The following is a 288,358-nucleotide window of genomic DNA, read 5'->3' as shown; positions in this document are numbered from 1 at the left end:
AATAAAAGGCATAATATCACATTTGTGTAATACTAAAACATTTTGACCTACTGATCAGTGTTTCCAGTGGGTATTTTTAAAGTCAGACTTTTTGGGGTGCCTGGGTGGCTCAGTTGGTTAAGCGTCTGACTTCAGCTCAGATCATGATCTCACGGCTCATGAATTCGAGCCCCATGTCAGGCTCTGTGCTGACAGCTCAGAGCCTGGAGCCTGCTTTGGATTCTGTGTCTCCCTCTTTCTCTGACCCTCCCCCGCTCACGCTCTGTCTCTGTCTGTCTCTCAAAAAAATAAACATTAAAAAAATAAAATCAGGCTTTTCAACTCAATACAACAATGAAACTTGCTCTTTTGGATAATTCAGTGAACTCACCATATAATTAAAAAGAAAACAGTTACATGATAGTAAAGGAAGTTTGTGGAAAACAAAAAATGGCTTTTTTTGGTCTTGTTTCCATAAATAACATGTTTGGAAGCAGTTAATTTACATATGGTTAAAACAAACTTGCAGACATTAAACATGCATCCATTTTTCATTGTACTCATAAGTTACTTTCTACCAAGTACCCTAATGGAAGCTGTGTAGTAAACTTCATTACAGTTCAAGTTTTCCCACTTAAAAAGTTTGGTTCAATATTAATGACTTCTTCATTCTGTAACATCCTGCTAAAGCTTCTGGCCGGTTCACTAATGATGAAAGTTATCTTCTGGCTTTCTGACTGCTGTGTCCTAGAGATGCATTGTAAAGAGCAAGGTGCATACTTAACAGTCAAGAGGAAATCCTGCACTAAGGATGGTGTCAGTCAAACCAGCTCTCCTGCTCTTTTTATTATCAGAAAATTGCAGCTAAAGATGGATGCAACTGACAAAATAGGAATGCAAAACTGGAAAAATTTGAGATCTCCTTACTATATCCTTATTACAGATTATTGAAATGAAGTTCGATCATGATGTCATCAGAATTAGAAATATATCTTATTAGTGGATTTGTTGACAGAGATAAATGTTTCTTAAGATTCTCAAAACATTTTGGCTTTGTATCACTTGTCTAGTCCAGCCTGTGGGATTCAGTAAGAGACTTGTTTGCTGATCCTATCGCCTCAGTCTTTAACGCATCTATTGCTACAGATTCCAGCCATTGTTACCAAGATCTGGGTATTATCTGTGCTACAACCCCTGGCAGAGGAAAAAGGGCCATGAAAGAGTGATACCTGCGTGCTATTATCAATACTCTACTCTGCCTCAGTTTCTTCATCCCCGTTGGAGTAATTACCTAGCTTTCTCCCCTGCCCCCCTTCTCACAGGGTGTGTGCTAATAGCACCATGGACATTATGCACATGAAATTACTACCTCCCTAGTGGTATGCCTAATCTAGAAAAATAACTCTTGGGGATTTCAAGGCGTGAATAGAATGCAGGGAAGTGTGAGGTTCCGTGATGCTGGAACAATGCCGGTAAGGCTGCTTGTTATTCAAAGCTTCAGTGGCACAAGAAATAGATTTGAATAGATTAGATCTATTACTCAGGTGTTTCCTGCGATTTGCTTATTTACCCACCTTAGAGAAGAAATAGCTGAGAAGAAACACTATTGGATAACGGGGACTAAAACAGGAAAAAATACGGCTCAATGGAGCTATTTATGACAACTGCAGTTCATTGCCATGTTTCCTATTTTCCTCTGCCCTGAAGTTCGAACAGAACTCCTTTTCAGGATGACTTTTTTCAAAAAGAGTCCTTGGAATGTGATTTTTTTTTTTTTTTTTGATTTAGAAGCAAGCCTCTTGGATTTAATATTTAAACTTTCTGAACTATATTTTTACAAATCTGGGCTGTGGGATAGACAGCCTTCTAATCCCAAAGATAATCTTGGTCTATATGGCTTACTGAAACTAGTCATCAGATATTTACTTAAAGGAATTTTCTTTTTTTCTTTTTTCTTATGCTGCAACTTTGTTTGTATATCCACAGACTTGATTCTGATAAGTTAGCTTTTGATTCCTAAATATGAATGCATAAGGAAGGAGAGAAAAAGCTTTAATAATTTTGCTCTGTTACATTTTATATTTAAATATGTCATTATAACCAATGTGTGCTAAATTGAAAGCATGCACGGGGAGGGGGGAGTTAAAACTTGTTTCATTGATATTCTCAAGACTATAAACACACCCAGGGGTACTTACGGGCAAACCGATCAAGTCAGAGTTCATTCAGGTGTCAGCATAATAATGTGAAAAGGGCATCCACTCTGTGAAGGCAAGAGGGAGGGACAATGATATCCACCAATAAGGAAAGGAATGCCAAGATGGTAGGTAATGTCTCTCTTGCTATTTTTGAAAAATATGTGGGTCAGCATATACAAGCCTGGCAAAACAAACAACTATTTCTTCACAGACTAGAACCAGCTCTTTAATATCAGAAAGTACCTTGCTAGTTGGTCATGGTTATTACTAAACTTCTCTTCTGCCACCATTTGATCTTTATGTTATTTCATATTTAGGAAATGGATTCTTACTATTTTCCTTACTTAACAATTGGTATGTCTATATATAAATGGTTTTATAATATAAAAACTGCTCTGCAACTTACCAGGAGCATCTTTTCATGTCAGGCCACATTATCTGGTTCTTTTTGGTGGTTGCAGAGTATTTCAAATTCTGGGTATAATTATTTACAAAGGCAATTCTGTATTGAGGTTGTGCTCCACCTCCATTTTTTCCTGCTTATGCAATTACTCATTAAACTGATGTTTTCTTCGTCCCCAAGTATCAATTATTAGAATGAATTTTAGAGTGGTGGTGAGCCTGGATACCAGTGGCTTGGCATTGATTAAACACTGAGATAAGACTGGCATGGTCTCATAAATGAGTTCTTAGAGACACTAGTTGACCTGATAGAGGTAACAAAGAGATTTGGTGGTTTTACCCGTACTGATTATTTCTTTTTTTCTCTCTCTCTTTTTTTGAATTATAATTTTACTTTTTAAATTAGTTAGCATAGTACTGATTATTTCTAACTTTGTGTTAAGATTTGAAATATTTTTAAAATAAATTATATATTCATGTATACCTTCTATGCATCAACCATAGTGCTGTGTTTTCTTCTAATATTAAACTGTTACTGAGTGAGATAAAGAATTCAATAACAATAGCTGACACGTATTGTAAATTTTCTAATTTTAATTGTGACATAAATATTACTATACATATGTGGCATGTATAGTTGCGGGTAGGTGTAGTTGTATAAACCATGTATGTACTAAACAATCACAATAAAATTAATACTTATGTACTCACCACTCAAGTTAGGAAATAAAACTTGATTAGCACTTTGGAAGACCTCTAGTGCTCTCTCTTGTTTGCATCTCCTCCCTCCCCACCGCACCCCCAGTTACCGCCATATTGAATTTTGTCTTAATAATTCCCATTGTTTTCTGTATAGCTTAGTCACCTAGTTTTATGACAGGAGCACCTAGATATGTGCTCCTAAACAATACATTTACTTTTCTTTATTTTTGAGTCACATGTAAGTGGTGTCATACAGTATGTATGCTTCTGGGACTTGCTGTTTTTGATCATTCTGTTTTTGAAGAGTCATCCATGTTTATATTTGTAGTGGGTTCATTTTTACTAATGTACTGTATTACATTACATAAATAAAGCACATTCTATTTATCCATTTTACTGATAATGAGTATTTGGGTTGCTCCCAGGTTTTTGCTATTATAACCTAACACAGTAATGCTGTAAGAAATAGTTTTCTACTTGTCTTCTAATGCACGTATGTAAGACTTTCTGTAGACAGTGGTGTTCCAACTTTTGCCTAAGACACACAATAAAAAAAAATTTGTTTTTTCACAATTCAGTTAACACACATACATAATGTGTGAAAAAAAAGCAATTTCACAAAACATTATTTACCCTTACTAATTGTAGTGCATTCTGATATTTCTATTTAATTCTATTTCATTTTAAATGAGTGTGTCATAAGCCACAGTTTGAAATACACTGCCTTTGAATATATACGTAGGAGTGGAAGTATTGTGTCATTGCATATGCACACATCCAATTTTTGTGATGATGCCCAACCCTTTTCCAGTGACCCTTTGTGGTTCTTTCTTCATTTCTTCATTCTTTCAATCCTTTGACTGCTTTTCAGTTGGTCTGTTTTTCTTTTTCTTAATAATTCATAAGGTATACTTCACATAGTCTGGATGCTGATTCATCAGCAGTTAAATATATTGCAAATATCTTGGCCAATTTGTAGCTTATTTTTTCACTCAGTGGTGTCATTTGATGAACAAAAGTTCTTAATTTTTAAATCTTCCCTGAGGTTGTTGATTTTTAGACCTTGCATAAGAACTCCCTTTTTTAGCTTGAGGTCATGAAGATCTTCTGTTATGTAATGTTTTGAAAAGTTTATACTTTGCTTTTTAAATCTTTAACCAATCTGAAATTAATATGTGGTGTAAAGTAGGAGACAGATTTCATTTTTTCCAAATTGGGTCTAAATTATTTCAGAACTATTACCTGCAGTGCCTTTTCTCCACTTCTGCAGTGCCCAACTATATTATTCTATCTGTGTTGGTCTGTTTCTTCTGTGTGGGGCTGTTTCTAGACTCTGTTCTTTTATTTTTTTTTTTTAATATTTATTTATTTTGAGGGAGAAAGAATGAGTGGGGGAGGGGCAGAGAGAGAGGGAGAGAGAGTCCCAAGTAGGCTCTGTACTGCCAGTACTGAGCCTTACATGGGGCTTGAACTCACAAACTGTGAGATCATGATCTGAGCCGAAGTCAAGACTCAAACTTTTAACCAACTAGGCTGTCCCTAGACTCTGTTTTATTCCACTGGTCTATTTGTCTGTGTCTCTACCAATCCCACACTGTCTTAATGATATAGCTTTGTAATAAGACTTGATATCTGGTAGGGCCAGATTCTTTAGCTTGCTGTTTTTTTCTTCAGTTAACTTGACCTTGGTCCTAAGGTCCTTGGACCTTATATAGGACCTTGGTCCTATATAAATTTTTAAAGTGAGTTTGGCAATTTCCCCAAAATAATCTTTGGACATTTTGATCAGAATTGCTTTGAATCTCTAGATCAATATGGGAAAAAGTGATTTTTTTAGGACAGAAAGTTTTCCTAACCAGGAAAATTACCTAACTCTCCATTTTCTTTAGGTCTACTTCAATGTCTCTTAATATGTTTTATCATTTTCTGCAGAGAGATCTTTCCACTTACTGAATTTATTAACACATTATATGTTTGTTGCTATTATACATTCATTAGGTAAAAATGTGATATATTTAAAAATATTTATTTTATATATACAACTTCTCTTTTCAGTCTGATACTTCTATTTTCAGTCATTTGAGTTTTATACTGAAACTATAATATCATTTATAAATGACATTGTTTTTCTTCCTTTACGATTTTTATATTTTTCTTCTTATTGAATATCCTGGAGAAGGTCTCAAGAACACTTTGAAAGGAAGTGATGACAGCAGGCATCTTGTTGTGTTCCTGTTCTTAAGAGAATCTTCAGAAGTACTTATCACTAAGTGCTATGTGTACTTAGGTTTTGTTGTTTGTAGACAACGCTTGGTGCTATATATCTTCCATTACCCCTCTTGATTACTTTCTACTTTCCCTACCTGGCTTGGTGCCCTGGGTGGCTGACCTGTATAGGCCACTTCAGTGGCTTTTCTTGGCTTCCATTGGCTTCTTCTTAGGTTCAGTCACTGGAAACTGTAGAGGAAGAAGAGCAGAGGGAGGTAGAGAGGTGTCAGAGTTTACCTGGTTCTTTCACTGTGGATTCTTTTGTGGGCCAGCTGCATTACTAAGGGGACAGTCCAGCTTTTTTTCTTTTTCTGTGTGGTTTTTCTTTCTCATTAACATAAAAAAATAGTGTAAAAAAGACCTTTTTTTTTTAAGAATAATTTTAGGTTCATAGCAAAATTGAGGAGAAGGTACAGAGATTTTTCATGTACCTCCTAACACTCCATATATATGGCCCTCTCCATTATCAGTGTCACTCACCAAAGTGGTACATTTGTTACAGGTGATAAACCTACAATGACATATCATAATCACTCAAGTCCCTGGTTTATATTAGGGTTTACTCTTTGTATTGTATCTTCTATGTGTTTGAATAAATGTATGATGATATGTAGCCATCATTATAGTACCATACAGAGTGTTTTCAGTGTCCTAAAAATCCTCTGTGCTTCACCTGTTTATCCCTCTCCCCCAACCCCTGACAACCACTGATCTTTTACTGTTTCCATAGTTTTGCCTTTTCTAGAATGTCATATAATTGGACTCATATAGTATGTAGCCTTTTCAGACTGACTTCTTTCATGCAGTAATATGCATTTATAGTCCATCTGTGTCTTTTCATAGCTTGATAACTCATTTCATTTTAGCTTTAAATAATATTCCATTGTCTGGATGCACCACAGTTTTATTTATCCAGTCACCTAGTGAAGGACATTTTGGTTACTTCTAAGTTTTGGCAGTTATGGGTAAAGTTGCTGTAACATCATGTGTAGGTATGTGTGTGGATATAAGTTTTTACCTCCTTTGGGTAGGTACCGCGTATGCGATTGCTGGATCCCATGCTAAGAATATGTTTACCTTTGTAAGGAACTGCCAAATTGTCTTCCAAAATGACTGTGCCATTTTGCATTCCAACCAGCAATGAATGAGTGTTCCTGTTGCTTCACATCCCAGCAGCATTTGGTGTTGTCAGTGTTCTGGGTTAGAGTCATTCCAAAAGGTGTGTAGTGGTACTTCATTGTTTTAATTTGCATTTCCCTGATGACACACTGTGGAGGCCATCTCTAGTCAACTTTTAGTTAGTAATTATAACTTAATTCCTCTGTAGTCAGAAAGTGTCATGTGTTTGATATCTTTGAAATTTCTTGAGGCTAGCTTTATGGCTTAGTCCACGGTCAGGTTTTGCATAATTTTTATGACTGTTGAAACAATTGTATTCTGTCACTGCTGAATGCAGTGTTCATCTTATCAACAAAAATTTGTTGAGGATCTACTGTGTGCCAAGTATTGTTTTAGTTGATGTAGATATAGCAGTAAACAAAGGTACAAAAATTCCTGCGTTTTTAGAGAGCACATCTAGGAGGAGGAATTAAATTAAAAATTAATTAAACATGAAAATTAGTAAGTGGAACATATAATATATGCAATAATGATAAATGGTAAGGGGGAAAAATAAAGCAGGAGGAGGGTCAGAACTGCTGGAGGTGAAGTATGTTACTATTAGCTAAAGATGGCCTCCCTAAGAAAGAGGCATTGGAGTCAAGCCTGAAGAAAGAAAGCCATGTGACTATTTATGAAATTGAATTTAAAAATGATAGCTGTAATACTTGCATTTTATTCTAATCATTTTCATCAGCTTATTTTTTTTTTAAGATTTTTTTTTCCAGTAATCTCTACACCCAATGTGGAGCTTTTTATAACCCTGATATCAAGAGTTCTATGTTCTACAAACTGAGTCATCCAGGTGCCCCTAGAAGTTCCATTTATTTATTTATTTATTTATTTATTTATTTATTTATTTATTTATTGTTTATTTTTGAAGGAGAGAGAGATAGAGGATGAGCAGGAAGGGGCAGAGTGAGAGGGAGACACAGAATCCAAAGCAGACTCCAGGCTCTGAGCTGTCAGCACAGAGCTGACGCAGGGCTCGAGCTCACAAACCGTGAGATTATGACCTGAGCCAAAATCGGAAGCTTAACCGACTGAGCCACCCACATGCCCCAGAAGTTCCTTTTAAAATCACTACAACTGTTCATATTTTCTCCATCAACCTGAAAATAATCTGTTGTTTTTCTAAAGAAACTACATTCAAGACAATTTTTGGAAATTTCTCCCATTTTGGACCTCTTCTCCCTCCCCAAATAATATTGTAATATTGTAATATTATGTAATAGTGTTTTTTATAACTGTCTATAGGAAAATCACGATATTCAAATTATTCATCTAATCTACTAGTTTGAACACTTGATAAGTAACATTTTCCTCCCTAGGAAGATACCTTCTTAGTGCTGACAAACCAATTTATAATTGGATCAAATGTCACTACATATCTCTGAATTTAATTTGTACTTTATTTCATTAACTGCCCCCCATCCTATTAGAAAAGTTTTAGTGAGACTCAATAGCTCCATTTTAATACTTAACTTGAATTTTCTAGCTCAGAGTAAAGTAGTTTTACATATTACAGAAAAAGACATATTTTTTAATAATGATTTAATATATGTAACAAATTATTTCTGGGCCTCAGATTTTTCATCTGTAAAAACCAAGTTGGCGTTCTGGTTTATTTTCCTGTTCAGTCGTCTACAATCTTGCTTACCAATATACCTTCCAAGATAAAGTTGTTACCAAGATTCTTCTTATTGAGTAAAGATCTTTGTTTTGGAGTATAATTTCTTAAGTTTCTTTGCTGATGGGGAGCAGGGTACATATAGGAAAGTGCATAGAAATAGGGGAAAGCAGAAAAAAACAAAGGATTTGGAGCTTAACAACATGGTTGAAAGTTGGAACCTGAGTTGATGAAAATAGCCACAGGAGTTTTTAAGGAAGATGCTTAATATCCAATTTTAATTTTTTTGTGTTTCTGCAATGCAAATATTGTCTATTTCCCAAATGGTCAGAAGGGTACAATGTAATTTTCAAAAGTTAATAATATGGCTCTCATGCAACTATAAAATGAACACATGTCAAAGATTTTCTTCAACTCATTAATTCAGGAAACTATGATGTTAAGACTAGTTCAAATGAGAATTTGAAGAACAGCGATAAATCTGAAACCAGGAATGCTGAAATGAATTTGCTAATAGATGCAAAACTGGTTAATTTCTTACAGAGCAGTAACATTTTATGTTTGGGATCGATCTTTCCTGTAAAGCAGAAATGAATTGCATCTTTACTGGGCAAAATTCATTCCCACTGCTTTGGACAAGAATCATTTGCATTACTATCAGTTTTTTACAACCCTGAGGGAGTTGTAAAACAGCCTAGTTAATAGAAAGATAATCAGAGGTGCACACCTGGATAAAGTCGGATAATCCCCAGTGGGTCCACTAGACCCTGCTCAGGCCTTCACTGAAAGGACACACAGTAATCTCAGTATTATCTGTTGCTCATTTTCAAGTCACTGACAGTTTTTTTTTTCCGAAGAGAGGACAAGTAGCACCCACTAAGTCATATGAAAAATATAAAGTATCAAATACTTGTTTGAGATGATGTGTTAAGGAAACAAAATCGCATAGGCAGAATGATGTGACAGTCTATGTATTAATTTAATTCAATAGAAACTGGAGTGCAAGACTTCGGTGATCCTACGAACAAAGTGTTTTCAAAGTCTTGGAGGAGGACGTTGGATTGCTTAGGGTATGTAAACTGAGGGCGAAGCAATCTCATCTGGACTTTAATTGACAAGGAAACCACAACCACAGTTGACATCTTGGCTGTACTTTTCATAAAATGATACTCAAATGTAAGAGTTAATTTCCTTCAACTTCTGTGGGGAAGCTTTGGAAAATGAAAAATTCCAAAACCTACTAAGTAATGGTGACATCTTCAACCATTGCAGCAATTGCATTGCTTTTCCAAAGACTAACACTTCACTATCCCTAAAGACCATAACTGCTCCTGACTTGGTAGCTAATATTAACAAAAACAATGCATAGATAAACAGAGATAGGCTTTTATCAGCAGTGGCTTTTGAAGTGTACCCATTCATAGTGGCTGAGGATTCTTCTTATCTACTTTGTATATCCCTGTCCCTATCAGAGACTGCAATCAGTTTGATAAGTTTGGGGTTAACTAGAGAGATCAGAGATCTAGCTGGATTTGGTTCCAACAACCAAATAAAAATCTGAAGGTGCCTGTTCTAGACTTCTTTTAATGCTACAGTGCCATTTTGCAATCTTTGGGAGAAATTCAGGACTGGTTCCAAGAGGCAGCATAGAAGTGTGGTTAAGAGTTCTTGTTCTATAGCCATACTCCTTGAGTTTAGATCATGATTCTACCTCTTACCAGTCATAAAGCCCTGGGTAAGTCACCTACTTCTTTCTGGTTTGGGTTCCCTAATTGTAAAACAGGATGACAGGTATACCATTTTCATAGAGTCAAAATGAGCATTAAATAAACGAATTTGTGTAAAATAAGCCTCATACATATTAAGTACCATATACATGTTAGCTTTTGTTCTAAGTTGATAGTTTTATTTTACAAGATCAAGGCTGAGAAATGTTTCCATGAGGAATATACTTTCAAATATATTTAAATAACATATATGTATACACGCACATATGTAGATACACATGTGTGCATCATATACACACACACACACACACACACACACACACACACACACATATACATATGTAATTTACCAGAGATGTATGAATCAGCATTCTACCAGAGAAATAGAACAGGTAAGATACATACACATATGCATACACTACTTAGAGAAAACATTTAGGTAGCATTTATTTTAAAAATTGTGTATATACATGTATATACACAGAGAGAGAGAAGGAGAGAAATGGATTTAAAGGCATTGGCATCTGCAACTGTGGGGTCTGCCTGGACAAGGACATAGGGCAGGCCAAACAAGCTAGAAGCTCTTGGGCAGCAGCTAACACTGCAGAGCACAGGCAAAATTTCTTCTTTCTTAAAGAAATATTAGTTTTACTCTTAAGGCCTGTCAATGGATTAGATGAGGCTCACCCATATGATTGAGGAGAATCTCCTTAAAATCAACTGACTGTAGATGTCAACCACATCTGCAAAAATACCTTTATAGTAGCAACTAGATCAGTGTTTGAATAAGTAAGTTGACACATAAAACGTGTAACCATCATAAGAGGCTTTCAATTTCAGATTGTGCTTCCTGATATCTAGGCTATTTAATAAAGGATTATGAGGGAGATTTTCATCTGGGCACTACTACTCCTACTGTGCTGGAATCTTTTGTTTTCAACTCTGAGAGATACAATTACATAGGTATTTGTTAACAATATCCAGCTGCCAATATCCAGTAGCTATTTTCCCTTTATTTTTTCCATTTGAGAAGCATTTTAAGAAAATCACCAAGAGATCAGTTATTCTTGGCACAAGGGTTTGTCACTTTCCACCATTCACTTGGGACCCAACTTTTCTCCTATTAAGATCCTTGAAATCACAGAATCTCAGAAGCTGAAGAGCCACCCTCCTTCATTTTACAACAGAAGCACAGACGCCAAATGATCCAAAAATCACACAGCAAATAAGTGAAACAAGACGACAGCAAGGATTTCTTACTTCCACGTGAATCTAATCCCTCCTGATCTTTTCCACTTGTCTTTTCTCAGTCTACACATTTTCCTCAGCTATTCAGAGTAGAATGGCAAAAACCTTAGCATTACTCCAGACTTTTTCAAGAAACTTAATGTTGAATCAGGTAGTTATAATTTCATTTTTTCCCTCTTACTTACAGAAGTGGGGGTGAATGGTAGAATACATGATAATATAATGCTGTAGATAAGCACAAAAAAATCTAAAGAGAGAATTGGTACTTCAGTTTGAATCACTAAAAATCTAAATGAATGTTCATTTCTAAAATGTCTCAACCTATATAAAAATGGGTAGAGAGCTCTGTTTCATTATTATATAGACCAGTAACAGCTTCAAAAGGTATCATCCAGAAACCAGTGGATTCATTTCAAGTGGACACTCATTCCTGTGGATATTGAGAACACATTCAGCCTTGAATTAGCATTACCCGTGAGCATGTCTGTCTCCTTATACGCTGTGCAGAAATCCTTGGGTAATCAAATATCATTCATCTGTTTTAGCCTCTAGTGCCTAGAACAGTCCTTGACACATCTGGCAATTAATATATGAGATGAATTAGGTGCACTCCTAGATTTAAGGTCTTCTGCTTGCCTTAATATAAATGGGTTGTAATGGCAAAACACTTCCCAGTTCTTATGAGATGGAGCAAATAGCTATTACTTATTAGTTACTCATAAGATATATTTTAAAAATAGGTTCATTGTATTTATACTGGAGCTATCATCAGATGTTTTCAAAGAGTAATGACAAGGCAAGAAGATAATATGACATTAGAAATAACACTGTGAGTTATTACTTTGCTTCCTTATATATAGTGAGAATGGGACATGAGCTATATTATAGTTTGTTGTGAATATGTTCCCTTTTTTTCCATTTAAAAGGGGCTTAATGATAAAGATAAGAATTAATGTTTAGTATTTACTTAGTACTATTTTGCCCATTTAATTAAATGTTGGGCTTGTAATAAATAAAAAAGCAATGCATCAGACTTTTATAGCTTTGTTATAGGTATACAGGACTTGTGAAGTTATGTTTACATTACTGTAGGGTCAAATGTGAAGGAAGAGAAAAGTGAAATGGCTAAAACACAGAAGAGTTTCTTTTGGAAGAGAGATTGAGTTATCATGATCCCACCAGGAGACATTATAGTAGAAGCAGATCATCTCCTTGTCTAAGCCACAGGCAGATGTCATTATTCAGCAAGATCTTAGTTAGGAAGTCCTCTGTGGGTAGTATTTGTTGAAAGTTGAAACTGTTTCTAATTTGGTGTTTAAAATCATTCTTTGATAGACCTACCTTTCTTTTTTTTTAATTTTTTTTAACATTTATTCATTTTTGAGAGAAAGATAGAGACAGAATGTGAGTGGAGGAGGGGTAGATAGAGAGGGAGACACAGAATCTGAAGCAGACTCCAGCACTGAGCTGTCAGCACAGAGCCTGATGTGGGGCTCGAACTCATGGACCCTGAGATCATGACCTGAGCTGATGTAGGATGCTTAACCGACTGAGCCACCCAGGTGCCCCATAGATAGACCTACATTTCTTAAAAAGAAGTAGAATTCTATGACAAACTCAGTCTCAGGAAGGAAGTTCATATGTTTTAGAGCAAAGTCTGTGAAATGAACTGTACTTGAATTTCTTAATTTTCAGTATTTGGCACCAACATTTTATCACCATTGAGAGGGTTATGCATTTCTCTATAAGGCTTGAGCCCCTGGAGGGTAGGGACAGTGTACTTGTCATATGCACCCTAGAACTTGACATGTGTAATAATAGTAGCAGCAGTTTCCATCTATTGAACGTTTATTTAATGGTCAGCAATTACATTAATTTAATAACATCAAAATATCAATTAACGTAATAAATTCTATTTTAATGTGGACATAACTCTAGGCACTTTAAACATATTACGGTGCTTGATGCTTACACCAGCTTTATGAGGTAGATTTATTATCTCCATTGTAAAGGGGAGAACTAGAATCAGAGTTATCTAGGAATCTAACTAGGAAGTGGCAGAGCCCCTTATTCCAAGGCGTATTTGTTAGATTCCCCTAGGCCTGCTTCCTTTTCTCCACGGGGTCTGCACTCAAGAGATGTTGAATGAATGGATGCTCTTCTTTAAAGTCTGTATAAACTATGTGACAGTTGCCTGGTATGCATGTAATTTTAAGGATCTAATGAGACATTTAAACTTTAAGGAATTAATACTCCACTGAAATCATCTTGAGTAAGGTTTATGATTATGATATGAAAGTGTGATGAATTGACACATAATTCTTATCAATGATTACACAATGCAAAATGTACAAAATTCTCCCGATCTCTGTAGGTAAAACGTTTTGCCAAACACCATAAGTCCTATCACTGTAAGAAAGCGTTGGCAAACTGTCATTGACCACTGACCACCAAGCTTGAATCCAGTCTTGAAAGCAAAAAAAGTGATCCTGTGTTACATAAGGATAATCTAGAATTTTTATATGGGTCTTCATCTTACGTAAGGTTGAATAAAGCAGTGAACAAGAGTAAGGGTTATAACTTGTATATATCATTTGCTATATGCCAGAAAATATTAAAAGTGGTCTACTTGAATTTTCTCATTTAATCATCCCACTTAAATCTATGAGGGAAATACTATTAGCTTCATTTTACTGATGAAGACACTGAGTAGAGAGAGTAGTTTGCAAAGAGGAACACAGCAGCAAGGACGTGGAGGCAGCATCCAAACCAATGTCTGTCTGACTCTTGGGCCCACATTCTCAACTTCTTTCCAAACTGGTTCTGAGAAGTCTTCCTTGACTCAAGGATTGAGAAACTTTGACATAGTGTAGGATGTCTGTGGAAATCGAGGACTTCACATATCACAACTGATTTTCCTCTTCTGTCCCACCACCCTGGCCCTGATCATCCTCCTCTTCTTTGTTTGTACCTTATTCCTTTTCATATGGTCCCCAAACTTGAAATGTTGGAATTTCTCAGTGCCCTAGTATTTAATTTTTGCCAAGCTCTGTAACTTCTTTCTGCAACGTGCGTCGTATCTATCTCTGACTTTTCCTACCTAATTCCCCCTACTTCAGTTCAGAGCTCATTGCTTCTTATCTAGAAACCTGAAGTCATTTTCTGACTAGTTTTTTCCTTTCTTATTAATATTGTTGTTGTTAGTAGTATTGTCGTTAGCATACCTTATCATTATTCTAAGATTCATCCTAAAGCTAAGGTGTGATGATTCCTGTTCCCTGATTTTTAAAAACAATCCTTTCATCTCTTTTGCATTTGGAATTATGTGCAAATTTCTCACCTGAGTTTGTGAGAAGATATCAGGAGGATATCAGGGCATATTTGGGGATTTTCCCAACCATTTTCAAGTAAGGCTGGAAGGCAAACAACCACAGGATGTAGTCACATGCTTCTTATCACAATGAGTCCTGGATTCTTTCACAAGCAGGGCAATCAAGGCCATGTTACAAAGAGAAAGATTTCCTTGTAGGAGACTAAACTGTGTTGTTTTTAGAAGAAAATGAATGCTTGCTCAAGTGAGATGTGTTTGCCTTTGAGTGACTTGGGAAGAACCCAGCTATGGCCTTTGATGGGTCAGCATGTTCCCCACCTTGAGGGAACACAAACCACATACTCTTCTGCAGAGCCTCAAAACTCTAAGAAAGGAAAGACTGCCTCAGTATTTGGTTGAAGACCAAGGCTTCAATGCTGGCAAAATTCAAAAAGGAACATAGCTTTCTTTTCTTCAAGAGAAAGGGGTGAAGCTTTGAGATGAAAGAGTTTAGGATTCCATATCTGGAGAATTGAGATTGAAAAAGGATTATGAGATGGCTGTCAGAGGGATCTAAAAGATAAACCATGGCTGGGAATGAGAGCAGCAACCTCTCCCTCCATCATCCTCTATAAGCATAAACTCTTATGCTGGTCTTTCCTTCCCTTCCCTTTCCCCTTTCCCCTTCCCCTTCCTCTTCCCCTTCCCCTTCCCCTTCCCCTTTCCCCTTCCCCTTCCCCTTCCCCTTCCCCTTCCCCTTCCCTTTTTCTTTCCCTTTCCCTTCCCTTTCTCCTTCCCTTCCCTTTCCCTTTGTCTTCCCTTCCCTTCCCTTTCTTTTCCCTTTTCCTTTCCCTTTTCCTTTACCTTCTCCTTTCCCTTCCCTTTTCCTTTCCTGTTCCCTTTCCTTCCCTTCCTTTCCCTCCCTTCCCTTCCCTTCCCTTGCTTTCCCTTTCCCTTTCCTTTCCCTTTCCCTTCACTTTCCCTTTCCCTTTTTCCTTTCTCCTTTTTTTCTCCCCTCTTCTTTTTAGCACTTATTACTCCATCATCTATAAATCAGTTTGTCCGATTATCTGTCTCCCTCTACTAAAATGTAAGCTCTATGAGGGCACAGAATTTTATCTTAGTCACTGTTCTCAAGGTCTTGAACAGAGCCTGGCACAAGTTAGGTACTGAGTAAGTACGTGTTGAAGGAAGGAAGGAAGGAAGGAAGGAAGGAAGGAAGGAAGGAAGGAAGGATGGAAGGAAGGATAGAACCAAGGGAGACATGAGAGAACTTCAGGAGGCACAAACTGTGAAGTTTTCTCCCGTCACATATACTATAAAGGATTGAACTGGACTCTGTTTTTCTATACTATTCTGCTTTGGGAAGCTTACATGATTTTTTAAGAAGTAAGCTACTTAGGGGCACCTGAGTGGCTCAGTCAGCTAAGTGTTTGACTCTTGATTTCGGCTCAGGTCGTGATCTCTCGGTTCCTGAGATGGAGCCCTGCATTGGGCTCTGCACTGACAGCACAGCGCCCGCTTGAGATTCTTTCTCCCTCTCTTTGCCCCTCCCCTGTGCTCTCTGCCTCCCCTCCCTCTCTCTCTCTCAAAATAAATAAATAAACTTAAAAAAAAAAAAAGAAGTAAGCTACTTAAACCTAATATTGAACAAAAGAAGTAAGGCACAAGAGAATGCACACAACATGATCCCATTTGTATAAAGTTAAAGAGACAAAAGTAAGCTATATTGTTAAAGGATGCCTTCAAGGTTTGTAAGTCCACTTTTTTTTTTTTAAAGCAAGGAAATGATTATCAAAAACTCCAGGATAATGAAAGTTAGAAAGAAGGTGTGGCTAGCTGGGCAACTTTTCAGCCAGTATGTACCCTCAGAGCTTAGAGCCCCTGCAGGCTGTTTGCTCTCAGTTGGTGCTGTCCATACTCCAGACTCTTCCTCAGCCAACACTTGGTCAAGATGAGGAGAGAACAGAACCAAAAATAAGGTGAACAAGTCAGCTGAAACATTAAGTAAAAATTCATTATTACAATAGGAGGGAGGAACGCCTTCTTCCAAATAAATGAGCAAAAGAGAAGTCATAGGTGAGATTAGACAATGACACGCACATCCTGGAATGCCAGACTTTGAAACAGGGAGTTTGTTGTTTTGGTTGTGTAAGACATCGATATAAACCCATGGTAAAACAAAATCTAGGATTCCCATCAGGGTTTAGCTGTCTCCATGTGGGGCATGCTCCCTTACTTGGATGTGATGTTGACAGGTTCACTGACAGACTGGCTCTCCCTCTGGGAACACAGGCACATTCTGTATGTGGTATCTGAAGGAGAAACTTTAAGGTAGAAAAAGGTTCAGAAGAGTTAAAAAGCATAGAACAGACTGGCCATTTATGCTCAAAGTGTTAATATGCTGGTTACTTTCTTAAAAATGGATTCTCAAAGTAAAAAGAAACATATACCCATAAAACACTATGACAGATCCCGTATGTTCATGCTAGTTATTGGTCTCATTTCAAAATTTTCTCACACTCACATCTGTGTGTGTGAACAAGAAGATATTGCCATGGAGCATGTGGTGAAATAGTTGCATTTTTAAAACATTTGGTGCAAGAGTAATAATGTCTTATTTTTTAGGGACTGCTGCAGAGCTAAAGCATCAAAGAATTTGTCCAGACCACATATTCAGGTTAGTTTACACTTGCCAGCAAAAACAAAATTCCAATGAGAATATGAAATATCTTCTTAAAATACTTTGTTTTTCTGTGTGTATATGAGTTCTAATATACCAACCAACCTGTGGTTTAACCTCACTGCATGATTTTTCACAAGTGATGACTTCTGAGCCCTTTTCCATCAAATAGCGTGTGAATGGCCCTCACTATGTGCACTTAAAGGGACTTTCCTCCCACTGCCCATTATACAGCATTTTTTGCTCATTTCTGGGTGGCCAACTGCTTCTTTCTCTACTCCTGGACTTTCTTGTACCTCTGTGCTGGCTCCTGGCACCCCCACATCTCCATCTTGACTTTCTGAGAGGCAGAGGGCATCTACATGAGGAAGTCCCAGCTCACATTAATCTTGCTTTTCTATCTGGCTCTTCTCCACGATGTGGCTTTTAAAATGGCTTTCAGTGAAAGTTAGCAAATAGTCACATATCAATAAAAGACTGACAGTAGGCTAAAAAAAGAAAAGCCAGAGAAGTGTGGATAATCCATAAACTATTGTTACTTATACTGTTGTTAATCACTTTTTTTTTTTTTTTTGAGAAGGTAGGAGTAGAATTTTAACAGTCAGGATATAAAGAATATTTCATTTCGGGTCAACCAAACTGACTGTGAAACTTCCAGAACCAAATTATCTCTCCATATGTGTCTCTTCCTGATTTTTTGCTACAATTTTGCTCATGGTATTTTTGAAGTAGTGTACTAATTATATGTAAAATATAATAGTTGAGCTTGATTGCACATATCGTTCCCACAATCTCTAATGCAGTTTATTGTTTGCCCAAGGGTTAAATATAATTGTTTTAATTCTTTACTTAAAGAAGTAGAAGGTGAAATGACTTGCACACAAGGTCATTTTTTTTCAGTATGTAATTTGTTCACCATTCCTAAAGTATCTGGCATTAAAGGCAATAATTTTAACAAGAGTTGAGCATCCAGTTATATATAATAAATTGTGCAGTGAAATATGTCTGCAGGCTAATTAAAGATACTGAGATATTTTAGACTGCCCAGTACTTTTTTTATTCTGGCAATTTGGTATATACAGGCCCTGTCTGAACTTTCAAATTAACATTTATAGTATGAACATAACTTTACCTGCTAGAGAGCCAATCACCAGTATTGTGTTAAAAAACAAAAAACAAAAAACAAAACAAAAATAAAAACCAACTCATGACTGTGAAAGGCTGTAGGGAAAACTGGCCAGGATGGATGAAACCATTAGAAAAGATCCAGAGAGTATGGCTATTTTGTAGTTTGAAACTTTAGAAGAAAGCAGAAATCCATGTTTCAGTGCAAGCCAGGCACTATTTATACAATTCTCTGATTAAAATTGAAATAATATTGTAGTTGATCCTCTATAGTGAGGAGCTTTATTATGGAATAAATTTTAAATCAATACATGTGAAGTTCAAGAGAAGGTCACTGCATGAAAACATTGGTAGTAATAAAAAGTCTTGCAATAAATGCCTAAAACATGGAGTTTGCACTAAACTTTGCATTTAAAGGTGAAGCTAAAACGAAGGCTAATATATAAAAACGGGTCTGTGTAGAGAAATTTTGAAACCTAAATCTTGAACCAAATTTGGGAGTCTTCTTTCAGGAGAATCTACCTTTATTCTTACCTAACCCTCACCTGGTAACTCATTTAATGCATGGGCCATGTTCTTCTTTGCAGTTGGTCAGGGTTAATCTTTCACAGATACCACCTGGAGAGAAGCAGGGGATTTCTCAGAGACCATCCAGTGATGAGCAGTCCCACATTGTTCCTTCACTGTATTTCCCTCCCCACCAAGTCATTTGTTATTTCATGAGATCAAGTAGACTTTTCTTTTAGCATACAAAGATTTATCAACAAAGATCTAGTGCATACAGCCTGGGCTACACCTAAAGCCCTAGAAAGTCTCTTCCAGCCACTGCGACTCCTTCCCCTGAGTCCTCAGGGGGCCACTTCGTAAGGTCTTTGCTGTTGAGGCCAGAGTATTGTCCTTTTTTCTCCTTCTTCTTGAAATGAAAATAACTTTACTTATTTGCCTTTATTATAAAATTTCATAATATTGCTCCTTTTTGTTGCTAGTAGATTTCATTGGCTATGCCTAAGATCAAAGCTGATATATCCTAGGGGCGCCTGGGTGGCTCAGTCAGTTAAGCGTCTGACTTCAGCTCAGGTCATGACCTCAGTCTGTGAGCTCAAGCCCCGCATCAGGCATTGTGCTGGCAGCTCAGAGCCTGGATCCTGCTTTGGATTCTGTGTCTCCCTCTCTTTCTCTGCTCCTCCCCTGCTCATGCTCTGTCTGTGTCTGTCTCAAAAATAAATAAAAACAGTAAAAAAAAAAAAAAAAGAAAAGCTGATATATCCTTCAAACTTCAGAGATTCTTCCTGGTTGGGTACCAGGTGAATCCTCCACAAACCCAGCCACTCTGCCATTTTATTCTTTTGGGAAAATCTTGGGCTAGTCTTTCTCCTCGTTATGAGAACATAAGATTTTTTTTTTTTTTTTGGACACATTTGCTGAGCTGAACTGTATGCCCATCGCTGAAGGAATTTTGCACTTTCCCTTCTGCTTTTCTACAAGTAGCATGAATAATTAGCACATAGCCCCACAAAGTGAACAGATATATGTAAGAGAACTGAATTCACTAAATATTAGTAGATCGTCTGAAAAGAATGACTCCTAATTTTCTTATAAATAACCTTGTAAAAATACAAACTAATGAATTTTCTTATGATTGATTATTTGTTAGATTCATTTGTTACTGTTTGGATTCATTATGAGGGTTTATTTATTTTTTCATTCTCTTTTTATTTTATTTTTTTAATGTTTATTTATTTTTGAGAGAGAGAGATAGAGTGCAAATGGGTGAGGCGCAGAGAGAGAGGGAGACACAGAATCTGAAGCAGGCTCCAGGCTCCGAGCTGTCAGCACAGAGCCCAATGCAGGGCTCGAACTCATGAACAACAAGATCATGACTTGAGCTGGAGTTGGATATTTAACCGAATGAGCCACCCAGGCACCCCTATTTTAGATTTTGAATAGGCAATACATGTATATGGTTCAAAACAGAAAAGTATATTAAAAATTCATACTTAGGGAAGTCTCAATCCTATTTACCCATTTCCATACATTCATATACATAACCTTTGCCATTAGCTTCTGGCTTATTTTCCCTGTGTTTATTTTTCCAAAAGTTAGTAAATGTGTGTGTGTGTGTGTGTGTGTGTGTGTGTTTATATATTATGAGTATTCCCTTTTTCCTTATACAAAAGATAGCATAGTATATACATTCTTTTGCTCTTTCACAATAATAGAAATTCACAGAGACTTATTTTTTTATTTTTTTAGTTTCTGCAGAGTACTTCATTATGAAAATATTGTAATAAATATTTTTGGTCAAAATATCCCAAAATAAAATTTACAACGATAAAAACTATACATAAAAATTGTTAAAAGATTAAAAGTCTATGGAAGAAACATACTGGGAAAGATTAAACAAAATTAGAGTTAGTATAAATAGTCATCAGAAAATAAACCTAAAAAAAGTAAAACTTAACATGATAAGGTTTATCATTCACTAAAATATGATATCAGAATAAAATCTGATTTCAGAATCTTCTTGACAAAAGTTAGACATGTCAAATTTGCCTTGAGGAAATTGAGTTTGTTAGAAGAGCTTCCAGAGAAAAATCACAATGGCAGAAGCTATAATTGGGAAAATACGATGTTTTCAAGAAATCCAATAGAATAATCATAGCTCGAGAGTAATATTTAAGCTGGAAAAATCAATTTCAATAAAAGTAATTTCAGTCACATTAAGGATAAGAATGAAAAAAATAATTAACTGCCCTGTATAGAAAATTGATCAAAGAATCAAATTGGCTTAATGGAATAAACTCCAGAAAATATTTTCATGATGAAAATTGATCATGTTTGTACAATCCTGCTTAAAATACTTTACATGGGATCAAATTACCTACTGGGGCATAAAGTGGTGTCAAAATAAACTGTATTAGTTTGTCCTGGGCTCCTTTCTACAAGTTCTGCCTTGATTTTTTCTAATCTCCTCTTCTCTTTTCTAGAGTCTTTGATGTATCATTTCAGAGCTGCTTAACTATGAATCAATGCATTTGTTTTTGAAGAACTTCTTTCTCCCTCCCATTTGTCAACAACTTAAAGACTCTTTGCTCTTCAAGCCATGACTTCATCTGGCAAGTTGGACCTTCTTCCTTCCTTTCGTCTCTATTGTGACTCACACATCATCTTTGCTTACATTTGCATATTTTAAATATTCATCAGCATGTTGAAGAAAGCAACCAGCCTTCCCTGCAAGTGCCCTCCCTTATCACCTTCTTTTGAAATCTGTGCTGATCTTTCTGGCTCCCCGACTCTTCTCTTTCCCCTCATCTAAATTCCCAATTCCTCAAAGCATGGTTAGTCCAGCTGTGGCTGGCGCCAGTCCTGTTCCTCGTTGGGGGAGCTCTAGGAGCCTTTGGTGAGGAGCTCCAATGATTAAATATCTCATTAACCCTGCTGCCATTTCTAAGTTGCCATGAGCTGGTAGTCATATTTAGGCTGTACTTTGATAAAACTTCCATCATATATCCTCATTCCAGAGTCTGTATTCTTGTCTTCTTATTTACTGCCTGAGTTCTGTTCTGATACCATGCTTGGTACCCCTGTCTCACTAGGGCTGTGTTGTCAGCCTTTATAAGGACCTGGAGTCCTACCCTTGACCTGTAGCCACAGGTCTGGGGCCCTGTTTCTAGAGATTCCTGATGTCTCTCAGCCACCTGCCTGAGGATTTCCTGCTCTATATTACCCATTTCTAGGTTTCTCCTGTCTACTGGAACACCTGTCCTTCATCTCATGTTGAATTTCCCAAGCACTGATCACATGATTAGAATCCTCCCACATACCCACAGAGTTTTCTCCAGATAGGATCTAGGTCAGGTTATACTTCTTTCCATATCTGGATACTGGATACCAGAATTAACATTTGCTCAATTCTGGGAAGTAATTTCTTCTTCAGGTCTCAGGCTAAGCCTTCATTCCAAATTCCCATTTTGACAAAATCTTTAATATATTTAAGTACCTTGATTAACACTTTCATACTTTTATAATATCATTCTTCACTTTTTGGGGGGTTTACCTGTTTGTTTATTGTTTTTTATAATTTTTTTAATGTTTACTTATTTTTGAGAGAGAGAGAGAGAGAGAAAGAGACAGTGTGAACAGGGGAGAGGCAGAGAGAGAATCCAAAGCAAGCTCCAGGCTCTGAGCTGTCAGCACAGAGCCCAACATGGGGCTTGAACCCAGGAATCATGAGATTATGACCTGAGCCAAAGTCAGACGCTCAACCAACGGAGCCACCCAGGAGCCCCTGGGGTTTCCTGTTAATGCTTATTTTCTCCTAGCAGAGACTTTTTGATTGATTGATTGATTGATTGATTGATTTTTATTTATTTATTGTTTTGCTCTATAGTGCTCTTAAGTGTCCTTAAAATAACAAATAATTCACCTACTATTTACATTTGTCCAAAGATTTCATATCATCACTGTTACTAAAATAGAAGAGTTATCCAAGATTAATTTATTGAAAGTTTGTCATATGCCAGCACATGTAGGAAACAAAGATAAATAAGACATAGTCCTCATTCTTAAGGAGCTCAGACACCATACAGTTAAAATACAATATGATAAAAGTTCCACCTGGTGGGATATGCAGGGAACTCTTAGAGCAGAGAGGTAGGCTTGACTTACTTACTTTGAAATAGGAGGATCAGGGGGTGTTTCACAGTTTATTTGAGATGGTTTCTGAAGAATGAGTGAGAGTTTGCCATAAAGGGCAAGGATATGCCTGGCAGAAGAAACAGGAAGGAGAAAGATGTGCAGGCATGCCAGAGCATGGCACATTCCACTGGAGGAAGCATGAATAATTGGGTGGCCCCATGTAAGCTCTATTGAGGGGGTAGGGGCAGGAAGTATGGCTGGAGAGAGAGGTTGGGGACCACTGGTGAAAGATCTTACATGCTATGCTAATGAGTTGGGACCTGATTCTGTTGGTGATAGGGACCTTTCCCTGACAGTTGAGCAATTCAACTGCCTTATGGGGTAATCCAGCCCTCTTTGCCTGCCCCAAAATGTAGTCACAGATTTTTAAGAATCAGCAAGACTTCTGTGCTCTGAAAGCTGCATATCAGTCTGACCCTTCCAATAGGCAAGTATCATTCTAGACATTATCCCTACAGATACCACATTATACATACAACTATCTTACATTATAGACACCTTGTAGAAAACTATACTTAATAGTTAAACTAGCACTTCATATCAGATTGACCTGATATTTTGGTATTTATTGGTTTACTTACACTTGAATTTTATAGTGAGTATAGACATTTTTTTATAAAAAATAGTAACTTTTATAAAAATAGTAACTTTTCACGTGTCTGTGTGTGTGTGTGTGTGTGTGTGTGTTTGTGTGTACGCGCGCACACATGCAAAAGAAGGAGAGAGAGGGAGAGAGATCAGAAGAGTTTTCTGATTTGGCAGTGTACATTTGATATTTCTCTAAGTTGTTTCGATCCTGTATGGCTTCTTCCCTGACTTGCTGTTAGGATAAACTCTCAAAACTTTTCTGGCAAAAGACTAACAAGTTTAATTTTATCATATAGTTCTATAAAAGAAATTATTTTTCAAGTAGCCATGAAGGTATTTTCAAAACTTTTCCCTTTCACAAATATTTTCAACAGCTATGATTTAGAGAAGCATGAAAAAGTACTCCTGAGAATACTGGATTTTCTGCCTTGTTTGTACGTGTAAATCTTGGTGAGATGCAGCAGGATGGATCATTTATGTGTTCGTCATTTATTTAACATTTACTGTACACCAGGCACTCAGCTAGCAGCCAGGCGTGAGGTTCACAAAGACAAAGGGTGGGTCCCTTCTTTCTGGTGTCACCTTGATATCTATCAGTCACTTCCTTCTCTGGCTTCTAGCTTGAGGCTGCTTTACTCCAGCAGGCTTGGCCCTGCGTTCTTCTTCAGATGAAAATTCTTGGGCCACTGGGGTTCATTGCCAGGACCGACCCAGAGTGGGAAGTACATGTGCATTTATGTGCTCTCAGGGAGACTATAGCCAGTGACAGAGAAAGGAGACTTCTTCTGAAATTACTTCTATGTCTCATTTCCCATTCTTGCTCTTGCTTCCTCTATTCCTTACTAGTTTTTCCTGGGAGCACTGGGGATAATTGATGATGGTAGCCATGTATATCAACCAGGGTTCTTCAGAAAAGTAGAACCAATAAGAGATAGATAGATAGACAGACAGACAGATATAGATGTGCACAATATTCATGTATATATAGTTGATTCTTGTTACTCACAATTTATAGTAGTTATGTTCTGTTAGTTGCTGCAAACACTGAATTAGCAAATACTGAACAGTGGTCCTAGGCGAAATACAGGGTTGGGTTTCTGGAGCCACTGGTGGCAGCATTTTCCTCAACTGATCAACACATAACCTTGTTTCGTGTGTGTTTCTATTCTAGAGATGCCTTATTTAATATATATATTTGATTCATTAACCTTGAACTCAACTCATGCCTAACACATGTATTTTTTCTACAAGGCATATCATAGCCTCCCTGCACTTAGAAACACTAGACAGCACTTTAGCATTATGCTGGGGGGTGGGAGGGTGGGAGGGGAGGGGCATTTTCAACAGCAACATCAACAAAAAGCACAAAAGTGCAAAATTATGGCACTAAGTAGATGATGAAAAGGATACAGAGGTTTGCCTCTTTGACCTCAGGTGAAAACATATGTACTGGGCAACTTAGAATTTTCACTACTTTGTGCATGACATCCATGAGTGATTACAAAAGCATCTTGAGTATTGGTTTTGGGGTTACTAATAAATTTTAGTGAGTAGACAAATTAACAAATACGGAATCTACTAATAACAAGGATTGACTGCATATATATATATATATATATATATATATATATATACTTTATATGTACATGTATGTGTTGCACATGTATATATTATACATGCATGTGTAGAAATGCTACAAATATATGTGTGAAATTATACATATATAAATATATGTACATATATATACATTATATATGATGCAGACAGGCTGGGGTCCAACCAAGAAGGTCCTTGGCTTCACTCAGGATAGAAATCAAACACAAGCTAGGGAAGGTGAAAGCAGAGTTTCTTCAGTATTGTGGGTGACAGGTAGAGAATAGCAAATGGAGAGTCTGGGAGACTTGGAAAGGAAAGGAGAGAGAGTCTCCATTGTCGCTTGGGGTTAGGGATGTATATTGGAAAGGGGTCCAGGTATGTGGTCCTCCAGGAATCCAGGGTAGAGTCTGATCAAAGGTGAGTGTCAGGTGAACAGTAGGTGTTATTCCATAAATCACTGAAGGTAGAGGGTATTGATGCCACTGTCAACTGAGGTTTGTTTGAAGCTAATGTCCTGGAACATGTTTGGGATCCATCTCTTCTTGGATGTTACCGGGTGTGTGAGGTCTTGGACCTCAGAGAATGATTAACTTCCTTGTTTCCCCCTTGAAGTGGGAACATAGCTTCTTTGGCTTATTCAGAGGCAGAATATGGAACATGAATAAATAGGGCCTAGCAGAAAAACAGCAAAGATGGAGCCTTTCTAAAATGGAGTCCTTTCAGCTTCCCTACCTCATATATATGTATATATGTGTGTGTGTATATGTGTATACATATACACACACACACACAGAGGCTGGAACTCAGGCAGGAGTTAATGTTGCGATCTTGAGGCAGAATTTCTTTTCCAGGAAACCTGTTTTTGTTCTTAAGGCCTTAAACTGATTGGATAAAGCCCAACCACGCTAATGGAGGTAATCTCCTTTATTTCAAGTCCCCTGATTATAGATGTTATCCACATTAACAAGATACTTGCACAGTAACACCTAAACTAGTGTTTGATTAATAGCTTGGTCAAGTCACCATAAAAACCAACTCTCATACCATATAAACAACTTTAATCTGCAGTTGGTTTCTCCATTCTTAAAATATCTGTGGCTATGCAGCCACCTGGTATTTCCACTGGTAGTTTCCCCAGCAAAGTGTTTATCTCCTCTCCTGCTAGAGATCTTTCTCTTTCCTTTCTTTGAAAGAACAGGATAACCATCATTTTGTTTCTTGGGATTATGCCCCATGTCTCAAGTTTAGCCAAGTATTTTCTCACATAGCTGTAAAAGAAAACCAACAATGTAATTTACATCTTGTTTTATCTAGGTAGAGGATCAGAAATAAAGGGTTTGGATAGATATGAGATGGCCTTTGCAGCTGAATAGGATCAGAGGAGGCTGAGATAGTCTGGGTGTGACTATGGGCAGCGGTAAGTGTGAACAAAAGCATCTCAGTGAGATAAGTACAGAGCATACTCATGGGAAACAAGTCATTTGGAGCTGCCTGAACATGAACATCTTGTCTGTGGGCCAGCAGAGATGGGGATGGAAAGGTGGGCATGGTGCCTGTTGCAAAGATTCTGGAATGAAATGATGAATGATGAGGAGCTACTGTATGAACACAGCAACTTAGGCATTGTGTCTGTTTTCATCTCCACCTACCCCTGCCACCTAGCCCCCCAGTCTTCGTAAAGAATGCCCTACTGGAGCTCAAAAGTCTGAATACAGCCTGTTGCTCTGAGTGCCTGACTGAAGGTCTAGGAACACTGGCTGTAAAGGGGGAGAGAGGTCATAAAATTGGAAAGGAGGATTTGGGGGCTAAACCTTTAATAAGTCATAAAGAGTATGATATGATATATACCCTACTGCTCACTTGCCACTGGAGTGGAAACCCAGAAGCAACTCCAAGAAGGCAGTACACGTGCACACATGGCTGTCAGGGGAAGTGCAGCAAACTGAAAGGGAAGGCATTTACAAATGTAAAAAAACAGCCTGTTCCTCTCCGTGCCAGAGAGTGACCCCAGTGAGAGTGGAGTGCATCCTCCATTCTATTCTCCCGGCTGTGAAATACAGAAATCACAAAGCACTGACTGAAAATGGCTGTTTCCTTTGTTCTCCCGCATACAGCTAAGGGACTTTGGGAGGTATTTACAGGCGGTTCAAGTGCAAATGGATGCTGAGTAGTTCTCCCTTTCCAGAAAAAAAACAAAACAAAACAAAAAAAACCTCAAACAAGTTGCCTCCAGGTGCATCCCAAATGGCATGTTGATTGACTCGGTTCAAAAAGAAATTAGGGATGTAAATGTGTTTGAGAAAATTATTACCCAAATCACAACATCCTCTTCAGACAGTTGTTTGATTGAATACTGAAAAGAACATTAAAAATCTTCCAGCAAAGGCCTTTGCCAAAGTATTAAATGATAAACTGGTATGAATTCTCTTCTTGCCCTCTGAGAAAAAGATCTGCTTTTTGCCTTTGATATTAATTCAGGTTTGTTTGCATGTATAATTCAGACACATTTGTAGGTGGCCTTCTGTCAAAATGTCATGAGATTTGATATTTAGAATTACTAATACTTGCAGTGATGTAATGAGAATTAAAATTATTGGCCTAGACAACTGTCACTAGTATCTGAAAGCAAATGGGGCGTAATATGTCCCAAAGTGAACATGCTTAACCTGACACGACAATAATACAGATATTTTTCATTTGTACATTAGTTAACCTTTCCAACTTTTTTTTTTACTTTTATTATCTTTTATGGAGACCTGCTAAATACTTAAAGTCTCCCTTGGTCAAAGATTTCTACCTTGTTAATTGATTAATTGATTCCTTCCATAAACAAAAGTCGGTTATTGTTAGACCCTAGAGATGTAGCAGTGAACAAGATAGTCAAGGATGCGGTTTCTGTGGACTTGAAATCTTGCTGTGGGACGACAGACAAAAATTAAGCAGTGTGTAAGAACATCTCAGAACCAGAGCTTCAGTTTCCCCCTTTCACCATTAAATCTACCATTGATGATTAATTTCATAAAACAGCATCATCCATCACTTTAAATTATTGCTGGTTATTTCATAGAATTTCAGCAGGAATTTTATAACATGCATGTGTGGAGTTAGGAGGAAGGAGGGAATGAAAAAGAATGTGTAATCTTTTCTCACGTTGATCAGAAAGTTAGGTACTTTATAAGCACCTAACAGGTTGACTTTTCTGTGTTCGCTCAAGGATGGTTAATGGATAATTCTGGAAAGATAATGCTGTTATCTTACTATTATGTGACTGGTCCCTTCATGATGTTCTTGTTCCATGCAGGTTTTTGGGGACTGAAGAACATGTATAAGAGCCCATAAACAACTTCAAAAAAATGAGTATTGATCAGCAATGCATTCATTTGGTCAATGAACCAAAATTATATATTGCAAACCTCTCTAAACAATGTCCTGTAACTAATAACTGTAGTTTTCAGTACTCAACCAAGTGAAAAAATCCATTATCAGTTCTTAGTTGGATTCTCTCTCCCTCTCTCTCTCTCTCTCTCTCTCTCTCTCTTTCCCTCTCCCTCTCTCTCTCTCCCTCTCTCTTTCACCTTCAATAGCTCAACAGTCTCTCAAGAACCACAAATTGAAGGCAGGAGGTCCCCATGGCAGAGCCATCTCTGGCTTTAATCCCTTACCACATTTGTTGGAACTTTGGCCTTTTTCGGGGACAATACACCTTTTTTTTTTTTTTTTTTTTTTGGTAAATGAATGAATCACTGTGTACCAAGAAGTGATATTTGGTTGCATAGTTAATTGAAAAAGATTAAGGTCATAGGGCAACCTTCTTAGGAACAAACTAAGCAGTAACCCATTTAAATAAAGAACCTGGTATGTATTTCTGTATGCAAACGTCACATAGAGCCCACGCCTCTGGTCTGGTTTCTGTACTGATCCACCTACAAGAGGTGGAAGAGAGAGAGACAGCCTATTGGAGAACTAATAATGGATTTTTTTCATTTGGCTGAGTTCTGAAAATTACAAAATTATTGTTATTGGTAACAGGACAGTGTTTAGAAAGGATTGTATTTTGCCACTTTAATAAAATTTCCAGATATACATATTTTCCCCCACTGCATCATAGAATGTTTAAATTGTACATTTAGGTCTATATCCTCCCATCTTTGGAAAGAACAGCAAATTGTACTTTTGTAGAAGAAATCAAAAAAATAAAAAACACTAGACTTGGAGGCAGAAGGCCAGATTATACAATTTAAGAATTCTGAGACTTCTGGCATGTCACTTCCTGTTTCTGGGCCACAGTCTTTTTCATCTATAAAGCAATAGGGGGCCTTAGTGATCTCTAAGCTGTCTTTGAAGCTTAATTATTCACCTGCTTTGAATAATCAGCCAACAGTAGTCACACTTGATTCCCATATTCTGTCCCCACCTAAAATCCACTTCCTTCTGTCCCCTCTTATTAGGTATGCCAGTCCTTCAGCGAATTAGATAACAACCCATATGATGAGGGCGGGGGAGAACATTTTTTTAAATTAATTATCTGGCCTATGTCTATGAATATATTGTGTTTATATAATGTTTTTATTAAAAATTATTTTCATATGGAAAAACTATATGGAATGCTATGGAAAATGAAAAGTTCACTTAAAATCAGTTCCAAGCACATTTATTTTGTTTTGCTCAGTGTCTCTACACATTTATTACATGGAAAATTATTTCTGTGCCTCTATTACAGAGACAGAAATCAATGTACAGTTCTAAAATGATTTTTTTTTCTTTAATAAACTGGAGCTGATTCTTAAGTAAAGAAGTGCTTCCAGTTTTCATGACTGTAGTCATGCCTAGACTGTCACAGGGAATTCCCTTCTGATACATTCTTGGGCCCTGCCTGCCACCATATTTCTTAGGTCTGCTGGTCCTGTGCTCATAACTGCATCTACCTTTTCACCTAAATTCAGAGTGCTGACCTGCTAGGTGCATCTGCCAGTCTCTTCATTTAAACAAATCTTCATGGATATGTTTAATTTTATCTTTTTAGTGTATGGTTATATAAGTTCTGATCAATGCATAGTCACTTAAGCAGCACCACAATCAAGATATAGAACAATACCCTACACCAAAATTTTTTTGGAGCTCCCCCTTGTAGTCAAACCTTCCTCCCACCCTGACCCTTGTCAATTACTGATTTGTTTCCTGACCCTAAAGTTTTACATTTTCCATAATATCATCTACTTGGTATAATACACTATTAATTTTTTGAGTCTGATTTCTTTCACTGCATGATGTATTTGAGACTTATTTCTGTTGGTGCACATACAGGTAGTTCATTCCTTTTTGTTGCTGAGTAATATTCCACCACATGAATACCACAGTTTGTTTATTAACCCACTGAAAGGACATTTTGAGTTTCCAGTTTTTGGCAATTATGAATAATGCTGCTATAAGTTCATGTACAAATTCTTGTGTGAAGTTTTAACTTCTCTTGGGTAAATACCTACTAGAATTGTTGGGCTATATGGCAAGTATATGTTTAATTTTATTAGAAGCTATCAAAGTAGGGGCACCTGGGGGCACAGTCCATTAAGCATCCAATTTTTGATCTTGGTTCAGGTCATAATCTCATGGTTCATGAGTTTGAGCCCTGCATTGGGTTTGTGCTAATGATGTGCAGCCTGCTTGGGATTCTGTCTCTTTCTGCCCCTACCCCACTTGTGTGTGCTCTCTTTATCTCTTTCTCTCTTTCAAAATAAATAAATAAACTTAAAACAAACAAACAAAAAGAAACTACCAAACTGTTTTTACACAGTGACCATACTGTTTTTGCATGCCCATCAGCAATGTAGGAGAGTTGCAGAAACTCCTCTGACAATACTTGGTATAGTCAGGGTTTTTGCTTTTATAGGTGAATACTGAAATGTGCCTTGTTTTTAACCACAAGAATGCCCTTTACATTATGCAACAAAATACTTATAATTCCAGTTTAATGTATTTACACTGGCATTAAATCACCAGTATCTGAGGTAAACCCAAGTACCCTGAGTAGGCATTTGACTTACCAGATGTATAAAAGAGGAAAAAGGTGCATCCCAGAGCAAAGACAGGCTCGCATAATGAGGAACTACACATTTTGAGCTATATAGGAAGAAATTGTGTAGTTTTAGACTAGCCCTCTTGCCCCTGTAGCCCACTATGTAGGGTTCAGAGACAACTAAAGGCTCATCAGATCATACTACTATACAATTAGGGAATATTTAAAATAAGAAAGTGACATTTGCTTTATAGCACAAATTAAAATATAGAACTGCTAAATTTAATGTCAAACACATGACACCTTTAGTCTTATTTTTAATGGGAATTACATCTGAATCCTTTCTTGGAATTGACTTCTCTCCTATTTGCCAACTGTATAGAGCTGGTCTTTGGAGTGAGTCTCAGATTCATGGTGCTGTAGACCTACATTAGAATAGCTGATATCCTCACCATGACTTTTGTCCTAATAGCATCTAAAACTCTTATTGACTTCCTCATTTACTAGATTAGCCAGGCGCTCATGGCTTCCTCTATCTTGAGGCTGCTTAGAACCTAGTATAGCTGGGTTACATCTGAAATTGGAGTTAGGTTCTTAAGTCCACGAGAAAGGAAAAACTACCTGTGGTCCCAGTTACTATCAAAATTCCTTTAGGATGAAACCAAGTTGGAGGCCACCACAGCATCTCACAGCTGAACTCAATTCAGCCAGTTTTTTCTCCAGCTTTGGAACAAGTTACTTTTTCTTCCGTTAAGCACCAGATGAAGGAGTTGGCTTCTGTTTGGGGCCATGTTGTAAGAAAACTATCTTCTGTGTCTGAGTACCAGAATTCTATTTAGTGCATCTGATTCTCACACTATGAGAGACTCGGAGGAACTGAGATAAACTGAGAGAAGATTAATGTCTCCCACTTTTACTCATCTTGGGCATACTCTCTGCATATTGAGAGATGGCAGGTGGATTTTCTGGCACCATTTAATTGTGATTTTTCTATCTTTCCTGCTACCCTTTGCCTACCTTCCGAAGGTATAAAGTTAGATTTCCACAAGAAAAAATGTTATAAATGTTTGTAATGCTGCTTTTCTGTACTGGCAGTGTAGTAGCTGGCTACTGTATTCTGTTCTATTTCTTCACAATAAACTGGGAAAAAGTTGATAGGTTTTACATACCTCTTGATATCTAATGGCAACCTTGGCCTGCCCAACTCTTGCCCCAGGCAGTGCCCCCTGCAAGGGGAATGTTTGATGAGCTTGCACACAGAAAAGCCATACGCAGCACTGCTCTTGCACTAGTGAGAGACATTGTCTGATGCTGTTTCTCGCCTGAAGCTGTCGAGTTCTCCTCCTGAGGTCTATAAATGCTCGGGCAGATTATAGAGTTGGGCTCATTAAAATCTGGCTTTAGAGCAATGGTGGTAACAGAATATGATGTGTTATTACTTCCATTTTCATTTTCTGAAATGACTGTGGCATTATTCATTGGAGATGCATTAGACCTTTTGGACATGTTTTTATGCAATTAACTTCATGGAAGTAAAAATGCCAACAACATTTCTGAAATATGGCAGCACAAATTTCTCAGTCAGGTTTAATAACACAAAGTAACTGCTGTTTACATGTAATAAACAACAGTATGTAGAAATAGGTAGAGATTCATAAATGCACTTAATAAACACACTTTTAAAAATAGGTAGATCAGAACTGAAAACTTGTTAGCACAGAGCCTTATGTAGTGGGCATTCATTAAATATTAATCTCCCTGTTTTCTCTCATTTTTAACCCTCTGTATTTAGAAGATGGGTTTATTAAAGTCCTGTTCATAGCAAAAATAAAAAAAAAAAAGTGCTTAAGTAAGAGGAGTTAGTCCTCGGATCACCCATTTCATTGTTTATTTTGGGAAAGTAATGTGGCACAACAGAAATATGATGAATCAGACAAATCTAGATTCAAATCCCAGCTAGCTGTGTGACCTTAGGCTGATTAATTTTCTGAGCATTAGTTTCTTACTCTTAGAATAAGGAAACATTCCGAATATTCAAGGCAGTGGATAATAACACTGCCTTGCAGAATCATTCCAACAATTTAGGATGAGGCCATTAAATATTCAGTTCATTGGATTTGTTTAGTTTTGGTTCCAAGCAACCTTCCACCCATGTGGTATCCTAAGTATCTGTCTCTAGAGGAAGATTTAGTGGTAAGCACATGGGATTCTGGATCTTCTCAGTCATTTCTCAGTGGACACTAATGATCCTCATTTACCTAACCATGTTGCTTTACCATAGAAAAAGAATGTACCATTTTTGCAGACATAGGCATGCTGATTTCCAGAGTACTGAGGCCTCATCCTAAATTATTATACTTCATCTCATGAGAGTGATTGGCTTTCACTGCTTCTCTCAGACCTGGGCCTGTTTTTTTAGGTGCAGATGAAGTTAAAGTTTTGAGCCTACAAAGCTGAGGACTAGAAGCTGAAGGTTAGACATTTACCATGGTGAGGAATGTAACCCAAGGTGACCTTTCCGACAGAACGGGTGAATTTCTTTCCCATCTACTCTACTGCATTTCCATTAAAATTTAAATGTAATCATTATTAAAGTAATGACTGAATGTAATTTTAAAAATAAAAAGTAATTCTTGGCTTAGAACTCCTAACTCCTGCTACTCAGAGGCAACCACATTTAACCGTTTAAGCGGTTTCTTCTGGTATTTGCCTCCATATTTCTAGATTGCATGTTTCTTATATTGATTTCTTGGTTTTTAAAGTTTTAGATATTTTCTATATATTTCATACTAGGTAAGAAGAGGATTTTGCTACCCTCTACATACCAATTGATTCATATCTGTGCTGCAAACACACACACACACACACACACACACACACACACACCCTCTATATGGTTATTTCACAATTTTTGTTTAGAATAGTTGAATGATTGAGATGGTTATGTAAACATTATTCATAATGGAGACAGTGTTCACTTGAGTACTATGTACATATTTTCTTGCATTAACTTTTGCTTTTTTCTAATTAACATTGAGGAGAGGAAACTCTGTAAGACCATATACCTTATGACCTAGTTAAAGAGTGCTCCAGTCTCAGCAAATGACATACTCTAAATATTCTGCTGGAACAGACTCTGGGGTTCTTTGAAAATGTTTGTTGTACACACCCCTTTCAAATACCCACTTTTGAAGTTTGTTGACTTATACCTACAAGTTCTCCTCTCAACCTGGAGATCCTGCTGACTCCAAGGGAATTCTTGGAAGAGACCTTAGGTTGTATCTAAGTACATTGGGGGAAAAAAAAATCACACCTTGCTGTGCTGAGAATCTGGGAGGGGATGGTCTCAGCCTCTGGCTGGTGAGCATCTCTTTTTTTCTCCTTGCATGCTATCCTTATGACAAGGCTTATTTCTGAGTTCTCAGGTTTTTCACAACCTCCTCTGAATAATTTCAAACATACTAGGATTTTGTCATTTTCATTGCTTCTTGGAGATAGGTCTCCTGAGGCCTCAGTCCTGCTCTAATGTGGACTGGCTGGCCCAGAGCTGGTGGTTCAACCTTCATGCTAGGAATCCCTTCTCCTTCCCCACCACATAGGAAGCTGCCTACCTGTCTCCTGGTCTGTTTCCTGCAGTGCATGCCTTTATCTTTCCTGATTTACTCCTCTGTTTGAGACAGCACATCCTTCAGTAGATTCCTGGGAAAGGACTCATGGTAGGTACTTTTATTTACTTTTTTTATGACCTAAAATATTTTTGCCCTGTTTTCACACTTACTAGTTTGACTGGATTCAAATGCTATGGTAGAAATTCCTTTTCTTCAAATTTTGTTCTGTTATTTTCAGTTTCCAGTGGTGAATGTGGGAAGTCTGATGCTATGCTGATTATTTTTTCATTATTATTATAATTATAATTATTATTAAACAGCTTTATTGAAAGATAATTTTTTAGAGAGATGGAGAGAGAGAGAAAGAAAGAGCAAGGGAGAGCGGCAGAGGGGGAGACAGGGAGAATCTCAATCAGGCTCCACGCTCAGTGCAGAGCCTGATGTGGGGCTTGATCCCAACAACCCTGGGATCATGACCTGAGCTGAAATCAAAAGTTGGACACTAAACCAACTGAGCCACCCAGACACCCCGATTGAATAATTTAAAAGTGATTCTTGATCCCTTATAAGAGATGAGGATTTTTTTTTTAAACTCTCTGATGGTATTTAAAATCTATCCCTTATATCTATTATTCATGAATTTTGTATTATGTGATTTGATGTAGGATTTATCAGTGGGTCCCTTAAACCTAGAAATATATGCCTTTCAGTTCTGGGAAATATTCTTGTTTTATCCTTTGGAAATCTGCTATCTTCTATTTTCTCTACTCTCAATTTCTGGAACCATTATTATTTAGATAGTGGACTCCTTTGATTGTTCTAATAAATAAAAATGACCTCCAATTTCATTATCTTTGTATTTTATTTCTACTTTGTACGTATTTTTAAATGCTCCCATTTGAAAGGATTTAGAACCTACCACCCCAAAATATGCCAATTTGACATATTGATGCTCTTGAGTTAAAGGCACTTCAACAACAGGTGCAAGAAAGCACTCTGACTGCCCCCTTATTTTCCCCCTAAAAACAGAAGATAAAATTTCCATGTGAAAGATATTCTCTCTGAACATTCTCATCACCAGAGAGTGGAATCAAGGCTGAGAAGAATCTATACAAATAAATCTTGTTAAAATAACCTTTATCTTCCTTTAGCTTTCCTGTATATTTTAGTTATTTTTTTCATAATTACTACTCTTTGTTTAACCTAGCAATATAAGCACACAGGCCTGACTACTTTAAGGGTCTTTATTTTCCTATGGAGGCTTCCATACACATGGAAAAGTATAATTTGTATACATTTTTCCTATTAATCTCTCTTATGCCAACTTAATTATCAGACCCAATAAGAGACCTTAAGAGGGTAGAGGAAGTTTTGCCTCTCTTACACGTTGAAAGGTTGTTTCTGTTTCATACTTAAAAAAAATTTTTTTAATGTTTATTCATTTTTGAGAGAGAGAGAGAGAGAGAGAGAGAGAGAGACAGAGCACAAGTGGGGGAGGGGCAGAGAGAGAGGGAGACAGAATCCAAAGCAGGCTCCAGGCTCTGAGCTGTCAGTACAGAGCCTGACGTGGGGCTTGAACCCACGAACCATGAGATCATGACCTGAGCTGAAGTCAGATGCTCAACTGACTAAGCCAACCAGGCACCCCTATATCATACTTTTAATTTTCTTCTTTCTTTCTTTCTTTCTTTCTTTCTTTCTTTCTTTCTTCTCTTCTCTTCTCTTCTCTTCTCTTCTCTTCTCTTCTCTTCTCTTCTCTTCTCTTTTCTTTTTTCTTTGTAGCCAAACATCCTTTGCTTGTCGTATGTATGCTGTAGCTTCATTTAGATTTCATAGCATCTGCCTTTTTAACAAAATTACTTTAAATGTTTTAGAGTTTCCTTTTGTTTCTTCCCTTATCTTTGTTTTCTCTGGGTTTCTATTTTCTGTTTGTTCGATTTCTGCCTTTCATGCTACAACTTCCCTTCCCTGCCTGGTAGTTTCTGGCTCTTTATTTTTAAAGAAAACATTATTGGGAATTCTGTTTCTGGGACAGTTTGCCAATTTGTGGACCTTGGCACAGAGTGATTGGATGTGGGGTCTGGCTTTCCCACTAGGACACTCCCCAAATAATTTCTGAAGTCTTTTCTTTTGGGTGGATCAGTTTCCCCAGAAAGATAGACTCCAGTTTTTTACATAATTAAATAACCTGCAAGCATTTGGGGAGTCCAGCAGGAAGACGGTGCTGGTGAAGAGAGTGGAGAAGGAGAGAACAACACCTTTTTATCAGCCTCTAAAAGTTAAGAGCTTTGTGGAAAATTAGCCAAATCTTACTCATTTTGATATTCTTGTGGCATTGAACTAGGTTCCTTACATATTGTGACATGGAGGTGTATGGGCAGCTGGGCTGGAATATTTGTCACACTCCTATTTGTCAGGGTTGATTTGAGTGTATGCTTGAATATCCATGTGCATCCCTTTAAAAACTGAAAGAGGATGGGGCGCCTAGGTGGCTCAGTTGGTTAAGCATCCAACTCTTGGTTTCAGGTCAGGTCATGATCTCACAGTTCCTGAGTTTGAACCCTCACTCTCTCTCTGCCTCTTCCCCACTCGTGCTCTCTCACTCTCTTAAAATAAGTAAGTAAACTTGAAAAAACCCAAAACACAAAAGGGGCACCTGGGAGGCTCAATTGGTTGAGAGTCTGACTTCGGCTTGGGTCATGATCTCGCAGTCCATGAGTTTGAGCCCTGTGTTGGGGTCCAGGTACTGACAGCTCAGAGCCTGGAGCCTGCTTCAGATTCTGTGTCTCCTCTCTCTGCTCCTCCCATGCTCTTGCTCCGTCTCTCCCTCTCTCTCTCTCTTAAAAATAAATAAACATTAAAAAAAAATTTAAAAACCACAAAAACTGAAAGAGAATAGATGGCCTTCACTGCTAGAGAAAGCCTACTTTTCAGTCACCACTAGGGAAAGCGTGCTCTTCAAAGATAAAAGATAGAAAAATAGTTAATGTGTATAAAGTGCTTAAAATACTTCCTGTAACAGGAACTATTATTAGATTTATAACTATCAATGATTTTAAATAAATTTATTAATTAAATACATAAATGTTTTTTAGCCTACAGTTTGGCTAATATTGAATATATATATTCATATGTATATATTTGAATAATACTGTGACCTCAAGTATCTTACATTTTAGGAGAGACACACGAAAAATTGATAAATATTTAGATTTACAATAGTATCAAAAATAATAAACACTTAGGAATAAATTTAACCAAGGAGGTGAAAGATCTGTACTCTGAAAATTACAAGAGATTGATGTAAAAAATTGAATAATACATAAATAAATGGAAAGCTATCCATGTTCATAGATCAGAAGAATTAATGTTGTTAAAATGTCTGTACACTACCTGAAGTAATCTGTAGATTCAGTGCAATCCCTATCAATTCCAATGACATTTGTAACAGAAACAGGAAAAAAAAAATCCTAAAATTCATATGGAATCCCAAAAGACCCCAAAGAGCCAAAGTAATCTTGACAAAGAAGAACAAAGCTGGAGGCATCATACTTCCTGTTTGAAACTTTATTTTAAAGCCACCGGGGTGCCTGGCTCAGTCGGTTAAACATCCAACTCTTTATTTTGGCTCTGGTCATAGTTCCATGAGATCGAGTCCTTTGTTGGGCTCCCTGCTGACAGTGTGGAGCCTGCTTGGAATTCCCTATCTCTTTCTCTCTCTCTGCCCCTTGTTCCCCCAAAATAAATAAATAAACATTTAAAAAGTTAACACAGTATGTTACCAGCATAAAAATAGACACATAGACCAATAGAACAGAACTGAGAGCCCAGAAATAAACACACATATATAGTCAATTAATGTTTGAGAAGGGACTCAAGAAAACTCAATGGAGAAAGGATACCCTCTTTAATAAATGGTGCAGGGAAAACTGGATCACTGTTTGCTGAAAAATTAAATTGGACCCATATCTTGTACCAGTCACAGAAATTAACTTGAAATGGATTAAAGGCTTAAATGCATGACCCAAAACTGTAAAACTAGAAGACACAGGGAAAAGGTGCCTTGACATTGGCCTTGTAAGCAATTTTTGGATAAGACAATGCATAAGCAACAAAAACAAAAATAAGCAAATGGTGGGATGACATCAAACTAAAAGCTCCAGCACTGCAAAAGAAACAATCACCAAAATAAAAAGGCAGTCTATGAAATGGGAGAAAATATTTGCAAACCATTTATCTGATTAGGGGTTAATGTCCAAAATATATAAGGAGCTTATATAACTCAACAGCAACAAAACAAAACAAAACAAACAAGCAATCTAATTAAAAAATGGGCAGAGGAACTGAATAGACCTTTTTCCAAAGAAGACATACAAATGGGTACCAATACATGAAAAGATGCTCGGTGTCACTAATCATCAGGGAAATGTAAATCAAAACCGCAATGAGATATCACCTCACACCAATCAGAATGCTGGTATCAAAAAGACAAGAAATAACAAATGTTGGCAAGGATATGAAGAAAAGAGAACTCTTGAACAATATTGCTGGGAATGTAAATTGGTGCATCCACTATGGAAAACAGTATGTAGGCTCCTCAAAAAATTAAAAATAGACCTATCATATGATCCAGCAACCCCACTTCTGGGTATATATCTGAAGGAAATGGAACCACTACTTCTAAGGGATAATCTGAATGCCAAGTTCATTGGAGCATTATTCACAATAGCCTGGGAACAACCTACATATCCATCAACAACTATATGGATAAAGAAAGTGTGCTATACACACACACACACACACACACACACACACACACACACACACACACACTGGAATATTCTTTAGCCACATGTGATAACTTGAAAGGACCTTGAGGGCATTATGCTAAGTGACACAAGTCAGACAGAAAAAGACAAATTCTGTATGTCTTCACTTACATGTGAATATAAAATTCAAATATAATATAAAAAAAGTTGAACTCAAAGAAATAGAGAGTGGGTGGTGGTTGCCAGGAGCTGGGAGAGGGGAGAAATGGGGAGATGTTCATCACAGGGTACAAATTCTAGCTATAAGATAAGTAAGTTTGGGGGATTTAATGTACAGTATGATGACTATAATTAATAATACTGTATTATATATTTAAAAGTTGATAAGAGTAGATCTTAAATGTTCTCATAACTTACACAAAAAATAGTAGTTTTGTGAAGGAATGGAGGTATTAATTACCCTTATTATGGTAATCATTTCACAATATATATGTGTATTAAGTCATCACATTATATACCTTAGACTTAAATTAACATATGTTATATATTAATAATATTTCAGTAAAGCTAGGAAAAATATAAATATTTAGGAATAACACCCGTGCGATAAAAAACAGAGAATGAGAGAATGGACATGTGTGTTACTCAAAAGAATAACAGAGACCCAAAGAAGTCACCTTGCTAAAGTGTAAAATGGATCCTTTCTCCACTCAAAGAGAATCCAGGACTCCTTCCTTCCAGATGTCTGGAGCTTCAACCAATACACATTTGCTTTTGTTTTTATTCTACTCCGGGGAGCTGCTCTGAGGTCCTTTAAATCATGTAGCCCAAATATTTCTCCTGAGAGGTGGGCTCACTCAGATGTTAGGTGTCAGACTAGATTTTCTCCTTAGTCTATCCTATTTTTAAAGATGTGCTAACATTTAAGGACAGGTTTTATTTTCATAGAAGCAGGAAGCATACACTGCTCAGGGTACTTTTGATAAGAATTTTAGCTGTTTTCTGTTACTCTTAAAGAAACAAGGTGCCCAGAGGACTTTAGCAATAGGAAGCTAAAATGAGTAGCATTATCCCACAAGAGGATTAAATAGGGTAGAGGAAAGCATTAGCACATAATATAAAATGATGGGAAACTAGGTTAGTCCTTTTAGCAGGCTGGACTGTTGTCCTTTGAGGGTCAACTCTGAGACCTACTAATGCGTTCCCACAGTGGCTACTGATTATCACTGCATTTGTATTTCTTGCTGAGATCAAAGGTGGCTTATGTTCTCAATAAAGATGCCAGGCTCAAAAAGAAGTTGGTTTTGTAAAAGCAGTCTTATTGAAAGAAAGATCTTGCATAGCTATTGGCATCCTTACCTATATATTGCTTCATTTGTCATGTGTACAGAGGTCATACAAAAAGGGAGCTTCTTCCCCATGCAGTGGGACTTGACTACCTTCAGTTATAATGGAATATAGGAATGATTTAGGCAAATATTAGTTATTCAAAAATTTTTACTGAGAGCCCTTTTTTTTGTGTGAGGCACTGCCTAGGCCCTGGGATACAATGTGATTTCCAACATGTCATGGGTTTTGATGGGTATACAGTCCATAGAAGGAGACAGCCAGTGATGAAATAAGTGTACACAGAAATCTAAATTGCAACAATAAGTCCTACAAGTAGATAAGCACAGTGCTATGGAAATTAGATCAGACATTTTTAAAAAAAACATATATTTTTTGTGAGAGTGCAAGTAGGGGAGGGGCAGAGAGAGGTGGACAGAGGATCCAAAGCAGGCTCTATGCTGACAGGCTGACAGCAGTGAGCCTGATGTGGGGCTCGAACTCATGAACCACGGGAGCATGAGAGGAGCTGAAGTCGGATGCTCAACCGACTGAGTCACCCAGGTGCCCCTACATTGACATTTTCAAGGAAGTGACAAGTAAAAAAGAGTAAGTATGAATTTGGAGAGGACAGGAAGGAACTGTGTGTAAGGCCCTGGTGCTGGGGTAGGCGGGAGCATGCTGAGGAGCACTAAAAAAAGGCAAGTGGAGAAAACTTGGGAGGAGAGTGGTATGAAGGTAGTCATCAGATCATAGTAGGTTTACACCGTGGTACGTTTTGTGGATCATTGAGGTGTTCTGTCTTTGTCCTAAACACAAAGGAAAGGCATTCAAGGGCTTTAAAAGCGCATGTGTGTGATATCTTCACCACCTGTGTTTTGAAAAGATCATTGCGGCTACAGTCTGAAAGATGATTTGGAGAGATGAGAGTGGATGATAGAGCACATATCCCTGATTAAATGTTATTGAGAAGTATTACATGAAAGCAACATGTAATTTATAAGAGAATAAAACTGAAAAGGATGTCAAGAAATTTAATCCAATATTCTCCTTTCAGACCCTAGCAGATGTTGCAAACTTTCAGGACAAATGACTTCATAAAGTCTCCCAGAAGAGAAAAATCCACCGTATCTCCTGGGAAGAGATACTGACATTTGACTTTATTGCAGGGGAGCTCATTTCAGTGTTTTAAAATGTTATGCCTCTTATTGGATAACCTTCACAATAACATTGAAAGCGAGTTGGTATCATAATTTCAATTTTACTGGTATAGAGTTTAAGAATTTAGGTGCAGTGAGGTGTGTCCTGTGTTAGGTCATGAAAAACTTTAGTAGCAGTGCTAATTGAAGACTTTCTTCCCAACCTTCTGGTTCTCTGAGTTGTTCAGATGACTTTGCCTTCATCACAAATGTCACAGAGCCCTTAAAGTTGAACAGATGTCAAATAGAATGCTTTCACTTTTGGAACATCTCCCTAAAGTTATTGTAAGTGTGAGGCTACTCCCTCCACACTACCTCAATTTTTACTCTTTACATATACATTATGTATGCATTTCTTAACTTAATTTCACCAATCCGTCCTTGTTACTTATTACCTTTAAAACAATCGTTTTATGCATTTATACACATTTTGTGAAGTTCTCCCCTTCTCCATAGGCATCCAATAAAAACTGTGTGTCCAATGTAATGTAAGTAGTGATGTTTTCAAAGGGTGAAGTGTGTTAATCTCATGGAAAATGATGTACTTCAACTTTGGCCTTCTAATGCAAACTTTGTCCATTTTTTGCCTTAGGTAATAAAGCATGAAATCTATAAATTGTTTTAAACATTAAGTTATAACTAATATTCTTCCATAATGTTTGATTTTAGTTAATATTACTTCTTTGACCTAGATTTGTGATATTGACTCACCATATTCTAGTGTTTCCAAGAAGCTTTAAATGTGTATTAATTATGTTCTAAAACAATTCCTGGAGAATGTTAATGGGGAACATGTTCCTTCTTTCTGTCTCCTCCCAATTCCTGCATAATTCTGGTTTAGAATCTGAATTCAGGACTTGTCATTATCTCTTTTTAAATTGCATTAGAAAAAGTAATTGAATAGTTTGAGTATTCACCATAGTACATCATTATCAGAGAAGAAAGTATTCATATCGTAAAAACCTATCATGATAGATAATGAAATTCACCTTTGAAATGTTGTCAAATGTAATGCTGTATCTGGGTCATTCAGCTGTAATTTCCTGGATAACTTAGGCAAAACCACTTAATTGTTTTTAACGAAAACATCCAATGTCAGGCTAATATACTTTCCTGAAGAGATTTCTGAGTTTACCATTATGTAGTCAAAGTATTTTGAATTCTTTAGATTCCATAATGAGCTAAGTAGCGGTCTGGATGAGTGAACTTAGTGGGTAAAATTAGTAAATAAATGTTTAAAGAGGAACCGGATAGTAACATAGTCTTAAAGTATCTCTCTCAAATTAGTTAATAACTTTACAGTTCAGAAACCTATCAGACTCTGCTTTAACCAAGGGCTTAAGATTAATATTTTGATGCATGATACAACCATGGTGTTAAAACTGTGTTCTGGAAAGAAACTCCATGCTCTTTGATCATATGTACTCATGATGGAATGAAGGCTTGTGAAAATGTAAACCCCATAATGTCTATAAGGCAAAGACATAATCTTTATTCAACATTATTACCTATCATACCTGTAGGTTTTAGTGAGTACTCAGTCTTAAGCAACTACTAATTTATTTGACGTTTATTGAGCATCTACAAGCAAATCTAGTATAGAATGTACAAGGAAACATACATGTTAAAACAGAATTCTGTAAAGAATTCTGTCACAGGGTTGGGGCTATACTGGATTCAGAATTTTGACTGAAACAATCATGTTAGGTCTTCCCAGTCCAGGTACCTTTAACTCTGGACTTTATAAAACCCACGAAAATTAGTTAAGCATAATTGAAGTTAAACCAAAGAATAAAATAAATATCCACAAGTCCATATTGATATAAATACTTGAATAACTATATAAATGGTATACAAGGAAGAACTCTTTTTTTTTTAATGTTTATTCTTAGAGAGAGACAGACAGACAGACAGAGCATGATCAGGAGAGGGGCAGAGAGAGTGAGAGACACACACACACACAGAATCCCAAGCAAGTTCCAGGCTTTGAGGTGTCAGCACAGAGCCCGACATGGGGCTCGAACTCACAGACCATGAGATCATCACCTGAGCCGAAGTCAGTCACTCAACCATCTGAGCCACCCAGGCGCCCCAAGGAACAACTCTTCTTAACAGGAGAATTTTATTTAATAAGTGTTGAAGGAAGGTAGGAAATAGAACATCACTATTATAACATTACAGTAATAATTGCTACAGGCAGGATCCGCCAATGGATGCTATAATTAGTGGGTGGCAGTTTAAGGAGGAACAGAATATTTGTGCAGTCTCACAGTATCTCTTCCAAAATAGTAACTTTGCGGTAAAGAAGCCTTTAAAGATAACAATATTCTCTCGATTTCCATCTGTATGTCAGTTTTCCTTGCATACAAACCAATCTCAGCATTTTTCCTAGAGAGCAGGTGCCATGTGAAAGATATTAGTGGTCTAAAGTTAGCATTCTTCAGTAGGTTCTGGTTGTCAGAGTACTTTCTTTGCAAACAACTACTGGTGGTTAGTAAGTCTTGTCATGTGGGTATTATTATTATTATTTAAATTCTTATTTATTTTGAGAGAAGGAGAGAGCGCATGAGCAGAGGAGGGGCAGAGGGAGAGAGTGAGAGAGAGAATCCCAAGGAGGCTCTGCATTGTCAGCGCAGAGCCGGAAATGGAGCTCAAACTCACTAACTGTGAGACCATGACCTAAGCCAAAACCAAGAGCCACTTAACTGAGTGAGCCACCCAGGTACCCCTGTGTGGGTATTATTATCTGCAAAGTACGATTTGGAGGCTTTTATTGTTGTTCAAGCTGACTGATAACACATAATACCCAATTGTGTATTCTTTTTGCTAGAATACCGTATATAAGAACATTCTCAGATTTCTTTTATGTCATATAGATTATTTGTGGTAGAAAAATGATGAAAGGGGCCATTGTCTTTCTCTTTATGGCTAGTAATTTTGCTATATTGTTCTGTTCCATGATTACACATTGGTTGTATGCATGTTTCTGAGTATACATATACACGTAGCATATTCAATACCATTAACAATTTCATTCATATAGTATTTATAAAATTAACATAAGTATAACATAGCATAGTGTATCTAATATGATACGATATGATATAATTCAGGAAAAAGATGTTCAGCAACATGTTTCCTAGAAAGAATTTTGTACCTAGGATTCATATCTTGTCAAATCTCAAAAGTTCTTTATAGTTAGCATTTTAACATTTTTTTAGACTTGGAACTATAAAAAAAATGGTTTTTGTTTTTTTAAATCTTAGTGAAGCCTGGTGTTTTGCAGTATGACCAGTGTGACTAATGAGAATAAAATGTGTTTGGGGTACTTCATTTCTCTTTAATATATATTATATTTTTTTATTGATTATTTTCATTATGACTGGATCAAAGATCATTTATCATGCATGCTTTTTTAATGTTTATTTATTTATTTGGGGAGAGAGAGCACAAGCAGGGGAGGGACAGAGAGAAAGGAAGAGAGAATCCCTGGCAGGCTCTGTGCCACCAGCACAGACCCCAGCATGGGGCTCCATCCTGCGAACCATGAGATCATGACTTGAGCCGAAATCAAGAATCTGACACTTAACCGACGGAGCCACCCAGGCACCCCTTATCATGCATGTTTTATACACATTTTCGGATGTTTTTCTTCTGCTGAAATTCTGAAGATGCAAAGTTGCCGTTTTGTTTGCAGTTCTTCCTCTCAGAACATGAAGATTCCAAACTAAGCCCTTTTCTTGAAACATTCAAGGCCTAAATGTAATTAAATAACTAACAGTTAAGCATCATTCTTAAAAGTTATGTATTGCAGTGAATACTAGTACATTAAAGCAATTCTACAATGGTTAGAAATATGGTATAATCTCTATTACTCTGTTTTGTATTATTAATTTAAAAATTATTAGGTTAAGAAGTATTATATTTGTGATAGTTATGTATTGCTGCGTCAGAAGTTGCCCCCAAACTTAGTGGTTTACAACAATAAACATTTATAATACTTAGTCTCTGTGGGTAAGAGACTTCAAGTATCTTATCTAGGATGTTCTGGGTTAGGGTCTTTCTTGATGTTGCAGTCCAGGTGTTGGTCAGGAATGCAGTCATTTGAAACCTTAGCTGGGGTCTGGAAGATTTGCTTAAGTTGGCTCACGCAAATGAGTGGCAGACTGGTGCTGGTTGTTGGCTAGAAGCCTCATTTCTCCCTACATGTGCTTCTTCACAGTCTAAGTGTCTTCATGACATGGTGTCTGGTTTCTCCAAAGCAGGTGACTCGAGAGAGAAGGTAGCAGTCTTCATGTCTACTTTGGCATAGCCCTAGAAATCACACTATGTGATTATTGTTTATAAAGCTCAGTTTTATTCATTATGGGAAGGTACTACAAAAGGGTGTGAATACCAGGACATGAAGAGGTGAGGATCACTGGGTGCCATCTTGGAGACTTGTTACTACTACACTAGTATCTGTAAAAGTAGCAAGCTGGTGCATTCTCTCTTAGCATTCATATTAACGATCAATTAACTTTCTTAATTCCTTAACAATTTCACGGTTCTTTATAAGTTTTTTGTATATTGAATCAGCAGCTCTGAAAGCACACCATTGTAGCAATGTTTTAATCTTGCTATCATAAATATAATTTATATGTCAATTGATATAGACTTTCAGTATGGCAAATCTGTAAACAAATTTTAATTCCAAATTATATCTAGATATTTTTACCAATATTTGAAAGGAACAAATAAGATAATAATAAATCCAAACATGTCTTATTCATGTTACTGACCCTGAAATTCTGACTAGGTATAATGGTAGCATTCATGAGGACATAATTATCGGTCATGTAGAGGATCAGGGATGTCTGAAATGGCATTTGCTTAAGTATTTGACTCCTCACCTTCCAACAGCTGAGGCCATAGGGCAGATTTTGTTCACTTCAGGACAGTTCCACAACAACAGGTCTTGATGAATTCTGATATGAAGCTCCATTTCCTCCTCACTGAAGAGCTGGTGCTGACTCTTACAGAACTACAGCTGTCTTAGGGGGTCAGTCTGGATTGCTTGGAATCCCCTTTGCCTTTTCCTCCCCTCAAGTTTTGCGCCATGCCGGAAGGTTGGATGTCTGAAGGGGGGTTAGAGCCTTAGTTTAGAGCCATTTAATTATATGGTTTAGAGCCATTTAATTATAAATGGCTCCGAAACATTAGCAGGAAGGCCAGTCTCATTTTTAAAATTTTGTGCTACATTTTATCACTTGGGTACCAAAGAAATTCTGCTTGTATTCAGAATTTCACAAGATCTTTTGTGAACATTTCCATCAGTTTTTGGGTCTCAACCGTATAAACCTCAATGATTAAAATTTAGTCCAGATTATTTGAAAAGGAACAAATGCCATGTGTTCCCTTCCATTATCTTTCTATTATAACTCATCCTCAAATAAAATTTCTCCTACTTCTCATAGTTATAAAACAACTAAACAAAAAACCTCTAACTGTATTCCTGGACACTAGTTGGGGAGCAGGCTTGGTGAATCATTTGCCTCCACAAGTACTTTAATTCTAGTTCTTTCAGTAAAAGAGCCCAGAACACTTTTATGTACAACCACAAGGTTAAAAACAATTCTACAAATCTGGTAATACACAGTAACAGTCTTTTCCAATTTCATAACCTGTTTATGGTGACTCAGTGTGTTTAGGACAAAGCCTCAGTCTTTGGTATTACTTCTCACTTTTGTGATTCTCTTCAGGATGATGATGGGGTTAATTCAGAGCTCGTTGCATGATCTGGATGTATCAGAAGCCAAGGTGACAGTGAGGTTTGTGAAATGAGAGGCTCGCAAATCCACATTCATTGTGGATCCTCATTCGTCTCTATTAGAGTGGCAGATTTGTTTGTTCTTTGGACATGTTACCCCTGATATAGTTCTCTCTGATGGTTTGGAGCATCATGCGGGTTCCCACCACTAATAGCCATTTGCCAGGACCATTTGTCTGGAATTAAAGTATCCCTACACTGCAATGTCCTTATTGTTTATCCAGTGATGTTTATAGCAATTATTTGAAACTTTCCCAGTTTTATGATCTACAATGTTCCTTCATAAGAAGTAGATAGCACTTAAAAACACATATATATTGAAAGCAAAAGTTTTAAAAATTGAGAGGTTAGTTTTCAAAAACCTACAAAGTTATGCTGCATTTAAATTTTTATTTGATATCAATCCCTTATAATTGCTGAACATCTACATGTCTTTAAGTTATTAAGATCCTGTATCAGTTGGTTCTACCAGAGAAGAGAGCCATCAGGAGATCTAAAGAGGTTTATTGCAAGGAGCTGGCTTATGTAATTATGAGGGGTGGCTGGGTGAGTCTGAAATCTGTAGCTCAGGATGGCAGGAAGGGAAGGCTGGATCTCTAGACTGAAGTGCTATCCACAGATTGAATCTCTTACCAGGATAGCCTCAGTCTCATTCTTAGAACCTTTCAACCATTGCACGAGGCTCACCCAGATTATCTAGGGTAATGTCTCTTACTTAAAGTGAGCTGATTATGGACTTTAATCACATTTATGAAATACCTTCCAGCAACACCTAGATTAGGTTTTGGTTAGATAACTGGGGACTTAGCCTAGCCAAGTAACATGTCTAGACTATCTCAGGACCCAAAGTGTTTGTTCCCAGCATTTCTCCATGTTGCTCATGATCTCATTTTTGTCCATCCCTTTAATCATAGGGGTTCATTGTGCATGGTTACCTCATATTTTTGGTTACTTAAATGGATTGTTCTAACCTACAAAGAAGAGTCACTATAGTCAGTGTATTCTAAATGTAGGAAATGCATATTCATGTAAGTCATGTATAATGGCATTAATTACTTTGCTACTTCAGACTTTTATATTTACCCAGAACCTTACAAAGACCAATCTTCTCTCAATTTGAAGTATAACTGAGAAATTTCAATTTATGTTTAAATAGTTTTTTAAATGCCATTAACAAGTCATTTAGTGCTGATTTCCTTCTGCTGAAATTGTGAGGTTTCCTAAAACATGTGTATGCATTTGTTTGATACTACTGTGAATGTATAATTTCTGTATTAACTCTACCTCTTTTTTTCCTCACTGACCCACTACAATTATAGTATTTGTTTCACCATGTCATGTTAATGTCAAATAAAAATTTAAATGTACATAGAAATATACATAAAAATCTGAAAAATTATAGCTATGAAATATTGCTATAGGAAAGTATTACTTTTATAACTTGTAAAGAGATTTAACAGTTCTTTCAAGTTTGAGTTACAATAGTAGATATGTAACAATTGTTATAGTCATATTAGGAGAGGATGTAGATAAGTTTATCAGTTCACTAAAAGGTTGAACATTTCTATCACAGATCACTTGACACTTGATCACTTGACTATTACCCCACTTCATTGTTCATAAGGCATTCCATCTAGATGAAGCAGAGGAGACTTACTTTAATTTTTCAGAGTATCATAAACGTGAACGCCCCAAAATGTGAAATCTTCAGAAAGAATGCCTAAGGTCCTGAGAGCATGTCACAGATGACAGAGGGGTCTGCACTTCTACTCAGACTTCTTTGGGTATAGGAAAAATAGAAAGTGACAGTATTTCATAGGCTCTGATATGTAACTGAACATTGCTTTGAGTGTGAAATAATTGCTGTGAAATTAATCTCATTATCTTCCCTGCTTGTCATTGTTCTGGAGGTTCCAAGTGATCAAGCTTTATTTTAGCCAGCAATAATAGTAATTAACTGTAAGGAGTCGGTGAAATTTTACTCCTTTGGGAGCTGCTACCAGAGATTCTTATGGAGAGAGTACAGCCCTTATTCCAGTGACTGATAAGCTTTGGGGTAAATACATCTCTCTAGAGTCAGGAGGTACCTAAGCTTCAGAGAAGGAGGCAAAATTACTCATGAAGGAGAGACATTTCATGGTCCCAGAATGGGAGAAGGAATAATGGAATGAAGAGAATAAGGAGATGGGAAGGTGAGAGAAAAGAGGAAAAGTCAGTGAGATTGAGGGTTCACATATTCTACAACTTGTGGCCCCACTAAGGATAAAAATAAGGGCACTAAAGTCACCAAATACTTGGTATGCATTTTTGTTTTCGTTTTCCTATAGATACCATTAATGGGCTGAAGTTTCTTCTGGGTCGTATGGAGTGTTAACTCAAGCCACATGTGTAGGTATATGATCTGGGGGGCAGAGAGGCCTTAGCTAACATCTAGGTTATTTACATTTGTTTGGTCCTTTAATTCCCCAATAAATCTGTGGACTATTACCCCACTTTCTAAGTAGAGCATTTGAGCCTCAGAAATTGATCTCATGGGGAAGTGGCAGAATGGCCTCAACAGTCATCCTCTCACTAGATTCCCTCTGCTCTTCCCCCCAAAACATTCTGCATCCCTGTTAGTCAAAACAAGTCTTCCTTAAATCAGCTCTTGTCCTGTTCTCTCCCCTTGCAGTAAGTCAGTGCCTTCTCCTCCAGCATGATTTGACATTTCTCACACAGCCCCTAGTTTAGGGAATGAAGTTGCTATATCAAAATGGCATCTTGCCAGTGACCTCCTGAATCTGCAGAACCAGTACATCAACAGAACTCCATTTCATAGCTGGTTGTTTGCTCTAAGCAATGAACTTTTTTTATTGAAAGAAGGTTGAAGATTTGAAGGTCAAGCTGTAGGTGAGAATGGGATTATGTTTCCCATAAGAGCTTTAGTGGTGGGAAAGTTTGTGCAAGCCTCTCGGAGAGTTTTGAACAAATTTCTTCTTTATTATAGCTTATATCTAGATCACAACCAGTTTTCAAAACAATTCCATGATACAGAGAGAAAGCCTGAGTAGGAGCAGAATGGGCAAGATTAGCTTTGTTACAGTCATTCACATTCTTATTTGATATATTTGTTTTGTGTTTCATTTGAGTGATTCCTCCCAGGAAGAAGATTAGTGTATGAACTTCATAAAACAATTAGTGAATGTGCAGTTACTTAATTTGAAATGGTTTTAGGAGCACCTGGGTAGCTTAGTTGGTTAATCATCAGACTCTTGATTTTGGCTCAGGTCATGATCTCATGTTTCGTGAGTTCGAGCCTCGCATTGGGCTCTGTGCTGACAGCGCAGAGCCTGCTTGGGATTCTCTCTCTCCCTCTCTCTCTGTCCCTCCCCTGCATGCCTGCACTCTCTCTCTCTCAAAATAAATAAATAAACATTTTAAAAAATCAAATAAAATGGTTTTAAATTTGTGTGTTTAGAAAAATACTATGAATGTATCTATATGCTATAAAATTTGTTTCAAAAGATCTGTCCAGTTCTCTGTAGCAAGATTTTACTGATATGGCCATATGCCCCATTTGTCACATGCTATCATTAAAGCACTCATTAAAATGCATATCTGGAGGGCCAGATGTTTCATTTTTATTATATACCATTTTCTTCACATTTACAATCCATGTATGCTCATATAAAGGCTGAATTTTTGTGAATGGTTCTTTACATACTTATGCATATGCTTTATATCTGTGGCTACATGTTTGTAAAAAAAAAAGCATATATATAGGCATATATTTTTGCTCCATAAACACATGTAAAATGTATATTGAGTATGGATTTTTTAATTTATTCCATCCTATTTAAAAAAACATATTCTTTTGTTCAAAGTCATACTATCAGGGTGTCTGGGTGGCCCATTTGGTTAAGTGTCTGATTCCTGGTTTTGGTTCACGTCATGATCTCACGGTTATGAGCATACTTAAGATTCTCTCACCTTCTCCCTCTGCCACTCCCCTGCTCTCACACATGCACACAGACTCTCTTTCCCTCTTTTTCTCTCAAAAAAAAAAAAATAACAAATAAAAGATAAACATTAAAAAAATGTCAAACTAAATATTGCTTGTGAAGGTTGATGAAAGGAAAATGCTATTAAAGGAAGGCATATAAAGGGACACAGAAACAAAGACCTTCATTCTTTGTACTCTGGTCAGTTGGTATTTGAATCATCAGAATTTTGACCTAAAATATTTTACTGTTGATTTGAAATGAAGTCATTGACCAGTCCCTTGTTCCCCAGCCCCATTCTTTCAAATGAATTTAGAAGTGACACACATAGAGAATATATAGAAAAATCGTGTGTTGCTCAAGATTGAGAGGACGGATAACTGGGTGATTTGTTTTTCCCTATACCAAAGGTTTAGAATTTTAAAATTCTAGGAATGATAATATTCTGGCTTATTCAAGAAAAATCTAAATTTCTAACATAGTTTCTGTTGTATTCAAGAGAATGCATACTGCAACATTAATATAAAAACCTTTATTATTTGTAATATTCTTTTAAAAATTTCTCAGGGAACAGCTAAGTCACCAAAGACTAAAACACATGCTGAAATTGGTTTGTTGCAGTAAAGAAATAAGTGATACTAGATAAAAACATATATTTGTCTTATAAGCTGCTTTAGGTTTTAGGAGGGGAGAAAGATGTAAGTTGTGAAGAAGAAAACAGTAGTATTTTTCAGGTTCACTTTTTCCTCTGAAGTGGAGAATTGATTAAAACTTCCTCTTCAAAGAGAGGACTGATTTCTCTTAATACTCTACCTCAGATTTTTCCTTAAGTTTTAATAGGTTAACCCAAAAAGGACCAATTTCTGATTTCTTATCCCTGCAAGATTATAGCAACACGTGTAGTAAAATTAATTAATTCAACATACTTTACCAGTCTAACCAAGAAAATTATTACTCATCCTGTGTGAGTGGGTGAGTAATTCTTTGTAAGATTATAAATCACCCTGAAATTCCCAGAGTCACGTGGCTCAATAGTAAACAAGATAATCAGTTTATCAAATTGGCTCTCCTGACAAGACCATATTATTTGTGATGGGGCATTCTGTATCATTGTACCATCTTGGAGAGAGAAGCTGCCTTATAACTTAGCATGGAGTGAGTGACTCTCATTGTGATCCCCCTTGAAATGTTTTGTAGATCAGGATTTACCTGGTTTTGTAGATCAGGATTTACCAGTTGCGTCTTGACACAGTTCTTCTATCCACATCATCATTGGAGTGTCTCAGTGCTGATAAGCACCTGAAAATCCTGAATCTGATACCTTCCTCACACCTACCTGCTTCATAGCACTATCACCACCTTACATCACAGGTAAGGTGGATCTTAGGTAATGAGGTATTAGCAATAGGTGCCTCATTATCTTAAGCCTCTGACGGAGTCCCACCCTGCTCATAAAGGAAGGACGCTGTTATTTTTTGCCATGAGTTAGCTTCAATTTCCCAACTCATTGCACATTTCTACCTGGGTTAAATGTACACACTTGCCATGCTTGCTTTAGGAGAGCCTACTGAAGAACAGGCTTTGCAGACACAGAAGCCTGGGTTCAAGTCACTGTTCTGACACTCATTAGGTGTGTGACCTAGGAAAGCTACTTGACTTATGCTTCTTTATCTATAAAGCAGAGATTCTAAAATCATTTAGAAGTTCATACACTAATCTTCTTCCTAGGAAGAATCACTCAAACACAAAACAAATATATCTAAATCCTTATTATAAAGATTAGATCCTGTATGTGATGAGCATCCCACAGCATCTTTTTTTTTTTTCCTTTTTAAAGTAAGCCCTGTGCTTGAACTCACGTGGGGCTTGAACTCACAACCCTGAGGTCAAGAGTTACATGGGGTGCCTGGTGGTTCAGTCGGTTAAGTGTCCAACTTTGACTCAGGTCATGATCTCACAGTTCGTGGGTTCAAGCCCCGCGTCGGGCTCTGTGCTGGCAGCTCAGAGCCTGGAGGCTGCTTGGATTCTGTGTCTCCCTCTGTCTCTGCCCCTCCCCTGCTCACACTCTGTCTCTCTCTGTCTCTCAAAGTAAATAAATGTAAAAAAAAATTTTTTTTAAATCACACAAAAAAGAGTTACTTGCTCTACCAACTGAGCCAGGCAGGAACCCCCATCCCACAGCACCTTAAAGTAAAAGGGGTGGGAAAAGTGAGTTGTCTCTGATGTGATGGACAAAAACCAGTTTGGAGGTGAAGAACTGAAAGAATGGAACTGATTGCCTTTAAAATTCCTAAGTTCTTTCACCGTATCATTAATACCACATTTGTTTCCCATTCAGAATAGAGGATTCAAGTGTCAACCACTAACATTTTCATCTTCCCACAGTATCAGTTTAATCTCCCTCTGTCTCCTTAGAAGAGTTGCCAGGAACTTCGCATTCCAAATCCTCAATATGGCATCCTCTGTTCATTAGCATTAAGGTCCCTCACTCTTCAAACTTTATCTCCTACATCTTCAAACCAGTCTTAGGTCTAGCGCAGTCAGAGTTCTCACTATTCTCCAGGGATATAGACTTAATACCCAACTCAGTGTTTCTGTCCTTGAGGGACTCAGAGTGTAGATGAGGAGAAAGACTATGACAAAGACTAATAAGGAGTTAATGAACCAAGGTCTATAGTAACACAGATGAAGGGTGATTAATTCAGCCTGCAGTGGGGGCGTGGTGAATAGAAGGGCTGGGAAAGGCTTCGATGAGGAAGCAACACTTGAGTCAGTTGTTGAAGAGTGAGTACAATTTCATTTTGGGTAGAGGTTAGAAGCATGACCAAGGCCCGAAAGTGAATAGTCCTTGTCCAAGACATTACAGCAGATGGCAGCAGGGATGACTGGGAGTGGGGGAGACGCATCTAATGAAGCTGGCAAGGGCCACACTGGGAACTTCTTTGCTGCTCTACCAAGAAGTCTAAAAAGAGCAGACTTTCTTTTCCTGACTTCCTGGTGCAATAATTCTTTGTGCACTGATTTTGGCAATAATTTTTCATTTTCAGTAAATCTCTACAAGTGATTTATAGGCCCCTAGAAAACCAGGGAAAGCTCTGAAGTTCTTTTCTTTCCTTCTGAGCTCCTCTGACACAGTGCAGTACACGGTATTGGAGGCAGCATGACACAGAGATGAAACATATTGATGTAGGGTTTGAGATTCCTGCCCCTCCAAAATGCTGTTCCCACCATCCCCACTTCTATCAGGGTGAATTTAGGTAAGTTATATCACCTCTCTGAATGTCACTTTCTTCCTCTATAAATGGGGACAATGCCACTTTCTGTATGGTAGGCCTCCTATGATGATTCAGTAGGTACTTAACAAATGTTTGCTACTCAGTTATTCAACAAGCATTAATTGACCACTGACTATAGGCCGAGATCTATGTTAAATTTCTATTAGACAGTGATGAGCTAAATAGATATATGCTTTGTAGTCTAGTATTTATTATTATTATTAATGTAGATGTTTAATACTATTTTTTTTTAAATTTTTTAACTTTTTATTTATTTTTGAGACAGAGAAAGAGCATGAGCAGGGGAGGGGCAGAGAGAGAGCGAGGCACAGAATCCGAAGCAGGCTCCAGGCTCTGAGTTGTCAGCACAGAGCCTGACACGGGACTTGAACTCACAAACCGTGAGATCATGACCTGAGCCAAAGTCAGACACTCAACCGACTGAGCCACCCAGGTGCCTCTAGATCTTTAATACTATCAAAACAAATCAATGTGTTTCAGCCATATCAGTGTACTATTCATGGTTGGACCCACTCCTTCTTGCCCTGGTCCTGGAGTGTGCTCCATGATGATTGACTGCCAAGAGCTGTCACTTCAGTGCTTACGGTGCCTGTCAATTACATGATTGTGCAGCTTTGGCAGAGCCATTATTCTAACCAGGTTCAGTAGGCGAAGTGACTCTGGAGGTGATCCCAGATGAGACGAACCTTAGGAGGATAACCATACATGCTCAAAACTAATTCTGTGCATGGCTCAGTCAAATTTGGACTATGTGAACTGTTCTCTAAAACTTACTAGAGCTTAGGAAAACAGAATGCTGGAATCCTGGGATTAGCTAATTTTTGTGCAAGCTGTTCCATGATAAAGCTATTTTTTTGTTTTGTTTTGTTTTTACTGTTGATGAAGTGAGCACACAAAAACAAATACCAGCTAAGTTCTGGTGGATGTTATGACTCTTTGCTTGATAAAGGGATATACCTGTTGATCACCAAGGAGTAGAATCGCCCACAGCAAAGAAAGGGAGCGGAGGCAGATATTATGGTCTGAGTCTTGAAAGTCATGCTCAAGGCAACCTGGGTCTGCTGGCCTGTGGCAGAAGCGCTGGAACACTGAGTAGTTGGACAGATCACCCTGGTCTGGTTAAATGGAGTAATTTAACCTCTCAGTACAATGGCAGGAATAAAATCTGTCAACAGCTTACTAGTAAATGCATTCATTCATGGATTTTATATTGTTCCAATTTGCCTCTGTTTATTTGCTTTGTAGTTTACTTTTTTCTTTTTAAAAGCGTTTTCCAGCAGCTATGTGTCCTGGGTACAGCTTATTTCTGGTTGCTAAATTGTTCTTTATTCCCTCAAGGCGAACTCCTAAAATATCTGCCAAGCACCTCAATCTACAATCAGGAGTAGGGCGCAAAGCTATATCTTTCTCTGTGCAAAACAAAATTTTGCTATCATTAATCTCCTTCCACATTCTCTTCCATTTCCTTTTTGTTGGTCCAATAATTGTTTTAAGTTCTATTCTGATCAGAGATTATGATTCCTGATTTACATACACTATAGCTTCCAAGATTAATGTTAGGTAAAGCCTTTTCTGCAATGAAATCTTAAAAGATGTTTTCAAAATTATATTTTATTTTTTTTCAATATATGAAGTTTATTGTCAAATTGGTTTCCATACAACACCCAGTGCTCATCCCAAAAGGTGCCCTCCTCAATACCCATCACCCACCCTCACCTCCCTCCCACTCTCAAAATTATATTTTAAAATAAATTTGAAAATCTTAAAGAAAATAGTAGAAGCAGATATAGCCAATATAGATGCCAACATAAAGATGTTCAGAGTGGGGCGAAATTTGGAAAACTCATGGTCTATGTATCCTAACTTACACTACTTTGAATTATGTGTTGTGAAAGAATACCTCAGTCCCCAAGTAAGTGTGTGTGACATTTGGAGTTATGACATCGTGTGCCTTCCAGTATAAACGAATGTCTTACATATGTTAAACACTTAATGCATAGTTTTTAAATTACTTTGAAGAGATAAATCTCCTGGGAAGTCATGGGTTGTAATAAAATATGTTATCTTCATCAGAAAATTAGAGGTAGTAGATGGTGTCCAGGCAAGAGAACAGCCTGAGAGAGAGACTCTTTAACCAAAGTTAAACAAACAAGAGAACAACTCCATGATTACACTGGGAAATGATGAGCAGCTGCTAGGAGAAACCATTTGATACTTTTCATCTCACCTCTTACCTGCATCAGTCACGTGGTGAGTCAGTTCTTTTTAAGTTGAAGTAATCTGCCTGAATAAAGTGACTCTGTGCCTGTAATGTCCCTTGACATGTAGAGTCACATCCCCAAATCCCACCTTGACTTCACAGCTGAGTAATCCCTATTTGTGAACCAAACCATTAATGAGTTGTAGGCTATGACAGATGGCAGAGAAAGAAGGCAGGGCGCAGGACCTCAAATCATCTGCAAAGCTTGAGAAATCCAGAAGAATCTTGGACACTGAATCCCGGGAGTGGTGAAGGAGGAGACAGTATTATTCCAGAGGCACTCAGTGTCTGAAGAACACCTTGTCTTTAACCTTGTTCAGGAAAATAAATAAATAAAGAGCCAAATTCTAGATATTCAGGACTGGCTGCCTTATGGGGATTAGGCTTAGAGAGACTCATCTCAGTAGGGACAGAGCCAAAGTTGAGGTAATGGGCAGGTCCCAGCATGGCTCCAGTCAGCCCCAGGCTGGCTGCCATCAACATTGCAGAGTTGGCATGGGGACCCAGAAGCTGAACCAGCATTTGCTCCCAGTGTGAAGGAAGAACTTAAATATTGATTTTACTGATCTGACGAATAGAGTCTGGATCAGTCATAGAAAGGTGTGAGGACCAAAGAAGTTTCACTAGCCTTGGCTCAAATAGTCTATTCAATATTCAATTAAATTCAGTAGCAATTATTGAGTATTAATCATGTCTAAAGTATTTTGATATAAAATAGTCTGTGGTCTTAAAGAATTTATAGTCTAGTGGAAAAGATAAATACAAGGTCCTTGAGAGAAATATAAACAAAGAACTATGCTGGATTCAAAGGCAGGAGAGAGGATATCCTATGGGTATTTCTGAAAAGGCATCATGGAAGATGTCAACTTAATGGTTTTGAGAGGTAGGAGCTTAGAGAGAGGAATGTATCCCAGGTAGAGGAGATAGCATAAGCAAGTCAAGGGCCAGAAAGCCGAGGTATGTTTGCATACTGTAATCTATAGTATTTGGCAAGCAGTCAAACATTTATAGTAGATTATTGAAAACTTGGCTGGAGTCAGATTGTGGAGGCATTGAATTTCATAGGGAATAGGTTGTCATTAAGGTGTTTAAGTAAGGTTTCTCCTGGAGATCTTTATTCCAGACTTCTTCATATGTGTCCTGAAACCACAATTAAAATTGCTTAATTAGAAAGTACACTTGAATAATTCAAGCATAAAGCCTTTTTCTTTTCTCCTAATTTACAATAGATTTCTTTAGCTGATTTGGATATTCAAGTGCATTAGAACTCAGAATTCTGCTATATCATATATTCAGAAATATCCTGGGTCAACCTGTGTCTTCTTTAATTGTAAAAACCTAAAACAACATGGCTTTCCTGTAATGGGCCACATGAATCCCCATCCCCAAAATGAGGGAATCTATTGTATGTCATTTTTGCCACCTACAGCCTTCCTTTTATTTTCTGCATTTTGTTTAACCTAGTATGTTGTAACAGAAGGGAAGACCTAACCAACTTAGTTACTTCCCTCCAAATCAAAGCATTCAACATAACTTTAGGCTAAAGACTGAGACTTTCTCTATGCACAGAGGTTCAGAGTGTTTCAGCTGAGCTCTGGCCTTATTGAGTTAAAACATCTTAATGGCAATTTAAATATTATGAGTCACTGGGCCCAGAGTCTGTAAAATGCTATGTGTACTGCCTCTGCTACAGCAGGCACTATGTAGTAAAGAAGGAGAGAGAATGTAGGACAAGTCTTACTGGCCTGGCAAGGGTCCCACCTAATTCCTTATGACGTGTCCAGTGCAGGTGACACCTTCTGGAAGGTGTGGATAGGCAGTTAATATCATGGAGAGTAGGAGGTGTGGGTTCAGCTTTTTTTTTTTTTTTTTTTTTTTTTTTTTTTTACAGTGGGGCATTATCTGAATGATACTCATTCTCTCTTGAGTCTAGACTTCATGCAACAGGCAGTAACTGGATGTTATTTTAAAATAAGCAAAGCCACTGACAGGTTCTGGTCTGGGTTCTTGTTTCCGAGGAAGAGTTGGTTGCAGAGTGCTCCTTGGTCAAGGATTAACCCAGAGGAAAAATCCAGCAGCAGAAGAACTGTGGGTTTCTTACCCCGGCCCAAAGGAAAGCTATGCCGTGAAAAGGCTTTGACCCATTGACACAGCAAGTTGGACAGGGTACCAATTCTTCTGTGGGGCGGAGGAAAAGAGAGGAATTCTCTTGTTCCTGGTGTTTGAAGGATGGCTTCCCAGTTTCATCAGCTTCGGGTCCTGGTCTGGAAAAACTGGCTAGGTGTCAAAAGGCAGCCGGTGAGTAGCAAAAGGGTAGGGAAGGGCATTGGGGGGTAATGCTTCAGGGAATTCTAAATGTTAGTGATGTTAGTGACAGGTAAAAGAGGAATTTGAAGCCATTTTCTGAAGCAGGAATAAGATATTTAGGAATCATCCCTATATCTGTCTTATAGCTAATGAGGCAGGTCCAAACATACCCCAAAGCTGCCTTTTGACTTCAGTAAATTAAAAGGGTAAACCAGAACATGCCCTGGGCAAAGAAAAGGATTCACCTTGCTACTGGTTGAGTTGGAACTAGTGCTGAATTCTAGGTTTCAGGCCAAAATGCTTTCAGAAATTTTCTTAATAAATTTAGTTAAAAATGAGATGAAGAAAGGTATTAGATGAAAGGAATAATACATGGAGGAGAAATGCATTTGTAAACCAAAAGTGATGGAAAGCTTGGTTGAAAAGTGACATATAGAAAGGAAATAGTTTGAAGGCTGTTGGTATAGAAAGCTCCTAAGAAATTTTATTACCTAAAAATTATTTACCAGAAATGTCAAACAAGAGTCAATTTATGCGCCATGCTTCAAGAGTATCATTGAATCACTTAACTTTATGACTACAGTCTGTCTACTCTATTTATTGCGACATCTTTTTTGTGCTCTTACATTCTTGTTTGCTTTTTAAATGACAAAGCTAACTATTAGATACTCATCAGACAGGGTATAGGGAGATTGAGAAAGGAATTGGCTTCTATGAATTGACACATATTCAGAAGAATGTTTGAAAACCAGATAAATTTAAAAAGGCACTCAATATATTTCATTTGAGAGTGGTAATTCCCAGACCCATATGAATAATATGAATATTATGCAAATAATGTGCATCATAGAAACGAGCATTTTATCTATGTACCTTATCTCACTCTGGGCTTGTTTGCAGGGCCTGACACTGCTTACTTAAGTGTTCTGATGTATGTATTGACAGTGAGAAGTAATGTTCACTCCCCTTTGTGAATGTGGTAGATGAGATTTTAAATCATGTGATTGTGTGAGTGTGGGGTTTGGCCATCATATTTTAAATTGTTAATATTATGTATTTATTTATTTATTTTTAATTAATTTATTTTTTAAAATTTATTTATTTTTGAGAGACAGAGCATGAGCAGGGGAGGGGCAGAGAGAGAGGGAGACACAGAATCTGAAGCAGGCTCCAGGCACAGAGCTGTCAGCACAGAACCTGATGCAGGGCTCAAACTCACGAACCGTGAGATCATGACCTGAGCTGAAGTCAGATGCTCAACCGACTGAGCCACCCAGGCACCCCAATATTTTTTTAATTTAAATCATTAGTGTTCTTTTAAGATTGAGAACAACACAAAAGAAAAACCTCCCATAATGATTCCATGCTAGGTTCTACTTGGAATTGAGCAGGAAGAGTCTGGATAGGTAGGTGTGGTCAGAAGATGAGAGTTGGGTTCTTGGTTCTGCTTTTCAGCACCTGCATGACTTAAGGAGCATACCACCATTTATGTGAATGCTGGTTTTCTTATTTGCCAAATAGGGTTAGGGGCTACCATATCTATCTCACTGAGTGGTAAGGATCAAATGTGCCAGTATATTTCAAAGTGCTTTACAAATGGTGAAACCCTTAACAAATAGAAGATAGAGGGATTTGGGGTCATGTGTATGTCATATTTTATTGAAAGTAATGGTGGAAGGAAATCTAGGAAAAGGGATTGTGGGAGAGAAGAAGAAATTTATATACAGTAAAGTTTTAAGTGATGAAACTCCATAGTTAAAAATAAAAGCATAGAAGAACTGAAAACTTATATCTGTTATTGCTGATAAACTGAATGCTGAGGTTGTATATTTTCCTTACAACTCCATTTTACCTAAAAATTAAAAAAAAAAAAAAAAAAAAGGAAAGAAAGAAACCCAACCCTCGGGTGAATACTTTCTTCTTTTTCATTGAGAAATTTTATCTTTAGAAACTTTAATAAGTTCTTTCCTTATCTGTAAAGTAGCTGGTATATCAATTTTCTACTTTAGAGTTTCTCTCCATTTTAGTCAATTTCTGCTGGATATGGCATATTTAAAGGAGATGTAATTCAGGCATGCTAAAACATTTTCACCATGATACCTTGTATTATTCCTATGCAGTCAAAAATCCCTAAAAAGCCCCTGGTAATTATAATTTTGCTTAAGGAAAGAGAATACGTGATCTATTAGTTCATTTGGGGACGTCAGAGGATTAAGTCTACCTTGAGACCCAGGACAGATAAGTGTTGGTTGCAGGAAATGAAATCAGAAATAGTTATGGGGCACCTGGATGGCTAAGTCGGTTGAGTGTCTGACTTCAGCTCAGGTCATGATCTCGCAGTCCACAAGTTTGAGCCCCATGTTGGGCTCTGTGCTGACAGCTCAGAGCCTGGAACTTGCTTCAGATTCTGTATCTCCCTCTCTTTCTGCCCCTCCCCCACTCAGGCTCTGTCTTTCTCTGTCTCTCAAAAATAGATAAATGTTAAAAAAAAAATGATTCTTAATTTGGGGGAATACAGAAGGCCTACTTGAATCCATTACCTCCAATTAGAGGGACACAAGAGACCTTTAGAAAATGGTGGTGCCAAAAGGAGGAGAGTCCATTCGAAAAAGAGAGTGAGAAGGCAAAGAAAGTTACATTTCTTTCTTCATAGTTTGGCTAGGGCCGGCCCTATCTCCTGTCTTAGAAAGAAGACTTGAGGACACAGGTAGAAAGGATATACCTGTGGTAGTGTTAACAGGGAAGGATGAGAAAATCAAGAGGTTGGAAAGCTAGGAGGTGAAATGAAAAAAGAAATTGTGAAAAGGGAAAATATAAACAAATTAAAAGAGAATGTGAAAAAAAAGAGGTATATAAATTTGAATAGAGGACATAGTCTTTATGTAGGGACTGGACTTAATCCATCAAACACTTATTTAAAATACAAGCATTTTTATTTCTCTCATTGTAATCTTTCTGAATATGATAGACAATAGAAATGAAGCTGTGTGACACTGGAAATGTATAGTCTTTAGTGAATGTTAACGAATAATCACTACCAAGACATCCTCTTCCACTTTGTTTTCAAGAGATTCTATCGCAAAGCAAGATGGTGGGAAGGATAGTCTCTGTAAGGAAGGAGTTAGGAATCTATTAATGGAGAAACAAATGACATATAAGGGGAAAAAAACAAATATACAGTAAAAATATTAGAGTGGGGATTACTTAGGAAATATATTATAAAGATATATTCTAGAATAGTGAGAAAAGAATTTCAAACAACTATATAGTCTAAGAAATAGAAGGACATTGGGATAAGCTAACTGTTGAGTTTGGCTACAAAAAAAAGGAAGGCAAGATCTTTAATTTTGGAGATGATATCCGTCAAAATTGTCCTTAGAGTAAATATTTCTCTCTTTTTAATACAATCGACTAGTGAAATTCTGGAATATTTGGGATTATCTAATTGCTTTAATTATACAGGGCCCCAGAATACTCAAGGGACTTGTCCAGGGTCACACAGCAAGTTTAAGGACTCAAAGTCAGATTTCCCCCCAAAATGGATCTATTCTTTCCCTACCTCTTGCTGCATCTCTACTGTCACTGAGTTGAGTTTCTTTTTCCAACATGCTCTGATCCCTACTCAGAGTTCAGCCCCCAATGAAGAAATCATAATTGCTAACGAGGCCTTAGATACTACTGTTGTTCTTTTTTTTTTTTTTTTTTTTAATATTAGTGGTTACATCAGTTCTCAATTATATGGCCAAAAAAAGAAGAAAAAAGAAAAAGCAAGCTAAAGGAGTATGAAAAAAATACACTAAGCACCAACGGAAATGTTAGGTAATAGAGAAAATCAATTAGATGCAGTTGCTATCCTGCTGGGCTTGTAATTTAACTCCAGAAATAATGCAAAAATGAAGATTCCACTGGAGATGGTTAGCAACAGGGAGGCTCACCTAATGAGATGCTAGTTGATGATAGGAAACTGAGTCCTGGGACAGTAGAGGCTGCAGCATGAAAGACTAGATAGTGCAAGATCAGAATTATCTTTCATTAAGAAGAGGAGTTTTAAGTAGCCATATCATGGAATGATTTCAGATCTCTACAGAAGTGGAATCTAATTCCAGACTTAGTATGGAAGAAAGAGAATTACTTTGAGCTGTTTATTTTAACCTAACTGTTTGGCTAGTGGATCACACTTTAGCTCAGTTGGTGATAGAACTAGTTTTTCTGTCACAGACATTCCCACAACTTGATTGATTTCTAACACTTTGGATCAAGTTTGACACTCCTTCCCAATCCTCACCTTGCTCATATGACCTCCCCTCACAGTGTCTAGAGAGAGAGAAAGTCCCCGCTTCAAAATTTTGGAGCAGGTTGGTCTGTATATTAAAATAATTGTTTGATTAAAGCAATTTAGGATTAAGCTGTCATGTCAAATTTAGTTATAAATCAGATTAAAATGAACTAGGTCCTGAAAAATTCAGGCAACAACCTGACCAAATATTGTAGGCTCTTTTTCCTTTTCTGGGTCTGTATCGTTTATTCCTTTAATCCCTTTTAATTGTTCAAAGAAAATTTAGATCTACCTGTTTATATTGGTGCCTGTTATATAGCAGGCATGCCCATTTTGTTAGTTTAGTCTGTCAATGAAGAGCAAATGAGATAAAGACGTTTTAGAAAAGAGAGGAATATAGAAATAAATTAGCTTAAAGTCCATATGTTTTAATATGCATCATAGAAGATTTACCAATCTCCAAAATGTATGATAATCTCCAAAATGTATGATAATTTCAGAAGATGTACTTGATCCCAGTTTTTAGATGAGTCATTTCCATAGATGGCAGAAAAGCCCAGTAGCAGAAAGCCTAGTTAACTGAGAGCTTTGCCACTTGTATTTGCTTGTTTTGGGGGTGGAACTAAGGTTTATTCCAGATCTAAAATACCAACCTCTTACTTCAGAATGTGAACCGTGGAATCTTCTTGTTACCTAGTAACAGTCATCCCTGGGACAATGCAAAAGTAAAAGAATGGAAAAGGAAGGAAGAAACAGTGTACTTTATACATGGAAGGTTGGGCAATTTTTACTTGCACGTTTGTAATAAAAAAGTTACGGTTTTAGGTTACAGGAAAACCTTTAAATGATTTTCAATGCTCTTATACACTGAACTGATAAAAATTATGGTATTGTGATCAAAGAGAACTAGTAATATATCATATAGTGCTTTGGCTACACAGCTTAATGCTTAACTCTGCAGGTGCGGAACCCAGGCTCCCTGCGTTCAGACACCAGCTCTACCATTTAGTGGCTTAAGGAATGAAGGTTTATTTAATCTCTTTAAGATTCTGATTTCCCATATGCAAGAGGAAATGGGGTGATTATATTAAATGAGATAATGCACATTAAGTGTTTAACATAGTATCTTGCATAATCTAAGCAGCCAATAAATATTATTAACTATTATTTATTTGGAATACTATATTGAATTGATATTAATTATAAGACCACTTGCCAAGAATTTATCCCAGGGAGGATATTTTGAAATCATATTTAACAGAGAATTGTGGAGGGAACTGGCATTGGTACCCAGGAGGAGAGGGGACTTTGTCTCTCTTCAAATACTTGGAGAATTCTCATGTGGAAGAAGAGGCCAAACTAAGATGAATGAGTGTCAGATGTGGGAATGAAGATATCGCCTTGATATGAGCAAAAACAAACAAACAAACAAACACATGGGGCAATGCGAGTTGTCCAATAATGAAGTTTCTTGAAATAGTGAACTTCTAGTCACTAGAAGCACTCAAGTGGATGCTGGATAACCATATGGCAAAGATGTTTTCCCTAACTTTTCATGTACCAGTCATTCTGGAATTATTTCTTTTCCTGGAATATTCCACCCTCTTTCCCATCTGTGGGTCGCTACCCATATGTTTCCTCTGCTTGAAAGACTCCCACTTCTTTTTCACATTCCATCCAACACACATATATCCTCTCTTCTGTCTGACCCTTTTTCATCTTTTAGGTTTTAGATTCTACTCCCCTTGCCTTATCTTCCTTTTACTTATTTATTTATTTATTTATTTATTTATTTATTTATTTATTTAAATTTTTACATTTATTTATTTTTGATAGAGACAGAGCACAAGTGGGGGAAGGGCAGAGAGAGAAAGAGACACAGAATCTGAAGCAGGCTCCAGGCTCTGAGCTGTCAGCACAGAGCCTGACGTGGAGCTTGAACTCACAAACCGTGAGATCATGACCTGAGCTGAAGTCAGAAGCTTAACCGACTGAGCCACCCAGGCGCCCCAATAATTTTTTATTGTATTATGAATGTAAGACTCTCCAAGACCATGTTTCCATGACCAAGAATAGAGAATCTTCATCTGAAACATTTTATTTTTATTGATTTTTCAGAGGTAGGCAAAAGAATCCCCATTGCAGTTTGGAAATTGTGCTGACATTCAGTGTCATTCATTTTGGACATAACGAACTTCAAACCACTCTAGTGCAAGTCTATACAGGAAAGACAAGTAATATGATTATGTGGAGTGGCCAAGCATAAGACAGTAAGGGATGGTGACATTTGGGATGAAGACTAGAGCATGAATGCTCCATTTAAAGGTATTCAAATAGTAGTAGAAGTCCTCAAAATTTTAAATATATGGTAACACTTAATAATCTAAAATTCATTGGTATCTTATTTACATTGAGTGAAAGTGATTTTTAAGAGTAATAAAACTGGTGGATACAAGTAGAATCAGATGGACTAGCAGTAATTAGAATGAAAGGTTCTGACAAAGTAATGCCGTATGAATTACCTAACGTTGAAATTATGTGCTTTGCTCAGATTTTTGAAAAAATTAGATTTGAGAAGTTTTCAAAGATTTGAAACAATGGTTCTTAGCAAATGCAGAGACTAATGTTACTAGGTAATGCAAATTAGTTAACAGGTGCTACAGATCAGCTCTAAATGAAATTTTTGGAGTGAACTAATATTTGGTTAATTCTGGAAACTTCTTAAGATTTAAACTTGAAGTTTTGAGTAGATGACTTTGCTGACCTCAAGGTCATTGAAATGTATCCTGCCATCACCATTAATTTCCTAAACCTTACCACCTAGGATAGCATTCCTGGATATGAAATATGTTTGTTTTTATCTCTTTTCTTGACTCTCATTTCTTCTCTTGTGCTATCATTTAAAAATTGTCTCTCGATTTTTTTTTTTTTGGAAAAATAATTTGGTAATTTATTACAAGGTAAACATACATTTACTATATAATCCAACAAGTCTACTCCTGGGTACTTGCTCAAGAAATATAAAAACATACAGTCTTTATTTATTTAATTTTATTTTTTATTTTTCAAGATTTACATCCAAATTAGTTAGCATATAGTGCAACAATGATTTCAGGAGTAGATTCCTTAGTGTCCCTTAACCATTTAGCCCATCCCCCCTCCCACAACCCCTCCAGTAACCCTCAGTTTATTCTCCATATTTATGAGTCTCTTCTGTTTTGTCCCCCTCCCTGTTTTTATATTATTTTTGTTTCCCTTTCCTTATGTTCATCTGTTTTGTCTTTTAAAGTCCTCATATGAGTGAATTCATATGATTTTTGTCTTTCTCTGACTAATTTCACTTAGCATAATACCCTCCAGTTCCATCTGTAGTTGCAAATGGCAAGATTTCATTCTTTTTGATTGCCAAGTAATACTCCATTATGTATATATATATACCACATTTTCTTTATCCATTCATCCATTGATGGACATTTGGGCTCTTTCCATGCTTTGGCTATTGTTGATAGTGCTGCTATAAACATTGGGGTGCATGTGTCCCTTCGAAAGAGCACACCTGTATCCTGTGGATATATGCCTAGTAGTGCAATTGCTGGGTTGTAGGGTGATTCTATTTTTAGTTTTTTGAGGAACCGCCATACTGTTTTCTGGGGTGGCTGCACTAGCTTGCATTGCCACCAACAACGTAAAAGAGATCCTCTTTCTCCGCATCCTTGCCAACATCTGTTGTTGCCTGAGTTGTTAATGTGAGCCATTCTGACAGGTGTCAGGTGGTATCTCATTGTGGTTTTGATTTGTATTTCCCTGATGATGAGTGATGTTGAGCATTGTTTCATGTGTCGTTTGGCCATCTGGATGCCTTCTTTGGAGAAGTGTCTATTCATGTCTTTTGCCCATTTTTTCACTGGATTCTTTGTTTTTTGGGTGTTGAGTTTGATAAGTTTTTTATAGATTTTGGATACTAACCCTTTATCTGATATGTCATTTGCAAATATCTTTTCCCATTCCGTCAGTTGCCTTTTAGTTTTGCTGATTGTTTCTTTCGCTGTGCAGAAGCTTTTTATTTTGATGAGGTCCCAGTAGTTCATTTTTGCTTTGTTTCCCTTGCCTCTGGAGACGTGTTGAGTTACAAGTTGCTGCGGCCAAGATCAAAGAGGTTTTTTCCTGCTTTCTCCTCGAGGATTTTGATGGCTTCCTGTCTTACATTTAGGTCTTTCACCCATTTTGGATTTATTTTTGTGTCTGGTGTAAGAAAGTGGTCCAGGCTCATTCTTCTGCATGTAGCTGTCCAGTCTTACCAACACCATTTGCTGAAGAGACTGTCTTTATTCCGTTGGATATTCTTTCCTGCTTTGTCAAAGATTAGTTGGCCATACATTTGTGGGTCCATTTCTGGGTTCTCTATTCTGTTCCATTGATCTGAGTGTCTGTTCTTGTGCCAGCCTCTCGATTTTCAAAAAGAATTATTTTTAAAATAATTTCTAATTTTTGAATTGAAAAAATTTCAAATGTAAAGAAAAGTTGCAAAAATAGTATAAATAATATTCTTTCTAGAGTCAGTAGAGAGTGATGCCCCATTACCTTGGATACTTCAGTGTGCCTGTTTTACAAAGAAAGACATTCACCTCATGACCCAATATCACCATCAAATTTTTGGACACAATTCAAGCTTCATCAGTTGTCCCAACCATGTCTTTTATAACAAAAGATTCCAGTTCAGAATCACGTTCTAAATCTAGTTTTCATGTCTCTGGAATCCCTCAGTCTGTAACAGTTTGTTAGTCTTTCCTTGACATTCATGACCCTGACACATTTTGAACATTTAAGACTAGTTGTTTTGTAGAGTATCTGTTATTTCCTTATTTTTAGGCTCTGGTTATTTATCTTTGACAGGAATACTACACAAGTGATGCTGTGTTCTTGCACCATTCCCTCACATCAGGAGGTGTATGATGTCAATTTGTCCCATTTTGTGGAGAAATTCTTTTGAGACTATACCTCATTAAACTTTCAGTTTATCTATTTGTTTGCTTATGTATTTATTTATACCTACATAGACTCAGATTTCCAGTTTATTCAGTTAGATATAATCTTTTATTGTCATAATGTTTTTTTAATGTTGCCAATGGGTCAAATTTCATGCTCGAATTTGTGATAGGCTGGTTCTATTGATGTCTCCATCATTTTCAACATTCTCTAAGCAGTGTATCTTATTGATCAATTGATTTACCTACCTACCTACCTACCTACCTATCATATACCTATCACTGTGTCTATAGGCATGAAAACAGTGATATTCTAATAGCAATGAGTACACCTAGCTCTCAGATGCCTACTAAAAGAAGCTAGGGTTTCTTGGGAGAATGGATATTTCCAGGGTTGGGACAGAGAAACTACATGATAAGGCAGAAACAGTTTGTGAAACCAGAAAAAAATAACCAAAGAAGTTATACCCACACATTTGTAGCTCTGTTTTATGTCTCTTTATGCATTTTGGAAACCAGGAGTTCATACCTGTATCTTTAATTTTAACCCAACACTATAGCATTCTCTTTTCTTCTTTTTTCATGTTAAAATTCCCTTGATGGATAATGAGAAACCTGGCCCCTCTTGTGGGTAATGTATTTACTTTTTTGGTCAACTTCCCTGTGTGAAACTAATCACCTGTTTCTTGCCCTGAATAAACACCTTCCTTATGCTACTTGGGTTCTGACCTCCCAGGTCTGACTGCTGCACTGTGTATTTCTCTACACCTTGCTAGGGATCCACCTTCTTCACTGTGTTACGGTGGTGCCCTCAGTACTAGTGTGGACCAGACATCCTGGCCTCACCAAAAGGGTTTTTAGGCACTGAATTAATTGTTCAGGAAGGGAAAGGGAAGAGAAAGAGAACAGAATGGGACAAATCAGTGGAAAGTAAGCCCTGGAGAAATAAAAAGAGACACATGCCACAGCCCACTAAGGAATTTTAAACTACTCAGGGTGCATATGCCTTTGGAGGTCAAGAACGCAGGGTAGGGGGTGGAACGCAAATGAGGTAAAGAGGCAAATGTGAGATAATTAAAATGTTAGAAAAAAATGAACCTTTTAAAAACTGCTTTTCCTTTAGTTTTTGAGTGGGCCTAATATCTATATGTGTAAAATCAATATACCAGTCCTTTCTCCAAATAAACAAAAATGAATCATGGCTCATTGGTTTAGTATTTGGATCCTTGACACTGCATTTGCTTCTAGGTTGTTTATGATAATATTTAGAATGGTGTCAGGAGCAATCCTGCTGCTGTGAAAATTTAAATTTTGTTTATTTCTTGCTTTTGTGATTAACTTGTCAACCTTAACATTCCCAAGATCACAGTATGGAGGGCTTTGTGTTTATTATCCTTCTAAAATGCAGTAAACAGAAATGTTCTCCAAACCTCTCTGACCTGAGATCCTGGGGGAAATCTTATGATAATGGATTATTTATGGGCTTGCTGTAGTTTTTACCTATAATAGAGTCCAAATTGTCTTAAACTATTCTGATCTAAATTATAGTTTTGTCTGGATTTAAATTGTGTCTAAAATTAATTTCAAAATTTATCAAAACATCCTCATGGAAACATTAAATTAGATCAATCAAAAGAGAATTTAAAGATATCCCATGACATATGCCCCTTATTTGAATGTGAATATACATTTGTGCTGGTTCACTTGGTCTCTGTTACTCACTGAATTCTCATGAGGTTGCTATAGAAAATGAATAGATGCTCCTAAAAGTAACTATGAGGCACTAAACCTACTGAGATGAATCTTTTTTTAAAAAAAAGAATAACTGTGGCCTCAAGTATAAAACCAAGAAATCCACAAACATTAACACTTTTAATCCTAACTCTTTATAGTCAACATTTGAAATAAGTCAAATAGAATAAAAATGGTACTTGTATCTAGGTCTTTGAAGAACAGACTCTAATTTTTTAATGTATCTGAGACTAGGCTAGAATAACTCTTAATATTTTTCTATAGCATTCATATTTTTCTGGTATACTTTCTGTAAGGCATTATTGTTCCTCAGATTAAGATGCCGTTTAAAAAAAAATCTAGCCTAAGTATCTTGATATTCAGATCCTTACCCCCTGTTCTACTCCCCAACTCGGTATGTGACTTTGGGTAACTTAATGGATAATGATGTGCTAACCTTCTGCACCTCAGAGAACAAAAAAGAAAGTTGGATCAGACCAAGGCTTCTCAGCCTCTGCTGTGCCTTGGATGTCTTTGGCAGCCTGGTAAAGCCTATGGCCCTCCTAAGAATAATGCTTTTAAGTCAATAAAATAAATAGAATTACCAATAAAACCAGTTATATTGAAATTCAGTTATTAAGGGATTAAAAAGCAAATTTATGATAATGGTAGTATGTGTTTCTTTGGTATAGCAATAAGCAAACAAAATAAATAAAGTGACCCCATAACTACTGTAATTTTTAATGTCACCATGAGTAGGAACAGAACTTTGAGATATCTGCAACAGCAACACTAAAGTGACTTAAAAATATCTGTGGATTTTATTTGTGACAAAGTCACAAGCACGTCTAATAATATTGTGGTTCGTTGTCTCTGTTAATCATTAAGGGAAATGCTAAATTTCATTTAAAAGGTAGAGAAAGTAAAAATGTAATTTTTTTTTTTCCTATCCAAGTTTACAAACGTCCTGAATTCTATCCGCTAGATGATGTCAAAGGAACTCTCCAACAAAAATAATCTAGGACTTTATAAACAATCTTGCTAGTTAGGTAAGATGGCATACATTTAGAACTGTTCTCCTCCAAGTATGGTTCATGGATAGCAGCCTCAGCATCACACATCTGCAGCTTGTTAGAAATGCAGGATTTCTGCCCCACCTCAGATCTGCTGCATCTGAATCTACATGTGTACACGATTCATAGGTGATTTGGTGTGCACATTAATGCTTGAGAGGCACTGCTACAGATTAAGCTGTTTAGACTGAGAGCTTTTCAGCTGTGATTAAACCAAGTACCCTAGGATTTCTTATATCTGCTTTCTTCCATTTGCTAAAAACTTGCCTTTAAACCTGCAGTTTAAGAAGTTGGTGACAGGCCTCTCAGCAAGGACAGCAGTGCTATAGACACACAATGGAGATTTTCATAATTACTTAAGGATCAGTAATTGAATGGGTCCTGATTGTTTTGGATATTTGAAGAGCCCAGGCAGTAGTCCGAGATTTGTCAGAAATTATCTCTGAAGCTGTGGCAAGTTGGGGAGAAATGGTAACAAGTCTGCATAACCAGATAAAAACTTTAATTTAAAGTCCAGTTTAAACTTTATTAAGTATAGGCACAGTTTGTTCTGTACAGTTTCATTTGAGCAGTGTAACTGTTTGCATAATCACAGTTGTTGTTCTTGAGTATACATGTTACTGGTCTGGAACCAGTTTTTTATGTATGTAACACTAAGTAGTTCACATCTTACGAACTGAATCATGTGTATGTGAGGAGAAAAGCCACTCCTGAAGTGTCTTACAATGAAACTCCCTAATAGAAATTTTGATTAAATAATTACATTTATTGAGCATCTGTTTTATACCAGTGGAAATTCAGAAACGAATAAGACACTGTTCCTGCCATAAAAGAATCACCAATTTATTGTAAGCCAAGCAAAATATATATATACAGGTAAGTAGGTAGATAGATAGATAGATAGATAGATAGATAGATAGTAAGAGTATAAGTTCTATGATAAAAGCAGACACAAGATACTATTTATAGCAGTATAGGGGGCTTGCATAGTACTTTAAGTTCCTGTTTACTCATTGACTTACTTATTTATTCATTCATTTACTGTTTATTGTGCCATTATCCGGTGTCACACTAATCTTTATGGCTGGCCATAGAATGTTGACATTGGAAGTGGTAAGATAAGCCTAGGTTGAAATTATTTGGGATTTTGTATGCCCTGTTTAGAATGTTGAACCTTATCCAACAAGCAATGAAAAGATTTTTAAGCAGAGAAATTACTGCTCAGATTTGAATTTTAAGATCATCACTCTTGGGACAGTCATGAGAGATGACTGACTGGAAAGGAGGCTTCAGAAGCTCATTTTAAGGTTTTAAGCCTGGAAAAGGCATTCTTGTGTTCATTTCGAGATCTCTTGCACTTTTAAAAATCTCTCTTTCCTTTCTTATTAATAGCATTTGCAAGCAAATATCTGATTTGTGTTGGAAGTTTATAATATGTTGTATTTCTTGTCAAGTTTTGGTTCAGCAGTGTAATTAACATTTTTTCCTATTATTATTTTGCAGCTTTGGACACTTGTCTTGATTTTATGGCCAGTCATTATCTTCATAATTTTGGCTATTACCCGGACCAAATTTCCTCCAAGAGCAAAACCAACTTGTAAGTAAATTTGTTTCCCTAATTTTTGGATTACAGTTAAAATTTATTTTGATACTATGGAGTGTTTTCTTCTAAATTTGTTTTAATAGTATTTCTACCTGGTAGTATTTGTGTAAATACTTAGCCTATTTTTTTCTCCAGCTTTTTTAACTGGTTAGAAGGGTAAGCCTGTAATATTTATCTAAAAAACTATGAAGCATGTAGAAGCCAGAATGCATTTTAATTTTTATAAAATTAATTTTTATAAAATTTTGACTCATTTATTGTTCACCTCATAAATCTCACCATGGTTTGTACGACACAAACAAGTATCAGTCTCAAGCTAGATCATCCTTTACTTTTATATTGTCACAAAAACCATAGACCGGTATCTGATGAACTGAACAAATGAAATCCAGGGTACTGTAAAAATCTCTTATCTCTCCTCAGGACTGTTATGAGTGGTGCAAATGCATCAACACATTTAATTTAAAAGAACATTGCTTTCCAATTAGTGCTATTCCAGCTATTTTTAGTCATCATCAAGTTATAAAATGGGCACGGCGCCCAACTCAGGCCATTATTTTCTTTTGGATCCAGAATGGAGATTCAGGAAAGACACAGAAAAGTCCTCAGAACTGGGTCGGGGAGGGGAGGAAGATGAGAACCCCAATGATCTAACCAGTGTTTTTGCTTTCATTCTTTTTTTAAAAATTTTTTTAAATGTTTTTATTTATTTTTGAGAGACAGAGAGAGGGAGAGAGAGCATGAGCGAGGGAGGGGCAGAGAAAGAGTGAGAGACAGAATCCAAAGCAGGCCCCAGGCTCTAGACTGACAACAGAGAGCTCGTGAACCATGAGATCATGACCTGAGCCGAAGTCGGGCGCTTAACCGACTAAGCCACCCAGGCACCCCTGTTTTTGCTTTTGTTCTTTTTTTTTTAATTTTTTTTTAACGTTTATTTATTTTTGAGACAGAGACAGAGCATGAACGGGGGAGGGGCAGAGAGAGAGGAAGACACAGAATCGGAAGCAGGCTCCAGGCTCTGAGCCATCAGCCCAGAGCCCGACGCGGGGCTCGAACTCACGGACCGTGAGATCGTGACCTGAGCTGAAGTTGGACGCTTAACCGACTGAGCCACCCAGGCGCCCCTTTGCTTTTGTTCTTAAAACCTGAAGCCAGTTTTGTTGGTAGAGGAGTAAAGCTTAAGTGAGATACATCATGTTTCACAGAGCAGCCATCTCCTAAAAAGCTTCTCATAGACTAAATTTCTATAAATCTGATTGTATTTCAGATAAATCTTGGTAATTTACTATATAATAGTATGCTGAATTATTTGTAAAGAGAATAATGAGCTGGTGACTTCCAAAACTAAGTGTTTTTCAGTCACTCAGTCTTAAGAAGTAAGACGATAGCCATCATGGAATCTACTTGATTCATACACAATAGAATAATTCAAAAGAGAATATCAATTAAATTAGTGTAAAGCATTTAAACTCTTGATACTGGATTGAATAATTCCTTGCATTTGAATAGCAACTTACCATTTCTAAAGGACTTTTGCTCAAGTTATTATGTAGAGTTGTTGATGATATTTTATTAGGTTGTTTATAAAAGCAGCATAATTTTGTTCTCTTCATGTCATGTGTATATTAGTTCTTTATAATAGATTTAGTCCATTGTATACTCTTGAAATTTATGTATTCTATTTTAGGTAGCATGGAGTTCAGAAAATGCATTTAGCACATAAGGACAAATACTCTTTGAACTATTCTGGTTTAAGATGCTAATTATCAATGCACGAATGATAGTGATAAAAGTTTATTAGCTTCTTTCAACAACTTATTTCTATTAATTTCTTGTTTATAAGGAGTTTTAAGCTATATAATAAGTTTCTCTTACAAAATTTACAAGACAGAAATATAAGGTGTGTGAGTGAGTAGTCTTAATTGTTGCTACCTGATAGGATTTAGAGATTCATGGAAAAAATCTTGGAGAGCTCTTATAGTTTCACTAAATTATGGGCGGGGGTGGGGGGGACCTTGAAAAAAATCACGTGACAAGTATCTCAGAGACCTAATTTTTTAAAGGGTCTGCAAAAACACACTATCCAAAGGGAGACGAATAACCACGTTTTACTATAGACTTCTGATCATACACTAATAATAATTAGTTATGAGGTGATTGTCTTTATGTTTGTGGGTAGGAGAGAACAGACTTATAGGAGAGTTCAGTGGAAGTATTTTTGCTAGTCCCTCAGAACTTACAAAATTCAGTCCAAAAAATAGTTTATTGTTTTTATTAGAACTTTATGAGAACTATTAGAAGGAAGGTACCCTCTCACTTTACAGAAGAGAACACTGGGCAACCTGGGTGATTGTAATTTGCAAAAGTTTGATCATGTGGGATAGGAGAGAAAGGTTTTGGAAACTACCTTTACTTATTCTTTGTCCATGAGATTTGTCTCGTATTTTGCCATCTTATACATAGAGCCATAATACCTTTGGACAAAACTTTGTGTCCAGAATTTCAACTCATCCTATAGTCAATAGAATATAAAATATAATTTATAACTAGAGGTGCTATCTGTACAGCAAGTTAGAGAATCTAAAACTAGTATAGATGTAGTTACTTTATTTCCCTGTCTTGTGGTATAGAGGGAAAACTTCAAAGTGAAAGTTTGGATTCAGGCATTTTTATTCTTTTTTTAAAACAATTATTGTTTTTCTTTGTTTTTCATATCTATCGTACTGAAAGATTAAAGTGAGTTCATAATAATAAATAATAAAAATAAATATTTCTTGATCTCATACTATGTGCCAGACGTTTGGGGAGGTAATGGCAGTGTTATTCAATTCCCAGTGCAGCCAACCAGTGCAACAGAGAGATTAAGTAACCTGGCCAAGATTGCACAGTTCAAAAGTGGTGGTGTCAAGATTTGATGAACCCAGGCAGTCTGGCCCTGGACTCTGGTTTTAAGCTTATGAACTCACATTTCTTACATCGAGGAGTCAGTACTGTACTCGTTTCTAAATAATGTTGCATTACTTAGGTTTCATAAAAGTAGACTAAAAGTTAGAAATTTGGAATCTAAGCACCCCTTCTCTGCGTCTATCAAGAAAATGAAATCAAGAAATATGGGGGGGAGGTGCATTCCGATATATGAATCAGTTATCCTAAATGTTAGTATTCAGTGGAGAATTCTGCCTCTGCATGAATCACTGTAGTGATTGTAGTATCATGGAAATCACGTCCTGTTTAACAGAGTTAAAAATCCTTTCCGGGCTACAGTGACTGCTTCAGTGCTAATTGAGCAACAGAGAAATGAAGAAGAAACTCCAGGCTACACCCCAGTTGAAACTCAGCTGTGGTGAGAACAGGAGTTGTCATCCCGTGGGCACATTCTGCTCAGAATAGCTGGGCATGTGTGTAGGACTGATACATCATTCAGAACAAATATAATTAGTGAATCAAAGGGCTCCCTCCATAGTTTTCTTGACTGATGGGCATCTGTGGAAGTCTGGACTTGGGTGAGTTAGGTAGCTGCTGCAGCGTCTGCCATGGAGGGCACCCGTCCTGAGCAAAATACTTACTTTTGGCATTGTCTGCTTTCACTTACACCCTCCTGTGTTGCCATCAACAGCTTAGGTAACTAGCTTCTGCAAATAATAAGTCCCAGGTAAGGAAAGCTTCCCAAGCCTGGCAGACAGGCCAGGATGCTTCTTGTTTGCATAGAGAAGAATGGGCTGAGGCGCCACATTTGAAATAGCTCCAAGCTTTTATAATCTGTACATGCAGTAACTTGTCAGGAGACAAACTTTAAAGCTGAAACACCGTGCTTAGGAGCAGAGGCAAACAAAACAAACCCTCCAAAATGCATTTAGACTAAGCCCAGCTATAATGTACAGCGAGCTATCTTTGTCTCCTTTTAACATGCACAGACCCATGAAGTGCAGGCAAGCAGTTCCTAATTACTGCGGAACTGACTACTTTTCAAGAACAGGAAAATACCCTGGCATAATGAGATAAGTGGTCTCCAAAAATTGCAGTCTTGCCAAGTAAGGAGCCACATTTCTATGAAGTTAATGAAAAACAGTATTTTTCAAGCGGTTGAAAATACCACTAAAAGCACAATGGAAATTATACTGTGTAAGTATGACCATAGCTTGGATTAAACTGCAAGTGTCCTGGAGCCATCACTTCCTAATACCCCTGCCTCCTCAGAAGAGAAGAAATTCAGCCCATCTCACATCTGCAAATGACCCAGGGGAAGGCAGGAGCCAACTGCTAATTGAATTATATCTAAATTTGTGCTAGCACAGGGTTATACTGAATTTTGCCCATCTGGATGTGACTCCATCACTTTGGTAAATGCAAAATTGCCATTCCCAGCATGACTTTTGGCCTCCAAAGCATACCTTTTGTCTTCAGGGTTGCAATAAAAATAATAATAGGGGTGCAAATTTATTGAACACTTTACTGTGTGTCAGACACTGTGCTAAGTACTTTGCATCTATTTCCTTAGTTAATACATCACCTTTATAAACTATGTGATAGGATTGTCCCAACTTTAAAGATGACAAAGTTGAGGCACAAAAATGTTAAGTAACTTACCCATATTCACATGGGTGCTTTGTGCCCAAAGCTGGATTTTAAACACAGTTTTCCCTGCAGATACGGTAGTAGTTTTGTTCAGGTCGCGACTGCCAACAATGGCAATCCTAAGATCCGGCTCATCTGAGTTTTACAGCATCTCCTTTTTCTTCCTCATACCACCTGTTAGCACTGCCAAAGATCGAACATGGCTATAAAAGTGAACTCAATTGATTTTTCTACTTGTTAGCAGCTCCAAGAAAAAATGTGAGAAGGAAGATTGAAATTATTGATTAATTGGTGGTTTGCGGGGTCCATGCGTGTTGCTATACCTACAGCACCTGAACTGTTAAGAGGAAACTATTGTGTGGTTTCATGTTGAATAGGCCTATGAGGCCTCTTACCGGGAAAGGTTGTGAAAGTCAGAGGAGCCAAGCTTTTTCTGGCCCTGCTTTTGCTTCCGACTTTGCGCATGGCGTGTTTCCATGGGAGAGATGGCAAACACATGAGGACCGGATTCCATTCTGGGGAATGGATTTCCCATGATTCAGCTGCAGTAGTTGAGGCACCCATAGTAAATCGTTTCCTGTTCTATTTTGATTGGCTCAAAATTAATGTAGGTTTTGTTCTGGGAAGCTCAGAACCCCGCATCATTCATCTCCTGCCAGGTCTTGCCCCATCCGAGTTCTCCATTGTCACGTGTGCCAGCAGCACCAGGAAGTCTCTCAGGTTAGAAACGTCTGACTCATCCATGCCTCCTCCCTTTCCTTCACCTCCCATAACCATGAGCCAGAATCTGTCTTGTGAAATGTGTCCTGGAGTTACCCCATCCTTTCCATCCCTCCTGCAGTGCCTTGCTTCGAGATCTCATTGTTTTGTGCCTGTATTTCTTCATTAGGTTTTTATTTTGGGGGTGGGATGGGGGAGCACTCTGGAAGCCCAACCTCTAATTCTTCCCATAGTTTATCATCAGATAATCCCTTAAAATGTTCTTTGGGTCTACTAAGTTTCAACTCCCCTTTATCCTACTTTCAAGATGTTCGTGATCAGGATTCCTTCAACTTTCAGTTCACTGCGTTCTGCAGTATGAGGCCTTTACCTAAAGAGGCAGTGTCCAGATGTCTTCCACACATCCCATGCTCATTACCATGTGGACATGCATGCTCCTGTACCCTCCTCCTCGTCTATTAAAAGACAAGCTCTTACCTAAGGCTTACCCTTTTGCCTTCCCTGATCACCCAAACTCCAATTATTTCTCCTTTCTATCTCTCTTGTGGATGTGTGAGCTAATAGTGGTTTTTGAGTGCTTTATGCTTTAATCTTGGCTCACTCATTAGACTAATAGTACATTAATAGCAGAAATCATGCCAAGGCATCATACTAATATCAGATACAGTATGATTCCTACCACAGGGAACAAAATAAGAATGGAATGTATCATTTAGAATGTAGTGCAGTTTGAAAGATATGGGGGATTGGATTATCACATTCACCTAGAGATGCATGGAAATAAAGCTCATTGTGCATCTGAGATAGGTAAAGGACAAGAAGTTAGCTTGCTTTTGGTTTGGTTTTTACTTCAGGTAAATCTGACTGTGCTATCAGAAATATCTATAATGCTAATATTGGGAGGGGTGCCTGAGTGGCTGACAGCATGGAGCCTGTTTGGGATTCTCTCTCCCTCTTTCTCTGCCTCTCCCCTGCTCACTTTTGTTTTCTCTCTCTCTCAAAATAAACAAACAAACATTAAAAAAATGTCTATAATGCTAATATTGGGACAAGAAAAGGGATATAAAGCTCTCTCACTCCTCCCCAGGTATATCCACCTGGGAATTTCCCTCACAAATACCTGAGAGTTCAATGTGAATGTGTACAGAATATTTTTGTGTGGGAGAGATTTATAGTCTGCTTCTTGCTTAAGTTCCAGAAAACATTAGAGCAGTGTTTGAATTTCACAGCCAAAGCCCCATCATTTACTTCTTCCATCAGCGAATCAGTAGCAAACATTGGGAAACATTATTGACCCTTTAGATGGCAACATGGAGATAAATTCTGTGGAACTCAGGGAAACCAAGACGGTGACTGCATCCCCAACCACCTGTGCCGACCGGACTGTAGGGAACCAGCAGGAAGAAGGTAGTGTGAACATGGCCCCTGCACACTCATACACAGGGCTGGCTACAGCTCCTGCTGGTAGTTGCCCATCTCCCCCAAACCTGATTTGAAATTCTCTCACGCAATGCCATGGGCACACCCTAATGCCAGATAACATGACAAAAGGATTTCTCAACTAATGCTCAACTAAGGCTTAGTACACAGAGTTGCATCAGAGAGCTGGGAATATCTTAAAGTACAATAAAACTTAATTGAACAAGTAGGAAAATAAAGAGTAAAGAATAGCTATTGATTGCACAATGGAAGATTTCTTGTCTGGGGGTCTTATTATTTTTTTTTCTCCTGTCCATTCTGCATCATGCCTACTTTTGATGATTTACCTTATAAGCTTCCCAGAAATGACTGCCTCACTGACATTGTCTCTGGGGGCCACGCCCTCTCTTTTTCACTCTTTCTTTATTTCCTTCCCTTCATAAAGAGCAGAGGGGCTCCTGTTACTCTCAGGTAAGGAGCTCTAATATTCAAGTCTATATGACAAATAAAGATAAATAATTGATTACTTATAAAATCCTCACAAGTACAGTAATGTCACTTGCTAAGGTCCCCTGTATCAGTGGATGTTTCCAATATGCCCTTAAAGCTAAGAGATAGAGTTAACAAAGTAATTTCAACCCATTCTCCTTCACTTATCCAAGAGCAACGAGCCCAGACTGAGGCTCACATGTGATACTTAGAAGAGGTGAGGGCCTGGCTCCATGGTTGGCTGACCGTGTGCTTTCCCAAGTGACTGTTCAGTATTCTTCTAAGCATCTCCCAGGAACCCTGGCTTAGCAAACTGTTGTCATTTTATGCTATTCTCACCATTCAACTTTTCTCATTCTCTTTGTAGGTCACATTGTGTCCTTTGCTTTCATAAACGAACCAGTGTATAGTTTTAGAGTAGAGCAGCCAGCCCTCATGGAAGAAATGCCACAGCATCTGATAGTCACTGGTCTTGAGTCCGTTGGAATTTCACTGTGGAATAAAATTAGAATGACCATTCACATTAAGAAAAATGAAATCTTTGTTTTGGTTATATATTTACACATTTATATTTATATGTAAAATTAGTATTACTGTGAGAGGCAGAACAAGGACTTAGAGCACAAACTGCATATTCAAACTGCCTGGATTCAAACAAGCCTTGGATAGGTCTCTTGGTTCTCTGAGCCTCGGTTTCCACATCTGTATATTGAAGTTAATAATAGCAGCCACCTCACAGAGTTGTTGTAGAAATTAAATGAGTTAATACTTGTTAAATACTTAGATAAGTGTCTGGCACATAGTATGAGCTATATTAGTGTTAGATATTATGCTTTTTTGTTTTTCATTTTAATTTCTTTTAATGTTTATTCATTTTTGAGAGACAGAGCACAAGTGGGGGAGGGGCACAGAGAGAGGGAAACAGAAAATCCAAAGCAGGCTCCAGGATCTGAGCTGTCAGCACAGAGCCTGACATGGGTCTCGAACCCATGAACTGTGAGATCATGACCTGAGTCAAAGTCGGATGCTTGACCGACTGAGCCACTCAGGCACCCTGATATTTTGTTTTACATTACTTGTAATATTATATAGGTATATGATATAATGATTGCTAAATCATTGAGTCTCACTGAGATAATCTAGTATATTATTTGACAGAGAAGAAAACTGAGGCTCAAAAATTTAAGACTTGATTGTGGTTGCACATTTATCCTTGCCTCTATCATATATTTAAAGGGTACCTGTTATGTCTGCACTGATCAAAAAAGCCATGAACCCTCAGAACAGTCAAGTTTCTAGGAGGTTAATAAGTATGTCAGAATCTGTAGTAAATATGCGACGTGATAAATTCCACAGTGGAGGTAGGCTCAAGAGCAAAGCAGCAGAGCAAATAGAATCCAGACAACTTTACCTGGGATCAGGGCTGGGTCTATGGCAATGCGAGTGCAATGCAAACTTTGAAGGGTTAGCAAAACCCCAGTAATTACGATCAATCATATTTCAATATAATATTCTAAAATATAAAGATTAATTTTAAAAATTCTATGATGAATCAAATGTTAACATTTTAGATAAAGTCAGGCTCAATATTACTGACTTTTGTTTTACCTTGGGCTCCAGTTGGCTCCCATAGCACTGCCTGGGATATCAGGAAGGGCTTCACAAGGAAGTCCTATGTCTTAGCATGAGTCTTAAAGAATGAGGAAGCATTTGGCAGCTAGACAAGTAGTGTCTTTGCATTTCTAATGGACAAAGACCAATGTGAGTGGAGACAGAGGACATGACAGAGTTAGATGTGCCAGGAATTTGCAGTTCGTTTTGTCTGGAAAAGGAGGTTTTTTGTTGCAGGTGGGGAGGTGAGGCTATCTGATCAATACCAAATGTACTGAACTTTATTTTGGAGAGGATGAGAAGCCATTGAAACTTTTTAGTAAATTAGCCTTGTTTTAACATATTTATTTTTTCTTTTGACCATAGAAATACATGCTTATTATTTAAAAATTAAATAATGTAATATAAGTATGCATATTGTAAAAAGCAGAAGTCCTGCATAATCTTGCTGTGTAAAGATAACTATTGTTAACATTTCAGTGTACAATTTTTTCAGGCCATTTTCTATGCACGCACACACACACACACACACACACACACACACACACACACCTACATACAACCAAAATGTGAACATTGGGCTCAGATAATGTTTTAGAAGGAACTTCCACAGCAGCATGGAGATGATTTCATAGAAGCTAGTGATTGGATTGGGCACAGAGTTCTGGTTTTAAGACTTCGACTTCAGTTTTCCTTTTCATGATCTCTTGATTGCCCTGGAAATGTTATGGGGCTACAATGTCTGTAGACCTGTCACAGCTGGCTATTTCCCCCGCCCCCCCGCCCCCGACCACTTTTTAACACCCTCTCCTTCAATCCTTCACTTTCTTTCCAGATTTTAAAATCCAGATTTCTTTAAAGAATAGAGAATTATTCTTCATAATAGGGAAGCTTTCAATGCACAACTATAACTCTTGAATTTCATACTGTCCAAATGAAATTAATACAACTTCAGACAAATTTGGGGAGTAAAAATACAGGTAACTGAAGAGAAAATAATATGATAATCTCACAATATTACTGGTATTTTTCCTTATCTTGTCTATCTTAGTGATTTATAAACAGATACACTCAACCAGTCTACCTTAATCTAAATCATATAAATACGCTACTGAAAGATGTAAAATACCCTGGGCTTTTTTACATGGGCATCTGGGGGTGGTGGTGGAGAAGGTGATGGTGATGATGAGGGATGCTGAAATGATGAGGTGCTGTGGTGCATGGGGCAGTGAGGAACAGACAGCCCCAAAACTCCCAGGTGGTGATTCTTATGCAACTGAAAGTTTGAGAGCTACATTTTCCTTTCTTTTCAGTTATCTTTTCAGTTATATTTTAAATCAATTGCATTTTTACTAGCTTACTACTGTGAAAGCCAACCAAGGAATGGATTTAATTCTCTGAATAGTATCAGGGAAAAATTTGCTAGGGTTCCCTGCTTCATTTTAACATTTTATCTCTCGCTGTAATCCCCAGGATGCTAGAAATCCCACACTCTTTTTTATGTCTTGTATTGAAGATCGCATCTTCAGGACAGTTGAAGAGAATGCCTCCACTCAGAGGTTGGTGATGAAGGAAGGAAGTGTTCATAATTTCCTGGACTTTCCTATGCACATGTGTTTGTCCAAGTGGATTTCATGATTTAGTTTCATGGCCAGGGGAACCCAGTTCACTTCAACACTCTAACACAGTATCACTGTACTTCTAGATTCATAAATATTGGGAGAATGAGAAAAATGTCAAATATGGTTTTGTTATTTTGAAATTACTACCATGTATGAAAATGGTATAAAGATGCTTCTGGAGATTCATATTCTACAAAATGTGCCTACAGCTGAGAAGAATAGGTCTGTGTTCTGTTCTCAACTTGCTTACAATCTAACTCTGGGGTAAAATACACACATACGCACACTCCACACACATAAAAGTTATATGCTATAGTAGATTTAAAAAAAAGTTAAATGTAGCTAAAGTAAAAGTGTTAAACCTAGCTTTTGGCACAGTGCTTTGCACGTAGCAGGAACTCAACTATGTATTGATTAATTAGTAGTGACATGTAATAGTGTAGATATATAGGAAAATAAGTATTAATAAGTAGCATTGGCAATAAAAACTACTGGAAGCTTTAAAAAAGGAAGGGATTGCTGTGCATTAGCGTAATCAAGAATTACCCCAGGACTCAAATTAAGCTTGAAAGGAAAACAAATGGATATGCTGAATATGCAACATGAAGAGATATGCCCTTCAAGAGTGAAGAAGGTCATGAACAACAGCTGGCTGAGGGTAGGCAGACCGGTTCGGCCAACGTCGAGTGTCAGTGCTGGAGCATGGGAGAGACCAAGTTGTGTCTCTGGTGTGAGGCTTTCAACACTAGATCTAGGAGTTTGGATTTTCTCCTGTAGTAAAAGAAACTCTAGAAGGCTGTGAAGAATTATTTAATTTTTCTTTTTCCAACATGGGAGATAAACTAAGGGAAGCTTGAAATGATCTTCCACCGTAATTCTTTATCTTCACCCAAATGTTTATATCATAGGCTAAATCAGTTATCTATTGATCTGTAAGAAATTGCCTCCCCAAACTTAGAGGCAGCGACTCCAGTTCCTATGGGTCTCAACTTCGGGAGTGGCTTAACCGTGCAGTTTTGGCTTAAGGTCTCTCATGAGATTGCAGAGAACTTTTGGCTGGAGTTGACCTCATGTGATAGCTGGAAGATCAATTCAAAGGTGGATTACTCACATGGCTAGCAAGTTGGTTGGTACCAGTTGAGGTACCAAGCGGGTGGCTTCTCTCCACAGGTTGTTTTAGTGTTTTCATGACATGGCTGGGAGCTTCCCCAGACCAAGTAATCCAAGAGACAATAGGCAGAAGCTCTCCTTTTTACGACCTAGCCTCAGAAGCCTCAGAGCAGCACTTCGACCACATTCTCTTCATTAGAAACAAGGCACCAAAAGTGCACCCATATTCAAGGGCAAGAGAATTAGGTTCTACGTTTAGAAGGAAAAAGTGTTAAACATTCTGTGGGCACATTTTAAAACCACCACACAGACTGATTGCACCACACAAGGGTCACTAGTACAGTAACGTTGTGCGCCGAATATGCTTGAAATGTTCAGTCTGACCACGGCAGAGCCCTTATCTGCTTGGGGCCATACTGCATTTCTAGCACCAGCACACTGTCTGCGCATGGAGGCATCGGTTAAATATTTTTTGAACTATTAGCATTTTAGAGATGAAGATATTTGTTTTCAGAGGTTTTAGCCACAGATCTCACTAAGTGAGTGTTGAAGCCAAGATTTAATTTGGTCTTACTACTCAAATCCTCTTTCTACTCTCCATGCTCTCTGTCAAACAGAATCATCCATCTCTGTTAGAAACACTCACCTTGCTGTTGGCATAGCTAACAGAACCACTCTCTGGAACATTGCCTGGCACTTAATAGTCACCCAACAAATATTTGTTGAACATGTGAACAGACTTCGTACAACAGTACGTGAAGACTGGAGCTATGAAGAAATCTGTTCAAATTTACTTACAAGTCAGGAGAAAACCATGAAAGACAGGCCAAAATACTTGCCTCTTGTGCAGGTTTTTGTTTTGTCATATTCACTGAAAAGATACTATGTTTAAAGTATAGAAGCTAGATATCAAAAATATAGAAAATGTGGAGTTTCTGTGTTTTGAGCAGCTTACAATCCAGTGACCACCTACCTGGATTCTGTGGGGAATGAACTTTATATCACTGCATCACTATTTTGAATATAGTCCCTTTGAGAGTGGGAGTGGAAAAGAAGAGCGATAACAGTGGCTCAGCTGGAATTTCTCTCATGTGAATAGCATTATGCCTTGACATTTAACCTGTAGACAAAAGGAAGCAAATGAATCCTTGACATCCCTAAGGTCTCACACACCTTTCTACACAACTACTAGCATTATTTATTCTGGCAGAGTTTTGTACCAAAAGTGAACCTAATCTGCTTTGAAAACTTCACTCACCTCCACTGAATCCTGTTAGCTATAATTAGCCGTTTTTAAGATTGCATGCTAAGCAGAGCTCTGAAAAGTAGAAAAAAAAAACAGAAACAAAGCGACAGAACTCTGTTACATAGAGCACATTTCTTTCGGAGGCATGCCAAGAGCCAAGATTTAAGGTCTTTATTTTGTTGATTTATCTTTAGCTTTTTGTGGAAATTTGGCATTAAATATATAATCCGGAAGGCAAATGACAGGGAGGAGTGAATCTCATAGGCGGGTTCGGTTTTGGGTTATTATGAATCCTGTGTTAACATTTGGTAATGTAGCCAAACCTCCAGAACAATAAGCAGTTTTTCTCCAGTGTTAATGCAAAGAGAGTATCAAATTTTAGCTCAAATAAAACCTAAAGCAAATGAACAAGAGTGGGATTAGGTTAATCTTAAGCATTAGGAAGGTTGCTTAAGATATTAGAGCCGTGTTTCTGATCCCTACTTTTGTTGCATAGATTTGTAGACACCTAGATGCGCACACCCACTGAACACTCGGCTATTCATTAAACAAACACTCATTTATCATAGCATTATGTGGAATCTAAAGGTGAAGCACCCAGGCGTTTTAGATAAAAACATCAATAATCAAGTTGTGAGGGCACGCTATACCATACCTGACCCTAAAACCCATAATCTATTAGTCAACTTTGATAAGGAAGAAAGAACTGCAGATGCACTGATTTTCTTTTCGAATACAATCCTTGGTGGCTAGAGAAGCTAGCAAAACTTAATATGGTGAGAGGACTTAAACTGCATCCCGAGGAAAACTAACAGGATAGTTGGATTTGCATGGAGAAGAATGGGACATTTTTCAAGGGAAGGAAGGGAATGAACCACGTTCACGGTGTTGGGGATATAAGGTGAATTGTCTTATTTTGCCTCAGGCAATTTTCCCTGAACCTCTGTACTAGTTTAGTTTGCACCCCCACCCACCCCTTCTTTATATAATTGTAATTTACTATGCATATATTTACTTGATGTTTGTGTCTCTGGTCTTTACTTCATGAGGCCTGTGCCTAAGCTACTCTTTTCCACCAAATGTCAGCATTGCCTTGCACATAACAAACATCCAGTAAACAAATTTTTCCTTCCAATTCCATTAGATGCTACTGAGAAATGGGTTTGAATGGATAATATAGGACCAAGAGACCCAGCGTCTCAAATACCAGGAGGATGCTATTGGGATGTCTTCGCCTGATAAGCAATAAAGAATGACACATGATAATAGGAATATTGTATTTTTGTATATTAATGAGGTAGTATGAGAAGGTTATATCAAGGTAAGGAAGCCTGGAGCACGAAAAAAGAGTTACACAGTTATTGAAATTACAAAAAGTGGTGGGCACTGTCACTAACACAAGTAAACAAATGGGAAGGAATGAATATTGGGAAGTCAGTATAGTGGAGATTGTGTTTAGAGAACAAAGGAATAGTTGCAAATAAAAGAGCTCTCCTGGTTTTTAATCTGGGATTATGAGAAACTAGGACAGCAAAAACTATAACAATAATAATGATCCCTTTATGCAATATTGTCTTTTAATTATTGTAAAAGTCTTGAGAGATTCTTTATTGTGATTTCCATTTCACACATGAGAAACTCAAGACTCTTTTAGGCAAATTGAGTCTAATGATCAAATCTGTGGGCCTTTGGCCTGGGTGTTGGGTTCAAGTCCCAGTTCAAGCTTTATGACCTTGAGAAGTCACTCAACTTCTCTGAGTCTCGGTTTCCTCATCTGGAAAAGGAGGATAATCAAGCTACCTGTCTCACAGCATTTTGAGGGGAGTTAGATAAGATAGCAGGTAGTAAGTTAATTTGTGATATCAAAGAGAAGCATATGTATTGTCTAGAGAAGTATACGGTAAATGCTCAATATAGGATTTCGATTAGGTGACTTGTCCAAGATTAAACAGTGAGTAAGTGGAAGAGCTTGTGACTTGAACCCAGGTCTTTTGATATATTTGTTATACATAGCTGTTGTTGTTAGAAGGGAAAAAAATGAGGCGCAGGGACAGAGTAGCGAAAAGATTAGTTGCTTACATTAGCCAAAGGGCAATACTTGTTTACTGCAGTCCATGCCTTGAGAAGCACTGATCGGGTGCTTAAAGAAAAAACAAAACCAATGGTTCTCATCTTAGTTCTGCCAATCTAAATTATCCTAAAATTGGGGAAGGGTTGTAAATTGCTCTTTGGTTTGTATCCTTATGTGCTAGATCATACATGTGAAATTGTGCCAAGAGAGACACACTGGATAAAAATCCTCTTAACGCTAAATTAGTCCTATAATCTTCAGCAACAACCACTGTTAATGGAACTTGTTTCTCATTGTGTGTCTGCACTTTAAAACTGAAGGCAATAAAGATGTTACATCAACTGTTTATAGTTGAGAAGCCAAGTACATTTTAATAGAACCAACATTTGATAGAATTCTGCTCCCTCCAGTAGGCCCCAGACAGTAATCACACAGGAAAGGGAAATTGATGAGAAAATGTTTTCTGAGAGCAGAAATATTCAGAGACTTTCTGGCCTGCACATTCACTTGTAAAAGATAGCCTTTGTTTTACTATCATATCCTTACTAGTATTGGTCTTGATTTCCTTGCATAAGGGGGATTCTTAGTAGTTCTGGAGTAGCAGTAGTCACTCTTTTCATTTTGACATGTTCTTGTTCCATTCTTAGAAGGCACATGGAAAACATGAAACAATGAGCAAGAAAAGATTGTCCAGTTTATAAGGAATCTATTTGAGCATAAATAAGGCTTGGAACTAAAGAAAAAAAAAACAACTTGAGCTCTAGCTAAAAAGAATCCAACCAAACCAGAGTATGTATTCATTCACTTTAGTTATTCCTATCAGGTCTCTGAGCCCTTATTTACACAGAGAAGGTCTGAAGTACCAAAAGCTTCTTTGAATGTTCTGACCAAGATTTGATTTTTTTTTTCTTTTTAAACTTGTTGAAACTCTCTCAGCTCTTTCAGTGTGCATGGACCTTAGCAGATATTCTATAAGTATTTACTAGATGGATGAATATATGAATGCTTTATGGAATGACTAAATCAATGCATCACTAAGTTTTCCCTCAAAATACAAACTCCCTGTTTGCTACTAAAACTCATTTGAGGAGCCGCTGTGTTACATCACCAACATCATTCAGCATCACTAATAACAAATACATGATCATAACTAGGAATTAACAAGCTTTTTTCCAAGAATACGTGTCTCCATTCTCATTACCCTCTCTTAAATTCACCTCCTCCCATTTATTAAAATCCTAGTTAGGGCTGATGACAAATAACTCCAAACTAAGCCTCTGACAGCTTCGCTTCTAAATCTCCTAGTCAACTCATGATAAATGTATCTAATCCAGCTCAGCTCAAGCCATTGAAATCTAATGACTTTTCATTATGGTAGACTAGTTCAATTGCAATTCCTAAAGAAAAATAATTAAGGAAATGTGCATTTGTTATAAGTGTTCAACAAATCTATTACTAACCTCCTTTTCTTCCCGTTCTCCCAAACTAGTGATTTCATAATGTAGGGAATGAATCCCCCATTCTCTGAGTCATCCAAAGCAACAAAATGCTATCACTCTTTCCCTTCACTTTCAAATCCTTCAGTCACTAAGTCTGATCAATTCTTCCTTCCAAATGTCTCTTGAAACTCTTCTGTCTCCATCTCCACTGCCACTGCCCTAGTTTAGATCTTCCTCCTGTCTCTTTGCTGTGACTACAGCACCTTTTTTATCTGGTTTCCATGCCTCTGATACAGCTCCCTTCAGTCTATCATTTATACTGATGCCAGTTATTTTTATTTTTCTTTGTTTTTAAGTTTATTTACTTATTTTGAGAGAGAGACAGAGAAAGAGAGGGAGAGGAGAGAAAAGAGGAGAGGCAGAGAGAGAGAGAGAGAGAGAGAGAGAGAGAGAGAGAGAGAGACAGAATCCCGAGCAAGCTCCATGCTGCCAGCAGAGAGCCCAACATGGGGCTCAAACTCACTAACTGTGAGATCATGACCTAAGCCAAGATCAAGGGTCAGATGCTTAACCAACTGAGTCAGCTGGGCTCCCCTTTCTTTTTTCTTTTAAGATGAGAAATACTTTTAAAAAATGTTTAAGTAATCTCTATACCCAATGTGGGGCTTGAATTTACAATCCTGAGATCAAGAATTGCATGCTCAACTGACTGAGCCAAATAGGCACCCTTAATGCTAGTTATTTTTCTAAACACAAATATTTCCATGCCATTTTCATGCCTAATATCCTTCTGACTCACCATTACTTTGGGGATAAAATCCAGACTCTATTGCTTGATACTTAAAACCTTTCATGTTCATACCTAACTCTTCAGCACCTTCTCTGGCCATAATCCCCTCCCCATCACTCACAGCCATGTACTTCACGCTCCAGCCATTTTCAAAAAACTATAGGAAATGCTGCCCTTACATTGTAAATGGGGTCCAGAACATCCAGTCATGTAAAATGCAGGAGCCTGCTTTGCAAGGATAATGAAATGACCTGGTGAGCCAATTGCTTCATATCTGAATTCAAGTTATTGCATTATCGTGGAGTTTTATTGTACTTCAGCCTTCTCAAGGGCTTTCTTACATCTATGCCTTTGCATAAATTATTTTCTCCCTTCCCTGTTATTCTCTCTGCTAGCTCCGGATTGTCCTTCGAAACTCACGGCAGATACCACCTTCTCTACCTCCCACCTTCCCACTTTACCCTTCTGCCACAAATTGAATTAGGAGTCCAAATTTCATACTTTAGTAGCATATACAGTGCATGACCCTATCATCATAGCAAGTATGATGCCAATGATAATTGTTCAGACACATGCTTGTCTCTTTTCTTTTATCTTCCTGAACCCCTCATCTCTCTCTCTCTCTCTCTCTCACACACACACACACACACACACACACACACACACACACACACCATGCATGCACACACACAGAGCTTGTATGCCCATTTAGGGTAAGAATTTTATTTTTTATATCTATATTTGCTCTTAATACACAGCACAGTGGCAAGCACAAAGAATAAATTCATGATCTAAATGGAAGATAAATATCTGTATTTGCAGTAAACCATTTGAATAAATATTTGCGGCTTCATGCTTCCCAATCTGTTAAGAATATCCTAAGCCATTTTGGCCATTCATGATCATTAGGTTCTTCTTGGTAGATACTACTAATAATTGTCTGATAACTTGAGATAAGTGAGATAAGGGTTTCCTCCTCGAAATCTTGTTGGCAGCATAGCAGGTCTCACAGTCTGCCATCTATAAAAACATTTATTGGCAAGCATGCACAAAAGAGGTCACATGAATCTGTTCACGAAGTTCTGTGGAGATCTGATTCTATGTTCGTTCAGGCACTCTAACAGGGGTCTTGCTGGAAAGGTACATTGGAGACACATGGAGCCATATGTTTAGCAAGAATGGGCTTTAGCCTGGAATCATCTTGTTAGTGCAAAAGCACAGGGCTGAATGGAATTCCTAGACCACCTGTAGACTCCAGAGGTATTAAGACCCTGGGTTTGCTGATCCTAACATCTTGTTCATGCAAACATGGAGGTACATTGGTAATATTTTCTAGCCAAGCCACATTAACTTGAACACCATTCATTTCACTAATGAAGACTTACTTCTAACACTTCTTATGCTACCTAACACGTTCCAGAGCTGCATGAAATAAAGGCAGGAGAAGCACTGCCTTTGCAAAATGCCATCCTAGCTCGGGTCTTCTTAGAGTTTCTAATTTAGATTTAACTATTCCTGGACTGTATATCTCTATTTGGGAATTTCAAAAGTTAATTAATAGCCTCTGGATTTTAGGTTAGAATTAACTTCAGAATTAATGCAGAGTTGCTAAGTTAAAATTAAGGAACACACTTAACCCATTGTATCCTAATGTATTTAAAAATAAATGTATCAATTGCTTATCAATTAACTCTTGGATCTTTTGGACAGTCACACAGGTTCTTACCAGCCCCCTCCTAAAGATGGTGCACAATAAATGCTACTGACAGCAATGAATTTTGGCCAGAAGGATTGGTTAACTGAGCAAATACCCTCCTGTCACAGCTTAAAACGTTTCCCATTACTTACTCCTTCCTGTTGTTCACCTTCAGTTGTGATTGCTCTCTCATTGTCGATCTTCAACCCAAGGGTCCTGACTTCTACCACCATTATTACTTTTTATGTTTTTTAAAAATATTTTTAAAGTTTATTTATTTATTTTTGAGAGAGATAGAGACAAGAGAGCAAGTGAGGGAGGGATAGAGAGAGAAGGAGACAGAGAATCCCAAGCAGGCTCTGCACTGTCAGCACAGAGCCCAATTTGGGGCTTGAACCCAAGAGCCATGAGATCATGACCTGAGCCGAAATCAAGAAAGAGTAGGCTGCCTAACCGACTGAGCCACCCAGGTGCCCTTACTTTTTATGTATTGTACTATAATTATATAATGGTCTTTTCACTTATATTTGGGGGTCTCTCAATTACATAGTATTGTTTGATTCTCCCAGTGTCTATATGCTTACTTTTCTTGTGGAAGCAGATTGATGCTTTGTCCAACATTTCAGACCTTTCCCTCCCTTTTGCTTTCCATTCCCTGTGGCAGTAACTCTAAGCCTAGCACTTTTACTTACTCATATAAAGTGTTAGACTGTCCATAGAATGGATGAGTGACATTCCAAGTTATGGAAGGGAGAAACTTATCCTTATATATATAATGATAAAATGAAAGACATAGAGTTCCTGCATACAGAAGCAAATTGATTCAGGCCAATTAATTCAGGCCAGTTCTTGTTGAAGTAAACCCCATTATAAAAAATATTTATGCATGAGGAATTAACACTTATTGTACCCAGGACTATGGTAAATCTTTTACATATAACTTCTCATTTGATTTTCACAATATCACTTGAAGATAGATGTTGGTATCTCCTTTGTGTTCTGAAGAAAAGAGGACGTGAAATCAATTGGCTCAAGTCATACAGTGGTGAAGCTGGAGCCAGGCTTTGAACCCAGGCCTGGGCTAACACCATAAAAATTCCCTTTATAACCTATTGCCAAAAATATTTTGAAATCTTGATCTGGTTCGCTCAATTTCAATTAATATTTACAACAGTGAAAGTCTAATACATCTAAGGTACAGGGAGCTCATTGTAATTGAGATTCAGGCATTATAGCATTAGCCTCTTGCATAAGCATCATTTACTCATTTGTTCATTCAACAGTATTTCTGAGCTCCCACTCTAAGCATATTTTGACAGATCTATATACGGCATAATATACATTTTAAACCCTTGCCAGGAAGGCAAATTGACCTTCATGGAGAATTGTAACTTAATAGGTTCCTGAGTTCAAATAGCACATTGATCTTTATGTAGTTGGGATAATAGTTAGGAGAAGCTTCTGATGAAACTCCCTCTTTGGAAAGTTAAGGATTTTAATTCAGCCTTGGTCACTGCATCTTTAAGCTTTAATCTTAGAGCCATTTCAGGCCAGTAGAAGACTGTTGTTGATCTTAGCATTTGTATTTCCTTCTCCCAAGTTTAAATCATGAGTTTTAAAGAACTACAGAAAGACAAATGCAACCATTCTGTTTGAGTAATACGACACAATCAACTGTTGTTATTCAGATTGGCATTTGATAAGCAAAAGGTCACTATACTTTCTTGTTCTTGGAATAAAGCTATCTGTAAGCATAAGTTGTGATTCACATGTGAATTATATATTGATAGGTTGGGTGCTGATTGAAAATATTCTTTATAAGACAAAAGGTGAAAAGAGAAACCCCATAGTGATAAACATGAAAATAAAGACCAAGTCATACCAAAAATATTTCCATTTTGAAATGATGGCTTTAAGGGGAAAATATGCACAGCAGTTAAAGCTAAGTCACTGGGCATGGCATACCACATACCTTTGTCATTGGATTGAACACCCATTATAAGCCACTTGACATGCCATGTGAGCTACTCTGCCTCAGCATATCCACCTGAACTATGGGTTTCAACATCATTGTCCCCAAGAGACCTCCATGATGGTAGTGTATAAAACTTCTAGTTAGCAAAATCTAGAAATGCAATGAGAAGTACTATTATGTTTATCCAAAAGACAACTGAATGTGGTTCATTTTTCCCTTCTTCTTAGAAATTCTTTGTTTTTTTCAGTATAAAGGGAATTTTCCAGACAATCTTATGATGCCCAAAGGCACTGAGTGTTTTTAGATCAAAGGATACTCTTAGCCTTTCTCTTTGGTTCCCATGATGCATGCATCCTCTCTGATACTTTTGTACTGAATGCAGATGACTAGATCCCCCCCTCATCATTATTTTTCTTTTTTAGAAAGAGAGAGCATGATCTGGGGAGAGGGGTAGAGGGAAAGAGAGAGAGAATCTCAAACAGGCTCCATGCCCAGCACAGAGCTTGACACAGGGCTGTATCCCACAGCCCTGGGATCATGACCTGAGCCAAAATCGAGTTGGACTCTCAACTGAGCCAGCCAAGCACCCCTAGATTTCTCATTCTGATGTCCTACTCAGGGACAGTTTCATGCTCAGGACAATTTCCAGCCCTTCCTTTTCTATCGAACTTTCACATTCCACTATTCATCGCCCCAGACACTTATTCTTTGCTAGGTGACTCTACATGTTAAGGACAATTATAAGCACTAATGCCTATAGAGAAATCAGTTATCCAATGTTTTATACATTTCAAGTAACATAATCTATTAATCTGGTTTAAAAGCACACGTATCTAGGGGTGCTTGGCTAGCTCAGTTGGTGGAGCATGTGACTCTTGATCTCAGGGTTGTGACTTTTGAGCCCCATGTTGGGTGCAGTGATTACTTAAAAATAAAATCTTTAAAAAATAAAAATAAAAGTAAATAAAAGCACATATATCCAGAGAGTCATTACTATATGGACATGCCTATCATACTGCAAAATTACGAAAGAATATTTAGAGGCAGGGGGAACTCCTGGACATCCATCAGCTTTCAGAATACACAATATAAACAGATTGATATGGAGGAAAACATACAGGATTTGAAACCACAACTCCTAGTTTAAAGTTCCAATTTTGTTTACCTACAAATGTCACTGAGCTTTTATTACCTAATCCATAAAAGAGGAAATCATGCTTACCTCTCATGGTTTTGTGATGCTCAAATGTGATGTTATTTGTGAAAGTACTTTTAAGGCTGAAAAACATTAAAACACATTAGAGTTACATGTAGTTACATATGTTATTATTGTTGTAATTGAAAAAGTCACTCCCTTGAGCCAACTCTTCAAGGAGATCAAGCAAGTTATATGTATTCCAAGAGCTACAAGAGGACTAGCAGTTAGCAAGGGGCTTGTGTTTGGAATAGTGGGTCACATGCTCAAGTGTTTATGCATCAGCCTCTTCATTGATTCTTCAGGGGCCTTTGATCCTTCTTTCCCCTCAGCTCAGCCTGCATACCATCAGGCTGGAAGCAGTGAAGTGAAAGAAGGCAAGTGCTTGAATAAGGAAGATTGACTGCCCCAGGCCTATTTTCCTGTGAACTCTGTGGCACAATTATAAAAGCCTTATTGCAAAATATAAACAAAATGATTCATTTTAGTGGGTTGGAGAGACATCCTGTTGTTGGAAGTGAGAAGAGGGTGGGGGCTGGTAGGAGTCCTACTCAATGCTAGGATTTGGACTTTAACCTGGAGGTGGGAAGGCTGCTCAGGAAAGAGGGCATTAACATGCTACTTTGGCATACCACGTATCTGCAGGTGCACTTACATCCTTTTGTCTGAGACCTACACAACTGTGTAACACTCTTAAGGACAATTCCAATAGCCTAGAAACAAAAAATATCTAGCACCTTTTAAATATAGGTTTTGTTCTAGGAATTTCAAGATCCTCTATTTATTTCACAGTGGAACAAAACTCCATTCTGCATCTTTTATTCCTGAATACCCCTTTTCCCCTGTCTCAATTTCCTCCTCTTGCATTCTCTTGGGCTCTCCTAAAGACATGTGTAGTGTGTGTGTGTGTGTGTGTGTGTGTGTGTGTGTGCACACGCGTGTGTGTATAAGTACACATATATAAAACATAAAACGTGTAATATGTGTAATAAACATATATAATATACTTAAATGTATAATTTTAAATATTCTCTGTGATACATTCTAAAGTAAGTAGTGTATATCAGAGTATCCTAGTGTTTAAAAGTAATTCACCATGCTGTTGGGGGAAACAAAATGTAAATCCTCCCTTTTGTCAAAGAGAGACAATCAAGATTAATTTTAACTGGAGCTTTTGAATACAGATATGCACAACATAAAATTTAACAGGGTAATTGATATCTTTGTTTTCTTGGCCAGAAATTGGCACCATAAAACAAATTGATGATAAACCAAATGATTCTCAACTTTGATCAACTAATTCTTAATTCTCAATCAACTAAAAGGGGAATGTCCTAGCAATAGTCAGGAAAAGATTAAAAATAATACAGTTCTGGGGGCATCTGGGTGGTTCAGTGGTTCAGCGTCCAGCTCTTGATTTAGACTCAGGTCATGATCTCACGGTCATGAGATAGAGCCCCACATTGGGCTCCACGCTCAGCATGGAGCCTACTTGGGATTCTCTCTCTCCCTCTGCCCCTCCCTTAAATAAAATAAAATAAATAAAATAAAATAAAATAAAAATTAAAACTAATATAGTTCTGAAGGGAAAGGAAAAAGAGGCTTAACTTATACCTTCTTCAGAGGGTTACTTTGTACCTCTAGTAATGTCTGTGTGAAATCCTGGTTACTGCAGCAAGCAGGAAAATGGAGTATTGAGTGGAATATGGCACTTAAGATACAATCTTGACTTCCCAACAGAGAATCTCATTGGTCACAGGAAGGAATGGATGTTACTTATGGCCAATGACTAAGCTGCCATCAGTATATCATTCACTCCTGCCGTGTCTTTCTTTTCTAATCTATCAAGTATAAATAAGTAATTTTTCTATTTTAAATCTAGGGTAGTTGTTTCTTAGGTTGATAAATATCTATTTTTAAAGCATTTTGAAATTTAATTGGGAATATGTTTTAGTTCTATGATAAAATCATTGTAAATTTCTGACTCTTTTAGCTGCATCTTAAGGAGAGAGTATCCACTTTATATTTTAAAAGGAATTTTAAGAAACTGCGCTTTAAGTTGTTAATAATAGACCTCATTTTCTTATATACAAGCAAGAAAAATGACATGGGACTGAAGACACAAACTAGGCCTTCCAAATACAGGTAGGGTACTGTGAATTACTAGATGTAACAGGAAAAAAATCAACTTGCGGGGTTGCTGTGAGAATTACAAATGGTATATGTAACATAAAGGAATACATATTAGGAATACAATCAATTACAGTTGTCCATCTATCCATTTATCCTTTGGGACATCCAGCCCCAACCTGTATTTTGATATTAATCCTCTTGGTATGTCTAACTCTAATAACTGCCCATATTGTACCTGATTTCATCAGCCTTTTAAAATGTTGAAAGCCACTCGCCTGGGATTTAAAGTTTCTGGGATTTAAATTTTCTAAACATTTTATTAAGTAACACAGTATAAGAGCTTTTCAGTGTTGCCACAAGGAATAATTAAAGAGTCTGGTGCTTGGGGGGAAATTGGTTCATGTCTAGTAGCAATCAAGTAAAAGCTGGCAACTCATTTTGTTGACTTGAATGATATAAAACAGAGGGACAATAATCAGGAAAAGATAAAATCATATTGGAAGATTAATGGAATTTACCTTGACTTGTTCCTTTAAGTATAGTAAGAAATCAGTGACATTACATCAATTTTGATATTTGGAAATTGGAGACTAGCTTCAGTTGATATCTTCCATGTTTCATTTCTGTTATTTACCTATATTGTCCAGGACTGGCCCTGATGATTTGATGTTGAATAGCTGGTGAGACCCCCTCATTTACACTTTGTCTCAGAGCCAGGAAGAAAATGTTGTGACTTTCAAGCTGTAATCCTTTACGTCATGCGGTTGCTGGTCTTTGTCTGAAAAGAAGCCCACAGTGTCTACAGAAGGATTTTCTCGTGTGTTACAGCACAGATTTCTACTTGTTTCACCATTTCCAGATATTGTGCTGGGACGAGGGGATGGTGTGAGGAATACAGTTTCAGTGTCTATTATCTATGAAGATGAAGCACTTAGAGACTTTTTGCATCCTTCTGCTTTTCTCCACATCATTAGGCTAAGAGAGTAAAAGCATCTGCCTGCCTCAGACACAAAAGAGACTGCTACAAAGTCTACTAAATATGCATAAAAAGAGACAAGAAGGAAGAAAAAAATATATGTACTAAGCTACTCACCCACTTCATGTACTGATTCTTATCCCAGTTTATTTTAATTATTGGATTTATGGGAAGGATTTCATTTCATTGTTACCTCAGAGAAGTCTGTCTAATCGTGGAAGGACAATTCCAAAACAGGAAATGGGTGGTGGTGACGGGGGCTGTCTGGAAGTTACTGTGTCAGTTAGGTATAATTCTCAGGTATTAATGGCCCCAAAATAAAGATGGGGTGACCAGGGTTTGTTTTACTAACATGGTTAACTCACCTGTTTTCTCCCTCATTAGTCTAAGAGTGAGGATAGTTAGCGTTCTCTTGTCCACTAACGACATTTCCATGTTATGTCCATAAAGGTGTTCAGTGGCCATTAGTGGATTGATCGATGAGTAATGATGCTGCATCGCTAATGCAGATACACACGATGGAATAATATCTACCCAAGAAAGGGTAACAAAGAGCAAATTTATCAGCAGGACTGCATAAAGTAAGACTTTTCAAATAAAGACTTTATCTGAAGGCAACATTACTCACAACTCAAAATTTGAGTAACAAGAATTTTCTGATAGCATGCATGTGGTAAAATTAGAATTGTCTATTAGATCAGATTCTCTCAGAATCTTGCTCCATGATCTTGTGTTACTCTGCTCTACACAATGATGGAGCCCACTGACCCGAGTTTGGCCCTGAAAGGTGTGGCAGTCTGGGGGAATGAAGTGGCCCTACTTCCCTTGGTTATTATTTAAAAAAATCTGAAGAAACTACAGAGTGAAACTGACCCACTAGAAAAGCTGTATCATTTACCATTAATTGTGAGAATATCTTTAAAGAGCTGCCAGCTGGCTAATGGCTAACCTGTTTTTAAAATGTGAGAAGAGAGATCCTGGGAATTCACATTAGTTGTGAGCAAATTTTTCCTTTAGCAGGAAAAACAAACAAAAAAAAACCCAGGCAGTTCATTCTTATGTCTTTTTAACCTGCTGAAACTCCTTGAAATAATTAACTGAGTATTTGTAGTTAGATAAGCCAGTGATTGGCACTTTGTTGTGATCTTCCCACAAGGCTCTGAATGAAGGTTCCTTTAAATAAGTTGAGGCATAACTTACTGGTGGATAGAAGGTTAGATCCTGGATAGTTCCAAAAACAAGTTGGAATAAGCAAATATTTAAAGTGAGAGCGTGACAATCAGTTAGAACAGTGTGATGACTTTTAGAAGCCCAGAAACAATTTAAAAACGTATTTATTAACAATTCAGAAGCAGTGCAAATAAGTGGTACATATTTGCCAACAACAAGTTTGGAAGATTACGAGAAACTCTTGAAGGACTTAATTAAGCTCAGTAATGGGGTAAACACAATAGCAGATGATGCTCAATGGAGAGGAGATGGAGGTAATGTATAATGAATAGTTTGGAGTCGTGCATTTAATGAGTTCTGAATTAGCCCTGCCTCTCAGGAAGAGAGACTCTCAGCTAGGATCTTAATAAATGGGCAAGGAGGACAATGGATTTTTAAAAAATAGATTAATGAGTTACAACATTTACAAAAACTGAATGAATGGTGAGTGCCTCAGTTGGTTAGGTGTCCGACTCTCAATTTTGACTAAGGTCATGATCCCAGGGTCAGGGGATCGAGCCCCGTGTCAGGCTCCATGATGGAGCCTGCTTAGGATTCTCGCTCTTTCTCCCTCTGCCCCTCTCCCTCCTTGTGCTTTCTCTCTCTCTCTCTCTCAAATAGAAAAAAAAAATTTTTTTTAAGTGAATGGAATTTATCGATCCAGAGAGTATTGTTATAAAGCTATTCTTGGACTGGCTTGTAGGTTAGATTACATTATAATGAACTTTCTCTGATATTTCAGTAACTAAAACTTCCTAAAGTTTAATGTAATTCCAATATAAAGACAGTTCTCAACTTATGAAGATTTGACTTAATGATTTTTCACCTTTACGATGGTGTGAAAGCAATATGCATTCAGTAGAAACCATACTTCGAATTTTAAATTTTGACCGTTTTCCCAGGCTAGCAATATGCCATAGGATCCTGTCTCATGGTGCTGGGCACCAGCAGCCTGCCACAGCTCCCTGTAAGCCGCGCATCACGAGGGTAAACAACCGATACACTTAGCCACTCTGTATCCGTACAACGGTTCTGGTTTTCACTTTCAGTACAGTATTCAATAAATTGCATGACATACTCAACAATTTATTTCAAAATAGGCAAAGCAATGATGTTTGCTGGCTAGCTGTATTCAATGCATTGTTGACTTATTATATTTTCAACTTAGGATGGGCTTGTAGGGATGTAGCCCCATCATAAGTAGAGGAAGATCTGTATTATCTTTAAAAAGAACAGTGTGTGCTATTTCAAACACATTGACAATCATAAAAACAGCACAAGCATTCATGTATCCACTACCTAACTTTATCAAACCCTAACATTTTTTAGCCGTATTTCTTTCAGAATTGTTTTGTTTGTATAAAACAAATCAAACATTAAAGTAGCAGTGAGGCCCCTGTGTAAACCACTCAGATTGATTTCTCTCCTGCCTGCCTGCATCCATTCTTCCCTTCCTGAAGGACATCATTATCATTTATTTGGTGTATAACATTCCCATGCTTGTTTTTTAATTTTTACTATATATTTATCTACCTAACTACATTACATAATATTATACTGCTGGTTTTAAAAAAAATTCTGTGATTTCAAAATTTGCTTAATGTTAATTTATTTACTTTTGAGGGAGAGAGTGAGCAGAGGAGGGACAGAGAGAGAGGGAGACACAGAATCCCAAGCAGGGATGACAGCACAGAGCCTGATGCGGGGCTTGAACTCATGAACCCTTAGATCATGACCTGAGCAGAAATGAAGAGTCAGATGCTTAAATGACTGAGCCACCCAGATGCCCCTTGGATTTTATTCAGTTTTGTTTCTGGTGTTAAATAAGTTGTGTTTATTACTCTGTGCAGCTAGGGAGAGTGCCCCCTGTGAGGAACTGTGGAGTGTCTCTGTAAGAGGGTGTTTGAAGGAGCCTATTATAGGAGTTGCACTTTGGGTAATAACTTGAGGTGGGACCTAGGAAATAGAGGTTTGTTCTGAAATGGGTGCTGTGAGGAAATCAGGGATAATTCTATGATTTTTTGCAGAACCATGCTTTTGATAATTTCTTTGCTATGTAGTTTATCAAGTGGCTCTTTATCTTCTTCTTTTACTTTTTATGTCTTCTAGTATAACTGACTTTTTTCCAGTTTTATTGAGATATAACTGACATGTAACATGTTTCAGATATACAACATAATGATTTGATATGTGTATATATTGTGAAACAATCCCAGTAAGTTCAGCTAATATCCATTACTTAATATGGTTACAATTTTTTTTCTCATGATGAGAACTTTTAAGATCCATTCACATTGCACTTTTCAAATATAAAATACAGTATTGTTAACCATAGTCACCATGCTATATGTTAAGTGCCCAGGACTTATTTATCTTATAGCTGGAAATTTGCACCTTTGACCACAGGTTTTTAAACTTTACAGAAATAGTACCCCAACCTGGCATCCTTTTGCATCATGTTTTTTAGACTGACCACTATGTTATTGTTCAGCATGGCATTTTGTCAGTTTATCTCCACTGATTTATGCAGCTTCAGTGAGTTCATGGAGTATACATACTATATGCATAGGTATATCACAATCTATTTATCCATGGTCTTTGGATGAGCACCTAGGTTATTTTTCAGTTATTTCCAATAGTACTGTGGTGATTGTTTTAAATATGTCTCTTTGTGCATGTGTGCACATGTCTTTGGGGCATATACCTATAGCTATTCACATTTTAAACTTTGTTGAATATGGTCAAATACATTCCACAGCGACTGTACTAACTTATCTTTTCCCCACTATGGGATGGCAATCCCCACTGCTGCATATCCTTTCCAACACTTGTTATTGTCAGACTTTTTAAACGTTTGCCAATCCAATAGGCAAATGGAATCTGGAGTTTTCTATTTGTATTTTTTTGAAATATTTCCCTTTTAGAAAAAAAAGAACATTTTTTTTCTTAGAAAAAGAAAACAGAAAATACTAATGCTATATTTGCATTTGTTTTCTCCACAATTGAGGAAAATGCCCCTCAGGGATTTTTCTCTATTTTCTTTCCTTCTTTTGTTCTTTCTGTTTTCCTAATGAGTAGCTTTGATGAAAAGTGGTTCTATGTGGAGGGAGAGAGAAGGCCAGTAGTATGTTCTGGTTACAGAGCAAGCCACAGGTCATTTAAATTGTCTCTTTGTGATTGGCAGAGGTCTTGGTAAGAAAATGTTTGGTTTAGGAGAAAGTCAAGTCTGACAAGAAGATGAGGTTGCTACCTGTCAACAGCACTACTTGAAAGAAAAGGTTGTGACATACATTTTCCACTGGCAGGTTGTCACACGTATCATTTGTAAATAGACAGAATATGAATACTAAGGCATAAATACTATATGAGCTGTTGAGGAGTGATAGGATCCCAAACTAGACCCTTTTCTTCCCAAGCGAATAGACCATCTGTTGAATTAAAGACATTTATAAGCCCCTGTGTTTATAGGACTTTCTTTTTTTTTTCTACACAATGATCCCAGCAATGTATTTCACTGGCTTTTATTTTTACTCTACAACACATATAATTCTCTGTGATAACTGAGTCAGATTTCCAAATGAAAAAAATAGTTGTTAGTAACATACCTTTATAGGGGTAATTACTGAAATTCTTTTCTTCATATCATTACCTTAATGGGTTACTGGGATCACATTTTAATTTCCAAACATAATTTTCATCTTATGATAAGTGCTTAATACTTCAACCCGGCTAAATCTCCTTTTACAGGAGAGTCTTCTACTTGTAATAGTTGTGATGGATGGGCAGTCCAGATTTATGTTTCCTGCATAAGTGAGGAAATGACTCAAGGTAGAGGGTCGTGGTTGCATAATAAATCATTTGCAAAGCTAGGATTAGAAGGATGCTTTTTAACTCTTGCTCCTGCTGCCTGGTGCTTCACTCACTAGAGTAATTCCTATAATTTCTGCCAATATGTAGCTCCTGGAAACAACTCATAACTTAGCCCAGTTATCAAAAAGGCAAATATTTGGGAGACAAGTTAAAGAGGATGTTTTTCTGGCTAACTCCCAAACAACTTTGTAGAACACTGTATTGCTCAATATTTTGTATACCATCCCATGATCATGGTGCCCTGACTTGGCAGTGGACCCCTTTACAAGTGGTAAAGGGAGAACAACAACTCAGTTTCTCCCTACTCTTGCCTCCTAGGGAAAATGCCTTCAGGACAGGTCACACACTTCCCATTCAAGATGGGTCACTGGGATGGTGATCACTTTTATTGGTGCTCCTTTTCTGGGTGGGAGCAAATACACTAAGACCCACTGAAGCTCTTGGGGCCTGACAACCATGATTTTTCTCTATATAGGAAAAGCTATGTTTCTCCCAATACATATATTTAGTTTTATTTTATTTTTGGACACCCTAAATGATGGTTTCTGTAGTTCCTTAGGACACTCAGATTCAAATTTGCATCCAGCCTCTAATAACACACATACCTTTGGCACTTATTATTGTGCTGGCTTTATTCTTTCCTATACTTGTTTGCTCTCATTCTGATTTCTTCATTACCTTATGTTTTCCCATTATAGAGTGTGTACTTTTATAAGCTTCCCCAAATCCTTCTGGAATGAAATTCCCTTCCCCAAGCAATGTCTTAGACAAGTTTTGCTGAACGACTCCCACAAATAGCGTTGCACAATTGTAATGGACTTTCACAAATAAACACTAAGGTGCTTGCTGAATTACTATATTTAAGCCAAGTTAGTGAGGTGGGAGTTTACAAGTAAGTCCTAGAACATCAAGACTCAAAGCCAACCTATTTCCTTATGTAAAAAGTTCCCTCCTGAGGAAAAAATAAATAAGTAAATTTCCAGTTCAAGATACCTTTTCAGTTGGGAATTTGTGAGAGCATGGGTGAAGGCACTGTTTCCCAAAGTGTGCCCTATGGAATGTTCATTCCCAGGAATCTTAAAAACAGGAAGAAAAAGAATGAAAAGTATTCTGTACTCACATTTGTGGAAATGTAGAATTAACCAAAGTTATTCAGGTTTCTTACTGCAAAACCTCTCAGAATCTTTAGTATGCAAATGTATTCTGGATTTCCCAGAATAGGAGATAGAGCTTAGTTTCCTAAACTCATTTGGCCCCAGAACCTGGTTTGTAGAAATGCTGATGCTCTCCCACCTCCTACACCCCCCCCCCCAACCCCAGCATCATGTCAGAGACCATCATGATGGGAGAAGAATCAATTCTTCAGTTCATCCCCAAGTGCAGGTTTTGTGAGTTAACTACTGAGATGTCTGAGTGATATCACTGTGGGTAATAATTAGTGAAACACTTCCCTGACAAATCAGAACAGATGTGGTGACACTGGAGGAAATGCCCCCACCCTTTACCAGGTGTTCACTGATACTGCTGGATTTGTGGAAGAGGGCAGTGTCTCAAGGGAGTCTGTGACCTATGGGGTGCAGGACAGTGGCTCTCTCCCCACTGGCATCAAGTCTTCTTGATATTACCAATTAACCCAGCCATATCTATGTGGACCCAGCTTCATATCAGCCCTGCCCACAGACCGTAGGGTACTTTCCTGGTTGGCCATATCTAGGAAGTATTAGGAGACTGGGTTTTATAGGAAGACTGTTCTACAATGGAACAAGGATCTAGGGTTCATCTTTCTTTTAACTTTAGATTTAGAAGGAAATAAAACAGTTGCCAAGATTCTGTTTGCAAGTGGCCATGGCAAGGAAGATTTTTAAAAATGCAATTGTGAATCTTTGTTACTGAAAGACAAGTCTCAATTGGTTACTGTTAGTTCTGTTTAATAAGACACATGGACCCAGCTCACTCAAGAAGAGCCATTGAACTCAACATTCCTTGCCATGTGAGAATATTTTTAATAATATTAGTGAGTATTTTTGAACTCTGATCCAATCCATGTGGGAATTTATTATCTAGCATGTATGTGTTACGGTTATGTTTCCTAGCCTTGAGTGGAATCATTTTGTTTACTGTTTAAATAAATCAAACCATGATCTTTGGAACCCATCACCCAACAGGGTCTCCTTAACCTTCAGAAAGGAAGGAGGCATGTTCTCTTCTAGAAACCAAGGAATGTGAGCTATGGAGCCCTTTGTTCTGGCCATCAGTTCAACTGTGTATGTTAGAATCAAATAGGTAACATCCAAAGAGATAGCAAGGTTCCAAGTCCAAAGTGCCACATCCCTTTTTCTTAAAAAATAGTGATAGCAACATGCCAAATATATAAAAACGGCAAGAATCTTTCTCACCTCCTATGGCACCTGCAATGTCATAGCCCAGAGTCCCCAAATTATCTTCCTTGGAACACTTTTTGTACATTTCAAAACCTGTTGACTGTGGTAGTTAGAGACAACTGTGAATGTGGGAAAGATCCCAGCATGTGGGACACCATCTCAAATGACCCAAAGTTTGTTCTTGTTCTCTGTGGCAACCTTTTGAGTATAAGAACTTCTTACCCACTGCTTTAAGGATTAAGGATCTTCCCTCAGCTCTCACTGCCAGAAACAGTCTAGCTTTTTGCCAGTGGATTTGAACTTGGAAAAACACTTGTATGATGAAGTAAGACTTGCCTGGGGAGAATTAGAAAGAATGTATCATGGCACCACACCCAGTGAGCAGGCAGTAATTGAAGCACTGCTCCAGTCGATACAGGTACATATTATGAATTACTAGGGAGAGAAACACATTATGCAATACTCCTAACCATTCATTGGTTCAAGACACAGAGATGAGAGATCTGGTCACTGCACAGTAAATTAGACAAATGTCGCAACAGCAATCTGATGAGCAATAGTAACTCAGGATTCCACACGGCCTTCCCTCTCCAGTGTGTTCCTATTGCCTTACACAAGCTTTATCTAATTAATCTTCCTTGTGCCCTGTGAGGTGGCAAGGCCCATTATCCTCCATTTGGTAGATGTGGAAATAGAGACATGGAGAGGTTAATTTACACCTGGTGATTTAATGAATCAAAATCAAAACCAGAAGTAGTACCTGTTTTTCAAATTCTCAATCTCCTCCCTCCAACATATACTGAAACTTAACTGAACAGAATGTTGCTTTCATTATCATCATATATCACGCAGTTTTGGGTCCATCTCTGCTACTTAGCTTTTCACGTGACCATAAGCAAATTGCTTGATCTCTCTAAGATTATCTGCAAAATGGGTATAACACTTGCCCTGCTTATCCTATGGGATTGCCATGGGGCTTATATAAAATGATTGTTTAATTTTTCCAAAAAACATGAAGTTATTTTTCTTACCAATGTTTTACTATTTATTTTCAAATATATGCCATTTTTATACATAATATTTCTGGCAATTTAGGAAAAAAATGACTCCATATAGGCATTTTTACATAATAAAAGTGTGATGACCTTTGAAAACAGATACTCTCTCTGTTTCTTTCTGTCTCTCTTTCTCCCTCTCTTCCCTCTCTCTGTCTCTCTCTCTCTCGCACACACACACACACACACACACACACACACACAACCTGGAGATAATATATTTTTTTTTCTTTTCTTTTTTTTATTTTTTTTTTTAACATTTATTTATTTTTGAGACAGAGAGAGACAGAGCATGAACAGGGGAGGGGCAGAGAGAGAGGGAGACACAGAATCCAAAGCAGGCTCCAGGCTCTGCACAGAGCCTGACGCGGGGCTCGAACTCACGGACCGTGAGATCATGACCTGAGCCGAAGTCGGACGCTCAACTGACTGAGCCACCCAGGCGCCCTGATAATATATTTTTTAATTATTTTTTTTAAGTTTATTTATTTATTTTTGAGAAGGGACAGAGCGAGTGAGCAGGGTGGGGTGCAGAGAGACAATCCCAAGCAGGCACTGCACTGTCAGCACAAAGCCCAATGTGGGGCTTGAACCCACAAACTCTGAGATCATGACCTGAGGTGAAACCAAGAGTTGGACACTTAACTGACTGAGCCACCCAGGCGTCCCTGGAGATATATTTTTAAAACATTTAAGTAATACCTCTTATTTAAAAAGATAGAAGAATGAACTATACTTGGCACCTTACTCAGGGCCAGACCCACAGTGTCTGTTCAGTAAATTTACACTGAATAAATGATGGATGGATTCTTTTTATGAATAATAATTTCAGTGGTTGATATTATAGATGCCAATGTGTAATAGCTAGATTTTCAAAGAAACTGAGATCTAAAGAGCTTATAACAATAAATGTTACTGGTTTTATCAATATTTATCCATTTTATAAGGGATATAATGCAATATTGTCCATTGCACTTACTATTAATTGAACTTATTGTATCCATTGTTTATCCATTGAACTCATAATATGGGATAAAATTTGAAATTTTGCCCTTAAATAATAAAGATAAATGTATATTATGTTAAAGTCCTCAATCATGCAGTTTTCCTGTGACCTTCAGGAATTCACTCATTCTTTCATTTATTCATTCATTCATTCATATAGTTAATAATTGCTTGCACCGTGTCAAGCTTTGTGCTATAACTATGTAAGGATTTTTCTTTCTTTCAAGTAGCTTATTCTTTATCTAGTCTCTCAAAAAGTGCATTTTTATTGAGCTAGTGACTCTACCTGAAGATTCAAAGTCATGTAAGTATTTAATCCTAGGCTAAGGTCTCTCTGGGCCACAAAGATTTAAAAAAAAAAAAAAAAGCCCTATTCAGAGAGACTAGAATCAGGAAGAGCCAGTGTATTTGAGTTTACCTGATGATGGTTGAGGGAACAAGACATCTCCCCTCAGGGAACAGCTCTTGCCCCAAATGGAAAATGCATAAAGAACAAGGACAATGCTATGCATTCTTGACTTAATGTCATAAAATAATTTAAAAAGCCAGGTTTATGTCATTTATAATTTTAATTATGTCTTTTAAAATGCTACTGAGAACAAATTTGCTGAAAAACTACAGGAAGAATAAAAAGGTTTACTTTAATTATTACAAACATACTTCTGAGATTCCTTTCCTTTCCCATGTTTTCTTTATTCTTACCTGGTTATTTGATTGTTTATAGGTGTTGTATCTAGATACACTTGTCTCATTTGGTATTCTTATCATGATGAGAATTTCTTGTTGTGGTGTTTCTTGAGGAGACTTATCATTTAATTGGTCAAAAAGCCTAATAAGTATTCTGCTAATGTGACCCTGTATGTAAAAAGTTAAGAAAAATAGAACACCCCAAATGAATAACTTCATATTTTAAAAAGTCAGAATTTCCTTCCAAGATTCATCATTCATCTCTTTACGGGGGGTAAAGACCAAATTCCTTTCACCTGGAAACACAAAATACCATCTAGGTTGGGTTCTGACCTGCTTGAGGAAAACACAAAGAAGCACAGTGGAAGTTCTCCAATATCTACCACTATTACAATATTTACAAATGTCACGAAGGTAGCCTACAGAATGCTTCCTAAGCCTAATGATGTCAAATGGAAGTAGCTTCATTATTGAAAAGACTGTGACATTTCTTTCTTAACTAATACAATAAATAGAAAACAGCACTTCTGTGGATAGAGCCAACAAGCAGTGTGGTCCTGAATTTATAATGGAAGTGGGTGAAAACCCTTCTGTGGAGGTAAAAAAAAAAAGGGGGGGGGGAAGAAGTAAGGGAAGATATTGAGGGAAATGGGCATTCTTGGCTCTACCAGTCAGTAAAGAGATACAGCAGTAGGTGAAGGGAGTAGCTGGAGAAAAAGAGAGAAGAGTTGGAAATTGAGTCCAAAGAGGGGGTGGTCAGTGGGAAGGAGAGAACAAAAGATTAAGAAATGGAGGAAAGGGGATATTGAGGGATATTAAGTAAATTAGATGAGATGAAGGAAGAGAAAAAGAAGGATGGGGAAGATGTGAAAATAAGAAGTGATGTGAAAATAAGAGCAAGGCAGGAGAGGGAGAAGGACAAGTGTAAGCTGTCATCCCCCAGGGGTCAGCAAACTAGAGCCTGTGGGCCACATCCAGTCTGTTGCCTCTTTTTTTTTTTTTTAAATAAGTAAAACTTTATTGGAATACAATCAGGCTTATTAATGTACACACTGTCTATGGCTGCTTCTAGTCTACAATGACAAGAGTTTAGTAATTGTGATGGAGACAGTTATGTCTTACAGATAAAAATATTCACTATCTGACCCTTCTGGAAAAGTTTGTAGTCTATACTGTTGGCAAATTGTAGTGTTGTGCATCAGAATTACCTAGAGGGCATGTTAAAAGAAGGATCGCTGAACCTTATCCCCAGAGTTTCTGATTAAGTAGATCTAAGGTGAGATCTCAAGTTTTTATTTCTAGTAAGTTTCCAGGTGATGCTGATGCTGTTGGTCCAGGAACTGCACTTTGAGAACCACTGCTCGAATCATTACCTTATATCACACTAATGTTGTTCTGAATGAGGAATTTTGTGAAGAAAGGAAGGGAAAACCAAACTTGATCCCCGTTTTAGATAAACATAGATGTATGGGTTGATATCACAATTTTTAAAAATTCTTTTATTTTTTATTTTTTATTAAAATTTTTTTTAATGTTTATTTATTTTTAAGAGAGAGAGGGAGAGTGAGCAGGGGAGGGGCAGAGAGAGAGGGAGATTCCGAAGCAGGCCCTAGACTCTGAGCTGTCAGCACACTCAAACCGGTGAACTGCAAGATCATGACCTGAGCCAAAGTCAGATGCTTAATTGACTGAGCCACCCAGGAGCCCCTCTTTTTTTTTTTTTCTTAAGTGGATCTTGAACTGGATCTTTTTATAATGCAAGTTTTATTCTTAAAACAACAAAAAGTGAATCTGATTGAGTGAAAACTTAGCTATTTGGTGGTTTGTTCCTAAAAATGTTTTGTAGTTTGGTCGATTCAACTCCCTGAAATAACATTGGGATCTGTCAATATTATTATTGGACTGTGTTGATAATGTTGACTGCATCCATTTTATGAGAATAACCTCTCCCCACCTCACTGCCTCTGCATGGAGCCCCTGAGAAACGAAACTATAAGTGAATTGAGATCTTGTTGACCACTCACCAACCTCACTCCTAGACTATGCCGGAGTCTTCTGGCTCCAATTTCTCCATGGAATTGCAAGTTCATTGATAGGTTTTCTCCTGGAGATAGTCATAAATGTTGTCCTAAGTGTGAGACCTTTGGGGCTCATGATACCAAGGAATTTATCCTGCCTAAGCCCTCCATCCCCAAACCCTTAGATCTGTTTTACTTACTTGCTTACTTACTTATTTATTTATTGACTTACAAGTGGTGCTGTGGTTTGCATAGTTATAACCTTCCTCTACTTGTGTCCTTAAATCTATACCCTAGCTGTGAATGTGAGTAAGCCAGTTATTAGCCCTAATTTTTCATGCTCTGTGTTTGCTGCACAAAAGTTCTGTGAGGGATAGAGAAATGTTTCTCTTTTTCCCCGCATCCTGCCATTTACAGATATAAAGAGAAACATAATTTTGGAACCTGAAAGTGCCAGAGACACCTTCAGAATAGAATTGAGTTCAATTTAGAATTAGCAGCTCTTTAAAACGTGTGCTGGTTCATTCCACCTTTGCTCTGCGTGGTTACCTCCTTGCACACACGTAACCGAAATGGTAAGGAGACAGGAAAAAAATCCATTTTTACCCATAAGAAAAATACTCAATTTTAATTATATTTAATTCTGACTTGTTAGTTTTAGAGGATCTCCAGATTATGTGAGACGTTGATGTGTATGAGAAACTATATGATGGATGTCAAAGAAGGATAAATGACATAAATATATGTCACATGCCTACCTTATTATGGTGAATAAGTGGATGCTTAAATAAATCAGTTGTTGCAACAGACCCTTCCTTATCTTAATGAGGGTATGGTTCCGAGTTAAAAGGTAATGGCAAAATAAATAATACAGGCAGTCCATTCTGCGCATGGCACTGTGTTAACTAAAATGTGTATACACTTAAACCAATTCCTGATTTGCATGAACCCATTATAACAGGTTAAATATGTTATCAAAAAGTCTGTGTGAAGCATGATCAAATTGCACTTTGGACACGTGGGGGCCTTTAAAAAGTTTTTAAAGAACCTCTGGGATGAATTTTTCTATAAAGTATATCTATAGTAATCACAGTGAGGAATGTTGTGGGTTTAAATGCTTCCAAATTCCTCTAATATTTGAAGGTTATGATCAATGCCAGAGAAACTAAAACTGGACGTCATGTGCCACCTCTTTTCAGATCTTCTTCCCATGATGTCCTTTCCTATTTTTTCCTTCTCTTCCTGTTGTGATCTGGCTTCTCACGAACTGTTGTTTCCAGCACTGTCCAGCTCAGCCACACCATCACCTTGATAAATGGCATACAGCGAAGCAGTCATCTGCTCCTGTTGGCCCTGCCATCTGCTTTCCATTCAAAGGATCCACTGCACGTGTTTGAGATCAGATAGGAATAAAACCATTTGCAGACCCACACTCGGAGAGAGTGGCTGCTGTTGGGATCTGTGTAACAGGGCCGATCGCTGTTAATGGTGAAGTTTCACTGCAGCTTTTCCAAGGTCTTGCTCTACGTGTCCACTGTGGTAGAATTTTGATGTAGAGGGGTGATGTGAAAAGTTAACAGGCAGTTTGACTGCTACTCTCTAGCTCATTCAGGGAATTGTGCTACAATGAAAGCATTGAAGGTTCACTCCAGATTCACTTGGGTTTAATGTTAGGAGAGACACAGGTCTTTTCGGTGTCAGAAAGAGATGCTGCTTAGAAGGTAGTGGTGAATACTTTGGTGGATTTAAGTTCTCTCCAATTTCTTCTGAATTTCCAAAACTTTAATTCATACCAGTGTTATTTCATGGATTAGTTTCCTACGGCTGCTGTAAAGAATCACCACAACTTAATGGCTTAAACACACCACCAACTTATTTGAGGTGGGGTTGGGAGATGGGCAAAATAGGAGAAGGGGATTAAGAGGTGCTAACTTCCAGTTATAAAATATATAAGTCATGGGGATGTAAAGTGCAGTATAGGAAATATAGTCAATGATACAACAACTTTGTGTGGTGACAGATGCTAAGTAGACTTACCATGGTGATCATTTCATAGTGTATATAAATGTTTAATTACCATGTTGTATACCTGAACCTAATGTAATACTGTATATCAACGATACTTCAGTTTTAAAAAACCTCCACCAACTTATTATTTTATTGTTCTGGAGATCAGAAGTCTAAAATTTAGTCTTAGTGGGTTAAAAATTAAGGTGTTGGCAGGGCTTCATTCCTTCTGGGGGCTCTAGGAGACTGTGTCTTTGCCTTATCTAGCATCTAGAGGTCACCTGCTTTCCCTGGCTTTTGGTTTCTTCTTCATCTTCAAAGTCAACAGAGCAACATCTTCCAGTCTCTCTTCTTTTTTTTCCCTCTTTACTTCTGGCCAACTTTCATATGACCCATTCCCTTTTATTTCCAATTTTCTGTATGTAGAGCTGTATTAAGTTACTTAGATCAAATTTCTATTTATTATTCTCTCTGCTAATGCATACTTAGCCCAGTTGCTCGTACTATTTTTTGTAGCCTTTCCTCTTTCTTTTTATGTTTAATGAAAACATACTTGTACTGACACCCTTTTTTGATGGATTCATGAGGAAGTTAAGGTTTTGCTTTTTAGTCTTCAGTTTGGAATTACTCTTATAGTTTTGAAACCTGCTTTTTTTTGGTAATTCATTGTCTCCATATTCCCCCCCAAAAGAGCAACCTAATGTTTTGATATTAGACCTAATTGCAGAAAGATTTGTGGTTTGCAGTTTGCCTATTTCTTGACATGTGTATGCTATCATCATATTTTATAAAGCAAATGTTAAAGGTTACAAAAACCCTTTACTCTTACAGTTCTTGTTTTCTGTTACCTTAATATTAGGGATATTTATTTATTCCATTATTATTGGATTTTTAAGTAGGAAAAAATATTGCGTGTATAGGATAATTAAATTAGCTGTTATGCTAAACCAAAAATACTTCCTAGTGTCTGGAAGATTGGCTGCATTTATAATGACTGATCACAAAAGAAGATATGTACACTGTGAGAAAAAATAGTTACCATATAGTTAAAAGAAGATAAATAAAAATCATGTGAAATATACCACCCGGGAAATCCCTCCGTATTTTTAAGAATACATATAATTGTATATTTTTTCGAGGTTACAACTATTCTGGCCATGTGATTTTCTGATCTACTCATTTTAATTGGCAAGATACAAACATTTTCTGTATTATTTGACAAACTTTTTATTAGCTACATTGTGTTTTATCATATGGATATACTGTGATCTATTTTTAAAATACTCTAGCAGACATTCTTCCAGCTATTTCCTTAGAAAAAGTCCCAGTAAAATAAATTTGTAAGGCAACATGTATTTTTACACTTTTGGATACATAGTAGACCCAGACAGTCATAATCCAGAAGGTAATTTCACAAAACACAGTTACTACACTTCTTTCCCTTCCCAGGCAAATGCCATAGTGATGTAATTATTGTTTTTTGCTTTGTTTTATTTTTTAATTTCAGGTTACCTTGCACCTCGAAACCTTCCTAGTACTGGCTTCTTCCCGTTCCTGCAAACCCTACTCTGTGACACAGACTCTAAATGCAAAGACACACCATATGGGCCGCAAGATCTGCTTCGTAGGAAAGGAATTAATGATGCACTATTTAAAGACAGGTAGGGGCACTTCCCAAGTGTGTTCAGTTGTTTTGAAAGATCAGATCTTATCTCCTTATGAAATATCCAGGACAACCAGGGTTATATATATGACTTTATTTTCTATATCTGCAAATGTGGTGATCTAAATATGAACAAACAAGTTGAGTACACGCTTGTATTACCATGTTTATGTGGGAGTAAGCATAATCTACTTTGGATGAGTTACCCAAACTTTGCTTTCTAAGATGGGTGGCCAAGGCCCTCCTTAACTTCCCTCAAAGTTTTGTCAGTGACAATTTGTCAGTGACACATTGCCCTAAGATTTGATCACAAGCTTCATATATAGGGCAATTTAGGGGCATTATCTCCTGGAAGAATGACATATTTATACTACTCCATATGGTACTTCTAGATGCAACAGAAACCAGGCGATGCAAATGCAGGAAATTAAAAGTCTAGAAATCAAAGTAATAAAGTTGAAAGCATCCTTAATTCAATAAAACCCTTTAATTGAGGCTCATGTGTGTCCTGTTTTATGGTGTGAGAGGCAGCTGAAGAATAAAGGTAAGAAATCTAGACCATTTACAACATGACTATTTATAATCCCAATATTCTCTCTTGGGATTCTAAACCTAAAGAGACTCCAGGAGCCCACCTGTCTGTAGAACTGAAAACAAAGTTGTAATCTGAGTCAACCATGAGATAATTCTGGTACAAATTATTTTGAAGTGTTTTTCAAAGAAAGATTATATTTATCCCTACTCAGAGATATTTCGTTCTGAAATTTTAATTTAAATTCCTTGGTATCTAACATCATATCTGTATGAACATTATCATCATGATTTTGGTCATCAGATAATATGGGTGATACTTTAAGAGAGAGCAACTGCAAGCTGTTTAGCATAAAATATATCAAGAATTGCCATGGGAAATGACTCAGAACACACAATTGTTGAGTTGTTAATTCACATTGGTTTTGTTATTTCAATAATTTAATGAGTCTTGATTCTTAAAACATTATGATGTTCATTCATCTATTAATTTATTCAAGAAATAATGACTGAGAAATTTCTGTGTGCTAGACATCATTCTAGGCACTGTGATACAGAATGAATCAGACAAATCCTGTATGTTACTTGCATCCTAATGGAAAAGCAAGCAAAAAAATGAGCAATCGAATAAATAAATAAATAAATAAATAAATAAATAAATAAATAAATAATTAATGATAATAACAATTGTGCTAGCAAGAAAAGAAAGCAGGCTATAAGCTAGAAGTTGAAAGGTGGGAAGTGAATAGGGTGGCAAGAGAAGGCCTCTGCTAACAGGTGGCATTTGGGTAGAGACCAGCAAAGACAGGAAGAGACCAGCAACAGCATATGAAGAGAGTATTCCAGGCAGAGAAACAGCAAAGAATCCTCAGGTGGGGATAAGCCTGACCATTTATAGGAACAGAAAGTTGGCTAATATTTGTAAAACATAGTGAGAGATGATACAAGGGGTTGGGGATATGTCGAAAAGAAATGCAGGAAACATGTACATGCAGAATCGAACATGTAGAAAAAGGGAAGGGATTTGCATCTTTTTTTTAGTATAATGAGAAGCCATTGGAAATTGGTAAGCAGGGAGATGACATGACATATTGTGTATGAAGCCAGTGTGTTCTAAGTGCATACCTCAACTAACACTAGTTGCCTTATCTCTGTGGGGAGACCAAAAGCTAACTAGAGCCTATGCCCTCTTAGTAAACAGAGTAGAGGAAGGATGGAAGCATGGCATCTTGGTTGTTCAACTAGTTCACAGGTGGTCTGTGTGTCCCCATGTGAGTGGTTAATGAAGCATGATCCATGCCCATGTTCTAATAGGGGAAGGAATATATTAAACCCATCATTATAATGGGAGAGAGTGCAATGAAAAGTACCAGAAAGATGTTGAAGGAAGACACTCCATATTTAAAGTAGAGAGAGCTTTCAGGTGGGATAATCAGGTTGATCTTCATGAAGGGGTTGTACCTGCGATAGACATTTCATGAAGCAAGGGTTAGAGAGGACATGGGAAAAATTAATGTCCCTTATTTACAAAATGAATTGCAGCTCTCCTGGGGCTATCAACTTTATACCTTTTTTTTTCATGAAGAAGTAAGTTACAATGAGAGAAATTGTGAACAATATCTGAGACTATATAAATATACCTTCCTAAAAAAGAGTATTTTTCTGTGTGATGTCATATAGAGCCACACTCATAGAGTTGCCTGAGATGAGCCACTGAGTTGGTTTTAGAACTAGGATTAAAGTCCAGCTTTATTTTATCCTTTGTTGATGATTCTCTAGGCAGATGGACATATCTGCTTTTTTTGTTTTATTCTAGCCCCCAGGTACTTTGTCTGGCTCAAACTGTATATTGCTGTATATTCAGTATTTTCTCTAAACTACCACATAATTGGAACTTAATTTAGAAAATTATGTACAATAATAAAATTGCATTAATGATATTTCCCACCATGCTATTAACTTTTATGGTTTATACAGCCGTGCAGTGAAACTGGGGCATGGCTACTGGGTAAGTGGTTCCACTAAATTGCTTCCCTTTGGTAAAGGAAGATTCACCAGCATAGCATCATTAAGGGAACAAAATAGTCTTTTTCTGTTTTGTAAGTGAAGGGAAGAAAATGCCATCTTTGGCCTCATCAAAAGACGCCCGCCATGTTTATTTGAATAGAATGCTCTTCTGAAAGTAGTGATCACACTGCAGTCACTGCTTGCTGGCCAGTCGCCAGGTAGTTTGAGGTTTTTGCACTGGCACCAGCCCTCTGTTATTAAATTCATACTTTTTTAGGCATTGTCTTTAGGATGATGTGCTTTCAAATAAAAATCCAATACTATACTCAGCATCAACTCTAAGTAGCTGTCTGGAAAAAGAAACATTACATGTATGGTTCCCCTGCTCATTTGTATAACAGATGATTCAACATCATGGGACTTACCCTCGTGGTCCTTCCTCCCTCTGCACTGCCTCTAAGAATGTATCAGAACAGTGGGGGCCCCTGTCTGTGCCATTGCTCACACAGCTGGTGAATGTGAAGATCATCCTCCAGGGCTCACAGGGTCATTATCTGGAGAAGTGATTCAGCATTCCTAAAAATTGTGTGGGAGAATTCCTTCTGTGGATTTGCTCCCTATCTCTGTCATGCCAACACGCTTCTGTGACCTGTGGTTTCCAACTCATACCTCTGCTCCTATTGAATGGCTTTTACAGAACTTTTAACATAGTTAATCGTATCTTATTCAGGGATCATTTTAAAGTGCCGAGGCTTTTGTTTAGTACCAAAGAATATGGTTGTGTTTAGAAATTGACCTAAAGATATCATTGGGAATATAAGGTAAGTGGAAGTAGAACAGATATGTGTCCTCATTTGACTGTACAGATGATGTGAGACGTATGGGTTTCACATTGTAGTAATTTCAGAGCAATTTATAGCTATGTTGTAATCATTTTAGAATCATTTGTTCATGTTAAAATAAAGGGTTAAAATTTTATTTCTCAAAAAGCAACGTGGGAGGATATCTTAGCTGCCATGCAGGCAAAATTATTAATTTATTGAGTAAGAATGTATTGAATACGTACCACATGCTGGAGATGATGCAATTCACTGCAGATATGAATGTGAATAAGGCACATCCTATGCTCTACACAAACTTACAATCAAGTGAGAGAAAGAGCGAGACAGGCAAATAGGTAAATTACCATATTACATGGTAAATGTGATGCGCGTTTGTTTGGGTCTCACTGGGCCCAGAACATGAGACAACAAAAGGGGAATAGTTACAACAGGTACTTGAAGACATTGTTTTTGCCTGAGGAATATGGATCTAGGAAGATATATTGGAATATATCTTGGAGATATATATATGATTGTAATAGAGAGAGGTTTGGGTAGGGCAATGTCAGGAGGGTTCTCCGGAGGCCTTAAGGGTGTGATCATTAAGGGCAGATAGAGTGGTGGATACCAGACTGGAGGAAGCTGTGTTTGAGTTAGGCCATAGAGAAAGAATCCCAGAATTTAATGAAAGAGAGAAATAAATAGAGGCCCTTCCATAGCTTAGAAGAATAGGCAAATAGTGATGGAAAAATTTATAACTTCCCTTGTAGTGCTGCCAAATTAATCAACTTGTTTCAGGACTAGGACTAGGTAGAACATAATCTGTGTAGTGTCACCTGAAAGATACTGTGCTGTTATCTCCCTCATATTCTATATGTTTCTTATACACATCTACTCACTAAGACATTTCCTCATCTGCCTGTCATAGTGCCTTTAACAGCTTCTGGATAGGTACTAGTTCGGATATATATTGTATCTCCAAAGTCCCTCCTAAGCATATAAAAATATCCTAGGGCAGAGGAACATATTAAGACATTTAAAAATTTTAACGTCTTAACTGGTATAGATTGTTCGATTGGTTGGTGGTCCACCTAGAAAAGATGTCCATTTTAAACATGGGCAGGTAGGGATTGTATCTGCAGCACGGACAGCCCTGAAAGAATGAACATTAGAATGAAATTGAAGAAAACAGTGAAAAAAAAATTAAGATTTTCCTGTGAATGACATCAGCTTGGGGGTAGTCAGGAAGGAAAGCTGTGTCAAGTCACTGCGGGGGGCCTCACTGCCATACAGTGTCCTTATTTATAATTAAAAGTCAATAATGAATGTCTTCTGAAGCTGGGATCAGAATTGGCCTAGAGCACATCTCACATCTTCTTTCCAGGTGTCACTATATACCTGTGTGATCATTCTGGGGACAAAAGGGAAAAAATATAAAAAGTTTAACTAACCCTTGGAAGCAAAAAAGAATGTCAGAATTTTCTTTCTAGGACTTGCCATATGTGGCTTCCCTGAAAGCAGTTCTTTTTATAGACAAAATTTACCATGGTGCACATGGATACCACCTACACAGGTAATCTTCCCCACTCACAGGAAATAGACATCCAGTATGAGTGCATAAATTCTACCATTATGATGATATCTATAAATGTGGCATTTCACAAATGTAACTGTTGGTAGACATGTCTGAGAAGACGTAAAATCTACTCTGGGCCTAGTTTCCCTTCCAGTATCTTAAATTTAACATTTTGAGTCTGAGATATTTCTTTTATTGAATTCCATTCCAAAACAGGGACCTATAAATGCCACTGAGGTAGAATCTACTTCATCAGCATCATAGAGGAGAATCCCTTAGCCATCTCCATGGTACTGTACAAATGTCTGGGTCCCAGAAAAGGTGGTTAACTGATACCGTGGGCCACTTGCAAATTTAATTCAGGCTTTCTTGCCCCACTTAGAGAGTTGGATTTTCTGGACTCAGGTGAGCCTGTGTGCTGGATTCAGGGGGCTTCTAAGTTTTGCATTTGCTTTAATATTCTTCCCAGAGATATCCAGTGTGAGATAGATTCTCTGAGGCTTCCTCAAAGCTTTTGGAGTTCTTGAATGGGATTTTTAAGTCTCCTGAGTTCATCATAGAGGGTGGTAATGGGGATGAGTCATCACAGAATAAATGCACTTATCTGTAATAGCCTGTTGGAGGGTTTCTCAATGTCAGAACTATTCCTACTTGGGGCCAGATAATTCTTTGTTGTGCTATCATTATAGGATGGTCAGCAGCATCCCTACCCTTTACCCACTAGATGACCATAGCACCATGCCCTCTAGTTGTGACAGCCAAAAACTATGTCTTTAATCATTGCCAAATATCTGCTGGGAGGGGGGCCAAAATGGCCCCAGTTGAGAAGCACTGGTCTATTGGAAAGGTAAAGGATAAATTTTAAGGTAGCAAGGTACTTATATTAAGGTTGTGATTCAAGGATCTTGCTCTATAAGAAACACAAATTATATCTCTCATTTTAGCAGACCCTATCATGTGTTATTGTCCCCTGTACATGCCCTTACCTAGCTAATATTAGTGTATTATAATCCCAGGTCTTTATTTGACTATTCCATTATGTTAGTGGGAGTTTAATAAATATTGGTGAATTAATCAATGAATATGGTAGGTACAGTGCATGATTATACATTGTTGTCTGCCATGCCATTCCTGAGTGTTTTCTCTTTTTTCTTTTTTTTTTTGTCTTTTTTTAAATTATTATTATTTTTTAATTTACATCCAAATTAGTTAGCATATAGTGCAACAATTATTTCAGGAGTAGATTTCTTAGTGCCCCTTACCCATTTAGCCCATTCCCCATCCCACAACCACTCCAGTAACCCTCAGTTTATTCTCCATACTTCTGTTTTGTCCCCCTCCCTGTTTTTATATTATTTTTGTTTCCCTTCCCTTATGTTCATCTGTTTTGTCTCTTAAAGTCCTCATATGAGTGAAGTCATATGATTTTTTTACTTTCTCTGACTAATTTCACTTAGCATAATACCCTCCAGTTCCATCCATAGTTGCAAATGGCAAGATTTCATTCTTTTTGATTGCCAAGTAATACTCCATTGTGTGTGTGTGTGTGTGTGTGTGTGTGTGTGTGTGTGTGTGTGTGTGTATATATATATATATACCACATTTTCTTTATCCATTCATCCATTGATGGACATTTGGGCTCTTTCCATACTTTGGCTATTGTTGATAGTCCTGCTATAAACATTGGGGTGCATGTGTCCCTTCGAAACAGCACACCTGTATCCCTTGGATAAATGCCTAGTAGTGCAATTGCTGGGTCATAAGGTAGTTCTATTTTTAGTTTTTTGAGGAACCTCCATACTGTTTTCCGGGTGGCTGCACCAGTTTTCATTGCCACCAACAATGCAAAAGAGATCCTCTTTCTCCACATCCTCGCCAACATCTGTTGTTGCCTGAGTTGTTAATGTGAGCCATTCTGAAGGGTGTCAGGTGGTATCTCACTGTGGTTTTGATTTGTATTTCCCTGATGATGAGTGATGTTGAGCATTTTTTCATGTGTCGGTTGGCCATCTGGATGCCTTCTTTGGAGAAGTGTCTATTCATGTCTTTTGCCCATTTCTTCACTGGATTATTTGTTTTTTGGGTGTTGAGTTTGATAAGTTCTGTGTAGATATTGGATACTAACCCTTTATCTGATATGTCATTTGCAAATATCTTTTACCATTCTGTCAGTTGCCTTTTAGTTTTGCTGATTGTTTCCTTCACTGTGCAAACCTTTTTATTTTGATGAGGTCCTTTTTTGCTTTTGTTTCCCTTGCCTCTGGAGATGTGTTGAGTAAGACGTTGCTGTGGCCAAGATCAAAGAGGTTTTTGCCTCGAGGATTTTGATGGCTTCCTGTCTTACATTGAGTTCTTTCATCCATTTTGAGTTTACTTTTGTGAATGGCGTAAGAAAGTGGCCCAGGTTCATTCTTCTGTATGTCACTGTCCAGTTCTCCCAGCACCACTTGCTGAAGAGACTGTCTTTATTCCATCGGATAGTCTTTCCTGCTTTGTCAAAGATTAGTTGGCCATATGTTTGTGGGTCCATTTCTGGGTTCTCTATTCTGTTCCATTGATCTGAGTGTCTGTTTCTGTTCCAGCACCATACTGTCTTGATGATTACAGCTTTGTAGTATAGCTTGAAGTCTGGGATTGTGATGCCTCCCACTTTGGTTTTCTTTTTCAAGATTGCTTTGGCTATTCTGGATCTTTTCTTCTTCCATACAAATTTTAGGATTATTTTTCTAGCTCTGTGAAGAATGTTGGTGTTATTTTGATAGGGATTGCATTGAATATGTAGATCGCTTTGGGTAGTATCGATATTTTAACAATATTTGTTCTTCCTATCCAGGAGCATGGAATCTTTTTCCATTTTTTGTGTGTGTGTGTGTGTGTCTTCTTCAATTTCTTTCATAAGCTTTCTATAGTTTTCAGTGTATAGATTTTTCACCTCTTTGGTTAGATTTATTCCTAGGTATTTTATGGGTTTTGGTGCAACTGTAAATGGGATCGATTCCTTGATTTCTCTTTCTGTTGCTTCATTGTTGGTGTATAGGAATGCAAACGATTTCTGTGCATTGATTTTATATCCTGCGACTTTGCTGAATTCATGAATCAATTCTAGGAGTTTTTTGGTGGAATATTTTGGGTTTTCCATAAAGGGTATCATGTCATCTGCAAAGAGTGAAAGTTTGACCTCCTCCTGGCCTATTTGGATGCCTTTTATTTCTTTGTGTTGTCTGATCACAGAGGCTAAGACTTCCAATACTATGTTGAATAACAGTGGCAAGAGTGGACATCCCTGTCTTGTTCCTGACCTTAGGGGGAAAGCTCTCAGTTTTTCCCCATTGAGGATGATATTAGCATTGGGTCATTCATATATGGCTTTTATGATCTCAAGATATGCTCCTTCTATCCCTACTTTCTTGAGGGTTTTTATCAAGAGAGGATGCTCTATTTTGTCAAATGCTTTCTCTGCATCTATTGAGAGGATCATATGGTTCTTGTTCGTTCTTTTATTGATGTGATGTATCATGTTAATTGTTTTGCAGATATTGAATCAGCCCTACATCCCAGGTATAAATCCCACTTGGTTGTGGTGAATAATTTTTTTAATGTATTGTTGGATCCAGTTGGCTAATATCTTGTTGAGGATTTTTGCATCCATGTTCATGAGGGAAATTGGTCTATAGTTCTCCTTTTTAGTGGGGTCTCTGTCTGGTTTTGGAATCAAGGTAATGGTGGATTCATAGAAAGAGTTTGGAAGTTTTCCTTCCATTTCTATTTTTTAAAACAGCTTCAAGAGAATGGGTGTTAACTCTTCCTTACATGTTGGGTAGAATTCCCCTGGAAAGCCATCTGGCCCTGGACTCTTGTTTTTTGGCAGATTTTTGATTACTCATTCAATTTCCTTACTGGTTATGGGTCTGTTCAAATTTTCTATTTCTTCCTGTTTCAGTTTTGGTAGTGTATATGTTTCTAGGAATTTGTCCATTTCTTCCAGATTGCCCATTTGTTGGCATATAATTGCTCATAATATTCTCTTATTATTGTTTTTATTTCTGCTATGTTGGTTGTGATCTCTCCTCTTTCATTCTTGATTTTATTTATTTGGGTCCTTTCCTTTTTGTTTTTGATCAAACTGGCTAGTGGTTTATCAATTTTGTTAATTCTTTCAAAGAACCAGTTTCTGGTTTCATTGATCTGTTCTACTGTTTTTTTGGTTTTGATAACATTCATTTCTGCTCTAATCTTTATTATTTCCTGTCTTCTGCTGTTTTTGGGTTTTGTTTGCTGTTCTTTTTCCAGCTCCTTAAGGCATAAGGTTAGGTTGTGTATCTGACATCTTTCTTCTTTCTTTAGGAAGGCCTGGATTGCTATATACTTTCCTCTTATGACTGCCTTTGCTGCATCCCAGAGGTTTTGGGTTGTGGTGTTATCATTTTCATTGGCTTCCATATACTTTTTAATTTCCTCTTTAACGTCTTGATTAACCCATTCATTCTTTAGTAGGATGTTCTTCAGTCTCCAAGTATTTGTTACCTTTCCATATTTTTTCTTGTGGTTGGTTTCGAGTTTCATCACGTTGTGGTTTGAAAATATGCACGGTATGATCTTGATCTTTTTGTACTTACTTAGGCCTGATTTGTGTCCCAGGATATGGTCTATTCTGGAGAACGTTCCATGTGCACTGGAGAAGAATGTATATTCTGCTGCTTTAGGATGAAATGTTCTGAATGTATCTGTTAAGTCCTTCTGGTCCAGTGTGTCATTCAAAGCCATTGTTTTCCTTATTGATTGTTTGATTAGATGATCTGTCCATTGCTGTGAGTGGGGTGTTGAAGTCTCCTATTATTATGGTATTACTATCGATGAGTTTATGTTTGTGATTAATTGAGTTATATATTTAGGTGCTTCCACAGTTGGCACATAAATGTTTACAATTGTTAGGTCTTCTTGGTGGATAGGCCCCTTGATTATGATATAATGCCCTTCTGCATCTCTTGTTACAGTCTTTATTTTAAAGTCTAGATTGTCTGATATAAGTATGACTACTCCAGCTTTATTTTGTTGCCCGTTAGCATGATAGATGGTTCTCCATCTCCTTATTTTCAATCTGAAGCTGTCTTTAGGTCTAAAGTGGGTCACTTGTAAACAGCATATAGATGGATCTTGTTTTCTTATCCATTCTGTAACCCTATTTCTTTTGATTGGAGCATTGAGTCCACTGACGTTTAGAGTGAGCACTGAAAGATATGAATTTATTGCCATTATGATGCTTGTAGGGTGTTTTCTCGTTTAAGGACAGACACAGGTATGCAACAATGGAGGGAAACTAAGCTATTAAAAACAAACAAACAAACAAAAATAACACAATTTCCTTAGCTATCTGTTCTTCTATTTAAAAAAAAATTAATGTTTATTTATTTTTGAGAGACAGAGACAGAGTATGAGTGGGCAGTGGGCAGAGAGAGAGGGAGATACAGAATCTGAAGCAGGCTCCAGGCTCTGAGCTGTCAGTACAGAGTCCCATGTGGGGCTTGAACCCAGAGACCATGAGATCGTGATCTGAGCCAAAGTTGGATGCTTAACGAACTGAGCCACCTAAGTGCCCCTTGTGGTTTCCATTTTAAGAGCTTAAAGAGAATAGTTTTTTGTGCAGTGGCAATGGACATATGCTATCACACCACATTTTGTAAATGCAAAATTAAACTGGGAGGAATTTGCAGGCAGTTGAACAGCAAAGCCCACATGATAATCCAGATCTCTCACCCCAACAAAAAGGCAAACCAAGGCCACATACAGGAAAGGGACCACCTTCCCACTCCTGTAATATGGAATGGGTGGTGACCATGTAACCACGGGTACTTCCTGACCAAGGACAGGTCCTATTAGGAGAGAAGCATCTGTAGTTCCTTGTCTGGAAGCTGCCATTTTATTGTTGAGCAAATGCAGACTTGCTGAGCCAGAGGCTTGCTGGGAAGGGGATGAGCTTTTTTCCTTTGGTCTTTAAAGAATATTTGAAGGAGTAGTTTTAGGACCCTTCTCTGAATGTGGGAAGATGGGCAAAGTGTCCTCTGTCTCTTAACTTACATTTTCTTTGTTTCCTATCACCTCTTCTTCTGTTTTTCTTTCCAGCTCTCCTTTATTATTCAGTCTCTGTTTTCTCTTGCTTCCTGTTTGCTCATGTTGATCTTTGTCATTCTCCTTTTGGTTTTTGTTGCTGTCCCTATTCCTTAAAATTTTTATGAAGGTAGTTTTCCCCTTTATTTTCAAAATGTGTTGATATTCAATAGTCCTCCTTATAGCATTTCAAGCTGAACTAAAAAAAAAAATGTTGAGAAAAAGAAAAGTGAACCTGACTTTCTCAAACTTTCTAAAACTTCTGTTTGAGAGAAGGGAAAGGGTACAGGTCAATTCTTATTTTTATCTGAGCAGTTTTCCCATCCAAATAGTCAGCATAAGGAATGTAAAAAGATTTTGGGGAATACAGTCATGGTCATGAATAATTCAAATATACATTAAGAATGCAGAGCTTTTGGAGCAACCAGTGCATTTTATAGAGAATATTGGAAAAACACTAGGGAATGAAAACAAATACCACCTCTTCTTACCATTTTTTACTAAAAGGACACACTAAAAAAGAAAAAAAAAACAGATTTTTTTCTCAATTATAAATCACAATGTACCCTGGAACCATGATTCAGATCTTGTTTCTAAAAAGGAAGTTAAATCGAAATCTCAACCGTAAGTGGAACTTCTTGCTTTTTCACTATTATATTTTTATATCCGTCCTTATGTATCTTAAGTAAGCTTTTTTATAAACAAGTACACAAAGTTCACCAACTTTTAGGAATTCCAAAAAGTGTTCACATCCAGGCATCGGACTGATTTTAGTCTTGAAATACGTACATTTATTTTGGACACTTAGTTTAGATATATCATGTTTTCCAGAAAGTATGATTATCTCCATTTTAATAATCAACTAAAGAGGAAGTGAATTTTTAAAAAGAAGGTTCCTAAAGGTCCAGTAATGTTTCCTTCCCAAAGCTACTGTGACCATGATAATGCAGGGATTCCTGGCACCACAATGCTATGTTGCCGCGTTGATGCATCCAGTACAATAAAAAGTCTACTTACATCATCATACATTCCTTTAACACCTGGTGCCACCTGTGATGGCAACAGCCACAGAGCTTGGCACAGACTAGACACTCAATAAAGGTGTGTTCTTTTCTTTCTTCCTTGAATCTGTCTTGTAAAGACATATTTTCTTTCTTTTCTTTTCTTATCTTTTCTTTTTTCTCTTCTTTCAAGGTTAACAAATAAGCATACCTTTGTTTCAGTCCCTGAAGCACAAGCATCCTTGAGCTCTCATCTCTTTGGAATCCCTCATCTTTTTAAATGAAATGTGTATATATATATATATATATATATATATATATATATACACACATATACATATATATACATTATATATATACATTATATATATACATTATATATACATTATATATATAATGTGTATATATGATATATGATATAATATCATATATATATCATATAGATGATATATATATATCATCTATATGATATATATATGTATCATAATTATTTCCAATATTTAACCCTAATGTCTTTTAAAAATAATTTCCTTTTTACAAGATAAAAGTAAAAATAACTAAACATCATCCAGGCCATTTTGTCTGAATAAAAATTTACCTTGTAGGAGAGCGACTATATTCATTGGTGTGTGGTTAGGTGAGTTCTTCCATTACAATCCTAGAAAGTAAATTAAAAATTTGAAAGTCCTTGGAGAGCCCTGGTATCTGCCACATAATACATTGCTGTAACTAACTGAAATTAATGTGGGTGAAGTTATAGAGTTCTTGCTTTTTCTTCTCTAGTGAAATTCTGAGAAAGTCATCCAACCTGGAGAAGGACAGCAATTTATCACTCCAGAGCACCAAAGTTCCAGAAAGAAGGCACACATCACCGGGTAAGCTATTCTCTTCTCTCGAGTTTAGAGCAGGCCTTTTGGAACAGCCAGCAAGGTCTAATCTTTGAAAGGGTTATACTTTTAACTTTTCAAACAGAGATGGAATGCCTAGAATATTCCTCAGAGAATATTCCTAAATGTTCCTTAAGGTTGCTTGAGTGTGGCAGTGCAATTATGCAAAGTTCTTGAGATAATTGGAAATTAAGTTCTTACTAAAATACTTTCTAGGAGCAAAAGCCTAGATGGTGCTAAATATGATGTTGAGAATTGCTCACTTTCCCAGAATCGGCTAGGGACTGTAGTTGTCTGCAATTAGATGATGCTGGGATGGTTAGAAAGCCCAGTAATAAAAAATTACCATTTGCAACAACATGGGTGGACCTAGAAGGTATAATGCTAAGTGAAATAAGTCAGTCAGAGAAAGACACATGCCAAATAATTTCACTCCTGTATGGAATTTAAGAAACAAAACAAGTGAGCAAATAAGGAAAAAGGAGACAAACCAGAAACCTTTCTTAAATACAGAGAACAAACTGGTGGTTGCCAGAGGGTGGTGAGTGGGGGAAGGGGTGAAATAGATAAAGATCACTTACCTGATGAGCACTGAGTAATGTAAGTATTGAATCACTCTATTGTACACCTGAAACTAAGATAATACTCTATGTTAATTTCATTTCAATTTCAAACAAAGAAAAAATTATTGGATGAAATCTTGGAAATTTGCCCAAACTGTTCATTTCACAGATGAGGAATATGAGACCCGACCAAGTTCTATGCCCTGTCTATGCCCATCCAGCAGACCTGCTACTAGAGCAGCAGTCAAGCCAGGACTCTTTCCACTCCACCCTTGTTCCTCCCCAGCCGTGCTCAGTATCAGTCTTTCAGCGGGACTGTGTGCTTCCTTTACAGCTGCGCCAGGGGCCCTCCCAGTTTAGTGTGCAGAAAACCTGGCTGAACTACCTGAGCCTTACACCAAGTAATTCTGATGCAGATTGCCTTACGAAACTCACTAGAAGCCATAAATCGCTGATAGACTCTCAAAAAAGCAGGACTATTTTATATTCGTTTGACAAATATTTATAGGATGCCCACTATCATGTAAGCTCGGTCCTATGTCCTGGGGATGTATTAGTGAACAAAACAAAGATTCCTGTATGTTTGGAACATGATTGGTGCTCTGAAAAAAAAAAAAAAAAGTACTTTTAAAAATGCCATGGAATATTTAAGATTCTATAACATTGTGTAAATTGGTACAGCCAGTGTGGAAAACAGTACGGAGGTTCCTTAAAAAATTAAAAACAGAAATACCTCATTATCCTATAATTCCGCTACTGGGTATTTACTCAAATAAAATGATATGCTAATTTGAAAAGATATATGCACCCCTGTGTTTATTGCAGCACTATTTACAATAGCCAAGACATGGGAACAACCAAAGTGTTCAGTAGATACATGAATAAAGATATGGTGTACGCACACACACACATGCATGCACACACACAGATATATATACACACTGGAATATTATGCTACCATAAAAAAGGATAAGTAAGATCTTTCCATTTGCAATAACATGGCTGGACATAGAGGGTATTATGCTAAGTGAAATAAGCCAGACTGAGAGAGATAAATACCATAAGATTTCACTCATAAGTGGAACCTAAAAAACAAAACAAAACTAATGAATAAACAGACAAAAAGAACTAAACCGATAAAGATAGGTCACCAGACAGATTGCCAGAGGGAAGGGGGAGGGAGGACAGACAAAATGAGTGAAAGGAAGTGAGAGATACAGGCTTTCAGTTATGGAATAAACAAGTCACAGGAATAAAGGACACAGAACAGGAAATAGGGAATAAAGTCAATGATGTTGTAATAGTGTTGTATGGTAACAGGCAATAACTACACTTGTGAGCATAGTATACCATATGGATTTGTTGAATCACTATGTTGTAGACCTAAAACTAATATAACCTTGTGTGTCAACTACCCCCCCCAAACCAAACCAAAACAAAACAAAACAAAACAAAAAAACTATGGCATTAAATAACATTCCAATACAAGTTGATGAACCAAATGAAAAAGGTCCTGTTGTGTTAATGTAGGAGGAATACGATGGTGAGTGGTTCTGAGGAGTTAATGTTCTATCGTGAATGATCTGAGGGTATTTGGCTGAGTAGCTTAAAGCACAGTAGAAATAAGATTATAGTGTTGTGGTCTAGTAAGCTTTGCTTTGCTCAGTAGCCACAGATTATGTCTCTTACCCTCTCCACTCATCTCACAAATGTATCGCCTGGTCCAGAGGAATCAGTTGGTAAATTCTTCAGCCCCACAGGCATTATAATAAAACGTAGGCCCTACTGATGATAGATCACTGGATTTTTGAATACTAAGATTCTTTGCTGTGAGGATAACTAACTGTCTCTGTCTAAAACGTATAAAAGGTAACATACTGGCTTACTGAACATCCATGCTATGGGGATGAACATAATCTTCTAGCTAATGCTCCTAACCCAGAACACCCCACCACATCATAAATAGTACTAGATGAGGCTACTTTGAGAATTGCTTAGAGTATACTGTAGTCTGGACTAATCGCTTCATCCCATTTATTTGATCTGAAATATCTTTCAGAAAACACTTTGGGGAGGAAGGAATTTATGATCCTAAGCAGATTTTAGCCTCCCAATTGAATAATTAAAAAGAAAACCATTATCACCAGATGTGCATTGGCAGATCCTTTGAACAGATGTTAGATATGATGGATCTGTGGAGCTCGTGGAGACACCTCAAATCCTCCAGGCCTGCACAGAAATGATGTACTTTATTAGGCAATAATATTGGTGATGAAGTTTAATGACATAAACTGGAATGAAAGCAAATGACATCTCAGCTGATTGGAACAAACCCAAGAGCAGACCAAAACCATGACAATTTTATGTGAAAAGAAATAATGATGAAATTTGCTGTTTTACCAGTTCAAAATTTTCATGGAAGATGCATATTGAGCACATTCTTGCTTTGGGGTATATAAGGGCACAAGTGATATTTACGGATTCTTGTGTGAATCTGTCCATTTTTGTGTGTCTATTTAGAATGCTAATCTGTTCTTTTTTCTGTTGCAGCCACAGTATTTCCCAGTACCAGTTCTAATTTGGAAAGTATGGGAACAGATACTTTCAATGGTAGTCAAATCCTTGCCCGAATCCTTGGTTTGGAAAAGGTAATTTCACTCAGTTTTGTAATGGACTGATAATAAATAGCAGTTGAACAAATACCTTAATAAAAGGAATTCCCAAACAGGAAGAGATTTGGGACACCCTCCCATTTGGAGTAATATCTCAGGGAAATTCTTTTCTTAGCAGCTCTTCCATAAAAAGCTTAATTCTCGGGGCACCTGAGTGGCTCAGTTGGTTAAGCATACGAATTTGTCTCAGGTCGTGATCTCACAATCTGTGGGTTTGAGCCCTGCATTGGGCTCTGTGCTGACAGCTCAGATCCTGGAGCCTGCTTCATATTCTGTGTCTCCTTCTCTCTCTGCCCCTCTCCCACTTGCACTCTGTCTCTCTCTCTTTGTCTCTCAAAAATAAATAAACATTAAAAAAAAAAAGCTTAATTCTCAGACATTCTGAATTCTTTAAGGTCTTGGACATTTATTTACTTCCCTGTTAAGTCCCTTAATCAAACTTAAGATTTTCCTTTAGTTAGAGATAGGGTGGCATTGCATATGATCTAATTTTCTGAAACAGGGAAGAAAAAAACGAATATGAAAGCATATGAAGCTCTAACACTCATTAAACTTGCTGCCTCATCCATACTGATCATGCCTTTGGAAAATCTGGAGCTATGGAAAATATCTCCCTGAAGTAGCAAAGTCCTTTTGCTTAGTGTAGTTTGGAGAGCTGACATATCTATCCCTTTGTTCAGCAGTCATTTATTTTAAGATTTCAGATACAAAAAAAATAAGCATAATTTCTATCAGAGGCGTAAACTGGCAGCCTATGAGTTAAGTGTGTGTGTGTGTGTGCGCGTGTGTCTACAGGTTTGTGTAGGGATATTAGGAAATTGAATTTGAACGCTTTTACACAGAACAGGTACTCTTCTGTTGACCACAGTCCCCACTTTTCCTTACTGTCTTTTATCCAGCCAGATTCATACATTTATTTGGCTAGCCCCTGTAGGCATTTGAGTCCTGCTTTATGTGCTCTTCAGACATCAAAAAGAGATCATTTTCAACATTTTCTAATAGACTTCTCTCTCTCTGTCTCTCTCTCTCTCTCACTGTCTCTGTCTCTGTCATACGCACATGTACACATATGCATTTTAAATAATATATTCATATTTTACATAGTAGATGTTTCTTCCATCTGGATGGAACATAGGATATAGGACATAACTTTGACTTTTAGTCATATTCCAGTGATCATAACCTCTGCTGCTTAATATGTCTCTGTTAGTTACCCTTAAAAACATTCTGTATAAATGAGGCATCTCAATAAACTGGTTTATGTAAATAAGCCAAAGGTTTACAACACAAAAAGGGATTCCAAGAAAGGCGCTATTACCCATCAGGACAATTCTGCCAGTGTTGGCTGAAATACAAGACTTTCCCATTTGGTTCAGTCTAGATTTTGAAAGTCTAGTTTCAACAGTAATAATATTTGAGATACCTAAAACACCCTATTTGGCATAAGAAGCCCCCAATATGCTCAGTTAATTCCAATGTAAACCCTCCCTAAATAGGGGAAAGTTATTTTATTCCATTTCTATTTCTTCCATATTGGTTCCTAGAAGCAAATAGTCTTGCATTGGATCAGCTAAATTCTTTAATATATAGAATAAAAATGCTATCCTCAAAAATACCGCCTTATTGTGTTGAAACTCCAAAATTATTTTTCTCACATGGAATGAAATTTCAGAATTTTGTGAGGCAGCACAGAGTCATATATCCAGTGAAGATAAGTCAAAAATTGATTTTCTATGTATAGATACATATTTTTAGAGTAGTTGGAGCAAGGAAAGGATGTCAAAATCAGGATGATATGTTGATGCCTGTGTCAGCGATCTCTCTGATTCCTCTTTCTTTCTCTTTCCTGCTTTCTGCAACCCTTGCAAAAATGAGTAGAGAAATCATTTTGGAGTGAGTTTATGTGTAATGTTAAGAAAGAGATATGGATGAATGGCTCGAGGACTTGGCACTTATAGTATATCCTGGAATAAGTGGATCCTGTCTTGTTCCATTCACTTAGAAGTTGCGTTACTAGAAGGAAGAGTGTAGCTTCTGTGACATAATCTTAAGGGGACAATAAAGTTAATTGCCCCTCACCTAACAGGGCTCTAAGAATTAATTGTTAGGAAGGACCCATTAGATATTATAACTAATATAATTGGCTCTATAAAGACCTAAAAACCTAAAATGGTCAATGTGATCACTATTCTATCTACAATTAGTGCCCTGTCTGGTCTGTACTGTGAAATATATGAAGACTTAGAATGATTCCATTATAAAAATGCTTTCCACTTATTGCATCTGTTAATTATATACCTTTATGTGTTTTCATGCATATGTTTTCCTTTTCTCTTCATATGCATACTTCTTAAATGAAGTATTTCTTTCCATGTGAAATGTAATCCATGTTTGTCCACTTCACTAAAAACACTGTTTGTCTTGGACTCTGAAGCTCCCCCTCTTTGGAAGTCTTCCAGAGATCACAGCCACTTTCCCAGGAAGTGTCACAAAGAGTTAGGACACCTGAGTTTGCTGCTAAAAGCCCAGGAGAAACTCAGATTTTTACATCTGACGATTTTTGCGAGAAAAGACCTGGTGCATTTAGCTTCTCTGGTCAGAGACAGGAAATGAGTTCAGTTAAACAAGTCATATCTGAATCATGTAAATCACAACAGTGACAAGAATGGCCACATTCACACATTCTCTTGTAACTTGTAATAAATAAACCGAGTGTATTTTAGTGTTATTTGAATAGTAGCTATAATGCAGGACCTTAAAATGGCTATTATGAAAACAAGTCCATTTCCTTGAAGACAAGAATATTTCATATCTGTATGTACTGACATCATTATCCCACTCTTCTCTCACACATTTTTAGCTGTTAAAGCAAAATTCAACTTCAGAAGACATTCGGAGAGAACTGTGTGATAGCTATCCAGACCATATTGCCCATTATGCCTTCACTTGGACCACCCTAGGGAAAAACGTTTTTAACAGATTTTGCCTATCCAATATGACCTTTTTAGAGTCTTCTCTTCATGAACTAACAAACCAATTCTCTCAGGTGAGTGTAAACATTTTAATTTGATCAAGACCTCTTAAACAATGAAAGGACATGTATTGTTTCCATTCTTGTATCCACAAGTAATTCAATTTGAGTCAAAGAGCAAGTCCATAGCCCACATGGACTGGGAAATATTGACTTGAATATGTGCTCACCCTTGGCATGAATTACTCACACAGAGACTCACACACAGTATCTCATTCTAAGTAATATCTGCTTTCCATTGAAATGTTCAGGATTGAAATGATTTCAATGTTGAACCAAAAATATTGCATTTTGGTTAACGTAGACACATCTTTGTAGGTGGCTTTCCTCTATGGTGAATGAAGATTGTTTTCTCTTGAGATATTTAAGTAAGATTACTCATTATGTCATATATAAGTTTAATAATTAAACTACTGGAGCCATATAACTCTCAGAAGTTAGAGTAATGGGTGATCTTTTTAATTTTTCTCATTAACATGAAGCCTACTTTGAAAAACTGATTTTTGATGAAACAATATATTCCTCTCCCCAAAAACATTGTACATTAGGGGTAAGGACTTTATACTGTAAAGTGGTAATGACCGCTTTTATATGCTATTTTTACACTATGATGTGCAAATTTAACAAAACCCCACATATGGTGAAAGATCTCAAAAATATTCAGAATTTTCTTGAAATTTCATAAGCAAGAATAAATGATACATGTCCACTTCTGATATTTTCCTCTTGGTTCTCTGAATTTTATTGTAATTTTTGTTAAGTTTAGAATGCTTGAACTATCTTTAGTAATCTGAGTTTTCCAAATGAACTGGATTAGAGACAGTGTTATAATAACCCCAATCCAACTTAGAGCACTTAAAATGCTTTCTAAACAAATTCAGCAGTCATGTAGAGTAAAATGTGTGCTTAAGAATATATTGTTCAAAATCACATTCTCAGCATGAAAGAACTTCAATTACAACTGAACAAAAGCCTGACTTTACCAGTATGATTGAGTTTATTAAGAAAATTACTTTGGGTGGGAATATAATGAAAAAATACTTTACTTTGAAAGTACTACCTGGGTCCTATGATCCAGAGCAAGACCAAAGGTCATGGTTTTTGTTATTTGTTTGCTTGTAAGATGTGATTATTATATATATTCATTTACTATATAAATCATTTATTATACTAAAGTTCCTGATATGGCAACAGAACATTGGAAATATTTTATCCCATTAAGTATGTATGTATGTGTAATTATAATAGTAAATATATATAGTTTTAAGGGTTCTGTACCCAAATAATAGAAAGTCTACTAATGGATATAGAGAAGATATATCTGTAACTTCTAAACCAGATACCCTTGGGAAAAACAAAAATATTACCTAGAACCTAATTTCATTTTAAGGAATTAAAAAGTGCAATTTAAAATATTTTATATAAATAGAAACATAGCTCTGTTAACCAAGCTTGAAATATGCTAATTTCTGGAGGCATAGGAAAAAAATCCAATTATGTTTAAGTATATTAGAAATGGTTATAATTTTTCAGAGTAAAGGATGATTTCATATTGTATGAAAATCAGAAAGAATTATGTGAAAATCTAAATTTTCAGTGTTTCCCAAAACAATAAGCCACGTGATTACAAATGCCAAACTCGCACTTTGCACTGTTTGTTATTTTATAAGATATCAAGCGATCCCAACAACCAGAAGACAGTATTTCAGGAAATGGTCAAAGTGCTGTCCTTCTTCTCACAAGTGCAAGAGCAGACTGCTGTGTGGCAGCTCCTTTCTAGTTTTCCAAGTGTATTCCAGAATGAGACGACACTGAGCAATCTGCTTCATGTTCTTCGAAATGCAAACAGGTAAGAAAATATGAGAAGCAAGTGGGACATTACTATTCACAAAGAAGCCTTTATTTATTTATTTATTTATTTATTTTTTTGTAATGGTACCTGTAAGGATCACTGGTAGGTAAGTAGTTTAAACATGGAGCAGATAATCCTTCAACACCTTTTTGCAAATTTTATCAATGAAGATGAGGGTATTAGTTAAGCAAAGAAAAAAATAACCAGTGGGACTTCAGGGTTATCCAAGTACATGAAGAAGTGAGGAGGAACAGTAACTTAACAAATGTATTGTCAGTTTGTATTGCAGACCTTCTGAAAAAGAGGTGTGTAACAGGACCAGTCATAGATTAGAACATTGGCTCCGACTCATTCAGGGACAACCAGAATTCTGTGCATTTAGCATTTAAACTGCCCAAGAATAAACTATTCCATTGGGTTTTTGTTGATCCAATATAAAGCAACCTGTTGGTGGAGTTTTGAATTGAGCTACCTCAATGGGGTTGGCTTCCCTCATGTGCGGCCAGTCTATACATGACCTTTCTAAACCTGTGTATTAGTTTGGCTTTATTTGACATATATGACACAAAGATTTCGAATTATTTTTGCAGGAGAAATCCCTTTAAATTTTTTTCTAATGTTTATTTTTGAGAGAGAGACAGAGCAATCAGGGGAGGGACAGAAAGAGAGAGAGAGGCAGACATAGAATCCGAAGCAGGCTCCAGGCTCTGAGCTGTCAGCACAAAGCCGGACATAGGGCTCAAACTTCCGAACCGTGAGATCATAACCCAAGCCGAAGTCGGATGCTTAACCAACTGAGCCACCCAGCTGCCCCCAGGAGAAATCCCTTTAAAAGTTATTTTCCTTATAAAAGAATTCAGAATATGCCAGCAGTTAGGATTTAATGGTCTTATATTTAAGTTTTGATTTTGACTCCTGTCTAGCTGATTTGGAAATGTGCATTAAAAAAAACCACAACATCAACAACCATCAATTATTGTGTGTCTATTACATACCAGGCACTTTACTGAGCCCTTTATATATCCACATTACATCCTACAGCTAAACTAATATTTAGTTTGTAAATGAGGTAACAGAGGGTCATAAAATTAAATATTTGATGATTATACAGCAATGAGGGTTTAAACCTTGGTTTTCTAACCCCAGAATGCAGGCTCCCTCTCTAATATGTTATTAAGAGCATGATATATTCCATCTAAAATGTCTGAAGCACCAGAAGAGAGTGTTCTCATCTTCTTTGGAAAGCTTCCAAGATATGATGTTTGTTCAAAGACCTTATAATAAGCCCTTATGTTGGTACATTAATCTCATTTGATCCCACAACAATGCTTTGAGATTGAGACAACAGATAGCCCCATTTTGTAGAAGAAGAAACAAACCCTTTCAAATGACTTCCCCAAGTATCTAGAACTAGTAAGTGGCAAAGGCAGGACCTGAAGTCAAGGAATCTGAATCCAAGTCCTATGCTTTTTCCACCATAGCATGTCATAACTAAATTACAGAAGGGCAAGGTATTAAGAAGTTTCGTTCTCTAAATTGGTCTTCATTTTAGCACTTAGGGTAATTTTTATTTACCCAGGATTTTGGCACTTCATCCTCTTGCTCTTATTTATATTCTGTCTTAACAAGGAAACGGGTAAATCAGTTAAAGGAGAAAGAATCATTTGAATTATATAATGTAGCAATAAAAAGAGTCAAAATAGTTATCAGACCATAGTAAGACATCACTACACACTCACTAGAATGGGTAAAATTTTTAAAGATGGACAACCTCAATTGTTGGCAAGAATGTAGAACAAATAGAACTGTATGGAAAACAGTGTGATAACTTCTAATGAAGTTAATAGTAGGCCCATATGATGTAGCATTTTAGTCTTGGATATTTACCCAAGAAAATGAAAACATGTCCACATGAAGACTTGTATGCTATGTTGATAGCAGATTTATTCATGATAACTAAAAATTGAGAGAAAAAACAAATATCCAAAAATAAAACAGCAAAAGAATTATAGTTTATTTACATATTGGAATTCTACTCAACAAGAAAAACAAATGATTACTGAATCACACAATAATATGGATACATTTTATGACTATTATGCTGGCAAAAGAATCCAGATCCCTCCCCCTCAAAAAAAGAACACTTACTGGATGTGTAGATATTATATTATTCCATTTATATGAAGTTCTCAAATTGACAAAATTAATTTATAGTGTTAGAAATTAGATCAGTGGATCCCAGGACAACTATTGGGAGAATGAGACAACTTTTTGGGGATTATTGAAATGCTTTGTATCATATTAGCATGGTGGTCACATGAGTATATATATTTGTTAAAACTCACTGAATTATAACCTAAAATAGGTGCATCTTATTGTGTGTGAATTATACCTCAACAAAATTTGGTTAAGAAACAACAAATAAAAAACAAAGATCCCACTAAATAATATTTAGTAGAAAGTAGGAGATCCAAAAAAATACTTTAGGATTATAAATAAATAAATAAATAAATAAATAAATAAATAAATAAATAAAATACTTTAGGCATTATTTTAGTGAAGTAAATTATATAGGATAAGAATTGCACTGTAGCTGTTTTAATTCTCTTAAAATTTAAAATATAATTCTTGCATATTATAGCATTATGCAGTAGAACATGTTGTCCAGTAATGATTACAAATGTTGTAAACCAGTCTACATAATAATGAAAAAGAAAAGAGAAATACCTAAAAGAAATAGTTTTATTTTAAAGTAGATGACATTTGACTTTAAGCAATTCTTTTTTAAAGAATATTTATTTAATTTGTTTTTTATTATTGATTTATACACTAGTTTTTTTTCTAATATGATAGCCCTTGGCTATCTAATATGGCTTTCTAGTATGATAACCACATGTGGATTTTGACTAAAACTCTGAATTTTTAACTTTATTTAACTTTTAAACACTGATATTTGATTCAGTTAATGATAAACCTTTTAGTATGTTTGGAATAATATTGATATGTGAACCTACATTTCATCTGTAGTTGAAATGAAATCTAAATGCAGAGTAAATATTTTCAATGAAAATTTAGTATCTGAATTGAGATGATCCGTAAGTATAAAATTCGTGGTGAATTTTGAAAACTTAGAACAATAAAAGACTTAAAATATTTCATTAATAATGTTTATATTGGCTGGCTATTGAAGTGATAATATTTTGGATGTATTGATTTAATAAAATAGTTTGTTAAAATTAATTTCATCTATTTCTTGTAACTTTTTTTTTTTAATTTTTTTTTCAACGTTTTTTTATTTATTTTTGGGACAGAGAGAGACAGAGCATGAACGGGGGAGGGGCAGAGAGAGAGGGAGACACAGAATCGGAAACAGGCTCCAGGCTCCGAGCCATCAGCCCAGAGCCTGACGCGGGGCTCGAACTCACGGACACGCGAGATCGTGACCTGGCTGAAGTCGGACGCTTAACCGACTGCGCCACCCAGGCGCCCCTCTTTTAACTTTTTTAACATGACTACTATAAAGTTTAAATATGCGACTTGCATTATATTTCTGTTGGAGAGCCCTTTATAAACAATTTTTTAAAGTTAAATCTTCTTTATTATTTATTGTTATTAAACTGACAATGTCATTAAGAGTCATAATTTCCTCACCATAAATGGCTATATACCAAATTAGGGTCTCTAGTTTATCTTACTCTTGTTGATAAAGTAATAGGGATAAATGAACTTCACAAAAACTGTGAAGTCATTTCCTTCAACTACTTTTTCTTTTTTGAGTTGTAAATTGTTTTTAAACCATCACCAAAACCACATTATACAATATTAACGTTATGACATAAATTAGCAAAACTGAGAAATCTCAAAAAAGTCAAGAAGTATAAATGGAAAAAAATATATGATTTTCACCATTTATGAGGAAGCTGTGCTGAAATCCAAATCATGAGAACTCTTAAAATTATCTTTAAGATAAGTTATCTTTTGATAACTTCATTTTTCTATGGTAAAGAGCAGGGAAAAAAATCTATGAAGTAAAATAAAAATATTTTGATCAATGAAGTGTTCAAAGGATTTCAGAGAGGATGAGGGCCAAGTGTCATTATTTTTAAGTTAAATGTCTTGTTAGAAAAAGATGAATTAAGTCTACTGACATTTTACTAATGATACTCACAACAGTAATGTTGACAGCTTTAATGAGATTGCCAATTGTTCAGTCTTTGAAGGTGTTACTGTGAAACAACCGATCAGGTGAGTTAGGCAGAGGGCCAATTTGGGAGAAAGCTAGTGGCAGTCTATAACCTGAGACCATCTAACTAGTCTCCATGGTCAGAAAGGTTCAACACAGAGTCAGAACCGGGAGATTTTTAGGGCAAATATAAAATGCCTGAGGTATCCATTGCTATGTGTATAGAGCAGAGATGAAAAAAACACAGCCATGCCTCTATGGCCAGACACAATAACAGGTTAATAATGCTGTGGGCTCTGTGCAGAAATGTCCTGCCCTTCTCTTCAGCCATGTTGGGGCACAGTTTCTATGCCGGAGACAAGATGAAGAATAGAAAGAACATAAACTTTGAAATTAGACAAAATCAGCTGTACTTATGAATAACTGGATATTATGTAACTGTTAAAGTTTAGTTTTCCCATTGTAAAACAAGGCAAATAAAATGGACTTTATGGAATTATTAGAGGACTAAATAAAATTACATATATGCTTATATGCACATATACACATATCTATCTGTATACCTCATACTATGCTAGAAACTAGAAGACACTCAATTTACTTTTCTAAATACAGCTTTTATTCATAGCTAGGGAGCTGAAATTAAAATGATCTTAATCTATTAAAAATTTCAAAACTTGTAGAAAACCATGAAAGTGTATGCACATACTATATCTGTTGCTGGAGTGAGCCTTTAGTTCACTAGGATACATAGGGAAAAACTATTAGTTCCATGTGTACATTTAACTTCACAATGGCAGATTGTTAATGAAGCCTATTGTTCTAGTTACTACTCATGTAAGTTAAAACATTGCCCTTGATTATTGATATAAATCACAGTATTTGGAAAATTCAGATGTACAATGACAGCTTTTTTTTAAATGTACTAATGACAATAAAGGGATAAAAAAGACATTTCTTAAGAAACAAATTGCTTTTTGAAAATGTAGAATGAACTCAAGCATCAGTGAATTTGCTGATTGGCCATCCCCAGTGCAGACCACCCATCTTATTTGTAACATAAAAACTCTAGGAAAATAGTGCCAGTTAGTCTGGATATTAATTTTGAGCCACTCCTGGAGTAGTACCTATGGGACACTTAGAGAATAGAATGCAGTCTTTAATTAGGGCAAGCTCTGTTTCTTTTTCAAAAACATTACCATTTGTCCAGCAACAGATAAATATTTATCAAATGCTTAAATAATTATTATTCCTGAAATGGGGTCCTTTCTCTGGGCTTGATTTTTTTATTTTATTTTCTTTAGAGAGAGAGGGAGAGAGAGAGAGAGAGAGCACAAGGGAAAGGGGCAGAGGGGCAGAAGGAGAGAAAGAGAGAATCCTAACCAGGCTCCTTGCTCAGTATGGAGCCCAATGTGGGGCTCAGTCACACAACTGGCACCATGGGCTGGGTCCATGACCCGAGCCCAAATCAAGAATTGGACACTCAACCAATTGAGCCACCCAGGTGCCCCTAGGCTTGATTTTTAATAAAAATAATTTCCAGTATTTAAATTTTCCCTTAAATAGAAACAATGCCATCATTTCATTGGACATAGCTATTCCTAACCACTTATTTTTAAGTCTTAACAGAAACAATTGATGTGAACTTCACTCCCTTTTAGGCCTTTGAGTCCTGAGTCTTTAGAATCGGGGAAATGTAAAATGCTCTGTCTGGTTCAAGAACATTTTAGGGGTGTTTTCTGCATTAATAAACAAGTAATTAAACAACAAAAGCAGTATCTTGTCTTCTACGTTATAAGAATAATTTACTGTAGCCATTTTCTCCTTGAATAACCTTTGGTTTCTGTCTGCAAACCCTGACATGCAATCTGGTTTAATTGTTTTTTGACTTGTTAGCGCACTGCTGGTCGTGCAGAAGGTTTATCCACGTGTCATAACTAACGAAGGTTTCAAAACTCTCCATAAATCTGTTAAACATCTGTTGTACACTTTGGACTCCCCAGCTCAAGGTACTGTATTTCCATCTAACTATATCCAATTATGTGTCACAACGCCTGTTAGAAATATTAAAAAAAAAAAAAAAAACAGAATGCAACCAAAATAATCATTTATAGATAATATTATTCTTAAGTGGGCAAATTTGCCTCACCTAAATTTGGATCTCTTGCTAATCAAAGAAAATGAGAAATGGCTAGAAAAAAAGGCTGTGACTTTTTAGGATTTTTATTTAGGTGAAAATTATCTCTCTTAGCTTATAAAACTGTGTTTATGCTTTGTATGGAAAGTAAATATTAGGACCAAGCCTCAACAAAAAGATTTCTACTACTTTTTGGAGCAAAAGCCTACATTGAATTGCACTATTTTTACCCTCATTTCCAAATATTGGCTTTCCAATCAGGATGAATCTTTCCTTGGTAAAAATATACCCTCAACCAGCCATCTTGAAAATACTTGATGGACATCAGAGTGTGAATATTGATATAAATCTCCTGTCATTCCCAGCAAGACAAGCTATAGCATGTTACTAGTGAGTCAGAAAATATCACCTTTGCATATACACAATAGCATTATATACCACACACATGGAAATACACAGATATATATACACACGGACACATATAGGCAAAGATTTAGGGCCATAAGGAATAAATACCTACTTTGAAGTACCAAGTACAATGTTTGGTTAGCATTTACCTCTTCTGAATGAGTTTAGAATTCTGTTTTCTCAGCTGAGTTTGTTAGCTTTCAAATACGTAGACTTTACCTTTGGATTACAAGTTAAGTATCCTGAGAGCATCAGGTCACAAGCTGATTGTTCATTATACTATTCCTCATTAAACTACTAGTTTTCATATGAATAGCAGGTTTTGATGTTCTTCGAAGACTTCTCACTGGACAGTCTGACGTACTTTGGAAACCAATTTCTGTTAGGCTAGAGCATTTTTTTATATCTACAATTACAGAATTAATGACTAGTCTGCAAGCTTGATTGTGGTAACATTTAATGGTCTTGACAAACATTGGAAAAAATGCTTGCTCTTTAAATAAAAAGTCCAGGCCAGAAAACCAGACAGTACACCAACGAACACTAAGTATTTCCTCTGTATTTTTTTATTTGCATTTTGAAGACTTGAGAATTTCAAGTTTCTTCGTACCACTCTTTCTTTTCATCTTCAGATTCATACCTTGTAATTATATAAAGTAAAGGGATAAAGTTAAAAACATTTTTACAAAGGACAAAAGCTCATCAGTGCCTTGCTAGAAGTCAGAGAAGCAATGCTTCTTATTAACTGAGTTATCCAGACACTTTTCCTGGTGAACAGTACAACTCAGTTTTCAATATTCACCAGTGGCCGTGTTTCATGTCTGTGAATATGCTAATGATTTGGGCATGTATTAAAACATGTCATTGGGCAGTCAAGTTGACAAGGAAATACATCAGAGAAATGTGTTGTTACTTATAAAATTTGAGGTGCTTACATGTGTTTGTTTTTTAATTTCCTATACTTGTGACTTCACCAGTCTGAGGATTAATGCAGTAGCATTAATATCAATTCCTGAAAGTCCTTAACCCCAAATCCCTACCTGCTTGAGCAGAAATTTTGTGGCCTTTGAAAAATTCTTCTAGGTATTTCTGGGAATCCTTCAGGGAACTCAAATTTGTCCTTGAAAGCTGAACCAGTGACCCTGGTTCAACAGTGCAGGGGTCTCTAGCCCCAAGTACAAATGCCTGCCATGATGCCCAGACCACCTTGTACTTGGTCTTCATGACTTTTGGCAATATCCGTGAAACGAACACACTTCTCCTTTGGCTTTATATTCAGTTAAGCTGGAGTGTGGTGATGTTTCATAGCATAGTTGCTTGGGTTCTCATGTATGACAGGGTCCAGATAGCTTTGAAAATCTCATGCCACTCTTTTGAAGAAGGAAAATAAGAGATTGTACCTTTTGTGTCAATGCTAAGTGCTTTACTACCTTAAATCACTGTTCTCATGAAAATAAGTCCATGAGATAGAATTATCATTCTATTTTACAGACAAGGAAACTGAGGCAAAGGGAGGCTGGGCACTTTGCCTATGCTGTCCACCCAGCAAGTGGCTGAACTGAGATTAGATCTCTCTGTCCCCAAAGCCAGTTGCCTTGAGTTCTTTGCCAGACGGCCTTACTCACATTTACTTTCTGGGACATACACACTTGATTCCAGGCTATTTCTTGGGGTCATGCAAGTACCTGCTACCATCAGACCTCAGAACGGCTTCCATTTTCAGCCACTGTGGAGTTTGATTGACCAGGTCAATTCCTTTCCACATAAGTTTTTCAACAGGCATGCCCCCATTCCTCTCTCCACTCTGCTTTTTACAGACCTTTCTGTCTGTCTGTGATCCAACACACTTCAAGTTTTCTTTAGGAGACTTCTCAGCAACCATGAAAATATGAAGATTCTAATAAACAGAAAGATTGTCCCCTAACTTCCTGTCTTAATTCTCAGCTCTGCCCCAGTGAAGATCCCTGCCTCACAGCTAATATGCTTTAGTATTTCCATTTATAAACACCGAGTTTTGAGAGCAGGGATTATCTTTGTGACTCATTGAAGTTTGCTCTTTGACAAAGTAGTAAATTATATGAAATTATTTCTTGAAGTAGAAACCCATCTTTACTAATGAAAAGAGGTTATCTGTGCACTAGATTTCTTTCTATGTCTGTGGGTACCATTTTCAATTATATCTAATCCTACAAATAAAAACAGAAGTGAAGTAAAATATCACTTTTTAAAGATCTGTAAAGGTTTCCACTTCATTAAAGCCTATTTAGTACATTATTTCTTCTAAGATATTTTATAGTTCCGGGGAAATGTCCCTAGTCAACATCAGGGCCAAGTCTATCATTGATATGTAAAATTTCTGTTAGTTACACATTTTAACAGCTTGATGAGGAAGAGAAACTCCGTAACCACATAGTATACAAATGCCAATAAACCTGCTCAACATTACATAAGAATTCAAACTTACCAAGATTTGATCTTGGAAAAATGGTTTATATTCTTTTACATTGCAATGTAGAAATATCAACAGACACCTATCCTTGATTCTTCTATATATGCATGCCAAGAAATAATAGGTACTACCATTATTAATTAGGTTTATTTATTCTGGATATCTTCATTCTTGGTTCTTTAACTCACTGATACATTGCTATCGCTAGAGCAGTAATATTAGCTGCACCTTGAGTGGAGCACTGGAAAATTCTGCTCTGCTGAACAGGAAAACTGAAAAAGCTCCTGTGCTAATACTAGGGATGGTGCAAACATTACTCATACACCACTGATACAGAGGTGGACAAGGAGGTCTTTCATTTAGTGATAGTCTTTTTCATGCCCATACTAATTTAAATCAACTCAGTGATCAGCACCAGAAAAGTATGGATGATTGCATACATTTGCAGTAGGACCTTTATAGAAGGCTTTAGGACACACTAACTAGGGACAGTGAGAGAACTATCAATGCTTACTAGTAATAAAATATCTGATTGAAAGAGATTAGATCAGTGTTAAAAAATACCAGCACTGAAATATACTGGATTATAAGGAGTAAGTAGTGTCTCCAGAGAAGATGGAAAGACTTGATACCTTTTCCCTGAAGGGGCTGAATGAAAGCCTTGGATTTATGATTTTTATTTATGCAGTAGCCATTAAAAGTACTCTCATGTTCAATTTTTCATGTGAATTCTGTTGCACACTTATTCTTTTTATGATACAGTGTTATGTGGCAAGCGGAATCAGAGACCTATTTAACTTCGAGGGGCAATTCACAGTGTTGAATTAGACATTCCCATATGGTTTCCATTAGTTAGCGATTGCCTCCCACACTTTGAACCTTCATATTATTTGAGACCACTCAGAATGGTTCTGTTAATATGAGCCAATTTGCATTCACAGCTGCATTCAGTTGAAATCAGTGGTTGCTTTTTGAAAGATGGAAAATATAGATTAGTGATAGCAGATGTTTCCTAAGGCTATATTCTTGACAACTGAAAGCAAAAAAATCCAGTGACCTGTAAGACTGAAATTGGCCTCATTTGATTAACAAATCACGTGGTAGACAATGTGCATTATAGTATTCAAGAGTCATCTATGATACAGCTTTTAGGATAAAATAATGTAATGTTTTGACAAATGGAGAAAGAAGTTCTTAGAGATGCATGTGCTTGACCATTAGGATTTTCTGATTAGCAGGCATCTATTACCTATAAATATCCTGAATGTCTCCAACAAAAAGAGCATAGACATCTTTTGTAAAACTCTTTGGAGAAAAATTCTGCAGATTTTTCTGTATTTTCTTCCCATTTATTTGACCTGTGGTGATGTTTTGCTAAGAAAAATACTTCCTTGAAGCAAGCATGTTAAGTGTTCACCTATATAAATGTCATTTCTTTAGGTGGCTCTGGCAACACAACACATGTGTGGAGTGAGGAAGATGGGCAGTTATTATCCCCAAGCAGCCTGGCTGCACAGTAAGTCTTTCTTTGCTGTTGGTCTGTTGGTTTGTTTCTAAGTTGGTAGGTAACTTGTCTGAATAAGCAATCAACACAAGTTATAAACGTAATTCTTTTATCAATTTGTAAGACTTTGAAACAGAAAAATTCACTATTGACTGACCAAAGAAAAGGACATAGTTGGAAATATAGTAAAGTCAAAACTTATTTTCTCATATTACCCAGTGACCCTTGGTAATGCGGCATGAGCATCTCCTGTTCAGTTGTAACAGTGTGTCCTGTCTGAATTGGTTGCCTTATGTTTCTGAGGAAAATCTAGATAGAGGTCCAGTTTCCAGCTTCTTTAAGGTCTTTCATTATGGAAGACAGATAAGCATCCAATTTTTCATATCATGATGTATTCTGGTTTTGAAAAATCACAGTATTTCTCATGCCAGTCAAGGTAATACAAAATTGGTTTGCTTCCCTAGCATTCGCATAGGTAAAACTGTTTATAGATAATATAATTTTGTACTCTTATTGGGGCATGTAAATATGTTGTCTCAGAAATAGGCAGTGGAAATGACAGCAGCCTTGGCTTCTAAAGACCATTAATATAAGCAGTGCCCTGAAGTAACTGTAATAATCATGATAGAAAATGCACGCGGTTGCCTGTAGAAGCTGACTGAAGTAAATTCCTATAGCTCAAGGCAAATTTAGGGATTAGATGGCCTGTTATGTAAAGGTTGTTTTGGCCTGATAAATTATACTATTGAAATTGTTTGACTTTAGTCCCAAAGGATATATTTCTGTGCTGATGGAAATTTGTACAAATAAAATCAAATAGTAGGACTTATTTTTAGCCATTTTTTTTCTAAAATAGGATCTATGCAGTTGTTTATAAACTTTCTATCACTTAATGAGAAGCTGTCAACTCTGGGTAAATTCTAGGGAAATCCCTTCCATAAACAACCAACTGCTATTTCTGCTCCCACCATTCTCCTCCTCTACAGTGGCTGAACCTAGTGCTCCTTCCAGAGCAGTCAAGCAGCCTTGGGCAGTTTCCCCCTGGCTAGACCACCGTGTTCCAAATAGGCAGGTCTTTGAAACACATTCCCTATATAGCCATCAAAAATATATTTCTTAAAACCTTTGAACTGAGACAACTGGATGCTTATTGTTGAAACCAGGTACCCTTCTCAGAGCCTTGAGGCATCCATAGCATTGATGATGCTAGCACTTCAGAGCACAAATTCCAGTGTAGTTGTTGATAGCTAGCTGACAGTTTATTAGGAAGAATTCAATACTTTTATTTATTTATTTTCTCAACATTTTTTATTTATTTTTGGGACAGAGAGAGACAGAGCATGAACGGGGGAGGGGCAGAGAGAGAGGGAGACACAGAATCACAAACAGGCTCCAGGCTCTGAGCCATCAGCCCAGAGCCCGACGCGGGGCTCGAACCCATGGACCGCGAGATCGTGACCTGGCTGAAGTCGGACGCTTAACCGACTGCGCCACCCAGGCGACCCTAGAATTCAATACTTTTAACATGGCTCTTGTTGAGATTGATGAAGTTAAGGGAGTTCTTATCTTTGGACTTCCTTTCCATTCCCACTTTAAAATAATCACAGAGTGGCAATGTTTGGCATAAAAGTTGTTTTAGTCAAGAATTTTCTAAAGAAGGCTGCTTGAAATATCTCTCCCTCATAACTCTTCTCCATCTTGATTAATTTTGTTCTAAGTTTATTATTTGTATCGTTCTGTGTGTGTGTGCATATATGCATGCTCACTCATGCACACACATAAACTCATCTTTTACCGCAAACATTCTTGGAAAGTAGGTAGGATTATGTACAAAAGACACATAAATTAAATGGTTTATAAGAATAATTGGATGCTTATGCTAAAGCAGTGGCACATAGATGTGGAATCTTAATTTGGGGAGTATATTAAATCCAATTATCAAAATCTTGGAAATCAAATGTTCTTTCTAAAACTAAGAGAAATGGCTTAGATGATATTTCAAGGTCACAAGATATTTTCGTGCAACATTCTTCTACTTCTTCTATTTTAAGCTTGAAAATTCACCATGAGAATCCCTTGTGTCATTCCATCCTAGAAGGTTAAACCGATATTTTGCTATGAGCACTGTACTAGGATGCAAATGGCTCAGTGCTGTACTAAGTACTACAGAGAAAAAGACAAACACAAAAGAAAGACAGTATTGGCAGGAGAGAGTCTGGCCAGGGAAATGCCTAAGAAAAAGCAAGAGGGCTTGGAAATGGTTACTTTTTTTTTTTTTTTATGTGGAGGCTATCAGCTGTATTTAAATGGAGGTTAGCTATCTGACCAATTAACTCTGCTCTGACTGCCAAATTAGAGACTTTTCTTGCCATAGATTTTTTTTCTTTTTCTTTTTTAGTTGTTTTTTTTTAATATTTATTTTTGAGAGAGAGAGGGAGAGAGACAGTGAGTGAGTGGGGGAGGGGCAGAGAGAGAAGGAGATGCAGAATCCAAAGAAGGCTCCAGGCTCTGAGCTGTCAGTATAGAGCCCGACACAAGGCTCAAACTCACGAACCTGAGATCATGACTTGAGCCAAAGTCAGACACTTAACTGACTGAGCCACCCAGGTGCTCTTGTTTTTTTTTCTTTTTAAAGTTCTTCCAGGATCTGGTTGTATTAACCCACATCTAAATATCCTAAGAGTGCTTTAATGTTAATGAATACATTTTCTTAAATGTTTCTAGCTACACCAGGATGTCTCTTCCATTAGTATTTGAATAAAATCTAAATTAAACATCTGACAGAACTAGTTAATTTGTGTATTGTGCAGTTTGATGCAAAGCAGATGGTCCCCAAATCAGCTGTTGACATTTATTCTATCTCTCCTGTACATAAAATTCAATTGGAGACACTAAGGGAAGACGTTACAAAACAAATAGAGAGGCAGCCTAAGAGTTGAAGTGGCTGGGCATATGCAACACACACATACTTACTCACGTGAACCTATGCCTCAGAAATCTTAGGCTGTCTTCTCATATGCTAGTCACGGTGAAAGAAAACCTGAAAGTGGTTAATTTGAAAACACGGAATTGGTTGTTTAAAGGAAAACAAAAGGAACTTACATTGTTGTTAGATTCCCCTATTTTTAAAATCACAGTTAAATAAATTTAAATTTATTTGAAGAATGTTATAGGTGGATGGGATTAGCAGATCAGTTCAGCCCTCTACCTCTCATTTGACAAGAGAAGAAACTGAGACCCAGAGGGGGGTTGGCAGACTTAAAGGTGGGGGTGAGAAAAAGGAAAAGAATATCTACAAGACTCACTGGTTGTACTTACATTGAAAATTATTCATTGTTAATAAAAAAGGAAGAAAAGAAAAGAAAAATTATTCATTGTTTATCTGAAATTCAGGTTTAAGTAGGAGTCCTATACTTCATCTGACAACTCTAGCCCAGTAATTTTTTTCTTTCATATGAATGTGCCTAGAAATAATCTTAAGATCACTAATCATTGGATATTAAAATAATTAAATATAATGGTAATGCCCATGGAGAGGTAAATGCTCAGAGGATGAGGAACCAGTGTGTACTTAGGTTGTATGAAGGAAGATATTCTACTTCATAGTGTTTTAATGCCCAAGTCAACCAATGCCCAAGTCAGCCACTGCGCAAGTCAACCACTGCCCAAGTCAGCCACTGCCCAAATCAACCGCTGCCCAAGTTAGCCACTGCCCAAGTCAACCAATGCCCAAGTCAACCAATGCCCAAGTCATCCATTGCCAAATAACCAACAGCTTAAATGACCTCAACAAAATAGCTTTGTTCTATTTTTATGTGACTTAATTTATATATTCTTTTCTAATTCTATAGGCTTCTAATACTGGAAAATTTTGAAGATGCTCTCTTAAATATATCAGCAGATAGTCCTTATATTCCTTACTTGGCATGTGTGAGAAATGTCACTGACAATTTGGCCAGGGGATCACAAGGTAATACTCTTCTTAGTAGTCAAAATGCTGCTTATGGTTCTAATTCTATTATAAAGTAGTATTTTAAGACATTTGCTTAAAAAATAGATAAAAAAGCTTTTAAAAGATCTTAGTTTCCATATGAATGAGTTTCAGTTTGGTAGTTTGATATATAAAGGGAATATCTAATTGTATTATTAATACAATATCTAATTATATTATTAATATGTATTATTAATACGTTATTACTTTTGTTCCTGCTGCTAGTACCACCTGGCTTCCTGGACAGACTTTAATGTATGATGGCCATGTAACAGAGAGTATGACAATGGCCACCCAGACATACTTGCCAAGTTTCTAGAATTATTAGTAGTTCACCTAACCCTTCATGGCGTTTTCTGTGCCCTTAGTAGTCTTAGTTATCAAAAAATAATGAGAAATGATAATATTGACTTCTAAAAGCAGGTGTAAATTACATAAACAAAGGATTTTTTTGTGGCAGACTGGTTTTACTTCCCACCCTTACACACTGTATTTCCAATTTTCTGCCTACATAGACAACCATGAAGATGACATTTAATCAAATATTTCTTTTCCTTTTTAAAGAAAAATATCAATTTTCTCACATTTTTCTAGAGATATGCATTCACTTTCCCCACACCAAAATAGTTTTTTGAGACCTAATGGTAGGCAAATAGCGTAACAAGTATTTAAGTGTGGTCTTTGTTTACTAGCCATGAGTTAATCAAGGTGGGAAGGGCATGTCTGTGTCACAGTGATTATACAATCTATTCTCCCCCAAACACTTCAACTTAACAGTATATCCAAAAGTCAGAAATAAAAGCATACTCAGTTCACAAGAGCCAAAAGTGCGTAGCACCTTTGCTAGAAATATTTTTGTCTCTAAGCAGAGTATCTATGAATATTTTAAAAATAATGAACTCTGTAGTCTGCATGGTTCAAGGAAAGGTTAAATTTTCACTTGTCTTATATTTAGATTGAATGAGGCCATTATCTTAGAAAAAACTTGGCAATAAATTAGGATAAAGGTGTTTTTCAAATGGGTTTCCTAAATGACCTTGCAGTTCACATAAGGTAACTCTTCTCTCTTCCTTTACAGAAAATTTAAGACTCCTGCAGTCCATAATTTCATTTAAAAAATCTTTTCTTCAAAATGGTTTTTATGAGGATTACTTGTCTTCAGTTCCTGAAGTCGTGAAATCAAAAGTAAGCCATGAAAGAAAAAATAAATAAATAAACCTGTACATTTCCTGTAATACTCTGGCAAGATGTATTTTCAGTTTAAAGTTTTTTTTTTTAAGTTTATTTATTCATTTTGAAAGAAAGAGATCGTGAGCAGGGGAGAGGCAGAGAGAGAGAGGGAGAGAGAAAATCCCAAGCAGGCTCCCTGCTGTCAGTATAGAGCCCAATGACACGGGGCTCAAACTCATGAACCGTGAGATCATGATGTGAGCTGAAATCAAAAGTCGGAAACTTAACCGACTAAGCCACCTACGTGCCCCAAGATGTATTTTCAGTTAAAATTTTAAATCTGTATGTTCATAAATATTGGTCCTATTTTGACTAGATTAATGCTAGAAAAGGGGCACAAAAGTGTTTTTGTGCTATAAAATGGCATTTTGTTTTTAATTAACAGATATCTCTGAGTGAAATGACCCATAAGAGCCTAATTACAGTATTCACATACATAAAGGAATGACTAATAATATAGCTATCTCATTAAGCTTCATAATTTCAAAAAGATATTCAAAATATAATTTCTAACTTGAGATGTCCTCAGTTTTTAAAACTATGAAAGTTGATTTTAAAAGCTGATGTTTAGACTTAGCAGTGTGCAGAAATCTCAGAAGTAGACTAACCTTATTTTTATTGTCATCAAAAGCAGAAACCAATAAATCACATTAAGATGTATGATATTTAGGGCTCCTGAGTGGCTCAGTCAGTTAAGCGCCTGACTCTTGATTTTGGTTCAGGTCATGATCTCACAGTTAATGAGTTGAAGCCCCACATCAGGCCCCCCGCTGACAGTGCAGAGTCTGTTTGGGATTCTCTCTCTCCCTTTCTCTCTGTCCCTCCCCTGCCCTCTCTCTCTCTCAAAAATAAATAAACTTAAAAAAAGATGTATGATATTAAACAAAGGGGGAAGGCAACAGAAAAAAAAAATTGTAATCTCTGAAGTTTCAGTTGGTTCATGTTTATCTATCATTCTTTGCCTAGCTCATGCATATACTATATAAGTTATCATGATATTCACTTCATTTCTTAAATAACCCTATTAAAATTTGAAAACAGTTTTCCTAGTAAGAACAGCAGTTTAATTGAATTTATGTAGGCAGGGATAAAGCAAAATTAGAACTCGTTTATTCAGGGCAAGCAAGATGACTTTCTGTATAGTCAACATGGTCTAATTAAGCAAGCATCCAAAACATATGTCCATGTGTATTACAAGTAAGTATGCTAGTTAGATTACATACATTTTTTCCTAGTCTTCTACACAAATCAAAATTTCTAATGTACTTAATTTAGCACTATCTTAATTTGTTTGTGCAAATGAGAAGGAAGTTATGCATTCATCTGGAAAATTCCTACTCATCCTTCAAGGACAAGTTTAAATGTCACTTCTACAATATTAGAGTATTGCCTTTCTCCCTGTTGCCCAACCAAGATAATGGCTTTGTGTGCACATAATATTTATCCATTCATTCATTCTATTCATCATCTGTGGTCCCATAACACTAATCTGTTTATTTAAAAGACATAATCTCTAACCCCAAAGTCCTTATAACAATCCAGGGTAGCAGATGGAAAAGCAGACCAATAATTATAACACAGTGAGATAAGTGTTGTGGTATGTGGATGGACAGGAGTCTGTCTAGGGAGGTGGGATATTTAACTCTGATTATAGGGGATGGAGGTGAGGAGAAGACATTTCATAGAGGAGATAATGCTTACTCTTGCAGGCTGTGTAGGACTAGGTTACAGTCCTACATTCCAGACATAGAGCCCTGCATTTGTTAAGACAGAGGTATGATCCTGAAGACAGATACAGGTTATCTGTAGTCATGTGTCCAGCTGGAGCAGAAGGAAAGGCGGCTCCAGAGAGACTGGGCCCGGATCCCAAAGGCCTCTTTTGACTTAGTCAAGGAGTTTGAATCTGATCTGGAAAGTTGTGCATTTGAAGATGAAATTTGCATTTTAGAAAGAGATCTATCTAGGAAAATTATGGAAGTCAGGTTGGAGGAAAGCCAAGTAGGTGATTTTTGCAGTAACCTAAGCAGAAAGTGAGGCCCTGCACTATGTCAGTGGCAGAGAATAAAAGGAAGAGACAGTTTCAAGAGTGTTATGGGAAGTTAGGTGACACAACATGGCAGCCAGTGAGGTGTGAGGCATAAGAAAGAGGAGTCTGATAACAGATTTCTGGCTATTGGAACTTATTACTTCACATTATAGTTTGTTGTATAAATAAGGTTCATTTCCATCGCTTTAGAGTGTGAACTCTGATAAAATTATGCATTCTAAATCTCTAAAGCCCCACATCAAGCACATAGTAGATGCTTAAGACAGCTCATGGATGTATGAACAAATGAGGGTGCTAAAGTAGAGCCCTGGTGATGTAAAGAGTTCTGGTGATGTAACTGTGTTACCAGGACAGTTATTCATTGTAGTTCTCAACTTGTGAAGTAACCGGTCAGCACAAAATATACAGCAGGGAAATTGAAACAACACATTCTCAATCATTTACACTAATGGAATGGGAAATAGATATAAGAATAATTTAAAACAGCATCCACATTTTGGATATACTGCTCCTCTTGAGGGTTACATTATAAAAAATGTTCTAGAAGCCACAGATGTGGAAATAAACTGCAATCCTGTCCCTTGGGTAGAAAATCCATTGTCATTTACAGCAAGCATGGCTGCTATCTGCAATTGACAGAATCCATACATTCCAAGACTACAAGCTCTGTCAGGAACATTGCTAACATCCCTTCCTATGGTATTCTCAGCACCTGGCATATAGTCTGACATGGGGAAAATATTCAGTACATATAACTGAAAGAATGAGGACAAATTCCTAGAGATGATTTAAATTCCCTGCTTTGCCTTCTCTGGTAATTAGTATCTTAATTGTGACAGTCAAGGCCTACCCATTCCAAAACTTTATTCATGGTATTTCTAAGAAGGTTTAGACCCTCCAAAATGTCAAATGCCTGCCATTCAAAGGTGACTTTTTCTTCTGTTCCTACCCTTCTTTTCTAGCCCTAACATTGCACTCTTCTTGAGCTTTTGTGTTTTCTACTCCCTTCATTGTGGGGAGGTTAACTTCCTGGTCGGGGAACTATACGTAAAGTGGATATTCTGCCCATGTTGGGCAGAAATGTGGGCAACACAATATTTTTATTGTAACATCTTTAAATTTTTAAATAGGTTCCTTTTCCCCTGCATTTACTTGCCAAGGGCCCAGGAGCATTGCTGTTTTATCCTTTTTATGCCTATGATATTTTGAAGTCTTATTTAAATGTAGCTTACATTTCTGACTCAGATGCATTTGGGGACCATGGCCCTGGGGAATTCAGTCACAGCTGGACCTGGAGTTAGTTATGGCTCATTGTTAAAGTTTAGATCTGAGCACTTACTCACTTTGTGGACCAGGGTCATGACAAAGGAGAGAAGGACTGTATATGAGGCGCTGACAAACCTACATTCTAGATTTGACACATACTTTTGAAGAGAGGATTTTAATTCTCTGAATTTATGATTGATTATTAATGATCCATGAAGCTTCTAAATGTGTAGTGCATGTATTGCTTTTAGAAGAAAGTAGTAAATAATGACAAATACTAAATGACCGTTGGGTTATTCTTTGATAGATGTGCCCCACAATGCATTCCACATCATTGACCCTGAATTAAATTCTTATTTCAGAGAACCAATTTTATTTCAGTAGCATGGTTAGATTTCCGATTTCTCCTTCATTAACTTATATCTTATCAAACCAAGATTACACTGTATAGACTTTTACAGGTTTCTCATACATGTATGTTAAACTTGCAACTAAAAAATATATTTGGTCTCTACTAAGTAAAAATCATTCACATTTACTATGCCCTCAAAGCTCGATTGAAACAAATATATTGGGCTACCGGTATTTATCCTTTTTTTAAGAAATCATTAAAACTCAGAGTAACTGGGTGGTTAGTTGGTTAAACATCCGACTGTTGATTTTGGCTCAGGTCATGATCTCATGGTTCATGAGTTTGAACCCCATGTCAGACTCTGAGCTGACAGTGTGGAGCCTGCTTGGGATTCTAAATCTCTCTCTCTCTCTCTCTCTCTCTCTCTCTCTCTCGCTTCCCCCCCCCCATTCACACTCTCTGTCTCTCTCAAAATAAATAAATTATCTTTATTTTAAAAAAATCACCAAAAGCCACTGGAGTACATGGCAGGGAGGCTTGGTTTTATTTATTAAAAGGTTAATCATGTATAGTATTTGGAAAGAAAGGAATAGAGTGGCAAACATGTAGTTACAGCTGGTAAAACAATTGGGCCTGTAATGGAAATTTTCTCATAGCAATAAGACAAGTGAGTAGAAGTTTAATATGCATGAGGCCATTTTAGATAGTTCTAAGCCAGGAGTCAATTAGAATATTAAATACAGTAAAAAATAGACCAATGATATTTACTATCTAGGATGATCAGTGTTTAATTACTACTGCCTACATGCAGTTACTATAAATCTTTCATCTAAGACATCATTGTATCTTTCCCATTTGATATATGGAAAGAAACATCCCTAAACATTTGCCTGTATCATAAAATATTTCATTTCTATCAAAATGCAACTTCTAATTGAAAATTGAGTTGCAATGAATGACACATATATTTGCTTCTTGAGATGTTGCTCCAAATTATTCAGCCTCTTAAAAGGAATAGCTCCAGGGTAGCTTCCAAGCACGACAGAACTTTCCAGCACTTTCACAGAACAAAGGCATCCAGTTTCCCTCAGTAGGTAAGAGGGCAGACGATAATGTCCAAAACAGTGCAGACACTTCTGAAAAACCAAGTGTATTCCCATCCATATTTTAAATGCAGTCTTATTGAAATGCATGTGATTCACATGCTGTAGTTTGTAAAAGGCTGTTTTCTTGTCAATTAATTTTTTTTTAATTGTGGTAAAACACACGTAAAATAAACTTTACTACCGTAACCATTTTCAACTGTACAGCTCGGTCTTCTTAAATACATCCATGTTATCTGCAACCAATCTCTAGAACTCTTTCAATCTTGTAATACTGAAACCTTATGCCATTACAATAACTCCTGTGCCTCTCTCCCCCCCATTCTACTTTCTGCCACTATAAATGTGATTACTCTATATACCTCATTTAAGTGACCTCATCCAGTATTTGTCTTTTCGTGACTGGCTTCTTTCACACAGCACAATTTCCTCAAAAGCCATCCATGTTGTCGCATATGTCAGAATTTCTTTCCTTTTGAAGGCTGAATAATATCCCATAGTATGTATGTACTACCATGTGTTTATCCATTCATCTGTCAGAGGATACTTGGGTTGTTTCCATCTCTTGGTTTTTGTGAATAATGACATGGGCGTGTAAGTATTTGTTTGAAACCTAGCTTTCAATACTTTTGTGTATATACACAGAAGTGGGATTGCTGGATCATATGGTAATTCTATTTTCATTTTTGAGGAAAGTCCATTCTGTGGCTGCATCATTTTATATTCCCACCAACAGTGCACGAGGGGTCTAATTTCTCCATATCCTTCCCAGCACTTATAATTTTCTTTCTTTCCTTTTTACTTATAGTAGTTATCCTAATGCGTATGAGGAAAAGACCCTTTTTGAAGTTCCAAGCCAAACCTGCTTTGCTCTCTGCTTTTCCACATGACTTAAAATACAAAGTAAAATATAAATTAGTTTAAGTATTTGTGATTTCAGTGAGATAAAACTGAACTACATCTTTTTAACCTTTGAATCTACAAGGTATGAGTACAGTTGGGAAATACAGGCCTATCAGGTCCAAAAGTTTTATAAAATTCTTAAGAAAATAATAAATCTAGGGGCACCTGGGCTACTCATTCGGTTGAGTGTCTGACTTCAGCTCAGGCCATGATCTCGCAGTTTGTGAGTTCAAGCCCCGAGTCGGGCTCTGTGCTGACAGCTCGGAGCCTGGAGCCTGCTTCAAATTCTGTTTCCCTCTCTCTCTGTCTCTCCCCCGCTGGTGCTCTGTCTCCGTCTCTCTCTCAAAAATAAACAAACATTAAAAAAAAAAAAGAAAATAATAAACCTCAAATGACAGGAAATAATGCTCTGTGGTAAAACTTGCCAAATGCTAACTAAATAAACACATATGCACAGTGTTGTTTTTTTGAAGTAAATCAATGTTGGTTGGCTATTTTCAACTACCAAATATTTATAATAATGTAACCAATCTACTTCTCACTTCTTTTCTCTTCTGGAAAGCTGTCTCAACTTCGAAACTTGACTGAACTTCTTTGTGAATCTGAAACCTTCAGTTCAATAGAGAGAATGTGCCAGCTCTCCGATATGAACTTTGGGAACCTATGTGAAGAAAGTGCGTTTCATGTGCAGCTCCTTGAAGCAGCAGAGATTGGCACCGAAATAGCAACCAACTTACTGTACCGTGACAATATTCTATCTAAGAAACTGAGGGATTTGCTTACTGGGGATCCAAGCAAAATTAATTTAAATATGGATTGGTAAGTATCTGCACTGCCTTTTTCTTTGGTGAAAGAAATCCCTTCTCAAATAATTATGGATATGCTTAGATCGATTTTATCTTCTCTTCTGCTTTGTTTCAGGTTTCTAGAACAGGCATTGCAAATGAATTACTTGGAAAATATCACACGGTTAATGCCGACCATAGAAGCCATGATGCATGTCAATAACAGTGCAGACGCTTCTGAAAAACGAGGTGTTTCCCCATCCGTATTTTAAGTGCTGTCTTATAAGAATGCACGTGATTCTCATGCTGCAGTTTAAGAAAGGCTTTTTTGAAGTTCCCAACCAAATATACTTTGTATCTGCCCTCACACATGAGAAATATGAAGCTTTCAAATATGGTTACTTGTCTAAAATAAACACACAGAAAGCCAGCAGAGGATGAAATAGGGAAATTTGGTTTCACAGCAAAAAGATCTTCAAAATTTTAACTAGTTAAACCATTCACCTTTTATTTCTCTGATATATTAAAGTGCATTAGCTAGGATGGAATTTATTTACTTCTGGGAATATAATCTGATTTAAAAAATAAAAAAGATGCGCTGCTGTCTATAGAAATCTCAATTCAGAACCTTCTATTAGTATTCTGAGCATGATGCATCATGCAATACGTTTCTTCTTTGCATAATACCTCAATACTGAAAAGAAAGGCATTCAGAGTTTTGGACAACAGGCAGCCACAAAATTGGAAGGGCACTAAGTCCAAAAATAAAGAGGGTATATTTGCATAAAGGAAACTTCATAAAGAAATCAAAGGATATTTGCAGAATGGAGATTATAATCTGCTAACATAAAGCCAAAATATTATTTGTTATGCATTAAATGACCCAGATATGAAATAATTATAATCACTGTCCTAAAAAAGTTTGAAGTTAAAAACATTCTATTTAAAAGTGAGGTAATGATTATTAAATCTCCTGTATAAACTCTAGTGTGCTGGGCAAAGTTAAGGAAAAATGCCCGGCAGTGTTATGTTATGGATTTAGCAGACCTGTCCTAAGTTGACAGTATTATATGATCTGAGGTTAAAAAGCATTTTGAATTTGTGTGATGTTTTAAATCAAATGGAGGGATGTATATTTAGTGCATTATGTGATCAAAGTCTGTGAGGAAATCATTTTTTTTTTTTTGAATCAACCTTGTGTTGTAGACACCTAAGGAAAATTTATAACCCAGAGCAATCTGTTACCTTAGGTTAATGATTTCATAATAGGAACAAGTCTAAATCAGATAGAAATAGATCCTAAAGATGCAGAGTTTGCCAAGACTGGGAGACATCTGTTCCTGACACAAGGCATATACGTTGAATGTATGTTTTAGTCTAGAAGGTTTCTTTAACGTTAGTATAATGACAAAAAGAATTACATTGCAACCAACATATGAGGTTGTTTTGTTGTTGTTGTTTCCTTGTAGGTCAGTTAATAGAAATGTTTAAAAATGTTGAGTTGCTGAAAGAAGAACTGAGGAGAACAACAGGAATGTCCAGTAGGAGTGTTGACAGCCTGCTGGCCATTCCTATCCCTGATAGCAGAGCTGAGGTAAGGTGCAATAGATCTGTGCTTCCAGCCAGATTTTACAAGTTTAAATGATGTTTAGTATCTGTAAGCACTTCTCAGTAAAACATGGAGAAGTTGCATGCAAATCTGGTGATTTTTCCATGCGAATGATAAAATTAGGGTCCAAATTCCTAAGTGGAGTTAGAAGAAAAATCTTGAAGCAAGACGATTATCACTGTCTTGTCTTTTCTGTCTAGTCTTCCTTTTCCTTCCTCTTCCTGTCTTTGTCTTCTCCCTTTCCTTGCACCTAGATGGTCTTAAATAAGTGGTGCTGTCAATAATTCTTCATATTTCCTATCTCAATCATGTTTTCTGAGATAAATTTGCACAGTCTATTATGATGACATCAAAGTCAGATTTCAGTAATCTAATTGGGAGAAAAAACCACCAGACCATTTACAGTTTGTTGAAATGAATACTCATCTTTGGTTTTTAAGAGTCGCAAGCAAGACAAGGCATAGTATGTAAAACAGAATCCGGAGAACTCTGGGCAAGTTTGTAGGTATAGGAAAGATGTTTTGGTGTGAAAATGAATAATGTCATTTCCTCATAGGCTGATAATAGGGTTTTCCACTTGAACTGTCTTTTCTTTTATCCCTTTTCCAAGTCCATTGTCTGAAAATGTCATAGAAATTTTCCGAAAGAACTGCAGAGCTTAAGGCCACATCCATTCAGAACTTCCGTGTGACAGAGTGTGTCATTCTAAGCACAGTGCAGCTCTTCTCCCGTATTGGATAAAGTTTGTGGAAGGCCTTTAAGACTGCTTTTGGGAAATATGTAGGTTTGCTTGTGTCCTGTTCATTGGTTCCCTCGTACAAAAATTAAAACTGCTTTGCCTTCCCTTTTTTTCTCTTGTTCTATCAAATAGTAGTTCATTGACCTTTTCTCTTTGATCTCACCTTTTGCTCATTTTATCCTAAGATCTAATTTCAGCAATCAATGTGTTTGGCTTCTGAAGAGCAGGTTCATTTTAGTGAACAAAAACATGTAAATGGGGAGTATACATTCTTATTACCTTCAATAGGAAAGAGAGAAAAGTTCCAACAATTTTTTTTTAATGTTTATTTTGAGAGGGGGAAGAGGGACAGAAAGAGAGGGAGCAAGAATCCCAAGCAGAGTCCAATGCAGGATGCGAACTCACAAACCGTGAAATCATGACCTGAGCTGAAATCAAGAGTTGGATGCTTAACTAACTGACCCACCCAGGTGCCCCTCAACAGTCTTAAATTTTGTAAACTTTTCTCTTGATTTCAACTCAATGGCAATAGGGATGACTTCTGTCTTCTCATATTCATGCCTCACTTTTCACACACCATTACTGTCCAGGACAGTTGATTCATATTATTATCCAATTCTAGGTGTTTTTTTTCTTTGCCCTTTATCTCTTGATGGAGATACCTTGAGATTATTATATAAGATTATAACTTCAAATAATTTTAAAATGAAATGCAATTTGAATAAACTAAGTAAATTTTATAGGGAAAATGAGTCTTAAGCTAGTATTTTTTCCAAACTTAACTCCAGATCAATTCTTGGTACCATCATTCAGCCAGTTGTTCAAATGAGAAATCTCAGAATCATCACAGACACTTCTTTGACTCTTTTTCTCCATCTTGTTTCTTAAGCTTTCCACTGGACAATGAGCTGTCTATAGTTTTATTGGTGGTGATTAGTGGTTTAAATGGAAAAAAAAATTTTTTTTATTTGGAGGACAATTTATCATATTTTTAAGTGAAATCTAAGAGTAAAGAAAAACCTTTATGTTAAGAGCTAGCTCTCAAAGGATTCACAGCTAAAATATTTTTCTTCCTCCAACTTGCAGATTATTTCTCGTGTGTTCTGGTTGCATTCTTGTGATGCTAATATGACCTATTCCAAAATGGAGGATGTGATGAAGGAGTTCTGCAACCTGTCTGTTCCAGAAAGATCCCGTCAGTCTTACCTCATTGGACTCACCCTTCTGCACTACTTGGACATTTATAACTTCACATACAAGGCAAGTTTCTGTTGATGAAATATTTTATATTCACAGTTTAGAATAAAAATATTTGATTACATGAGTATGCTCTCTGATACTCTAATGAATAAGATCCATTTATACAGCTTTTGGAATTATAGCTTTATTTTAGAGCTAAATAGAACCTTAGAGATCATATACTGTATATTTGCACATTTTATAAATGGGGAAATTAATATTATTGCCTTATTAACTCTCAGTTTGTATATCCAAGACCAGGTATTAAATTTAATATATATTATACTAAAGTATGAGATACAAATGTGTGTGTGTGTGTATTTTTTTACAGTGAACAAGCATTAATTTGGTAGAATAATAAAGATTAAAGCAGATTTTTTAAGAAAGTGGAGATTTGTTTGGTGTTAAAAATTTGTATGTGTTTTTTCCATCAATTTAGAAAGAGGCTACTGTTACTCAGGCAGTAGAATGAAATAAATGGATCATTAGCAGAACATAGAAAAGTCAGCAATGACTTCATCTTACAATAAGTGCATGCTTTATAAGTACTTATGTAACACCAAACTGAAAGAAAAATATAAACATAAGAAAATTAAACATCTATGTTCACCCACATCTATACTAGATCAAAAATATTTACATATTATTGAAAACATTGCAAAAAGTGTTTTTCTCTTTACAGTAAGAAGAACCAGAAGCAATTTGGGTGACATATGTTGTTGAGACATTATAGAAAAGGGGATGAAAATGTTTCAGGACTAGTTATCAGTAATCCTGTTCTGGATTATCATTTTCCATACCTATCTTTCTCTGGTGGCCTCTTTTTTTTTTTTTTCAATGTTTATTTATTTTAGAGAGAGAGAGAGAGTGTATGTGTAAGGGAGGGGCAGAGACAGAGAGGGAGACACAGAATCTGAAGCAGGCTCTAGGCTCTGAGCTGTCAGCACAGAGACCCATGTGGGGCTTGAACTCACAAACCATGAGATCATGACCCGAACCAAAGTCGGACGCTTAAACAACTGAGCCATCCAGGCACCCCTTCTGTGCTGGCCTCTTAACTGGGACTCCCTGCCTCCACACTTGTAACCTCCCCACTGCTACCCTTCCCTACCATTCTTAAACAGCCAGAGTGATCATTTTAAAACTTAAGTGACATTATGCCACCCCTCTGCTCATCACCTTCCAGTGGCTCCCCATTCTATTCAGGTAAACCCCCCAGATCCTACAGGATCCCCATAATCTGCAAACCCCCTTCCCATCTGTGAAATTCTCTTTCTCTTTCCTCCATGGTATCTCCTTGGGCCCATAGCTGCTATGTGGAACCACCCAATACTTCAAATGCCAGGAATAGTGCCAGGCCCATAAAGGCACTCAGCAAATACCCAGTAATTATACAAATGGTTATGTTCCGTAAACTATGAGTTCAAATGCATATGAAGTGAAATTATTAATTCTGTTCATCTCAAATTTTATTTTTTAATTTTTTTCATCTAAAATTTTAATTCTTATTTTATAATGCCTCTGCAAAACAGATACCAAACCAAACATTTTTTGTTGAGTCTAGTAGTTAAATATGTACCTTTGACAAGCAGAAGACCATTCCTACCTCTTTTAGGTGTTGCAAAGAAAAATAACGAAAAATTACTCCTCGTTAGTCCATTTATTTCACATCAGTGTAAGAATGCCAAGAATTTGGGTAGCACTGGAAGAAAAACTGAAATGTTGATTTCAATTTAGAAAAAAACATGACTGTAATTAATAGCTGTGCTAATGAGGTATCTGTGTCTTCAAGATATCTCTCCAGCTACATCTTGTTCTCATCATGGTGGTCTTTGACTATCTTGGGCGTGTCAAGAACTGTCCCTCCTCATGGACCTCACACATCTTTCCCTCTACCTGTAACCTTCCTCTGCTTATTCTTTCTCTGGTTTGTTCTTTCTCTCCATTGCAGGGCCATACCGGAAAGAAAGGTCTTTTTTGATTCTTAGCTAAACTCCCTGTACCCCCTCATATTCCCCCAGTCTTTCGTCTGTTGATTTGTTTGATATCTGTTAGACCAAAGCCCCTTGAGTGGAGGGATGATGTCAGTTTGTGTACCACCCAATATACCCATCACCTCACCCATGCTGGGAGCATAGCAGACACTCAATCAAAGTTTGTTGGTGAAATGAATCAGAGGATGAAGCTACTTTAAAATTTTAAAGCATTTCCAGTATTACTTCACGCATCAGAAGAGCTTTATGGGATTGTGATAAAACCTGATAAATCACATGAGTTTTTTGACAGGGTTTTTCTGATTTTAAGGATAATATTATATGATCTTTGAGCAACAGCATACATGAAGAATTGTGTAATTGACATTTGCCTTTATGACTTTTAAAATTATTTATTTTAGGCAACTTTATTGAGGTATAATTTATGTACCGTAAAATTCACTTATTTGAAGTGTCCAATTCAATGATTGTGCAACCATTACCACAAAATAATTTTACCTTATTTTATTTTTTCAAAGTTCATTTATTTGAGAGAGAGAGAGAGAGAGAGAGAGAGAGAGAGAGAGAGCATGCATGCATGAGCAGGGGAGGGGCAGAGAGAGAGAGGGAGGGAGAGAATCCCAAGCAGGCTTTGCTCCCTCTGTTCAGAGCCTGACACGGGGCTCAGTCTCATGAACTGTGAGATCATGACCTGAGCCAAAACCAAGAGTCTGGCACTCAACCGACTGAGCCACCCTGGCACCCCTACCACATAATTTTAGAATACTTCCGTCAACCCCAGGAAGAAACTTTGTGTCTATATGCAGTCACTTCTCATTCTGACCTCTAGCCCAGGCAGCCCCTAATCTATTTTCTATCTCCAGAGATTCTCCTTTTTTAGACATTTTATATAAGCAGAATCATATAATATGTGGTCTTTGTGTGTGTGTGTGTGTGTGTGTTTTCACTTAGTACAATGTTTTTGAATTTCACGCATGTTGCAACATGTGTTGGTATTTCATATCTTTTTATTGCCAAACGGTATTCTAGTTTTAGGGTGTACATTTTGTTTGTCCATTCATTTGGATTGTTTCCATTTTTTTTTTTTTTGGCTCTTGTGAATAATGCCACTATGAACCTTCACATACAAATCTTTGTGTGGACATGCATTTTCCTTTTGCTTGGATAAATACTTAGGAATGGAATTCTGGGTTGCATGGTAAGCTTATATCTAAGTTATTTAATAAACTTCCAAAATTGTTTCCACAGTGATTATAACTTTTTAGATTCTTACCAACAGTGAGCGCAGGTGCCAATGTCTCCACATAGATCATTTATTTTTATTCTGTTCCTGTTAGGTGTTTTTCCCTAGGGAAGATCAAAAGCCAGTAGAAAAGATGATAGAACTCTTCATGAGGCTAAAAGAGATTCTCAGTCAGATGGCTTCCGGCACACATCCACTGCTGGATAAAATGTCATCCCTGAAACAAATGCATCTGCCCAGAAGTGTTCCGTTAACACAGGTAGGAAAGCCACCCAGTAATGTGCTTCTTGGGAAATTCCTTTTGTCATATTAACTTTTATTTGACATTAGTTATAATACATGCAGCTACAAATACGGTACATTCAAAAAAATCACCTGCAGGGAAACTCTTCTAGTCTGGCAAAAGCGTTGCCACTTAAATTAGCAAGGTTCAGCATTCTGCATTTACATTTAGGATATGTGTTTTAAAGGAGTTATGGAAGCTATAAGGATACTCTAAGCATTACCAGGTTTTCTTCTGTATTGTCCTCAGCAGCATTTATAGCTACATAATGTTAATAAATCGTGGATTTTTATCTCCCAGGCAATGTACAGAAGCAACCGGATGAACACACCCCAAGGATCATTTAGCACCATCTCCCAAGCATTGTGTTCCCAGGGGATCACCACTGAATATTTAACTGCCTTGCTGCCCTCTTCTCAAAGGCGAAAAGGCAACCACACCAAGGATTTTTTGACTTACAAATTAAGCAAAGAACAGATTGCTTCCAAATATGGAATCCCCACACATACCAGTAAGTATACTTCAAAATTAGCACAGTGACATCATCTCCTAACAACATTGTCCACTGTGTCTTAACCTTTCATAATAAATGAGGCATTAATTTTCCCCAGCACTTACACGGCACTTCCCACACTTTGGGCATGTTTGCACATTGACTGACCCACACATTGCAAAACTAGAAGGTAGGCATCTCCATCTTAGGGGAGTTGAGGTGCAGACAGACTTAAGTAACTGGCCAAGGTCGCCCAACGTGGAAGTATCAGAGCTATGAGTTGAGCTCAGCAGTCTAGCTCCTGAGTCACAACACTGAGAACTTGTCCATCACAACTATACTGTCCTTGCCAGTAAATAATGCAAAAACATGCCTTAAATCTGCTTACTCAACATTTTTCTTAACTTTTGAGAATTAGAAATTAGTCTCACACGTAGAAAAGCTCTGTGAATGCAGCAGAACTATAAACACTTAGTAGCACATCAACACCGTTTACTTGGGATGCAAAATTCTATCAGTTGAGCTCTTCCAAGTGATATATGAATGTTTAGTATATTCGTGCAATTGGATTGACTCATTTATTCATCTCTTTACTCATTCAAAATTTATTGAACAACTCATATATCTGGTACTACCCTAGTATCATATTTTTGCATACTAACATATATATTTTTAAATTAAGTGTTGGTTGGAAGATATTCTGAAATGTGATTTTTCAAAACCTTTCTAACTCCTCTTGGCAAATGCCATCACTTATCATAGTCTTGCTTATTGGGTTAAACTCTCATACCTAAAGATTTGTTACTACACTTTCTTACTTTGATACCAGATGCTTCACAATTGTTAATAATAAAGGAAGTATAAGATATGCATCTGTGGGCGTAATAACAATAATCTGTGTCAATTTACCATAAGAAAATAGATTTTACATACACATACTAAATGGATTTTATTCACTTTTTCCTTCCAGCACCATTTTGCTTCTCCCTTTATAAAGACATCATTAATATGCCTGCTGGACCTGTGATTTGGGCTTTCCTGAAACCTATGTTGTTGGGGAAAATTTTGTACGCGCCATATACCCCCATCACAAAGGCAATAATGGAAAAGGTTTGACCCTTATAACTCACAGTTTCTGTCTAAAGTATTAAGATGATTTTTAAAGTAGTCAGCTTCCAAATCTACTATAGTTGACTCAGATTTCTTTATATCTTACCTAGTATTACCCTTGGATTTCTGAAACTCGTAATTCTCAGATTCTGCCCTGTACATGTGTAAACAGTGTAGATTGTTTAGTAGGCCTTTGAAGAGAAATGAACCAGGGTGACACTTGAGAGTGAGGTTAGTTGAAGCAAGATCTCATATTTTTCAGCTTATCTCCAAAAGCAGAAAATTTTTCTACCACTAGTGTCTAATTTTCAAATATGTTAAAATAATGGCACTAGAAAAAATAATATTAGAGCATTACGTAACTAGTTTGAACAAAAACAATCCCTAAATTATAAATTATTGGCTTCACATTAGGTTGTACAATTCAACATGTTATGTTTATATGAAAGATAGATGTCGAGAAATACATTATTAATAGTCACTATACTTATCATCTACCTAACTTAATCATAATTACATTTCCCTGCAACTTTGAAAGTTGCAATTTTAATGATTTGAATTATAAATTTGATACTTTTAAAATGATAGAGTGGAAGGAAAAAATCTCCACTTTACCATTACTTGGTCACTAGACCATAGTTTAGGTGAATATAACGTTATTGTAGGTCTATATAAAAATGGACATGAGTTCACCACTGGTTTCTAGGATGACGTTTGTTTTTATTGTTTGCATTTTAATACTTAATTTGCTTTATTGACTATGTGCTCCTAATAATTTTGCATAAGTGAAGTCATTACCTTCTTATTTTCCAAGTGTAGTCATTTTTTTGTCTTTCCTTTTTGTTTGGCTCTCACCTCCTCTTTTTCTCTCCTCTTGATCTTATTCTTTCTTTTATGTAACGTATAATTTTTAGTATTCAAGGATGTGTTTTTTTGTCATTTATGTACATTTCTCTAATTCTTTATAGATCATGATACTATACATACATTCATATGCAAGGTTTTTTGTCATTGCTTGCATTATTAAAATGAGGTTACATTATAGTACTTTTCTATGTATTACTTTACTCACACAACAATACCTTGTGGAAATTCTAACTCAATTGGCATCGTTTAATTCATTCTTCTTGAAAATTGCAAACTTTTTCATACCATAGAATTTACTCAGCCAATCCTCAATTGTTGGGCATTTATTGTGTTTCCAGTGTTTCCTTTTGTTTTCATTTTTGTTTTTGCAAATGTAAATAATATAACAACAAATATTCTCATGCATGTTATTTATGCAGTGGAATTTTTATTTCAATGAAATGATTGTTCAGGATTGAGGGATTAAGGAATACTGTATTTTATGTAATGTCTGTTGTCAGATTGCTTTCCAAAAAAGGCTGTAACACCTCCATTTCCACCAGCAGTATATGAGAGTATTCTCCTCATATCTTTGAACTAGGATGTTTCTGTAGTAGTCAAGTTAAATATGTCATTGGAAAAAATGAATAACTTGTGAGAACTCCAGAAGACATGTTTTCATTTTGACTGTAAATTCACTGTGGACACTGAAGCAAACCCTACATTTTCCAGAATTTTTAAAAGTGATCCTGACCCTATAAAAGCTGTCATTTAAAAACTTCTGACCATGTGGGAAATTTCTGACAATTCTTTTTTTTTACTAGCTCTACCTTTTAGAACTGTTTCTTTAAAGTTGTATAACAAAATAATCTTAGGATACCTTTTTGGGATGTAGGAGAAATAGTGATGGACCTGATCTGTCTTTGTTTCTTTGTCTTTAAGTCTAATGTAACTCTGAGGCAGCTGGCGGAATTAAGAGAGAAATCTCAAGAGTGGATGGATAACTCACCACTTTTCATGAATTCCTTCCACCTGTTAAACCAGACAATTCCCATGCTCCAGGTAGGAGACAGCTCTGTCATTCTTCTTCATAGGAATTATAATTCTTTAAGATTTTAATCATCCTCATTATGGCAATGGGCCTGTAGTAACTTGGAATCCGTATCCAATAGATTAAATTTCCTCTCCTCCAGAGAGAAAGTCTGAGACAGGATGACAGATCTCTGACATTCCTAATCATCCTCACCTCCTGTGGTGCATCCTCTCTGTATCTGTAATTCAGAGATAAGCCATCTTACAGGTTGAACTTGAGACCTAACTAGTGATGTAAATCTTGTTTTCCAAAAATGAAATGCTGTAAAAACTACTTAAAATGTGTTTACTTTATTTGTCCCTTCACTTTAAATTATTTTTTGCTATTTTAACAGAACCAGAGTTCCTAAAAATACTAGTATTCTGGGGAAGAATGTTCAGTTTGGGGAATTCTTTGGTTGAAACATATAGCACTCTAGGGTAAAGATTTGACAATGCAACTCAAATACAATGTGCACTGGTTCAAAGTATAATTTGCAATTCTTGGAAAAGATGTAGGGTTTTCTGAAGATGTTGAAAATAATGTGGGGCACATGTTCCAATCACAAACAGCTACTGAGAACTAACAATGGAGCAGCAGAGTCAGACCAGCTACCAGTTGGAGAAGAGAAAACTGGCAGGAAGGATGCAACATAGGAACTTTAAGAGAGAATGGTTTACATATCAAAGTATTGAGAGAGGCCCATGGAAAATTGATGGAGAGCTAAAATATATTTGCAAAAAAAAGGTCCTTCTTAAAAACATGCTCAAGAAGTTCAACATAGAATAAAGGATTTGGTTCATACAACTTTGTCAGAAAAATTATATCCAAAGATGCCTTGCTTAGTCTTTGTTTTGACTAACAATCAGGGCATAGTTATAATTACAATCTGGCTTTTATCATAAATAATATATAAAGTTTATATTATAATATAAAATACATTTCTGAAATAGATATTTAATAACTTAATTAATATAAGAAAAGTAAACTTGCATCAGACATCTTCCCCACAATTTGCTATTAAACTTGGTTCTAATTTTAAGCAGGTTCAAGTGGATGTTTTATGTAACAAAGACCATTTAATAGTACTTTGTTGACCTATCTGTTTTCCTAAATGGAAGATTGTTCTCTTTTTCCTTTAACTCTTTTTCTGTGGAGTAAAAAAAAAAAAAAAGAAAAAAAAACCCTACACATATCATTTCACTAAGGAAAGTTTTGTGGCTAAAGCGGTGAATTAACAAAAGGCATGATCTGTGCATAATAGTTCCAAAGTGCAATAATTTGCTATGAAGAAATTCTGTGATTGTGTCCATAAAGGGACCATCAGCTAATGGAAGCAACTTGATTCTGCTCTAGACCAAAAATAAATCATTATTCTCAATTATTGAGGAAAAACTTATTTATGCAAATGTACACAGATCTTGAAATTTAAGGCTTTTAGCATAACACCTGGCTTTGCCAATGTGAATCCCGAGGCAAATGACATGAGACACTCGATCGACAGTTTACGAGTCTCTAAAATGAATATACTGAGAGCCACTTCACAGATTTGTGAGGATCATATGTGTGAAAGCATGTAAAAATAGTGTCACTCGTCACAGGATTGATCGCAAAAGGAGTGGTGGGAGAATGGAGATATGGCTCAGTGGATCTTCTCTGAATTGCAACAGACACAGTGCTTTGTTTGTTAGCAATGCTCTAATTCAGTTTTTCCAGGATGCACAAATTAATTCCTGGTAAATAGACTTCAGAGGACTTGGGTTATCACGGTGTGTAGCTGTGTGATAGCCGTCAGTCTACATGCTGTCACCTGCCCTTACGCCTCAGCATCTATGGATTTAGTGAATTAATTCTGCTGTGTCTATGCTCTGTTAATACATATTATTCTTAACCTTTTATCTCCATGGTAACAAAACTGAAGATATTGGTAAGAAGGATAGAATGATGAGTGATCCTGGATTGTCCTCCAAAGGGAAAACCAGTTTTAGTCTGGTTCCCATAAAAACATGGCCATGAATTAACACATAAGATAAGCATTTCTCTAATCACGTTGAGTTCTCTGTCTTCAGCCCTTTGGCCCTTTGGCCCTTATTAATTTTGTGTCCTTAAGGGACCTCAAGGTGTTCTGGAAAACTCTGTGAGAAAATTAAGCTAAATTCTGTTAGACAGTGTGCAGTACACAGTAAGGTCTCAACAAGTGTTACCTGGCTGTATTTCTGGAGTGGTAGAAGCTATGTCTCCTAATTTGGAAGATAGCTATAAAATCATTATATGTTAAAGCATTGAGGTTTGTTTTTTTTTTTAATTTTTCAGTCTTTCCATGGAGATAGAGAAATTTAAAGATTTATCGTCAGTTTATTTTTCCATGTTCACATAATTGTGCTTTTTGCAATGATAAATGATATTATAGTAATTTACATTTGAATGTTCTGATGAGTCATTCATCTCTACTTTACAGAAAAGTAACATGAAGCTAGAAAAAGCAGATTGCTTGCTGAGAGCCCATAGCTAGGAAGTAGTAGAACTCTTGCACCTATCAATTGTGATATGAAGTTCCATTTAGGCATCACAATTTTTTAAATATTTTTTAAATTTATTTTTGAGAGAGAGAGACAGCATGAGCAGGAGAAGGGCAAGAGAGAAAGGGGGGACAGAGGATTGGAAGCAGGCTCTACACTGACAGCAGTGAGCTCCATGTGGGATTCGAACTCACGAACCATGAGATCATGACCTGAGCCGAAGTCGTTCAACCGACTGAGCCACCCAGGTGCCTGTAGACTTCACAATTTTTAAAAGTTGTATCAGTTTCTTTTAGTTGAACAAAATTCAACCATGAACCACTACAGTGGTGTATAGAGTATATCAAAAAACAAATGATGTCATACCCGTGGGTAAAAGGACTGTTACATTGAATATAATTTCCTAATGTTGATAATTAGAGTCCTATCTGGCCACAGGAGCATGCTGACTAATTTGTGTCTATCAACAAGAAAACCCAGCCTTTCTAGTCATTACCAGCCACACACCTTCTCTTCCTTTCTAAGGATCTGTATGTGAGCACTGCAAGGTGATGCATTGATAATGCTGGGTGGTTGTTACTTCCTTTCACTGTAGATGCTGTTAGACAGATGGTGATTAAACATGTTTTCTTGTACTGAAACTGATTCCCTATTGTTATTTGTTAGAATACTTTAAGGAACCCCTTTGTGCAAGTTTTTGTGAAATTCTCTGTGGGACTTGATGCCGTTGAACTATTGAAACAGATCGATGAACTCGGTAAGTCCAGAGTTACAAAACTTTTATTCACTAGTCATGTCAGGAATGTGAAAAACATGGTTGCATTTGAAAACGTTTTATTTTCTTCTGCATTTGATTTTTAGCTAGTTATTTTAAGGACAGTAAAATCTTGGACATATCTATCCATCTTTTTCCCAGATAGTCGTATTACTACAAGTAGTAATAACTATTCACATACCCAGTGTCTGCAGTTAGTTTCAACAAGTATATACTTCATGTATTCCTATAGTCATTGGTCACTTGGTAGATTGCTAGAAGTAAGAGGACTCCCCCCCCCCCCCAGCAACTTGATGAAAAGCAAGTCCTTAAGGACAAAGGAAGATGAAATGGTTTATTTCCAGTTACATTTAAATCTTATCTCCGCTGGCCTCAGTATCACTTTGATTAACCCAGAATGTAACTGGAAGAAATTATTGAGTTAGCAGAAGCAAAACAAAGGCAATGAAGAGATTCAAAAGAAAAGAAACTTAAATCAGTATTCAAGGTTGGATCCTCCTCTCATGGTCATTTAAAAGAAACAGGCAAAGAGGATCAAAGGAAGCTGTCTGAACTTATGCATTCCCTCTGCCACATCCCCACCTTCAACCTAAGAGATGCAAGACATCTAATTCAGTCTGTGTCTGATTCACTGTTGCTATGCAACCACAAGTATGAGGAAGGGATTGAGAGCATCAGAATTTGGCTGCAGTAGAGCAAGTGCCCCTCCTCCCTGAAGCTCCTGGGACAGAAGTGACATAGTCTGTAAACCAGTAGGGAGGAATTAAGCTCATGTTTGTATTGTATATAATTGTGTGCACTTTATGATAGTTGACCGAGTTTCATTAAGGAAAGATACTAGTGTATTTATTCTCTAAAAGTACCATTTGGGTAAGAAATCATTTGATCAAAATATCGGGAATATACTACAAAGTTTTACATAAATTTTATCTTCTTGATATAGGACAGGAGTTCTAGAATTTAAAAATAGACTAAAATGAATGTGGCAGTGAGACTTGATGTTTGTGTGATTGTATATGCAACTTAGTATCTGAGAGTTTATATAGTTTGAATTGGGAGTGGGGCACTGACCCTCATAGCTCTTTGATCCTGTCTGCCAGCATTTCTAAGGAATCCTTGGTGTTGTGTTAATTTCCAATGGCCGCTGGAGGCCACTGTTCAACCACAGTTTTACCCCTCCCCCACCAATGTCTATATCCAGCAAACCATTTCACTTTGAATTCTAATGAGAAATGCATTTAAGAAGTTGCCCTCTGTGAGAAATTAGTCTTGCGTTGGAGTTTGGAAGAGTCATGTTTGGGTTCTGTGAGGAGGGATTTATGATACAGCATTCTTGGTATTCATGATGATCAAGTCAGTGAAAATTTAATTGGCCAAGTGATTTATTAACTTGCAATTTCATATTTACCCTTTGTCTCGGTTGATTTCCTCATAAGGAATCATGAAATTGAAGAGCAATTAAATCCTCTTTCTTCCAAAGTAATTACCTGAAATAAAAACTTGATCATTTTGTTTAGATTAATACAGATATCAATAGACATAACTCACTTAAGGTTTTATATCAGTTTTAGAAAGTTGTTAACTATGTGGCATAGATTCTCACAGTCTCCTAAGAAATGATTCTGTAGCACAACTTATTTAATGACATAGTTTATTTGCACTCTACATAGATTTTTCTTTGTTTAAATTCTTACATTCACATTCCCTGAATGAAGTGTTTCTGTTTATTCAAAACTTTTATCACTAGTGTTCTTCCTGACTACATGTAGATATATATTTTTAATTATTCACCTTTAGTCATTGGTTACCTAAATTGTAGCAGGATATACTTTTAAATTGGCTTGTACCACTCTTTGAACTTGGGTCTACTATATCAGTACCAGCTCAACATACTCTTCAATGAATATTTGAACAACTGGATACATTTTCCTATGTGTTATTAGCTATTTTTGTTACTGGATATTTTTGGAGCAAATTCTACAACTTCCTATTACTCATAATCTAGTATAATGGTTATTACATACCAAAAAGTCAGTATTTTGTTTGTCTCAGTACTATTAGAAACAACATTATAATACAACTAATATGTGTTTTGTCTGTTTTGCTTTGCTTTTTTAGATATTCTAAGGCTGAAATTAGAAAACAGCATTGACCTCATTGATCATCTCAACACACTGTCCTCCCTGACAGTAAATATTTCCTCCTGTGTATTATATGACCGTATTCAGGCAGCAAAAAGCATAGATGAGATGGAGAGACAGGCTAAAAGGCTTTACAAAAGCAACGAACTCTTTGGAAGTAAGTGTCATTCTACTAGAGTTTGAGCTTCTCTTTGTACTAAAATTGGCCAAATTCTTTCCTTACCCCTTTCATCCAGAACTCAGAAAAGTAGTCTGGGGGGGTCACTGTCCCCTCTGATGTCCTTAGAAATGAGAACTTTTCATGTAGTAAATCAACTATATTGTCCATGGAGACTTCAACAAATGTGTAATTTTGTTGGCATGGTTAGAATTGAGACTGAAATGGATTACATAGTTATGGGGTGAAGTTGAGTCCATCTTCATAATCAGTCAAGATTATTCATGTGTGTGTGTGTGTGTGTGTGTGTGTGTGTGTGTGTGTGTGTGTTTTAATTTTAGTAAGTGGCTTAGAGTGATCTATTTAATCTGGCCACTTAGTTTGTAATTATATTCTCAAACTCCTGCTTTGAAAATCTCTGAAGTTGTCACTTCCAATTAGCCATCTTTCCTGTAAATTAGGAGCCTGAACTTACTGTCACATTACAAACTCAATTGCCTGTTTGGCTGCCCCCTAAGTGTCCCCTCCAAACAATGAATAATGTCAACCATAAAATAACCTTTATGCTGTTGTTCCCCTTTTATTTTTAGGTGTTATTTTTAAGCTTCCCTCTAACAGAAGTCAGCATAGAGGCTATGACTCTGAAAATGTCTCTCTTCCTCCTGTCATAAAATATACCATCCGCATGAGTCTCAAGACTGCACAGACCACAAGAAGCATAAGGACCAAGATTTGGGCCCCGGGGCCACACAATTCTCCATCACATAACCAGATCTATGGCAGGGCTTTTGTTTACTTACAGGATAGTATTGAGAGAGCAATCATTGAATTGCAGACTGGAAGAAACTCCCAGGAAATAGCAGTCCAGGTCCAAGCAATTCCATATCCCTGCTACATGAAAGACAAGTAAGTCTCTGCAGCTCTAGCCTCTTTTAATAGTCAACCACTTTTTTGAGCACTCATTTCTATGTATTCATTCACATGTATCAAATGAAAGTGATCTCTTTCACCAAAGTTTTGTCTAAAGCTTGCTTCCAGGAGAGGGTCGATGGTACAGGGCACAGCTCCACTACAGCTGCTCATTGTTACCAAAATGATGGCAAAGTTCTTACCAAATGATTCAGGTTTTCTTCATCATAACCCTTAGCTTTCCAAGGACTATGGCCCTTGAATTAGGAACATTAAACTACAGACCTGAAGCATCACTGCACGATTTTGATGCTACCTACTCTCTACTGGTCTTCGCTTTCTCTAGTGAAAGGAGAGGATTAAACAAGGCAATGTTAACATCTCTTCCAACTCTCAAATTTTATTAAAAATCTTTGAGTCCATGACCAATTTTAAGAAAAATTTTGATAGAGCACATCATTGATTCACTCTCTAAGATAAATATTATGCCATCTAACACTATGTTATGTTAGGTACTACCAGTCCACTTGCTAGAAATCCTTATCTCAAATAGTTTGCTACATCAACAAAAAATGTACGGATCATGTTTTAGACAATTGAATTTGAATGTTCAAAAAGTCTGCCAGGCGGGTAGCGCTGGCGGGCTCCTCCACTCTGACCACAGTCAGCCTCATCCTCCTACATAAAAGCTTGAGGCAGAATATTACTTTAATGAAATTACACTTGTTAGCCCATTTGCTCAGTTTATATACAATTTAGATGGCTCTGCTCTTTTTTTTTTTTCTTTTTTCTTTCTATCAATGTGTTTGTCTACTTTGGCTGCTTCAAGAGCTGTAGATAAAATGAGGTGATGCAACCCTTTGTGCAGCAGCGATCCAGGGAGACGGATGAGGCTTCCACCAGTGGGTTGTCAAGGTTAGCTGCTTATTGTGGAGGCCAGTCAGTTCTCTGCAGCCTGAACTGTGTAGGAACTGCATCGGCTGGCACGAATAGTAAAGACCTGTGGGTTCAATTAAAAGAAAATTTCTCATCTATTTTCCGCTCATTTTTCCCCCTTATAAATGTTGGTACCTAGGATAGTGGGTACCTGGATTTTCTTTTTAAGAATAAAAGTAACTATATTCTGCATTCTTCATGGAAGTATGGTCATAATATCCTACATATACATATCAACTCTTTATTGCATACAAAGTGCTTTCACATATATTATTTCCTCTGTTCACCCAACAACCTTAGTACGGTAAGTGAGATGAGGTATCATCAACCGTATTTTCCTGATGAAAAAACTAGAATCCAGAAAGCTTAAGTAACGTGTCCGTAGTTGTATAGCTGGTAACTCAGTGGTCTTTCGATTAGGAGACCAGAATTTTCTCCTTTATATTAAACCAAACCTAAACCAAACCAATCTTAAAATACACCATCACTAGAAGAAACATTTTAGGGAATTTGTTATTAATGAATGAGGCCCTTTACCTAATTCTAGAGCCAGAAACACCATTAGGGCTGGACCTGAACCAAGAGAAAATTCATTCAACAAATATTGTCTAAGTGCCTAAGCCATGCCAGACAGTTTCCCAGGAACCAAAAAAAATGGATATGGCCCCCACCCTCTTCTCTATCCAAAAAAACAAAAAAAACCAAAAAAACAGCACACACACATGTATAAAACAAACAAACAAAACCCTCCTATCTTTGATGATAATACACTTCTGATGCTAAAGTGATAATGATGGTGATGTCATGTTCCATTAATATTTGCATTTTTCATGAGGACCTTTGAAGGTAATTCCTTAGCCTTATAGATTAAAAGGGGAGTACCCTTGGTGCCTTTCTCTAAGTGAAAATGTCGTGGAGCCTACTATGGAAAACAGATCAATTTAGAGTTCTTCTCATTGAAAACTACTCATTTGCCCATAGACATGTGAGTAATGTCAGAACCATGATTCTCAAAGTATGGTCTCTGGACCAGCAACATCAACAGCAGCTGGGAAATTGTTTAAAATGCAAATTCCTTATCCCACCCCAGATATAATCAGAAGCTTATGGGTAAGACTCAGAAATCCATGGTTTAGTAAGCCCTTCAGGTGATTGTGATGCATGGTTAACTTTGAGAAACACTGCATTGGAACTTTCTGGTATCATGGGCAGGCCACGGAAGAATACATTTGGAGCCTGATGAAGTCTTCCAGTGACTGCCTAATTTAACACATTACCAGAAAAGTCATTTATATACTGTTTATGAAACATCTCCTGGAGCATTATTTTGAGGAATCCAAGTTCTTTGTTTGCATTTTAAATTGAATGCTTTGAGTTTTATTTTATTTCATTTTGGGAAATTTAGTTTAATAATAACTATGAGCATCCAAAGAGTAGATAAATACAGTAATTTGGGATGATATAGCTTTTAGCTAGATAAACCGATCATCATCTAATTTTAAATCTGCCTTTTAGATAAGAATTTAGTTTAGACAGAAGGGTTTTGAGCTTTGAAATTATATCTATGTAATAATTATTTTCCTAGATAGGACATACTCAAACACACTCTAAACAATAGGGTAATTTTATCCAACAATCCAGAGGGTTTTTTTTTTTTTACTTTTGCAACAATACAGCAAGAAAATCAAAGGCTTACTGTTAAGTCAGCTTCGTACTTCATAAATAAAGGAATAATATTAATGACTATTCTCAATTTCAAAGCAGGATTATAATTTGTAAGAGGGAATGTGTTTTTGTTTATCACAATCTGCACAGTTGATATTCATTAGGGTCGCTGAATTTTTTTTTGTTTCTGTTTTTTTGCAGCTTCCTAACCAGTGTCTCTTATTCTCTTCCAATTGTGCTCATGGTTGCCTGGGTTGTATTTATAGCTGCATTTGTAAAAAAACTTGTTTATGAGAAAGATCTCCGGCTTCATGAGGTATGTCAAGAATTTCTTTTTATTATGAATAAAATCTATTTGTATAATAATTAGTATGCTTTTCATCATATCTATACAAAATCAGAAAGCCCGACCCATACCTCATGAATTAAAAAGAAAAATATTTTGGGGCACGTGGGTAGCTCAGTCGGTTGAGTGACCGACTTCGGCTCAGGTCATGATCTCATGGTTTGTGTGTTGGAGACCCGCGTCGGGCTCTGTGCTGACAGCTCAGAGCCTGGAGCCTGCTTCTGATTCTGTGTCTCCCTCTCTCTCTGTCCCTCCCCCACGCATGCTCTGTCTCTGTCTCAGAAATAAATAAACATTAAAAAAATTTTTTTAAAAAGAAAAATATTTTATGAATCATAAAGGCAGCTGATATAGCAATATTTTGTTTTAAAAAATTACGCAGAAATCATATTATAAGTGCCTCTAAAAAACAAAATGTAAATAATTCTGAGTAAAATCTGAGTACAATTTATAATCCTAAGAGTAATTTTTGCCCATGAAATTCCTATAGGAAATTCAAATAATAACAGTAATAATTAGTAAGGCAGGAAGATTGTTGGCATGGTAACTAAATGAGTCCAAATAAATTTAGATATAGATATATAGATGTAGACACAGACATAGTCATAGACAGACAGATGGCTTGTTTCAGCTCTCAATAAGCAAATTCTCTTTCCAGTATGCCTTGTCTTCTTCAGTTATCTTCTCTCCTATTTTCCACTGACTCATGATTCATAGAGACTAAGAATTTCATGTTATGCTACTGACTAGGTTAATAATATAATGATGAAAGACAGGGCCTGGGATGTAAAGCATGGTCTCTTCTTGAGCATGTTCCCCATCATTATTTCCAAATCCAAAATAGCTTACTTCTTTTTAGAATTTATGAAAAAGTGCTGTGTGATTTTGGGATTGTATTGGAATAAAAATTATTTTATCTGCTCATCCTGTAATGAGTCAATCCTTACACTCACTGAGTGAAAAGAAAGCAAGAACATTTCAAAAGTGGGGCGCAGTAATTATTGCAAGGCCTGGCTGACAACCTGAAATAATGAGGTTAGAGTAACTTGTTAGTCCACTTGTGCTTTTCAGACTTACTTTGCCAATGCTTCCAGGCAATTGATTATTTCTCCTTACAAGGTACAAATTACTGATTCATGTTTTTGTTAGCTCAGCATCAGGCTTCCAGGGGTGTTCTAGAGTTTGAACCTATACTTCTTACCTTTTCTATTTGAATTCTGGTTAATCCTCACAGCTGCATTTTTATATTTCAATTACAATTTGCTAAACCTCTCATCAACTGGTTTGAGCCTTCTTGTATTCAGAACTGTGTGTGATAGTTTCTTAATTCCAACTTAGAAAGGTTTTCTTTTTCTTTTTTCTTTCTTTTTTTTTTTTTTTTTTGCATTCTAGTTATTTAACGTACAGTGTAGTCTTGGCTTCAGGAGCAGAACCCAGTGATTCATCTCTCACATATGACACCCAGTGCTCATCCTGAGAAGTGCCCTCCTTAATGCTCGTCACCCATTTAACCCATTTCCCTCACTTACCCTCTGTTCAGCAACCCTTGAGTTTGTTCTGTGTATTTAAGAGTCTCTTATAGTTTGTGTCCCTCTCTGTTTTTATCTTATTTTTCCTTCCCTTCCCCTATATTCGTCTGTTGAGTTTCTCAAATTCCACATATGAGTGAAATCATATGATATCTATCTTTCTCTAACTGACTTATTTCATTTAGCATAATATGCTCCAGTTCCATCCACACAGTCGCAAATGGCAAGATTTCATTCTTTTTCATTGCCAAATACCACATCTTCTTTATCCATTCATCGGTCCATAAACATTTGGGCTCTTTCCATTATTTGGCTATTGTTGATAGCACTGCTATAAACGTTGGGGTGCATGTGCCCCTTCAAATCAGCATTTTTGTATCCTTTGGGAAACTTGAATCCATGCCCTAAACCAGAATTTTGGTTGCAAACTCCTATCTTCTATTTCTCTTTCAGTTTCCTGGTACTTAGAAGTGAATCTTCACAGATTAAAGGAAAACCTTAAAGTAGAAAATTGTGATAGATACTGAGTTCTTTTCTACTTCAAAATAAATACCTACCTTAAAGATAGAATTTGTGGTAGAAACACACAGTAAATATAAGTGTGTGTATTAAAGCACATCACTTTAAAAATTTTTTTTTTAAAAATCAAAGCATAATGAAGAGTTCTTTCTCAATTGAAGAAAGACATATTTTTTTTTAATGGCACACTGGTTTCTGCTTGGTAGCTTTGTGTCTTCATTTTGCATGCATCTACTTTCAAAATTTAACTACTTGATCTCAGGGTTCAAAGTCATACAGTAGAAAATCACTGAGCTTGGGATCAGAGAATCAGGCTTAGAGTCTTCCAGTTCATACTCACTTGGGCCCAGTCCCTTCCACTAAGCCTTACTATCTAGACCTAATTCAGCACACACTTCCAGAATGTGACTCTCTCACTGCCACAGCAAGAAATGCATTCAGTTATCCATATTTTATCAATTCTAAGGTAATACTTTTTTTCCTTTGCTTCTTAAAGCCTCTGGAATTGGGATGCATTTGGTAGGGTGTCACCATTTAATTGGTGGTGATTTTTCTTTTTTGGTGCCATGTAAAAATAATGGCACATCTTAAAATCAGTGGTGTCCTAAATTCAAAGGAATGCCATCTATTTGTGAGATGTGGAATGGACGCCTCCTGCTCAATGCCTCCTGGTCAGCCTTCCTCTACTGCTCATGGTTCTAATCTTATGTCCTCCTGTTTAGAGGGGAAAAAGCTGAGCCCAGGGGGAGGTGACTTGGTGAAAACTGAAGGGCTAGTTAGTCATCCATCTGATACTGGAACTCAAGTGTCTTGACTTTGAACCAATGCTTTTCCACATCATAGCTGCTTTCCCTCTTATCTTATTTTGGTGGCATAGACACTTAAGGACTTTTGATAATGATGATGGAAAATCTCCTTGGTTACCAGAGATTCAAAATCATGTTTTAATACCATCATTTTAATATTCAGTAAGTGCTAAACTTTTAATTCCCTATGTCCTTCTCATTCCAATTAAATAAAAAAGGATAAAAAATACTGTTTTCCTTCTGTAATTGTTCTTAAATCTGGGCAAGAAAACCAAGTTAGTTGCTATTTCAATGAAGCCATTAATCCTTGACCTTGTTATGATATGACTCCGGTGAGTTTCTTTAATTTGTTAAAGGAATTAGTACAAATATTAATGCCCAGTAAGTTTGTTGATGAGATTAATCCAGTAGTTTAAAAAAAAAAAAAACTATTTTGAAATGCCTGTAGTTTTGTTCTGTGTTCCTTGATTTTAAAAATTAAAATATTAAAACTGTTACAAAAATTCATTTACAACACACAGAGAAGTACTTTTGCACATTATTTTCTTGATTTATGGGTTAGCTTCATCTATCTAATCTAATCTAAGTCATTTATGGGGATTTCGGTGCTTATATTCAGCTGGAGACAAAATTTTGGAGTTGTTCTTTCTCAGTTCAGATAGGTAGTCTAAAATATCTGTGGTCTGAAGAGACGGGATTTTAGTAGTTCACTTTAAACATGTTTTATGCCTTCTTCGTAGACACTATCCATCGCGGTACTGGGAATTTGGAACATTTCAAGTAGTGATGACAACACCCTTTATATCTTACTAAAAAACAATAATTGTTAAGAAAAAAATTTTAATTGAGATAGGAAATGTTACTATTCCTTATAAATTAGTGCTTGACATTCTTGTTGAATTGAATGAAGATTCAAGTAAATACATGAATCTTTGTGATTTCTTTTCCTGAGAGCATTAATGTCAGTTCCTGTGCGTAAGCTTCTCTTGAATGTGGCAACACGTTTACCCAAAATCTTACTAAACCTGCTATCAGTATTTTCTGCCATCCACTGAAGCAAACTCTGTGTACAGGGGTTTTCCTTGAGCAACAGGTTATGAGATGCTGATGAATTGCTTCAGGCAGGTTTGGAAGGCTTGAGACAAGTGACTCTTTGATTGCAAAGTTGGCACCTGACATATGTCACTCTGAGGATCAACTAATGACATCCAGGAAAGCATAGCCAGAGATTCTCGGTGGGCCATCTTCCATCAGCAGGTTTGGTCTTATTTACTATAACGATGTTGGCAGTGAATCTGGATAATTTATGGATGACTTACATGCTCTCCTTGCTCTTTCTCTTTATGAATAACAGCTGTTCTCCTCATGGCACAATATCCTGAAGTTTAACACTGAAGTTTCATGCTAGAATGTTAAGTAGTGAACACTTTTGGAAGCACCTAGCTCAGTCTGTGTCCATAGGAAGCAATGATCACCCTCCAACTTTTACCAACTCTTGGGAATAGGGATCTGATCTCAAATCTTGAAAATTTCAAAATTACAGGGATAAACACCTTTGGTCCTGGTCTTCGGGTTTGCCAGATTATCTTTTAATAAGGCTATAAATGGAGAATTTTCTAGTTATAAAAATGTTTTATATTGCAGCTATCAAATTGTCGGGAAAGGAAAACATGTTTACACACACCAAAGTCAGCTTTATTTCATGTCCTAGATCCTTTATATTCACCTTGTGAAATAAATTGACATTGTCTCCTACTAACATACACTGCTATTGGGGACAAGTATTTTTTGCATAGGTCACATGAAATTAGGTGGTGGGTATCAGCTCTGGAGTAGTTATATGGGTCCCATAACTCTCCAGTTAATTATGAACTCAGTTAAACCTCAAAATACAAAGAAGAAAGGCAAATGAAAGAGCTAATGTATCATAATCATACTGGAATAGGCACGTGTCTCTGAAATGCAGTCATCAAACATGACACAGTAATTTTTTCAAATGGGTTGGGGTGCAGAGAAAAAATTTCGGTAAGACCTGTGAGGTGTATTTTCATACTGAAATGTAATTTTGTTTTCAATGATAGATACATAGTAAATGGAGGAAACCTTCCATAGTACATCTTTGCTCCATGCTGAGTTTTTTACTTTGACCCACACTTCCATTCCTATGGAAACATAAGTTGAATCTTTACTGCAAAGGGCAGGAAGGCCTGGGAAGAGAGAAGCAGTAAGGAGGGAGGAGGATGAGGAAGAGGGCAAAGTTAAGAGAAAAAGTCACACGCTTTTTTCTCAGCGGTGATTAGCTTAAGGCCCACAGCTTAGACTGTTGGCAGTCAGGTAGCTGTTTCCATGGCAACAAGAGGAGCAGCAGAGTTATCAAAATGTGATAAGTTACAAAGGCAGAAAGTAAAATTCACTATTTTGCGTGTAGAGCAAAAGATTCAGCAGCATTCTTTTTTTTTTTTTTTTTTTTCCTTCCTGGACAAGTTAGGTTTAAAGAAGGAGGACATTGAAAATCCTTGATTTTACCTGAAATACTAGATCATAAAGCTTTAGTGGAGCATTTCTTTTGTTCTTTTTTAAAAATGGACTGTTGATTCATAAGCTTAGCATTAATCATGTATTGTTAAAACTAGGTACCAGGATATGCAGGTTCCCACAAATTGCAACATGTCATCAAATTTGAGACAACCAAGATCCAGGGGACGTTAGAGCTTTCAGAATCCCTTTGAGTTAATGCTCAAACATATCATGCTGATCTGTTTCTCTACCTTGGTGAAATGCCTTGGCCTTTAGGGATGTTACTGAGTTACTAAAGAATATAAATTGAGAGAGAATGAATCTCAGATACATGAGTTCATTTTGGGTGCATGAATGTCTTTCTGAGAAACAAAGATGACAGACCTGACCTAGACTACCAGTGATCTTAAGGATGGGGAAGCTGTGCCACAAGGCAGAAAGTCTCCCTTCAAAGTTTCCATGTTTTAAATCTTAGGAATCAGGTCCATTCTACTTTTCTCAGGAACCTGAATACTGATTGTGTTGTCCGTCAATGTTTAGATTTTTCTTAAAGAGAGTTTTGCTATCTCAATCCCTATACTGAATTTGAAATAAACCGTGTTTTTCTACCTGCTTGAAATATTCATGCCTGCACAAGTGTCAAATTCATGTTGTAAAATTCTGCAGAAGACACCATAAATTTTGATAATCTATTCTAAATTAATTTAATCTGGGTGCATCAGTTAGATACCAGTTATAAAATGAAATTGGAAAAAATAAAAAAAAGAACCTCACCATCCAAATCATCCATTATATTAGGCACTCTGAAAGTGTACAATTTAAATTGGGCTGATGTAAATGGTCGTATTAATTTTACATAGCAAGCATGGACAAATCCTTGACTTATGAAAATCATTACGATGCCTAGTTCCATATATATGAAGAGTCTCATGGGCATTTTGGCATGGTGCAGAAATAATTGCTATTTGAGAGAATATCTGCTCAAAAAGTGGCTAACGCTTTTTCCTTTTCACAGTACATGAAGATGATGGGTGTGAACTCCTGCAGCCACTTTTTTGCCTGGCTTATAGAGAGTATTGGATTTTTACTGGTTACCATCGTCATCCTTATCATTATTCTGAAGTTTGGCAATATTCTTCCTAAAACAAATGGTTTCATTTTGTTCCTGTATTTTTCGGACTACAGCTTCTCAGTTATTGCCATGAGCTATCTTATCAGTGTCTTCTTCAACAACACCAACATTGCAGCCCTTATTGGAAGCCTCATCTACATCATTGCTTTTTTTCCCTTTATTGTTCTGATTACAGTTGAGGATGAGTTGAGTTATATTGTAAAAGTATTCATGGTGAGTCAACTGTCACAACTGAATGGCTAGTGTGTGATAAGAATTGGTTCTTTTTATGTTTTTAGACTCTCAAACTAAAAGTTCATTTATCTAAATTGAAAAGTTCTGCGATTGCAAAATAAGCTTAAGTGTTCTAATGATAGTTTTTTCTATATCATTGAGTACTGTACAAACATAAGACAATGAAAACGAAACTTTCCCCCCCCAGTTGTTAAAATCATAATATGTAATGCTGTTAAGAAATAATTTCTGAAGAAAGAATAATCTTTTAAAAACAATCATTTTAAAGATCATCACAAATTCTAACTTCTTTTCTGGTTCAACTCCTTAAATATCTTAAAGCCTTTATTACTGTAATTATTCACATGTGTGAATAATTTTCATGGGTTTGGTAACATACAATATAACTTATAGGCATAAAGACAAATGCACTGACAGCATGTAATCAATTTTGAATTCTTTTCTGCCTTTTCAATTCAAAAGTATTGAATTAATTTAAGAATTTTAATGAAATCAATAAGAATAGTTTGAAATTTGGAAAGCAGAAAAATAAATCTCTTTGAGAGTCATATTGCAACTTTGGTGTTTATGGAAATGGAAAGTGTTAAATAACTTTCATTTAACATTAACTACTTTGGGTTAATGCAACATTAAATTTCTAATTTGTTACATTGTAAGTATTGAATCAATTCATATTTTAGTATATTTTAATTCATAGTACTTCTGTTACCTGTAATCAATTTATGAAGTAAAAACATCTTATGGCTTCTAACAGTTGATTTGATTTTAGTCTTAGCACTGCATTACCCTTTAATTACCTATTTTATAAATTGCTTAGTAACATTTACTAAGTTTAGATACATATTTTGGGTTTTGGGCAAATATTTTCCAAGTCATAATTTTCCTGATCTTGTTTTCCGCTATTCCCTCTTCTCTTCTTCAGAGGGGTAGTGTGCTTGGTACAGGACCTCTGGACCCGTACCAATGGGATCTCTCCATTTTTAAATACGCTTAGGGAGTTAGTGTCAATTTTATCTGTATAAGTGTCCAAAGTTTTAAGTATGTTTAGATCCCTCTTGCACAAAACTTATAAGAACTATCATTGCTGTTTCATTTCTTCACAGAGCCTGCTGTCCCCAACAGCATTCAGTTATGCAAGTCAATACATTGCAAGATATGAGGAGCAAGGCATTGGTAGGCTCACTTCCTTTAAAAACTAGATTTTATCCTTCACAACTGCAGTACATCTTGCAGAAGAATAAATACATGTGTTTACTTTTTAGGTCTTCAGTGGGAAAATATGTACAGTTCCCCAGTTCAGGATGACACTACCTCCTTTGGCTGGCTCTGCTGTCTAATCCTAGCTGACTCTTTCATTTATTTCCTTATTGCTTGGTATGTCAGAAATGTGTTCCCAGGTATGAACATACTTCCTACAGATATATTTTGTATAGTTTTCATGCTTATAAATCAGCTACTATATATTTTTTAATATTTGATCTGCCATATATAGTCTCAAAAAAAAAAAAAAAAAACATACAAACTTAAAACTCCAAACTAACCAGAACTTTCCAGGACGAGATAGTGCACTGGTGAATTCCTTCTCTGATGTTCCTTTAAAGGGTGGAGTGTATCAAGAAGCATGGAATCCAGTCTTTCCAATTGGGCACATGAGACATGATAAAGCAAAACCAATTCTCCTAATTCTGAGGAGAATTTACCAAATTCTAATAGAAAACACTAGTTAGAGCCTCTATTTTAGTTCTCAGGTCATCATTACTTTTAACATGCTTGAGAGCTTTTCCATTCAGCCTTACTGATATTTGTGTATTTCCTGGTGTTGTAGAATAGACGAGTATTCTTCCATTTGCATAAATTCCTATAAAAGACAAATGTGTAGAGACAGAAAGCAAATCAGTAATTGTCTAGAACTTGAGGTGGGACCAGGAGTTATCTGTACATGGGCATAAGAACACTTGTTGAAGCTGTAGGAATAGTCTAATAATGCATGGGTTGTGGTGATGGTTGCACAACTTCAGGTATTTACTAAAATCATCTACCTCTACACTTATTATAATGAGCAGATTTTATGGCATGTAATTATACCTCAATGAAGTTATTTTTTAAAAAGAATAAAAGAGAGGCTATCTTTTTTTGCTTTACTTTGGAAACAGACTACGCTTTAATTTGATATAGATCAAAAAAAAAGAAAGAAAATACTTTCTGAACCATATATAATGTTCTGTTGTTTAGCTTCTGATGCCTAATGTTAACAATCAGCTAATATTTATTCTTCCTAATACATTTTTATCACAGGTACCTATGGCATGGCAGCTCCATGGTATTTTCCAGTCCTCCCTTCCTATTGGAAGGAGCGATTGGGATGTACAGACATGAAGCATGAGAAAAGCAATGGCCTTATGTTTACTAATATCATGATGCAGAACACCAACCCATCTGCCAGTAAGACAAGTAGGTCAACAACAAGCATTATTATGACAGAAGTGATATAAAAATTTACATGACTAGTGATTTTAATTATGTTTTTCTAAATGGCAAAATTATCATCCTTTTAGTCATGGATGAATATGTCCACACATATGTGTTCAGACTCTTATGGAGATTAAATTGTGGCTTTTTCTGGGCTCATTAGCTCAGTTGGTTAGCATATGGCACTAATTAGGCCAAGATTGTAGATCCCTTTGTGGTCCAGTTAGATTCACACAGAGAAAAAATTTGTTCCTTGGCCACAGTCTACACCCCTAACTCCAGCCATCTGTCACTAGTCAAAAAGAGTAACCAAGTTACAAATACAGATAATTTAGCATAACCCATCACCAACGTCAAACAAACAAACAAACGTTAAAGCTCATGACTTACATTGGGTGAGTAGTGCCATCTTCATAAGGTAAGGATGACCCATATCCATGGTCTATGTGTGGTGCCTAAAGCAGATGTGGATAGTAATCAATAAACTGGATTCTATAACCACAGATCTGAACTGGCCTTGTCACTGTTAAATCACATCTTGTAGACATTTTTTTTTCCATTAGTTGGTATCATCCTGTCTGATCAGAGAACTTAGACTGCCTTTTAAATATTTGAGATCTGTTGAATCAAGGAGAATTCATTATTATGATAGCGTAGTCTAAGACTACCTGTTCTGACAGAGAGGTGTGATATGAGCCTTGGAGAATGTGGTTCCCCACCTCATTCATTCTTTAACCAAATGAGAAGGAGGCTGAAGGCTACAATAGATATTTTGTTTCCAGAGTTATTTTTACTTAGAGGCCTGTGTTGTTATAGTCTTCAGTTTTTAATTAAGGAAAAGTCTCTCTGTAGCTGCATTTTCTTTCTTTGTGAGCTTTATAATTCTTCTCTTGATTTCCCTTCAGGTCCTGAGTACATGTTCCCCTCCAACATTGAGCCTGAACCTAAGGATCTCACAGTTGGGGTTGCCCTTCATGGGGTCACAAAGATCTATGGCTCAAAAATTGCTGTTGATAACCTCAATCTGAACTTCTATGAAGGACATATTACTTCATTGCTGGGGCCCAATGGAGCCGGGAAAACTACTACGATGTATGTTACTTTTTAACACTTATTGTCCTGGAGGCCTATTACTTAATATTTCCTCATTTCTTTCATAAAGAATAAAGTTACTACATCTCCGAGATGGATTAAGGTCGCTCATTTTGTTTACTATAAAATGGAGTCTAAGTCAGAGGTCCCAATCTGAGACCTCAAAAGGCCAGATCAGGCTGAACCAGTACTTCTTAAAAGTTATAATTCAGTGCCAATATTTGCAAATGGAGAGGTTTTCTAATAAAAAGAAATATTCTTCACATTCCTTGGATAATAGGATGTTCTAGCAATACTGGGTCCACGGTCTAAGGTGGGGACAATTGGTTGGGTCTTACCGGTGACTGTTCTCTTAAAGGGGACATCTGCTTTCTGATTTATTCCTGTTCCTCACAAATCTGCACTGTCGCATATGCCCAGTCTGCTTCATTTATTTGCATTTCTATTCTGGCCCATGTATAATTTTGAGTTTACACACTTTGCTATAAACACACTCAGCCCCAGCTGCTCCTTGCCTTGATTCATGAAGAAAGAAATCACCAGCTATCAGATATAGATCAAAAGGGCCAGGAGTGGTACATGAGCTGTTCTTTCTCACTCATGATTTAACTGATGTGTCCAAAAGGAGAAGAGACTCAAATGTTTTTAAAGTGACATCCTTTTGAATTTTTTTTGGTGACTCACCTCCAGTGCTCCACATTCTTGGCTGGAAGTCAACGCTAAGCTGCTGTTTCTCTTTAGCTCTTATTTGAGAAAAAGTGTCAGTTGCTGGATATCCTATTTAGTATTATCATAAGTAAGCTCAGTGACTGCCAAAATATATTCAAATTAATTTTTCTTTTACAAATAAAAGGGGACAAAGTAAGGTCATGAAATGAGGGAACATGCAGCTACTCTTATTTATATGGCCTGCTTAAATTCAAAGTTGGCTTTCTAGTGAAAACATAGTGATTTAGTGCTTAAAAGCAGGTTTCTAATAGGCAATGAGAGACCAGCGAAGAAAAGAGAAGAAGGTTTTCTGAAGAAGCTGTAATTTTAGCTGAGAAAGTCCTAATTTTATTCTTCTGAATATGAAGAATGAGTTGTTTATATTTCAAGGTGTTTTTATGGGAAGAATTGCATATATTATTGATTCCCTATTAAATCCACAATAGTCATTTAGGGTTCATTATATACAAGGTACAAGGTACTAGTTAGGTACTAGAGACAGTGGTGGAAAAATGGATCCTTTGCATGACCTCATGGAGCTTACATGTTACTGGAGAAGATGGATATTAAGTAATTGCTCAGTTTATTAACCATCTGAAAAATGATAAGCAATTGTCTAGTAAGATAGAGAATAATCACAGTGTAGAGAAAGGGACTGAAAGTGACCAATGTTCACATGGGAAGGAGAGTGGTGTAGTCAGGAGCAAGTGGTGGTGTGGCTTGCACTGTGGTGTGGCTGGGAAAATGGGACATATGGGCAGAGGTTGAAAACAGAGATAGGAGGAGGATGCAAACACAGCTTCTGGATTCTAGGCTTGTGCAACCAGTATTTGGATTCATCGTATGGTGAAAGAGGAACATCAGTGGGGGCACAGAGTTGAGGGCAAAGATCCTGAGTTAAATGTTAAACATGTTGAGTTTGAGGGTCCTGTAAGATGTCTTATGGAGAAGTGATACTGTCTTCTGGATAATACAGTGCAAATCTGGATCTGAGTGGTGAGGTCTGGGCTAAAGATATAACTTTGAGACTCCACGACTCATAGATACCATCTGATGCCAGGGAGGTGCATGAGTTTGCTCAAGGAGAGAGCATACTTGGCAATTAAAGTATGTGACCATTTCTGTCATTACTACGGCCACCACCCCTCCCCATCATTGTCACTGTGTAGTGTTTATGTAACACTCTAAATAATTAAAAGCTTAAAAGTCACTCAATGTTTGTTCCCATGTAATACCATTTTATTTTATAGCTTGGTCTTACCTGAGGAGATACACTGTAATACTGTTTGCTAATGAATGAGATATATTTAGTTCTAAAATCTAACTTAAATGCTTGGTTGATACCTAATTTATCATTTCTTCATTTTCAGCTCCATGTTGACTGGGCTTTTTGGGGCTTCAGCAGGCACCATCTTTGTTTATGGAAAAGATACCAAAACAGACCTACACACGGTACGGAAGAGCATGGGGGTCTGCATGCAGCACGACGTCTTGTTTAGTTACCTCACTACCAAGGAACACTTACTCCTATATGGCTCCATCAAAGTTCCTCACTGGACTAAAAAGCAGCTGCATGAGGAAGTGAAAAGGTCAGTATAGTGACAATCAGGACATGCACTGGTAACGCCTCTCAAAAAGACATCAAGCTATGGTAATGATAATGCCTGTAGGAAACATTTGGTCACAAAAGAATTGGTTTTAGTTTTTCTACTTTTCCGGTATTGTATATATTTTATGTCGTCATCATCACGAGCCAATTATTGTACTGAAACTGTTTAACTTTCTTCATCTCGGGCTACCATATTGCCCCAAATCCTCTGTTTCTAATGGCTACAACATCAGGCCAAGCCTACTAACTGGACACCTACCTTCTCCTCTCCCTTATACAGTTTATCCTTCAAAGAGCAGCCTGGGTGACCTTTTTAAAAGACAAATCAGGGGATTCTGGGGTGGCTCAATCAGTTGAGTGACCAACTTCAGCTCAGATCATGACATTGTGGTTTGTGAGTTCAAGCCCTGCATCGGGATCTGCACTGACAGTGTGGAGGCTGCTTGGGATTCTCTTTATTCTCTCTCTCTGCCCCTCCCCACTCATGCTTCTCATGCTTTTCTCTCTCTCTCTCTCTCTCTCTCTCTCTCAAAATAAGTAAATAAACTAAAAAAAAAAAAAAAAAAAAGACAAATCAGACCATGTAACTCCAGGGTTCAAAGCCCTTTATGGCATCCCACCACATTCAGTGTTGAACTCAGTAGAGGCCAAGAGACCCTACAAGACTTGCCCCCATCTCACTTCTGATGTCATTTCCTTCTAGTTTTCCTCCATTCACTGTACTCTAGACACTGCCTAAGTCACACACTGGCTTATACTCCCGCCACAGGGCTTCTCACTTATTGTTTCCTCTACTTAGAGCAGCCTTCCCCAGACAGCTGTTTGACCCACTCCTCCATTTTCCTAGTCTCTGATCAAATATCACCTTCTCTGAGGGGATGACTGTATATATATATATGCTTAAAATAGCATGCCCCAGGCACTCCTTATCTCATGTACCCTGCTTTATGTATTTTTTATTGTACTTGTTACCACCTGGTGAATTATAAACATACTTGGGAATATGTTTATTGACCGAATTTTATCTGCATCCTTCCCGATACATACACATACTAGATAGAACCTAATCTTATGGGTAGAAATATTGTCTTCTCACTACTTTCCTCCAGTAGCTTAAACAGTCTGGCACAAAACAGGCAGGCCTTCCCTAAGTATTTTTCAATGAACAAATAAAAAAATGAGCCATGTATTCCCTTGTGTTGTTTTCTGGGTATCAATTTTGAACCTCCAACTAGACGATAAACAATAAAAAACCATATCATGAATCCTTAATAGTGTATTGTACCTTGCTGAGCACATAATAGTTGCTTAGTAAACGCCTATTACTTAAAGTACTTATTGTATTTTTCAATATTCAAATATTTTCTCTGTCAAAAATAACCACCATACATTATTTTTGAAGGACGTTAAAAGATACTGGACTATACAGCCATCGTCATAAGAGAGTTGGCACTTTGTCAGGAGGAATGAAGAGGAAGCTATCCATATCTATAGCTCTTATTGGTGGATCACGGGTGGTCATTTTGGATGAACCATCCACTGGAGTTGACCCATGTTCTCGCCGAAGTATATGGGATGTTATATCCAAGAACAAAACTGGTATGAGGACCTTCTTATAACTTGTCCACCCAGCGGTCATAACTTTGTCCTCTGGGATGCTTGCAACCAAGCCTACACCTTTTCTGTTTAGAAGCCCTGTTAAAGGTCTCAGATGGAGTCTTCCCCTTCCCAAAGTCTTCTCTTCCCGCCATTAAATTTCTGGGTTTATTACTTAATATCCCTGTAGTGCCCCCTGTGAGTTGAGTTCACTGGCCTTTTTGAGAGCATGCAAAAAGATAGAAGTCCAAATTCTGCCTAGAGGAGCTTAGAATCTAATTAGAGATATCAAACATACACAAACGAAAATAAACTGAAAACAGACTAAACAAGTGCTAACAGGATGTGAAGCAAAGAAGCAATCAGAGTGGAGTGGATTAATCAGAGAGGAATATTCAAAAAGTCTTGAAAATTATTGCTTCTTCACAGTGAAAAAAGTGGGGGAGAGAGACAGGCAAAGAGAGAAAGAATGGAAATGAAGACAAAGGAGCAAACTAAGGAAGGAGTTGCTAACGTGTGCCTCTGACTGATGGACATTCAGCCATACAGCAAAGGCAATGCCTTTTCGCTGCTGACTGATGAGAAAAGAGCCCTGTATATTTAGCAACACCCCTTCCAAATTTCTCCTTGTTTATTTTGAAAGCTCCTTCTGGTCAGTTTTTCAGTTAGCTCATAAAACGTGCTTCATCTCCTCATAAATCACAGGATTTACTCGTGCTAACTCTGTATATCTCAGGAGCTGTGTCTTCATTTTTCATTCTCGGTTGTTCTTCTCTGTATTTTCAAGCCAGAACAATCATTCTGTCCACGCACCACTTGGACGAAGCTGAAGTGCTGAGTGACCGCATAGCCTTCCTGGAGCAGGGCGGGCTGCGCTGCTGTGGGTCACCATTTTACCTCAAGGAAGCGTTCGGGGACGGGTATCACCTCACACTCACTAAGAAAAAGGTTTGTAAGAGAGAAAGTGTACCTCATGACAGGGGCATGAATTACTATTTTTTGTGAAATGGAGGCAGAATCTCTCCAATTTTATTAACTGCTAAAATTCATCATTAATATGTTAGTTTCACACTTGTCAAACCCATGGAAGCATCGGAACACCCGAAGACCTTGATTAGACCCACATTTCTGGCCTCACCCCAAGAGTCTCTGATTCAGTAGGTCTAGGATGGGGTTCTAGAACTGACTACCTTTATAACAAGGGTCCACATGATGTGGATGCCACTGGTCCGGGATCACACAGAGAACCGGGATACTTGGTCAAAAAGGATCTACATCCTAAGTTTGCTCATATGGAGGATCGGCCTTTTAGTTTCCCTAGCATTTTAGCCTGTAAGGCTAAAAATTAGATTTTTTGCATTAAAGCAAATAAAGAGAATATGTAGTTGTGTATTCACTTTCTGATCAGTACCCCTCAAGTGGCAGTGTAAAGACTAACTCAGGCCAAAGGTGCTTTTACATCTTTGAAGGACAGCAGTGGCGACTAAGGATCCCTGGACCACCTAAAATATCATATGATTACCAATTCTGTGCAAGATGTGTATGCTGTTAGGTAGGCTTTGACTACCACCATTTATTTTACATCTGATCATCCTAATGTGACTTCCAAATGAAAAGCAATGTATTGTTATATTCCTTAATTCATTAAGAAATGTATGTATTAGGTATGTAATATTAGGTATATAATACCTGAGATTACAGAACTGATGATATTAACATCTCTACCCTCGTGGAGTTTATATTCTGATAAAGTATGGGGGATTCGATGATAGTGTTGTTAAGTGTGTTATTAAGTCTCTTAACAGGTGGCGAATGCTAGGGTAGAAATAAAGCATAGGAGGGGGGATGGGAATGCTGAGCAGTGCCATTTTAAGTAGGGTAGGAAGAGAAGGGGCTCTGAGAAGATGACAGTTGAGCCAAGAGTTGGGACTTGGGAGAGAAGGAGCCATGTCACTATCTCAGGGCAAAAGAGCAACTATTGGGAAGGCCCTGAGGAGGGTGTGCCTGAATTCAAAACACTCTGACAACACAGAGAGGCTTCTGTGGGTGGAGCAGAGCAGGTAAGAGCGAGGTAGTGGTCAGGAAGGCTAAAGAAGGGACAGAGGGAGGCGGGAGAATGGAGCCAATAAAATAGTGACTTAAAGACCACGCTAGGGACCCCTGTGGGACAGGAAACACCAGAGGAGGGATGTGTCATCTGACTCAGGTCTGAATGTCTTGAAAGAATCTCACCACCCTCTGATTAGGGCCCTTGGGCATCAGTACAGTGTAAAGACGAAGGAGTGTTCAACTTCTGTTTTTGTATCTAGACTCCAAATCTAAGTGCAAATACAACATGCGACACAATGGCTGTGACAGCAATGATCCGATCACACCTCCCTGAAGCCTACCTCAAGGAGGACATCGGCGGAGAGCTTGTGTATGTGCTTCCTCCATTTAGCACCAAAGTCTCAGGGGCCTATCTGTCACTCCTGAGGGCGCTGGACAATGGCATGGGTGACCTCAACATCGGGTGCTACGGCATTTCAGACACCACCGTGGAAGAGGTACATTTCTTTTTTTCTTAAGGCTGATATGACTTGCTGTTCCCTTAAATATACACAGTTCTTTAAAAAGAGAAAATATTTTAAAATAAACATTTTACAAAATCAGAAAATCTTAAAACTATCTCAATACCATTTTTATGTAAGACTGACTTTTGAAAACAGACCTGTTTTCTACCCAATTAGAGAACATGTATCTTTTACATACCGAAATGTTTACTTAGAGGAATGAAGGGGATGAGTGAAATCAGGGAAGGGGTGGTTAAGAGATATAAACTTCCAGATATAAAATAAATAAGTCAGGGAGATGAAAAGTACAGCATAGGGAATATAGTCAATAATATTATAATAACATATGGTAAAAAAAATGTTCATTTAAAGTCACTATAAAAATATTTGCTTACGATCACACTTGTCTCAATGTGATAAAAATTAAAATCAAAATTGAGCTTAGAGACTAGAAAGGGCATGCATGTTTTATGTTAATGAAGTTTTCTGGCTTCTCTTTCTAGGTCTTTCTGAATTTGACTAAAGAGTCACAAAAAGATAGAGATATGAGTCTTGAGCACTTAACACAAAAGAAAATTGGAAATTCCAGTACCAACGGCATCTCAACTCCTGACGATTTATCTGTGAGCAGCAGCAGTTTCACAGACAGAGATGGTATAAATCTAATGTGTATATTTTGCTTAATTCCAATAAATGACATAAATGAGAAGAATCATAGGACAAAATTCAGCTTCAGATTTTCTTTCTAAATTCAGAATAAAGAAGGACACCTGGGTGGCTAAGTCGGTTAAGCATCCGACTTCGGCTCAGGTCATGATCTCACGGCTTGTGGGTTTGAGCCCCGTGTCGGGCTCTGTGCTGACAGCTCAGAGCCTGAAGCGTGCTTCAGATTCTGTGTGTCCCTCTCTTTCTGCCCCTCCCCTGCTTGCGCTTACGTCTCTCTTTCTCTCTCTCTCAAAAAAATAAAATAAACATTAAAAAAATAAATTCAGAATAAAAAAGTAAGCTTTATTTTTTTAATCTCCCAAGTATTTATTAAACAAAATCAAGTTCTCTATTTCAAAAATGTTTTGAAGAACGTGAAAGAACTTCCTCATTAGCGTGGTGGTATGTATTCCTTACACCCACAAGAAGTCATTTTTTTTAATGAGTATTTTTTTTAATTTATTTTGAGAGAGAGAGTGCGAGCAGGAGATGGCAGAGAAAGGGGAAGAGAGAGAATCCCAAGCAGGCTCCATATTGTCAGTGCAGAGCGCAATGTGGGACTCGGTATCACGAACAGTGAGAGCACGACCTGAGCTGAAATCAAAAGTTGGATACTGATGGGGCCACCCAGTCGCCTCCCTGGCAGTCATTTTTAACATGTAATTTACTACAGTTTCAGATTTGTGTTTAACAAATTAAAATCCTTCCTGTAATTGGTGCTGTCCAACAATGGACAAAGTTACCTTGTAAGGTAGCTGACTCACTAACAGACATATTCAGCAGAAGAGTCATCAAAAAAAAAAAAAAATGCTAAAAAAAGAGGCATCATTCTTTATGGGACCTTATTGGAAAATATGTCTAATCTTCCCCTTCTGTGAACAATTCAGGCTCTGAGAAAATGCTTTTGGGGGGAGGGTTTCAGATTTGATGAAGTTGGACTCAGTACCTAAGAACCTATAGTGATAGGTTGTCCCCCTCAATTCTTCACACAAGATACATTTCAGAAATCGTGTTTCTTGATAGGACTTTGAGGAATTGGGCTCCTTTGAAAATAACTTTTCTCCTCTCTTATTCTTTTTCTGACAGTTAATTTATGCCTTTGGAAACACTATTTACTTAAGGAAGCAGATAGTAAAATGATATATAAATTATGGAATAGTCATTTCAACAGTTTGCTTAACTTGGAAAAAATCTCTAGGAACAGAACTTTTAATTAAACATTTGCCTGACTCTAAAATTTAGAGAAGATCTTCTCTGATGTTTGCATAGTTCTGGAACTTGGGAGTCTCATTTGTCCTCTGCCATATTCCTCATTTATCATCTTTTGGGGAATATAATTGTCAAGCCCATGGCATTGAGGACTTTGATTAGAAAGTGGTCATCTGCTTCAGGAAGTAAATGTTACGTATTTGCCTCTGCATTTGTCTCATAATTTGAAACTACTCTTCAGTCAAAATGTTTCCCTCATTGACATTATCTTTTAAAAAGCACATTTGCTCCATTTGATACACCTGTAACTCATCCACATGTAATTTCTCAAGAAACAGAAAAGCATACTAATTAACTTAAAATATTCAGCTCCTTCTACAATTCCCCTTTGCAGAGATATGAGTTTGCATTTAAACTTGTTCACTGTGTTTAATTGGAATTCATTTTAAATTAAGCAGCTTTGTATTTTTCCTTATCAACTAAATGAAGATCATGATTTTTTGTGCTGCATAATTTGTGATGGAGAATTAAAAATATCCACAGAGTTGACGGTCATCTTATCACATGTAGAGGAGTGCTTGGCGTCAGGCCCTTGGAGAGAATGTTATATTTTTAGAGGGGGCTGTGGAATTATCAGTTGTAAGAGCACAATTGAGGGGACAACAGTTTATGGCCTCTACAGCTGCTCTTAATTCATTATCAGAAACCATGGAATTTTTCTCCACACCTGAAGAACATTTCAGGGGTGGAAGGTGGGGCTTGTAAACATCTTTTTCCAATGAGTTCTTTTTTGTGACACTAGAGGTAAAAATGGAGTTTTGAAATGGCAGATATAATCAGTCCAGATTTCCAAAGAGAAGGTAATGAATATTTGAACTAGAATCATACTTTTGAAGAGAACGTTTCCCTTTTCCCAAGTTTAAGGTGAATTCATTGGACCTCACATTGGAATGCAAGCCAATAAACTTACAATCACTAAATTACCCACAGTAGGAGTGCGTTTTTAGACTAGGCAGCTGTTTTGGCTTCTGCTTATCTTTTTTTAAAACTGAAGTTATACATTGTATTAGTTTATGTCATATGAGTTTTAGGTGTCAGTTTCTGGGTTTCTGTTTATCTTGTTGGAATTCAGTCTCTTGATAGAAGCTACCTTTTGAGTCTTAGTATAATTAGCAGTACATACCGAGAAAACATTGTGACTTTGGAGATTAGGGACACTATTCATTTATAAAATTGTAAATATCTCACTTTGACATGTAAAACTACTATGGATGTAACTAATCTTTTAGTGTATAGTGATTTGTAATTCGCAAAGCTTTTTTACGTATGGTTCTATGACATGGAGAGGCTCAGGCCCAAGGTTGAAAAACAAAGAGCTGAACCTCAAATCAGAACCTTCGAAATACAAGCTTTTAATATCACATCACATTATACCATCCATCCATGATTTTTGAAGTTACTCTATTACTTGATTTATTGGGATTACCCAGAACCATATCAAATCTCTCTCTCTCTCACTAATCAGACAAAATCCTGACAAGAGGTGAAAGGTTGAAGGGTTTTGATCTGTTACTGAAGAAGATCATGGCGATACTCATTAAGAGGTTCCACCATACCCGCAGAAACTGGAAAGGTCTCATTGCTCAGGTTATTCTCCCCATCGTCTTTGTAACCACTGCCATGGGCCTTGGAACACTGAGAAATTCCAGCAACAGTTATCCAGAGATCCAGATCTCCCCATCTCTCTACGGTACCTCTGAACAGACAGCCTTCTATGCGTAAGTTTCTTTCTTCCAAAATGTTTCCCCAGTGCCTGCGGAGGCCTCAGTGTACCTCAGTGAATGCATGAAATGCTGAAGAATAAAGAATTATGAGGCACTGTACCTGATTCTGCTAAAGGAATGGACAACTTGATTTATAGCAACATGACACTTCTATTGCCAACAGATAACTTTAAGAGCTTTTGTGTTTGTCTAAAAATAAAGTTATAGTATGTCCTTATTTTTAATGCCTAGACTTTCATCAAGAAAGCCTGGTTAGGTGTGGCTTCCCAATCTGTTGTTATATAGAGCAAATAACTTTTTTTTTTCAGCCTCACAAATATTGGATAGTAATTTTTTTCAGCCTCACAAATATTGGATAGTAATGTAAGAACCCTGTATAATATAATATTACATATATACAATAGGTGATCACTAAATGCATATGATGATTAGGAGAATAACAAGGCAGCCAAATAGAGCCATGTGCTTATTTTTTTCCCATGATACTTTTTTTTTTCCCCTGCTACTGAGTCTTTCTTGGATTTTTAAGAAAACTGTCCTTTGGACAGCATATTTTATTTTCCAAATTATTCATAAGCATGACTTTAATATGGAAGACTAGTGGAGTATCAAGGATTTGTTTCTATCCTTTATATCATAGGAATTCTCACCCAAGCACAAAAGCACTGGTCTCAGCAATGTGGAGTTTCCCTGGCATCGACAATATGTGTTTGAACATCAGTGATCCGTAAGTGGTTCTTGTTTTTTTTTTTTTGCTTTTTTGTTTTTGACACTCAAGTTGTGTGCGTACATGTGCATGCATGCATGTGTATGCACACACACGCGCGTGTGTGTGTGTGTATACAAGTGGGTGTGTGTTGTATGCTAGAGAAGGGCAGCAGCCTGAGAGAAATCTGTATTTAACAGATTTTAGTTCATTCCGTAGCTATGCTATGCTGTAACAGTGAACAGTAGGTGCTTTCTAACCTAAAAAGTTTCTTCCTGTGCATATTTTTGTTTAACAAACAACTCTGAATTATTAATCCATTTTTAAGATGAAGAAACTGAGACTCATATGGACTGAGATACTTGTCTAAAAATATCTAGACAGTAAGTTGTGCAGCTAAAGCTGGGATGCAAGTCTTCTGACTCTGTTTTTGCACTAGGTAGTATTGCTTATTCAAAATTCCAAGATAATACACAACGCATGTAAACCTGACATTGGTATATTCTTTTGCTAAGGTTGGAGAACAGGATGAAGGAGCAGAGAAGAAAGGGGTCAAAAAGCCCCATCCTGCCTCATTAAGACAATTCAATGAGCTTTGGTTTCAACACTGTTCAATCAATAAGTGCTGTCTCTAATCCCTCACAAAATGTCAAATCACTTGAAAATGGTAGTGTAATGTATATTTGAGTTATGAAAAACCAGTAAACTGTACCTAAGACTATACATCTGAATTTAATACCCAATACTCGCTTATATACTCATACATAAATATGAGAACACACACATACCTCGCTTTAATATCATTTTTACTTGCAGAAGGTGCTTAACGAGAGGCAGTCTAGGAAAATGGAACACCAGTGGGGAGCCGATCACTAATTTTGGTGTTTGCTCCTGTTCAGAAAATATCCAGGTAAGATGGAATTTCATTTCAGTGAAGCAGGAGAAAGAAAGGAATAAATATTGAAACTTGAAAGATCTATCCAGGTTGCCAAAGAGTCAGTATAATTTCATTTTATGGAAGCTAGTAGCTCAGAGATGTGGAGCGGGGCAGCTCAAAAATATTGCCTTTGAACTTCAGGTCACTGTTTTAAATCCATCTCAGAACAAAATTCCAAAGGCAGGTGATTCGATGACAGTCTTTGTGGAAACCAACTAAAAATGAAATTTTGGTCTCAGTTCAGTTCTAACCGGAAAGCTCTATGTTTCAGACAACAAAGCCAACCATAACTGCCATATCTAAAAACACAGTGAGACTGTTTGGTGGTTAGCTGGCAAGTCAGTAATGTGTAAATCCAGAACAGATCTCCATTTCTAAGGAGCACCTCCAGCCTGCAAGAAAAACCCATGTCCTGAAAGAAACAGAAAAGATTATCCAACCATCCCTTACCCCGTCTGTATTTTATAGATACACACCTTCCTTTTCTAAGCCTGTCAATTCAACATACTTTTAAGAAAACCAAATTCACTGGGGAACTGAAACATTGTGGAAGAGAAGTCAATGTTCATTTCTGAGAGTGACTATGTTGTCAACTTACTTTCCCATAGGAACGGAATCTAGCAATGTTTTAATAGTGTCACATGATTCAACCCTACATTGTTTGTACAGTATTTTAGAATGAAACTGTTTTCTGTAAACACAACCTATTTTTATGTTTGCATGCAAGAGAGTTACTAACAATAAGAGCTGGGATCCCACAAGCATCTTTTGGAATCCTTGCATATTTCAATATCAGTCTTACCCAGTACTCAAAGAGTTTCCTAATCCCTCATGTAATCTAGTTAATTTCTGAAAATTCCTCATGTATTTTCTTTAGTTCACAGTAAGAGTCAACTAACTTAGTATTTAAAATTGGAATACGGATAAATTTCATTAATCAAAGGAAAAGAGAGAGAGAGAGAGAGAGTCAAAGCAAGAAAGAGACTTTTTAATTATAGAACAATCTGATGGTTACCAGAGGGGGTGGGGTGGGGGGATGGGTGAAATAGATTGGAAATTAAGGAGTGCACTTGTGATGAGCACAGGGTGGTGTATGGAACTGTTGAATCACTATATTGTACACTGAAACTATTATAACACTGTATTTTAACTAACTGGAATTAAAATAGAAACTTAAAAAAATAAAAATAAATCACCAAATACATATATGTATTATATATAAATATTTTATACATATAAATGTACAGTGTATATATATATATATATATATAAAATGTGTGACAGTACCTACAAATACTGAAGATATATGATCCTATGGGATCAGCAATTCCATTTCTATTATATACCCATCAGAAGTGTGAATACGTTCACCAAGAGGCATATACTAGAATATCCATAGCAATACTATTTGTAATAGCTACTCAGATTCCCACCAACAGTAGAGTGGATAAATCAAATGTAATCTGTCTTCACGTTGGAATTCTGTATACAGCAAAATGAGAATGATTAATCTACAACTACACACATCAAATGGAGGATTCTCACAAATGAATGATGAGTGGAAAAAGCCAAATACAAGAGTCTCTAATTATTTGCGGAACAAGTAGCGTTCTAGAAATGTGATCTTCAAGTTGATCCGACCTGATGTAAGGTGAAAGTCAGCATTTATTTTTTAGAGCAATCTGCACCTCGATGTTCTCAGGGCACACTTGTGGTCCAAGCCTCAGGCTCTGGGACATCGTGTGAAGGGATGGAAGGAAAAATTGGAAAAGTGCTAGGCTTCTCTGGCTTTATGTCAGAGAAGCATGGGAAGCTTCAATGGAAAGTAACTGGTCAGGAAGTGCAGAAAGCTAATACACATACAAGTAAGTGGTTAAAACTAAGCTCTGAGGTTAGTTAATAGTGATGTACCAATACATTCAATTTTGACAAATGTATGATGATAGTAATTTAAGATGCTAACAATGGGGAAAACTGGGTGAAGGGTATACAGAGACTCTCTGTATTAATTTTTAAATATATCTATGTGTGTCTATAGACATATATAAGCACATTTGCAATATATATAAACTTTATTTTGGAATAATTTTACATTTACATATGTAAAGATTAGATTTAGATTTATTTAAAATTAAGTTATGTAGGGGCGCCTGGGTGGCTCAGTCGGTTAAGCGTCCGACTTCGGCTCAGGTCACGATCTCGCGGTATGTGAGTTCGAGCCCCGCGTCGGGCTCTGTGCTGACTGCTCGGAGCCTGGAGCCTGTTTCAGATTCTGTGTCTCCCTCTCTCTGACCCTCCCCCGTTCATGCTCTGTCTCTCTCTGTCTCAAAAATAAATAAACGTTAAAAAAATTTTCTTTTTAAAAATTAAGTTATGTAGATTTAGATATATGTAAACTTGAACTTCTATACCAAGGTTTGTACCTTAAAAACAATACAACACACACTTTCATCTACTGCTGTCACCTGAGAAGTTATGTCTGTCTGTTAATGTTTTCTTTTCAATTCAGAGCAAATGTTTTTTTACTTTCCTGTAAATCATTGAGTGAATTTTAAGTCATCTTGGAGTTTAATCAAACTTGTCAGTACAGTGAAAAGAAAATCACATGTTGGTTAACTTGTATTCTTTTTGGCTTCAAGTGAGTCGTAAACCTATGCATGTGCTCCACTGTTTGGTCTAATTTCTTGGCATGGGAAGATGTCTTCCTCTTCAAAGCTCTTCAGAGTCAGAAGACGGTCTTATCAGACTCTACCTATTGCAATAATAGACAAATCATGAGACCAAACCTTCCTGACATTGTCTATTTGATTTGCAAAGAACTTAATTTTTAACTTTATTTTTCAGGAATGTCCTAAATTTAATTATTCTCCACCTCATAGAAGAACTTACTCTTCTCAAATAATTTACAACCTCACTGGACACCGCTTGGAAAATTATCTAATATCAACTGCTAATGAGTTTATGCAAAAAAGGTAAAAATACTCTGTTTATAACATTTAATTTAGCCTATCTTGCTTTCAAATTTTAATGGTAACTGCTTCTTGAACTTGAGACAATACATGAAAATTTCTATTGATTATTTACCCTGTTAAAGTCTCTATGTATGTATTAAACCTTTAAAAAAATTTTTCAGTTCCCTCAAATTAAGGCTCATTTGAGGAAATTGAAAAGCTTTGTTTTTTAACAAAAGCGTATTGTTAAACTTGTACATTTTTTTTTCCCTTGAAGCAATAACGTTATTGACTAGATTATGCCAATTTGGACAGTTTTAAGGCATAGTTTTAGGTGACAGTTGGCCTTATTTACAATATGAATATCTCAGATTTAGATTATGATATCTGTGTGTGGATAAAATGTGTCCATATGTGACAAGGCCACAGGCCTTGTACCTCAGCCACCTAAACATTTGCTATGGATGTAAGGTTGGTAGACTTCTATTTGGGGTACTGTGGATGGACCTGGAAGACACTATGCTAAGTGAAATAAGCCAGACACAGAAAGGCAAATAGTGCACGATCCCGCCTGTATGTGGGATCTGAAATAGTCAACTCACAGAAGCAGAGAGTAGAATGGTGGTTGCCAGGGTCTGGGGATCGGGGGGGACATGGGGAAATGTTGGTCAAGGGCTACAAAGTTTCAGTCATGCAAGAGATTCTGGAGAGCTAATCTACAGCAATGTGACTGTAATTAACAATACAGTATTGTAGACTTGAAATGTGATAAAAGGATAGGTCTTCAGAGTTGTCACTACACACACACCCCCACACACACACGTGCATGCATGCTCATACAAAAAGAAAACGGTAACTATATGAGGTGATGGATATTTTAATCAGCTTGATTGTGGTGATTACTTCACGGTGTATACACATATCAAACCATCAAGTTGTACAGCCGAATATATACAATTTTTATTTGTCAGTTGTACCTCAGATAAAGTTGGGGCATGGGGAGTTGGTCATCTTGTAATAGCTATATAGTTTTCTCCTTTCCTTCATCTCTTCCCTCTTTTATTTCTCAATGTACATAACTGACTGATGTTCACTGTAAAATAATTACAAACTACATATACGCAGAAAGAAAAAGGAATCTCTCTATATCCACATATAACCACTATTGATTGTATATCCTCCAGACATTTTCTAGACACAGATACCTGTAAATATTTTCAATTATAAACATTATTATTATAAGCAGGCATTTTATTATAAACAAACATTTCTAAAATCTGCTTTTTAAAAAATAAGGAATATACTGCCATGTTCTTTGTGTGTCAAAAGTATAGCTCTGTAGATCACATTTAGGATGATAGTCACAAGATTAGTCTAGTGTGATTAATTTATTTAACTCAACCATATTTAACTCAACCATAATTTGGGATATTTAAACTAATCTGTTCTTAAAATTACTGCTTGGTTTTTTAAGTCCACTTTTTATTTTCAAGAGACTATGAACTGACAAGCACCAAGCAATTATATAGGCACAATTCACCTTCAAATACCCAGGAAGAGAAAAAGTATATCACCAGGGGACAAACCAGGGGGGAAAGTTTGGAGAATAAAAGAAATGAAGCCATTTGAAAAAAGATGAGAACTGATCTAATATCACCTTAGTGATAAATTACTTCTTTAAAAAGGAATTTTAAGGGCAAAAATACTATAATTTTTGAGATGGTGCATGATCCAGGTAAGTTGGCAGAATTGGTTAGATTATATATCACTTATTTTCAGAATGATTAGTCCACATTTGCAATTGCTTAAAATTACTTTTTACTTCTAGTTACAGTGTATACCTTAGACTAAAATATAATAAAAGATCAATAAAAAAGTAAAATATTTGTCAGGCAGTATTTATTTCATGCTATAAATGTGTTCCTAATGGAAAGAAACCATTGAGCCTTTAGTTAAACATTTTAGATCTATTTATAAATGTTTTCTCCATTAAAACAAATATAAGTTTTGTTATTCTTTTATATAGGTATGGAGGTTGGAGTTTTGGGTTGCCTTTGACTAAAGACCTTCGTTTTGATATAACAGCAGTTCCTGCCAATAGAACACTTGCTAAGGTAAATTATGACCTTCCCTCTGGGATGTCATACAAATGAGAATGTGAACTTGAAATGCTCAAGCATTTTGAGGAAGTAAAAATAAAACATGAGTGCAATCAATTTGAGAAGCGTTTGGCATAATGCTTTCCCCATAGCACTGGGGTTCCAGTCCTGTGTATTTACCCCAGGGAAACTTGGATACACAAGTACCGGGATACACATACAAAATAGTGTTTCTTACATTAGCTAAAACAGAACCCCAAATGTCCGTATACAGCAGAATAAATGAATTGTTGTATCATTCAGTAGAACTTTCAGGAGGTGCCTGGGTGGCTCAGTCAGTTAAGCATCCAACTTTTGGTTTCAGCTCAGGTCATGGTCTCATGGTTTCTGAGTTTGAGCCCTGCATCGGGCGCCATGCTGACAGCTCGAACCTTCTTGGGATACTCTCTCTCTCCCTCTCTCTCTCTGCTCCTCCCCCGTTTGTTCTTTCTCTCTCTCTCTCTCTCAAAAAACAAAACAAAAAAACAAAAAACAAGAATTTTCAGCAGTGAAATGAGCTTAGTTCCATAAGTAGGTAAATATCCCAAACATTATTAATAAGCAAAAGAACACTTAACTATCATTGCATTTACTATAAACTTTAAGAGTAGGCAAAACTCGGGGCTCCTGGGTGGCTCAGTCAGTTAAGTGTCCGACTTCAGCTCAGGTCATGATCTCACGATTTACAAGTTCGAGTCCTGCATTGGGCTCTGTGCTGACACCTCAGAACCTGGAGCCTGCTTCAGATTCAGTGTCTCCCTCTCTGTCTGCCCCTCCCCTGCTCATCCTCTGTTTCTCTCTCTCTCAAAAATAAATAAACATTAAAAAAAAATAAAAAGAGTAAGGCAAAACTCAATCATATTGTTTAGAGAGACTATTGTGATTTTGATTTTGAAGAACACAGAATTCGGAGATGTTCTGTTATCTGGCAATTTTTGTTACTTTTTTAAAAATTACTTTAAAGTTTATTCTGGGGGAGGGGGGGAGAGAGAGAATCCCAGGCATGCTCGACACCATCAGTGCAGAGCCCAATGTGGGGCTCAAACTCACAAACCATGAGATCATGACCTGAGCCAAAGTTGGAAGCTTAACCAACTGAGCCACCCCCACCCAGGCATCTCCAGTTTTTCTCTCTTAACCTGAGTGATTGTTCAATGGATGTACTCCTTTCATCATTTTTTGCTAAACTGAACATTAATGTTTTATGCGTTTTTCTTTACATATATATTATATGTGTTTATCCTTGTTTCTTTTTTTTTTTAATGTTATTTTTTATTGAAAAAGAGACAGAGCACGAGGAGGGGAGGGGCAGAGAGAGAGGGAGACACAGAATCCAAAGCAGGCCCGAGGCTCTGAGCTGTCAACACAGAGACAGACGCGGGGCTCAAACTGGTGAACTGCAAGATCATGACCTGAGCTGAAGTTGAATGCTTTACCAACTGAGCCACCCACACACCCCTATCCTTGTTTCTTAAAGAGCATGGAAACTTAATGGAATTTGATGAAGACAAATAATCCTATAGGCTTTATTATTATTATTATTATTATTATTATTATTATTATCATCTAGATCATATCTATGCTTTCAAACAAGCTAGGGTCACAGAATCACACACAGATCTACGGTAGTCTTAGGAGTTTTAAATTGTCCTTCACATATTTCTCATTTGGTAGTAAGAGACATATATAGACTTGGGGAAGGTGGAGAAACTAATATTATTATGTTATATGTATATATATATGTTATATATATATATGTTATATGTATGTGATATATATATATGATATATATATATATGATTGATATATATATATATGATATATATATAAATAACTGTGGTAAGCCCAACACTAGTATCATCTGGTGCACAAACTACCTGATCACATCCTCACAACATTTCTATGAGATATTATGGAGCCTGTTTTAGCCGATTTTCATAAGGTCATATAGAAAGTAGACAGTAGTGTTGGAGATTTGAATGCCCTCTCTCTGCCATTTGTTCCTTTTCTTCCTCTCTCCACACACAAAGTAAACATTCTTGCATAAACAAAGAGTTCTAATAACCAATAATTTCTCTCTAAGTTAGATTTGTAATTTTAAATTATCAACTGGGTCTCTTGAATTGAGGCACACCAGTATTTTAAATCCCTCTGTTTTTGACACAGAAGGTAAAGTAACTCTCCTCCCTGTGGCTTACAACTAAGAATAGAAAGTTAGTGTGGGAATTTCAAGGTTATCATTCTTGTTGCTAAGGACACAATGTTTGTCTTTGTATTTAATTTCTTCCTACATCCTTGCCTAGACATTATTTTATATTATTATTATTATTATTCAGTATGCTTTAGCTCTAGTCCCAGAGTCACTACAGACCAGCTACAGAGATGGAGATAATAACGATTTCTTCAGTTTATTTCAAGCTTTGCCTATGCAGAAGATACAGAATAACTAATAACGTGGTGCTATCATGCAGAAAAAAAAAAACTGTTTTCTCAATCTCTGTCCATCTCTAAATTGGAAATGTAGAGGTCTGTGGTCAACACTCTGGGCAATGGTTCTAATCTTCCAAGATAAAATAACTCATTGGGAAATTGTTGGTCTTATTTTAAATATAAATTCTGTGAGCTGTCAGATGTAAAGGCAGCCTAATCTATTTAAACACCATACTGATCTTGCCTCCCTTTTTGGAATTTAACAGGTATGGTATGATCCAGAAGGCTATCACTCACTTCCAGCTTACCTCAACAGCTTGAATAATTTCCTCCTGCGGGTTAACATGTCAAAATATGATGCTGCCCGACACGGTAAAGTTACTTACACAGAAGCTTCTTGTATTGCAACTTTTGCCTCTCTCCATATAAAAATGCATATAAGATTCTGTTTCCTCCAGGTATTTTATGGTATCTAAATCACAGATCTTTAAAAGGAGTCTGAAAGTAGTAACTACCACCAGATGGAACATTCTAGATAATTTCCTTAACTTTGGGCTAATTTAGTTTCCTCACTTATCAAATCAGGATAATAAAGCTTACTTCATGCTTATTTCTGGTCTCACATCTAGTAGCTATTACTCACAAGAAAACATTTTATTACTATTTACTTGTATATAGGCTAAGAATTAAAAATAATTAATGTTGATAAATCTAAGGATAAAGCCAAAACTTTTAAACTAAGAAGTTCTATACCTGATCATTAATTGAGCACTTACCCTATAATATATGCTTTATATGAAAAATTGCTAATCCTTACAAGTAGCCTTTCAGAATGAATATTTTTGTTCTCTGTTACTATTTTCTAGAGCCCAGACATGGAATTTGAACCCAAGTCTGTCTGAGTCCTGCCCCTTCAGTTTTCTAATACTTTTCGGTACTCAGCCAGATCTGTTGCAGTTGGATTTCCCAAGAGGCATCCACGTGGTTTTCAAAACAGGATTTGGGATTTTAAAAAGACTGATTTATTTTTTCTAATTCAATTACTGTCAATCAAATCATTTTATCATCTTAAGCCTTGCTCAAATTATTTTTCCTTACTGATCCTAAAAAAAATAATAAGGATGATGGAAACAAATGAGTAACATATTTATTAGCCAATACTGAGTCTATAGCCTAATAAGTAGGCTAACAAATAGCCTATTAAACAGGAAAAAAGACACAACCGGTCTTTTAGAAATGCCAGCATCTGTTTTTCTTTCATCTCCTTCCTGTTGGGCATAACAATGTGTGTTGGATGTTCTCGTGATGAGAGTCAAACACTCATTCTAGCAAGAGAGTCTGTCAGTCTTCATTGTAGAGAGAACAGCATTCCTTCCCACCTGCTATAGCAGTTTCCTAGCAGGAGGAACCATGAAGAAAGTAACAAGACTGAAAGATAGTCCTTAGATCTATAGCACCAATAAAGGACATAGTCAAAAGTGACAAATTAAATTAAATGGTGATGAGTGTTAAGGAGGGCACTTGTAATAAGCACTTGGTGTTATATGTAAGTGATGAATCACTGAATTCTACTCCTGAAACCAATATTGCACTAATGTTAACTAACTAGAATTTAAATAAAAATGTGAAAGAAAATTAGTTAATTAATTAATTAATCAATTAATTAAATGGTGACTAAAGCCAGATAGGTTTTGTGTAACCTGGTTTGAAATACTACTGAGTACTTGACTTTTGGTAGGATGTCTACATCAGAACAAAAGATATTTGTTTCTATGGAGGATAATGAAAGCAGAAGAGCTGTAGATACGACTAGGGGAAAATGTAGCGTAGGTAGGTAGGTAGGTGAGAAAAACATACATGCCACTTTTGAAGAGTCGGCTTTTGAAACCTATATTCACGTTTCATTTATTAGTAGTATTCTTTACCAAGACTGAAGTAATCTGAATCACCCTGGATCCTAGCAGCTTGTTGTGGCTCCTACCATTGCCACATGTTTTTAAGTTACAGAATTTAAAGAATTAGAATTCTGGAGCATAAACTTTTTATTGACCTTCAAAGGAAATTTATTTTTTAGGTTTAAAAATAGGGCTTATGAGTTCTGTAGCAGTTAGTAGTAGTGTGCCCTTTTTTAAAAAACTTTTCTCTTTTTTTAATATTTATTTTTGAGAGAGAGAGAGGGAGACACGATCTGAAGCAAGGTCCAGGCTCGGAGCTTTCAGCAAAGAGCCCATCGTGGGGCTCAAACCCACAAGTCAGATACTCAACTGACTGAGCCACCCAGGCCCCCCTTAACTTCTCTTATATAGACTCATGAAAGTGGTCGCTTTCCACCCTCTGTGGGAGGAGTTTGATTTTCTTCAGAGAAGAAATCATGTCACCTTAAAATACTTTCATTGTCTTGTAATGCACATATGGGATCTGCCATGGTAATATTGTCTTTAAAAATCAACTCAATTACTCTCCGGCCACCTCCCTCCCCCTATGACACTAGCTGTTTTAAAGCATGTTTGTTGAATTCTGCATTAATTAGGATTTTGCTTTAGCTATAAAATTGATTTTCTTTGAATTCTAACATGCTAGTAAAAATCTTTTAATTAGTTTTCCTTTGCTATGTCAATAACTATTATTTTCATGTGGTTCCCTCTAGTGGTTAATTTAACATGAAAATTCTGTTTTCTTCTCAAACAGTAAAGGTTTGCTTGTTTCCCCTAACAATTGTTCTACAATGAGGCTCTTTTCCAAACATACGGACATATTGTTCCCTCTACCCTCCTGTTTGTTCTGACCCTTTAGTGCATTCGTAGTAATGATCAATGGAAAGCACCTGGTTTTAGATGTATGCCCATAGAGACAACAGAAACAGACAATATGTTATTTTTAATGTATATTATATATGGGGGAAATAATTGAAATTTTAAGGTTCAATATGATGTAATAAGTATTCATTGACTAATCACTGTAGTCAGGATATTATGCTGGATGCGGTAGAACCCACAGAGAATATTTTTATACGTCCTCAACCCTAATGCATTTACTTGATATTTCTGCTAAAAATATCTATGAAACACTTAGTTTGGCAGCATTTTTCATAGTGGAGTAAACGCATTTGCAAAGATTCCTCTAGTGAAATAATGTAGTTCTTGATTCTGAAATACAAGAAAGAAATAAAAGAAATGTTTTTCCCCTGCCTATATTTAAGTAGGGCACCAAGGAAAACTGAATCTCAGTAAAAAGAGAGACTGTTAATTTACACAAAAGATAAGAAAAGTGCATTCCCCCAATGATGTGATTAAAGTTACAGGCCAAATTGATTATTATTGGTAGTTTCTTTGTTTTGCTTTAATTACATTTTTTTCTTTAACATGTAACAATTGCAGAATTCAACCTCAAAATATGTTACATTCTACTCAACAAAAATTATAAATTTAAGTTAATGGAGGGAATATAACTTTAGAATAATTTATATTTGGCTGCTGTGAAAGGGTCTTAATATCCTGATATAATAAACATATACTACATGAGCAGTAAGTGAGAAAGTTGTTGCTCAGCTTATGACTCTAATAAAACAAATATTTAAGAGACAGCCTCACTGCCATCCCCTACCGTTCTTTTCCAAAGTTACTCAGACAGTATAGACTTTGTCTTCACACTGTAGTCCCTTGGGAAACTTTTGCCAGCCCATTTTTGACTATGACTAATGATCATCCTCTGATAAGCAGAGAAAAGAATCTTGTTTCTAACTCAGAAACTATAACTGATTATGGGAGATCCCAATAATTTAGGACTGTATTGGAATTAAGTGACTACTTTCCTGGCACCAGCTAGTTTCTCTGAATTCTCTTGGATCTTTATGTCTCAATGAAAACCCGTCAGAGATGACTGAAGCTCTCAAGCCTTACCCTAGTAGATAAAGTTCTAGAAAAATAGACGTCTTGGAGGTAGTGAAAGAGGAAGGATCTTCTCAGGTTACAGTATTTTCCCAACCTGGCCGACAGAATGATAAAGAGGGATGAGGGGGGTCAGTGTTCTTTAGGAGATCCTCATATAATTGGTCTAAAACACCAATGTAGTAAGTGCCGCTGAAATACAAATGTGCATGATTAGATGGGGAGAAGAAATGGAAAATGTAATAGAGGGGAAATGCCATATAAGAAATGGAAATTCTTGTCCCTTCCCCCAAAATTCCATACACAATGGGAAAAAACATTTTTTAAATTTTTATGTGAATGCCACCAATTGTGTGGCATTGATGAGATTAGTTGGCGGGGGGGGGGATAATTTTCCTTTAAAATACTATCCCCAAAGCAAAATTATAGCATAAGGAGGAAAGCGTTATGCATTATTCATCCAAAAATTGGTATTTCTGAATAACTGAATATCTACTAATGAACAGAACTGTCTCTTCTTTAAGGCATCATCATGTATAGTCATCCTTATCCAGGAGTGCAAGACCAAGAACAAGCCACGTAAGTGGAAATATCTGGTATGACTACATTACTCCTTGGCATAGTGAAGCCTCTGAATAAAGTACTGTAATTGGAAATCACAGTTGTATCTGAGTGAATGTCAATCTAGAAGAGCTGTTAATACAAGTCACTGACTGGGATAAAAGGAAGTTTCTGAAAAGTCTGTGCAGTGGGGTTGCCAAGTGAGCTTGCTGGCTGTAGAGTCAGAATCTGCTGCTTTTATAAGTCAAGTACGTAAGTGCTTCATCATTTCAATTTCCCTGCATAGCATTTAAGTACTATTTCTGTGCTCAAGGACTATATATTCCTTGCATACACCCAGTAACCCTTAGAGACCGAGGTGGGCTTTTTTCTTTTTTTTTTTTTTGATCAAATATCCCTAGTCAATTCAGATGCACTAGAGCTATATTTATCCAGGGTCATAGCCAAGTCATGTAGAAGATATTATCTGGCTGCCTTGCAGGAAGACTTATTTGTGTCACAGCCAAGTCGTATACTGTTTTGTTGATGGTTTTAGTCATGAATCTTTCTGAAAGGAAAAGAGTTCTAAAAACTTATGTATGCTCTCCTCTCCCTATTGCTCACTACAGAATGAGCAGCTTAATCGATATTTTAGTGGCACTCTCCATCCTGATGGGCTATTCTGTCACCACCGCCAGCTTTGTCACCTATGTTGTAAGGGAGCATCAGACCAAAGCCAAGCAGCTGCAGCACATTTCAGGCATCAGTGTGACTTGCTACTGGGCCACAAACTTCATTTATGACATGGTGAGTAGCTTGCAGGAAAGACAGGATTGATTGGGGTAGAAGACACCACTTTTATATACAGGATTTATTCATGCCTACCTTGTTAAAATTATCACTGCAAGTCAGTAAATTAAGAAAAAAATAATTTGGGGGCGCCTGGGTGGCTCAGTTGGTTGAGTATACGACTTTGGCGCAGGTCATGATCTCACAGTTTGTGAATTCAAGCACTGTGTTGTGCTGACAGATCAGAGCTGGAGCCTGCTTCAGATTCTGTCTCCCTCTATCTCTGCCCCTGCCCTGCCCATGCTCTGTCTCTCTCTGTCTCTCAAAAATAAATAAACATTAAAAAAGAAAAAAGAAAAAAATAATTTGCATCAGACTTACAGTCACCCGATAATTAGAGGAAAGAGCCACCTCCCCTCGTCTCTGTGGTCTGAGGACCCACCGATATCAGATTCCCCTGGACATTTATTAAAATGCAGATTCCTGGCCCCCTCCAGACCTACTAGTTCTATACCTTGGGAGTGGAACCCAGAGAATATACATTTTAAACAAAATCCTCCAAGTTATTTTATGCATAATAAGGTTTGAGAGCCACTACTGTGGAAAAATAGAAAGCAAAATAGCCTTGCCGAATGGTACCAAATACTAATGGTAAAAACTTTGAAGTAGCAGTCCCTGATGAATGACACATTAGAGGAGATTAGTAGGGATAATAAAGGATGAATATCATTGACAGCTCTCTCATTTGCATAAAATGGTCCCCAAATTCAGATGGTTTTTCTTGACTCCAAATGCGCCAGTATTGGCCAAAAGCCCAGGATGTGGTATGCATTTGCCTGGTGATTATGGCAGAATTGTCTGAGTTGCTGTATAGATCATTGGCTTGAAGAGCTAGAGGGTAATTATCTGCATATCCACTTTGTTAATGTATCCAGTGAGGTCTGAAATGCCTTTGTTGAAGAAGTCAAATCTAAAAGAATGGTAATGACTCCTCTGGACTTAATAGGAGTTTTAATGTCAAGAGAGCTCAAAGTACACACTTCTGCAAAGGGCTACTTACTACTCAGATTCCATTGTCATATATCTGGTGCTCATCCCAATTTAGGAGATTCCTCTCCCTTCCAGATTAAATTACCATCTCTTTCATAGTGTGCATCTTGCTGCAGCCTGTACAGCATTTACTATTTCTATTTGCCAATAAAACACTGAGTTCTTTGTTCATATACACATTCCAAGAATGTGTAGAACCTGCCACCCCACTGTTTTACGCAGAGTGGCTCACACCGATAACCAGGCCTTCGAAATCAGCCACCTGAGAGAGTTCCAGCATTCAAAATGAAATCAATACTTTGAAGACTGCATCTAATACCAAGATACCTGACTGTCTTATCTTTCTCACTGAACCTCTGTCACAAAGTGATCCCCAGTCTCAAAGCCTGGAGGCAGGAACACCAGGGACTCCATGTACATCTATAAAGATGGTGACTGGCTTGACCTCATATTACAGGAGACAAATTCTAGAGTGAAATCAATGTAAAATAAGCTGAACTTACAAACAACAGGAACATAAATAAAAATTCATTCCTTCACATACTTCAAGGTTAAGTTGTTATCATTTTAACTAGATGGGCAATTGATGTTTTGGGGAAACTATTTGCCATATATATATTTTAAATTTTTTTAAACGTTTATTTATTTTTGAGAGAGAGAGAGGGAGAAACAGAGTGTGAGTTGGGGAGGGACAGAGAGAGAGGGAGACAGAGAACCAAAACAGGCTCCACACTTTGAGCTGTCAGCACAGAGCCCAGCGCTGGGCTTGAACCCATGAACCATGAGATCATGACCTGAGCCAAAGTTGAACACTTAACCGACTGAGCCACCCATGAGCCCCAAATATTTACCATGTATTAAGCATTGTTTTACATATTCCCATAGGTCTTCTACTTGGTGCCTGTAGCATTTTCAATTGGTGTCATTGCAATTTTCAAATTACCTGCCTTCTACAGTGAAAACAACTTAGGTGCCGTATCCCTCCTACTTCTACTGTTTGGGTAAGCTGCAGTGAAAAAAGAATTAACAGAACTGAGTGTTCTGAGGCACAAACAGAAACTAAATCTCATTAGCTAATTTACAATTGTCTTGGGGTTTCAGTAGCCATGAGTGATGACTAACAACACATTATACTTGCTAGTCCACAGTTTGTACAGTACAGTACTTCTGAAAATGAATGTTGTCATTATTAATAGTAATATCTAACATTAATGAGTACTTACTAGGTACCAAGTGTCATGATTGGCAATCTACACATGTAATATAAGCTACATAAAAATGGATGTTTCAGAATGATCATAAAAATTTACATACATGTGTGGATTTGTGTATTGACAAATTATGAGTATATATCACATTGTAAGGTATGTATCCTCATGTATATTTTATTTATATTTTTATGGATGTTTAACACACACACACAAGTATTATTTCTGTATTGGGGCTATACAGGTAGTATGGGTTGATATAATCAGTGCTTAGCATAGCAGTTCTTTCTGCCCTGAATGCATGGGCAGTAGCCATTGACATAGCAGTGTAGCAGATGAAGGTTTACATTGCCTCCGGTTCTTCATCATTACCCCAAAGGTTGCTCAAGTGTTTGCTTACAGCAGGACATCCAGCTTCTGAGCTTTGTCTTTCTGCTAAGTTAGCTTACCATAATGTCATTACTTTTCTTTAACTTTAAATTATAAGATTTATATTGATTAAACTCTTATTTCTGAGAGCAAAAAAAAAAAAGTTTCTTGGATTTGATGACAGCATCTCTAAAAGGAATTCATTTGTAGTTGTGATGATATAGAACTACTCAAGTTTCCTTAAAAGAGAAGCTTCTTACTGTCACTTTTTTAAAAATTATTGACTATTTTATTTAGTTTTTAAATTGACTATTTTATTTTTTTATTATTTTTTTTAATATGAAATTTATTGTCAAATTGGTTTCCATACAACACCCAGTGCTCATCCCAACAGGTGCCCTCCTCAATACATGTTGAGAGGTACCTACCCTCAGTAGTACCTACCCTCAGTTTGTTCTCAGTTTTGTTTTTTTTTTTATTTTAATTTTTTTTTTAATGTTTGTTTATTTTTGAGACAGAGAGAGACAGAGCATGAATGGGGGAGGGGCAGAGAGAGAGGGAGACACAGAATCAGAAGCAGGCTCCAGGCTCTGAGCCATCAGCCCAGAGCCTGACGCGGGGCTCGAACTCACGGACCGCGAGATTGTGACCTGAGCTGAAGTCGGACACTCAACCGACTGAGCCACCCAGGCGCCCCTGTTCTCAGTTTTTAAGAGTCTCTTATGCTTTGGCTCTCTCCCTCTCTAACCTCTTTTTTTTCCCCTCCCCCATGGACTTCTGTTAAGTTTCTCAGGCTCCACATACGAGTGAAAACATATGGTATCTGTCTCTCTCTATATGACTTATTTCACTTAGTATAACACTCTCCAGTTCCATCCACATTGCTACAAGGGGCCATATTTCATTCTTTCTCATTGCCATGTAGTATTCCATTGTGTATATAAACCACAATTTCTTTATCCATTCATCAGTTGATGGACATTTAGGCTCTTTCCATAATTTGGCTATTGTTGAGAGTGCTGCTATAAACATTGGGGTACAAGTGCCCCTATGCATCAGCACTCCTGTATCCTTTGGGTCAATTCCTAGCAGTGCTATTGCTGGGTCATAGGGTAGGTCTATTTTTAATTTTTTGAGGAACCTCCACACTGATTTCCAGAGCGGCTGCACCAGTTTGCATTCCCACCAACAGTGCAAGAGTGTTCCCGTTTCTCCACGTCACTTTTTAAAAATCCAAAGAATTTGTCAAAAAAAGTTTTTATAATACAGAGATCTAGCTGTGAGGCGTAGTGACACATCCCTAATGTTTATTTTCACTTTGGAGCCCTATCAAAAGTTTTGTCTGTTTGTTAAAGGATAAGGATTAAGGCATAATTTTAATCCTTGTGTTATTAACATACAGGTATGCCACATTTTCTTGGATGTACTTACTGGCTGGGCTCTTCCATGAAACAGGGATGGCTTTTATCACTTACGTCTGCATCAACCTTTTCTTTGGCATCAATTCCATTGTCTCCCTGTCAGTGGTATACTTCCTTTCCAAGGAAAAGCCCAATGATCCGGTAAGGTCCATTATTCGCCTGGTAAACTTCAATGAACGTATGAAATGTTTCAGTATGTTCAAGGTGAAAAGATTTTCTACATTTTGCATTCTCTAAATAGAAAAGAGGAATTTCAGTTAATTCTATTAAGTTTGATAGAAGAGAAACTACAGCCTTTTAAGATTCTTTTTAGTTTCCAAGTAGGTTAATGCCTATGATTATATTTACTCAATGTCAAAACTATTGGCATTTGAAAGGGTTCAAGTGGAGGTGAAATCAAATTATTGTGTACAACACTATAAAAATCATGAACCTATTGGTCCAGTGAAATTTTTATTCATTAAATGTTATATGGTAGGAACAAGGACAATGGCTCAGTTATGTGACTATTGGTTAAGGGTGGTTTTTTTTGTTGAACATTCATAGAGGACAAACCTGATATGTTCCCTTTCAAGCATGTATTAGATAGAGTCTACTTCATTGTGAGCATCAGTTCCCATTCAAAGCTGACAATTACAGTTAGTGAGAAGGGAAGCACGAACAGTGCTGGGCAATTGAACGAGAAAGAATGGAGAGGAAACTACGTGAACTGAGGAACAGACAAGCACACTCCAGGAGGAAGAAGACAATTCATGAGTTGCAAGTGGTTGGCCCAAGTGTGAATAACATGAAAATAAGCCATTTGCTCCTCATGTAGATAGGTTGTCTCTTCTTCATCTCAGTTCACCATTTAGCCCCTCTTCAAATAGGAATTACCTAAAGTTCTAAAACTTCACTGTACCAAATCCCTTCTTTACCTAGGCATGACCAAGACCCTGTACCAGACCCCAACATCCTGGCTATTTCTACACTTCTAGGATCTAAGGCAGGGCTAGAAGTGATTCTGTCTCCAGGGTTTGGCCTGATACCTCAGATCATCTCAAAAAGAAGATAAAGCTTTTCTGCTTATATTTTAGTAATAAATCTCCATGTTTTGGTTATAGTAAATATTTACATGTAAATTCAACACACATGGGAAATAATTGCCAATCTCGATAAACTTCTCCAGTTTTAATATTTGCCCACATCACATTTGTTCACATCAGTTTTAAATTTTTGTCAATTTGTCAGAAGTCTAACACTGAGTTTCATTTTTTTTTCTCTTATTTCAGACTTTAGAACTTATTTCTGAAACCCTCAAGCGTATTTTCCTGATTTTTCCACAATTCTGTTTTGGCTATGGTTTGATTGAACTTTCTCAACAACAGTCGGTCCTAGACTTTTTAAAAGCATATGGAGTGGAATACCCAAGTGAAACCTTTGAGATGGATAAACTAGGTGCCATGTTTGTGGCTTTGGTTTCTCAGGGCACCATGTTCTTTTTGTTGCGGCTCTTAATCAACGAATGGCTAATAAAGAAACTCAGGTAAATAAAAAGAAAACATCGTGTTTGACATGCATGATAGAACTCAATTCAAAATATTTAGGAAGGAACAATAGTCTGAACCTTTCTATTAGTAACGTGGAAATGTGCTAAAAAAACTTAAAAAAATTGTAACATAATTCACCACTCATTCCATTCAGTAAATAGTTATCACACGTCACTCTGTGTCTGCAAGTATTATTGTAGAGTGAGAGAATAAAATTAAAGAAGCACAGTTGTTAGCCTTAAAGAGATTAAGATTCAGTGGTGGAGAGAAAATGCATACATAAACAAAGGATGTAGTGTTTGAGTTGAGTTTAAAGGATGGCTAGAAAGTAGAAATGAAGAAAGAAGACTGAGTGAGTAGCATATTAGCAATGGGTTTGGAGAAGGTTGAATAAGGAGAAAATGGAATCTTAAATAAAAAGAAATATGCATACAATTGACCTGACTATTCCATTTCTAGGATTCTTTTCCTACAGATATGCTCACACATTTGCAGATTTATGAATGTATAAAGTTATCCATCATCGCAACGATTCTTAATAGCAAAAGAATGAAAACAGCCTAAATGTCCTTCATGGACTGGTTAAATAAATTATACAAATTTACATTTTTTCATAGGTAAACACTATGCAGGCATTAGAAAGACTGATACAGTTCTGTATGGAATATTTGGGATTACTACTAATACTTATTGAGTGAAAAATGCTAAATTCAAAACTTTGTGTGAAGTATATTATCATTTGAGTTAGAAAAGAACTATGATTTATACATACATATGCATATACTATCTCTCTATGGGTGCCCTGCTGAGGAGAGCTCTATAGAGTTGAAGGAAACTTACTTCTCACTATATATTCTTCAGTACCATTTTAATACATAGAGTGCATGTATCACCTATTGAAAAATAAAACTTAAGTTAATAGTAATAAAAATAATGACAAGAGCAAAGACCGAGAAAAAAATCTTAGCGTGTATTTGAGAAATGAGTAATACAATTTGATTAGAACGTAGAATAAAGGCAACGAAATAGTAGGAGCTCAAGCATGTGGCTGGAAGACTATGGAGTCTATTGGATACTTGGGTAGAGAGATTATTTGGACTTTTTCAACAAACAAATAATAGTCCAATAAGTGTTTTGACCAGAAAGCAACATGGTCAAACGGTGCTTTCGGAGATGTGATTCTGTGGAGTTCATACAGTTTAGAATGGAGGATCAGAGATATTGGAACAGTTAGAAATTCTTGAAGAATTTAGTGAGAAACAGTGAAAGCCTCTGATGGTAATAGAAATAGACAGAACATGATTGATGACTGGGTGTTCCAAGGCATTTCCAGTGTTAGGAGACTGACTACACGCGTAGCTTTTGTAATGGGGAAGATTCAAAGAAAACATCACAGTTAGAATCTCTGGGGATATCATTAAAAGAAACAGGGACATTGGGAAGAAGACCTGAATTGATTTGTTGGGTTTTTAAATTTTGTTTGGATTGGTTTGCTTTAGCATACATTAGGCAAGGTACTGATGTGGGTTTGAGACTGCTTTCAGGGCTGATAACCTTAATATATTGCCTAGATACTAAGTAAGACATTCACAGTAAACAGAACACAGAGGGACATTCATGTCACTGAATATGGTGAAGAGCATTTGTACTAATTCTTAACTTACTTAAGTAGCATAATGCATAACAAATCTGAAGCCTAGTGTGTGATTGCACACTTTCAGTGAAGTGAAAATTCATTAAAACATGTTGAAATTGAGCTGTGCCACTTTAAAATCATTGATGCAAAATCACTGGGTCTTTTTTTTTTTTAGACTCTTCTTTAGAAAATTTAGTTCGTCTCCTGTAGTGGAGACAATAGATGAAGATGAAGACGTCCGAGCTGAGAGATTAAGAGTGGAAAATGGCGCAAGTGAATTTGACCTGGTCCAGCTCCATCGTCTTACAAAGACCTACCAACTTATCCACAAAAAGATTATAGCTGTAAACAACATCAGCATTGGCATACCCGCTGGGGAGGTGAGGAACTTGCTCTGTTCCTAACTGTCCTTTATATTGGCATGTTAAGTCACAAAAATCTTTAAACTTTCCTATTTTTTTCTAGAAATGTAGAAGTCAACCTCTGAATATCTTGATGGATTCTGTGTATACAATGTACACATATCCGTCTGTTACTTACTCTCTAAGTCTTCCCTCTCGTCAGGGAGGATTCACCACACACCTAGTTCTAAGCCCCTGCCCATGCTACCTACTGTCCTCCCTGGGCTGGACTTTCAGTCAAGAAGCCCGTGCAGGGCGCTGTCTTCAACTTTCAGTTTTCAGCTCCCTGTGAAAGACAGCATGAAGAGATCTGTTGTCAGAAGCGAGATCCTAGGGGTGCCTGGGTGGCTCAGTGGGTTAAGCATCTGACTTGGGTGGTTAAACGTCTGACTTTGGCTCAGGTCATTATCTCACGGTTTGTGGGTTCAGGTGGTGCATTGAGCTCTCTGCTGTCTGTGTGGAGCCTGGAGCCTGCTTCAGATCCTCTGTCTCCTCTCTCGGCCCCACCTCTGCTCAAGCTCTCTCTCTACCTCTCTCAAAAATAAATAAGCATTAGAAAGTTGTTTTTAATAAAAAAAGAAGCAAGGTCCTAGAACTGCATTCATATTTATTCTTGCCATTTTTATAGAAGAAATATTAAGCCAGCTTTGAAAAGAAAGAGAAAATGTGGGCATTTCCCTTAGTTTTTTTGAGGACAGCTGCAAACCACATGCATCCAATCCATCCAACAGCATAAAGAAATTATTGCTTCAGTGGCTTATTCAGTAGTGATTTTGTGTGAATAATGTGAAACCTATAAATATAATTACTTTGTCAAGTTAGCATATCTTACTTATGGAATATTTTATCATGTCACGCAGATAATATAATATGTAAAACAAGTCCTGTGTATATATACAAATGTTCAGATGGTTAAAGGAAAAAAAAAGATATTTGTTGTAAAAGAGAAAGTTTTACCAAATGCCAGAAGAACACTACAATATCCATGAATAATTCCAGGAACTTATTTTTCTTTGGAATTTATTTCATCCAGGGAAAAAGAGGAAACAGGTGTAATAGTAACATGTCTGGTTTGGATTAAGATTTACATCTTTTTTTCCCTCTCCCAAACCAGTGCTTTGGCCTTCTTGGGGTGAATGGAGCAGGAAAGACAACTATCTTCAAGATGCTGACAGGAGACATAATTCCTTCAAGTGGAAACATTCTGATCAGAAATAAAACTGGGTATGGGAAACCATGGCTTCAACTTATCAAGCACAACATAATTAAAATGAACGCTTTGTTATTTTGTAGATATAGTATTACATCCCTAGGGGAGAAACAGCTATTTTGTTCCCTAATTTTTAAAACTTTATGTGTGTGATATGATGGTGGGGTTATTTTACCTCTTTTTATTAGAATCACACATCTCCATGACCAAAGTAGAGCTGCCTTCCCAACTTTTGGGGACTAGAAGGGACATACCTTTTGAAACCCCTCTGTATCTTCACTTCTCTCAATGCAGATCTCTGGGTCATGTTGACTCACACAGCTCATTAGTTGGATACTGCCCTCAGGAAGATGCCTTAGACGACCTGGTGTCAGTGGAAGAGCATTTGTATTTCTACGCGAGGATACATGGAATTCCAGAAAAAGATATTAAGGAAGTGAGTATGAGTGTGAAAAACTAGTTCATTTGAAAACCATTATTGTTTCAGCTCCCCCCGCCACAACCCCAACTCTCAAGACTAAGTTGACACCTGAAAAACTAGGGCATTTTCCTCCTGTCACTGACAGTTTAGGCAGTCTTAGCTTAATTTTGCACATCATATATACACCTATGAACTCAGCTTCAGAAGCTCCTTGACCTGTGCTTGTTCAGTTACCTTTCAAGAACTATCAAGTAAAGGATCACACTTGCCTTAGGCTCTGGCTTGAGCATGGGTTGGTCTGCACATCCTTTAGTCTTTAGATAAGTTTTGAAACATGCAATTCCCTGCAAACTGCCCACATAAAATAGAATAGCTTCCACTTTGATTTTTTAAATGTGGTCTTGTGCTTCATGGCAATCATTTGCCTTTTTAATGGAATGACTAACCCTTAGGGCAGTCTCTCCTCTATTTCTGCAACCCCAAGGACCTGTGGAAATCCTCCTAGGATTCCTCTATTTACCAGAGCTGTTTAACAACAGAAATAGCCTCAGGAACCCATGATTCCTAAGTTAATGTGCTAAAGTTTTGATACTGGGTCAGTTTTAAATAGACAAGAAGCCTTTGTGACAACTTGCTCCCCCAGTAAGAAGAAAGAACAGTGAGGACAGTCAATGAGAAACCTGCCTTGTGAAGGGTCATGTTCTGTTTTAGCTCTTTTAAGTTTTGTAAAGAAATCCTGCAGAAAGTACAATCTGCAACTGTAAACACACACACATACACAGGGGAAAATCTCATTTGAAAATGAGCCTCCACAGAATCGTTTTCATCTCTTTAAATAATTTTCATTTGTAGGTGGACCTTTAAAAGTAAAGATAGGGCACCTGGGTGGCTCAGTCAGTTAAGCCTCCACTCTGGGTTTCGGGTCAGGTCATGATCTCCCACAGCTTCATGGGTTGGAGCCCTGCATCGGGTTCTGTGCTGGCAGCACGGAGCCTGCTTGGGATTCTCTCTCTCCCTCCCTCTCTGCCCTCCCCAACTCATGCTATCTGTGTCTCTCTCAAAATAAAGAAATAAACTTTAAAAATTAATTTAAAAAAAGTAAGAATAAAATCTATGCTGGTTTAAATGTTTGAATTTTTTTCAGGTATGTATTTCTTCATTATAGAACTTTCTTTCATAAGCATCTTTTCCTCTAACTCCTGTTTTCCACCCACAGACTGTTCATAAACTCCTTAGGAGACTTCACCTGATGCCCTACAAGGACAGGGCTACCTCACTGTGCAGTTACGGCACAAAAAGAAAATTATCCACCGCACTGGCCTTGATAGGGAAACCTTCCATTTTGCTGCTGGTAAGAGGACTGTTGTGGAAAAGGCTACTACATAATTAGAGTCACATGTCCAGTAGTATGTGCAACATGTTACTATCGTTGTTGCCATAAACCTTTGGTGAAGTCTCACAATGTGCTGGTTATTTTGCAAAACACTTTACATATGCTGTCTCCTTAAGGGAATTTATGTCAGCAAAGAGCTATGGCTCAGTCTGTTTCAGAAGAGACACTTGTCATGGGAACAGGAAGTAGCCAAACCAAATTCAGGATATGCTAATGAGGAAGTAAAGTTACAAAATATGGGAGAATTTGATTACCCATTATTGAAGAAATCTGTTCTGTTAGTAACTCGTCAGATGAACCAACATATTTTCCAACTTCTACTAAAGAGGAGAGACACATTTTAGGGCAACATGTTGTGCTAAAATTTCATTTCCTCGTAACTTAAAAATACACGTTACCTAGTTTGGGATGTGATTGACAATATGCCTTCCTATTCTGTTTGAATTTTTTGGAGGCAAGAGATGCACTTCACATTTATAGTTCGGTTAGGAGCTGGAAAATTAAATTCGTCACCTGGAAATACAAAGTTCACGTAGAGGTGACGTGGCATCCTGCTTGCTCTTCGCACCAAACATTGTGGAGGTGTTTATTACCGAGAAATGAACTTGTCCTTATTTTGGAAGCTCCCCTTCATTCAAGGAGCTCCAAACTTCACAAGAGCTTTAACGATATGCAATACGAATTCAGTTACAAATCACCACGTTATTCTGGGGATTCAGTCAGACAGAGAACCAAATCGTTTAAACTGCCCAGCGAGAGTGATACACAACCTACCTTTCTATAATACCAGAAGCTTATAGCACATTACCTCCCTGCCAATTGATGCTTATGGTGGAATTTTATTGTCTAAGTGTCCCCTAAATTAAACAAAACAATCCTTAGGTACCCCTGTGAAATAATGGATGTAAATTACTTTAAAACATTTGAAAGTGCTATGCAAAGGTTATATATTAATGAGCTGAACTGAAATACAGGCTGTGAGAGAAAGCTATTATATTTTCTTCCATATGCATCGGCCATCTATGCTATCATCTTCAAAAACAGGGGCAATGAGAAGATATCCTTTACTGTTTGCCCAAATCAATATCCATTCCTTTCTTTAGCCTCTTACTATAAACACAAGCCTCAGATGATCCTATGTGGATGTTTTCCACTGCAAATTCATATTTTTAATTATTACCTAATCTTGACCTAGAACTTGCTAATTTAATCGTCTCTTAGGATCTAGTATTCTTTGTTTAGGTCATTCATTTTTGTACATTTTGCATCTTACGTCTGAACAATTTTTCAAAACATTTATTTTAAATATGATTTATATTTTCTACTTGACAATTTCTACAAATCTTATTTTAATTTCCCTAAAGAGTATTAAATTTCAATTAGTAGCATAGAATTTAAAATCTACCTCAAACATATTAACTGGAAAATCAGGTTGTGTTCTCTGTGCGACACATGCCGTATTATTCCTCATGCCACAATTCTGCTATCAGGAGCAAGATAGCAATCTTGTTGATGTAGCTTCAAATATACATGTGACAATGTAGTATTAAATGCAGAAACTCTGCTTTGTCAGTAATTGAACCAGATTTTTTTTCCCAAAGAAATATGAGACAAGTGTAAAGTAACAGGGTGTCAACTTCACTGAGGCACTTTTTAAAACAGATTGACAATTTTAAATGGTTAATTTTGAGCTTTCTGACAGCAGCAGAAAGAAACCTATTAAGTACAAAACAAGTTAGTCACAGGACTTCGCAAAGTGATTTCTGTTCTAGGCAAATGAGACGCAGTGATTCATGTAAAGGACCTCATCAAATATTAATTAATTTGATAAATCTTCCCTGTAACTTTCTATTAAGGATGAGCCGAGCTCTGGGATGGACCCTAAGTCAAAACGGCACCTGTGGAGGATCATTTCAGAAGAAGTGCAGAATAAATGTTCCGTCATCCTCACGTCTCACAGGTAAACTGAGTGGGGGGAACACTGAAGTCGTTGACAGCATTTTAGGATGAGAGATGGGAAGAGGTATTCCTATGTAATGTATATTAGTGATGAATTGCCACAACCAAATAAAGTATTTTATGTTTATGGTCACGGGCGAGTCAGGCAGGTTTCATGTGAGAATCCAGCTCCTGTGGCCAGTAGGACAGTCTTTCTAAAAATAAATTTCTCTCAAATTGAGAGGGACTTATGACTCTCTTAATTTGACTAGGACTCCTTATTGCCTATCACATAAAGTTCAACATCCTCAGCCATAGTATACAAGGCCTTTTGTTGTCTGGCTTCATCTAAATTTCCGGTTTATTTTTATTTTTTTTTTCTCCTATGACACCCTCTCCTCTCAGTCAATCTGAATGACTAGTGGTTCCACATACACTCACTGCCTTCCTTATCACCACACCCTCTCTCTGGCTGTGCTTTCTACCTGAAACTGTCTTTTCACAAAATCAAAATTCTTTTTTTTTAATGTTTGTTTATTTATTTTGAGAGAAAGAAAGAGAGAGCACATGCATGAGTGGGAGAGGAGCAGAGGGAGAGGGAGAGAGAGAATCCCAAGTAGACTACATATTGTCAGCCTGGAGCCGGACTCGGGGCTCGATCCCACGAACCGTGAGATCATGACCTGAGCTGAAATCAAGAGTCAGATGCCCAACTGACTGAGCCACCCAAGTGCCGCCAAAAATACAAATTCTAATCTCCCAGTCCTCCTCCATGAAATAGACCTTTCCAATCAAGGAAATAAAAATGCTGCTGAAGCATTTTATCTGTGCCTTTTTTATAAGGTTAGCCATGTATTAAAGTGATCTCTTCCCTGCAATTCTCATAGTAGGAAAGTTCTAGATTAGTTTATAATTAAGAGACTTTTTCATATTCTAGCTATGCCCCATACACTATGTGTTCTGAAACCAGTCTTTTCATTACCATTCACTTTTGTAGGAATTGGAGAGGATCTCTACCAGTTAACACAGTTCTAGAAATGAGAGATTATATAATCAAGTATAGGTTAACTAGTTATAAATAAAAAAGCATAAAAGTCAACTGAATATGGAATATGAAACATGAAAAAAGCTCAGGATTATTTTGGAAACATTTCTCAGGAAATGTAGGTCTTGAGCCTAAGCTTAAAAGAGGTTGAAAGAAATGCTGCATTTGATGAGAGGGCATTCCAGGTGAGAGAGATAGCTTGAAGCTGGAGAATAAAGAGTAATAAACCCTATGTGAAGACATTTAATTTATATTTTAAAATGTATTTTGTGTGTCCTTCAAGGGAAAAGACATCTTAAGGAACTAAAATAGTATTTCCAAGGTGCCATAATGAAACAGCTCAGCTTATGCTTATGAGCACTTCTCTGTGCCCAGAATTCTGATGTGATTCTGTCTTTCAGCATGGAAGAATGTGAGGCTCTCTGTACCAGGTTGGCCATTATGGTGAATGGAAGGTTCCAGTGCATTGGATCTTTGCAGCATATAAAGAGCAGGTGAAGAACAATGGCATTGTTTGACATTTGATGTGGGGAAGTACATCTAACAGTACTGTCCTTACTTTGTAGGATTACTCAGCAGCCTATCCTGTAATGAGTAGTAAAACTGGAAAGAAAAAGTTGATCATCAGTTCACCTTAAAGTTAAATTATCTTACCAAAGGTCTTAAAATTATCTTACTTAGGTCTTAAAAACAACTACGACAAAAATAACTCTCAGAAGGCAGTTTCTAAGAGTTTACTCAAGAAGAAATTAGACCTTCCCAAGTACATGAAGGCATAGATTTTTATCTAACGTGTTCATTTTCCATTTGCACAGGCTTTCAGTAAACTATTTAACATTTTTACTGCATTCAAAACGTTTAATCAAGAATACACTGGGGAAACGTGCATAAATATCATATGACCAAATTAAAATTAAATTAAAATTTTATATTTGCCAGAATGCATATGCACTTACACGTATTCATGTTAATCTCCAAACTTCAGGGTGTTAACTTTATAATTTTATTTGTACAACTTGGTTTTCTTATAAGATAGCATTAACCAAGGTAAGCAAAAAAGGGCAAAAGATGCCATATACATTGTTCCCAGAGTCTGTTGTGACTTGTTTATAAAGTCTATATTTGGGCAAACAGTTAGCTAGCATATTGATTTATTATTCATTTTTAAAACCTCAATAACTTTAATGCTCACTTTTGACACCAAATCTCCAAAGACTTGCCCTTTAAGACCTGTCTGCTTTAAATTAGAAAGTATTTAACCCCAGATATTGACATCAATTGCCAATTCATCCATGTCAAAGAAAGCCAAGATTTTATGTTTTCTTTCTAATGCAGCTTTTGTCCAAGGAGTGTGACTTTGGATAGTGGTAGAACTAAATAAAAAATAATGGCAGTGCACTATTTCCAGTTGCAACATACCCTGAACTTTTATGGCAAAATGACAGTCTTTATATAAGTAAAGGGGCTATCATGGTCAGCTTGGGTCCTGTTTCATTACCTAGAATTCCAGGGGAGCTATTTCAGCGAAATGTAACTCATATCACATTCCACACTTTTTCTTTCTAGGTTTGGAAGAGGATTTACTGTCAAGGTTCACTTGAAGAATACCAAAGTGAGCATGGAGGCCCTCACAAGGTTTATGCAACTGTACTTTCCAAAAACATACTTAAAAGTAAGTAAGAAATTGTCCTACCTCTTAGTCTTGACTGGTTTTGGTAGTCATAATCTCATACGGATGTTTGCCTTTTTTAAGTTGACTGTGGCTTTACTATTAATACACTTATTAGTTCAAGATAACATAAGACACTCTGAAACATATTTACTATGAACAAATAGAATCCTCAAATTAATTATATAATTTTGTAGCTATTTAAAAGTAATGTAGTCCTGGGGCAACTGGCTGGCTCATTCTGTGGAGCATGTCAGTCTTGATCTCAGGTTTATTACTTCAAGCCCCACATTGGGTGTAGACAGCTTGCATTAACATAAGCGCATACATACATACATAAAATGTAGTCCATATATATATATATATATATATATATATATATCTTCATTTATTTGTTTCTCACAGAGGCTTTATGACCATACTATTAGTTTTTAAGTTGTATACACAGAGTTTACTAGTTATATATGTTAAGGGACTGAGGGAAGACAGATATTATATGACCAAGAACATTTCTTCTTAGAAAAAAAACAATTACAAAGTTCCAGAATGTCACAGCTGGAAAAGATTATCTTCTTTGTTCCTCTCATTTGGAAAATAAGCCCACAATGATTTGAACTGCTTGGAAATCAAGTTCTTAAGTCCCACACTAGTTGAAACATTATTCAATTAATCTCATGTTATATATACATACCCACAGGATGGACAGGCACAGATATATGTGTATGTATCTCATATAGTACATATTTAAATAAATGCACATGACAAAACAGCTATCCTTATAACATCTTTGATGTGTAGGTAGTTTGTACAAGATGTAGTTATAGCCAGTGTTTTTAATAGAAATCAGGTGTGTAAAGGTGGAAAGAAATGGTGAAAGATGGACCAAAATCCAGCTCTCCCTGTGTGACTTCCAGCAAGACATTTAAAGTCTCTGAACCTCATTTTTCTCCTTTGTGAAATAGGCATAATGACATCTACTTCACAGAATTGGTGCGAGAAATAAATGATAAAATGTGCACAAAGCTACTTCATAAACTGTAAGGCCCCATAGTAATGTGACATGATTGTAGATAGTAAAATAGAGTGCATTTTTTAAAATAATTCTTTATCTCTATAAAATACCTTTGCCTGGACCTCCCAAACCTTGGCTAACTTCTTCAGGAAACAATGGCTTTTACGATTCTTATCAAAGTCTATTTTCAACCATCTAAATTAAAATCAAATTTAAAAATTAAAGGACACTTTGCACAAATCACGTTGGTCATAGTGCTTTTCCTTTTGGTGAATTTCTGAGTTGAAATCTGTGTTTATTCACTGAGTGATGAGATTACATTCACCCTGGTCTGTTCCTTGTGGGGCCGGGGCTACAAAAAGCAAATGCAGTGATCACAAAAGTCTCATTTCTTTCTAAACAGACCATTCTTTATGAGTATGTGGTGGTTTCTAGATCTCTAGAAGGGAAATAGCAAAAGCAACATTTTGGGAATAAAAATAAGTAAGATAGCCTGATTGTGGTAACAGGCGTGATGCATGCACAGGTTAATAAGAGGGGGTAGGCAGTGAGCACAGGAGTGAGAAGAGGAGGGGTTTCCAGTAACATGTCTTGAATACCAGGTGAAATACACAGTCATGATCCATATAGGTTGCAGGGGTAGATTCTTGATCAAATAGTGCTTAGGAAAGATTATCCTAGCTGCTTTGTGCCAGAATGTATGAATGTATGCAGTTTCCAGGCCACAGAAGAGGCTGTAACAGTTGCTTAGATATGGAGTGGGGAACATCAAGTTAATAACATTGATGGTGCAAATAGAGAGGAAAGGTTTAAATTTAAGAGTCATTGTAGAGGAAAAATAAAAAGGATATGCTGACTATTAAATATGTAGAAAAGCAAAATGTTAAAGATGCTCCAAGAAAACAAGAATAGATTATAAGTAGATGGTGATACTATGGACTAATGAAGAAATTGAAAAGAATTTCCAGGTGAGTTAAGAAAGAATGTGGCATATTTGAAAGAGATTTTTCATATGCAATGCTTTTGAAATCTAGCATCTTTAGCCAATATAAATTGAAGTTAATCCACAGCCTTTTAGAACAATTCTAACATTATAACAAAACAAAACAAAAAAATTCTAAACGTGATCCCTGAAAAAAGCCTTAATGTGAGCTGAGCATAATCTGACCTCTAATATACCATTTCATAGAGCACCTAGGTGGCTCAGTCAGTTAAGCATCCGACCTTGGCTCAGGTCTTGATCTCACGGTTAATGGGTTCAAGCCCTGTGTTGGACTCTGTGCTGACAGTTTGGAGCCTGGAGCCTGCTTCAGATTCTGTGTCTCCCTCTCTCTCTGCTCCTCCCTGGCTCGTACTCTGTCTCTCAAAAATAAACAAACATTAAAAAAGTATTTAAAATACCATTTCACAGTATTTTTTCTAGGCAAGACTGTGATGACTTTATAAGTGCATAGGAATGTAGACTACTTTGGAATATTCATTAGGTTTGTAATTTGTTTCTTCTTTGACATTCATAAAACTTTTCATCTCTTTGCAGGTTGTTAGTTTCAAAATACAGCCATCACTTTATACTGTTGCATCATTGTCAATGGAATGCATTTCAGTATTTTCCTTAGCTCTTGGTCAAGTTATGTCTAGTCAACTCAGTATGACCTGACATTGCAGAATAAATTGTTTCCCTCGGTTTCCACAGGATCAGCACCTCAGCATGCTAGAATACCATGTGCCTGTCACGGCAGGAGGAGTGGCAAACATTTTTGATCTGCTAGAAACCAACAAGACTGCTTTAAATATCACAAATTTCTTAGTGAGTCAAACGACCCTGGAAGAGGTAAGCTGGATACCACTATCCAAGTGCATAATGTCACATAGTAATTATTACACATTCTGGTTATTTCTTTTTAATACCATTCAGTTTGTTTTTAATTGAAGCAGTATTTAAGCTTACACCTGAAAAACTTAGCTTAATTTATTTCTTTTTTAAAAAATGTTAATCTTTTAGAGAGAAAGAAAGAGAGATGGCACGAGTCGGGGAGTGGTAGAGAGAAGGGAACAGAGAATCCCAAGCAGGCTCCACACCATCAGCACAGAGACCCACATGGGCCTCGATCCCACCACAGTGAGATCATGACCTGAGCCGAAATCTAGAGTCAGATGCTTAACTGACTGAGCCACCCAGGCACCCCAGCTTAATTTAACTCTACCTACTTTTTGGGATGTTCAAAAAAAGTGTGAAAAGCATGAACTATTTTTTAATGGAGAAAAGAAGACGTTTCCTTACTATAAGACACTTATATCCATTAGGTTATATGAGTATGTAAAGCAACAAAGTGGTATTTTCACCTATAAAACAAATAGATGTTAACACTTTCCTTACTTTATCCTTGATAAGTTTCTGTCTTTTTCCCCCTTTTCAGTAGGTTTCTTAAATAACATTTCTATTGACTGGCTTCCGGGGTTAGCACAGCATAAAGAGAATTTGGTATCAGACCTTTAGATCTCCTAGAATCATGCAACCAAAGTGGTAAATGTAGAATTTTTTGTTTTACTCATATCATCTCTTAATTTCTTTGTATTCAGTAACTAGAGCCTTTGTGGTCATTCTTCACCATCTCTGTGTGGTGTTAATTTCGTACAGCTCTACCAAGCTGATATATAGAACAGTTCATTGCATCTACCTTCACAACGGGTCTGAACATTAAGCCTCAGGGGCCTCAGAGTGTTGCATTTTATGGAAAAATTTTTATGGGGCCTTCAGGAAATTATGGCTTTACTGACCCAGAAAATTTAGCCTTTGACTTATAATCAACTACCATGACCATGTCAGACACAAAATATCAATAGTTTCTGGAGGAATCTATGACTAACAGACTTAATGATTTTAAACCAAGTAATAAAAGTCTGCCTGTTAAATACTGGCTTACTAGGGCACCTGAGTGGCCCAGTCAGTTAAGCGTCTGACTTCAGCTCAGGTCATGATTTCACAGTTCTGAGTTCAAGCCCTGCGTCCAGCTCTGTGCTGACATTTCAGAGCCTGGAGCCTGCTTCAGATTCTGTGTCTCCCTCTGTCTCTCTGCCCCTCCCCCTGCTCACGCTCTGCCTCTCTCAAAAATAAACAAACGTTAAAAAAAAAAATTAAATAACTGGCTTACTGAACATAAAGTTAATGTGGGCTTTCTTTACAAATTTTGTTTTAGTATATTAACCCTTGAAACTAGTGAAATTTCTCTCAACATCATCTCATAAACATTTGATAATGGTTTGGCTTGGGTTCCTGTATTATTCTTGATAGAGATGTTAATGTAGATCATATAAATACAGATATGTTGTTATAGATACTCAACTATAGCTTTAGATTTATATTATGATTATAGTTGTAGATATGGGTTTTATTTTCAAAGCCCAGTTAAATTTGAGTATGTAAAAGGACTACTAGTGAGAGTGTGTATATATGTGTGGACATGTCCGTAAACTATCTAGTTTTCTTATTTTCTCTTTCACTCTGTGTGTGTGTGTGCATTAACCTTATTTCTTCCTTTGGCTTACCAAGCAGTAATGGCTTTATTTCCCTTGAAAAATCAGGTTTTCATCAACTTTGCCAAAGATCAAAAGTCCTATGAAAGTGCTGATGCCAGTAGCCAAGGCTCCACCATAAGTGTTGACTCCCAGGATGACCGGATGGAATCTTAGTACCTCCAGCAAAGCCAATCTCAGCAAGTGGCCTGTGGCTTCCTTTTAAGGAAGAGCCGCCGAAGATATTGCTTCCTCAAACTATCTTCGTTTTAAAGTATTATACTGTGTGGAAGGTACAATTGTGTAAGACTAGCAAGTAACTGTAAGTGGAAAGGTGGTTTTTTTGTTTTTTGTTTGTGTTTTGTTTTTTTTTTTAAGGTCAGTGAATGTTGTTGCTACTGAAATGAATTCCGGAACACTCACTACTGTGAGCGTGCTAATGTATGTGTTGGCGATGACTACGCGAGGTGAAACCGCTTGAAGATAAACGTCTTAATTTATTACTTTCAATAAAAAGCTGAAAAAGTGTGGTTATTACTAGGTGAAAAGTAAGAATGGAGCAGAAGAGTAAGATAGTTTGGGGTAGGTAGAATTAAGAGAACAAACAAAATAATTTATTTCCAGAAAATAACAGAATGAGAATCATCATTGGATACAGATTAATATTGGCAGTAAGCAGTGGGCACAATGTCTGCAAGGTATGTATGTCATTTTCAGTGCCTATAAATATATGGGGGTATACTAAACCCCAGAAAAGTGCCTTTCCACAAGAATGCCATAGGAGGGCAGTTTACCCTGGTGGTAAACAGAACTCAGATTTATTCCTGCTGGTCCTTAATACTTAAGGCCCTGGGCAGAGGAAGAGCTACTTGTCTTCAGGGGAAATGGGTGTGTCAGCTGAACAGACCCAAATCCTAGAAACTGATAGAAAATTCATGTGCTGCTGGCAGGCAACATTTTTTTAAGCTCTTACGGAAACCCTCATATTGTGGGTCTCTCTGCAAGAAACATTCCTGTGGAGAGAAAATGAATATGGAGATAATTTTCAGCTAATCACCCGGGCTGACCCAGAATCATGCGTATGGCTATATAAGATAGACTTCATAATAATGCCAAATTATATAGCCCTCGGGGAAGGTGTTTTATGTAACAATTGTGTGTGTGTGTGTGTGTGTGTGTGTGTGTGTGTACACATTTGCCAGCTTTGGCACAATTGTATCGGTTTCAAAAACCAATAAACTCAAAGTTAAAAAAAAAATTTCATGAAGCCATTTCATTTGTTAGGGAAGATTCTGGAAGCTAAAAATTGGAGTCATGTGGCCTACAAGGTCCCACGTGATCAGTCCATGCTTACCTCTCCACCTTCATCCCTTTCTTTCTCTTCTTCTTCTTTAGGGTATAGCCATGCTGGCCTCTTTTCAGTTTTTCCAATGTACCAAACTCTTTCCCATCTCCAGACCCCCTACTCTAAATGCTCTTCCCTCCTTGTCTCTAGACTATGCTAATAGTCTTGAGACATGCTATTCTTTCTCAGAGAAGCTTTCCTTTTCTACTTCCTCAGTTTAAATCCAGTCCCTCTGTTTTAATACTGTACTTTATTATACTTCCTACTTTTCTGTCAGAGCATGCATCCTAATTTGTAATATACCCAGACTAAAAATACACATCTTAACAGATGGCAACAGAATTTCTCTTAGGATAGAAAAACACTGTATTGAGTATAATATATACATAAGCCTTTTGGAGTAGAAGTTGTAACTCTGAGAACATGGATATCTTCAGAAGCCCAAATGACAAAAAAAGGTGGTCAGGCTCCATGAAAGAATAAAAGGATTTGTTTATTGTTCACTGTGTTTGTTATTGTGGTGATGGCAGTTGGTCGGTTAGCTGGTTGGTTGCTTCTGAGCGATGGTAGGAAGGGAAGCAAAGGGCAAAGAAAGGAGTGGAGGAAGGAGAAAGCAGGGAAAGCTGAGTCTTAAAGAGATGAAAGTCCAGTGAGAAGGTGAAGTGATAGAATGGACTTTTAAAACCATGAATATCCAAATAATGTTTTCACATTCATTTGCTGTACAAACCATGCTACAGACTCTCCTCATGACTGCTAAATCTTCATTAAAGTCAGCCACACTTACAAATAGAGGTCTGGTAAAAACTGAGGATAGAATGGGTTGATGTTCTCTTGGAAAGAGGTGCAGAACAGAATCCAAAAATACATTAGAAAAAACATTCACCACTATCAAGTGGGATTTATTGTATGGATGCAAGGGTGGTTCAATATTCACAAATCAATTAACATGATATATCAATAAGAGAAAGGATAAAGACGATATGATAATTTCAATAGATGCAGAAAAAGCATTTGAGAAAGTACAACATCCATTCATGATAAAAGCTCTCAACAAGGTAGGTTTAGAGGCAACATACCTCAACATAATAAAAGCTATGAAAATCCCACAGTGACCATCATCTTCAATGGGGAAAAACTAAGAGCTTTCCTCCGAAAGTCATGAAGAAGTCAAGGATGTCCACTGTCAGCACTTTTATTCAACATAGTACTAGAAGTCCTAGCCACAGCAATCAGGCAGGAAAAAGAAATAAAAGCATGCAAATTGGTAAGGAAGAAGTAAAATTTTCACTATTTGCAGATAACGTGATACTATATACATAGAAAACCTGACAGACTCCACCCCAAAACTACTAGAACTGATAAATGAATTCAGTAAAGTATATAATACAAAGTCAATGTGTAGAAACTTGTTGCATGTCTATACACTAATAATGAAGCAGTATAAAGAGAAATTAAAACAATCCCATTTAAAATTGCACTAAAAATAATAAGATACCTAGGAATAAGCCTAACCAAAGAGAGAAAGACATGTACTCTGAAAGCTATAAAACACTATGAAAGAAATTGAAGATAACACAAAAAATGGAAAGATATTCCATGCTCATGGGTTGAAAGAACAAATATTGTTAAATAAAATGTCTATACTACCTAAAGAAATCTGCAGATTTAATGCAATCCCTATCATAATACCACCAGCATTTTTCACAGAGCTATGACAAACGATCCTAAAGTTTGTATGGAACCACAAAAGCAACCTTGAATAAATAAGAAAAGCAAAGCTGGAAGCATCACAGTTCTGGACGTCAAGGTATATTACAAAGCTGTACTAATCAAAACAGTATGTTACTGTCACAGAAATAGACACATAGATTAATAGAACATAGAAAACGCAGAAAGAAACCAATAATTACATGGTTAGTTAATCTTTGATACAGAAAGAAAGAATAATGGGGAAATGACAGTCTCTTCAGCAAATGGTGTTGGGGAAAGTGGTCAGCTACATGCAAAAGAAAGAAACTGGACTTCTTTCTTACACCATATGCAAAAAATAAACTCAAAATGGATTAAAGACCTAACTGTGATACCTGAAACCATAAAAATCCTAGAAAAAATGAACTACTGGGACCTCATCAAGAGAAAAAGTTTCTGCATAGTGAGAAAACAAATCAGTAAAACTAAAAGGCCACCAACGGAATGGGAGAAGATATTTGCAACTGATATATCAAATAAAGGGTTAGTATCTAAAATCTATAAAGAAATAATCAAAATGAACACCCCAAAAAACAAATAATCCAGTGAAGAAATGGGCAAAAGACATGAATAGACACTTTTCTGAGGAAGACATCCAGATGGCTAACAAACACATGAAAAAATGCCCAACATCAAAACCACAATGAGATACCACCTCACACATTTAGTCAGAATGGCTAAAATTAACAGCTCAGGCAACAAAAGATGTTGGCAAGGATGAGGAGAAAGAGGATGTCTTTTGCACTGCTGGGGGGAATGCAAACTGGTGCAGCCACTCTGGAAAACAATATGGAGGTTCCTCAAAAGGTTAAAAATAGAACTACCCTATGAGCCAGAAACTGCATTACTAGGTATTTATCCAAGGGATACAGATGTGCTGTTTTGAAGGGGCACATGCATCCCAATGTTTATTGCAGTGCTATCAACAATAGCCAAAGTATGGAAAGAGCCCAAATGTCCATCGGCAGATGAATGGATAAAGAAGATGTGGTATATGTATATATGCCATGGAGTATTACTCGGCAATCAAAAAGGATGAAATCTTGCCATTTGCAACAACGTGGATGGAACTAGAGGGAATTATACTAAGTGAAATTGGTCAGAGAAAGACAAATATCATATGACTTCACTCATATGTGGAAATGAAGATACAAAACATGAACATAAGGAAAGGGAAGCAAAAATAATATACAAAACAGGAGGAGGACACAACACAAGAGATTCTTAAATATAGAACAAACTGAGGGTTTCTGGAGGGATTGTGAGTGGGGGGACGGACTAAATGGGTAAGAGGCATTAAGGAAGACAGTTAGGATGAGTACTGAGTGTTATACATAGGGGATGAATCGCTGGAATCTACTCCTGAAGTCATTATTGCACTATATGCTAACTAAATTGGATATAAATTAAAAAATAAAATAAATACAAATATATTTTTTTTAAATCCTAGAAGAGAGCAGAGGCAGTAATGTCTCTGACATCAACTATAGCAACATTTTTCTAAATATGTCTCCTAAGGCAAGGAAATAAAAGCAAAAATAAACTCTTGGGACTACATCAAAATAAAAAGCTTCTGCACAGTGAAGGAAACACTCTATGGAGAGAGTTCAAATGTCTATTGACTCATGAAGAGATAAAGAAGATGTGGTATGTATGTATGTGTGTGTGTGTGTGTGTGTGTATATATATATATATATATATATATATATATATATATATATATAATGGAATATTACTCAGCCATCAAAAAAAGAAATCTTGCTATTTGCAACAATGTGGATGGAGCTAGAACGTATTATGCTAAGTGAAATAGGTCAATCAGAGAATGACAAATATCGTAAGATTTCACTCATATGTGGAATTTAAGAAACAAAACATGAACATAGAGGGATGGGGGAAAGAGAAGAAAGGGAAACCACAAGAGACTCTTACTGATAGAGAACAGAGGGTTGATGGAGGGAGGTGGGTGGGAGATGGGTTAGATGGGTGATGGGTACTAAGGGGTGTACTTTTGTAACGAATACTGGGTGTTATATGTAAGTGATGGATCACTCAATTCTCCTGAAACCAATTTTGCACTGTATGTTAACTAAAATATTAAAAAAGTAAAAAATAAAAAGCTTCTATACAGTGAAGGAAACAAAACTAAAAAGCAGCCTACTGAATGGGAGAAGATCTGCACATGACATATACAATAAAGGGTTAGTATCCAAAATATATAAAGAACTTACACAACTCAACACTAAAAACAACACAAATAATCCATTAAAAATGAACAGAAGAGAGATGCCTAGGTTGCTCAGTTAAGTGTCCAACTCTTGATTTTGGATCAGATCATGATTTAATGGTTCATGAGTTTGAACCCCATGTTGGGTTCTGTGTTGACAGTGCAGAGCCTGCTTGTGATTCTCTCTCTCCTCCTTCCCTCTTTTCTCTCTCTCTCTCTCTCTCTCTCTCTCTCTCCCCCTCCCCCTCTCTCTCTCTGTCATACACACAGAATAAATAAACTTTAAAAAATATGAGCAGAGACATGAACAGACATTTCTTCAAAGAAGACATCCAGATGGCCAACAGACACATGAAAAGATGCTCAACATCACTCATCATCAGAGAAATGTATATCAAAACCACAATGAGCTATCACCTCACACCTGTCAGAATGGCTAAAATCAAAATTTCAACAAACAACAAGGGTTGACAAGGATGCAGAGACAAAGGAACCCTCATGCAGTGTTGGTGGGAATGCAAACTCGTGTACCTACTACAGAAAACAGTGTGGAGGTTCCTCAACACATTAAACTACCCTATTAACCAGTAATCACAGTACTGGGTATCTACCAAAGATATATACATATATACAAAAACACTAATTCAAAGGGATACATGCATCCCTATGTTTATAGCAGCATTACTTACAATAGCCAAACTATGGAAGCAGCCCAAGTGTCCATCAATAGATGAATGAATAAAGAAGATGTGGTATATATGTGCGATGGAATATTATTCGGCCATAAAAAAAGAATGAACTCCTGCCATTTGCAAAGACATGGGTAGATCTAGAGAGTATAATGCTAAGTGAAAAAAAGAGAAAATCAAATACCATATGATTTCAATCATATGTGGAATTTAAGAAACAAACAAGCAAAGGTAAAAAGAAACAAGACAAACCAAGAAACAGACTCTTAACTATAGAGACCAAACTGATGGTTACCAGGGAGGATGGGTGAAATAGGTGAGAGAGATTGAGAAATGCACTTGTGATGAGCACTGGGTGTTGTATGGAAGTGTTGAATCACTGTATTGTACACCTGAAACTAATATAACCCTGCATGTTAATTATATTGGAATTAAAATAAAATAAAAAAAGAAGAAGAAGCAGCAGCAGCTCAAAACAGTGACTGCTTCACCACAGAGAAGCTTAAAGACAGAGGAGACCATGAGACAGAGACCTGGATATGCAGAGTAGAGCTTCTGACCCCACAGGTAATGGCTCTGGGGGATTCTAGCCAATCTTATCTATCTCTCCATAGTCAGGGAAGCCCCAACCGGCCTCTAGACTGCAGTAGTTACACTTTTATTTAAATATTCATTTAGTATTTTTCCCCCTCACTAGACACGAAACTCTGTGAGGACAGAAAATCTATTTTGACTTTCTAACTTTCCCACCAGTATCTACATGCACACAGTGAATATTTGTGGCACTCAACAAATATTTGTTGGTTAAATGGATGAATAAATAAATGAATGAGAAACAAAAGAGAAGCTGGCATGGTTGGTATAAAACCAAAGCATCCTTATTCAGTATAAATCTCTGAAATGCAGTGAAGTTTCCCAAGGAGTAGTTTATTCATGGAGAAGAAAAAGGAAAGATGATGCTTTATTCCACACTACAGATAATACAGTGAATCCACTAGCGTGGGAGGAATTTGTTACCTTCTTGGAAATCAGAATTCTAATGCTTTGCCATTGTACATTTCTGTCCATTATTTCTTTGTCTTTTTGTCTGTAAGGATGTATTGCATAAGAGTTTCATGGCATTTTTGCATATAAGTAAGGAACACACATGAAAAAGTGTTTGAACCCACATGCCTTTGGATTTTTCTGCAATAGAGAAAATGTTTTGAGAATTCCCAGACTGCCTACACTCTGGATAACATAAACAGAATCCGCTTTTTTATGTGAGTTACTTGCATTACTTCTGAGGATTGTGGCAATCTTCACTTCACCTATAAAACCTGGTTCTTAGAACATTAAAACATTGGGTGCAAAATCAGAAGAATAGAAAAATGATATGTACAACTACTTTCTCCAATGATACTCTCTGTCTGAATGATGGATCTGTTCTTCTTAGGTATGATAATCCCCTACTGGAACAACAGGTGCCCTCCTGGGCAAGGGTGATAGAGCAGGTTTGCATTCTCTTACCCCCACCTTGGGAGCCTGCTTGCTTCATTAATGTAGGTTTCTCAATGAAGTTTTTAAATATAGCAATAGCAAGCTAAAAGGGAATGATTTCCTTTGACATTATTTGCTATGAAGTTAATCCCATCCTTCCCTTGCTTATAAACCCATACTGGTTTTCCATACTCTGTAAAATGAAATGCAGACTCTTTAACTGATCCTCAAAGTATTTCATCATCCAGCCCCAAATGCTTCCACTTCTTTTCTCCATGTAATCTGTGTTTGAATGAATTTCTTGTATTTCCTATTATAGGAAAATAGACTATTTCTATAGTCTAGAGTTAGACTTTTTCTTGGTTCTATGCCACTTTGCTCACACTACTACTCTTTCTTCTTGAAAGACCTCTTCCCTGTCCCCACTTAGCTTTTATCTAGAAAATTCTCTTCATCTTAGTTACCACCATTCTCTTGTGTTTTCTTTTTAAGGAAAGCTGCCCAGAGAGCCTCAGGCCGAGTTCACTGTTCTGTCCTCTGCTACAGAAGCATTTTGTGTAGAGCTCTGCAGGAAGCAGTCCCATGGTACATTCCTCTTCCTACCTCACTCTACGTTCCTTAGGAGTGGTGACCTCTTTTCCTTTATCCTTGTATTGCCCACATCCAGCACAATATCCACATATTGTTGCTTGATGAATCTCTGAAAGACCAAAGTGTCCATTTCATTTTAGAAATATTTTCATAGTTTTTCTTTTAACTTTTTGCAACTATGTTTGTTTTTAGTTTTCAAAGAGTAGCTATGAAAATTTAAAGTTAACTGCTGGGGAAAATATGCAGATGGCCAATATTTTAAATTAAAATGTTGATTCTACATAAAGCACACTTCATTAAAATGCCAAGCATTAGACATACTATTATTTTATTAACAGCATTGCTTAAATATGGCATTTGTCCAATGATACTAAAATAAAAATACTGTTTAAAATCAAATACTTTCAGGGCACCTGGGTGGTTCAGTTGGTTAAGCGTCTGACCTCGGCTCAGGTCATGATTTTATGGTTCATGACTTTAAGCCCCATGTCGGGCTCTATGCTGACAGCTCAGAGCCTAGAGCCTGCTTCAGATCCCGTGTCTCCCTCTTTCCCTCTGTTCTTCCCCCACTTGCTCTCTCTCTCTCTCTCAAAAAAAAATAAACATTAAGAAAAATTAAAATCAAATACTTTCACCCAGATAGAGTGATGCTTAATCACCCTTGTTGCAAAGTGAAAAAAACTAATCTAGGTTATATAGTTAAAATAACAGCAGCTACCACTTACTGACAATTGTTATGTGTGAAATACTGGGTCAATGGTGCCATATTTATTATATTCTTATTTAATTCTTACAGCATACTTTCAACTTACTAGCCCCTTTTTATTGACAAGGACACTGGAGGTTGGTAAAAGGTCACTATCTAGCCCAGAATCATACAGCAACAAATGGGACTCTAGGAACTGTATTCTGACAGGACAAATACATAAATACAGAAAAAAGAAAAAGAAAGAAAGAAAGAAAGAAAGAAAGAAAGAAAGAAAGAAAGAAAGAAAGGAAGGATTGAATATGTTGATTTAGATAACATAAGTTCACTAATAGTTTAAGCCTATGCTGTATTTATATTTATGTTGACCTGGTAAGTGAACTGTCCTGGTGGCCCTAATTCCTGATCCCTTGACTAATGCCACAAAGATCTCTGGCATGAATGAGAAGACTCTGTTCCTGACCATCCTCTTCCCCCCAGGAACCCTTCAGAAAAACTCTAACTTTCAATTCTGCCTCTTCTGAAATTCCTCAAGAAATCCAACCCTATAAACTAGACATACAAAGATTTACTAATCATTTACATTTATTTTAACTTAAAAGAGTTTGCTTAGTACTTACTGGGATTTTGCTGTTGTTTTCAATATAGCAGATAATTTTGTTATTTTATTTATCTGATTTATTTCCCCATCTTATGTCTATTTTTCATTTTTATGTTTTATTATTCCATTAAAATGGGAACAGAATCACCCAGTGTAAGGAAGCCAGCACTATAAAATGGTATGTAGGCTCTAAACAAGTTATGTCCAAATTGGCTGTTTTGACACCACAAAACAGATTTTCAATTTTTGCTACCTGGGGTCCATTGAGAAGTCTCTAGTAAAAGAAGAAAGCCTCTCACCTAAACTACTGCTCTTGGTAACTCAGTAAAAGTTACTGACCAAACTCCTTCTCAAAGACAAACACCAATAACCAGCCCAAAAGAAATACTTAGTATTTCCAGATTTTTCCTTTCCTTTGAAACAATTCAGTCACTGAATGAAGATGCTTGTTAATTAAATATTATCAGACTAAAAAACTGGAAGCAAGATGCCCCAACCAATGCACGTGATAGTTCAAGAATGAAATAAATGGGGGAGGGGGGGCCTGGGTGGCTCAGTCAGTGAAGCATCTGACTCTTGATTTCAGCTCAGGTCATGATCTCACAGTTTGTGAGTTCGAGCCCCACTTGAGCTCTGCGTTGACAATATGGACCCTGCTTGGGATTTTCTCTCCCCTCTCTCTCTTCCCCTCTATATCTGTCTCAAAATAAATAAATAAACCTTAAAAAAAAAGAATGAAATAAATGGAAGCTCCTACCAAAGGAAACCCTCAGATAAAACTCCAGAAAAATTCTATAAATTTCTGTCAGATTCTTTAAAGAAAGGCACAAACAAACATTAGCTAAGCTAGAAAACTTTCTTTATTACACTAACCTGCTTTAAGAACTTATCTGATCCCTTTTTAGGTAAAGCTTCAGAAGTATTCTCCCATTATGGAGGTCTTCTCAAAACCCTTCCTTGATAAAGAAATTAAAGTATGGATTGTCTTATTAAATAATTTCTCTTTATTAAACAGGGAGCTTATAACCTTTCTTAACAAGTATGGCCTGTCTAGAATTTCAAGATTCCTCCATGAATAGGGATTCTGTAACATGACCTACATGTGTAAAGTATATTATCTATTGAGTACAGAGAGTTGAGCACTTTTTATTAGTAGTAGTATTCTTTTGCAAATCTGACCAAGGAGAGAAAATAGGCTGTCATAGTATAGTGGACCTTCTAAAACGGCCCCCCATTTATCCTCACTTTCTGTTCTCATGTTATTGAGAGATCAATTCTCTTACTTGAGTGTGGGTAGAACCCATGACTTGCTTCTGGCTAACAGAATATGGCAAAGGTGATTACGTCACACAAGACTGTAACATCTGTCTTGCTAGGAGCCTCTCTCTCTTGCTGACTTTGATGAAGTAAGAGGCCAGGTCAAGGCCCACTTGGCAAGGCAGTGCAGGCAGTCTCTGGCCAACAACTGACAAAGAACTGAAAATGGCCTCCAGCTGACAGCTAGCAACAAACTGAGACCTTCAGTTCCACAATCTGGAAGGATACAAATGCTGCTAACAATCACCTGAGTTTGGAAACAGATTCTTCTCCAGTTAAGCATGCAGATGAAAAATAGCCCTGGTCAACACTGATTGCAGCCTTGTTGATAACATTCTTTCTTCAAATAATCCTTCCCAAAGTTACTTATTATTCATTACTCACTGAAGTATGCGATTACCAATCCTATTCACCCTGGTCTTCAAGATTTTTTTCCTGTCTCTCTGCTTAAGATGTTAACTCTTTGATTGACTTTTGTCTACATCTAAGCCATTGTTATAAGTTACAGAAAGTCATCCTTTGGATTTATCCATATTTTTATCAGCCACTGATGGACTAATCTCGATTTAACAATAGCTGACAGATATATTACAAAGTATATAATTTCATTTTTTACAGAACAAACTTATATGTATAAAAATAACCTGACCTCACAGCACCCCCATAAAGTGTTATTACCCCAGATGAAGGAGGACCAGAGTGATTAAATAACTCACTTAAAGCAACAAACACATGTATTAAATTCTAGTAACGAGTTATATTTTTTTGTCTGCATTAAATTCTTTCCTAGTCTCTTTTTTCTGGTTTCTGTGTTTTTCTTGCTCCTATTCAAGGTTATCTCCATGAGGCTGGCAGTATGGGTGGGGGGCCCATACTATCCCAGCAACAAGGTTGGGCATATGACCCAGAGTGGCCAGAATATCTTATTTTTCTCTACCACTTTGATTAGTTTAGAGATTAACACAGGATGCCAGTGAAGTCAGTCAATCATTCTGAAATTAATATTTAAATTTTGTAGGGAGAGATATTGCCTTTTCCTCAGATTGCTAAACTAGATGGAGAAGAGCATAGGGCTCCCAGTTCCCATCTTATCCATAACATAGAAAGAGTTTGCATACTTAATGAAGTCAAGCAGAAACAAGCAGAACTGACAAATGGAATAATGGACCAAGTCCTGTTGACATTTAGCCACAGAATCCAGCCTAGGCTGAAGGACTATGCTGGCAGCTATGGAGGACACGCTGTAGGGAGGCAAAGCAGAAGTCAGTGCAATCTAGAAAAATAGTTGAGCAAAATAAGGCGGTAGTGCAGAGATGGTAAGAAATGGTCAGATTCTGGATATATTTTGAAGGCAAGGCTGATAGGACTTGCTGCCAGATTAATGAGGAATGTGTAAGAAAAAAGGGAGTCAAGGATGAATTCAAGGGTTTTGACCTGAGCAACTGGATAAAAGGAATTGCCACCTATTGGAGAATGGGGAAACTGGAGAGGCAAAGGCAGGTCAAGGAGGGAAATGTACCTTAACTGGGGTTAAGGCACATTAAGTTTGAGGTGGTTATTAGACATTCTAAAGGAAATGTTGAGTGAGCTAATAGATCTATATATCTGCAGTTCAGGAAAAGGTCCATACTGTACCAAATGAGGGGAGTCATTGGTATATAGATGGAAATTCAAGCCACTAGTCTGGATGGGAATATTCAGGGAGATGAGTGCGCCCAAAGCAGAAAAACAATCTAAAGGGAGCATCCTGGGGCATTACACTATTTTTGAGGGACAGAAGGAACATCCAGAAATAATTTGTACATGCAAGTTAAGAAAGTGTTTCTTAAGAGTAGGGAGTGACTGACCTTGTCTAGGCAGCTGCTAGGTAGATTAAAATAAAAACTGAAAATTGGCCATTGGATTTGACATATTCATGGGTGACCTTGACAAGAGAAGATCCTGTGGAATGATAGGTAAGAAAGCCTCAGGAATGAATGCAATAAAAAATAGGAGGGAAAGTGGAGATGAAGTATATAGTTAAATTTTTCAAGACAGTAATGGAAAGGGGAGCAGAGAAATAAGTGGTAGTTGAAGGGAAATTACCAGTTTATTATCAGTAGAGAGATCTCACATATTCTTATTGGGGCAGGAAAGGGTCAAGTTTCCCAGTGTTAGTGCCCTCAGCCTCCAAAATTCTCTAGGGTGGGCAATGCCCCCTGTTTCTCGGGTACTATTTTCCCTGATAGGATTGATGACTAAAGCCCAGCCTGACATAACTTGTAATCTGGTCTTTCTGGGCTTGGTCAGAGTCTGGTAGTGCTTTCTGGCTGACTCCTCACCCTGAAGTGTTTGTTCCAATGTCCATTTCTCCTATGGACATAGAAGTTCACTCTTAGCTCAAAGGTCACCTAGTCCTGCCAGGGTGGACACCGTGATAGGAACACTGCTTGCTTACTTGCTTTGTTTGTTTGTTTGTCTGTATTTTACTTTTTTAAGCAATCTCTACACCCAACATGGGGCTCGAACTCACAACCCTGAGATCAGGAATCACATGCTCCACCAACTGAGCCAACCAGGCACCCCAGAACACTGCTCTTAATTCAGGGACCAGGCCACACTCAACAGAGGTAGCTACACTGAGACCCTCCTCTATTGTGCCATCCTGCACAGTCCGGTTTACTTTGATGTGGACTGTCTCAGAGTGATATACAGCAGCTCACCTTCACATTAAGTTCATTTAATGCATATTTAACACACAGGGACACACATGCTCCATGTCAAAGCCCAGAGAGTAGAAAATTACCATTATGGTCACTCTTCTCTCCTCTTACCTTCTCTTTTTCCCTTCTCTTGTGCTTAATTTCCCAAAACAGAAAGCAGGCAAGCTTTATCTACATCTGATCCCCCTTCTACAATAAACAGCAAATTTTAAGACAAAAAAATGTATTTTCTTCACATTATAAGAAAATCCTGTGATCTTGAACTCATTCGTTAGTTTCCCAGGCCAGATTATTAATCTAAATGGGTCAGAAGGAGGAAAGTCAAAGAAATATAGTAAATCCATTCTATTTTTTTTTAAGTTTATTTATTTATTTTGAGAGACAGACAATGTGAGTGGAGGAGGGGCAGAAAGAGGAGAGATAGAGTGCTAAGCAGCCTTCATGCTATCAGCACAGAGCCTGACTGGGGCTCGATCACACAAAGTGTGGGATCATGACCCGAACTGAAATCAAGAGTCAGACACTTAACTGATTGAGCCACCCAGGTGCCCCAAGAAATATAGTAAATCCATTCTTAAAATAATGCCCTGTCCTTCAGAGTTCCTGTCCTGCTGCAAATTCCTATCATGTTTGTTATAAACTAAAGAGTACCTTTATAGAGTTATAAACTAAAGAGTATAAAGAGTTTGTATAAACTAAGAGTACCTTTTCCTCCACATTTTTCTCCCAGAACTTTTCCAGTCCCCTAATTTCCCTGTAATCCTCCCATCCCCCACCCGCCCCCCAAAGATAAATGCCTTGGGCTACAGAGGAAAGGCATAATAATCAGAAAGAGAATGGAGGAAAATCTCCAAAGGAAAGGGCTATCCAGCCAGATCTTTCCCACACAGAGTGGTCTGTGTTACCTTTCAACGCACTTCAGCTTTGCAGGCTCTGAATCGTACCTTAACAGCATAAAGGGGACATATCTCCCATGGGTGGACTTACTTTAAAGTCCAGAACACTGATGGATAAAATATGACTGCCAGATTATTGATTTACAATGAGAACTTTAGCTGAACATTCCTATCCCCCAGCCAATGCATTTTCTTTCCCCTCAAGCACACTGCATAGGAAGTCAAGCTTTAATCAGAAGGTTGCTTGCTGAGAATAGACTCAGGGCAAGTTGAGTTAATTATATGATTCCAACATTTAATGTCATCAGGCAGCTTGAGCCTGAAGCATCCATCTCCATAGTGTGATATACCTTCAAAAGACCCATCCTTCATTCTGAAAATTTTCTTCCCTTATCAGAGCTGAGTGAGGCCTGGGCCCTTGCCATCTTTTGTCTCTGCGAAGTTCTTTCCAATGCTTCTATGCCAACCAGCTTCCTTTTGACGGCCACTTATTTCTTCAGACATACTACAGCATTTTCAATCAAGATATAGTTTTTCAAATGTAGTGATTTTGTGTCTTCATTATTTATTGATTGTAAAGCTTAACTCAGAGCAATGTGCCCAAACTTCCCTCATTATCAGAATCACTTAGGGCCCTTTGATTAAAAAAAAATAATAAAACAGATTTTCAGGCCTTCCCCTGGAGATTCTGATTCAATAAATCAGTGATTGGGGAACAATTTGTATTATTAACAAGCATCCAAGTGACTTTTACCTACAGGGAACTTGGAGAATCATTGTTTTAGAAAACAATCTAATGTAGCTTATTTCTGCATTTTTGACTAAGAGGCTCAGTATGCCAGTGTATACCAATGACATGTACATGTGTATACTTTTATAAGCAGCTCATAAAATCGACCACATCAGGTCTGAGAGGCAGAATAAAACAAGGATTTAAAGAATGACTTCTCAAACTTAAATGTACATATGAATCACCCAGGAATCTTATTAAAATGCAGATGTTGACGAGTAGATCAGGTATGAAGCCCAGGATTCTGCATCACAGGGATGCCGCTAGTGCTGCTCCTCAGACACACTTTGAGACTAGAGTTTGATCTTGGAACCAATTGCTTGGTTCAACCACTGACTTTGAATTTCATCACCTAGTTCACTTCCACTTACCCTAGCTGGGTGACCTTGGATATTTTACTTAGCCCTACTGTAACTCAGTTTCCTTGTTTTTAAAATGGAGAGAATGCTAGGATCTACCTCACAGGATTGTTATGAGGATTGTAGGGTGTCAAAAGTGCTTAGAAGAGGCTCTATGGTAAGTTTTGCATAAATTATTACTCACTAACATATTGGTTCCATGGCTTGGTTTCACTTATCAAGATCAGTAATTAATGCAAATTTAAAGGCATTTTTGTTTATAGTGTGTCTTTTATTTATTTATTTATTTTTAATGTTTATTTATTTCTGAGACAGAGAGAGACAGAGCATGAATGGGGGAGGGGCAGAGAGAGAGGCAGACACAGAATCCGAAGCAGGCTCCAGGCTCTGAGCTGTCAGCACAGAGCCTGACGCAGGGCTCGAACTCACAAATTGTGAGATCATGACCTGAGCCGAAGTCGGTCACTCAACCGACTGAGCTACCCAGGCACCCCTATAGTGTGTCTTTTAAAAGAAAAATCATTAAGAGCAAAATTTTCTATGGATGACATGATTACACCTAACAGTCTTATAATGACTTCTACGCAATTTATTGATTCCAGAAATTCCCTTAACCGAATTTCATTAAGCCCATTCCCCTTAACGTATCTTGTCAAACAGAAGAGTCACAACAGAAGACCGCTAGTTGACAAAATCATTTCTATCATAGTCTGAACCGCAGTTACAAAACTATTCCTTTGCTTTATCCTCCAGGTTAAATTCTCACAAGAAAGGGTCAAAAGTACATCTTTTTGTCTTCAAAAAGATAATTTCCCTAATTTAAGATTATAAACTCAGCTCAATTTGGCACATTTTGGAACACAATAAATGCCTGTTGAATAAATGGATGCATGGATGTATAAATGGAGGAATAAATGTAATATATCCTAAAAATCCTTTTTCAACTTTCCTCTCAACAAAATCTAAGAGTGAGCTTCACAATATTATTTTTAAAGAAGAAAATGATTTCTGGCATACTTTATTATGATAATTCCTTCTATCTCAGTGAATCTCAATTTGAACTGTCCATCAAAATTATATGGGGAAATTATACTGATCCTGGAGTTCCATCCTTCCCCGGAAAAATCTGATATAACTGATCAGAGTGTGGTGTGGCCACTGGGAGTCTTAAAATGTCTCCCAACTGTTTCTAATGTACAGCCAAGGTCAAGAGCAATGGTTCTATCTTCTATGGATAATTGATATCTCACTGAAAAAGTTCAAAAACAATATATAACTTCTTAGACTCTTATCAAATTTATATTAGTCTCCAGGGCACCTGGATGGGTCAGTTGGTTAAGCATCAGGCGCTCAAATCATGAGTTCACGGTTGGTGGGATCTAGCCTCATGTCAGGCTCTGCACTGACAGCACGGGACCTGCTTGAGATTCTCTTTCTCCTTCTCCCTCTGCCTCTCTCCCCCCACTCGCACTCTCTCTCTCTCTCTCAAAACTAAACTAAAATAAATCTTAAAAATAATTTCTATTAGCCTTTGGCTCCATAGATAAAATTATAAATTGTATTGCCTCAATATAAATCCTAGGTATTAATGTCCCTTGAAAACTTGTATTATATTCATGTTACTAAAATTAGAAATGGAAAGAGCCTTTTGAGGTATCAGATAATGTTTTAAAATAACATGAAAATTAATTTGTTCTCTAGCCTTTTTTTCTCTTAAACTTATATTTAAAAACTAATGCAGCTTTTTAAAACCTGGGTATGTACCCAATTGCCACATGCATGAGAAAGACACGGCTGAACCTCTTTGGGGTCATTATTTCCCCACAAAAAAAAAAAAAAGCTCTTTCCAACAACTATGCTATGTAAGATTCTCATGAGGAGCATTCTTTTGCTTTTTTAACCAGGTGGTTCTGCAACCCTTATAGGTACCAAAACAGCTTCTAAAGTATTTGTCCCATCTGCTTTTAGAGTCGTTGCTCTATTCTTTCTCATTTTCTTAAAATATAGTGCAGGATATGAATCATGTTGAGTTGTTCTTAAAGACAAAGCTTTGTCTCAGCATCATATGTGAATCACTTAAATCTTACCTAACAATCCAATTACGGCATTAAGACATTATGTCATGTATCAGTGAGTAAGAACTACCACAGAAAATCGAGTTTTCTTAGTAAATTGATAACTTTCAGAAAAATGGCAACAGAAGTATACTTCTATATCTGTAAATTTTAGACTGCAAAAGTCAGGGGTTCATTACGCTACCATAGCGAATTATACATGTGAATCCTTTTTCAATTTTTAAAATTTAAACATCTTTTAATAAAATCAAAAAGTGCAACAATATAATGTATATTTTTAATATTTTAAAAATTCCATTAAGGAAACAACACACAGATTAAGCTTTAATAGAGGTTAATATATGCTTCTAAGTTAAAAACTTAGAAAAAATAAAGCAGTAGGCATTTATAAAATACTTCCCCTCGTTCCTCATTTTTATTATTTTATTTCATTAAATGCTGATGTGAATTTTAAGTCACTTAATAAATATATTTCTACAGTCTCCCTTAAAACTTAAAATATTACGAGTAAGATTAAAGTGATTTTTTGACACCACTCCCAATTTAGACTCCTTCCTTATCTCCCCAGAGAGAACCACCACTGTGCTTCACTTCTGAACTTGTTAGAATTTTAAATAAACTTAAAAATAAGGATGCATATGTACATGCCAGCAGAAAATAGAGAAAATGGCTGTAAGGCCAAGCCCTGCAGGACCCACCTGTACTGTACTGTAAAAACAGAATAACAGTAGATAAAATGTAATAAATAACACAAAACCATGACTGAACTCCAAAATAAGATAAACAGGCCCATGGACCACAAACAGCTGAAATAAGAGCCACAGGTTGGGTCCAATAGCGAGCGGTAGTGGCCCTGCATTCAGCCCCTGGCGAGCAAAGGGGACAAAAGTTATCCCTCATGAGATGAGGAGTCCCATAGCTCAGTTACTTAAGCATCCTCAGCGAATCCCTCTTCTTCAAATAAAAACAACGAATTACTTAGCATATGTAGAAAATCAGATGCAGAAGATAGAAATAAGACAATTCGCAAATATGTCCCATGAAAGCAGAGAAAGGTCACATGGATATATTAAACTTTTCTTCATCTTTTTCCTCCTTCTATTTACTACGTTTTTCCTACAACCTTTCAAGGGAGGCACTAGGATCTGTCCACGTCAGTGCAGACAAAATTGGGGGACAATGTCTGTAGAGAATATAAAAATAGTAATAGAACCAGCTATATAAGACATTGTGTTTTTATTTTCACTTAGCTCCAGCAATTCCAAACAAGGTCAGTGATAAAATACTCCTACCCAAAAACATCTTTTGTCAATATAAATTCTAAAAATTGATGTGGTTACTGATTTTAATAATAAATATATGTAAATTTCAAATTAGAAGTTCAAAAAAATATTTATCCTTTGATAACCATTATATTCTATATGAAGGAAAATTTGGAGAACTCTTGGTTATAAGTTCAGGACAATTCAGAATCCTTCCAGCTTGTATGGGTGTAATTTCTGCCCCCAAGGTCTCTGCAACTATGTATTCCTGCATTTAAACATGTTTTAAAAAAGCAATGATAGTACTGTGATTGCAAAAATGATGAAACAGCACTTGTTACTTGAATTCTGCTTTTTTTTATGTAGCCACTTCGTGTTTTATTTACGTTCAAAAATTTTTGACTGCACAGACATTTGAAAGCTGCTAGATTCCATTCCAAAGAAAGAAAGATGTGGTGAGTACGGTGACATGAGATTTTTATAAATTTTTGCTAAGCTTTTCTTTATTCTTAACATTTAACCCTGTTTGTATAATTGTTGCTTTGAGACTAATAAAATTAAAATTAATAAAAAGTGTTCTTGGACCAACAATGAGCAAAGATAGATTAAACAATCTGGCTGTACTTGTTAATGAACTTAAATACACAAAAATCTATTTTACTGAAGCCATTGACAAATTTGCAGAAGGTAAGGCTTGAACATGAAAACTATTATTATTATTCATTTAGCAACAGATCACTGTGTAGATATGTTATTTTTCCCTTTTTACAACTAAAGATTAAGATCATTAAAAAGTATGGGATGCCTGCCTGGGTGGGGCTCATTCCCTTAAGCATCCGACCCTGGCTTAGGTCATGATCTCACAGTTTGTGAGTTCAAGCCCCACATCAGGTTTTGTGCTATCAGTGCAGAACCTGCTTCAGATCCTCTGTTCCCCTCTCTCTCTGTACCTCCCTTGCTCATGCTTTGTCTCTCTCTCAAAAACAAATAAACATTAAAAAAAAAGATCAATTAAAAAGTATCAATCCATTACATTTTTCCTTGGTTAAACATAACATTTATTTTAGTCTCTAAATTTATTAGTATTTTTTAATGCCATGACTAGATGAGAATTTGAATAAAAGAAATTGTCACTGTTTTTATTACTTTTCTGGCTATTAGTTTTATTTCATGATAATTATTAAAAATAATTTTGTCAAGTAGAGGAAGGAGATGTTAAAAATAAAACCTACTCTCAAAGTCAAATATGCTAGGGAAGTGCATATTTCCACTTTCTGAAATCTCCCACTTTCTGAAATTGATAGCTGTAGCGATACTGATGTTAACAAAAGCAGTTCTGAAATTGAGAATGAGGGAGAAGGTGAATACTCTCAGCATTATTTATATCAGAAAAGAAGAGTTAATTTATCCTAATTAATTTCCAATTGGTGGAATTAGAATTAGACCAGAGGTCACAATCAGATCCTGTGCAAAGACGTGTTTTACTTAAACTACACAATGTTAGAAAAGAAGAAAAAAGCCAACATGTCACATTATAGGTATGGGCTTGAAATTAAAATTTCTAGTCTTGAAAAATTGCAAGAGTTGACATCACTGGACCCTATATCTTTGCATGGCAGCAGTCGGCTGGAGTTGTAGGGTTTTTGGTTGGAGCATGATGCCTACCACTCCCACATTGTAGACGTAAAGATTCCTCCTGGCTGTGTTCATTCCATTCGGTACCTGCCCTAAGAGGCCCTACAAAACTTCCCCACCAAGTATATCCTCCTCCTATCTATCTTCAGTTTAGCTTTTAACCAAATAATGCTTATTGCACATGAACCTTCATTCATTCATTCATTCATTCATTCAACAAATATTTGTTGAGCACCTACTATGTTCTGGGTAGTGCAGATACAGTAAGAAACAAGACAAAGTATTTACCCCTACAGAGCTTACATGGTGGTTGGGGAGGAACGTGGGACAGAAAAAAAAATAAGTGTAAATGATATATTTTTCAGACAGTGAAAAGAGTGGCTGAGATTGTGGAATAAGAAATTCTTGCTACATTATCCCCTAGTTTTGGTGGAGGAGTGGGACATTGCAGAAGTCATTGATGTTGAAAATTTGAGTAAACAAGGTTTCCCTATTTGCAGGAAAGGGGAACTGATGGTTTCATTTGCTTGCAAAATATGAACTCTAAATATAAATGAGAGAAAGTTGACTGCTTGGCAGAGGAACCATAACTTTTCTTTAGCTTGAGAACATGCTTAGAGGTAGGGAGAACATGTATCCTGGTTTGCAGAGGGCAGTCCTGGTTTACAACTGTAGACCAAGTTTAGGTCTCATAATGCTCCTTTACATGCTCAAAAGTGTTATTTTTGTTAAATTTTTTTTATTAAAAATTTTTTTTAAGTTTATTTATTTTTGAGACAGAGAGAGACAGAGCATGAATGGGGGAGTGTCAGAGAGAGAGGGAGACCCAGAATCTGAAACAGGCTCCAGGCTCTGAGCTGTCAGCACAGAGCCCAATGCAGGGCTCGAACTCACAGACTGAGAGATCATGACCTGAGCCGAAGTCGGACGCCCAACCACTGAGCCACCCAGGCGCCCCTCAAAAGTGTTATTAAATGACCGACCATTTATTGGGAGTACTATGTAACACATTAAGTAAATTATATCAAGCAGTTAAAAAATGGTGACATTATTTAGGGGGCAATAAAATATCATATAATTTAAATATTATTTCTATCAAATACCATTCATGAAATGCATCCTAATTTTGATTGAACGAAATACTTTTAAAAATTATATACTTCCTAATAGCTGATGACTACTGGTTTTGTGCTCATTACATCATTGTTTATGTCCTTTGATAGTGAGTAGGCAGAAGACTTGAGGTTAATAAATAAGAACTTGCTGCTGGAAAAAAGAGTTGTAACACTAAAATGTACGGATAAAGAAATAGAATTTCCTTCCATGGGTGTTTTAATCATTGAAAGGACCATGTCAGTTGTGGTTATAGAGTAGATCTTATTTTATGCGGAAGGATGTACTCTGGAGACGATAAGTAGTTCTTTGGTGATGGAATGATATGTAGTTGGAATATGGGGATTTGAGGGGGGGAGCATTCTGAGAGCTTACAGGAACTGGGAGCTAAGTAGGATTAAGACGATTCACTAGCTATTTGCTTACTTTCTTTAAGTGACTTAACAACAATCAAACCACATCCTCAGCAGCCAAACTGGAAAGAGAAAAGGTCCTCAAATAACTGCTTCCAAGGACAAAATCCAAACCTGCCTGGCAAATCTACACTCATAACTCCCCATCCAGATTCCAGCTTCTCTAAAGAGCCTGCACAAAATCTCTTTTTGAACTCCAAACTTCAAAAACAAGCTCATTGTGTAGAAAGAACAGCTTGTAGCCTATTATAATCCCCCAAATAGAGGAATAACAGAGAGGTCAAAGGGCATTCTTTAAGAACAGTTTTCTTCATTTTCTTGAAAAGGAAAGTCTATGCAGAGGAAACTTTCCCTCTGGATCGATAATATGTGTTTTAACCTCTTCAAAGTACATAACATTCACCAAGACTTTCAAAAGAAAAAGAAAAATATACTGCGGGTAATTTCTAAATGGTTACATGCAGGGTGTAAATGTGCTAACTAAAACAGCATGCTCCTCCCCTGATCATAAGAATGACCATGAAAATACAGAAAAATAAAAAACGATGAACTAGGGGAAAAAAAAAACAAACACTAAAAACAGTCAAGTTCTTTTAGCTAGGTGTGATTTATCTCCTAGTAGATGGTTCTAGTTTTTAATTCAAAATGAATTGGTTCTAATGCTAGCTTTCTTTTTTTTTTTTTTAATTTTTTTTTCAACGTTTACTTATTTTTGCGACAGAGAGAGACAGAGCATGAACGGGGGAGGGGCAGAGAGAGAGGGAGACACAGAATCGGAAACAGGCTCCAGGCTCTGAGCCATCAGCCCAGAGCCTGACGCGGGGCTCGAACTCCCGGACCGCGAGATCGTGACCTGGCTGAAGTCGGACGCTTAACCGACTGCGCCACCCAGGCGCCCCTCTAATGCTAGCTTTCTAACCACATGGCAGATTTTTATCCTTATCTTTGGCCTCAGTGTTGTTGCTGTCATTAGTATGATGGAAGATCTCACTGCCCCTTCCTGATACCATCTGTCCTCGGTAAAAAGTAAGGAAAGATTTCCTAAAAAAATAGTGTATTTTATTATTTCATTTCATTTTCTTCTTCTTCTTCTAAGCTATAACATCTAAATGGGGTAATTATTTTAATTTTAAAACATATTTCCAATGTTAATAATTTCTTTTCCAAAAGAGTTCATTCTGGATAGTTTTTACTCAATTACTTTAATAAGTGTTTTCACAGGAAGATCCTATTATTTAATATACATATATTTTTTAGTTTCTTTATTTTGAGAGAGAAACAGAGAGAGAGAGAGAGAGCATAAGTGGGGGGAGGAGCAGAGAAAGAGGTAGAGAGAGAATCCCAAGCAGGCTCCAAACTATTAGTGCAGAGCCTGACATGGGGCTCAATCTCACAAACTGCAAGATCATGACCTGAACCGAAATCAAGACTCAGATGCTTAACTGACTGAGCCACCCAGGCACCCCTATTTTAGAATCCACTTTTCATCAATTTTTGCAGTCTGAAATGTTTCAGAATTAAAAGAAAATAAAACTTGGTCAAGTTTCTCAGAAATCATCATCTGACTATAAAACAGACCTGATAGAAGAAAACCTGCACTTAATTATATAAACAGGTGGGAGACTGTGATATTCTTTTCTGTACAGAACTAACAGAAAGAAAATTAAACATACTCTTATCATAAGTTCCAGCAATTATACTTCTTGGTAGTTACCCAAATAAGTTGAAAACTTATGCCCACACAAAAATCTACTCATGAATGCTTATAGCAACTTTATTCATAATTGCCAAAACTTGCAAGCAATCAAGATGTCCTTCAATAGGTAAATGGATAAATAAACTATGGTACATCCAGTTAGTGGAATATTAGTTAGCATTAAAAAGAAAGGAGCTATCAAGCCATGAAAGGACACAAAGGAGACTTAAGTGCATATTACTAGGTGAAAGAAGCCAATTTGAAAGGGTTATATACTGTATGATTCCAGCTCTATGACATTCTGGAAAAGGCAAAAGAATGGAGATAATAAAAAGATCAGTGGTTGTTAGTGGTCAGGGAAGGTGGAGGGAAAGAGATGTATAGGCAGAGCACAGAGGATTTTTAGGGCAGTGAAAATATTCTTTAGGATATTATAATGATGGATACATGTCACTATATTTTGTTTAAACCCATAGACTGTCCACCATCAACAGTGAACCCTAAGGTAAAGGTAAGGTGAAGGTAATGGACTTTAGGTGATTATGATTTGTCAATGTAGGTTCATCCTGGGTAAAAAATATACCACTCCAATGATGATGGTGATAAGAAAGGAGGCTATGCATGTGTCAGGGTAGGGAGTATATGAGAAATCTCCTTCGTTCCTCTCACTTTTGTTGTAAACCTAAAACTGCTCTAAAAAGATGAAGTAAAAAGAAAAACTAATAAAGTATTGCCTACAATACTTTCTATGCCTCGAGGTGGGAAGAATAAAGGCTCTACTTAGAAATGGTGAGGTATTAACACTATGTGGCATGATTTGTCCAAGAATCATAGCCAAGGTCTGACATTTATGCTGAGATGTGATGAAGGAGTTAGATAAAGAGCCAATGGAAAACAATTCCGAGTAAACCTAAAAATGAGAAAACTTAAAATGCTATGGCAAAATAGCATTCACTTCTTACTGTAAACCATATATCTTAGTTTAATTTTATAAAGCATTACTGACAATAGGTACACACTGTTCTCTTATTAAATGAAAGAAACCTATGTGTCCAATTTTCACTTTCTTTCCTCCCATTTATTTTAATTTACCAAGGGAGAGGAGATGTCTGGGAAATTAATACAGTTGGTAATATACCCACAGTGGTCCATAATAAAATCTCTGAATGATCTTAATCACTGTGCTAATTAACCATCAGTTTAGTTCTCATTGTTTTTGTGTCCAAAGTAGGGATAGACTGGGTGGAAACCTATAGCAGTGACTTGAGAGAGGGTGAGCCAGATCACTCTGGCTGAACAGTCTCTCCTTCCAACAGACATTATCATTAACATTTCGTAGAAAATCCCGTTAAATTGTAAATATCATCTCTGGAAGATATACACATTAAGTCACCATCTGCCATTAACATTTTAGGCCAGATTATTTTATTAGATTAGCCCTTGATGAGCTAGATCAGAAGAAAGACCTGGAGCAGAGATTCAGCGCATGGGCAACCCTCAGTCCTGATCCAGCCCCCTGCCCCTACACACATATATGGTTCCCAAAGGTATAGTGTTGGATGGCAAAATATTTTAAGTTTTAATTATTTTCCAGCATTTAAAAAAGAAATTTCCTTTTGAAATCTAAATTTTTCTCGAACAGCCACATCTCTCACCACACTCTCCATCACTGGCCCATCCCCCTATTGCCAAGTAGAAGTAGACTACAAAAGATTAATGACACTGATTGTCTCAGGTGAGCTATGCACCCCTCCAGTTTGTCACAGTTGCCTCCACCTTGGAGTCTCTCCTAGCCCTGAAGCTAGCGTTCCATACTTTCCAGAAGACTTTTCTGACCATTTGAACTGAAGAACTGACGGTGCAGAGCCTGCTTGGGATTCTATCTCTCCCCCTCTCTCTGCTCTTCCCCTGCTCTCTCTAAATAAACTAACAAACAAACATTTAAAAAAAAGAAAATCATTAGGAAGAGAAAACACATTTTCAATACTGTCCTATATTTATGGAAAAATCCTCATGTAAGTGGAATTGCGCAGATCAAACTCATGTATCAACTGTAATCATACTTGCCCACTTGCCTAGTTTCTTATCTCTGACTCTAACTACACTCTAGAATTGAAGTTCCAACCTAGCAGAGATCACAGTACCCCCAAGGGCCTGGAACACTGACTGATATATTGCAGACACCCAATAAATATTTGTCGGATAAGTGAACAAATTTATCATCCTGCCTGCATTGCTGTATCTCATTGAGCAGATAAATATTTCTCAATACCCATGCCATTACCTTAAAGCCCTGAGATAAGAAGATACACTCTAAGAAACAAAAATTTAGAGTTTGGGGTTGGTTGGTGTCTGCTCATTTGGCTGTGTGCCTGTAAAAACAATGGGCGTGCTGTTTAAGATGATTCAGAAATTTTATTATGGACCACTGTAGGTATATTTCCAACTATATTAATTTTCTAGTTGGAGATTTTAGTCAAGACCACTGTAGGTATATTTCCAACTATATTAATTTTGCAGTCATTGTCTTTCCTCTAGTTTAAATTAAATAAATGGAAAGAATTTTTTTTTAACATAATAGTGGAGTTCATAAAAGTCCAACCCAACGGTATGTGTTGTTTGGAGGAAGGAGAGCTGAGAAAAATTCTCTGTATAAATCTATGCTTCACTGGAATCTGAAGGGTATGCATATCATCTACATGGTATCTTTCTCTGGGTCCATTAGCATTACTAGAGGATCTCAAAACAGGCTTCAGAATTCTTTCTTAGACCCTGAAGAAAAATACAAAAAAGAGAAAGAAAACTGGAAATTGAGGGCAGACCTGTGATTTGTTCTCTGCCATGTCCCCAGAATCTATCAGAGTGCATACTAGGTGTTCAATAAATATTTACTGACTTAATGTACTGACAGGAGAAATAATCAGACGCTGGCTTCTTAATGGCTGCTGCTGGTTGAAATACTCCATGGGCTTAAACCTAATGTCATAGCTCAGTTAGGCTTCAATGAAATGACTACTGATTTTGCTGTATTGTGTCTTGGAAGGAAAGTCATTCATTATCACGGAAAATAATGATTTTTTTAAGACCTTTGGAATGGCCTGTTGCAGTACCTCCAGCCCCAGCAATTTGAATGTGATGCCAACCTTGTTTCGCAGGTTAGTTTCCATACACATTTTTAAAAGCATATAAGAAGGTTCTGTATCCTGTCATCAAACAAATCCAGATAGAATTAGACATAAATATTCATTAGAACTTTCCTCTACCTCCCCTTAAAAACACTCTATTGAAATGGAGGTTTTGACTTTTAGGATAATGAAGAATATAAAAAGCCTTTATTCTTGAAAAATTAATAGATTAATAAAATGGTATTTCTCTGTTTTCATTAGGATGAGGTTTTGTGTTTTGTTGTTGTTGTTTTTAAGAAAATTGCAATGTACTGTGTTCGGTTTTGTCAGAAATTCACCTTATCTTTCAGAGGGTGCCATAGTTCCTTAATAATGCTTTGTAATGTCTGTATTCTCTATTAATCCTCAATTAAATGTAGCCAGAATTGCATTTATTTCAGTGCTTAGTGGAAACCTGGAAGGTCTTTGTCTTCGGTTGAAATATAGCGGGCCTTGGGCTCTGCTCCTTTAGTTGGAGACTTACTGAGCAAGCCATCTTAAGTCCCCTTTGCGACTCTCAGAGGTGTTTTCTTTTCTGACAAAAGAAGGAAACAATAAAGAAAGTTATTGTGAGGATTTATAAATCCCTGCTTACACAATGTTGTTGAGCGATATTTTGCATTAAAGCTTGTTTGTTTTGTGGAGAGGAACTGTATTCATTTTAGATTAAACTAGAAAACTATGATAAGAAAAATATCCTTTCAAAGTACTTCTATTCTGGAACTTTCAGAATAAGGTAACATCTTTGTTTTTTTGCTTTGTTTTTGTTGTTTGATTCTTTTTAGTTGTCCTTTTTTTTTTTTTTTTTTCCCTGAATGGAATTGTCTCACCACTGGAAAATCTAGATGTCTCCCTGGTGAATCAAGGCAAATGAAGAGAGTTGATTGAATGTCGCCCTCTGCCTCTCAAACTGTGTCTATAAAATCTAGCTTTGGTTTGAACAAAACAGGTGCCCTGGTGTTTTCAGTTTTACATCAGCTGTGGAATATAATTATAGCATTGATGTCTATTTAATCTGATTGGTTTTCATTGTGCCTTTGTCCATGTTTAGGGCCTTGTTTCCTAATTACTTTACTAGTCAGTTGGTTTTTGCCACATTCCATTGAGAGTGTGATTTGATTTCTCAATTCATCACATCCTATTGTTTTTTATTACTTGGAACAGAAATATCACAATAAGGTTTATTTTCTTTTTCTGAGTATGTTTAAAAGGGATTTCTAAAATTTATTCGAAAGAGGGGCTCCTGGGTGACTCTGTTGGTTAAGTGTCTGACTTTGGCTCAGGCCATGATCTCACGGTTCATGAGTTCCAGCCCGGTATTGGGCTCTGTGCTGACAGCTCGGAGCCTGGAGCCTGCTTCAGATTCTGTGTCTCCCTCTCTCTCTGCCCCTCCCCTGCTTGCACTCTGCCTCTCTCTCTCAAAAATAAATAAACATGAAAGAAAAAATTTAAATTTACTTGAAAGAAATTCAAGAAGTTTAATTAGAATTAATCTGTGAATCTCTCCAAAAATATCTGTAATGTGTTGACGTAAATTCCTTAGCAAAAACAAATAATTCTTAGTCAATTTATTTTACAAAAACAGTGATAAAATGTGATGTAAACAATTGGTGGACAACTCTTGTCTTCCCAACTGGCAGATTCCTCCCTCTTCCCACTTCTTTTTTATTGTCCCTGATGACATTCAGCTACAGAGTCTCAACATATCACACGTAGGTTTCTTAAATTTCCTTGCAGCTGGGTCATGGACATGAGACCCATCCTAGCAGAATAGACCCAAAAAGAAGTCTGCTCAGAAACTTCTGGAAAAGATTTTCCCTCCTCTTACAAAAAGGCATTTGGAAGGAAACTGGATTTTTTTTTTATGCCAGATGTTGTCATCTCTATATGTAATACCTAAACCATAGCTACACTCCTACATCAAAGAGGTTTTAATAAACTTAAATTCTAAACAAAACTCTGAGGATGGAGAGACAAAGTACAGAAAGACCTGACTCCTTCATATCACTAAGCTGTTGAACCAATCCTGAAAGTACCCAGCCTTTGGACTTCTTTTTTGATAAGATAATTGTATTAACTTTTGCTAAGCCATTTAAGGTAGATATGCTATTACTTGAAGCCAAAAGAATACAATAAAAATCACCACATTAACTGATAGGAAATTTTATTATAATATTTATCTAAAATTCTGAATTACATTGATTTGAGAGGTGACTACTATATCCTATTACTGAAGCTGAAGCAAACCTCTCCAATAACAAGCCCCTTTCTGATTTTGTGCTAAAGCACTTAAATAGATTCAGATTCTAACGGCACTTTCCCCATTAGTATGATATTGATAATTTGTCTGGAGGTCTTTGCAGAGTGGCTTTTATTTATTTGTTTGAACTGCGTTTTGTTTTTTGCTTGGGGATGGTGTCGGAGGAGTCTCTACAAAGGCGAATAAGACTCAGAACTAAAATACACTGACAACTGGGGATTTCTTTTTTAAAATTAAGATATTGTATAATTGTGTAGACACACATCCAACAATGCAAACTAAAAATTGCCAATGGTAAGTAGGCTGTTTGTAAAATGTGCCATAATGTTACAGCTTCATTCCTTTCAAGTACACAAAAGAAGTCTTATTTTTTCTCACAACCTTGAACATGCTTCTGAAAAGAAAAGCTGCCTCTTTTAAGTTAATCCCAACAAAACAAGTGGGTAATTTATAAGCCTATCACTTACTCATAATTCAGAATGGTGGAGTTACCTGATTTCTTGCAGCAAGGTCAGAATAGAGTTCTAATCTACCGTGGGTAATTTGGAAGAGAAGACTGGCTTTAAGAAGAAAGTAAACAAGCACTCTACTTTGGCTGATAGCCTAGATAAATTTAATGTGTGAGTGGAGTCACAGAAAGGGGATAAGGATTAATGGAGAGAAGGAAACATGAATTTCACATTAAAAAGATTAGGGAAATCCCAACCTTTATTATAAAATATCTGTGAGCCTATAAAGATGATTTATAGTACTGGAAAAGCTTTAGATATGCTTTGGCTAATGCCCCTGGGAGGCTCAGAAAACATAATCCAATTTACTAGTGGTGTACAAAAGAGACATACTTTAAAATAATTGCTATTTTCAACTGTAGCCTTCATGGAGCTATTGGCGTCTAACCACAACATGAGGATTAACAGAAATTGTTAACTGCTGCTTTAAAAATGTGATATTTTTGTGTCACATATTCTGCAGCCCATGGTATGAAAAGTCAACTGTGGAAAAGGATTGTTTCAACTAATGCACACACCTTACCTTGGCGGAGTCACGAGAGGGAAAAACAGAAACAAACTGAAAGTCACGAAGCAATATCACCTCTTAATTAAGCTTTTTGAGTCATCCAATTGCTATTCTCTGGGAAAACAAAGCTGTGGCTATCACATAATTCATGGTTTTGAAAGTCCGTCCTTCCTTTTAGGCATCTGTTTTATCAAAACTTAGTATAGGACTTGGAAGCATTTTAGTTCAGGATTAATTGTAGGACCCAATGAGGAATATGGGAAATGTATTTACCTGTCTTACCTCTCAGGCGGTCCTATTTATCTCTTAACCAGGTTTCCTGGAGGACTTTTACATTGTGAATCATGCCTTAGAAAACAGTGGGCTCCAGAAATTTGACTTACATCTGTTTTACTTCTGTCCAATCATCAGCCTATGAATGTTTTTCTGCTACAGGCTATTCTGATTGTTTATTCCATCCTGACAGCCAGTTTTACGATGTATGTATTAAAGCAGCATTGAACCAGAGTCAAGCAGTTCTGTTCTAGCCCCATTATTGGTATGATGAACTATTCAGTATTCAACCTAATACAGACTTTAGCGAACAGCTGCTGAAAGCTAGAAATCTACCATAGCTGCAGCTCATTTTCATGGCTGATTTATCCAGAGACACTGCTTCACAACCAAAAAAAATCTTGGCAAGTAACCAAGTAACTTTGATTAGCTTAAAGAAAATGTTAATATTTCTGAGCTCCCACCATCCCTCTGACAATAGTCAGACAATAGATGCAGTTTTTGGAAGAGGCTTATGATGTTTCTGTTTCAACTTACCAAAAAAGTTCAACTCCATTAATTAGCTGACTTGAAGTAATGATTTGTTGTTGAGGCAAGACCATGAGAGAAAATAAGTTATGTATAAAAAATAATATCTAGTCATGCAAATAAATATTGGGCATCTTCCATGTCTGAGCCTTGCTCTAAACCCTAGTGATACATCTGTGAATAAGAAAGATACAGCCTCAGATAGGTTTTAAAATAAATCAGCATATGTGACCCATGGAGATACAGGAGGCATTACAAGATGAAACACAAGAGGCTTTGTTTGAAGATTCTCATACATGGGTGATGAATACACAAGCGTTTATCATTTTTCTGTATTTTTTAAAAACTATTCCATTAAAACTTTATGTTTTAAATAAAGAAGAGAGAAGAAAAAGTACATCATTCCCGCTGTCATGGGGTTTACAGTCTAACAGAGAGGGACGATAGACATTCTGCAAGTACTTAAATGTATTAAGAAATAATTAAACTCAATATAGTCATAAGAAAAAAACAAACTAAAACCCCAATGCATACCAGTAAATACCCATGAAAATGGCTAAAGCTAACAACTGAAAATATTAAGTGTTGCTGAGAACAGGGAACAAATGTTAACTCAAACACCACAGGTAGAACTGAGGAATTGGACACTTTGGAAAATAACTTGGCAGTTGATTAAAAAGTTAAATTTATACCTACTACATGGCTCAGAATTCCATTCCTATGTAATTATGTAACAGGGAAAGAAACTTAGCACATCTGACTCCATATTGCTTCTATTGTCCTTGCTGCTGTGACCCATAGCTTAGAAACTTCTGCTTAGCCCTGCACGTAGGCATGGTACAGCTAAGATTGGCAAAAACTGCTCTTTACCCAAAACCTAACCTACTGGAGGAGCTAAGGAAGCATGTACAGAAACGACCACGCTGTGTTTCAGATTTACAGGAATAACATGACCACATTCCTGTATGCAAAGACCTACTAACCAAGGACGAAGAAGTTAAACAACCCTCCTCAGCTGTCTACAGTTGTCAGTCACCTTTTGACTTCAACCCTTCTCCCCTTTCCCCCTTTGCTAACATAAAAGAAACTCGAATTCTGTGTGAAGGAGAGATGGTTCTTTGGGACAATAGTCCTCCATGTTCTTGGTTTGCTGGCTTCCTGAAAAAAGTAGCTCTCTTTACCCCAACATCTTGCCTCTCATTGGTCCTTTGTAAGGGGAGCAGAACGAGGTTGGGAGAACGGACTCCTGGCCAGCAGCCTCACCCCGCCCCTGGGGATTCTGCTGGTAAGTCCCTGGCAGCTGCTTCCACCTGTGTTCCAGGCTTGCCTTTTAACTGCCTGGAACAGCACTGGCCGCCCCAGCACCAGGCTGTTGGGACAACAGGAATCAACAAACTTCTGCCAGACTCCAAAGTAGGGTAAGGAACTCCACTACTGGTGTATATTCGGGAATCCTCTTCCACTCTCCTCTGTTTGGGCTTTTCCTTGGGGTGAGGGGCAAGCCACTTTGCTTGCATTTGTCTGTGGTACATCGTTGGAGAAGGCAGTACTTGGACTTTCACCCAGTTTGTTTATGAACTGGTCCATTTGCATTTGGTCTGTTTGTTGCTGCAGCTTTTAATTAATCTTTGGACAAAACTGGCTGTGTTAGATTCGTTTTATAACAAAAAGATATTTGGAAAGTTGGCCTTTAATGTTGTCTCTACAAATATTAGTGACTCAGCTTTCTACTCCCATTCAGTTGACTCCACATAAGGCATTTGGGCTTGGCTCTCTTAGTTTGTCTAGGAAGCCATTCGGTACAGTTGGTGAATCTCTGACTTTGGGGGAGGAACAAATGCTAACGGAGGTACCCTGGATTTCATTAGAGTTTTGTTTCTTCTGTGTTCTTTCTGAATTGTTGCCTAGGAAAATGGGGAACACACCTTCTGTTCCCAAAGAAAGTCCATTAGGACATGGTTTGAATAAATAGTGCAGAGGGCTGAAAGGCAACCAGAGAAAAAGCCTGTTTTGCAGGAGGGAAAAATGGGAGAAGGAACATTAGGTCCATACTTCGAATCAACTTCTGGCCCTGCAGGCAGCTCTCTTGTGCCTCCACCCTTACCTCCTCCTATTCCTGCACCACCACCACCTGGGCTGCTCCCACAGCCGGCCCCATACCATCCTCAGTGCCTTCGATGCCATTGTCTCCTGCTCCTCCTACCCTCACTATCAGGAAGGAAAATGCACCCCAAGCTGTTGGGCCACCTCCTTATGAGGTTCATACTGGAGCACCTCCAAAATTAGCATGGAGTTTAAGTTCTTAAACTGACCACTTCAGATTTCCCATAGGAGCCCCAGGTAAGATTGACAGTGGGGAACAAACTGATTTTTTAGTGGATACAGGTGCAACATATTCCCGTAATAGACATCAAGCTAGCACACAAAACCTGTCAGGCTACCTCAGTCACCGGGTATCTGGAAAAGTACTAATCACTCATTTTTGCAGCCTTTGGAATGTCATTTGAGGGACCTCATGCTAAAACATAGCTTTCTGTATGTGTCAGAATGCCCATCCCTCTTTTGAGCCCAGATCTCTTTTGTAAATTAAATGCTCAAGTGAGTTTTTTCTCCAGGACAATTGGACATGAGGGTCCCACTGGAGCAAGCCTTGAGCCTGCAAATAGCTTTCATAGGGAAGGAGCTCTACTCAATTGGCTTAAAGGCAAGCACTTGTAAAAATTGAGCATTCTGAAACCCAGAAAGATAAAAACGAATCCAGATGTTTTTCAAGCTAACATGATCTAGAAAAGTATTTGGCATTAAAGCTAACTCAAGGTTCATTGTCATTAAAATAGACACATCTTTAAAGTTATCAGCATTACATATAAAACTTTTATTCTGGGTGGCTCAATTGGTTGATCGTCCAACACTTAATTTTGGCTCAGGTCACCATCTCATGGTTCATGGGATCGAGCCCCACATCGGGCTCTGTGCTGACAGTGCAGAGCCTGCTTGGGATTTTCTCTCTCCCTCTCTCTCTGCCCCTCTCCACGGAGTGAAAAAGAAAGTTATAGAAAGTTTGTGAAGGGGAATCTTTGGAAAAGAATTTTATGCATGGTCAAGACTCAGATTGAAATAAATGAGCTTTTTAAAATATTTATTAAATTCTAGCTAGTTAACATATAGTATAATATTGGTTTTAGGAGTAGAATTTAGTGACTCATCACTTACTTACAACACCCAGTGCCCATAACAACGGGTGCCCTCCTTTAAACCTGTCACCCATTTAACCTATCCCTCACTCTCCTCCCTTCCAGCAACCCTCACTTTGTTCTCTATAGTTAAGAGTCTCATATGGTTTGCTTCCCTCTCTCTTTTTTTCCCTTCCCCTATGTTCATCTATTTCATTTCTCAAATTCTACTTATGACTGAAATCATATGGCATTTGTCTTTCTCTGATTGATTTATTTTGTTTAGCATAATACACTCTAGCTCCATCCATGTCATGGCAAATGGCAGATTTCATTCTTTTTGATGGCTGCATAACATTCCTCTGTGTGTGTGTGTGTGTGTGTGTGTGTGTGTGTGTGTGTGTACCACACCTTCTTTATCCATTCATCAGTCTATGGACATTTGGACTCTTTCCATAATTTGGCTATTAAAGTTTTTGTTTATCTGTCTAGAAAAACAAAGTTTCTATGTTTTGTCTTTATCAGGTCTTTGATTACTTAAGAAAGTTAAATCTTTTCAATATTAAAGGAGCTAAATTTTGCTAACAAGTATATAAACTACAGACTCTCTTATTGCCACCTTGGGTAACTAATTGTATATTCAGTTTTATAATCTATAATCCTATTTAGGCATGTGCTTTAGAACCTTCTGGGGTTTTTAAGAAACTTCCAAAAATTCAAACTCTAAATGAAAGGTTTTTTTTCATTAATTAGGCTTGTTTATTTGGTATATGAAGTTACATGGAATCATTGTCAAACTTTCTTAGGTTATATTGTATGAGTAAATGCTGTAACTGTTCCAGAAATTATAAAAATTCCTAAAGTTTTAATATGTTCTGGTAGAATGTCATCACATTCTAATTACTCACATGTTGTATGTCACAAAAATAACAAAATTTCCGCATCAACTTCATCACAGTGAATTCTCATCAGATTTTTGACCAATGGACATTTTTTAGTCTTTTGTCACTTACATTTATTGTTTCACTCCGATGCTCTTGCAAATGCATTTCAGCTTCAAGGAGATTCATGGAAAGGACTTTGACAATTATAGGTTTCTGATATCTGTAAAGATCATAAAACTAAACTACAGGTTTCCAAAACTAATGGACAAACTGCATTCAAACAGAATAAAAATTAGTAACATGGGACTAGCATGGGACTAAATGAATTGAGGAAGATAACTATAGTTTTTATGACTCTTGTTTGAAACATTGCTGGTTTTCTAATGTTTACTCTTCGAGATTTAAGGAAGTGTGTCCTCTCTAAAGAGATCTATGACTTGCAGAAATTTGATGAAACATTACTTGGTAAACAAATTGAAACATTCATCTTTCTGCCCTACCTGAACACTGCAGAATTCAGAAACTCACATTAAGTGTTCTTTCTTTAATGGCAATTATAGTTTTTTTGCATAAGTTCAATAAGAATCTGTTCTCCTTGTAACAGAACGCCATTGGAGACATTGGTTATATTACCAAGGTTTTGACTGGAATGTCATATTTGAGAGAGATGTGCATAGATTCCGATATGACCAGATAGCTTTAAGGAATCAAGGTTGACTTTATAGAGCTGATGGAGCCCCTTGGAAAGGTTGGCCTGATACCTTGCTTACAGAATTCCCAGCAGACTTACAGGTGATTAAAGAATGTCCCTTCCTGGCAGGTGTAATATATATTTTGGGGTATATTTGGGGGACCTCAAGAATAGAGGAATTCACCCAAATCTATGGGTATTGCAAACAAATCTGACAGCTTGGCTTTTGGCCTTGAGAGGCTATTAAAGTTCAATCTGAACTTCAGCTCAGGTAATGATCTCACAGTTTGTGAGTTTCAGCCCCACACCAGGCTCTGTGCTGACAGCTCAGAGCCCAGAGCCTGCTTCAGATTCTGTGTCTCCCTCTCTCTCTCTCTGCCCCTCACCTGCTTGCACACTGCCTGTCTCTCTCACTCTCTCAAAAATAAATAAACATTAAAATAAATAGCATTTAAAAATTCAGGTTAAATGACATTAATTATGGAAAAAGACAAAAAAATCTCCAATTTCTAATGTCATTCCAGTTTGAAGAAACATGATACTTTGTTACAGAATGGCTGAACTTCACTTTTTCTTTAATTTTATTAAGAAAAAAGTTGAGGGGCACCTGGGTGGCTCAGTCTGTTGAGGTACCAATTCTTGATTTTGGCTCAGGTCATGATCCCAGGGTCGTGGATTCGAGCCGCATGTCAGGCTCTGTGCTGAGCATGGAGCCTGCTTGATATATTCTCTCTCTCTCTCTCTCTCTCTCTCTCTACCCCCCCCCACCTCTGCCCCTTCATCCCGGGCGCACACACACACTCTCTCTCTCTCTCTCTCTCTCTCTCTCAAATTAAAAAAAAAAAGAAAAAGTTGAAAAACACCAAGTATGCATATTTTTTCAAGTCAAGACTTTGCTTGGTAGCAAAGCTTTGGTAGGCTGGGAACTTTTCTGAACCCTTTCTATTAGAAGTAATTGGATGTGTGCATAAGATGAATTACAATTCAAACCAATCACCTGGTAAGCATACCAATTGGCTTCCCTGAAAATATAGCAAATTCACTACTGGTAAATTCTCAAAAATCAGTTTGGCAAAGTGAGGTAGGAAAAAAAAAAGAATTCCAACTTCTCATACCGCTGATTATTCAATATATAAATTACTTTGTGTAACTATTTGTCAGTGACATAACTCAATTATGCTTTCTTTAACAGACTGAAGATCTCACACCACTTAAACACTCCTCTGCACCACAACCACTGCCCTGCCACTGCCCATTAGAAACAGCACAGACTTGCAACATTCCTTTAAAATCCTTTCCAAATAGAGAGCTTATTCTTAATTTTATATAACAATCTTGTCTCCAGTGTCTGATATGGATACCAGGTAGAAGACATGCTATGAATTATCTGGGTGGAGAACGGAAAAGAAAAATACCTGTAAACAGTTTACTCTGTAACAGTGAAGGAGAATCTTCATCCCTTCATTAGAAGGAATGATGCTTGGGTGTAGAGAAGCAAACTGGTGGATATGCATACCCATGCTGCCGGCAGGCTGGTCTTAATGAGTTCACCTGAGGGCTACATAGCTCCACCGGAAACTCTTGCTTGTTAGCCAGCTATTTGTTTTTGCCTGAGCTCTATTAATGTGCATTTCAAAACAATTGCATGGTCCACTGTAGGAAAATCTTTCAAAAACCTCCAAAATGCTTTTTTTTTTTTTTTGGTCTCAAAATACATGGCCCAAAGGATGCTTTAGAGTGAGTGACAAACAGCACCCTGAAAAGTCAAGGTAAGGTGGCTTGGAAACAAGGTTTTGAGCAAGTCAGCCTAGGACTGCCTCAGTGATCACATTGGCTACAGGGCGTGTAAATATCTCTTCCCATAATATCAAGAATTAGAAACTCCAGGAAGAAGACAACAGAAAAGATATAGCTTGAGGGCAAGTATCAGTGTAGGGGCTGAGGATGGGCTGCTCCAAAATGTGCCACTTTGGCATACTGGTTATTTTAAATAAAAATTACTTAAGAGGCACCCTGTGCAAAAAGAGGACTCAAACCCTCCTCTGTCCTCCTGGAAGCAGGAAATAAGTCTTGCATTTGCAAGTATCTTCCCTGTACCAGGAGGTAAAGAGACATCCTCATCACCAGAGGTAAGGGCCACGGGTTTTATAAACAAAAGTCCCAGGGATTTTTATTATTTTTTTTTACTAATTTTTACTAATTTACTCTCCCAGCCCAAATTCTTTAGAATTTCTTACCAATTGAAGCTCCCGAAGTTATGTTTATTTTGTCCTGTTAATTCCTCACAGATGTATTGTCTCTTTTTCAAAAAAGTATAAAAACTGCCCTGGCCATTTCTTTGGGTCTCAAGTTTATTATTGGTCCTTCATGTACACATAATAAAACTTTCTTTTCCTCCTGTTAGTCTGTCTTATATCAATTTAGTTCTTAAATCAGCTAGAAGAACCCTGGAGGAGGTGGGGGTGGGGAAGGAATTTGCTCTCTCCCCAGCATCAGTAATATAGGCGAAAGTCTTCAGGAAGAATCAGAAACATATGGAGGGTAGTAATTATAGGAAAAAGTACAATAAAAACAAACTTGAGTCAGAGAAGTAAAAGCATCAAGGCAAAAAAGTAGCATAAACATTTTAAACAAAGAAGAGAAATGGAAAAATAAAGCAAACTTGTAAGGATTTTTCACTAGAGGTAGCAAAGTTCTAGTAAAAATGGTTATATCTAGGCATTGAGATGGTTATAGAAGACATATTCTGTCTCTTTTTAAAAATTTTTTAATGTTTATTTATTTTTGAGAGAGAGAGAGAGAGAGAGAGATGGAGTATGAGCAGGAGAGGTGCAGAGAGAGAGGGAGACACAGAACCTGAAGCAGGCTGCAGGCTGTTAGCACAGAACCTGATGTGGGGCTAGAACTCACAAACTGCAAGATCATGACCTGAGCTGAGGACAGACACTCAACTGACTGAGCCACCCAGGCACCCAGACATATTCTGTCTTAACCACAGTGGGAATACAAATACAGATCAAAGCTCTCCTGGAGATGATGGACAGCTCATGTGGTGGAGTAAATTGGGATTTCGTGAGAGAAGCAAAGAGAAAAGTTGATCTGGAAGACAGAAGAAAAAGACTTACCAGAGAACCTTGTGAAAATCTCCAATTGAAGTCTGAGAATCTTGTCACCAACATATGACACAATTTTTCCTTCTTAAGAGAGGAGATAAAACTAACAGCTATTCAACTTTTCTCACACAAGGAATCTCCTTTTGAAATATGTGCTGAATATTTGCCCCAAGGGAGCATGGGTAACACCTGGGACTCTCATTCTTAAAGTGCTTTTCTTAGGGACTCTCTTTGCTTATTCTTTTTATATGCAGGTCTCATAGGTGACGAAGAAATGTAAACTTTTTTATTCCCAAATAAGACAGAAGGGAGTTGTGATTGGATATTATCAAACCCACATGTTCTGTATTGAGGAAAGTAGTAAAAATGGGCCCGACCCTCTCTGTGCTGGAATCATATCAGGGGATCTTGTGTAGAGGACTGGATGCAGCTTCCAAGTACAGGCAGATTTTTTTATAAGAACAATGATGATGAAGCTTTGGGGTCACCTCATTTGTATGCTTTGGGTACGCTCTGATTTTTTTTTTTTGCTGTTGTTTTTTTTTATGTCCGTAATGTCTATTAATTTCATCATTGTTCATCCCTTTGTTTCATATTCCATTATTTCTATCTGAATTCTTTTCAGTTCTTTAATATATTAATTTATGTATGACAGAGACACTGCCATTTATATTGTCAAAGTTAGTGTCAGTAATGTCTCATTTATTTCGCTGAAATATTTTTATTCTTTTAAATGTGTATTTATTTTGAGAGAGAGGGAGAGAGAGAGAAAGAGAGAGAGAGAGAGCATGAGTGGGGGAAGGGCAGAGAGAGAAGGAGAGAGCATCCCAAGCAGGCACCGCACTGTCAGTGAAGAGCCCCACGTGGTCTCAATCTCCCTAACCGTGAGATCATGACCTGAGCCGAAATCAAGAGTCAGATGCTGAACTGACTTGAGCCAGCCAAGCGCCCCTCACTAAAACATTTTTAAAATGATTATAGAACAGGTTTTTGAACAACTGCAATTACATTATTTCTTTCTGTCTCTCATAGCTGTTTTCATGTATGAACTTTATTAAGTCCTAATGTAACCAGTCAATACTTGTGGGGGTCCAGCCACCACTAACACCCTGGCTCCTATTTCCTGCTCTTATCACTTGAGGGGGATTGAGGGCTTGTCCCTCTTAGTTCTGATTTTAAAGAAAATCTCAGGTTGGTGCAATGTCTGTTTTTTAGAGCATTTTGGATATGTTTATTTTGGTAATTTTGTGTTCTTTTTCTAGAAGAGGACCCTCAAATCGTAAAAGCTTCTGGACCACTAGGTCTGTTCAGCTTCTGACTGGGTCAAACCTCTCATGGACTGCTCTGGAAGTGGTACATGGCACTAGACTGGAGAATTAGAACAGTTCAAAGGATTCAAAAGACTGATTGACATTGCAATTGACAGGGAATATAGCTGCACTGTGGTTGACCCACCCTTCCCATAGAATTGTAATAAAAAGATTCAAAGTTCTGTCTGAGAATAGGAAATCTTCTCAAATATTGGCAGCTCTTAGAACATTACGTCATCCCAGTGTAAGGAATTTATTGCCAGGATAGCTTGTTGGGGGGAAGGTGGGCACAGGAAAGAGATGGTAGGCATTCAATACAGGATTTATTAACTTATTACAGGATAAAAATCATAACTTTTTATGCTTATTTTAATTCTTTAATTAAATATCATTTCCCATGAAAAATGCTCATCAAGTTATTTTATGGGTTTTTTAAAATATTTTTTTAAGGTTTTACTTAAGTAATCTCTACACCCAATGTGGGACTCGAATTCATGACCCCAAGAGATAAAGAGTCGGATGCTTTCAACTGAGCCAGTCAGACGCCCCTATTTTCTGTTTAAAATCCCAATTTTAAGAGCCCTAACCAGGCATTGTTTGTAGCAGAAATACCTAGTATAGGGACCCAGCGCAGTCTGATTAATATAATATTGCTTAAGAGAGAATGGAAGGAGGTAGTGTTTTGGAATTAACCTATCAGGAGTGAAGGTCTCAGCCTTCACTAAGCCTTTAAAACTGCTGTCGAGAAAAGAATTGGCAAACACTTCACTCCCCACACTAGAGACAGATGGCTAAAGTTTAGGAATTAATCGGATCTGGGAGTCACTCAGAGAAAAAAGAAGAGTGCGTATTAAAGACTAATGTAATCAGTTATTCAGGAAGAACGCTGAGGCACAGCAGTGCTCTAAGTGTTACTCACACAATTACGGGGATCAGGCAAAGGTGAGGGGACAAGTGCCTTGATAATTAAGAAAATTATTTTATCAAAATTATTTTCAGCCGATGCCCCAAATTCAGTGGATGGACATGTGTTTTGTTTGGCCTCCTCAGTGTTTTAAAAATTGAACATTTCACATGTAAGTTCACATCTCTGAAGAGAGAGGAGACATGACAACACTATCTATGTTCCTGCAGAACAGCAATTTTTATGCCCTTTGCAAAGGAATGAGAGCTCGTTCTATCTTGTTCTAATCTCCATTTTTTTAAGCTTTTATTTTATTTTTTTTAAGTAATCTCTACACCGAATGTGGGGCTCAAATTCACAACCCTAAGATCAGGAGTCACATTCTCTGATCGAGCGAGCCAGGCGCCCCTATAATCTCCATTTTTGAACCTTAATTGTATCAGGTCCACTTCACTCATTCATATTATCTGCTTGGTGTCCAAACGCTACAACTTGTGATTCTTGGTTTAGAATGCTCTATTCTCCCCAAATTAATGACTATGCATTTCACTTAAATGTTCTCTAATTATGGGGTTCAGCTCAACTGCAGCATATACTGCTACAAACAGGGGGGAAATGCAACAAAGAGGCTCCTGCTTCAGCATTACCAAAGGATCAGAGCCATTTCTCCCTCACCTGTCCTGTGAGACTTGGGTATACACCTGCTTCGCTGATTATCTTGCAAAACCCTGGGGTGGCTGCTACATTTCAAGCGTCAGATGTAGGCTGGTTATTTTAGAGGAGGAGGGGGATGGATTCAGGGAGAAATGGAGTGTTCGGTGGAGGTGGGTGGGAATCCAGGCAGATGAAAGGCAACTAGAGATGTTTGGAGGAGGGGATTTCCCTGGGGCCTCAGGAGCTAAATGAGGTGTGGAGAAACCCATGAGGGGAACCCTTTTGAAGGATATAATTCTTAGGTGTCTTCCCTTTGAGTACTCAAGTATAATCTTCTGCCATCTATAGTATACTTCTCTCCTGAAATTGCTCTAGTCTTTCAGTAAAGAAATTTGCATTTGTTTGCATCTGGTGTAGTAGTAGCCTTTATGAGATTAAAGTGATGAGTTAATAAAAGGCAAGGGGGCTTTCTTATTCCATGAATCTCTGGGGCCAGTGAAGAGGGTAATTCCGATAATCTATTGCTGTGCAACAAGCACCTGCAAAACTTAAGCCATGAAGTCACAACCATATTACTCTGATCACAGATCTGCAAATTGGGGCAGGATCTCTGTGGGGATGTGCAAGTGGCTGAGGGCTGGAGCAGCCAGCCGTGTGTGACCCTCTCTTCATGCAGTCTTCATGGCCTTCCCATGAAGTTTCTCCAGCAAAGTGGCCTCAGGGGGTCAGAGCTTTTACATGCCAGCTGAGCACACTAACAGTGAATGCAACGCTTCTTACAGCCACACCTCCGGAATTTTTAAAGGTCACTTCTACAACATCCATTGCTCAAATAAATCTCTAAGACGAGCACGGATTTAAGAGTTGTAGAAGCAGCAAAGCATCTGTGAACATATTTAATCTACCACTGTGGCTTCATAAGCTTACCGGATACACCACAACACAGGTTTCAGACAGTCATTAGTATCACAGAAGAGAAACTCCATGGCGGAGCTGGATACTGAGATAGATGATCCACAACAATACAGGGGACTCTTCAGGGGGAACCAGTCAGCAGAGACCTCAAGACCAAACCCTTGGATTGCTCTAGACAAAGATAGAATGCTACCATTGCAAAGGGGAATGAAGAGAGGCAGAGTGGTGTTTCTGAGACCATTGAATAGAAAGCAATACATCAGTTCAAATAATGTCAACATCTCATTTATTTTGATGACACTTAACTGGTTATCTCAACATATGACATAATGCGGAAGAAAACTTGAAAGATTTCAGAGCAGCCAAAGTCTAGATGTTAAAGTGTATTTACGTATTCATAAGAGGGCCATTCCAGGCTCTACTCTGAGAGCTCGTTGTCTCTGTTACTTCATATACAATCAGAATAAATGTGTGGTATTTTAGCTGATAATACGTTCTAAGTGGCTTGGTAGATTAGTGGGGGCAGGGATGTCAAATGCTGCCAGAGGTAAATTCACTGACAGCAACAAGAAAGTCTGTTAGGTCTGAATAGCCTCCAAACCCTAGCATCTTTCTTCCCCTTCCCATGCTCTATTCCCCACCACACAAAACCCTGGGGCCAGCTGGTCTTTCCTTACAGACTACCTTCACTCCCAGTTCTCAAGGTCAACAGAACCTTAAACTCTTGAAGAACCACTTTCTGAGGCTCATCATTGAGTTATCTTTGTTGTGGAACTGACCCTGAAGTTTTGTCTCTGTTTTTTGTTTTTGTTTTTTTTTTTTTTTTAATATTTATTTTTAAGAGAGAGAGCACTGTCTCTGTTCTAATAACTGGGAATCCTCTCCTCCTGAGCCCCCCAATTCTCCTAATTTTTCCACCTGAGCTTCAGTCTAGGTCCTTGGTTTCAGGGTGTTATGTTGATACCTGATCTCTAAATCCTTCCTGGATGGGGGTCCTGCCCTCCTAGGGTTACACACAGTCCATGGATCCCTGTTTAGTTGCTAGGGCTTTTGCCCTGTGAAGACCACTTCCAATGCCAACTTCCTGAATGCTGAACTACTAAGTGTTCCTAGTCCATGTCCCCAAAGTCAAGGCCTCCTCATGTTAGGATGCCTTGATCCTTCACTTGAAACTCTTTTGCTTCCTATAACACAGGCCACAGATGAAGAATTGAGAGGTGATCAAATCTCGACCCTATGTTTGTCACTCTGGCTGAATCTCTCTTGTCAGCCCTGTCTATTGCCTGAGCGCTTATCCCTTACTAGTTAGTGGTGGGTCCAGTGCTAGGCGATGTAGATGCTATTTTTTTCTCTTCTCCCCTGTCATGTTCTAAATGTTTGGCCAATTGCCATGCCCTCTTGATATTCTAGATATGCCCTCAATATCCCCAAAATATAAGAGCAAAAATAAATGTCTCTAAAACAAATGCAAAATCAAAACCTAAAGGAAGAGTGTGGGCTTATTTAAAAAAAAAAAAAAAAACCTTAAGAAAGATAACACGAACTTGCATTTATTGGGTGCTTCCTACATGTCAGCCACTCTTGTAAGCCCTTCAAACGTGGGAACTCATTTCTTCCTCACAACAACTTGGTGAAGTAGTGCTGTAATTATTCTTTGTGGTTGAGGTGCTAGTGTGTAAGTAACTACAGATGGTCTCTGATTTATGATGGTTTGACTTATAATTTTATGACTTCATAGGAGAATAAAGGCTATATGCATTCAGTAGAAACTCCTTCATATTTTGATTTGGATCTTTTCTTGGGCGAGCAATAAGCAGCATGATCCTCTCTCGTGATGGGCAGTAGCCTTGAGCTGCAGTTCATAGGGTAAATAGCCGACATACTTACAACCATATGTACCTATGCAACTAGTCTGTTTTCCACTTTCAGTACAGCATTCAGTAAATTACATGTGATATTCAGCACTACATTATCAAAAAGGCTTTGTCTTGGATAATTTTGCCCAACTGTAGGCTAACAGTGTTCTGAGAACATTTAGGGTAGGCTAGATTAAGCTATGATGTCCTTTAGGCTAAGTGTTTTAATTGTACTTTGATTTATGATATTTTCAATTTACCACGAGGTTATCAGAACATAACCCCAGAGGAAGATCTGTAGTGTAGGTAATATGGTGGGTAAGTGGGAGGGCTAAGTTTCAAAACTGGTGATGTTGCCCCAGAATCCTTGCTCTTACTCATTTTCATAAGGTCTCAAAAGATGTCAGTGTGTTCTAGTCCAATATGATAACTCAAACCCATAGTGATTGCCTGAGTCATCAAAAATATTCACTTCTAGAGAGCAGAAAATTGTATAAGACACTTCAAAGAATTATCTTAAAATTGATTAAAAACTGATGGTCCTTCAAGGGGTCAGCTTCTGCTCTCTGGAAAATTAAGTTATGGAGAACCATAACAATGAGTTGTTACTGACATGGCTATTCCCTTTTTCATCAGGTTTATTTAATATATCTTTAATTTAGACCTAAATATATCAGGGCATAGGTACATGCACAAATATGTTTCTGGAGTTACACCAGAAACAATTTTATTTATGGTGTAACATATTTTGATGCTATGTAATTTTTGGATTACATAGCTCTTTTCAGAGTTAAGATCAACAATAATCAAAAGTGGTGCATTAGAATCACATTTGAAAGACAACAGACTCCAAAATGAAAATAATTTGTCCTTTTTCCCCCTTGTAGCATATTTGTAGAACTTAGATAATAGTTATCAATTCCATTTTTCTAAAAGTTTGACCAGGTGACTAACTACACTTTTCCTATACTATATTTCTCAAAAAATGAATTCCAATTACCTCACAATTAAGGCACAGTTAGTTACAGGTCATGATTGAATTATATCCATCTAGGTTTATTCCCAAATTATCTTGTTAGCAGCCAGAACCTTTAGGCCACTGAGAGTCTAAACAAAACATGCTGTCATAAATCTTTCCTGAGAGGGCAGATAGGGGTATTAAAAACACATAAAAAAAAAAAAAAAAAAAAAAAGTAACCATCCAGACCTTTCTTCTTAAGAAATGTCCAATATTGGTAATGGTTGAAAGGCAAGGCATCATATTCTGGCATCACATGAAAATTACAGTGAAACCTTTTAACAAATACTTGGGTTCCACCCAACAATGATTAAATCAGGAACTCAGGAAGCAGGTCCCAAATACTGATGTAAAACTTCTCCAGTCAATTCTAATATGGGGCAAGCTTGAGAACATAGATAATAGGCCAAAAGCTGGCAAACTGTGACTGATGGCCTGGCCAATTTGTAAATAAAGTTTTATTGAAACACAGCTACACCCATTCATATACATATTGTCTATGGCTGCTTTGGGCTACAAGGGCAGAGTTGAGTAGTTGAGACAAAGACTATATAGCCTTAAAAGCCTAAAATATTTACTATTTGGCTCTTTAAGAAAAAATTTGCCAACCCCTGCTGTACGCTAATGAAATATCACGGTATTTGTGGGATCTATTACAAAAAGAAAATATAAAATCCCTTACTTAAAAAGCAGGGAAAGGGGTGCCTGGGTGGCTCAGCTGGTTTAGTGTCTGATTTCAGCTCAGGACATGATCTCATGGTTCATGGGTTCAAGCCCTGCATTGTGTCTGTGCTTACAGCTCAGAGCCCGGACCCTGCTTCAGATTCTATGTCTCCCTCTCTCTCTGCTCCTCCCCTGCTCACGCACACTCTCTCTCTCAAAAATAAATAAACATTTAAAAACATTCAAAAAGCAGGGAAAAGGGGCACCTATGTGGCTCAGTCAGTTAAGCTTCCCATTTCAGCTCAGGTCACGATCTCACGGTTTTGTGGATTCAAGCCCTACGAGGGGCTCTGTGCTCTCAGTTCAGAGCTTGGAGCTTGCTTCAGATTCTTTGTCTCCCTCTCTCTCTGCCCCTCTCCCACTCACGCTCTCTGTCTCTCAAAAAATGAATAAACGTTAAAAAAATTCAAAAAGCAGGGAAAATAGCGCCATTAAATGTAATGAAACATAATTTTTTTCTTTATTCTGTGCTGTCTTTTCAAGTTGTCAAGGTGTTTTTATTTGCTATTTAATGTTCTTTTTTTTTTTTTTTTAAGATTTTGTTTTTAAGTAAACTCTACATCCAATACAGGGCTAGAACTCACAATCCCGAGATCAAAAGTGGCACACTCCACTGACTGAGCTAGCCAGGCACCCCTATTTAATGTCCTAAATAAAGAAAAGCTAAAATCGTTAAATGATTACAACAAATTTTACTGTTCATGTTTATATACTGCAGGACAGCTTTAAATGTAAAAATAAGAGTGCTGAACCAAAATTACACGATTGATATTTTATCGCTTGTCCATGCATATGGAGAAATGCTGCACAAAACCAACTATTTGTATTTTACTTCTTGACTCCTTTGCTCTCTCACCTGTGGTCTTGGCAAACGTTCCTCCAACCTGCCTCAAAGCACCTCCCTCATGGCACCTGTCACACGGTGCTCTGGATGTTAACATGTTAACATGTTCTCCTCCCATCAAAACTGAGTTCTTTCCAGTCAATGACATGTTACTCACCTTTATTTCACTAGTGCCTAACAAATAGCAGATATTCAATTTCTGTTTAGTGAATGAATATTAAATGATGGATATTGATGAATGGCAAACCTCATTTCTCAGTTTCTATTTCCCAAATTCATCAGACAGAATTATCAGTTATGTTTTTCAAAGATTCTCAAGGATAGAAACTCTACAGCCCTCTTCTGTAAATCCATTTCTAGTGCTTTACCAACTTGATAGTCTTCTCTTACTCTCAAATGGTAGAGTTTTTTGTTTGTTTATTTCCTACTCTTTCATGGGCACTAAGCAGGACTCATTTGGGCTGTGGTACAGGGCAAAGATTCAGACAGACTTAGGGTCAAGGCTATTTCTAAGTCACTTTTGTAAGAATCTTCTGGTGCACTGCCTGTTTTTGGATGAGTTGACTTCCTCAAAGTGTTATGGCAAAGATGATGTCAAACACATAATAACTGGTAGAGAGTAGACTTTACAAAAATGGTAGTCCACTCTTTACCCTCCCCACTTAAATATCTCCTACATATTCAGTATAGCAATTGTCTTATCTCTGAGATGAATAACTTTGTTATTATATCTTAACTCAAGAAAAGACTATTAATCGTCCAACATAATTTGAACTGTATCAAAGTTCTTTTTCTCACTTTGTGTGTGGTGCCGGTTACATGGCTTAATACATTTATTCCCCCACTATACCTAAATCATGCACTTAAATATATTGAATTTTATTTAACACAAATTATACCTTGATATTCTTGACAATATAAAAGAATAATAAAGATATTATAAAGTCATGTCTGTTTCACTTCTTTTATCTATGTTTCTCTTGATTCCAACTCCCACATCTCTCCTCCCTCCTGAATCCCTTCATATTGATCTCTGAAATTCATATTCTCTATACTAGTGTGCTAGGGCCCCCATGACAAAATACCATAGACTGGATGGTTTAAACAATAGAAATTTATTGTCTCATAGTTCTGGAGGCTAGAAGTGCAAGATAAAGGTGTTGGTAGGTTTGGTTTCTCCCAAGGCCTCTCTCCTTGGCTTGCAGATGGCCTCCTTGCTGTGTCTTCACATGGCCGTCTCTCTGTTCAGACATCTCTGATGTCTCTCCTCTTATAAGAACATAACTCATGTTGGATAAGGGCTGCACCTTACTGTCCTTTGTCGAACTTAATCACCTCTTTAAACATGCTATCTCCAAGTACAGTCACATGGATGACGACCTATCCATATGACCTCATTTAAACTTATTATCTCTTTATTTTTTTTATTATTTTTTAAATGTTTATTATTTTGAGAGAGAGAGAGAGAGAGTGCATGTGTGTGTGTGTGTGTGTGTGTGTGTGTGTGTGTGTGTGTGTGTGTTGGAGGAGCAGAGAGAGAGGGAGAGAGAGAATCCCAAACAGGCTCTGGGCTGACAGCACAGAGCCCAACTTGGGGCTCAAACTCACAAACCGTGAGATCATGAGATCAAGAGCCCAATGCTCAACCAACCGAGCCACCCAGGTGCCCCTAGCAAGTTTTTATTTGTCCTTTAGTCTCCACCTAAATATCCTTAGGGAGGCCACTCCTTAAACTCAGGTTAGGTCCCCTGTTTCATGCTCATGATAGCATCCTATAATTCCTTTATTATGTGAAAGGTTTTTGTTTTGTTTTGTTTTGTTTTGTTTGGTCAGCTTTACTGATGTATCATTTATATGCAATAAAGATCACCAATTTTAAGTGTACAGTTCAGTGATTTTTTGACAAACTATATAATGGTAAACCACCACCACAATCATGAAATGAAACATTTTTATTACCTCAAAAAGGTCCCTTGAGGCCATTTTCAACTTCCTCTACCCACAAGCAATCACTAATATATTTTCTGTCACTATACGTTTGGCTTTTCTAGGATTTCATATGAATGGAATCATATGGTATGTAGTCTTTTATGACTGTTTTCTTTCACTTATAATGCTTTTGAGATTAATATATAGTTCACATACCAGTAGTTCATTCCTTTTGATTGAGGAGTAGAATTCTATCATATAGACATATCACAGTTGGTTTAATTCACTCCAGAATTGATGAACATTTGGGTTGTTCATCAGATTTTGGCTATTGAAATAGCTACTATGAATATTCACATACAAGTCTTTATGTTGACATGTTTTCGTTTCCTTGGGTAATTATAACTGAGGCTAAGCTTATTCTGCTTGTCACATGATTGGTCACTAAGTTGAGAGGCAAGATGTTGGAGTAAAGAAAAGCTACTTTTTTGGGGGAAGCCAGAAAACCAAAGGACATGGAGGACTACCGTCCCAAAGAACCATCTCCCTTTGGCAGGAAATTCAAGCTTCTTTTATGTTAGCCAAAGAGGGAAGCCAAGAAGGGACTAGAGTCAAAAGGTGGCTGATGTCTATAGACATCCCAGGGAGGTTGGATAACTTCTTTGTCCTCAGACAGTTGGTGTTTGCATGCAGGAATGTGGTCATGCCATTCCTGTAAATCTGAAACATAGCACGGTCATTTCTTCACACGTTTCCTTAGCTCCTTGGGTAAGGTAGGTTTCAGGTAAAGAACAGTTTTTTGCAAATCTTAGCTGTACCATGCCTATGTGCAGGGCTAAGTAGAAGTTCCTAATCTATGGGTCACAGCAGCAAGGGCAATAGGAGCAGTATGGAGTCAGACATGCTAAGTTTCTTTCCCTGTAACAATTCCCCACTGTCACAGGTTCATTCCACAATTTTGTGAGATCAGAGACAAGGGGATATCATCTCTCCTCTGACTGCTTCTTGACAAATGGGGTCAACAAGGGGCAATTGTAGAAGGAAACCATTTGACTTGACTTATGAAATATTCCTCAGTGCCTCTTGTGTTGGCATTGGGGTCTTAGAAGTAACCATAGGCATTTCTATGGAAACAAAAGAAAAACACAGGCTAATGGCTGGAGCAAATCACAAACCTAGTGTCTGAGTCCCTAGTGCTGTCAGTGAGAGGATTTTTAGATGTCAGCCTCGAAGCATCCTCAGATGGAGTGGGGACAAGCGGCGACAGACTGATAGATTTTTCTGATTCCTAGTTCTAATGTCTCTTGTGATCTCTTTGAGTGGCCCACAGAGCAACAGGCATGGGGATCGTCTATACATGAGCTGTTGTCACGATTTCTCTGAAGTTTACATCAAGTTGTCTAGCTTCAGTTTGCAGAGCTTTAGGTAAAAGGGCAGTTTTAGTTCTCAATGATTTCAATTCAAGAGAATAAGAGAAAATTGGAAACCTTAATTTGGAGATTAATAGCCAGATATTTGAGGAAACCAGAAGAACTCAGGATCCAGCCTAATTTATAGCCGAACAACAAACATTCAAAGACAAGTAATCAAAACTAGAATCTACCATCCACAAGGATATGTTTTTGAAACATATCTCTCTGAAATCACCATCATTTTTATCAAAGATAGCCAAATTAAGACTAATTGTAAAATAAGTCTATAGTGGGATGCAAAGTCTTTCAAGCAAAGTCTTGACTTGAAAAAATATGCATACTTGGTGTTTTTCAACTTTTTCTTTTTTTCTTTTTTTTTTTAATTTTAGAGAGAGAGAGAGTATGTGTGTGCACCTGGGGGAAAGGGGCAGAGAGAGAGAGAGAGAGAGAGAGAGAGAGAGAGAGAGAATCTCAAGCAGGCTCCATGCTCAGCACAGAGCCTGACATGTGGCTCGAATCCATGACCCTGGGATCATGACCTGAGCCAAAATCAAGAATTGGTACCTCAACAGACTGAGCCACCCAGGTGCCCCTCAACTTTTTTCTTAATAAAATTAAAGAAAAAGTGAAGTTCAGCCATTCTGTAACAAAGTATCATGTTTCTTCAAACTGGAATGACATTAGAAATTGAAGATTTTTTAAGTCTTTTTCCATAATTAATGTCATTTATCCTGAATTTTTAAATGTTATTTATTTTAATGTTTATTTATTTTTGAGAGAGTGAGAGAGACAGGCAGTGTGCAAGCAGGCAAGGGGCAAAGAGAGATAGAGGGAGACACAGAATCTGAAGCAGGCTCTGGACTCTGAGCTGTCAGCACAGAGCCTGGTGTGGGGCTGAAACTCACAAACTGTGAGATCATCACCTGAGCTGAAGTCAGACACTTAACCGACTGAGCCACCCAGGTGCCTTTCTCCCAAATTTTTTAGTATTATCTCAAACTTTAACAAAATATTAGGTAACAGGTGCCTGGTTGGCTCAATCAGTTAAACAGTGAACTCTTGCTTTTGGCTCATGATCCCAAGGTTATGGGATTAAGCCCCATGTTGGGCTCTGTGCTGACAGCTGAGAGTCTGCTTGGGATTCTCTCTCTCTCCCTCTCTCTCTGCCCCTCCCCCCCATACACTCATGTTCTATCTCTCTCTCTCAAATAAATAAACCTAAAAGAGAAAAAGAAAATATTAGGTAATGCTAACTAGGATAGTTCTCCTCCTACAAAGACATATTGAGTTACCATAGAAGTGAACTAGAGTCTAGATCAGGTTAGATTTCTGAGATATAGTAAAGATTTAGTGTGAACCAGTCAGAGGTTATGTCAGAAAGCTGTGAAGAATGAATTGCAATTTATTGGTAACTGAGAAAATGGGATTCAGGTCACAGCCATGTACTATAGATTGGTTCAGAGGTTGGCATTCTATTTAGTTCTGAATGACTACAGCAAAGTGAGGTAGAAAATAAGAAAAAGAAAACAAACATCAATAGGAGATTTGGGGAAAGAAAGACCAGTGGAGGAGGCCAGAAAGAGAAACAGGGTGGGAGAAGCTATGGGGGTTATATAGCAGGTACAACTCAAGGACTGTGAACTGATTCAGGTTTTTAGGGTCAATGTGTACCCGTGGAAGCTGATCTCAAACTTTTCTGATTGCTTACCTTCTTGAACCTGGTTATTATTTCAGGCAAAAAAAGCATTTTGACTGGACAAATTCACAGTCTCTGAATCCCAGACACAGGTGACAGGAAAGTGGCATCCAAACACTGGGCATTGACTGGGCATCTAACACTGGGCACTGACCATAGATGTGAGTCGGATAGAAAATGGTAAGAACGCTTCTTGATTCAATATCCAGGAATACTGCAAAATACTTCCACCAAGATTTTATCCAGTATGTGCTATGACCATGATAAATTCTGCCCTCCCTGCAGGCAAATGATAGCTTGGGAAATCAACCAGTCTTAAAACAATGGGGCTGAGATTAAATCAATGTCCTGGAAACATAAGTGATAATATGAATATTTCAGGTTTCTGCAATATTTCTGAATGGTGAAAAGAGGCAATTATACCAAATTGAAGAAACACTTAAAAGCAATTAAAACTGAACCAGGGTAAAATACTGAAGTCTGGAAGTCTTTGCACCAATTCTGTTTCATTTTCCCTCATAGTGACATCCTGTATTCCCAATACTTACCAGCTGTATGCGCTGTCTAATTCCACACAATGGAAACCTTTTATTCCTTCTAAGGGAAAATTGGCTAACAATCTATTAAAGCCTTATCTACTCTAGAGATATTCTCTTTTCAGTAAGAATCAAAGCAGTAATCCAAAGAAGGGTCATCAATATATATGTGGTTACTTTGTCTCTTTGATCATGGCAGGCTTAACAAAATATAGAATTCTTTCCCATTGAGACCAGATGAAGCCACGGAATATTTCTCCACATTAGTGTTCCAGGTGGCCACAAACAACTCAATAAAGTGAGAAAACAACACAAAAACTTATTTATAATTCAGGAACTATGTCATGAAACTCTAACGGTTACCTTTTAAGTATCAGTTAAGATGCGTGAATATGGAGAAAGCCTGAGCTGAGTGGAAGGATGAAAGCATTGGAACTGAGATGAGAGTCTACGTCATTATAAATCGAGTCCTGCTATTAGAAATAAGATTGAAGAACATGTTAAAGAAATCAATAGTTAATGACAGAACTCATGGTAAGATAGCATAAATCCAGGGGCTCCTGGGTGGTTCAGTTGGTTAAGCGTCTGACTGTGGCTCGGGTCATGATCTCATGGTTTGCGAGTTCAAGCCCTGTGTTGGGCTCTGCTCTGACAACATGGAGCCTGCTTAGGATTCTCCTTCTCTCTCTCTCCTTCTCTCAATATAAATAAATACATTTTTTTTTTAAAAAGGATATCATAAACCCAAATAGCTGATAACTACAAAATGCAAAGAGGTCACATTCAGGATCATAGGTATAGACTGTTGAATGAAAGATTGAAGCACAATTTGAAATCTTTTATTCAAATCTTGGTTGTTGTAGCTGTTGTGGGATGGATGGCTACTATTTTCCACACACTGAATATATGTTTCTACTCTTCAGGAAACAAAGCAGAAATTACAGATCCAAATTACTGTATCCCATTCAAAGCAGCTGCCCTGACAGGGTATACACTTATTCCAGTGGTACTGCCATTGCTTAAAACAGTTTTAGAGCTCCTCTTGAAATTGCTTTCAGAGCCTGAAGCTAATTTCTTTGACTATCTTCAATAGTGGCAAATCTTCATCCTTTGATGGGGGATTTGATTTTTTAGAGATTGCCAAAAGTCAAGACTAGTGAATAAAGTAGTTGGTTAAATTGGATTATACTGTTTGGGGTTTCAAAAATAAGGTGAGCTAAAGTTATGAGCCTAGTTTTCTCATATATAGCTCATAAACCACTGTAGAAGGCACTTACAAAAGGGAATTTTCTAAAGTAGATTTTTAGTTTCCTCTTTTGTAAAATGAGTGGATACCATGAGCTGATTTCTAAACTCCCTTCCAGCTTTATGATCCTGAAATTCACTAACTCATTTATTTAAACACCTTGAAAGATTTGGTGCTATTTTAAAGAAAAATAATACAAATACCAATGTGATCAAAAGCATGTTTATCTTAAAAATATGTTAAAAGAACATATGTTATCAGCGATCAGTATGATTCATTTTTCTCTCCTATAAAATGAAGGAGGATCTTGGAAAGATGACTCTCCAGCTGTATAATGATATGCTATTGCATTAGCTGTTAATTGTTTTATAACAAATTACTCCAAAATTTACTGGGTTAAGACAGCAATTATTATTTCATAATTCCTGTTAGTCAGGAATCTTGGCATTTTTTATTGATGTCCCCTGTTTCAGGATGTCTCACAGGCTACCATAAAGGAATTGTCTGTTTTGCAGTCATCCTAGGATCATCTGGGGAAAGACTGGTCTCCAAGTTGACTCACATGAGTATTGGCACCACTAAAATCTTCATCCTTGCTGGCCATTTGTTGAAGGCTGCTTTTGGTTCCTCTTCACATAAGCTTCTGTATAAGACATTGCAAGAGATGGCAACTTGCTTATCAGAGCGAGCAAGCATCAGTTAGAGCCAGACAAAGTACAAGCAAGATAGAAGTCATGGTCTTTATAATGTGATCTTGGAAGTGACATCCATCATTTTTGCTATATCCTATTCTCTGGAAGTGAGGAATTAAGTCCAATATTCAAGGGAAAGGGATTACACAAGGGAAAGAATACCAGAAGGTAGGGTGACAAAAGCTCTTTTACAGTCTGCCACTATGCCACTGTATTCCCTGTGGCCCCTATTGATTCTCATCTCTTCCACATGAAACGTATACTCACAATTTCTCAGGGCCCCTGTAGAACTCAACCTATTGTAGCACCAGATCAATGTCTAGTATCACCTCATCTAAATCGTGTTCAAATGTGGATGAGTCTCCTTGAGTGTAATTGCTTAAGTACAGCTCCGGGAGTATGGTTCCTTATATCTGTGGACTTGTGAAACTGCAAGTTTATGAACCATGATTCTCCTTTCATCATTAACTTCACGGCTACCCTAGCACAGGTGCTCCTGTACCGCAGGTCTGCTGCATATGGACCTACTGGACAGACTTTACCTGATGTGGGTTCCCCTCAAAGCTGGCAGAGCAATATTCCCAACTGTAGAACATATTGATTTAGGAGTCCCCAAAAAGCCACCAAGCACTGTGTTTCTTCTAGTGATGAAAAATGTGAAGACACAATAATTTATACTTTTTGGAGGGGCTGTCTTAGGATGCCTCAAACCAATGAACCTCTAACAATTTAGCTGATGTTGCGGGTCCTTGAACCTCCATAGTGCTTATCTCCGACTCTCTGGAGCACGTGTCTCACCTAGGTTTCCAGTGTACTTATCTTGCCACTTTGCGCTCATCTGGTCCAATTAACATGAGGTCATCAATATAATGACCAAACTGATGTTATATAGATGTATGAACTGTCCAGGTGCCTCCAGACAATATCCAACCATACGAAGGGTATGAAAATTAACCTAATAATGGGCCAAGATCATAAGTGTTTATCCCATATGAATATAAACTGTTTCTGATCCTCCTTTCTAAGAAAAAAAAAAAAAGATAAATTAGCCAAATTACTGACTGCCTGCCATGTACCTGTAGCTATGATAATCTGCTCTAACAAAGACATCTGTCTTAGAAAAGCAACTGCAATTAGTGCTACTGCCCAGTTGAGTTTGTAGTAGTCTACTATCATCCTCCAGGATCCATCTGGGGCTCTCAGGGGTCCAAAATAGTGGATTAAATTGA

General features: G+C 37.1%; 1 protein-coding gene across 1 annotated transcript; it reads left to right on the top strand.

Moving 5' to 3' along the window:
• Nucleotides 1-59,446: 59,446 nt before the first annotated feature.
• ABCA12 (ATP binding cassette subfamily A member 12) lies at nucleotides 59,447-233,902 on the top strand. The gene is made up of 53 exons (XM_027051488.2): nucleotides 59,447-59,870; nucleotides 73,448-73,541; nucleotides 114,354-114,507; nucleotides 127,334-127,425; nucleotides 130,551-130,648; nucleotides 133,533-133,718; nucleotides 135,374-135,552; nucleotides 141,635-141,747; nucleotides 146,173-146,248; nucleotides 150,088-150,206; nucleotides 151,306-151,412; nucleotides 157,691-157,947; nucleotides 158,050-158,162; nucleotides 159,383-159,507; nucleotides 161,348-161,521; nucleotides 164,832-164,996; nucleotides 165,321-165,531; nucleotides 166,484-166,623; nucleotides 168,412-168,531; nucleotides 171,727-171,817; nucleotides 173,954-174,133; nucleotides 174,724-175,039; nucleotides 177,845-177,959; nucleotides 184,376-184,705; nucleotides 185,830-185,899; nucleotides 185,989-186,123; nucleotides 187,022-187,177; nucleotides 188,101-188,287; nucleotides 190,366-190,584; nucleotides 192,007-192,203; nucleotides 192,988-193,148; nucleotides 194,510-194,746; nucleotides 195,256-195,406; nucleotides 198,192-198,444; nucleotides 199,091-199,177; nucleotides 199,973-200,066; nucleotides 202,938-203,065; nucleotides 205,071-205,158; nucleotides 207,879-207,984; nucleotides 212,024-212,078; nucleotides 212,669-212,846; nucleotides 214,764-214,879; nucleotides 216,858-217,017; nucleotides 218,148-218,401; nucleotides 220,217-220,421; nucleotides 221,557-221,666; nucleotides 221,947-222,088; nucleotides 223,290-223,424; nucleotides 225,323-225,426; nucleotides 226,851-226,943; nucleotides 228,016-228,121; nucleotides 230,824-230,961; nucleotides 232,713-233,902. The coding sequence occupies exons 1-53, from the start codon at nucleotides 59,802-59,804 to the stop codon at nucleotides 232,818-232,820; spliced, it is 7,797 nt and encodes a 2,598-aa protein (XP_026907289.1). The 5' UTR covers nucleotides 59,447-59,801; the 3' UTR covers nucleotides 232,821-233,902.
• The last annotated feature ends 54,456 nt before the right edge of the window (nucleotides 233,903-288,358 follow it).

This window comes from Acinonyx jubatus, chromosome C1 (genome assembly GCF_027475565.1).
Source record: "Acinonyx jubatus isolate Ajub_Pintada_27869175 chromosome C1, VMU_Ajub_asm_v1.0, whole genome shotgun sequence".
NCBI classification, from domain to species: Eukaryota; Metazoa; Chordata; class Mammalia; order Carnivora; family Felidae; genus Acinonyx; species Acinonyx jubatus.
The sequence above is the reverse complement of the archived record's forward strand: the minus strand, read 5'-3'. Positions and strand labels throughout refer to the sequence as shown.

What these genes read in the sequence shown, in the direction of transcription:
- ABCA12 (XM_027051488.2), top strand. Translation starts at nt 59,802, where the DNA reads ATGGCTTCCCAGTTTCATCAGCTTCGGGTCCTGGTCTGGAAAAACTGG. An exon ending in GAAGTGTTCCGTTAACACAG is followed by an intron (nt 164,997 to 165,320) that starts GTAGGAAAGCCA and finishes TTTATCTCCCAG; the next exon opens with GCAATGTACAGAAGCAACCG. An exon ending in AAGATCTCCGGCTTCATGAG is followed by an intron (nt 177,960 to 184,375) that starts GTATGTCAAGAA and finishes TCCTTTTCACAG; the next exon opens with TACATGAAGATGATGGGTGT.